This window comes from Homalodisca vitripennis, chromosome 3 (genome assembly GCF_021130785.1).
Source record: "Homalodisca vitripennis isolate AUS2020 chromosome 3, UT_GWSS_2.1, whole genome shotgun sequence".
NCBI classification, from domain to species: Eukaryota; Metazoa; Arthropoda; class Insecta; order Hemiptera; family Cicadellidae; genus Homalodisca; species Homalodisca vitripennis.
The window spans coordinates 62468630-62756987 of NC_060209.1; the positions used below are offsets into that span (position 1 = coordinate 62468630).

Sequence of the window (288358 nt, forward strand, 5' to 3'; positions counted from 1 at the left end):
TATCAGTAGAAAATAATTCCCCTAGAATTTAAATATTTAAAATTGTCCAGTAACCAAATAAACAGTGGCTTTAAAATAATTTTTTTTCCAATATTAAAAATATTTTGTTCTTATTTAGACACAGTACTAAAGATTAATATAAATTATCCATTAAGAATTAATCAATGCATTCCAACAGACCCACTAATTAGAGAGTTCCAAGCTGTAAAATGATAGCTGCCTTACGTAATAAAATTATGTGTGAGTTAATGTCGGAAATGAAAGCAGCTGCTGCAAATCTATTAAAAGGGTACATGTGTCACTGTTAGCGTGTTGTAAATTGGTATGATCATTTTTTTTTTATTCTTGTCTTGCCTTCTTTGCTTTGTGGTGATGTAATTTAATTTCTTTTTTAACTCCAGAATGTAGTAAATTGCATTCGTTGCAGCTGTCAGTCCTTGGAGTTTTAAAGAAAACCTGAGAGAATTTTGTTTTGAAGCTGTTATAATAGTCGTAGGTTATAATAGTAATCAATACGAAGTTTGAGAATACGGATATGCTCTTTATATAAGCAGCGTACTGTACAATTTTCGTTTAGATACTCTTTGGACGATGTTTTTGCCCCACTGTAATGGTTTTGCTCTCGTGGAAAGCCAATTATATGGTCACAATTCCTCTACACATTTTTTTCTCCCCTTTTCATGTTCTATTATTCCATCTAACTTAAATTTGCCTAATCTGTTTACTAGAGTCACAATCCACCTTTTGTTATAGAAAATACTTCAAGTTCCTTTATAAAATTAAATTATGATTGAAAATAATTATTTATTCCAGGATTCGAAATATAAAGAAAAAAATTAATAGAAACTTGTCTAGAATACACTGACAACGCTTACAAGGATTGTGGTCATTGATAGCATTAAATAGAAAATAATAAAATTCTTGAGTCCATAACGATAATGTTGCTGCTAGTTGAGCCGCCCTTTGTGGCGTATGCCAGATACCGCTGACTCTTAAACTTCAAACATATTTACAAGACTTACTTTAAAGCTGTAGTACTTTTTTCCAAAACTATTATACTATATTCTTATAAAACATATATATTTACTATGTTTAAAATAGAGAATTTTTTAACCAAACAGAATTACTCACTATATAGTAACCGAAGAAAATAAAATGTGTAATAAATATTAATAAATATTTCAGTTTGCCAGCCTTATTTATTCAATTAATCATTGAAATATGGAATGTATGGTTGACAAAACAAACAGTTTTAATTCTGAACGCAAATTTCTTTTTTACACTTTCTGTATTTCCTTCATTAATATATTGAATAATTATTGAGTAAAGAATAATTTTAGTTTTATTTTAAAATTATTAAAAGTTTCTAGTGATCCAATAGACTTTTATTTAGTTTATTACGATACAGATGTTTATTTCAAAGAACAATAACATGCTTGTAAAAATATGTATTGGTTTAATCACTAAGTAATGGACATTATATTACATTTATTTAAAGATATCAGTTGTCTCATTTATGGAAGTCCATTTTATAAAAAAAACTAACTTTACTATTATTTAAATGTTAATGTAAATGCATGTGCGGTATAAGTAAGAAGTAGGTACGTAATAATGAGTAACATAAAAACCGAAGACCAATATACAATTTGTAACAGGCACGAAAAAAACTAAATTTAAATAACACATTAAAAAACATTTATTATATTTATATTCTAGAATAATTCCAGAAAATTTAAATACCTATTTTCTGTCTGTAATGTATTAAACAATTATAGTTTATTATCCCGTACACAACGAAGCCCCATATCATTTTTCGTTGTGGTCAAACAAGATAATAATAATTATTAAGATGATTGCGATTATTGCGCACATTCCGCTTGTTTGATACCCAAACTACCCAATTGCACAGAAAGCCATTACAATATAAACAATCACTCCTGTAACCAATATTAGTATGAGACCATAAAGATTGATTCAAAAGTCCATAGCGATTTGGTCCAATAAACTGATTACCCCTAAACAATGACTTTGGTTATGTGATTAGTTTTTATGGTACAATTATCAGTGCGACCAACTACCAGTCACAAATTGTATTACAGAACAGCGGGGCGAAATATCGATTAACATGTGTGCCTAAGTGACCCAACCATTACCAAAATAATACTATTGTTTCGAAAAGTATGGTCGTAAGTAAACTCTTAAATTCAGGTACTCCAATTTATATTGAGTAACACGATTTATAAAGGATAATTTGAGGTAGTCGCATACACAATACTTGTATCACTTGCATTAATTATCACAACACAATCACAACTATTAGATTTCGCAACATAGCCGCTTGTGGCAGTTTTAAATAAATATAGGAAAACACAATGTGGATAGGATAGTAAATTGTAAATGGATAGTTTAGTCTTTATTTCTGATGAATTGTATTACTGGGTATCCAGAATGATGCCAGCTAATGTATAATGTATGAATTAATCTTGGAACTTAGGAACGTTGGACTTTCATTGTGCAAATTTCCAACGATAGAGAACTACATTATCAACCGTGTATGGTGAGTAATAATGGATGAGGTGTACATTAGCAAGGTTTTGAGTAAGGTACGAGTGAACTAATAGATAACTTGACAATTGTATATTGTTTACTACTAAGATCCTTTAAGAGATTCCTACGGAAAAGCTTAGCAATGATAATTTGAAAATAATGTTCAGGGCTATATGTTTAAATGCTGGTATATTAAAAACTTTACTGAGATCTGAATTTGAACTGCGATTATGTTGTGAATGATTTATAATTGAATCTTTGCAATAAAGCAAACTACAAAAAAAAAAAAATTAAAAGCAGTGGAAAAATAATACATTAGACCGAGATCACATAAAACGCAATCATCCAATTGAACGTCGGCGGATACTGTTCACATGTGAATATAGACTCCAACACTGTCTGTGGCGCTGTAAACATTGTTTAATTAAATACCTGGAAGCCGAGCTGTCAGTGTACGGCTCGTGTAACTAATCTCCAGCCCTTACATCCTCGATTTGTGTCAACTACCCTCTGTTGGGGACGAGCTTCTATTTCTTAATCATGGTTATAATAAATCAGTATAATATTTTATAATACATACATGAAAAATATCACTTATTTTATAAAAACAAACAAACCAACAAGCATAGTTTTGTTTTTTAAAAGGCCTTTAAACAGCAAAGCTTCAGAATGCATGCAAATTTTTTCCTTTACATTATTTCATTAGGAAACATAATACAAACTATTATCACCGATTTATTACTAATTACTTCACTGTTATTTCCAATTACTTTACTAAATTATTACATTCTATCTGATTGAACAATAAATCAAGTAGTTATGTCATGTGCAAATAAAAAGTTTATTTCTTTAAATAATCTGCTTCAACTACTGTATTTTAAAATCAACCATAACATATTAAAGAATAACATTAAACCTACATATCGATAGATAAAACCGCCACCAAAACCTACAAAAAAGATTTAAAACTGTGCCAGTAATATTAAATGGTTTGATAATTTTGAAATATTTTAATCATCTATGAGTTAATTTAAATTAAATTTAGAGAGCCAGATAGATTATTACAGAGCATTTTTATTAAATTATAAAAGGGTATAATAAGCCATCAATATTGTGGCTGGATGTAAAAGATCACCGTACTGTTTATTTATAAAAAATCTTTGTCGATATTTTTGGATGTAACACTTTTTTATTAAAATATTTAAAAGAGGTTTTTGAACAGAGTGCACCTTTATTTTAAAGATAATTATATGAATAGTTTTTTTTGAAAAAATTGGTACTCTCCATTAATCAGTAAATAAAATTTACTTCTTAAAAGGCCAAAAAATGGCGTTATTTATTTTCCAGATTTTTTTTATAAATGTTTCATACAATACATCCGTACAATTTTATAGACCGCTAGCAAATGACATTAGGGACAAACAATCTTCATCATGCATAACTTTACTTACAAAAACACCATGTATCATATGATATTCACCTTTCAACTACCGTGTGAGCAGACACTTAAGCTTGGCTCATCTGGATATTACTCCTAAAATATACAATCCTTTGTGATCTTGCAGGTCGTCTATAGAACCATGTCTTCCTCCGGCATGCAATTCCTTTTCCGTTGATCGCTAATAATCTTGAATTAATTTTAATTCGTGAACTCTTACATACAAAAATGGTCAAAACAACACTTCTCGTAATGGATCCTACTGTGAACCTTGAAACTTCTGCAAAATGAAACGTTTATCAAATAAATCAACTCTACATATTACGAAATTAACCTAAAGCATTAAAACTTTAAATATGATAAGAAATGAAACTTGGATGCGATAAAAAACTAAAATCACATATATACAACTCATGTGTATATAAAGGTTTTATTAGCCTAGACACAAGGAACAAGTCCCTGCAATTTTTCAGGAGGATTCGTAAACACTGTGTACAAATAATTTAAACCATAAGAGCTTATACATCCTCAAAACATAAAATTAGACCCTTATAAACTATCTTTTTTTAGTAACAAATAGATTTGTATATGTATTTATTGACACATGTTAAGTGTAACAATGAAGAGTTTAATCAATCAATAATAACTTGGCTAACCTTCTTATATCGTTATCTTTGTTTATCCATAATACTCAAAAGTAGTTATATTTCGATGTCATGTTCATTTTCGTGATCTCTGTTATTTTCTTTATTTTTTAGTTGAAAAATTGTATTATTTAATAAATAGGTACTTTAATTGTTTTTAAACTCCTGTTGATCTAAAATATATTATTGAAGAAAAGGTAATAAGTTTATTCTTCATAAGCCACGCGTGTTTTCCACTTTGGCTGGAATTTTAAGAGTGCGTTTAGATTAAAGTTTGTCACGCATATAGAAATTTTGAATAACATTTTATTTAACTGAAAAATGTGTATATGTTAAATGAATACTTCTGTTGAAAAAATATCATAGGTCCCATCGTATTCTACTATAAGTGATTTTACTGGGACAGCTAGAGACTATTCAGTTTAGTAAATGGAATGTAAAGTAATAAAAGTTAGTACTTCCTCGTTTCTTATGCAATTATTTTCACTCTATGAATTTAGGGCCCATAAACACTACCCTCCAATCTGGATCAAGATGTTGACATATTTTTAGTTATCATTTAGTAAGTCTCCATATAAAAGGTTGATGTAGTGATTTGTATGCCATTAATTAAATAAAAAGTTCAATAATATATATGATATTACTTATGATTACATATAACCTTTTCTAAAATCGTACAGAAATTGAAGTAATAGGCAATTATAATTGCTAAAATTGTTATATCCCAACAAAAAAACAAGTATTATTTTGCTATATCTCTCAGAAAACAGTGCATATTTAACTGGTTTAGTACTTACAATGAAAATTTAGGCGTTTCTTAAACAGTATTATTTTAGAGTAGTAGGATTTTGTATAGGAAACATTTCATCAGCGAGAAGGTGATGCCACGCCGCTGGGGAAATTACCAACGAATACTTCACGCTTTGTATGTTAAATCAATACAAATTTTCAATCTCAATCTGCTGAGAGAACGTTCGCTATAATTACTATTAAGCTAGAACAAGAATATAACTATTATTTCATAAATTGATTAGAAGTAACTTGATAATTGTTCCTTAACTTCTAAGAGTCTGAAAGCTATCCTGTGGATTCCGGAGATGCGGTCTTACTTTTTATTTAAAAATCCCTAAATCAAAGTTCAAACGCTACATTTTTAATCAATTGTTATAGAGAAGTATGCGTCAATGCAGATAGGTAAAGTATAAAGTGTTATAAACCATGTTTTACTACAATTTAACCACACAGCCTTAGCCCTAAGTTCGCTTGGTAAAATAAGATATTTTTACTTTTTTTCCACACATACACGCACGCGCACAGTTCAAATATCCATTTTATACTGTTATACGGAATCACAAAAATTTAATTAATAATGAAATAATTTATATATTCAATTAATTATTTTGGCACATATTAAGACAAATACATTAAGAAATACATGTGTATTTAAAAAGTAATTGGTATTGCTAAATTTACCAAATGTTATATAGAAACAATGGCGTATTTACCGTGAATTACCAATGCCATGAATACACTTTCATAAACATCCACCATTTATGCATTTATTAGTAAAATGAACTGCTGTAATGATTTTAACTGTGGAACAATAATCATTTCAACTGCTAAATAACGAATGGAAAATTGCAATGAAGGCTAAATATAATTGATATTAATATCGCTTTTCGTTATTACATCACCAAATGAGTTACATTTGACTAATGGGTCAAACATCTGTTGCCCGATGGAGCCAGAATTTGTTTGGAACGTAATTATGATTAGTTTCATATTCAAATTAATTATTTTGGGCTAATGTGATGGTTTGTCTCTTTTTTCACATTCAAACTAATTAATTTCAAATGGCAAATTAATAGGATACAATATCAATGATCAATCAATATCATATTTGCTATCCTTTACAAGAAACACAAAAAAGGATTAAACACTATTTTATAGCATATTTGTATTAGATAAGTGTACTGAAAGACTAAAATTTAACTGCGGTTGCCTGATGCCGTTTTCGGGTGATAAATATAAAACATATGTCATTAATACTGAAACTCAGAAGTAAAATAACGTTATTGTTTAAATGTGGTATTACTTTAAAATATTTTTGTTCTTTAAACAATGGCGTTTTGCTGAACTATTTATGCTGTTTGTTACAGTAATACGTTTGTAGCGTAGAGTTACAAAACGTAGGGCAAAATAGTTATTATTAGTGTAGTATTTGTTATTTATAGTCCCCTGTCATTTTTAAGAACAAAAAGTCTTCCGTTTCATGGTATAATAGACACTAGAAATAAAACAGTAAAATACTTTAAAACCGGTGAAATGAAATAAAAACATGATATAGCTGTCTGCTTTATACTACGGAACTCACCGAGGTGCAGACTCATGAAAGAGGACTAAGAAAGTGGTAATATCTAATATAAAACGCCTGAACCTTTTGCGAGATCAAGGGATGTCGTAGAAAAGCTTCTTGCAAAATTGTATGACAGGAAACAGAATATAACAGGAACGATATACCGATAATTAATGTTATTTTGGTCGCTCTGAAGTCAATATTGTGTACAAAAGAAAATTATAGTAATCTGCTGCTACAAAAGTATTCCCTTTCCTACTAAAATGAATAGAATAATAATCCTAATTAATCATATGTGGTGAAGATGGAGTTTTCTTGACTCTCTGAAGTAAATTATCATTGAATGATACGTTTGAAACTTAATTAAATTTTAGTTAAATTCAGAAAAGTAAATAACTGCTGTCTTCTAATCCTTCAAAACATAAGTTTTCTCATGTTTTTAGTGATTATACTCTTACAAAAGCCGTTCGGAATAGTTTCCTACGTAATAAGCCCGCATATTTGGAGATATTATAATTACACATATATTTTCACGTATGCTAGATATGTATGACGTAGACATTTAAAAAACCAGCCATAAAATGTCGCTACGTAGTTTGGAGGTTGTGGTATTCATGGAAAATGTTTGTAATTGTTATATCCTGAAGTGAATAATAAGGCTAAAAAATCTTCCTTCTGTATTACATAACCTCAACTGTTTATATAATCGTTAGGAATGCTATTAAAAGTAACGTAACAAGGGATTTTTTGCAGAAAACCAACCATGAAAACTACTAAAAAAATTATTCTTTTGTTAAAGTTTATTCAGTTTTAAAAACGTTGAAGGGTACAGAGAAAATACGATAAATGTCATCGTGACTTATCAGAGGGGGCTAAATTTAAATGTAAGGACTCTTATAAAAAATATTTTATATCATCATATTTATGAAATGCTATTTACATTGACGGTTATATATGAACGATAAGTATTAAATTAAAATATTTTTGTCTTACATGTGACTTCTTAGCTTATAAAAAAACCTTTAACATTATTTCGCATTGAAATGGTATCATTGTCCATAAAGTAATTACATATGTTACACCTTTTTAAAATTGTTATGCTTTTAGAAGTTATAATCTTACATGTAAAAGTCAATCTTATATGCTAAACGTGTTGCTAAGCATTATTCTCAAGAATATGTAGCTGTTGTGTGTTGTTTAAAATATCTAAAATACACTTGATAAATAGTGTAATGTATAAATTGCAAAAACAAAGTTACTATTTCAATTTTAGTACAGATTGCATCGGAGATAAATTTAAAAATTGTAATGCCTTGGAAATACTATACAAACGCCGTTATAAAACCTGTTTTCTTTAAATTTCTATATGAGATTGTTACTCAGGCTTAAGGAATACAGCAGGATTGACCTTAACATGGCTCAACTATTAATTCTTTACCAGCCTGCAATCCGAAAAACAACAAGACTTTTATCACGAAAAACATATAATACGCTATTCTTTTATTCTTTTGAAATTTTGTATAATTTATTTTCAAGGCTTTCATTTATACCAGAATCAAATTATTAGTGCTGGAAGTACACGCTTTATTACTGTATTAGTCATGCTAGGCTTAAATCTAAATATGTTTTGTTCGGGGTGATGTAAATATTTTAGTTAAATTACTAGAAATAATATAGTCAGTAAATATTCTCTATTTCTCTTTTTTAACACGTTGACTGGGGCAGATTAGTGCGATGTAGGTTCCAGACACAAGACAAGAATAATACGTATAGACCGGCAGTGTTTGTTGTTGGTTTTTATAAGGACCATGTTATGAAGACGGAAGAACAGAACTAAATTAGTACGAACATAAAATTCAGGTTGTTAAGCAACAATACTGAAAAATCCTGAAGCAAAAATGAGGGTGAAGTTCTGGAAACCTGGGATATAATATGTTTGTAAGTAATTTATGCCAAGAATAAACTTATCTAAATCTATATATATATATATATATATATATATATATATATATATATATATATATATATATATATATATATAGATGAAGCTTCATTTGCCATGAATTTAATTTTCTAGACAATATCACCGATAGTTTAATTCATAAATAAAATATTATATACTACTTAAGGCATTGAACTCTGTTAGGTTATTTCCAATCTAATCTTTGTATTGTAGGAAGGTGTAAATATACTTAATAGCGTATAAATATCAATTTAAAAAAGTTATATATACACAATTGTTTGCAAGTTTGTATTTAAACACAATAGTGAACAGATTATATTTCCATCTTACCAACCAACATGTATGCTCTGTATTTCTTTCTGCACATTTGATAAACAAACTGAGCCCTATCCTCTTATTGGAGAAAATGGGTTCTTAGTAATAATAATCCGTAGGTAAGGGATTCTTACCATTAATCTGAGTGCTGATTTATGATGATCCCATTAGACTTTCAGTTAATCATAAATTATGTAAACAGTAAAAAAAGGATTGTATCAGGATATTACGACTATATACTATTTTACGAAAAATTCAAACCATGCTATGACACACATCTCACACTTTTATACTCTAGGATGTTTGGAGCGTCGGGAGTAATTTAATCACCACAGAATATCAGATATTTCAAAATCAATTCAATTACTTTTGTAATTTATCATTAAGATTTGCCTTTCTTCTTTCATTTGCCTGTATGTGGAGGTTCAGTTAAACTGTATTATTTGTTATTGATTTTGTTTGTTATACAAAAAATTAAAAAACTCAAAGACAAAGAAAATACTATATAATATGTATTTGGAATTAAGCTCATCATAAACACGAAAACTTTTAAAGGTAATATTAAGACAGTCGCTTAAGCAACTTATGATTAGCTGCAATTCTTTTAATGATTTATCTAACTGACCTATTGTAAATCATAAAACTTAAAAAAGATCTATTCATACTTTAGATCGTCTTAGAACAAAAATCATTTGAATAAATATAATTAGAGCAAACTTATATAATCAATAAAATATATTAGATATAAAAATAACTCAGTTATTTTTACACCATATTTACGTTAAATACAAATAACAAATACATATGTTTAACAATATAATTATATATTTTTAATACCTCTACACATTTTTATATTATACAATAATTTAAACGCAACAATAAATAACATTACAATCGTGGCAGTAACGATAAAAACAACGTCTATTGTGAGAGTTTGGAGGCAGTTGTTTTTTACGTTAGCATTTTGGAGGGTCGTAACATTCCGCTATCAGTGACTGATAATGTTAGTGACGTCACTCGTGCTCTATCTGTAGCTCCCGTAAAATATTATATTTACCTGACAGTACATTATGTTTACCCTTAACGGTACGTTACTATAACGATATACTGTACACCGTAGGTCATAAATTCACTGTATATATGAATTATATGTAATAAGATTAGAGTGAATATTAACTACGTACATACTTGTTAATAACATGCTAGTATAATACAATGTTAAACGTGTTTTAGAAACTAGATATCGTTTTCATCGGTTTTGAATATCAGGACTTCTTTGATTATGTAAATTTCTTTTACTATACAAAATACAATAAACTTACAGATGTTATAATGACATTTTACTGACTTTTTAATGACTTGGATACATACAGTTGACATTTTGTATGTTTTATATTTGAGTTATATCCTGTAAATATATTTATAATAAAAATGATTATGTATTCAAATTTTAATTGTTATAACCTAATGCAACTAATATATTTAAATGTAAGAAACAGATGAATGTGTACAAAACAGTCTATCGGGTTATAAAAAGAAATTAATATAATTGTTGAGTTCAGCTCCAGTTCATGTTCTTGATAGTGTCCGATTCCTGATGCTGCACTCAGAGGAAGGTGAACACTATGACGGCTCTGTAAAATATAGGATTGTACTAAAAGTACCATTAAATAAAACACTTTTAATTTTTAAATATTTAAACATAAATAAATAAAGATTGGAATGTATTGGGAGAGGTAGCTTGATATAAACAATGTTTTCAGATAACGATTGCATAACGATTTAATATTATATTATTGAAAATTGTTGGTTTTTAAACACCAATGGCAACGACAGGAATTATTATTATTATTAGGCAATAATTAAGAAAAAAAACCCTGTAATTATTCAGATTTCTAACCAGTATTACTACGTTTAGTAAACATTAAACCTTAGCGTGACGTAAAACCTACAAAACAATCCTTCCAGCTGTTGCACTAAACACTGTGGAATATTGTGTACGACTATATAAGAAATTATATCAACTATAACCGACCAGATTGTTTTATACACGTTTTTTTATCTTACTTAACTATATGGATGAACGCGTGCTTAAATAAAAGGATTTCAGTAAAATAATGTTCACCTCCAAACGTACGCGTCGCCCTTTGAAAGGTCTATCTCACCAATTCAGTAAATATATTGCTTTAGGATACGTTGTTGATGGCCACAGTTTAACCGCTATGAGTTAAAATGTGAAAATTTTAGTTACATTTAATACTACCTAATTAATAGATAATACCCTAGCTGCTTTCGATGACAGTGAGTGTTTAATCATAAAATCTTTTTTTTCCAATTTTCACCTAAAGAAGACCGTAATTCCAAATCCACACGATAGCTGTCAGACTCTTAGAATTAAGAACCACAATATCAATTGAATTCTCTTCAATTTATTAAATAATAGTTAAACTGATGTTCTAAACTTAATAATTGTTGCAGCGAACTTTCTCTTAGCAGATTGGGATATATATATATATATATATATATATATATATATATATATATATATATATATATATTGATTAGTAAGATCGACCGTTGCTTGAGTTAAATTTAAGAAACCTCCATATTTCATGACCGCTTACAAATGAAAATATCAAACCGTTATCACATCAAACCGTAAGATTAGAATTTCGTCCAGTGAGAGCATTCTTTTTCTCCTTGCATCTGGAAAATGAAACTATCTAAAAGGATTTTTACGCTCCTAGAAGCTACAAACATCTAAAAGCATTCCTCTGAGACATTTGTTGTCCACCTTATAGAAGTCTGAATGGACATAGGAAAAGTTCCCGGACTGGGAAAGTTTTCTAAATTTTTGAACCACTGATATTGATTTCTGGAATGTATTAACTGTAAAAACATACTGCACTAGGGGACATTAAGAGTATAGTATTGTGTTGAAAATTATTTTTACCGTAAATGTTATCATTTCAGTTTGGATATATGTCACACCTGCTTTATTTACTCCATATACATTTTGGTGAGAATACCATCCATTTGAAATTTTGAAGAGCTTATTTCTAAATAATAAAACTTTTCTGAAAATCTATTTGGACGAAGATGTGCATAAGGAGTGTGCATGGATAAATCCAATAAATTAAATAAAGTATCTTTACTAGTTTACGTCAAGTTACGTTTCTTACACACTCGTTTATTGTTATTTTATAGAAGATTTGTTTCTCTCTGAAGCTGGACAGTTTGGCTATAAGTCTACACCATGGCCTTGAATCTAATCCACTTATATTATATGAATTAAAGCATATTTGTGTATAAATACCATAGGTTTGAGTTATATAGCCAAAAAAAAACATGTTTAGGGTGCTACTTGCTGAAATGTATTTACCACAAGTTTTTCAGAATTAAAAAAAAAACATATAGCCTTGGGACTGCTCAATTTGGAATTAAGAGGCTCACATAAAATTATCTGTTAAAATTTACCCATATACAATATTAGTCACTGCATCCATAATTGTAGCATGGCCATAGTTCTATGGAAAGAACGTTTAGCTAAAGCATGAACGATAATTTCAGCCAAAACTCTACAAATGTTATCTTATATTGTTATATAAATCACAATGTAGTTAACAAATACTTGTGGGAAAATGTTTCGCTCTCAGGGTTTTCCATTTGTCTGATTATCTCCAATAATAACTTGACATTAACATAAACTTAAAGAAAGTTCACGCCAATTTTTAAATATAAGATACATTAAGAGTTACAAACATATTTACAATACACCCAGTAAATATCTTCAACTTCAAGTAAAGTTGTTTTACTATCATTGCATAAACAGTTAACTTAATGCTAGTTTGACCGTATTTTGTTTGTTTTTATCAGCTTGTGGTAACTGGAAATCAAATAGCATAAACAAAAGAAAAAGAAAATAAACATCCTTAATATATTCAATTAGACACGGTTAGTCGGGTTTTTGCAGGCAATATCGGGTTAAGTGTTGATTTAAAGGTTTTATGCAATCAATGTGCTTGTATTCTTGTAACGCGAAAGATTAATTTAAATTTTACACCATAGTAAAAGATAAAGAAAACTAAGGAACTGAATCAATTAGGGTTAATGAATATGAACTCGGGCTCGATTAAAAATAGTTCGCCAAGCTATACAAGTTATTAGATATTTAACAATAAATTTTATAAACTGCTTTTCTATGCTTCTATGTAAACCATATTACATATATCAAACAAACACAGATTTATTAAAGAATAAGATGGACCAATACAAAATTCAATATTACTTTCACAAACGTTACAAAAATAACATTCAAAATGTATGTGGTATAATTCCATCATCAATGTGAAAATGATTTAATTTTATTTACATATTACGCCACACAGGACAAATTAATTAATATTAAAATCGCATATTTTCAACTAATAATAAAAATAAAATGTACTGGTTGTACTTACTTTTGTGATGTTTCTGACGAAGATAGTCTTGCTATCGAAAGGTCACACAAAAATATAAGTTTTAAATATTGGTTATATGTGTTTGAAGGTAAATAAATTAATGAACACACTGAATAAAAAGATTTTTTTGTAGTTTTACTAAGCATAAACACTTAACCTAATTAAGTATGGGTAAACCAGGTACGTTAAAATTAAACCAGATTCTTTCTTAAAATTCATGTTAGAAATAGAGAAAGGATTAAAAAATATACCTGTTCATGTTCCATTTCAAAAAAAAGATAACACATTTTTTCTTACCTAATATCGATCCAGTATCACCCTTAACGTTCAACTATATAGTTTTCATGATATAGCATTTTACGAACGGGCGTATATTCTTTTTTGATGAACATTGTTGATTAACCTTAGGTTATACGTGAGACAAGAAACAAAGTACCTAAGACCGTAGGCAAGTAAGACACGGCCGTAATTAGCAAACAAGAGAGACCTTTATAAAAATTCAGATAGAACTCACGGTTTCTAAATTTTGAATCTCCGAGATGTATACATACAACATCTATGGCATTGCGTATCTAGAATAACGACATTGGATTAGCCTAATTTAGACAATGGCTTACAGGATACATGTATGTTCAGTATAATTTAACTTAACACCAGAGACACCTTTTATTAAATATTTAATATTCCAACTTTGTAAAGACGTTATCATGGTAAAGCGGTTTACATTTATCATCAGTTGCCTTTGCGACATCTCAATTTGCAACTGTGATCACTTCCAGCAAGACGACGCGACTGTGATATTCTCATTATAGCCACCATCAAAGCAGCCTTTGCGCCAATCGATTACTTTAGCTTTCCGGATTCACAGAGCTAACATCAAATAGAGGCTCGAGACTAACTTTGATGCTGAGCTGATAAGTTTAATGTCGGCTACCAGTATAGTGGTATAATTGGACAATTCAACACCGTCAATACACAACTAATCTGATATCAGAGAAAGCAATAGTAAATACAAAGTTGTAATAAATGACTTTGAGAAGTATTGCGACTTCTCCATTAAGGATAGGGCCATTGACCTCAGCGGTGAAACAATCATCAAATATCATTTCAGGGTCTGATAGGAAAAACAAAGGCTATCTCTAAGGTATTAGAAAACCTTAATTACACAATAGTTAGATAATAAAAATTTTCTATATTCTGGAATCATATGTTTTCATGAAATCAACAGTTTTCATCCCACCAATAGTGCACTAATAAGCGCCTTTAATTGCTTCTCCTCTGCATTTTTTAAATATAAGTCTTAAATTTTCAAATTACACACAACATTTTATTTTGAAGATTACAAAGCGTAAAAGAGCCCTAATATCCTACACTATTTACAAAAACAGTAGTACAGTAGGATTGGTAATAGGAACTGAACCCTAAAGTCGGTCTGTTACGATCTTCCATAACTTTTGGCAGTGATTGTCATAAAATAGTAGCTTAAGTAACAATCACACTTATTTAGTCATACTGCTTGGAGTTTAAGAGGGCTACTATTTAATTGTATAATGTGTAAAGTGAAGTAAAATTCGGTGAATTATGGATTATAAAAACATAAATCGATATACAACTGGTAGAAAGTTTCTTACTCTTTGACTCCTTTCTCATGACCTCCCCTTAAACCATTAAAGCTGAATTGAGATCGATTCTATAATCTGCATTTAATACTCACCTGAATAGATGAAAATAAAATTTAAGTGGAGCTCAAGAGGAAGGAGTAAAGGAGCAATACCCTTTAAAACATTGATTCACCCCTTCCAGCAACGAACAAAGCCATCTTCAACTTTTTGAGAATCTTGATAATGAGTCGTTATTGTTACGGAAGGTAAGGAGAGTTATGATGAACCCCAAATGTAATAGTCAAAATTTTTAGAGTACAATTACTTATTCTTAATAGGCTGTCGTATAAACTCCAAGTTAAAGTGAGAATGACTGATACAAGAATTTATTTGTGATTTAATGAGCGTGATTTAGAATAAAACCTTGGTTTGTAATCAATCAGGCTTATAATACTTTGTATAGTTCTTTTAAACTCCCGCTTAACTAAACGTTTAAGGTACCAAAACTTGTGACCGCACTCCAAATTTTAATCCACTATACACCCAATTGATTCCGCTCACCCTATTGAATGAGATAGCAATTATATTTTTATATAGACCGAGATTTAAGAATCACTTTAAATAGTTTTGTCTGTAACACTGTTTTTAGACGATTACCATCCTCAACTAAAAATAAGCAAAACTATTTACCGTTTTCGATAATATTCAGACATTTACTATTAGCAAATTAATCTGGTTTGGTGTTTTTTCTCTTAAAAAACCTTTTAGTTTTTTATGTACTGTGTTTCCATTATTTTATGTCAAAGCTATGAAAGTATTCTTGACAGGCGGACGTCCTAAAAGTCTGAGCCTAGTGATTGGTGTTTATACATCTATAAATTTGAACCTGAATTTAGAATCAATAAAAGTAAGACTTATGAGTTTGATTACAAAATGTAATTTATTCTTCTGGTACTACGTGCACCATAAAATTAAACAAAAATATCAAGCAAATTACACAGAGAGCGTGAATCAGTAACGTAGATTTTTGTATTATGCTCTAAGGTTTTAATTACCCCACATATTAAACATTGTGTGAGATATCACGTTATATTACAGTTTTTACGTAGAGGATCGCAAATAATGCTCTTTATAAACAATTAATCTATGTATAAACAGATATGTTTGAGTTAAAGTTGGTGTAAGTTGTAATTTCGTTATGTAAAAGAATTGCTTGGAAATAGAATGTACGAAACAGATTGAAGTGGCCAATGTTTGTTAAACAAGGTATATCCACCCTCGAGAAACATACACTAACTGTTGATCACAGCTGATTCAGTTCGCGAGTTGCAACGAAATTTGCCGAACTAATCCGAAGTTCTCCGACAGGCGAGTCGAAAAGGATCGGAAAGACCCGAGCGTAGACGATCTGTCAACGATGTCGATTCCCGTTCAAGTCAGTGCTATGCGACACTTCTGTCTGTAAGGAGTGTGTCATCGACCTCTGAATTTTTTTCGAAGTAATTGCGCGTAGAAAAATAATAATTGCTCGTAAATAAATTGGAAGTGATGTTTCTGTGACTGTGTTGTGCACGATGGCGCGGGTTATATAGTGATGTTGTAATGTAGTTGGCATCCTTTAAGTCTACCATCTCTACTATGATGCATATCTGGGTTTTGATATCACTCACCGTTTGGAATGTCTTAAACAAAGGTAAAATAAGAATTTTTTCTATATTTGTCATTGTTAGAACATAGAAATAGGAATGAATAACTCGTGGTACGTATTTCGTGTTACTAATGATATTCCATATCTTAAAACAGGTTTTTGATTCATAATAATTGTCTTGCATACTATTTGTAAACTGTATTAGCAGTTTTAAAATAAGATGAAATAGAAGACATCTTAGTTTAAGTTGATAATATATTCCGACGGCTTTATTTCACGACTTGCTTTCGTTCATATGAAGATATCTTTAACGCCAAGTGAGATAATAATGCAAACAAAATTACAAACGGTTTAATGTTGAACATTGTGTTTTAATAGCTCAGTGGAATTGTTAATTTATATAAGAAAACCATATACACAAATGTAAACGTTCAGTTAATAAAGTTTAACCATGTTAACTTCTAAAACTACTCCTTATAATCAAGAGGTTTAAAGTCTGTGTTTTATGTGACTTAGCGCCTATGATTGAACCGGTAGGTTGGCGTGTATAGATGACATTAATTTACTCAGCACCTGTCAAACTTACCAGAATTGTCTTGTCTTTCCGGTTAGAAACCTGAGTATTTGTCGGTATCTGATTTATTTTATTGGTTGTATCCATGTGAAATTAGTACACGGCAGCGGCGTACAAAATTTTACTGCCAACGAGCCGGTATACCAACTAGCGATACATCAGCAACCCCTCTGTTATTGCTAGGTTTAACAAGGCAGGAGCACACCACACCACGTGTCACGTAACAGGCTTCACTGAGGGTGCTTGAAAAGTTTCAAGTTGATAGCTCGTTTCATTAGTTAGATAGTTAGTTTACATGTCTTGCTTTCTTCCATGTTAAAATGTCACATTTTCACATAGAAAATAGAAACAAATATTCACTTATCCTTAACGGAATATTTCGGATCGAACCCTTCTTTATATTAGTTTTATTTCAGTCAGATCACTTACGTGATATCGTGCGGACAGATGGACAGACATAGACACAGTAATGAACTTATCCAACCTCTCGAGTGAAACGGTAAATTAAAACTAATGTCAAGAAATTACACAGTTCATGTATTAAAAACAGATGTATTAAACATAGACCGGCGGATGAATGTAGATAGTGTTTTCAGGTTTTTAGAGATTTTCTGTACATAATTTGTTCTACTAGTTAGGACAAACCTTAGGACTTTAATAAGACTTCTTGAATAGCTCCTGTTATTGGCAAAATTCGGCAGGGAAACTTGAATTAACAAAAATCCTGTAGTTTTGGAACTATTACTCGATTTAGCTAAGTTTTGATGATCTTATAAAAATAGTAAACTATAAATGGATCAGTCCATATAATTTATTCCTATCGTACAGTACTAAAACTGTTCAATTTACTGATATATTCTATATTTTTACATAATTTTTGAACTTATGGAATCATGTTGTTATATAGTTGTGTTACTGGAGATTCTTGTGGACCTGTTATTTAATCGATGTAACTTTTTGTAATTATTTGAATAATAAAAATGATATAAAAACAAGCTAACCTGCGCCATTTTTTTCATTTAAGTAACAGCTGATTACCCGCTAGTAACTTAGCTGTGGTAACTATTAGTGTGTATTGGATACTGTAATATGTGACACAGTCATTAAGTTTTTGTGTTTATCACGTTAACAAAATTTCTCATTTCAACAAAATTTCTGAACGACGATCATGTTACAGAATAGACGTACCATCAAGAAAGCACATGTCTCTGAAAATAACAATATGAGTTTATAAGCTAGTAGGACACTATTAAACATAATCCCCAGTTTACGTGCAAAGATGAAACTGCAACATCGGGCCACGTGTTGTATCATTTTACAATGACTTACATTCATCAGCACGAGTAACTTCGAATAATAAGCTATTAGGGCCGAGTTGGATTCTTTCAAAAGTTGCACATTGGACTGTCAGTAACGGGCTAGCGGGTAACTTAAAAGCCGGACCGGACGCTAATTCCCACCCCCTTCAACAAGCAAAGTGGCTTTCATTCCCGATTAGGTGAAAATGATTGGTATGACCTTGTCTTTCCTTATGCTTGCGAGCAATCATATACGAGTACAGTTATAAAAAATGAGATAATTATTTAGTTCTTTATGTTGAAGTCAACTCTTATATTTCAGTAACAAAACTCAACAACCATTTGCGGACAGGAATAAATCTCATGGGAGCTTTTGCGTTTCTTGGTTTATCGAAATTAATGAGGTTCGAAATATTTTGTAAAATACAAAAGATATATTGTTTTAGATATTTAAATAAATCTTTCCTTTAAATTCCTAAATGACTTAATTAGTAGAAAGTTTCAGTTATTAGGTAGTGCGTGGACTATAAGTTATTTTGAGGGTTGAATTTTTGTGAATTTGAGGTAGACAACATGTACAGCAATTATTCGGTTTTAATGTTAAGATACTTGTGGTTTGAATATCTGAAACTACTTTCTTCGTAATTATATATTGCTTATAAAGAGTATTAGGGAAAGTCAGTGGTATATGGCCAAGTTAACGTAAACAACTATTAATATAAGAATCAACAAAGTTACACTGAACTCAAGAAAGTTTAGTGAAACAATAAATAGAACATTTTAAATCAAACGAAAATATATTTACGTATACATTACCGTAGTGCTTTTAATACACGAACTTTATAATTTCTTGGTTATGGGTTAATGAATCTTAACATTGTGGCTGGATAAGTTTACTTCTATATGTCTGTCTATCTTGCACGATGTCTCTAGATAAACAAGAATTAGGATTTTTTCCATCAAGCTTCATTTCCATACAAGAAACATCGAGTTCGATGATGTTGCATGTCACTCAATGGGATTTTGGTGAGAATTAGCAAACGCTTATTTATTGTTGTAATGGTCAACACGGTAGCAACGTAAAAATCTCAGTAAATAAATTTAAAAAAAAAAACCAATCTCATTGAGTATAATCATATGGCATTTGAAAATTGGAAATAGTAACACTTTTATCTATTGACTTGGCACTTTGAACGAGCCTCAGAGATGTCTGTTAGCATCCGCTGTTGTAGCGTACCTGTGCCTTTTACCTTTTACTTACCTTATGATAAATGCTTAATTGTGATAGATTGAATTGAAAATGTTGAGAATCTGTTGCTGTATACATATTTTTAATATTTAGTATATGAATTTACTCAATATAACTTGTTTAGTTACTTTTAATAATAATATATGTGTACACATTTAAAATCACTGTTTACTTAGTTTCACTGCATAGCGCTCAACCACAATAATTCAAGTGGAAACTGATTATTAAACTTCACATATGGTATCTTAGACTGATACATAATCAAAGCTTGTACATAAATATTCCAAAGTATGAGACGACAAACGAAGAACTATCTTGCATGATATTTGAACATCACGTTTTCATGTCGGTAGGTTTTACTGTACTATTGAGGTCAAACGTATCAGACAATGGCAGAACCTCATCTTCCTTAATACTTGGTGTTATACATACTCCTGCTATCCTTCCGGTCTTAACTCTACCTTTGTAAATTTAGGATAACTGTATATGATATTCTCACCATTTGGGTGTACAATCTGAATATCTTCTAGCAGTTCGATATATTTGGTCTGAATACCTACGCCAATACCTATCGTCACAATAGCCTGGAATACCTACGATCTCAAGCAATTTATTAATCGTTTAGCTCAGGATAATGCAGTCTGAGGCCATTCATTTTTAAACTACATTTAATCACACACAATTAGAACTCACCCACCTATTACTGTATAAAAGAACAGTGTAGCTCTTAAGATCAGGATTTTCCGGACATTTGCCATAGTTAAGTGATACAATTCAGTCAGTAACACTACCTTTCGAGGTCTGCAATCTAATGTCTTCTTCAGTTAAATTACTAAAGTAATGCATGACTACAACCTATACAACATACAAGAGCGTTATGACAGGCATAAGTCAGGAACAAAACAGTAATTTTGTGTGTCTATTCCATGCAAAATAAATATAAAAAATGTAACAAAAATTTTAACCTAGTTTGTAATTATGTGTTAGGTTAAATATTACTTAAAGAAAAGATCAGTTTGCATATCTCGAAACGTAGTGTTACTAATTTCACTGTATCACTGCACAATGGCAAATGTCTGGAAATCTCCTGTTTCCTTCGCAATGCTTCCATCGTCAAAAACAAGCAAAGAATCTGAAGATAAATTACTAAAAATTAAAGACGATCAGTTTAAATGTGCATACAAAGATGACGAATCTTAGTAATATGAGTTTAGCAGCGGTTGGTTTAATTTAAGATGATTGATTGATGTCTTGTAGCGTTTGGACATTGTATCTAAAATGATACAGAAAACAAATAAGAATTATGCTTTACAGTAATTAAAATCCCTATAGCATGCATCATATAAAAGGTTTACTGCTTTTATCTCAATTGAAATTTCATTAACCTGGGCGCTGGAAAAGAGATTCAACATAAGTAAAAAAAACTTAAAAAAACGTTCTGAGGCAATATCTCTATTGCCCCTTTCATTGGGGTGTGTATCTATATTAATTATTATAATTTAGATTCTTTTTTTATGTGTAAAAATTAATATACTTAATTTAATTGATGTGTAATTTTCTAGAAAACTAAAAGGTATTATTAAAGCACTATCTTGATATATAAAATTGTAATTATAAATTTAAGTGAAATATATCTTTAAAATATAATTTCGTATATCCATTATATTGTTGAGTGTTGAAAGCTCTGATAATATTCTATTTTTCCTTTTAAGCAAGTTTATTGACGGAATTTACACAATACTCTAACATACTTATCACAGCATTTGTAGTTACAGGGGAAACTGTATAAACCACCTAATCTGGTATTGATTACAAATAACTTATGCTTGGCCAAACGTTTTAATATCAAACATATCAGCATAAACATAGTAAGTTATTAATATTGAGCCTTTATATATATTGCTATAGATATTTACAGTACATATTACCAATACATAGATGTATACATTTAGTGTAAATTACCGGTATGTTTCAAATTAACAATGTAAAATTTTAACGCTTTAACAAATTTAATCTTGCAAATGTGTTTATGATATATTTTTTCAGTAATCATGAATACAATTTTTTCGATGGATATGTTGAATTTCACAATGGATCCTAAAATTCTATGTATAATAAATCATCTGAGTTAATAAAAAATATTAGAATACAAACTTATATAAGTAGAATTACGTATAAATAAAATCATTAAGGTATTCGTTCACAACTCATATCTTTATTGTTAACATTTCTGAATGCATGTCTGAACGTACATTGGTTCTATTTACTTATGTTTCTTAGTTATAGGTTATTTGTCTTAATGGTAGTCTTCCATTAAGAAGCTTAATTTAAAACTGCTGTTTACTTAAAGTATATCAAACGATTATTTATTATACCCAGTAAGTGGTACCTACCATTACGATAAGCATTAAAGTTTTCGCGTACTTTTCTGCATAACAAACCCTCATAACCAATCTTAAGTATCAATTTCTTGAATAATATGAGTACTAAGAATGTTTTACTAAACATAATGTATCATTTGAAACCTTTTATGTATCTTCTTTTATATATTTTGAGTTCTGTTCTTCGTATGAAAACTTCTAGGTAGCGGATATGAATGATATCAATAATTTCCTACTGTAAAGGAATAATGGATAAAAAAGGAAGTATTACTCATACCTTTACTTTGAAAATGAATATTCTCTGCCAAATAAAATTAAGAAAAACAAAAATGAAAATCATATTAAAGTAAAAGTGTTTAGATGGCAACACACCTATGCATTTTGACACTCACATAGCACAGAGAAGGAGAAATTATTAATAATATTGTTTTCCACTCGCTTGTTTTTGTGTAGTAGCTTGTTGGATAGACGGGCCCTTTTATATTTTGATACCAAAATAAATAGAGTTCTACCTTATATCAATAATCAACCATTCTTTAAATTTTCAAGCCTATAACTCCTCTATCTTGAGTTATCGAAAAAACGAACAGACGGACTGCTCGTTCCTTGACCTTTGATCCCAAAATCAATAGTGGTTTTCCATGGGCCAAGAGCAATTTTCGTACCAAGGTTGTGAGATGGATAAAAACAGGTTCTAAAGAAGCTAGAAGTTAATAACAGAAAGTTTACTAGTACCCAAACCACCAACTCATTTTTATTCACCCAAATTTCAGAGTAGGGATAAGTAATGGATTTCCTAACACACATACAGCTCCCAAAAGTCAATATGATCATATAGAAAATATCCTTATATGCAGAATCACAACAGTTATGCTCCTTCTAAGACAATCTCAAACGACAGCAAATTGGTGTACTACTGGGAATAATTTATTACATCGGATAGTTTTATTTTATTCATATGTTTCACATAAATTAATTATTTCCTCTGAACTTAACTGCTTTCAGTAAGAATTAGTATGCATTTGAGAAAAGAGGAATGATTTAATATTACAGGTTTATATAATTGGCGACATATATAAATTTAAATTTATTTTATAACTAGATATTATAAAAACACGTAAAGATTCCCTTATTTGAATACTGTAAACTAGTGTAAAGTAAATTTAAATAAAAGTTTCAATATCGTACTCTTAGATCATAAAGTTGAATAAATGTTGCTGTACAAGATTAAACTGTTGAGCACTACGCGTCCCAGATAACCTACAGATATTGGTTTGCCATTTTCTACAAAAGGTCGTCTCCGATATAACGTTTTCTATTAGAAGCGCTACTGACCTAGATATCATTTCTTATAAAACTCAACTAGCCGTGTTCGCTAGATGGATGTTTAATGGCAATCTTTTGTAACTTAAGTGTAATGCGAGTTTGTACTTTGTCTCAATCTAATTATAAGCATATCATTCACGTATTATTTTGTAATAAAAGAATGTTAGTATTCTTGATCAATAAATAAATACTAGTTATCTCATACTAGTGTACTCCAGAAGCCAACAGCAAATTTAAATTGTAATCACACAACCTAAATTTTCTTTTAAATTATATATATAGATTTATTTCCTCTGAGACAGAAATCGATACCCATCTTCTTTAGTTTTAGATAAAGTCACAGTGGGAGGGCATGAAAAATGTGAAATGATATTTCTTTATCGGATCATACTCTTTAGTTTTGCGCTCTTAAAAATAACCATCGGACAGTTATATACATATTAACTAACTGTATATATATATATATATATATATATATATATATATATATATATATATATATACCTTTAAAAGGTGCTTTAGTTTCTTTAGTTAGTTTTCTGACAATAATATTACTATTATCTATATATCTAACGGTTTATAGAAATTATAGAATATATGAGTAAAATTTATATAATTGTTTACGGCGGATAAGTATAACTTGAAGATTTTACAACGGAACACGTCATGTTATAGGTCCATTACTATTTTAATATATTATAATTTGTATGTTTTTAACTAATAGTTATGGTTAGTTTTAGGATCACCTTTAGTTTGAGATATGGTTAGCTGAAAATCAAACCTAGCATGTCAATATTCAGTAATAAAAGAAGATAGTAATCAAGTCATGATATTTTACGATATTAAAATGTATTTTATCCAAAAATTCAAGTATCTTTCAATTATCAATGTTTTTTGTTAATACTGTAACTTGCCCATATGACACATTTCACCTTATGAAGGAACATATGTTGGCCATGAAATACGGCAACACAATAGTCCGCCAAACTTTAATATACTTATACTATCACTAAAAAATTATAGGGTTATCTGAGAAGTTTCAGAATGATCTAATGCAACCATATTCGTAATAACAGAAGGCATGAAACTGGGTTATGGTGTGAAATAGCTTAAACTTCAACAATTATATGCAATGGCTGAGAGTTATCAAAGTCTGTATAAACTTAGGGGTTAAACATTTTTATGTATGTCTGTTTGTGTGTCTGCACGTTATCTTGAGAAACAAAAGATCTATAGAAATAAAATTATTCGTGAAGCTCCATTGTTATAGGACATTTAGAGCTTAGATACTTGAGACACGTGGTGTGGCGTACTCATAATTTCGCCAAGATTTCATGTAATATTGTTATTTTCTTGTATTTCGTAGATTAACCAAAGTTACAAACTTTTACTACCTAACAAGCGCTCTCCCTATTGTAAAAATTACAGAATAAAGCTGTAGATTCACTTATAAATACACACGCATACATATAGGATCACGAAACGATATTTAAAAATATATTTTTGTAGAAAAGTCTTAAAAAAACGTTAACGCAGCCTAAACAAATATGTTTTAACAGTTTCCTCTCACATACACTGCGTATAATTGATAGGCAGACATAATAACAAAATCCCTTATAGTTTAGTGTAATACTATGATCATACAACGATTGCGGGTGGTCATAATTGTAATCTCTAACGACACTTACTGACTCGTGGCTTCAAATGTCACTAAATAACACAAATAATGTTAAGTGTCAGGATATAACCATTCCGTACGTTTATAACTATTTGATCTGGCTACAGAGCCACTTGTTGAAAATAAAATATTTTGTTAATCAGGGTACAACTAAAATTCAGATGGTACATGAAAATATATATTAACTGAATATACTGCAAAGAGTAAATATTAAAAAAATTATATATTTATTTTTGCAAAATATCTGAAAGAAGTATTTTGTAGGATTGGTTGATCTTGGAGGTAGATTGAATTATTTTACTTGTTGTCTTCATAGCTGTTTGTCGCAAACTATTTAGTGGTAAATTATTGAACTGGGGTAACTGATGATGAAAAGGTCGTAGGGTGTTATGGTATTTAATAGCAGATTAACCTGCAAGCGAGTGATCTACCGTAAGCACCGTATAATAAGGCGTAATTTAAATCACTATCACTATAAAGTGGATTTCAACACAGTAATCTTAATAATTGATGTTCACGTGGTTCATTGTAAATTTATGTTTACTTCATACTTATATCGTACCGTTTTATTAAGTATTGTTTAATATTAAAGGATCGGTTATAGAAACAAACGTGAAAATATGTATTGGCGTTTTTGAATAGACATTAAGCGCTTTGCTACCTGAAGATATTACAGGCATTATACAAATGACACGTGGGAGCCATTACGTGGTATGTGATCTTCGTTTACACGTCTAATTTTCAACAGGTTTTTTTCTGTGTTGTGTTTATACGCTTTCCATACAAATGGATTTGGAAAGATAATGACGTCAGGATTCAGTCATATTTTACAAAAAAAGGGTAATTAATATAAAAGTAACTTTTAAATTCCACTTGAAATGTCTTTAACATTTGTTGCAATATACGGAATGTTCAAAAGATATACGGTTACATTATCATATTATTATTATAAATTTATTACACTATAATCTATTATTTGTCTATTAAAAAATGGACTATAGTTAAGTATAACCTCAAAGATAACTTCTTACGAATTCGAGTTTTAAATTCAAATGTTGTATGTGTGTGTGTATTTGAAATATGTTTGCGAATATATGTATTTGAATATATATATATATACACACACAACACACACACACACACACACATATATATATATATATATATATATACACATATATTCATGTTTTATAAATAAGCAAACGTTTAATTTATACGCACAGATAATTGGATAAACAAGAAACAAAAAACAACGTTTTCAGGATTACCTTGATGAATTAAAACGTTTAAAAAGAACGATGGATTTTCATTTGAATCACTCTAATTTGTAAAATTTGGGTTTTTTGTTCTCAAAATCTTAAAATTAAGCCACGAACGTAATATGAAAACAAAAGTAAATAAGTAAAATGTATTGTGTTTTTAGATATAAGTACCATTTCAATGTAGTAAAATAATAACTTTACAGCTCTTTTTTGGGTATTTAGCATGTTTTTAATTTTTTTTTTGTAAATGCAAGTAGCCTATAAGCGAACATCAATTAATTTGGAAAATCTTCATAACCTGGTTAACAAGGAAACCATAGTTACATCGTGGATAAGAGGTAATTTTTTTTTGCGAATGGAGAGAGAGAGAGAGAGAGACAATTGACAATTCGTTTATTTTACCTGCCCTGGCTTAGACCATAGGTCCACTCTTCCGCCAGGACAGGCTCCAAAATAATACATTACAAAATAAAACAGAGTTGTGACGAATACATCATTTACAATAATATTTTTAAACTGTACTAAAATTTTTATAAAAAATTTTACATAATAACAATTAATAGTAATAAAATCTGTTTCTGTACATGAAAAAAGAACAAAACAAAACAAATAAATAAATTACCACAATTATCAAAGTATTGACATTATATAAGTTGTATCAAGAATCAACATAATAATAATGTAGAGAGAGAGAGAGAGAGAGAGAGAGAGAGAGAGAGAGAGAGAGAGAGAGAGAGAGAGAGAGAGAGAGAGAGAGAAGAGAGAGCAGAGAGAGAGAGAGAGAGAGAGAGAGAGAGAGAGAGAGAGAGAGAGAGAGAGAGAGAGAGAGAGAGAGAGAGAGAGAGAGTAGAGAGAGGAGAGAGAGAGAGAGAGAGAGAGAGAGAGAGAGAGAGAGAGAGAGAGAGAGAGAGAGAGAGAGAGAGAGAGAGAGAGAGAGAGAGAGAGAGAGAGAGAGAGAGAGAGAGAGAGAGAGAGAGAGAGAGAGAGAGAGAGAGAGGAGAGAGAGAGAGAGAGAGAGAGAGAGAGAGAGAGAGAGAGAGAGAGAGAGAGAGAGAGAGAGAGAGAGAGAGAGAGAGAGAGAGAGAGAGAGAGAGAGAAAGAGAGAGAGAGAGAGAGAGAGAGAGAGAGAGAGAGAGAGAGAGAGAAGAGAGAGAGAGAGAGAGAGAGAGAGAGAGAGAGAGAGAGAGAGAGAGAGAGAGAGAGAGAGAGAGAGAGAGAGAGAGAGAGAGAGAGGAGAGAGAGAGAGAGAGAGAGAGAGAGAGAGAGAGAGAGAGAGAGAGAGAGAGAGAGAGAGAGAGAGAGAGAGAGAGAGAGAGAGAGAGAGAGAGAGAGAGAGAGAGAGAGAGAGAGAGAGAGAGAGAGAGAGAGAGGAGAGAGAGAGAGAGAGAGAGAGAGAGAGAGAGAGAGAGAGAGAGAGAGAGAGAGAGAGAGAGAGAGAGAGAGAGAGAGAGAGAGAGAGAGAGAGAGAGAGAGAGAGAGAGAGAGAGAGAGAGAGAGATCATACGGCCATCCTTAACATACGGCATCACCTTGGCCGGCACCCCTATGAAAAACCTGGAATCTACACAAGACTGTTCGTTTCCTATCAAGAACACTTTGGTTTTTTTTAGAAACACTGCTATAATGCGTTTCCTTGGCACCCCGATGTAGGCGACTACATCAAGGCGCAAGTTGCGCCAGTCATTGACTCGGCCAATACCTCGGAGTAGGCCCACATCAGGGCCTGATCCACTGCACAACCCGAGACGCACCAGGGCATTGCTGGACGACCCTTCCTAGGCGCTTCACTCCTCCTCAATCTTCGCCTACCACTTACATCTCCATTGTTCAACTACTTGTTATCAACTCCAATGACTACACTTCGGTACTGTAACATTATCCCCCTGCACTAAAGAATATGCTGTTATACACTGGTGCTTCTGCTATCCAACTGCCACTGGGGCATTTGATTCAGAAGCTGCACTGCAGCGATCCACCCACTATACCACAGTTCACTTCAGTTCAGCGTTCTATTCTATCCGTACCAACACTACCCACTTGCATTTGAAGATATTTTTCATTTCGGACTGTTCGTTCAGTATTAGTATAGTAAATTCTACCAATAAATCTCAGCCGTAAAGCAGTTTACTTAATTGTTTCAACAAAACATTATATTTCTGGTATGAATATATAATTCTTCGTGAAAATTGTAAATAATACATGTAGAACAAATTTGAACCTTACAGAAATTAGAATTTCGAGCAATTCAATAAAGACCGTTAAATGAACAAATAGTTCAACTTTTTATACAAGTTATGTGTAGTCAATTTTGTCAATTTAATCAGTTACACTTGAACAATGAACTTTGTTTTCACTGTTGTAAGTCAAGTCACACACCGATCGAATGGGAAACACCAAGTTTTGGTCTTTAGTATAGTTATAACAGAACATATATAAAGAAAGTGAAATGATGATTGGAATATTATTTAGTTTAAATATTGTACAGGAAAAGTAACAGAAACAATAGTTTAATAGTTGCACTGAAGTTATATTTTTACTCTTATGTTATTATCAATTGTATTTAAATAACAAAACTATATTTTATTTATAGCGTTTAAATAAAACCATCCATTCCCTAGAACTACAAGGGAAGATGCTTAGTAAGTTGTAGGATTGTACCAGAAATATTCAGTAAACTTATTGCGTTTACCGCGTTCACAGACAAACTCTTATTGCTTTCTTATTTACTTTTTTAAACTTCCCATATTACTTTCCAAAGCACCAATATTAATAAAATGTAAATACAATTGTGAGTAGATTATAGAAACGATGAACCTTCTCATCTTAAACTTCTTTAAATATGGCTCTAGTTAAAAAAGGCTAATGAAACCTTTTAAGTAGGAACTAATTCAATAAAAAGTACATTTGGTGCAAGTTCTGTACGTGTCGCCAGCCAGGGTTTAATGAAGCCTTGCATCACAAATAACATATTTTGTTATCAATATTGTAATTCTATACCTCACCATTCTTAAAACGGAATTGTAAATTGTGTTGAACAATTAATTACAAATATTTATCTGCAATCTCAACATACTAAAAATAAAATTTTTCTTAAACAACATATTAATTTTATAGCACGATTCACATTCATAGTGCACTTTAAAGAAATTTAGTTCATCTATTAACTATTTCTAAATCGCTTAGATAATTTTGGTGTAAATAGCAAATTTTTACAACGATTTCTAATTAAAAGTAATTATATATTTTTACAAAATATTTCATCAACTTTTTGTTATATTTTTTGTGTTTGTAATCTTGCCTCATTTGTCAAGACAAATGTTTAATGTGGTTAATACACAATGGACTTATACGCCATTGGCTTTCCCTCACATAAGACAAATGTATATGGAAACGATCGATGACAGAAGGCCAATGTTTCAAAGCGAGTTAGAGGAATTGAGTTTAATACCACTGCAGATCCATTCTTGTGCTCAGACTTTAAACATATACGAAAGTTAGAGGTTTCGCTTGAAAATAATAGTGTAGATCCTATACATTTAAGTGCACAGTGTTTGAATAGTGTACTTCAAATTACAATGAGTATCCTACTACTATTTCAGATAGCGCCTGTAATAATACAATAAAATTTAATGTTTTAACAAAATTATTTAACACGGTTTTAAAGGTACATTTGGGAAAAAAGGGTCATGTGTGTACGTAAGGTGTGTGAGCTACTCAGAATTAGTTTCCTTTACCTAATGGAATGATATATTTATATTTTCTGTGTTGAGCAATAACATAAACATATAAAACGTACACACAAAAACCAAAATAAGTATAGTCTAAATTAGAATTTAAAAAAACACAGGCCACGTGTCCACTGAATACGAAATAACAAATTACGTCATTGGAAAAAGAGTTAAAAGTTTTGTAATTTATTCTAAAGACCACATTTTAATTCATTCCTTCCTAATTTCATGACGAAGAAAATATGATATTGCAGTAGAGCCAAAACAGTTTGGAAACCAAAAGTATTTTTTTTAGTCAATCCGTATTACAAACGGGTTATGCATACTTTTAGGTTATGCATACAAAATTTAGTGGTACCAATGAGTGAGCCGAGAGAGTCATGCAATATAGGCATAAGTTACATTTTAGGGGGAATTATATTAATATTAATTATTATAAAACTGGAATTCTGGATATTTTTTATTCAACCGTACGGAAACTAATGCGGACGTTTTGTTAAACGTTAACAGAAACAAAATATTCTACAAAACATTATATAAGTTACGTTGGCTTTTTGACCAACGTAACCATTCTCATTGTTACCTAAAATACTTACAGTTTCAGTTATTCTTTATCCTGTATTTATAAAGTTGATTAACGTGAAATTAACTACATCAAAAGGTCATAATTTATTAAGACTTCCAAAACTTCTCACAAACATGTAGTAAATAGATACAAATTAAATTGAACATTAAAAATTAGAATTTGTATTTTTAGAATAGTTGTATTTTAGCAGAAGGTTATAATTTAAGGATCCGTTAACGATGCGCAAAAAAGCCACTAAAAAAACATAGAATTCTTCTCAAGCTCATGATAAATTCTAATTACTAACGAAGGGAACTAATAAAAGGTCTTTTTGTTTAATTTTCCTCAGTTATTGCAAATGAAATACTAGAATAACACGTTACAATGATATATAGCATAAAGAGTGTAATTTTAAACCCTTGTGAAAGCATTTTCCTACAAAACCAGCATTACAGAGCAGTATCTCTTCATGAAAGCGAGATTTTAATGTAATGCACTAGCACCGGACAGGCCCAGAGCGAAGGCACGGAGTGTTAGCGGGAAGTTATCGCTACTTGCGCGGACATGCATTTTACATCGCACCTCAGTAGTTCAGACTTGTTTCTCCTGGCTATGATAAATTAATTAACTCCCGCACAAGTACTAGCTAAACTGGGTCAAATAAAAATTGGTTATAGATTGACGAAGCTTTCTATTGTTTGTGGATTGTGTTACGTAAAAACAATATTTTATATTTAAATAGATTGATGTATGCGTATTATATAGCCTATTATATAAACTATTATATTATTTAAAATTGTATAACAGTTCTAAAGCCTTTAATGTGCTGGTAAAAACCTTTAATAAAATTCTTAGAAACGACTTATTTTCTTTACAATACCATTTTTAATCTTTGTCATGAATGACGAAAATAGCTAAGTTACTACATCTTTTTTTATTACGGCATATTAAATAAAATATTTAAATTAAATAGTGTAATTGATTTGTACTACTGCAGAACGATTTTATTAGCAATTCTTCTATAAATTAAATATAAATTTAACATTTTTCCTATTCCCAAAATTCCAACAATGGTACAAGATTTTATTTCTGTTTCGCTGAGATATATTTCGTCTCTGGATTTAAAAAACTTTTCAAATCTGTAGTGATTTTACTTTTTAATGAGCTGTTTGCGTTTTTTGTGTGTTTGCGTATTTTTGAGTAGTAGTATTATTCTGAAGACGTGCTTGGATAATCAGAATATCAGTAGCGTTTATTCAGAAACAAGCTGATTCGGTTATATTTTTTGACCATTCCCCATCGATAAATAATGCAGGAAATCACTAACACTACGTTTTGAGATTGGCAATATGATTTTTTCTTCAGTTAGTCTAGGTTAAATAAACAAAAGACTTCAGCGTTGTAATGGGTATAAATCTAGAATCAATAGAAACATATTTGTGTCAACTCCATACACACTATCTGTACGACTCGACTTTAATAAGATAAACGCTAATCATTGAAATAGAAACTGAAGAACTACTCTAATTCTGCAGACAATAACGAACGATTTCCCACTGACTAGTGGCCGTTAGTCAAGGAGACTCGTCACGATAGAAACAAGATGGTTGGAAACAAAGCACGCAAGATTGGGGTTTTATCTTTTTTCTATTTAGATTAATTTCTGAAAACCACAATCCAGGTAATGTACGTTCCTTATAAAATCTATTCTGTTTCATTCTTTACGTTTTATTTTTATATTTTTTCTGAATTGGCAACAAAATCAACCGTTATTTTTAGAAGGTAAAAAAATGTTATACTATCTAAGAGATTAAATTCCATACCAAGTTGTATTTCCACTGCCATCCGCCACAAATGAATGCGATGCCTGAAACACAATCTTTTTCCTTCGCTTTCTTTTTTTAGATTCTGTCATATCAAAGAAAATTAAAATATTGTGTTAGCTCATTTTCGATTAAGGATAGTTTAATAGTTTTTTTGACACCTGAATGAGGGTTATTTGCAAATCCTCAAAATTAAGTTTTTAATATTTGTAACAAGAACAATAACAATTTTTCGATAACTTGTTATCCTTTTAAGGAAGTAGTTATCCTTCCTTACTATTAGTATTACCTGGCTGGACACTGGATAAACTATATAATTGTTACGACTCATGCAATTTAACCCACGAGATGATACTAATGTAAAAATATCGCTTGCATGACCTTAATTAGATCTTGGTAAAGGCAAAAGAAGAAGTATTATACTTTTCGCAGTTCATATTTAGTATTAAATCTTTACATAACACGGTTAGTAAAATTTTTTCCACAACGTACTATCCATTCTATTTCTTTTACCACGAATAACATTTTTCAATAAGGAGATTAAAATCAAACTCGCCTAAAACCAATAATATAATCAATTTATATGTGAATTTTTGATTATTTTAAATAAGAGAAACACATATCGAGAAAAGTATTAGCACGAAAATATGTAGAATAGAGCAAACCCTGGATTGTAGCATTAATTATTATTTATTTTTATAAATATATTGAAATCCTAAAGATAACTTATAGTTTTAATAAGAGTAGATGATTATTTAATTGGCACAAAGTTACTACATACATTTTTACTCTACAAATTAACAAACTTCGTAACACAGTAGGTTTATTGATCGCGTGATTCTGTTGAAACAATTGATCGCAGCTTTAATCACCACTCAATTATAGTTCGTGTTAAACTTCCGACGTGAACTCTATAAAATATGGATCTCGTTAAAAACAGCCTAAGGGAAGTTTGAAGCTGGAACTAATTTAATAAAGGGCGAAGTTGGAGCAAATGTAGACTGTGGTAGGATGTTTAATATAGTCCTCCCTCTTGAATAACTTGTCTGTTTTTATCCAAGTTTTAAACAGATCTGTATTACACTTTAAACTTAATAAAATCAAACAAGTTTTATTTTTTGATAAATTCTGAAATACCTCATAACTATTTTGAGCTCAACAAACATTTAAATTTTCATGCACCTTGGAAAAAGTGATTTAAAAAATGTAAAAAACCTTTCTAAATATTGTTCTCATTTTTACAATAAAAACTACACGTGTGGTAACAAAAAGAATTAAAACCTTGAACTATGTTTGTAATTATAGAACTGTCTTGACTAATTGAATACAAATAATAGTCTCTTTTTAGCAGTTGTACCTTACAATTTATTTCAGTGGGCTTATACAGAGAAATAGGAGTTCCTCATCGGTAGCGCACAGCCATTGATTTCATAATAATATTTAACATTGAATGAAATAATATTTTGTTTATCTTATAATACACTGACAACGAAATAAGTAATATTGAAGGGAATTGAAATGAACATCATGGCTAGCCTTTCTCCCTCGATATTTACTTCCGTCTTGATACTCCACACATTAAAGAAGCTTAATGACTTGATACCTTAAATAAAACAGCCGATTGGATTCTTTTTAGTGGAACGCTTAGGGGTTTTGACAGTGAAAAAATTTGTATGTTAGATGTGGGATTTAGTTTTTTAATCTATAAATTGCAATGTTTTACAAACAATATTGTTGTGCATTCGTTAAAAAAATTATATCACAAAATAATTTTGGATATATATTTTCGCTTTAAATATTTTGCTTTTATTTATATGTGAAATGTTATCTAATTAAATATACAGAATCTTTAATTAAAGATAATTGTGTAAATAAATGGTCGTAGTGACTTTAATTAGAAAATGTAACATATGGAGGGGAGAGCAAAACGCAAGTTGCAAAATACATCGGAATGTTTCTGCTAGTTTAGTTACAAATGATAAGTGCTCTGAACATGTTATTTATTAATAACAGTGTACATTTAGTTTTTTTCATTCAAGTAATCATCGTATATTTTTAACAGTACCTGTATTCAAGATGTTTCTTTAGTACTAAAATTTTAGAAAATATAATTTATTGTGTTGCTTCGTCTAGTAGGTAACCTGATTTTAATTCCAGTTCATTATTAAATTATGAACTAAATATAGATAAATCAAAGATTAAAAACCAATATTAATAAAATGTAATTAAAAATGAATAAATTAACATTTTATTCACGGTTTTATATTAGTTTTCAGAAAATGGATAACCCGTCGACCAGTGGCGGGACTGATGAGTATATCTGCCTTACTTGTAAAAACCTGGTTTGATCTTCCGGAAAAAATCAGATTTTGTTGAAAATAAAAATTAATAGAAGAATTAAACTTTATTTGAGATACTTCAAGCAAACATCATGATGGATTGGCACCTCACTTAACAACTGAATTTGTTTACGATCATACAGGTCGCCACAAAAACAAATTAATAAGAAACACATTGAAATGTATAAAAAAAGGAAAGTGAAATTTAATATTTTCACCTCGGGAAAAAGCTCCGAAGTATCATGGATTTAGTTAACTTCGATTGAGAAAAAACTAGGTCATTTGTGGGCAAGAATTTGATAAGGCAAAATATACTAAACTTAATAAAGTTCAGTGAAGAGAGATTTTATATATCACTACTCTAACTTTAAAATAATTCCAACGTGAATTTCATTTCCATGCAAAGAAATGATTACTATGAATAAATTCATAAAAGAGTTTTTGGTATAATAGACTTACAGGTATTTGGAGCAAAACATCATACAGATTGTAATAATTTGCACAAAAATTATTTTCCCAGAGTAATGTTGAAAAACATTAATACGATAATTTTGGTGGTAGATGCAGCAATGGAGTAAATATACAAGTACATGTAAGAGAATGAGGATTGCAAATATACCATGCATGAGTTGAAAAATATCATAACTACAGAGTATATTCTGGATAGAAATACTATTAAAACCGACTAACAGAACGTTTAAACGGTGATATTGTTATTTCTTATATTTTTGGATCTAATACAATTATATGTTTAAAAAAAATCAACCATGATTTATTAACAGAAAATTTGTACAGTAAAAAAAAAATTATTATTAAAAAAGAACAGGAATTTCATATAATGAAAGAAGCTAGCGAAAATATTAGAAGAGACCTTTAAGATAAGTGTACAAATATGAAAAGTATGCGCCAAGTGACAACATTCTTGAAGTTGTTGATGAATAAATTACAAAATATTTAAATTTTTTACTATCAGAAATAATATTAAAAGGCAAGAAAAATATCATAGAAGCAATTCCCAGATATGAAAAGGAAATCTATGTCATTCCTTACGCTGTTTGCTTTATACAAAGAGGCTACGTTATACGAAGCTTCACCAACTTTTGCAGCTTTGCGACAAATAAACCTTGCACTTTTGTTTAGTTTTTACTTAATAATGCTGACTTTAATATGAACGCTATTGATAGTAAAGGAGTATGGTAAGATATAATGTGGACAATAAAATAATTGTTCTAATGGCAGAAAATAACACAATTACAATTCATGACGATGTTATTACTGTTGATCAATTGCTGATGTTTTTAACATAATTGTATTTTAAAACCTGAAGAGAACTTAAAAATAATATGAATTGTGAGCTGGCACATATACGTTTGCTCTATTTGGAGATGGAGAACTGCGAAAGATGAAAAATCAATTTTTTACGACTCATTTCCGGAAATTTCTAATAATTTAAAAATATTAGAAAGTTGTTATTACTTTATTGATGGACGAATATTTGTACTACATCGTTGTAAATGGAAATTAAATGAAACGTTTACAATGATAGGTAGGCATTGTGTTGTACATTAAAAAAACAATTATAATAGTAACACTTACGTAGTACTTGATGGGTACAAAGGAGACAGAATTAAATATGTCTAAAGGAACCATTACGCATTAATAAAATTTATTTGCAAATGCAGAATTCTATGAATATATAATATGATATGGAATGAACTACACGGATCAGCAGAAATTGTTAAATATACCAAATAAGTCTCCAATAGTATATTTCAAGCAAGTATAACATGTATTTTGGGTTTATATGCAGATCTAACAAACAATAAAGATTTGATTACGTTCAGGTCTAATCTTTCATAAACGACACTGCCAAAAATACCAGTGTTCTTTTGTCGTCATTGAGTCCTAAAACTGATGCCGCATTTAACCAATTAGAAAGAGTGTACCTGCAAATCCATATACGACTAGGGAATGACGTACTTACTAAAAATTGAGGATGGAAGTATTCCAATAAAATATACGTCCCAATAAGAATTAATAAATTACATACTCCGGTTAATGTATTGCAAATTTTATTCTGTTACTGTAAAACGGGATGTTGAGCTACGTACTAATGCCGGAAAAGTTCATAGATTTCATGTCATTTAAAATTAAAGTAGCCGAAATGTCCCGTGACACATTGTGGCTCTAGCTCCGCTCATCCGTCCACGTTTCACTACATGTTTAAGATCACTACTGCCTTTGTTTAATACATACTGTTATACTTAATTTAATCAGATATACGTAATTAGCCATCCATAGAATTAATCTACTAACTACTCAAATTATTTTTAGTTCCTTCATATCTCTTTAGGTGAAATTTCAACAAAATAGATATGTTGTTCAATAAGAAAAAAAATACTACATGGACAAAAATTTGTTTTACAATCATTTGTTTAAACAATGAAAACATCGAATGCACCATAAAATTTTTGGAAAAAATTGTAATTTATTGTTAAATTAATAAAATCCAACGTTGATCATATAATTTAATTCACTGTAATTATGTTCCGGGGTTGTTAGTTTTTGAACGCTTCAGGTACTCCACTTTTTGTGCTTTTGTAAAATAAGCCACTATCCCGTAATGAAAAAATTTATAAAGATGGTATTACTTAAACAGTTACATTACTTTTATATTTCCTGAAAATGAATATGTTGTAGATTTTTATGCAAAACGTCAGTATCCCGTTTCCCTTTGTTTCTGAGTAAAAACTACTGAGTAATGTGAACACTTCTGCAAAATGTAAAAGCCCTCGAGATCTGTACTTTAATAGATTTTGTCTTAGGTTTAGGGAGAAGTACAACAAATACCTAAGACCTTTAATTTTTCAATAGATATCTTCAATAGATTAAGGATATAAAAAGTTGAAAGAATTGTATCCAATTGCACGGCTCAGTGCAATGAGCTTTATTCAAAATGTGATTAAACTGCCTGTTAGCATGCGGAATGTTTGATTATGACTCAGAGTGTAACAAAATACACACCGATTTATATGAGGATAACTGTAAAATCGCTCATCTTTTTCTTTCAGATTTCTACACTATAGTCCATACTAGTGACCCAGTCAGTCGTGACTGTAAAGTGTCCACTTGTTACTTTGGGAAGCCAGACATAACGATCCTGTTAGAGTATCACCATTGTACGGATTCGTCTTAGTATCCTGGTATACATTTATCTGTAAGTGTTTACAAACAAAAGAAAAGTAAAAGTAATAATTGCACCACAATATTATATCAAAGTCATGATTAATTAGAAATTTCGTATGAATAAATATGTATAGGTTTGCTTATCAGGCTTCGTTGAAGTTGCATACAAAATCTGCAGTCTATAGGTCAGTATGTAAATAGGCTACATGTGTTACCGTGTCCTATATACAAATTTCAGTGAATTATAATGATACAATCATTATATAAGTTTCTCACAAGTTTATTTATTTTTTAATTTGATCTTAGCCATCATGGTTACTTATAAGCCTAACTTAAAACGGTTTGCTAATGCTCAGCCAAATCCCATAGCATGAAAAATACGTTTTGGTTAAAAATATAATAAAACATTATTTTTAATGAGAAAGTTCTATTAATTTATTCATAAATTACACTTCTTTCTACCACTGGATTAAAATTTAACAATTCGTATGATACAATTACTTTTTGACCAACAGTAACTATTTCGTTTTCTTTTTTATACCGGGTGAGGCAGACCACCCGTGCAGTATGTACAGCGGGAGAACAGTCTGGTGTATTGACGTAAAAAGTGCTTTACCTATAAAATACTCATGGGGAGTACTGAAAATAGTGTTTATTGAAAATATGTTTATCAAAATATGTAGTGGATATTCCAGAATTAAGAGTCGAGTGTTTGAATCTAAAGAAATTTAAATGTAAAAATAGGGCGGATCCTACAGAATTTTTAAAGGTCTTGTTTAGTGAAACTGATTGGAAAAAACAGAATTTACTTATTTCAATCCTTTTTTAAAAAGGCAGCAGTTTTTTTAATGTTGAAATTAAGGAACATTCTTTATTTTGTATTGCTTTCAGTTTATTATTCTAATTCCCATTTCCTGCTCACGAGAAACTCAGCTTCATTCTGACAAGCCACATGAATACATTTAAGAATATTTTGGTGTTGACTATTTAAGTTTGTATTTTAATGATTTTCGTATCTCATATGGTATTCCAAAAATAAGCAGAAATCAGTTTTGAAGTCATATTTTTACAAGGTTTTTTTAGTGAAACGTCGGCCATTGACCTCCAAAAATTACGGTACGAAGTTTGAATCTAATTTATTATCCTTTTATGAATAAAAAATATAAATTAATAGAAAAAATTGGGTTTTTAAAAACAAAACTTTCTTTAATAGGGCCTTCTGATTCTTTTTCCACATTTTTAAACACTCTAAAACTAATTGACCTGAACTGAGAAACTGTTACTTTATTTTTCAACATGGTGTAATAATGCTTTTACTGTAATTTTCCACTTTTATCTACTTCTACTTACAATGACAAAATGCATTTTATGAAAGAGTTATAATTCACAACAGAGTTCAGTGAACTCGGATACATAAACCGACAACATCGGGGAACTTGAAGGCTGTTGACAAGTCGGAGAGTTACGGCTCGACACACATGGCTGGATAAGAGTGACGTTACATCATTAAGCATCTAGCTCACGTTGTAACTTATACGAGTAATACTGAGGTGTGGTAATATTACAACGTTATGTCTTACAATATTTAAATGTCCTTATTAGAATGATTATATTCCAATAGTTATCATACAATTTTAAAGTTTACACATATAATAATAACCAATATACTACTAACTTCACTTCAAGTCTTGTGCAATTTTTAGTATAATAATATTTGAGTTATGAATAATTTTTGAGGTTAACATTATGTATTAACTAATATATTTTATGAATTCAGTAGAAGTTTTTGTGAAAATATTCATAGTCATTTTTAAATCTTGAACTTTTTTTATTTCATATGGATAAAAAATACACAATATGAGTTAAGTAAAAGCACATAAATGAAATGACCTGTAAAAACTAAACGCTTTTATCAAATAATACATTATTATGAAATCTAAATATTTTCAACTTCAAGGTTAAATTTAGAATACATCAAATCAAATGATAACAATGTATATCGATCGGCTTCTGATGAAAAACGTTATTTTTTATTATTTGGTTATAAAAACATGACTCCTACTTGATTGATATTTAAGATTTAAACAACTCAATTGTACCCAATTTACTATAATATAACACTACATGAACTACAAAAATTGATATTTCTGCTAAATTTTATTTTGATGAATTTGGCCTACAGAAATTATTAATACAATTATTAGGTGTTAAGAACAGTTATTAAGTGCGACGGTGACCATTCAATGGAATGAAATTATACACTTAGTTTTAGATAAGAATATATAAGTCGGTCGAGATTTTATAAGTTAAAAAATGTAATACAATTGGCCGATATCGTGCAATAACAAAAATTAAAATTTGCTATAAATATTAGGAGTTACATGCGGATTTACAGACTATTTAATATTGAATAACATGGCGTGTAGTTTTCAATGGATTATTCTTGAATTTTAAAAAGGATTATTTTGGAGCACCGAAGTTGGAGTGTTAAGCAGATTTCATAAACCCTAGTAGTGTTAAAATTATCATCCCATTAAGATAAAAAGTACGTGCGTTGGTCTATAAATTCAACTTCAGTGAAGAAGTGTCTATATTCATACATTGTACTCTACTGCTGGTCAACAGTATTTCGGTGTGTTTGAAGTATTATTATTGTTGCTCTGATAAAGAAAATATTATATGCATTCGTCATATAGTTTGTATTATTTTAAACTCCTATAAGCTTAATTCAAGAAGAAATAAGCAGTTTAAACATATGTAGGCCGTTTTTTGGCGCAATATATAAAATTATTATATTCATGTAAAAGTTACATGTAAGGTGAATTTTATTTAGTTGGCTCTAATTAACAGAATCCTTTCAAATCTACATATATATTGTATTATATATACTTATAAACTTATTATGTTTTATTAATATAAATTCTTCACGCAGGGCAAGATTGGTAATTATGTCGTATAGAGTGACTTAAATTGAAGCGGCTTTATAAAAATATAGTTTTCCTAATTATCCTTAAGGAAAAATTATTTTAAGGTAACAAGATTAAAATGAAGTAAATATTTTGATTATAATAAAACATGTTGTACTATGGAAGAATTATAATATTGCATTATTTTGTTTTTGGGATATCAATATATTCAGTGATTCGATACTTTTAAATATTAATTTACAAAATAAAAGCATGTCAGTTTACATAACTTAAGTATTAGACTAATAGGCTCAAAATTAATACGTACAACAGTATTTTAATAATAAGTTCACTAGATAATCATAAATATCCATTATTAAATGTGGATAGTAAACATAACCAAAGTATTTGACCAAAAGGTATTTATACATTATATTGTATTATTGATAGTAAAGTTTGGTTTTTTTTATTAGATTAACAAAAAAGTCAACACAAATATTTAAAAAGATTTTTGTTTAAAAATAACGTATCAGTAATTACCATTGTAATTAACGTATCAGTGAACATAACCAAAATATTGGACCAAAATGGTTCAAAAGTCATGTGTAAAAAATTATTTTAATAATCAGTTAGCTAAATAATTATAGTTATTCACCAATAAATGTGGGTAAAATAAGGCTAAGTACACTATGTGTAAGGGATCTGCATGACATTGACGTTTCCTTTTAGATATACAACTTGGATTCCTTAACACTAGAGAAGGTTTTAACGAGGCTAGAGTTGGATCAGGTAAAAGTTTATTACGTAAACTGGAGTAAGGAAACTAGAAGGCAATTGATCCCCGAGGGCGGCGTAACAACGGCAATTCTCACTGTTCGACAACAAAGTCAACTGTGCTTTGGCTTCTGTAAAAGTCTGTACTGGGGAAATTTAATTTTATTAATGAAATTGCTTTTAGTGAAGAAGAACCAAATAATTTATTTATAATACTGATATTTCTACTGTGTTATTATTTAGTTACAAACACTTATCTCTGCTTTAGTTGAATTTTAAACATGTATACAAATAACACTATAAAACTTATGATAATCTCTTTTTTACACTGATAATACTTGATTACAATTTTAATAACAATAACTTTTATAGTGCTTATTATAATCCGTACGTTATTTATAAAATTGTTGCAGAAATAATATAAATTTATCCTTTTTACACTCCAAAAAGCTGCAAATTTGTCTTATATCTAAACAGCATAATTTTGACACAGTTGAGGTTTCAATTTAAATCAAACATTACTTTACGTTAGTCTATTATTTTATATGACCTTGTCAATGTAAGAGTGGTCGCAGCGCGCATTTCTTATCTCGAATTAATGTCGGAAAGTGTGGCTTGTCGTGGAATGTAATTTTTCACTTTGGTTCCTCCCTTCAAATCCAGTAATATGCTATTGCACAGTGTATCAAAAATAGTATTTTGTATAATTTATGTCCATGTATTTTAATTTCAGTTTATCACGCAGTGCTTAAACATTATAGCTAGTGTATTAAATCGATTAAAATTCTGACATCTGCAACACAATATAATAGTAATGATGCTATTGGTATTTGTAGAAGTAAATTATTACTACAATTTTAAAAGGTTTTCAGCGCAATAAAAGCACATTTAAATTTAAACCCTCCAATTATATTAAGTTAAAAATATATGTTTACTAAAATAAACAAATTGTTTAGAAATAATAAGATTAGCCACTTTCAGGACTTATAATAAGATCTTTCAATCATTTAGCCTTCCTTGCTGTTTTTAATAATCTCTAGGTATTGAACATCTAAATAACTCTTAATGTTACCATTACCATAAATGTTATTTCAGTGGTCTTATTAAAATAATATCAAATATAAAATCTACTTTTTAGAAAATTTGCGAGAAGTTCGTGTATCAATGTAACAGCAATAGTAAGGATTTTAAATATCTAACAAAATAAGGTAACCTAATCCAAATGTGAATTCACATTTAAATTTTGGAATAGTAAATATATGAATAACTTGACAATTAAGTAGATACTATGGTATTAATATTCTTTATTTTGATTTAATCTCAATGAATAAAAGCCGTAGGCCTACATTATTTATCTTCATCTATGATTGGTATATAATAATAAGCATTTTTGAAGACATAGGTACTAAATATACAATAAATAGCAAATTTTCAATATGTCTTCAATCTCTGGCAGTGTGTAGCCATCAAGAAGAGTGAACTTATTTCTAGTAAGAGAGTAATCATTCAACGTTTATGATTACTGGACGTTGCGAGGAGAGCTTGTGCTTCGCCGTGGTGATATAATAAGTTCAACCACACCTTCCTTTAATAGATTAGAGTTTTCCGCGGAGATGTCCCCCTACAATCGTAGGAGAAAAGTAATAAACTTGAGTACAAGTAGGAGGCGGTTTGTACAAATTTAGCGATCTGCTAAATAGTCCAAATAGTGATGTACGAGCACTGTGTGGCAATTGTTATTCCCTTACGTACACACCACACTGTTACTGTGTTTAATTGTTTACACTCGAATCTAGTCTGGAGCACTCAGCATGCTTTGTAATATAGTATTACAGTAAATGTATACTGAACTGTTTTGTAGAACGGTATTAATTTCCCCTATCCTAGCTTTGTACACTGGCAATACCTGACTAAAACTTATATAAGTACAACTGAGTTGCACTTTTACAAAATATAAACATATTCTTATTCAGTAACAATAAATAACCCTGTGGCTAGAATTTTATTAATAGAATGAATCTATTAAGGTTTCCATTTTTTTATTAAGGGAAAATACTCATGTAAGTAAAAATACAATAGCATTTAGTCAGACGTTTCATAAAATTTCATTAGTACCATTGACAGTTTTCTAAGCAATAACGCGATGCTCTGAGCTTGCAAACCAAACAAACCTTTTCACTGCGCATAACGTATTCTAAATGTTTTTGCGTCATTACTTAGTAATTATTTCCATACATAATTTGAAAAATGATAAAAAATTTATTATTTTATAGTATACTGAACTGAATTCTTATATCGGATATCACAGCATTGCCAATTATGATTTGGTACGTAGCAAATAGTAGTACATAATGTTCTGCAGTGTAAGAGATTTTACGAGTTAAAACTGTAAAATAAACTAGAGGCGTCTTTGAATTTATTATATTATAATATATTAAAAAGGTTCTACCACCACATCTTAAGTACATTTCGAATAACAATGACACATACCTTTTGTCCAACTAAAATATAGTAGTCATGCAATGTGGTGTGTAACATTAAAGTAGTCTGTTAAACTTAAATATACTGTCACTAAAAACAATGTACGATGTTATTTGAGAACTTTCAAATTGTTCTAATGTGACAATACTTACTATAGCAGTCAAATGATACCACACATACGTCGCTAAACTGGATAACGGAATCTTTCAATCAACATTAATATTCAATAAGAGAGATTTAGTGATCTATGATACGAGCGGATAGAGAAATTAGATTTCTGTGTGATTGTAGCATATTTTGAGACACAATTTTATGGTAATGTTCATGAAGCTTCATTTTATATATGCAACGTTAATATATGCATGTCTCCTAATGGTATGTAAATACACATATTTATACAAATATTTATAAACCTCATATTCAATTGTTTTACAGACACTTTTTTAGTTGTACTATGTGAAAAAATATAAAAAAATACATCGTTACATCGAACTCAGTTTATTAATTTAGTAACTAATTTTCCATTTAATATATGCTAATTCAGTAGCATGGTAATATAAATTACTCCGTGAACTATTTTACTCCATTTTTGTTATATCAAATATTGCTGTTAAATTTTCATATTGAAAATGGTTATGAAATTTGAAAACTAATAATGGTTATTAGAATCATCACATCACTTGAACTTTTGTGTACAATTGTAGAGATCCTAAATCTAATCTTTGGTAAAATATTATTATTTATTAGACATTACTTGCTGTGTTTAAATTTAGGTTTAGAAATATTACATTTAAAATAAGTTATAGTCTTGATATATACCAATTACTTAAATATTAAAATCTTAGCAGGCAAAATTCCAAGGAGGTTTAAACGTTTACACGTAGTGTAGTGCTTTAATTATATATTGATGAATCTTATCTACTTTTAAATATTACAATGGGCAATACTTATTTATTTTATGTATTTAAATGTGTAAACATAAATCCTGGTTATGAACAATAATAATATTTTAAAATATAGTTTATCCAAAGATTGTTCAGATCTTGATTTAATCCAACAACAACAATTAGACTATCCGATAGTTATAATAAGCAATTTTTTGTAAATTTAAATTATAGAGATAAAGTATGTTTTTTTATAATGTATTTTATTAGTTGTTACATCAAAATATCAAAAATATTTTCCCATATTAAAAATGTTTCAAGTGGTCATCTTATGAATTAGTAAATGACGTAAGTGATTGTAACCTTTTAATAATCATCATTATATACAATATTTATTTCCTGATAGGCGTTTAAAGGTACTGTACAAACTATTTGTTATGATTAATTTCTTTTGCAAAAAGTTTTTTAGTTTTTAATTTTGTGCGCCAATAACTATTTAGTGTTTTATAGAATAATTAAATAGAAAGTGACTTATAGTACAGTATTATGCAAAAATTCAGTATCTTCTAGCCAATAACATGTTATTTTAAAATAATAAAGATAATTATATAAATTAAAACTGGTACTTTAATTAAACGGGATGGCATTAATATTTATATGAAGAAAGCGTAATACAAAGATACGGATTATTCTACGAAGAATAATCATTCATCATTAAGCATACATTTCCAACATATCTAATACAATTATTTTGTGGGGTTGGTTGATTTAGGAGGTAAGTTGAATCGTCTCTCCTCTCGTCTTAATAACGGTGTGCAGCAAGCATTTGGAATAAAAATTGCTTACTGCGATTACTGATGAAAAGTAAGGTTTTGGAACAGCGAAAGTGTTAGATGTGCGTTCGTAGCAGAGCCTATAATCTTATCTACAGTATACACGGTAGGTTGATGCATAATAGAAATCTCAACCAGTGATTCGTAATACGAGACTGGAAATAATAAAGTTCACTGAATAATCTTAAATTTTTAATTATTTGATAGCTATCTTATACGGTTTTAATTATTATAGTTTAAACGGAGAGGATCAGTTATAGAAACAATCGTTATATTATTAAAATTTATATATGAATAGACATTAAATACTTTTATAACTGAAGATGTTAAAGTCATCTATACACATGACACGTATGAGCCATTAAATGGTATAATGTCTTCGTTTATACGTCTAATTGCGAGAAGTTCTCTCTGTTCTGTAATACGCCTATTATGCAAATGGTTTAAAATGATAATTATGTCACGATTCAGTGATATTTTATTAGCACGGCAATTAATATTTATAAACGTTACTTTAAATCACATTGAAAGTATCTCTAATATGGTTTAAAAGTCATCTATGAAGGTAAAATAGGATCATAATATTGTATTATTATGCAGTAATCACATACCTGCGGCTTCGCCTTCAATTTCTGTGCAAAATTCCCTATATTTTATTGAATAGCTCTCACGACTTGAGTAAAACTTGGAGGATCTAGACCAATTTAGAGGAAAATCAAATCGAACTTCATAGATTTCATAGTGGAAGCACTTGTGCTGTATTACGATAGGGTTCTATGATATTTTAAAAACGAAATCTGTTATATATGATGTATCAGGTTTCTATATTTGCGATATGGTAGAAAATTTGTTTGGAATAACATTCTCATTTAATACCTTTGGCATGGCAGAGATGGAAGCGATCACTACGTATAATGTAAGAAAGCTAAGCGCAGTGGTTACTATAATAACTGAAGATATCTAAACAGATTAAAAGAAATACAGGTCAGGATATGATATTGATAGCAAATAATTATGTTATTCATTGTATAAGCACCCTATCTGCTTTTCCTTTAAATCGATAGAAACAATATTTTTTTGTGAAATGAACCGATTGGCAGTCGAAGCAGTTTCGGTAGAAGTCGAAGTCACACAATATCAAAAAGAATAAATTTGAATGTGATTTTTAATTCTTTCGAACTGAAAAGTTGATGGCCAGTAAATTATTAAAGTTTTTTGTTCATAAATATAGATTGAATTGAATGATTCAGAGTGTTAACACGACTATCCATTACTTTAGAACCACTTTTAAATATAAATCATCTAAAAATTGATAGATAGTGTCAGAAATGTTACAAGATGTTATTTACACTCAGGATTTATGAACAGTTACAAAAATAAATATTCTTTTAACCGCTTCCCACTGAAATGATGGAGTTGTTATCGTCATTGTTTGGTTTTATTTACTTGCAAAAAGCAATTTATATAATTTATTATTTCCAGTTATAATTTAAATATTTTTATAGGAAAATTAAATTTCTTGAGTAAGGTTTCAAACAATCTAAGCTTTAAAATAAAATTATAAATATAAATATAGTTTTTTCAAAAATAAGTAAACGCACATATCATACAGTACATAAATGAATGAACTAGAGATAAAATTTTATCAGTATTACCTTGATTAATGTATATAAGTTAGAAAAATGGACGGATTATTTTGAAAACCACTCCGGTTGAAAATAAATTGGTTTTTGTATACTAAAAACTGAAACTTATTTTAACTGCGTAATAAAAGTAGATTACTGTATTCACAGCATGTAAAAGTTTCTTTTTAATTGATACGATTTAAGTACAGTAAAGTAATAATTTCTGACTCCTTTTTTGTATTTCTGTATGGAAAAAGGTGGATACGAACCAACATCATGAATTTAGGAAATTCTTCTTAATTTGGTTAAGAAGAAAACCATGGTTACGGGTAAATAATTACACCCTTGTTTGCGAAAGTTTGTCAAAGTCGTTTTCTGCTTGTTTCATTATTAAATAATACTGGCAGAACATATAAAAATGTGCAATAATGAAACATATTTAATTTAACATAATTATAATTAAGGAATGGATCGAATATACTGAGAATTGCCATGTCTTTAGTTCATCTTATTCCGTTACCTGACAGGTTGCAGTACTATCCCAATCAGTGTTGGATAGTAATATATCCGTAATAAAGATGTCCAGTTACATATAAAGACATTTTACATATTGAAAAATGCGTGTCACAATTGTAAATTTTATCAATCGATCACTGCTGCAAAGCAGTTTACATAATAATTTCAACCAAAACCTTTTATGTTTACAGCAAGAATAAGTTACTGTTCCTTACAAAATAAATAAATAAATACAAAACTAAATTTTCGGAACACTGTTAATCTTTTTTAAAAGTACGAAAAAACATATTTATAAACTTCAATATTATATGATGTAGACCTTGTGAATTTATACTATTACACTTTAACAAGGAAATTTGATTTCACTGTCGAATCTCAAGGCCCTGGTTGAATTAGAACCACCAAGCTAAACTAAAACAGGTAATTAAAATTACCTTGACTATATAAAACACGCAAGGCGTTTTCACACTATACAATTCGAAGTTTCTTTTTTGAACCAAAATGTATTGAACTACAAGTTTTCAAGGAGAGAAAGTAATACAGGAGGATAAATTTAAAACTATTTTTCAAACCTAAGCAGTTATTGTAAGAATTTCAAGTACTGCAATGAAGGATTAGTGTAAGAACAGTGGAATTTCTGGGGTTTCCAAAAAATTACGTTTAGTAATAATTACCCCTATAGAAAGGAATATTAATGAGATACTAACTTCCGTTTACAGACAGCTTAAGATTTAATATATTCATAATACTAGAATCACCAGTCAACAATCCAAGGTTCCTTGATAATCATGTAAAGGAAGGAAACAGGATTTAACAGGGTTGAAGCTAGATCTAAAGAGAAGGTGGAATTAATATATAAAATAACTCACCAATGGTGATGGTGGTCGGATGCGGAATGTTTAACGTCGCGGTGGGAGACCTCAGAGCAGTACAAAGGTGAAGAATTCATCGATAGATATATGGATGTAAATACATTGATCGGGAAGTTGTGTCAAGCGAAGTTGACGTGGCGTGATTAATGTGTGATGAGAGAACTGTAGCATTTTGGAAACTTTAAGTTATTGAAGAAATCTATAAATAAGAAATTACCAATAGTTTTCTTGTTAGTTTTCTTCTTGTTTCATTAGTTTAGAGTTGTTTTGGTTTTGAGTAGTTTAAAGAAAATTAAATAGTAAAAAAAACTTGAAGGCACATTTCAATATTTTAAAATTGTATCATAAAATGTCTTTGTTTTAAAACAATGATACTTATGTCTTCTCGCTTTATTAAAAAATTTTGTTAGTATTTAGTTTTCTAATACTTTCAGAAACGTATAACCAAAGGGAATAAAATAAAGTAAATGTCAGTCATTGGCATAATATCTTATGAACTCTGAAAGACAGAAATGCAAATGTGTGTAGGAAATATGGTTTCATGTTGATATATTAAAAATGCTTATAATGATAATGACTGTGGTTTAGGTTCTTATTTAAAGAAAAAACTAATCGCATATGTAGATTATTGATATACTCTGTAAAATAGTAGTTCTTTTTATAAATGTTAAGTGAACTAACTAAAATTCATTTAACTTCATTTAAGTTTTATTATAATCAATGACATCATATAAGCATCGAAAGGCGATTCTTAAATAAAATTCAAATAAACCTTACTATATACTTATCTGTCACAGAATATTTGCTCCATCTGGGCACTTAACATTTCTTCACGAGATTTTTAACATCTTAAAATTCCAAAATTTAGTAGCATTCCTTCACCAGAAAGGCATACTAAAATATGTATGTCACTGAAGTGTATGCTTAATAATTAAATTTAATATATAAAACTTCTGAAGATGCTTTGTATTTAGTTAAAATTATTTGTAAAAACTCTATCGTTACAGTAAGCACTTGATATAAACTACTATATCAATTGCTTATTTAAGTAAAGGTTTTAAAATCTTTCAAGGATAAAACTGGAAATAAATAACAAAGGATATTCGATCAAAGACAACGTACTATAGAAACTTACCAAAGAGCTTGTTCCTCATCCCATTTGCAATACACCCCAAACATATTAGTTATACCTAGGCAATCTTTATGTCATTTTAATCTATATATGCCATATAAGTTTACCAAGTTTATATGTTTTCTTAACATTTAAACATCATTTTTAGTGCATCAATCCAATACAAATTGAACTTCATGATAACTTTTAAGAGATATAGTTCCTTTATAAAATACTTAATTCTTAATTTCAATAGTTCTGATTTGTATTATGGCTTCATACAAATACATTTAAAGGGGGAAATGAGTAATCTAGCCAAAAGTTATGTTTTTAGTCAAGTAGTAGAAAACCTAATACTTACTAACGTGTAAAGGAACACAAGTTTTTTATCGGTACATTTAACAAATTGAATGTATGCATACATTCTGATTATTCCAACATGCGTCAGTAATATATAAAACGCTTATATATAAACCCTGACATTGTGTGTATTGTTACAGATTTTATAAGAGTTCAGGTTGAACTTGAACATGTTATCTCAGCTATTGAGCGGATTGCTGGTTGAGAGCAGCCATCTAAAGCTTACAGACCAGCAAGTATTTAGGACACTCAGTTATGTATCTGAGTATCGAGATAGAACACGTGATACAGTACATATTTTCTAGTAAAAGTTCAGCATGAATGTTTACTTGCTAGAAAAAGATTTGATATATTACTAGAGTGATTCGTTATATTGCTATGTGGTTTAAAATCAAACTTATTGTAAAATTAAGGGAATGTGTGCACGTAAGGTAAGCTACTCAAAATTAGCTTCCATAACGTTAGAGAACGATATATTTGGACATTACGTACACTACACTAAGTACAGTCCAAAGTAGGAAATGAATACACTGAGCTCGTATCCTTTGCAAACGGAATATTGTATAATTCGCTTGATATTGAGTTAACTATTTTTAATATAAGATGTTGATTATATTTAAATTGTATTTATTCCTAGTTTTAAGACCAAGGAAATGTGTAAATGACCAATGTGTGTCCAAAAGACACTTTGGAATGCAAGAAAATGAATTGTATTCGTTCCTTATTATAGAAGGCTTATGTATAGTTTCCAAAAAAGTATACAAACAAGTACGGTACATGGAGGCGAGTCCGTGGTGCAAAATAAAAATGGACGTCTTTTTGAGGAAATTATACTATTTTTAAGTATAATACAACTGGAAATTTCGATAACTTTCTCTATTAATTAATCACCAAGAAACTACACCAGCGTTTTTTGAAATTTCCTAATGAACTAGATTAAATAATAAAATATTACGTACGTTACTTTAGCTTGCTTAAGTTTAAATTAACTGAAAATTATTATTTTTTGGATCCTTTTCATAGCATTGTTTATTTTTTGTTATTAAAGTCGATTAAAATAAAAAATATACATCACGTTTCTTCGATTCTTTGAACGTCATAAACTTCTCTCTAGCTGTTACGAAGTTGAATACAGTATAAACTAGAATAAACTTGGAATAAGTTTTATTCTCGGAACCGTTATTTTTGTAGAGTTAATTTTCAGGATTAATAATTACATAACAAAGTTACTCAAGAAAGGTAGTAAATTATCTTAAAGCTCAAGATTAATCTAATTTGTAATGGAAAAACATTTAAAAAAGATTTTGATAGTTATATTCCATGAGGTATTGTAATTTAAATACTTACATAACACATTAAAAACGCATTGAGTAACACGTTACAGTAATATGTAGGACATATAGCACAAAAATTCCCATTTTAAAACTCTTGAAAGCATTTCATCGTATAACCAACATTACTGCGCAGTATCTCTTCATCAAGGGGTGATTTTAATGTAATGCACTAAGCACCGACAAGCGAGGCGCGAAGGGCACGGAGTGTTAGCGGGAAGTTATCGCTACTTGCGCGGACATGCATTTTACATCACACCTCAGCATTTCGGACTTGTTTCTCCTGGCTATGATAAAATTATAAACTCCCACAGAAGTACTAGCTAAACTGGGTCAAATAAAAATTTTGTATATAATGAAAAAAACCTGATATTGTTTGTTCTTTGAATATACTGTAAAGGACAATATTTAAGCTTTTAATAGATTAAAGTGTGCCTGTGAGAAAAAATATCAAAGTTTTCTTTATAATATGTTATAAAAGCTTAACAGCCTGAGGTTTACTGGTGAAAATGTTTTAATCAGAAAGAATTAGTTTTCTCTACAATAGCATTCATTAAAATGGGTGTTATGAATGAATAACAATAGTTATCTTAGTATATATTTAAATACGTTATATAATATTTAAAGTATTGTATGAAAGTGTATTATTAGATTTTTAACAAAGCAGAAAAACTCTATAAATAACTCGTTTAAAAATCATATATCAGTTCAATGTTTGTTGTTTTTCAATTCCCAGGTTCATGCTTTGTTGCAAGATTTTTAATATTTTTCTGTTTAAGTGAGTTATCGTAAGTCGAATTTTGAGTTTGTCCTTATCTGCGTGTTTGCTTCTTTTTATCAATATTGTTTAGAAGACGATCTTAAATAGGAAGATATTTTTTGTCAGTATATCTGTAGCGTGTTGTTAAGAAATAACGTGGTAATATGATTTTATACCATTCGTTTTCATAGAGTAATGCAAGACAGTAGTAACACTAAGTTTTATATTTGCAATATAATTTCTTCTTCGGGTGGATAAATATAGTCTAACATTTTACTACAATCTGGGAATAAAAAAAATCACTTGAAAGCGTTGGTGTTCCTATAAATCAGGAATCACTAGAAACATTAACTCCATGCACACTATTCATTAAACATTCACTCAATAAGACGAACACGTTTAAACTGTTAATGTTAAAAGTTAAACTAAAGAATACAGACTCTACTAATAACGCAGGAAACACCGAACAATTAAAGACTGAATATTGGTCAATATTGAATGGGACTGGACACGGTAGGAATAGTATGATGGCAAACACAAACACCGTTTAGGTTTAATTTTTGTTCTATATAGATGAATTTCTTAAAACCCCATTGTGACAACGCGTAGGTTTCTTATATATGTCTATTATGTTTGATTCTTTAGGTACTATTTTTTCCAGTTGCAACCAAGGCGAAAATCACTTTACAACAAACAACTATTTAAAAATACATTATACCTTTCCATGGGATTTCTCTATTCCTTATACTTCCTTTCAAGATTGTATATGTCTTACCATTGGCTCCAAAATTAAAGTACAAGTCCAAAACATGCTTTCTTTTTTAGATTTGCGCAAATGAAATAACATTAAAATATCTTGTTACATACTCATTACTGATGAATGTTGATTTTATGGGTGTATAGGTTGTTTGACATTTAGAATCATGTTTGACATTTCGGGGTGTTCTTTACTCCCGACAAGAGGTTATACTCAAATCCTCAAAATAAAGAGTTCAATAATTTGGAACATTAACAATAAAGGTTTTTCAAATAACTTGTTATCCTGTTAATGAAATGTTAATGTTAATGAATACCTTCCTTGCTGTTGTAGTACTGTATTGCCTGGCTAAGGACTGGCTAATCATTGTAATTAGTAAGAATCGTGACGATAATATTTGGCTAAGTTCAGGAGATAAAACCAATATAAAAATGGTGTCTTCTTTACCTTACGTATACGTCAGTAAGAATGAAGTATTAGAATTATACTAAAGATTGTATATTATTTTTTCTACTAGATGTTTACAAGAAATACGAACGATCACTTTCTTTCTACGAAATATAAAGGATTCTGTACTTTTTATTAGTAACATGGATTAATTCTTTCAAAAAGACGGTAAAATCCAGTATATATATTCATTACATTCTCAATAATCTAAATTTAAATCTCAGACTATCTTTTAATACAGGGTGGCGCAGAGAAACGGGAAGTTTTGAAATAACCATAATAAACCAATGAATTGTACAAACAGCTTTCTAATGCTCAAAATGAGTTAGGCAAGAGTGGAAATTACAAGATAAATGTTGGAAGTAACAATAAATATAAAGTCACTTTTTTAAAATAACATCAGTTAAGTGCTGTCCATTGCGCCTAACACATTCATTCAATCGATTTCGAAAACGTATCATTGTGCGACGCAATGTGTTCTCTGGGAAGTTGGCGACGTGTTCTTCAATCTGTGTCTTGAGCTCAAGAAGATTTCTTGGCCTAGTCTGGTACACAACGCCCTTTAGATGTCCCCATGGATAGAAATCGCATACTGAGAGGTCTGGAGACCGTGGAGGCCAAGTGACGTTAGCGTTCCTTGAAATTATGCGCTCCCCAAACAAACGCCTTAGTGCTGCCGTTGACAGATTGGTAGTGTGTGAGGTGGCTCCATCCTGTTGAAACCAGGTTTGCTGAATGTCAATATCTAGAAAAGCATGAAGCCGTGGAGCAAAAAATGTCTCCAGCGTATGAATGTAACGTTCAGATGTGACACAGTTACAGTGGAACCATTACCATCCTCAAAGAAGTAAGGTCCAATTATCCCTCGACAAGACACTGCACACCATACAGTAACTTTAAGGCTGTGTAACGGACGTTGATGAAGTTCACCGGGATTTCTGCGAGGCCAGTAACTCATGTTCTGCTTATCGACATGCCCATTTAAATGAAAGTGGGCCTCATCAGACATCCAAAGATTTTCAAGGAAATTTGCGTCCTCATTGATTTTAGTCAGTAGCTGTTCACAAAATTATAAGCGTAATTCACCGTCATTTGGTTTTAGAGCTTGAACAATCTGAAGCTTGTGAGGATGAAACTGCAGGCCATCCAATATTCTTTGCACACTCCGACGGTCAAGTCGCAATGATGAGGCGATTTTTCGTACAGAACGACGCGGACTCCTTTCCACTGTGACTCGCACTGCATCAACATTTTCTGGGGTTCGAACAGTCACTATACGCCCAGGAGGTTTTTTCTTTAAGGCCGAACCAGTTTCATACTAATTCCGAACCCATGATGATATGGCATGTGAAGAAGGAACTCAAACCGCGGGGAGGAATATCATAATGTCGTCGGAACACTCGTTGTGCAGCTGTTACACTGTCGCCATTTTTTTAATACGCTCTCACGGCAACAGCACGCTCTGCACCATTCCACTGCTCCATCTCAACTAAATGACCGTTACTACTTGGCGTCATGACTTCCGTCCCCTACTCCTACGAGACTTACAGGTGTACCAACAACAACTTCAAAATTTCCCGTTTCTCTGCGCCACCCTGTATAAGTAACACATATAATATTTAATAAAATATAACAGATAGAAGAAGTAGTCCGAAAGTATCTAGGAAGAGTGGGGTACCCTACATTTTACGGTTAGTTATTATGCGTGTTTGTAAAAATATATTTCGAACCTAAATCCGTTGACATTTTAGTTGTAACAAAATTAGACGACTTGTATATTATGACAAATAATGTGCTCCATACGTTCTTACTCTACGAATTTATGAAATAAGAAACATAATATATTCATTAATATTGTGATTCTGTTGATAAAATTAGTCTCAGCCTTAAACAACACTCAATCAAAGGTAGTGTAAAACTTATAAGGTGAGCTCTATAAAATATGGATTTCGTTAAAAACAGCCTTAGGGAAGTTTGAAACTGTAACTAATTTAATAAAGAGCGAAGTTGCAACAGATCTAGACTGTGGTAGGGTGTTTAATATAGTCGTTCATCTTGAATAACTTGTCCGTTCTTAGATCGAAGTTTTAAACAGATTCGTATTAAACTTTTCCCTTCATAAAATGGAAAAGATTTATGATTTTTAAATATACCTTTTTTATCCAAAAACATTAATTTCCTCATATCTATGCACTTTAAATTAAGTATAAATTTAAGAATGCAAGGAACCTTTCTAAATATTGCTATCTCAATTTTACAAAGATAATGTTTTAAGTATAGTAAACAAAGTAATGAAAAGACTCTCTATGTAATTCCAGAGTTGCATCTTGAATCCTGACTGAACATAAGTGCCTACTTTTAGCTGTTACACTTAGGAATTATTTAAGAGGTCTTTTGGTCATATATTTCAGGAAATAGGACAAATAAAACAATTCATGAAACTAATTCTCATTATCGTTTTTCGCTTTTTGAGTAGAATTATAACTGACAGAGTAAGACCTGTGTCGTAGATCTTAACTATACATATTTCAATCAAATTACAATAATACTATAATAATTATATAATAATAATAATTATATTTAATACATATTTTATCAATATAATATGAAAATTGAATTTGCTATTTCAGTAATCATAAATTAATCAACTACTTGAAGATACCAAAATTATGGTCACAAAATTGACATTTAAATATTACTTAATAAGTTGTCATACGTATTACTGACAGTATATATTATGTAACTAATGAAGTTGGATACAGCACTGTTCGCAGATCTGAGCTATAATTCTCAATTATAGGTATTTTTACAAAATAAATTAATAATGTTTAACAGACAAGTAGATTAATGTATAATTTCCAAGCATTGTATAAAACTGATCCAACAAAATAACTTCATAATATACATTCATAAGTTATTAGACAATTTTAATATGAATCAGTTTTTAATAACTCTAATTAATAAATAGTTTTTATTTGAGATTTTAGCATCGCCAACACATTTACATAAGGCAAAACCAGAGTTATTTCTTTACTTACAGAAACTGAGAGTCCCAATGAATCGACGAGTACTACTTTTAATAGCGATGTGAGCGTAAAGTTTTACCTAAATTTCAACCTTTTACGTGAACTTGTTCAACTGTTATAGTGCGTACAAGCAGACAGAAATCATATTTTTTGTGGAGAGGCACCGCAAAACAAACGCTTACTAGTTATTTTATAGATATTAAATTAATTATGATTTTAAAATCTTAATAAGTATTGACGTTCTTAAACCAGCCCAGTAATTTCTAGACGGCTTAACCAATTGATATTCAAATTTGGGGAACCATGCTGGTTAATGACAAATACCTTTTAGCGTATAAAAATTCTGGGAGACAACTTAGGAGTGGTGGGAGGCCGCTCTCCAATGTAAATAAGCTCTATATAAGAGACTAAGAGTTCGGAAAGGAATAAATAAAACAATTTGGTAGGACACGGAAGTCGCTATTTATCTCTTTTCCAAAATGGTGGCCGCTAAATGACGGAAAGTGGGGTTTTGAAAACTGGTAATAGTTAATTTGTGGTAGAAACACTTCGCAAAAAATTATATCAAGTACGCGATTCTTGAATCAAAAATCTCAACAAAACAAGTCTCGTGCAAACAGTAACTTAAAATTAGCTTTCCATTTCCGCCATTTATGGGCGGCTTTCTTAAAACAGACTTTTGAATGACCTTGTATAACTGTTATGCACAAAATTTTCTGAAATTTGAGAATGCGTCATGAAAAAATTTTTATTACCGTATCATAACAGAAAAGCAAATATGAACAATGATTACAGTTTAGTAAAATTAATCAATTATCATTCAATGCGATAACAAATTGAATATTCAAATTTAGAAATTAAATTTTTTGAAACCTTTAAACTCAAAGAAAATATTGTTTAAAGTATGTGGTATTACTTGAATTTATTTGAAAAATTTTATATTATTCGGTTATTTCCATTCGCGATGTTCGTTGTTCATATGTCAATTGAGCACGACCCTGAATTAGGATTCTGTAGCCCCTCCTAATTGAACTCCTATAATGCAATAAAAGGCCATAGTAAATAAGGTATACTAAATATGTTGCATGCATAAATGAAAACCCATTTGTAAATAAATGATAATTTAGAAAAGTACAACCTCATTATATATTATAATAATCAGATTAGAATAACTGCGTAAAATTATCTTTCAAAATAATTAGGTTCCCTAGAGCTTTTTACTAAAAAAAGGAAAGGTACTTACATTCTTTATAGACTGAAATACTATTTATATCTTTGCTTTCTGTTTCCTTTTTATTTTAATCCCTTCTTTCACTTTAACTTAAAAATCATGTACATTTACATATTAGGTCTATTGTTTTATTAATCCACCTGACACTTCGACTCACTGCGGTTGGTTATTTCATCGGCCATAGAACTAATTTAACTTTGTGTCATGTATATCACTTTGTATACCCTTTCCAATGAGCACTCGCTTATTTATTCCGGTTGAAGTATGAGAGGGGCATTTTTCCACCTGTACAATGTGCCTACAACGATAGGAAATGGGCTCATATGATTATTTTTGTGCTTTTGTAAAATACGGTTATCAAAACACTAATGAGAAGTTTCTTACTTATATTATAACAACATTACTTTTAGGCTATTTTGAAATAAATATATTGTAATTTTTCTTGAACAATGACAACAGGCTCTCAATGAAAAATTTTTAATGAGGAAACAACTATTAGGCCATATTAATACTTTTAAAAAATGTAAAAGTACTATAATAAATATTTAATACATTTCGTTATGGCTTTAAATATTAATAAAGTGGATACCTAAAATATTTGAATGCAGTGTTTACCAAAAACATTTGTGATGAACAATGCACATCTTCAATATTAAAAGAAGCAAAACGTTAGTACATAATGAGTTATTTAAAGATTACATTTCAATTATAAATTTTCTTTCCAAGGCTTTTCCAGTTTCTACACTTATGTCCATAACAGTGACCCAGTCCGTCGTGACTGTAAAGTGTCCACTTGTTATTTTGGGAAGCCAGACATAACGATCTTGTTAGAGTATCACCATTGTACGGGTTCCTCTTAGAATATAAATTTATCAGCAAATGTTTACTAACAAAAGAAATGCAAAAGTATAAAACACTCTTTTACATTATATTAAAAAATAGTTTTAAGTTTTTATGAATAAATTTGTAAAATTTTTATTTTTATTATATGGAGTGATAAGCACCACCATCAAACTAGATTTTACTAATACTTAAATTTAGCATGACATCAACAGTTTAGTTACTTTTCGAAGTATACCATACACAAATAGACCGCAAGACAGACTGACTGATACACAAAAATAATCTTTTTCCATTTACTAAGGTTATAGACTCTGCTGACACTCAGCTAATAATTAATAACAGTTTAGATAACCTCAGTGTTATTAATTAAAAACTGGACAGAATTGTATGTTATAGTTATATTTTATAACAAAGTTCACTTAGGAGAGACTCGTATTAGCGATGCATAAACCAGCAACATCGAGGAACTTGAAGGCTGCTGACAAGCCGGTGAGTTACGGCTTGACACACATGGCTGGCTAAGAGTGACGTCACATCATTAAGCATCTAGCTCAGGCTGTAACTTATACTGGTATTACTGAAGTGTGGTAATATACAATGTTATGCTTCACAGGACTTACTAAATACTGTATACGTGCACTAACATATTGCCGACTTATTCAATTGACTTGAAATACTATGTTCATAAAGGAAAATATTACCATGATATTTTGTTGTTTATGGATATTTTAAGAAATAATAGTATCGATTGTTTCATTTCATTAGTTTTTTCATTGATCAGCACAAGTGGGAGTGGAGGTATTTTAACTTTGTTTTAAATCCTTACCTTTTTAATTCTCTTAGTATACGAAATAAATGGCTAAAAAGCACGTAAGTGTTAAGTAATAGAGCTATAGAGGACTGTCTGGTTGAAGATAGTAAGTTATATTTGATAAATACTGTATATTATAAGGATTGATTGCGCTTTTAATAGTTTAAATTTGTATTCTAACCAGAAGATCTGTACCAGAAATCGTATTATAAAAAAACTAAATATTTTGAAGTTTAAGTTAATCGTTACAAGACGGCATAGAAATTTATGAAATATTAGAATATGGGAAAAAACATTATCTCCATTGTTTTTGAAGCTTTACAAATAGATGACATAACCAGTTATTTGATATTTTACTATTAAACAATTTTGCGTAAACTTTAGAAGTAGTATCTTAAATGATGTTATCTGTACAATAAAGTTAATTTTTACAAATCTTTTTATGGAGTAACGCAAATAACAAGTATAAAAGCCAGCATAGGAGTTAAGAACATTAAAATTAACGACGGAAACTGTTCAAAATGATGCAGGTATACACATTGCTTTATATAAAAAAAATTATTCAGCGCTATATATAATCATTTCATCAAGTTTTCCGGATCAAAAATGCCTATATTGTGTGACAGAAGAAATTAATATTTGATACAAAATTTAGCTGTTACCTGAGGTTAGTTTTTATTCAGTAATATGTACGTCACATAGCATAATGTTTACCAAGTAGTTTGATTTGAAGTTTTAAAAGTAATTTTTGGAATACTACATACGAGTAACCAAAAGATAAACTTCGGCTAAAGACCGTCTTTATCCTTGTATTCTAGTTCTGGCCTTAAGTATTTACGGTTCCTTAGTCGTGCTTTTTATTGTAGCCCCAATAAATAAAATTCTGATATATACATTCTTAGGTCTAAAACATCTTTAAATAGGGTGGGTGGCAATACCATCATAAACTGTGATGATTCATTTCCATCTAATTTTTTTTTTTAATTTTATGTAATAAGTGACGATTTACAACGATTACAAACTTTATTCTTTCTGGGACAGTGGCAGATTGAAATGAAAAATATGCGTTCTTCTATAGTTTTAACCCACAACATATAAAACTAATGTTTTGTATTAAAAATATTTTTGTATTATTTACATTTTTACTATCAATTTTAAGCCCTAATAACTAGTTTAAAGGTTTTACAGGTATGTGTATAGAAGATGCATATTAGGAAATCTGATTAATAAGTGCTAATCTAAAGAACTGTCACGAATTTAATGATGTTATATTGATAACATAATACATTTCAATAATTTACATTTTTACGCATTTCTTGACTGGTAATTATGTTGTACAGAGTTAAATGTTTTCTTTAATTGTCTCTATAAAGTTAGTTTTCTTTATTATCCTCAAGTTAAAACAAATCTGCTTTAAATAAGAATAAATTGTAGTATATATCATTATTTATTACATTGTATTATTGATTATAAAAAGTGTTATTTTACTATTAGAATAACAAAACGATGTCATTCATAATATTTTTAAAGTTTTTGTTTCTAAAAAAAATGAATAAGCCTTGCAATTAACATATCAGTGGATATAACAAAAGTATTGTACCGAAAGGGTGCAAAATTATGCTTAAAGCATAACTGAAAGATATGTACCTTGAGCGGTTAGCTGGGGCAGTTCCGGTCTGAGATGCTGTGGGCGTGACACTGGCAGAGGGATGAATGTGAGATTGTGTGTGAAAAAGTTCATTTAGCAATAAATACTTTAATTTATTTGTATATTAAAAATATAAATTTATATTATGTTTTAAGAATAGTAGAAATGGTTAATTTATTATTGTATTAAATTTTAATTATTACACGTTAAAATATTGCATTAATTTCACCACTTTGAGTAAATGTAATTATTTATTTATTGTATTATCTTTATTATGTTTTGTTTTATTCTTAAATAATATTTATTTAATGTTTTAAATATTACATTGCAACAGGTTAAGTGTAAGAAAGGGCCATGCGGCCCTAACTTTGCCTGTAAAAATAAAGAATTTTTCATTTCATTTTTTTTCATTTAAAGCACTATTGTAATAATCAGTTAGTCAAATAAATATACTTGTGCACTAAAGTGGATAGAGTAAAACCAAGTACACCGTCTCTATGGGACCACCTTCATAAAAAAGTACTTTTTGTTTAAGAGAGACAACTTAGATTTCTTAATACTGCAGAAAGTTACAAAGATGCTAGAAGGAATCAGGTAAAATGTGATTACGTAAAACGAAGTTAGACTAAAAGGAAATTGATCCCCGAGGGCGGCGTAACAGCGGCAATTCTCGCCGTTCGACAACCAAGTGAACTGTACCCCGGGCTCTTGGCTTTTGTAGGACCTTATATTGGGGAAATTTCAGTTTGTAAAACAGATTGCCTTTAGTCGAGAAGAATGAAAACGTAAAGTATAATTTTGTTACTTCTACTGTTTCGTTTTTTGTCACATACATTTACATCAGTTTAGTTATACACGGATCTTATCTAATCTACGTGTTAAACTGGTATTGCTTGTAAAACATATAGTTCAATTAAATTTTAATAAAAATAAATCTTATAGTATTTTTAACAAACTTGTAGACATTAATTATTGAAATATTTTAAATATAATCACAATTCATACTCTTTACGCTAGGAAAAACTACTAATAATGTCTCATCTACGAACAAAAAATGTTTACTACACTATAGGATGACGCTTCGATCAACATCAAATTTATATTATGTCAGTTTAGTATTGTATTTGAACTTTGTAATAGAAAAGCGCTTTCTTTCCTCACTTTTAACTCACAATTATCTCGGATAGCGAGGCTTATCATGACATGCCTTTTTAATTTTCTTTTCTGCATTTAAATTCGGTAAATATTTCATTCTGAGGTGTCAAGAGTCTTATAGTTAATATCTTATGTGCAAGTATTCAGATTTCTGGTTATTCAAAATTGGTTAGTTAGTAACAAAGCTACATTAAAAGCACATTTAAAGTAAATAAAACCAATTATATTATCTAATAAATATCTGGGGATAAAAGTCAAACACAGTCTTTAAAAATAATAAGTCTTGCTACATTCAAGACATTTAATGGTATCTTACAATCTTGTACCTATCTTTGCTGTTTTAGTTATCCTGATGCACTGAACATGTAAATACGAGAAAGCCGTAGTCTAACAGTAATGCCGATACCTATATGAGCGCATATGTTGTTCCGGTATTTTAAAATATATCATAAAGAATCTCAACCGTACCAATTAAACATTGTTAAATAATCGCACATAACGCTTTTAAACAAGACATGCACTTCAGCCATTCCTGAAAGAAATCTGTTTTATTTCATACCTTAAACGACCATGCAGTAAATTTCTTACCCTTACATATACACTTCTCAGTTATAACCTAGATGTTTTTACAATACGAGTAGCGAATATTCTTAATCTTTTCATTTATAACAATTATTCTCCATGTGAATTTTCTTGGTGGCTTTTTTCCCTTGGAATCCCTTGGGTGGTCTCTTACTAAATACACTTTATTTTAACTATCATAGTAAATTTAAAACATACAGTCATACTAATAACATCGCCATTACATATTCTAAATACAAAACAATAACATGAGATAAAAAACCCATTTATGACACTACACAGACTACATGAGACAGTTACTATTTAGTAAAAATGCCATTGATAAATTGTATTGTATATACTATCTATATTTAGACTCATTTCTATTATTTTTCTTAGTAAATAAAATATTCCTAAACACAAATTTATAGTTGAAACATTTATGACACTGAACTACAACAAAAATCACAATAACTAAATTCAATACAAATAATCTGTTAAAATTTACCTCAGGGGTAGTCGGCTTTCGACTACACTGGAGGCCTCCACTTTCTTCTGGGAGGCTGGCGACCCCGGGGCTACCTGAGCCTAGCTGTGAGGCTCTCCTCACAGTCCCTCTAGAGGACCTTCTAGAGTTCTTTAGGGTCTTTCTCCTCTCTTTCGGATCTTAGCTCGACATCTTTTATCTTTTCTGGCCTATTCTCGTCCACCTCTTCTTTTCTTCAACTCCACTTGGGTGTCACTTTCTCCTTCTTTTAGACCGGCGCATACCGGAGAACTCGGGGAGTTGTCCTAAATTGTCGCAGGGACTGATGTGAGTTTTGCACTGCCGATGGTGTTTTCTCTGGTATGACGCCAGGAGCCAGCCCCTTCGGGCCCTAGTCAGGAAGTGCGCCATGGATGCAGAGGTCGGACTCTAAATTGCTACGGTAGGCCCTTGGCACGACTGGTTTCCGGTGCTGGGAGTATGGTGGTCGGGTCCCTAGGGAACTGGGGTAGAGATTCAGTCCTCGAGGGTACAGTCCCCGTTCCCGACTTTTCCGGGCCGGGATACCCTTGTCGCACGATGCGCTGGTAAACTTAAAGAATGGATTGGAAAAACTCATCGACAACGATACAGAGAGGTCGAGGAAGGAATTCCCCCCTCTCTCTTCGTCCACTGCAGACCCGTTTGCTAAGAGTAGTCGTGTATTGAGGTCCCCTCCGTCGCAACCTCGTAGTGAGACTTCGCCTTCAGCGACTCTGCAGGCCATGGCTTCCATGGCACCACAAGAGACGGGGGTACACCGGTTGTCCCCTGATGAGTTTAGGTCTGAGGAGACACCAGTCAGAAATCAGGAAATGTCTTTTCCTTTGGTTTCCCCCGATGGGAAGAACGTGGAGTATGCGGCGGATACCATCTTTACGGAGGTAAAGGGGATGAAAGACGTTCTTCTCGCCATGAGAGCAGCTACGTCGAGACAGAAGAGCCTAAGCACGGCAGTCAGGAACGGCATGATATCTCTGGAGTCGTCTCTAGATCTGATCGATACATTTTGGCAGGTCTGGAAGATATCGATGGAGAGACCGCAAAGAGAAAGCCGCGAAAAAGAAAATCAGGCCCCATCACCATCTATAGTGGCAGCAGCCTCTACCACGGCTGGGAAACGAACGGCCGGAAGTCCCCCTGAACAGAACATCCACGGGAGGAAAAGCGGCAGAGAGACGCCAGAGAGCCTGCTTCTGTTGACGTGACAGAAGAGAGCGAGTTTCGCCCGGTGGTCTCAAAAAATAACTCGTCGAGCAGCTAGATCGTAGTATCGAGGCTGGTGTTCCGGTGTTTCCCGAGTCCATAGCAACAGCTGAGGTTGAGGTTTATATCGACTCTTCCATGAAGCTGATAGAACACGCTTGCGATTCGTCAATGCCTCGGAAACGATCCGACCGGCAGTTGCCAAGCCTTCTGGTGGACGGACGAAATCTGCGAGCTCAGGAGAACTGCACTAATGTGCAGACGTAGAACGCAGCGAGCTCGAAACCGGCCTGAAGCTATAACTAGGTCGACAGTGCTTAAGGCTGCTAAGAAAGCTCTGAATGCAGCAATCCGTCTGAACAAGGCGCGAGGCTGGCGTGAGCTCTGCCAGGAGGTGGACTCGGACCCTTGGGGAGGAGGATACAGTCTTGAGAGAAAAAAGCTTGGAGGAATGGGGGCTAACAGCACGGAAATGACTGCTGGAATGATTACCCTGTGAGGTGGGAGGAGACAGTAGCGAGGCCGGTTCCAGACGTTCCCATTTTAACGGAGCAGGAGCATGTAGCAGTGGTGTCTACCATGCGCAACAAGAAGGATCCAGGACCTGATGGCATTCCAGCTGAGGGTTTGAAGGTTGTGATGGCGAGTTATCCGCTCTTGCTGCGGAATATGTTTAATGCATGTTTGGTAGCGGGTGTGTTTCCGTCGTGCTGGAAGGTTGCTAGGTTGGCGCTGATCAGCAAATGCAAAGGTGACCCGAACTCTACGTCGGCATACAGGCCACTTTATATGCTTGACACCGTGGGGAAGCTCTATGAAAGGTTGCTGAAACCCAGATTGCAGTCGTCCATCGAAGCCGCCGGAGATCTCTCTCCCAGGCGGCACGGCTTTCGAAAGCGACACTCTACTCTGAACGCCATTACAGAGGTGAGCAGTGCCGTCCAGCAAGCCGAAACAGCTTGTCAACAGGCTCAGCCGATTGTGCTGTTGGTCACCCTTGACGTAAAGAACGCGTTTAACTCTGCTCGGTGGGAGGACATGCTAGAGGCGTTGCAGCGGGACTTCAGTGTGCCCGACTATCTCCTGGTCGTTGTGCAGGACTACCTGAAGAACCGTCGGCTGTTGTATGAAACCAAAGACGGAAGGTGAACGAAAGAGGTTACTGCCAGTGCGGCTCAAGGGTCTATTCTCCGCCCAGACTTATGGAATGTTTCATACGATGGTTTGCTTCGCCTCGAGATGCCACACGACGTCTTCCTCGTGGGTTATGCCGATGACGTAGCTGCAGTCATCACGGCGAGGACTCCGGACTTGGCACAGTTACGCCTTAATCAGATAATGATTCGTGTCAATGCTTGGATGACGAGCCACGGACTTGAGCTGGCGGTCGCCAAGACCGAAATCGTTATGCTCACTCGACGGAGAATCCCCACTCTGATCTCTATGAATGTGGGGTGTGTCGAGCTTCGGACAAGGACTGCGGTGAAGTACCTGGGTGTGTTACTCGACTGCCGTCTTCAGTATTGGGAGCGCATTCGGGTGGTGTGCGACAAAGCCTCTAGGGTGGTTATGTCTCTCGGCAGGCTGATGGCTAACGTAGGAAGCCCTAGGTCAATTAACAGACGCCTCCTCATGTCTACTGTAAACTCAACCCTTCTCTATGGCGCAGAGGTTTGGGCGGGTGTCATGAGTATAAGGCGATACATTCAAAGTCTGTTATCGTTACAGAGAAGAGCAGCACTTAGGGTCACCTGCGCCTATCGCACCATAACTGCTTCGGACGTGGTGGTCGTGGCTGGGGTGATTCCTATTGATCTGCAGGCCATCGAGAGACTGACCGTCTTTCGGGAGGCTGTCGAGCGGGGTAGAGAGGATGCCTTGGCTGCTGCCAGGGTGGAGCGTGCAGGTTTGGCAGCGGAGGTGGACGGAAGGATCGGACGGTCGCTGGACCTTCCGTCTCATTCGAGAGCTTCAACCCTGGATAGATCGTGGCCACGGGGAGATAGATTTCTATCTGTGTCAGTTCATGGCGGTTTGTTGATTACATATACAATTATACTTATAAACTGTATGATTTGAATGCAAGCAGTTCATTTTGTCTTGATTATATATTTTAATAGCAATTTTGAGATTTTACTTTTGTTAAAATCTTAGAGTTATTAGGACTATCACCATAGATATGTTGTAGTAATGATAAAACAATGTAATTTCTTTTATACGTTTATTAAAAAAACCCAAATAAAGAAAGCCAATCAATACAAGTGGCTAAATGGAGACCATATATGTACATTAGAGGGAAGTAATAAGCTTGTGTACAGTAGAATACGGTCTGTTCAAATTTAGCGCACGGCAAAATCCCCAATACTGATGTACGATCACCGTTTCACAACTGTTATCCGCTTACATACACATGTCACTGTTAGTGTGTTTAACTGTTTCACTCGACTCTAGTCTGTAGTTTAACAACACCCAACATGCATTGGAATATTGTATTGCAGTAAAAGGGTACTGAGCCGTTTTGTAAGTTTAGTTTTCCCATTGTCTGAGTCTATGTGCTGGTAGTAACCAGCTAAACTTAAATATAAAAAATCTAAGTTGAACTCTTGTTAAACATAATAATATTCTTAATCTGTAAATTTAAATTACCTGTAAGTAAAACTGGATTGATAACATTTAACTAAGACTATACGAACAAAATTCTGGTTTCAAAAGCCATCACCAGATATATTTATTATATTCATGATTTAGATACATACATTTGGATTTAAATACTCTCCGTATTGAACGGGGTAAATATAGTTATAGGTGATTTACCGCTAAGAAAAATACATTTAATAAGTTAAATATTAAATTCGTTTATTACAATTCACTGTCAGAATTTATTATTAATAATGTATTCCTTGCAATAATTGTACAAATAAGAAATTATTCTCTTTATGTAAATATAATTGTTGATTTTTTTTCTAAATTGTACGTTGAACTCGTATTAAAGATTTAAGTGCTCAGGATATTTGCGTATAGCCGGTTTAATCCTGCCTGTAGAATCTATTGTGGCTTCAGTAAACCAATAATGTCACATAAATCTGGGTAATACAATAAATGTCCTAACAAAAGTAACCGCTATGCCAAGATATTGGTGTAAAGAGACAATATCTTTGATCGGTCTACGTTAATGCAGAAGATGGTGTTAAGTGGGTGGGTGTCCCTCAACATTATCAAGGTTAAACGTGTAAAAGAAATCACCCCAGCCACTTTTGCCGGTAGAGACTGGAACAGAAAACTCTTTTCTTCCAAGGTGGGTTGGTTAAGGTGACCACGATTCTGTACAATTATACATCTTGGACATCAATGCACTCTAGATATTGATAATTGATATAGATTTCAATATTCGTAAAGTTAAAAAGACATTATATTTTAAAAAAAAAACTTATAAATGCCATTAAAGTGAGAATTTGTGAGTGTAATTATTTGCTCGTTATCTCTTGGCAATTATTTGACTCATATACCAGCTGTTTAACTATAATATGGTGGCCATGAAATGCGGTTTGTACATTACAATAGTCGAGATATATAACTTAAATACTGTATATTCTAACCTTCACTAAATATAATATATGCTCTTGTTTAAATTCTTCGAATTGTCTAATACGTACATACTCATAATAAGAGTCAAGGAATATTATGCAGAAGACAATAAACTAGATTAAGGAATCTCGTAATCAACAATCGTATTCAATAGCTGAGCCTTAGCGAAATATAAACATTGAGTCGCTGAAAATGTGCATTCTTGTCAGTTTTCTTATGTCTGCACTGTATTAATTGCATGTGAATTTTCATATAATTTCATTCTATTGTATGTTATAGAATATATATATATATATATATATATATATATATATATATATATGTGTGTGTGTGTGTGTGTGTGTGTGTGTGTGTATTTAAATGGGATATAACTGAGCGTTATTACAATAAACCATTAATTAAGCTATAAAAATGTCTTTTCTGTTTGCTAGGTGACTGCAAAAATATCTCTATTGCCTGAATGGCTGTCTGTGTGTTCATAGAGTATATAAAGAATAAGCTATTAGACTATGAATTTTTCGGGTTACTTCAGAAAAGTTTTACACAACATGTGGTCTGGGGTACTAAGAAACTTGTATTAATAAGGAAAAATTTAAAATAAATGTTTTTGATTATTTTCTTTTATCTCAAAGAGTAAATTGAAATTTAATTACAATAAAAAATAAATTAGAAATATTAACATAACTACTAACATTCCAATTAAAAATATTGCCAGGAAGTAAAGGTCTTGGACTAATTATAAACTCACACACATGCAGTGATATAATACTATACTTTAAAATGTAATTTTAGAATAAATATTATATTAGTATATAACTTTAAACAAATATAATTACTATGTCAGTAGTACGATATATTAGAAACCAAATATTAATACAATTCATAAAAATATGTTTTAACACTTTCTCCTCACATACAGCGAATATTTGTGACAGAGGGACAGGGTCAAATTATAAATAAATTTCTAATTCAGGCTATTCACGGACCAATGGTACAGTAATTACAAACAATGTATTGCTGGTAACAATGGTAATCCCTAACGACATTCCCTGACATGTGATTTCAAATTTTCCACAATAATGAAAAAAACGTTGACAAATGTTAGGTTATAACCATTTTGTTCGTATGTAACATACTGTTTGATATGGCTACATGGCCACTTGTTGGTTGGTGTTATATTTTAAGTTGTGTGCAAAATCTTGAGCTTCGATTATTCTTTAGCGTCTAAACAAACCTTTGAGAAATCTTAAATCAAAATTGTAGATTGTCCATATATATTATAATATATTGATACATAAATAAAATCCAACCATTTATATAATTTACAATACAAAGTGGAGATTTTTGGCATATATATTCAAAATAATTTTAATGCGCGATAATAATAAATGTTCAGAAATGGTCGCATACATGTTTATTTATTTGTATTATTAATAACATGTTTAACAATTTTGTTTGTTAATTCATTTTTATATGTCTTTATTGTATCATATTTTACTGGGCACTATATGATGAATTTATTGGACTTAAAGTATAAAGTCTTTAGATTATTAAAATAAATGGAATCCGTTAAAATGAGAATAAACTTCAAATAATTGTTTTGAATTTATAGAGCTACTTTTGCATATCATTGTCTTTTTTTATTAGAATATTCGGAGGGAACTTTATAGTAAATCGTACATTGTCTATGTTTATAAGAGTATTCGGAGGGAACTTTATGGTAAATCTCACACTAATAGAATCGCCATTAAAAACAGATATGTAATTCTGTATACGATTATGACTGATTATAAAAATATCATTTTACTTGAATTATGATACTCTTATCTAAGGGTTCGGGGTGAAATATTCCCTTGGGATCTCGTTGAGAGTAATTTTTCTAACTCCACCTCTTTAATAAAAGCATGTTTTCATTTCATTTTATCTTACACTTAAGAACTCTTATTTTAATTTAATAAGAAAGAAGATTTTTTAATTAAATTAGTGCTTTAATTAACCAGGATTGCACTTAAAATAAGGCGGAACAAAATATAAACAAACAAAGTATACTATGAACAAAATTAATACATAACTAAGCATATTTTACCAACGTATCTAGTGAAGTTATTTTTTAGGATTGTTTGAAACTGAAGGTAGCTAGAATTTTCTCACCTCTCGCCTTTATATTATTGTGCGGCAAACATTTGGAGTGTGAATTATTGACTGGGATGATTGATGAAAAGTGGGGTGATCGTAAGATGCAGGTAATTAGCATGTACGGCGATAATTAACAGCCAAAAGGTTATTTCTTTGTTTGAAGGTTATCTTTGACGATGGAAGGACTGTGAAGGAAACAGGGTTTTTCCGGACATTTGACATCGTTCAGTGAAACAAGAATGTTTCAGTAAAATAGTGTTACTGATTTCTTGTTTCACTGAACGATGGCAAATATCCGGAAAAAATCCTGTTTCCTTCACAAAAGGTTATATTTTCGTCTGTACTTACAACATGTAGATGAGTTATCCACCTCTTCACGGTATATTAATGCGGTACAACATTATGCCTATCACTTTCAATCATTATGCAAGTTGTGGTACAGTATTTGACATTATAATGATCACTTACTCATTGTAAATTTATGACTACTCGATTGATTTATAAATTTATATTATACCATTTGATTTATATTGTAAAAAGTTTATATTATATTTTTATATATTATATAATAGCCATTATATACAGCTTGCTAACTAAAGCCATAACAGTCATCCATACTCACGACACGTAGGAGCTATTAGGTGGTGTAATGTCTTCGTTTATTCGTGTAATTGAGACAAGTTCTCTTCTGCAATATCTCTATTGTGAAAATGATTTTGAAAAGATAATGATGCAACGATTAAGTATATTTTAGTAATCAAAATAATTAATATTAACGTTACTTTGATTTCCATCAAAACCATCTCTAATATTACTTAATTTATAAACAAACATTCAAATAGTTATTACATTTTATTTTTGTAGGGCCTTTCGTGTTCAAGGAACACATGATCAGACCCACATAAACCATCAGAATTATGCGGGTTTGATGATGTGTTCCTTAACCACAAAAGGCCTAAAAAATTAAAACTTAATAATTATTGGAGTGTTTCTTTATATATAAGGTATTATATTCCAATAAGAAGAAGGTGGTAGAATGTATCTCTAATATTGTTTAAACAAAAGATAATTTATGAATGTCGAACAGAATTATGAAAGAATAGAAATATCATGTTGGATTATTTGACATTATCAACAGATTATTAATATAGAACACTTTATAGTCTAAAAGAAACCTTTTAGTAAATTCATGATTAAAATAAATTTCGCGTTTCGGGATAAGTAACCATCATCAGATTTTCCAAAACAATGCAAACATCGTCGTTATCAAACATAATTTATACAACTCAAACGAACAGATACTCGTATGCTAACTTAATCTTACATTTCAGGCGCACATTGAATATTTCAATGTTAGATTATATGACGGTGTATGTTTTACTATTACCGTTGTTATTTATTTATTAATACAGTACCTCCAAAAAATGAATTCAACTTAGTGATAAAGTTAACCTTTTGTAGGAACCACAATACGGATTGCCCGATAAATTTTAATAATAAGTAAATATTTATGTGTGCTATTTACAGAAAATGTCGAAACATTTGAGATAGTTGTTAGAAAAAATAAAACTGTGAAAACACGCACACAATTTTTCATTGTTTTTTGTATACAGACTATTGTCTAATAATTTTTAGGTCATAATAAACACGTAACATAAATTTAATTATTCGAAATACCTCATAATTATTTTATGTTTACTCAAAACTCTCTTAGGTAAGACTCTATCGATAGTTAAAGGTAGAGTATTTAAATGTATAATGATTGATTTATTAATCTACGCCAATGGCAGTTTATACGCTTGTACATACAATTAATTAAAAATATTAAAGTAAACTTTCAGTACTAAGTTATTCTTATGCAAAAAGATATCAATACGTATGCGTGATTGAGTATGCTACAATAGACCAAAGGAAATTGCAAAACAATATAAAACACCACACCACCTGGGCAAGTCAGTAGCACATATTATGTTACAATAAATATAACAATATAAAGTATTTATGTATACACCCGCATCAGTAAATATTTATTAATTACGCTACATAATGAGAATGATTACAATTAATGTTTTAAAAAACTAGATTAATAAGCATAACAATAATAAGCATCAGCTGAGTAGTCTACCTTACGAAAAACCATAGGAAATTAGAGTTCATTCAAGATAATAATTGTTTGTTGTAATTAATGTTCATCAGGATTGTTTTTTATGTTAAAGTCTGTCCCAGAAATAAAAATAGCTCCTCCGTTGACTAACATAAGCCTATGTATTAAGTTCGAGACTCTGAGACCTTACTATTGAAATTTATCGCACAAAATGACAGACGGACGGACAAAGACACTATTTTATGCAGGTTCTTTGGTAAATTACAATTTTTAAACTATTTATATAAATAAAAACATTATATTTTTCGTGAAAGTTAGAAATTTTTGCCATATAAGGATTTATCTTATAAAGTAGGCTGATTAGTATTGAAGCTAGTGAGCTACGTTAATTATTTATAGTGGAAGGTAATTTGGAAATATTTAGTTTCTTAACAAGAACCGCTGAAAATCTATATTAACAGAATCTTGCCCACATGAACTCTAAATACTGTACAGTGTACATTTGCACTTAGTCGTGACAATTTTGAATAGAAAAATTCTTAAAGTACTTAATTTACCAATCAAAGTTTAAGCTAAGAACCCTTTCTGACACTTAAATTTGGAGAAATATGGTTAAAGATGACTTCCGAATCGCCAAAATTGGCCGTACAGTTTTTTTGTCGAAAAGATACAGTTTTAAGGGATTAACCTTGTCGTTGACAGAGGTGGTAAGCAATCACTACTTCTAACATACGAAAGCTAAATGTGGTAGATATAATAATTGAAGATGTCAAAACTGACTGTAAAACAAAAACCTAAGGATATAATATTGATATTAAGGAAAGTTGATGTTTACACCGCTTAAGCAAACAATATGGTTTTTATTCAAATGTATATAAAATTATTCTAGTTAATTTAATAGGTTCAGCTAAAATGTATTTATTGAATTTTAATTATAATGGGTGAGACTATGTTATAGAACTTAATATCGATTCTTCTTCTCAGAATGACAAAGGTACATCCTTAGTTCGTTGTAGGTTTTTTACTAGTAACTTTTAGCTTTTATTTTTACTAATTTATTGTGTTTATTGAATACATGCTTTGATGAAATAAATAAATGAAAGTGATGGTTAAAAATGTTACTTTTCAAAGTAAAGATATTATTAAAATGGAGGAAGTCAATCCAATTGCGAGTAGATTAAATACACAGTAAACTTTCCCAACTTAAACTTGATTAAATATGGTTCTTGTTAAAAACAGCTTAAAAGAAGCTTTTAAGCTTGAACTAATTTAATAAAGGGTAAAGTTGGAGCAATTTCTGAATGCATTGCTCGCATTTAATGTAGGCTTGCACCCTGATTAACTTATTTTATGAAATCTTCGATTTTACGTTATAAATGTCAAAAATTGATTGAAACAAATGATCGCTTGGATCTATTATAAAAACCTATATAAATCATCAAATAGCTCTCATTGAATACACTAGTCCCTTTAAATACTTGGATATAATATGATTTAATAACTACTGTAACTCCATCTACCATTAAATATTTCTTTATAATACGACAATAAATAAATAATGTATCCAAATGTAATAACAACGACATCAAAATGCGACATAGGTTGAACTAAGGTGGTCACTTAATTTCACAGTTATAAAATAGGCTTCTATAAAATTTTGAGATTACTTTTGTAACAAAATTTTGAAGCCTTGAAGCGTTTGTTATATGCAAAACTCAAAACTTAAAATAATAAATGAAAATGAAATTAGATTCCTTCTTTTCAAAATTTAAAATAAACACCTTAGTATTTCCAGTCCTTGACACTAAATTGTGAATTATATTAAACCATAAATTTAAAATATTTATGTTCAATATTATTTTAACAAAATAATTGTTGTGTTCAAATTCCATACATCACTGTAATGTGATATTCAATTACATAGTGCATTTTATAGGTACTTGTAAGAAATTTCGTTTCTTAATAGAGTGTTTAATTAATATATAGGTGATCGGATATATAGATTATATCTATCGATTTATAGAAATATACTGCGAGCAGATAATGATTAATCTAGCTAACAATTATGATATGGTTCAAGTTATTATTTATACAAATAATATACAAATTATAAGTATACAAATAATATTCTCAGAAACACATTGAACATACATATCAATTCTGAGGCCTCCCACGTGTGTCATGTTGGCTATAAGACGCTTATATACCAAACTTAACATTTTGTGTATTGTTAGAGCTTTTGCAATAGTTCTGGTTGAGAGTGAAAATTTGATCTCAGCTATTGGTAGGACTGTGGGTTCCTGGAAGCCATCACGGTTTACAAACCAGCAGGTATCTAGGACACTTAGTTAAGTATTTAAGCATAGAGATAGAATAGGTAATCATGCAAAATATCATTTCGTAGAAAACGTTACACATGAAGCTTTAATTTTTAGTTTATGAAAGGATTACGTTTATTAATAGAGTGGGCCAATATTTTACTACTTTTTCATTAATAATATAGTAAAAGTGCCTTCAAGTACATACATTTCTTATAAAAAGCAAAATTGGGAACCCATATTCAATTTATATGATTTTATAAACATGAATATTTAATTCTTTGTTTAAAGGTTATTTTTGACGATGGAAGAATTGTGAAGGAAACATGATTTTTCCGGACATTTGCCATCGTTCAGTGAAACAAGAAAACAGTAAAACTACGTTTCGAGATCTGCAATCTGATCTCTTCTTCAGGTAAAGAACTAACCTGAAGAAGAGATCAGATTGCAGATCTCGAAACGTAGTGTTACTGTTTTCTTGTTTCACTGAACGATGGCAAATGTCCGGAAAAATCCTGTTTCCTTCAATATTTAATTGTTAGCCTTTAACACCATAATACAAAATATGAAACTGTAGTGGTTTTATAAAAAACTATGATCTCTTTAACTACCTCTGTGCCTTAATTTCACTACACTTGTCTCAACAGTATCATTATTAGTTGTTGATATTTTTTAATAAGAGAGCAACTAGGAGGCCTTAAGTAACACGTGAGAGAATTTAGCTACAACCTCTTATCAACAAAAAATATTTTAAACCTCGAGTTTCAACATAAAATATTACGAGTACATTGTTTGAAAAACATTTATTCATAATAAACACCTAATAATATTCACTACGGTGGTAAACGTCAACTCGTCTTTAATGTAAAATATAGTGAAGTGTAAATATACTATAAAAATATACTTTTTACACGTGGCGTAGCTATAGTCAATTTGAATGTTGAGATCAGCTCCATTTAACTTTCCGCATAATGCAGTGTCTTAGTCTGACACTGTCACAGACTTTGCGCTCTTTTTCCGCCAAATGTTTGAACATTTCGACATCAGATACATCGAAAAATCAAATCGTGACTTAGATCTGAATTGCGCATGTGATGTTACAATAAGAACACTTCTTCATCTAGTTTACACTGGATAGCTTCTAGGGAAACCAGGCAGAGCTACGAGTATGTTGTAGTCTAGGGTTTTCTCATGAATTCAGACGTGGACTCCAGATTCAGGAATAAAATCTGTGACAGTGTCAGATTTGTAACGCTGCACTAAGCGAAATATAAAATTGAGTTAAACTAAAAATTTTGATGCGTACAAGTTAGGGCTTGAGTTATATGCTTAATGATTTGACGTCATTCTTAGCCAGCCACGTGTGTAGAGCCGTGACTCTCCGACTTGTCTACATCTATAAAGTCCTTCGGTGTTTTTGATTTATCCGCCATTAGTTTCTAAGCTTCAAATAAAAGTACTGGAGTGACTAATATTATTCCATCATACCACAGCTAGGTATATCGTACAATAATATTTAATACTCTTCTAATAATTATAACTTAAGGTTTTAAATTATATTATTTAATATATGTCGTCAAAAAAATTGGAATAAGATTAAATTTATTTAAAACATTTATATAAATATGTTATTATATAAGCGAAAACCGTTTATAAAAATATATACAAACGAACTTCTGATAGAAAATGTTTGATCTTCAGCTATATTCCAATTTATCATGAACAAATCCAATTTTATTCAAAATGATATCTTCAATGTGCCTCATTATAATAATATAATGAGTGTATGATAATGTTCTACCAACCTCTTTTCAGTAAACACTACCATATAAAATGATAACATAGGAACTCGTACAATGGTTATACACTAACAGGATTGTTAAGTCCGGCTTCTCAAAGTAACAAGTGGACACTTTACAGTCACGAGCGACTGGGGTCACTAGTGTTGACAACCGTTCCTATATGGAAGGAGATAACGTCACGTTTAGTATGTAAATTTACCTTACATTCAAATTTACCTATATACTTCTTTTAAGTTTAACTTTCGTGTTTAGAAAATATAATTAGATTTTATTTTTATTAATAAATAATTATAAATGTCGTTTTGTAATATTAATTGTCCGTCCATCACTTAAAACTATTTAATCTATTGATTTGAAATGTTGTTTGAATTATTATTTTAAATCCAACTCCTGAAAGTAATAGAACATTTTCAATTATATTTAATCTTATTCACACATAAGAAAAATTAGAGGCTCTCCTGAATAATTAAAAGTGTACATCAAAAACATCAAGTTTATGGAGTCTGAATATTGTATTGTAAAAACGATGACTTTATTACTATCCGGGTTTTGATTCTAATATTTTTTGTGATAATATAATAAAATATTCGTTTAGAAAAACTGTTTAAAACTATTTAAAATAAAACATTGAAAACTTTTCATTAATGCATGTAAGGTGGGCTACTTAAAATAAGCTTCCTTAATAATACTGCACAGTAAATTTACAAAAATATATAGAATATACACAACAAAAACTATTTAGAATATAGCTCAACTCAAGTAGGAAGTGAATACACTGAGTATGTGTTCATCGCAAACGGAATAATAAATAATTCTTTGAAATTGAATTAATTCCTTAATTTATTATGCAGCCCATGTTTTAATTTATTCCCAGTTTAGTGGCCAAACAAATATGATAATAGAGCAAAGGCAGTTTCAAAAGCAAAACGAAGATTGAATCTTTTCTGTGTTATAGAAGATTTATGCATGTTGTTCCAAAATTAAAGGGTGCAAAGGTGTACATGGAGGTGACGGTCATTTATTATAGAGATCATTGTCTGTTTTGGGATTATTATACTTATTTTAAGTATAACACAACTGGAAGTTTAGATAGCTTTTTATTAAAAACGCATAAACTAACCCGTGAGTGTTTGTTACAATTTCTTATCAACTAGATGAAACAATAATAAATTATGTAAATTAATAAGGAATATTATTATTTTAAAGTAACGCAAATTCTATTCAGTAACCTGAAATCATTTTTATTTAATTTTTAATTCTTTCATATTTTAAGACGGCACAAACTTTTTATTAGCGTTTTTAATTAGATAAAAAGTAAATTCTATATAAACAGTACAATTTTGGTTCTTGGAGGTGATTTGTAGATTTTATTTTCAGGATAATTAATTGCATAGCATGAAATTCGTTCATCCATGAAATACATCGAATGTTTCTAAAGGTCAAGATAAATTCTCTTCATAATGAAGAAATTAGTTAAAAGGTCTCGGTAGTTTTATATTTCTCGGTAATTAAAAATAATTACTGGTAAATTAAATTGAAAAAAGCATTGGCTAAAATGTTATATTACAAAGAGTACTTTTAAAACCTTGTAAAATAATTTTCCCGCAAACGCAAACCAACATTGCAGATCAGTATCTCTTCATCAAGGAGTGATTTTAATGTAATGCTCAAGCACAGGTCAGGCCCAACGCGAAAGGATGGAGTGGGTGAGTATGGTCTAGGGAGTGGGAGCGGGAAGTTATCGCCACTTGCGCGGACATGCATTTCACATCGCACCTCAGCAGCCCGGACTTGTTTCTCCTGGCTTTAGAGAATAATTATTACCCCACAAGTAGTGGCTAAATTAGGTCAAAAAACACATTGGTTATAGAGTTAAAAACCTGATATTGTTTGTAAATTGAATATACTGTGAATGACACTGTTTTAGATTTAAAAAATAAATTTGTGCTCGTGAGAAAATATATGAATTTTTTTACACAATTGTATAAAATTTAACGGCCTTTGGTTTAAAGTTATGTATTTATTTTTACTTTCGATAAATTGTGGTGTGCTCGTGAAATGTAATATAAAAGTTTTTTACTCATATGATTGTATAATTTCTTGAAAATCTGCTGTTTACTAGTTCAAAAGTTTTGAAATGAACTTTAAAACTTTGAAAGTACATTAAGTAATGTACGATAGAAAAAAATATTGTGAGTTAATTTGAGTACAGTTAAGAAAATATGAAGTCTTTTAATATATATATATATATATATAACTCAGTGAAACAGAGTAAATAAAAATAATATATCTAATAACAATGTATCTACCTGGTAATTGTCACGATCTAACTAATAATTGAACAAAATACTTCTAAAGTTATTTTCTCTCTCTCTCTCTCACTCCCCCCTCTCTCTCTCACCTCTCTCCCCCCTCTCTCTCTGTTTGTTTTAGTATTTCAAAGCTGGACAATGGATAAACTATGTAATTGTTAAGATATATGCCAGTTATTTTTCTCTGTATGATTAACTTAATACTATTGTAACAGTTAACGCATTCATGACTATACCTCGGAAAAGACAGAAAAGGAAGTATTTTACTTGCAGTTCAGATTTACAAAAATATTTTTAAATACGAATAATTACAATCTTCCTACGAAGAATTAGGCAATTAATTTGCTACAGTATTATGGTTTAAATTCTGAAAAATATAGTAAAATCCAATTTTCGCTATATCGCCCACATAAATAAATATCTCCGACTATACAACAGGTGAAACACATATATAATAAGTGAGGACATTTAGTTTCCTAAAACTACATAGAAGAGTAGGTATCCCTGGACTAAATAATAATAAACCTTTATTATTATTTAATGCATAACACATGCATTAGAAATATAATGACTAACATGTATATTTGTAACAAAATTAAATGACTATAACATTGTTACAAATCTACTACATAAATCTTTACATTACGCATTAAAAAATAGTAACACAATAGGATTATTGGTGTTTCTATTGAATTGTGATTCTATTGAAACAAGTGATTGCAGTTTTAATAACCACTCAATTAAAGATTATGTAAAACTTCCGACGTAAATTCTATAAAATATGGATCTCGTTAAAAACAGCCTAAGGGAAGTTTGAGGCTTGAACTAATTTAATAAAGGGAACTTGGAGCAAGCGTACTCTGTGGTATGGTATTTAATACAGTCCTCCCTCTTTAATAATGTTTTAGATCTATGTTTTAAAGAGATTTGTATTCAACTTTTACCTTGATAAAATCACGTAAAATGATTGTTAATGAAAATAGTTTTTCTTTTAATTTTATTTTTATGTTTTGATGGACGTGCGTGCGTGCGTGCGTGTGTGTGCGTGTGTGTGTGTGTGTGTGTGTGATATTTATTATTTATAATAACTTATATAGCAGGAAGTTTGAACAGAAAAATATTGTTCCTGTAGGGGTTATAACGTTAATCCAGCCCCTATATGTGACTGATTTGTACGAGAAATCTTTTATTTTCACCTTTATGAAAGTTTGATTTTCATGAAAATGATTTTATTTTTTTCTACAATCATAAGGGATTTTATCTTTCTGGGATGTCAGGAAGTTGCAAATCTATTGTGTTCATATGAAAAGCACATAATTATAAAGAAACTGTGATTTTGTCAACGCTAATTAACAGATTGTTTTGAATTTATTTATCTTGTCCTCTTAACAGATAATTTGTATAATACATTCTTAGGCATTCTCTAAATTATAATTATGTTTTAAAGAGTTTATTAGCATTAATTGTTATTATAATATTTACTAATGTGCATTACTGGTTATAAAAACTTTGTCATTTTGTTATAGCAATACATATAAATTCTGTTATTAAAAATGTTTTAATCGTTTTTGATACAGCAACAAATAATAACTTGAGGTGAAAGTTTCAGTGAACACTACCATATTGAACCAAAATGGTGGAAAATCAATTCGAGCAATAACATATTTTATAAATAGTTATCTAACTAAGTGTAATTATCCGTTATTGAAAGTGCATAGAATGAGGCTAAGTACACACTATTTAGAGGATAACCTGCTTACAAATTACTTTACTTTTAATGTAAACAACTTCTTAAGAGTAGTGAAAGTTATAACAGCGGTGTAAGGAATCAGGTAAAAGTTGATTGCGTAGAACGGAATTATGCTAGATGGAAATTGATCCCCGAAGGCAGTTTACATCGGAAATTCTTGCTAATCGACAACGAAGTCAACAATGCCTCGGGATCTGGATTCTGTAGGATCCTATACAAGGGAATTTTCAGCTTGAAAAGTTGATTGTTTTTCATAAAGAATAAACTCAAAAGTGATCTGTATTTACGTTATTTCTCCTGTGTGCCTCATCTCTAGTCGAATTATACACTGATACTAATCAAAATACACTGCTAATGCTTCTCAAATATAATGTTCCGCAACTCAATTTAAATAATAATTTATTATAATTGTATTATAGTGCTTCTATGTGCTGTACGGACCTTACTAACAACGGAATCTATGTCCAAGGATATGCAGACGACATAGTCCTTATGGTACAGGGAAAATACACAAATGTTGTTGTTGATATCATGAATACCAACCTTCAACATGTACACAACTGGTGTCAGGGAGAGGGACTGAAAGTAAATCCCTCTAAGACAGTAGTTGTACCATTCACTAGAAAAAAGAACCTAGAGTCTCTTTCTAGGCTGAAACTCGCATCCACTCAGCTGGAGTGGTCAAAGACAGTCAAATATTTAGGACTGACTCTAGACCATAAGCTTACGTGGAATGATCATCTTAATAATATCCTGCACAAAGCAAAGTGGGCGCTCATGACGTCCAGGAGACTTGCAGGAATCTCATGGGGCGTAAAACCCCATATAGCACTATGGCTTTACAAAGCAGTTGTAAGGCCTCAAATCACTTATGGTTCATTAGTCTGGTGGACAAAGGTGAATCAGGTAACTGCCAAAGCCAAGCTTGAAAGCTTACAAAGGCTTGGCACAATCTTTGTAACCGGAGCATTCAGGAGCAGTCCCTCAGCGACCCTCGAGGTGGCTTTAGGACTTCTACCTCTTGATGTTCATATAAAAGCTGAAGCGCGTAAGTCAGCTTATCGGCTGATGGTTGCTGGCTTGTGGAGGAATGGCGCGTCTAACGCGAGCCATGGCGCCATCACTGAGGCTGTAAACCCAAGCGCTATTCTCGAAATGGTCTCCGACACAATGAGAACGGAGTTCGTATTCAATAAGCCATTCTCTGTTGACTTCTACTCCAGAGATGAGTGGAAATCGCAAGATAACATCCCAACAATAAGAAAGAGCTTTGTCTGGTACACGGATGGCTCGCTTATTAAGGGTAGAACTGGATATGGAGTGTTTAGTCAATCCCCTAGAACTGCCCTTAGCGGCAGTTTGGGTCGGAACTGCTCCATATTTCAAGCCGAAATCTATGGCATCCTAGCCTGTGCCAACCTAGGCCTCACCAGAAGGTACCAGGAAATGAACATCTGTATAATGTCAGACAGTCAGGCAGCTCTTAAAGCTCTTGACTCCAACAGCATTTCATCCAAGCTTGTGTGGGAGTGCTTTAACACTCTCTGCAAGCTTGGATCACGCAACTGTGTGCGTCTTGGTTGGGTACCGGGCCACACAGGCATAGGTGGCAACGAATGCGCCGACAGGCTTGCCAAAAGCGGAGCAAGCATGCCATACACCGGTCCAGAACCGAGTTGTGGTATAAGCAAGTCAGCCGCTTATCAAAGTATAAACAAATGGTCCAGGAAGACGCACCGCTTGCGGTGGCAGAGTCACCAAGGACAAGCACTCGGCAAAAGACTGCTTGCCGATTCTAGCTCCGGATTCACCAGATGGCTGATGGGGCTGGGGAGGGATCGGGTTAAGCAAGTGATTGCCTTGATCACTGGACACGGCCACTTCAGGAAACACCTAAACACTCTAGGTTTACGAAATGAGACGCGGAGTGTAGACTCTGCAATAAGTCTGAAGAGACTGCAAAACACATAATACTGGACTGTGAGAGACTGGGAGCAAGGAGAAGGGCTCTTTTCGGTGATAAACAACCAGGCGACGAACCAGATGCTAGTATCGGGGAAAAGCTTCTTAGCCTAATTAAGGGCACGAAGATAGGCTTACCCCTCTAACATCAAAGGGGCACACAATAAGCTCAGGTTGACGTGTGAGGATCTAGGAATCCACCCCAATATCCCAAAGGAAAAAAAAAAAAAAAAAAAAAAAAATGTGCTGTACGTTATTTGCACAAATATTAACAATATTACAATAATTACAATTCATCCACTTTATACTACAATAAACTACTTATAGCTATGTCTTATCTATAAAGAGCATACTTTTTAATTTTTTTGAGTTTCTAAACAACATAAATGTTACACTACATTAGTGTACTGTTTTATATGATCCTGGAAAATAAAAGCGGTTGCTGCGCTCGCTTGCTAACATGAATTACTCTCGGAGAATAAGCCTTCTTATGACATGTAATTTTTCTATTTGGTTCTGCCTTCAAATCCAGTAATACACTATACGACAGTGTCAAGAAATGGTATTCCGATTATCTTAGGTGCATATAATTAGATGTCTGTTTAATATTTACTGTTAAAACTATAATTTTAGTAGTGTTAAACAATGTCGTCAGTGCACTAAATGGTTTAAATGAGCAAAAGTCTTTTCACTTTTGTAGTACATTAGTTTTATGTATAGATGAAAGAGCTTCCATTTTATTCTTTTATGTTATCCGCAGTATTCTATTGGATCATAACAATATTTTGTGATCCCAAATGCTAATTTAATGTAACAACATATCTCACTCAGAACCCACACCAAGACTTTCAATAATATTGAAAAACTTTATAATTGTAGTGAGCTATATGATCATGAAAAATTTGCTCATGAAAAATACTCTTTGAAAACTACAGCTTCATTTACTGTTTGATTGCTACGCACAAGGTATACCAGAAAATCTATGACCGATGTTTTCATATCTAAAACTATCAAAGTGATATTTTCCTACATAACAACTACATTTGATTGCACAGATCACTTCAAATGCAAACGTTATTTTTAACTTTCATTTTATCCTCGCTAATTAACGATTAAATATTGAATAAACATTTAACTATCTATTCTTCTTTATTTTTAAGGCATTGCAGCATTAAAATTATGGAGAATATGATAATATTGTGCGATTTGTAGACTTCCTTTCAAATTATCACGTAGAAACAACTTACCAAGCACCTTATTATCTGCTTAGTGTTTTAACGATAATTGAGGTGTTTTGTTTTTTTATTATTTTTAAATACATGGAATAAAATGCCACACACCTTGATGGCTATTAATGAATTAATAAAATCTGGCAATTTTACTGGCAATAATATAAATATCAAATTATATTAAAATTTTTTATAATTGAAAAAACTAATGAATAAAACTAATCAATAACAAATGCATGAGGGCAGTATTAAGCTTGTGTACAAGAAGGTCACGGTTTGTATATATTTAGCGCACTGCAAAAGCTCCAATACTGATGTATGAGCACCGTGTCACAACTGTTATCCGCTTACATACAAACATCACTGTTAGTGTGTTTAACAGTTTTACTGGATTCTAGTCTGGAGCTTAACAACACTCAACATGCGTTGTAATATCGTATAACAGTAAATGGATACTGAACCCTTTTGTAGTACAGTACAGGTTTCCCATCCTCATTCTCTATATGCTGCTAACATCTAACTAAATCTAATCTAAGTACAACTGTGTACTTATTCATATACTTATTATGGAACAGCAATTGACCCAGTGGCTAGAATTGATGGAATTACATAATAGGCATCTGGTATATATTCCGGTTTCCAGTTTCATCTCTAGTTTTGTATGATATTCGTCATTTACATTTGTGCTGCTATGGATAGTGGACGAGATAAATCATAATTATTTGTGATTTATCAATAACAAAAAAGGCTTGTAATAAGAAAAATTAAAAATATTCTGTATATAAAAATAATTTAATATTAGTTTAAATTTGTAAGACCAATAATGTTTTCCTCTGCGATAAGTGTAGAAATGTGTACAATTACTCTTTTTATCCAAATCTCATTCGTTAAAATTTGTACTGAATTGTACTCTGGACTCCAGTTACAAAATAATGTCCTAAGGATATTTATTTCTAGCTTGTGTAATCATCCATGTATAAACTATCCAGGCTTTAATAAAACAAATAATTTAACATAAATCCAAGAAATCAAATAAATGTCTTATCAGAAGCAAACCTTCACCAACCGAAAATGTCAAGATGTTGGTGCAATGATACAATAACATACATTGATCTAATTTATTGAAAAAAGATTAGATGGGTGGATGCCCCTCAAAAACTTTATTACGTGTTTTTATTACGTCAAACGTGAGGGAGACATCACTTTAGCCGCTTTTGCCGTCATCGACTGGAACAGAGAAATACAATTTCTTACAATTTGGAAACGGTAAGGTTACAGCAATTCTCTACAAGTATACATATTGATCATCCATTCACTATATAAAGATTCCTCTCAGAAAATCTTTTAAGTCTAAGTGTTCTTTTAAGAAGAACGTTCTCCTACAGAAAATTGTCTTTTTTGCTCACTCGACATAATTACTGTATGTAGATATTTTAGAAATTGAAATAATATTATAGTTTACTAAAAAAGAATATAATCCCAAATTTAACTACATAACATTATATTTCTAATCCAAAACCTTTAATCTATGCCCCTAAGATAAATAGTTCAGATACTTTTAATGTGTGAACGTCTGCTATTTGGAACAAAGTTTGTGAATCAAAATGGCGGCGAACATAGGTGATACATTTGTGAGATCACATTTTGTACGAAATATGAAACTATTTTATCAGTATCGAAGATCAAAAACTATTATAAAAGTAACATTTAGTCGATATCTCAAAACCGTCTGAGATACAAAAGAAAACTACAAAATGCTTGTTATTTTTACTCTAAATCTTTAAATAAAGGGATTATGGAATGATAAATAAAGATGTACAGACACCATATTGGAAGGAAAATGAGTACCAAAGATGCTCACAATTGTAGCCGAAATATTTAAAAACTATTTTGGTACCAATTATCAGAATGTGCTCACATCGAAAGCCCGCTTTGGAAAGTAACCGAGAAGCGCTCGCTTGACCAATCACGCGTTAAATAGGTGTACACTCAAAATATGCGCAATACATTATAGAAAATCTAACACCTCTAGATTTTGTTGCAAAGGAATAGTCAGATTTTTTCAGCGGTGTTTTAAAGACTTTATTTCAGAAGTCCTTCGGGAAATGAGTAAATAATACTTTCATGTAGAACACAAGATGGAGTACATCTTGAATATCTTTAAAGATATTTAATATAGTCTTTATTGATATCTGTACTATCGCTATTGCACTGCACGTCAAACATTTATATTATTTTAGATATTAGCTATAAGTAATTTAATATACAGGATAAGATATAATAAACAAACAAAAAAGAATAAACAAATAAAATAAACACTAGTAATCACGATACTGTATCGCTGCTCTCTGAATGAAGAATATGCTCGCTGTGATTCTACAGTATATGAGATTGTGTTTATTAAAACCTTCAATAAAGTTAAGGCATATTTGAAGCTAATGTATTATACCATATCAAATATATACTGTAACTAAATTTCAAGTATCACTCAAACAAGTATCAATTTCTGCAATAATGATTGGACTATGTGACACATACCAGCTGTTTAGCGAACATATGGTAGCCGTATAATGTGGTGTGTAAGATTACAATAGTCGATGAAAGTTTAATACATTCTTTGTTTTACTAAATATAATGTATGCTCTTATTATAAAAGTCTCCAAATGTTCTATTAAAAACATACTCATAATACGAGTCGAAATATTACGCAGAAGACGCTAAACTCGATTACGTAATCGCGCAACCAACATTTGTATTCAATATTTGTAGTATAATTATTGAGAGGCTATACTGCATTTGTCTGTGGTGTTCCAGCACGATATTTACGGCACAAACTTAGTTGAAACCTTTTTTAATAAGTACATGATACACAACATTAATAAATGCATATCTCTTGATAAAGTGTTAACCTATCGTAATTAAAGTCTATAATTGTTTGGGCTAGAAAAATGTCTTTTTTCTGTTTGTCAGGTAGCTGCAAAATTATCTATATTATCTGCAGGGCTGCCTTTGTGTCCACAAAACATCTAAAAATTAAACTTTTATGTATGAAATTTTGCAATTTTTTCAGGAAAGCTTGCTACGCGATGTATGGACTAGTATGCAAGAAACCTTCTATAAGAAATTATTAATATATTCTTATTTTCTTGTACATCAAAAAGTAACTAAGATTACAATACGTACAACTTGAAAAACCTGCCCCCTAGCTCTAATAAACGTTTACCCAAGAAGTGCTTTGTTCAGTTATAAACGCATACACAGACATATATATATATATATATATACATATATATATATATAAAACGATATTAACTCAATTATTTTTCTAATAAAATAAATTACTAACACATCTTAAACAAACGTTTTTAAACTTTTCCTCACATACACAGCGTATGTTAGAGACACAGGGTCAAGGAAACACATAGTACAAATTCTAGTATACAGGGGTTCGCTGGAAAGGGTGTCAACGATTTATTTGTTGTAAGGACTATAATTCGTAACGAAATTCTCTTATGTGGCTGCAAATTACATGAAATAATAACCCAAACAATTTTAAGTGTTTGGATGTAACTATTGCGATTTTTGTTTTTTTGTTCTGTCTACAGGGTCACTTGTTATCATATTCAATGTACGGTGTCATATTTTGTATTTCATAGAAAATCTTTTGTTTCCTTAATTCTTTAGCTTCGTAGCAAAAATTTTAGAATTCCTGAATTAAAATTGTGGATGGTAGGCATAGTGATAGATAAATAATTAATGTCTAACCGTTAAGGTAATTTGCGGTACAAAGTGGCATTCATTTTAAATAAGTTTAGATGCATAAGAACAATTTTTTAAATATGTGAAGTTGCTTTTATTATTTTTATCACATGCACAAGATATACAATTTTTATCAGCCAAGTGTTCATGCAATTTTAATATGTGGTGCAATCCTATTCATTTAATGAAAATTTGGTTTAAAAATTCTTTGATAGGTAGAATATGTTGCTCATTAAAATGGATGGAATCTCTTTAAAATGAGGATAAACTTCGAATAATAGCCTTTTGAATTTATTAAGCTCTGGTAATGTTCAGCGACTTATTTTCTTAGAAAATGTAATTTATATATACAATAATGACTGATATTATAGCTATCCCGTTTACTGATTCACGATACTCTCATCCGGAGGTAGAGGGTAAAATAGTTGAGGAACTCGTTCAGTCTGATCTTCTACACAGGCAATGTAAATTTATAGTAACGATAATAACAATTTTATAAATTTAAATTAATAATATAGTTCACAAGTTTGTCATTTAAAACAAAACAAAACACCAAATTTAGTAATCCACTGTTACGACCATATTAATCATTCAACATTATGCATATGTTTCAAACATATCTGTAATGAAATAATTTCGTATAATATGTTGTTTTGGGAGGAAGCTTGAATAGTTTTACCACTCACCTTTATAGCAAACGTTTGTATTGGGAACTGTATTTTCTGAAAAGACTGACAAAAACTGGCGTGGTCGGACGATGTATGGTAATTAACTAGGCTATGAGCGACAGCAACATTTTTACAAGGGCGTTCGTAGGAGACTTACCTTTTACAGACCGTAGGAGACTTACCTAACGTACGCACGGTATATTGATGTATAATATATATATATATATATGTATGTATATATATATATATATATATATATGTGTGTGTGTGTGTGTGTGTGTGTGTGTGTGTGTGTGTGTGTGTGTGTGTGTGTGTGTGTGTGTGTGTGTGTGTGTGTGTGTGTGTGTGTGTGTGTGATATATAATTATAGAAGTAAATTGTAACACAGTACTGGAAATAATAATGTCGACTGGATCATCGTAGATTTAAAATTACTTGATACGCGTATCCTAATGTTTTATTAATTATTGACTTAACGCAGAGGATATGTTACAGAAATGAAATTAAACTAATTTTTACAATTTAATATATAATAGTTATTTATAACCTGCTACTGTAACTAAAGGTGTCAGAGGCATCTATACACATGACACGTATGAGCCATTAAGTGGTATAATGTCTTCGTTTATACATCTAATTGCGACAAGTTCTCTCTGTTCTGTAGTACGCCTATTATGCAAATGGATTTGAAAGGATAATGGTATCACGAGTCAGTAATATTATTTTAAGCACAGTAATTGTTATCAACGTTACAACAAATTCCATTTGATATATCTGTAATGCAGTTTAAACAATAGATATTTAGGAAGGTCAAATAGCACCAGAAATTAAATTATTATGTTACTTCATTGTATGATATTACCAATAGATTAAATTGTCAATAACAATAAACTATAGGATGAAAAGTAACTTGGCGTAAATCCAAGATTAAAATCAATCATGCGTTTTGACCAAAATTAACAATTACCAGAGTTAATATTAAAATAATTACATCGCCGTTAGCTTCGTCGAATTAAATTGGACGACTTAATTGTTTCAGTTACATAACATACATGACATAAATGAACAAACTTGTATGCACAGCTAATCCACATATTTCAAGAGCACATGAATCTTGGATTATACGGTAATGTATATTTTGGCCTATAATTATTGTAATATCGTAACACGGGATGTCCAAAATTAAAAGAAATTAAATGTTTAAACTATGTGAATGGAAAATCTCCAATGGAGAGTCTTTAATTTAATTTATTAATACGTTTATCAACACATAACTTACATCAATATTGAAGTATGTCATGAATTCCGAATTATTTGAATTTAAAACTTTAAAAAAAAACTTGGATCAACAGCAACCTGTGTACCAAGTAAAAAAATTGAACTTTTTATCAATATTCATCGCACTATCTGATAGACTTGTCGGGGACGACACATTTTTAGTAAGTTATTTTAATAAATTGAAATCATTGAAATTATTCATATAAATATCAATGTTTTTATAAACTCGTTATAAAGGATACGATATTGACAACAAAGAAAATTTAAAATTTTATAAGGACAACCTATATTATATTGGAATCTATCGAAAAGTCCCTTTGAAATAAACCGACACACATTAAAGCTGGAAATGAGAGAATACCATAATGATTGAAAGTAAAGTAAAGTTGAATCTTTTTAAACGGAACTGATGTTGCCTTATAAACTATTTATGAATTCTTTAAATTTTCAGGATAAATCAATAAAATCAGGGTATTTAATAGAAACTTTGTTATGTTGGTACCACTTTAGAATATGAATACCAAAAAATTTTGAACTACGTGGATAATGTAAACATTATACTTTTAAACAAGATGCTTTTTTGATGAAAACGTTACCTTGAGGATTAACAAATGGTTACTAAAATGTATTGCTCTTACAATCGTTTACTGTTGATCTGTACAATAGTTATCGTCATGGTTTGGTAACTGTAGTTTGTATTGTTTTATTCACCTGTAGCAAACAATTTATAGGTCATAGTTTCCAGATCTAATGTAGTTATTTTTTTTAATTTAATTTTTTTAAAATTTAAAATTATAAAGATACAGTGTTTATAAGAAGCAGACATACTGAAGTAAAGTTACTACTAAATAATTGGATAAACAAGGAAACTAACTTCATGCGGATTACCTTGATGAATAGAAACGTAAGAGAGAAAGAGGGATTATCCTGTGAATCTCTCCGTTGAAAAATAATTTTACTAAGTTTCAGTGAGGATCTCTATTTTCAAAGAAAGCAATATGTATTTTTTTATATTTTTGCTATTTTAATACGGTAAAGCAATACTTATCGGACTCCTTTTTAAGTGTGTTGAAAGTTTTGACCAAGCTTCTTGGATCCTAGCTTCTTATGAGCTGTACTAGGTTATAACTTTTACCACGTACTATTCATATCAGTTAATAGTCAATGTTAAAGCAATAAGGCATGTAGGGTACTGTATTTAGGTTATATCAGTTTCTCTCTGTATACAGTTAGGTCCGTTCATATGTCCCTCTTAGTCGGATTTCCACAAAAAACGAACTGGTCTTTGCATTTTTTTAGTATATTTGAACCAACTATTTTAACTGTGGAAAAAAATATAGGCGTAGTACTAACCATATATAGATAGAGAAATGTGATAGGAAGCCGAAAATTATTTTGTCAATTCTGTATTATAATAGCTGAGATTATGTTACAATACATAATATACTTCCTACTTCCCTAAACGGCAAAGGAAATTTGTTAGTAAATTGTAGGTTTGTACCAGGAACTAACAGGATTAATTACAGGAAACTATTTGTTTACCGCGTTCACGGAATAAACTTAAGTGATGGTTCAGAATATTACTTTCCAAAGTATCGCTATTATTAAAATGGAAGAACTTGATAAAATTGTGAGTAGATTACAGAAACAATAAACTTTCCCAACTAAAATATGGTTCTTGTTAAAAACAGCCTAAAGGAAGCTTTTAAGCTGGAACTAATTTAATAAAGGTTAATAAAGTTCTGAATGCGTTGTCAGCGTTTAATGTAGTCTTGCATCTCAATTAATTTATTTTGCTTTTGGTATTGTTAAATCTACGCTTTTTTCGTTTTTCTTTTAATAAAAAAAAATATAATGTGAAACACTAAATGTTTGAGTTGTTGTTTCCTAGAGTCACATTTATATAATAAATTTAAAAACATTATTCCTCGGGTTTATTCTAAAAACATAAAAACACACAGCAAATAACTCTCATTTAGTTCTTTTTCCCGTTTAAACATAAGGCTATTATAATTAGTTAAGTACTATAATATTAAGAATAATCCAGTGTAGTAAGTAAAATTTATAATATTCGGCATACGACTCCTTGCTAGCTTTGAAATAGTCCAGGACAAAATCAGTACTGGTGAGCTGACCCTTGTACTTATCGTCTGATATGACGGCCGTCTCTCATTGGTGGACACTTCGTGTGGCTCCGTCTGTCTCTCTGTCTGCACTCCAGGAGCGTCCTTTAGACGTCAGAACATTGAGTCGAACCGTGCGTGAGGACCGTTCAGGAGATATAGTCCGGTCGCGATCACTCGCACTTTCTCTCGTGGGCAGAGTAGTGCCGTCTTGGGACTCAATACCCTATTTTCTCGTACTCATCAGTCAGTGTATCGTTGGTATAGTCGGATGTGACATAGTACGTACAGACGTGGTCACTCCAAAGTCTCGAACTATGTAGTCTCATATAGGAACTCACCACATCTGTATCTCTGGAGTAAATTGGTGGTATCTTAGGTTTCGATAACATCATGTGTGTATCGTAGCTCTTGACGAAGGTGACCTGGTCCAGCGGCGGTCGCTTACTCCTTTGTTCTCGTGATGGTTTCTCTCTAATCTTCTTTCTACCCCGATTCCAGTGACGATTCTCAGTGAAAATATGTGACCAGTTCTTCCGAGGATCCCACTGCAGCCCTGGAAGCCCTGGACGAGCTGGAAATCTCCGTCTCTTCTGACGAAGCGAGGAAAGAACCAGGTTTAACATTGGTAAGTTGACATCTATCCTCAAATGCACAACTTATAAATCATGTCTTACCCGTCCTTCCACTTCCGGAAGTAATTGCTCTAGATTCTTACTTTTATATGTCTCTCTTTCTGAAGGAAACATTTTGGTCCTATCGGGCCCATTTCCCCGTCCACACTCGGTATATTACTGATCACTTAGCGGTCTGCTGGTGTTCAACGGTCATCTCTCTGAGCCACACTCGAGTCCATCGATACATTCCATTGAAGGTCCACGGTTGTTGTTTTTACATTTCGGGTCACGGTACTCGCTCACTTGATTCAGTTTGCCCACATCTCTCTACTCTCAATCAATGAGATTGACCTCCAATCTTTTCCTCCAGTGTTTCTGTATCAAAAAGAGCCCCCAATCTGTAGTAAAAAAATATTTCGAAGAATCATTTTGTGGTAACTACATCAACTCTACTCAACTTGTGGACTCTCGAGGGCACTATGTCGTCCACCTCCGATTTAAGTCTGAAATATCTCTTTTGGAACTTATAATGCCGCAGCTCAGCGTAGGTTCTAGCCCCTTGAAGTCAAATTTAAACATGATTCGAACTTCAAAACTAACTCTACTAAATGTCCAAATAACATGCATTAGGTCGAATGGTTGAGTACCCTGACCCTGACTGATCGTCTTCTCACTACATAGGCTCATAGTAGCACTCCTTTGTTATGCAAATTGCAAGACCGATTACGGCCTCCCTCTAAATAACGTCCTGGCGACAGAACCAAAACTTCTGTATCGTTTAGTTGAAATCTATCGTTAAATGCACCCTTTATACCTCATATCTAACCAATCCTTCCATCTCAGGATGGAGTTTTAAATCTTATTTTTAAATTTTAACTTATATTTAATGTGATAAACCCTGGGACTTATTGTTGCAATTAACTCATTAGATATCCCATCCATGTTGCATCCTTTACGCTCCTTGAAGAAGTGGACTACATCCCTACACATCGTACATACCGTAAACACTGTCCGTTTTTTCCCGGTAAAAGATCTCGCTGTGTTTGGGCTCTTCCAAAATATCATGTAAGTAAGTCCATCGTATAATGTTATTGAAGTCTATCTCCTGTGGCAGTCTTTAAGTTAATTATATAAGATATAACGAATGTAAAATTAAAGTTGACATCGTTTTACTATTGCTAAGGATTTCGTTTTATAAAGTGCATATAAGAGATTAAATTTCACAAGGTAGCTGAGATAAAATGATGACGGAGGCTTTCTTAATATAACAATTCTCTTTGATGATACGTAATGCATTATTTAAATGTACAAAACATTAGCATCAATTTCATTAAATAGTTGGCCCAAAAGATGTCTGTCTGGTTTAAATCACCTGAGAGGTTCTCGATTCTGCACGTAATAAGACTATAAAACAAAACTTCTTCGTCAAAATTATACGGGATGTGTAGTGAAACTAGACGGAACTATTTTGGTTTAGGTGTTTGCGATATGAAAACGATGCAAAGAATTAGGCAACTTCTTCGTCGCCGACTTCTATTTGTACCTGTTCTTACTTGGATTTTCTTTTTCACCAGTCAATTCTGTGAGTGTTAGATTTCTCACGCTGCAAGAAGCGGAAGAGGAAGTATAGCAAAACTAAACAATCAGACCCGTGAAAGTTAGAGCCTAAATTAGATGCTTAATGATGTGACGTCATTGGTTTTATTACAGGTCATTAGATATTTCGAAGTCTCCTGAACAGAATAGGTATTCCAGTTCAGGAAACACTGTGCAAGGAATTTGCCGAGGCTGACGAAACAGCCAAGCACGTCATATTTGAATGTCCGGCATTACAGAGCAAACTCTCAAGATCCCTAGGTGTTCTCATGCATACGGAAGAGGGGTTGGAACAGGAAAGCATTGTTCAGAAGATCTCATGGTTTTGTAAATGCCTGGGATTTGATACAGCTTAAACCTGGGAGAGGGTGCACAATAAGCCGGATGGCTGAGAGGCAACTACCAGGCCTAGGAAACCTGGCCCTCTGTTACAAAAAAAAATGTGACTTCATTCTTAGAACATCCACGTGTGTCGAGCCGTAACTCTCCGACGTGTCAACATCCCTAAAGTTCTCCGGTGTTGTTAGTTTATGCACCATTAGTTTATGCTTCAGCTAAATATACTGCACTGTCAAATATATGCTATTATAACAAAGCTATGAATTTAAAATAATATTTCTTAATGCTCTTTTGTTAAATAATAATAGGATTTGAAATTTGTGTAATAATTTCTGTCGCAAAAATTATATTGTTCATTAATTTAAAACGTTTTGAATACGTATAATCTAATTCTCATGAGAAAGCTTTTGTATCTTATTAAGATTTATACGAAAGAAAATATCAAAAAATTATATCTAAAAATTATTTCCGTAATATGCCCGATTTTCATATGATTAGTACATTGTAATGTTCTAATAACCTTTTTATAGTAGAAACATTCATGTAAAATTTTATCATAGGATCCCGTACAATGGTGATACACTAACAAGATTGTTATGTCTGGCTTCCCAAAGTAACAAGTGGACACTTTACAGTCACGAGCGACTGGGATTACTAGTGTGGAAAACCGTTCCTAACTAAAAAGATGACCAGCTTTAAATGTGCAGTAAACACAAATTTAATTAAACCTATCTATTTGTTTTAAGTTTATATTTCGCGTTGAGATATTAAATAAAAAATTCTTATTAATATTGTAAAAGAGCAAGTTGCATATTAACCATAACTAAAAATATTGATTCTATTGGTTTTATATGCACTTAATTTAGGCATGATACATTTGACTTTAACTTTTCCTTTAAAAGCCCAAAGTATTATCACTTTTTTTAATTATTTATTTCTTTATTCATGAGGAGAGCGTTTTTCCAGATAAGCGAACTGAAGGTTCTACAAGAAATAATTTAAAATGTATATCTCAAAGTTTCAAGTATACATGTTTGTATAATACACTGTACACATATACAATGACTATATTATAATCCTACTCTTTTCGCTTATTGAGCCTGTGATGATACACGAGTAAATACATTTAAGTGTTTGACAAATGTATAGAACACTGTTTAAATAAACATTATTGGAAAGTGTAGACGTAAGTTGGCTAGTCAAAAATATGTTCCTAAATATTCTGGGATTGTATAGGCCTATGTGAAATTACTGAAAGGAAGAATTATATAAATAATTTACATTAACAATGTACAATTTACTTAATACAACACAATTTTATATATTACATATATATATATGCAAAATATTATTACATTTTACGTGAAGTACTTAGATTCTTTTTACGTTTGAATTAACCATTCTATTTTGTTACGTTGGATAATTAGTGTCATTTTCCATAACTTTTATTTTTTTCAATAAAGTTGAACCAAATTAAATTGGCTATCTCATAGGTTCGTGATTTGTTTAGAAATTTCAATCTTTTCACTAACAGTTTTTATTCTTAGAGCGAATTAATTTTTGTTTTTTTTTTTTTTTTTTTTTCGAAGGATCGTAACTATCGTATAGTTACGTAAAATAAGTCACTCAAGAAGGGTGGTGAATTCTTTACTGGCTCTTAATAAATCCCATTTAATTAATGAATAAATTTAAAAAGAGGTCTTGTTAAGATTATATTTTTGGGTTAATACTGGTGTTGTAGGTACATTATAAACTAATTTAGTAACATTTAACAATAATATTTAGAGTTAATAACAAAAATAGTACTTTCTAAAACCTCATGAAATATTTCTCATTTCATGAAACAGTATACAGCACTATTTCGTTAAGGCAAGATTTTAATGTAATGGTTTAGTACCGGACAAGCCCCGTGCAAAGGCTTGGAATGGGAGCGAGAAGTTATCGCCACTTGCGCGAACATGTATTTTACATCGCACCTCAGCAGCTCGGACTGTTTCTTCTAGTTTTAAACAAATAATTACTAACCCCCAATTGGTAGCTAAACTGAACCAAATAGAGTGAGAGAACCTTCTTTTTTTTAGAAGAAATCTACTGGAAAAGAAAATGTTGTAGCTTTTAATAAATTATGGTGTGCTTGCAACGAAAACTATCAAAGGTTATTCTTTAATAAATTGTATAAATGCTTAAAAAATATCACTTGATGTTGAAAACGTTTTTAAGGAATATTATGATTAAAATATTTTAGTAATGTTTGTGCAAGTATTTTTTAATATACTAAAATATTAAATATTGAATTGGTAATTTAAATGTAATAGTCATGGTTATGAAAGAAAAGAGTTTATAAAATTCACTGTTAAAAAATTTAGAAATGTTCGTAAAACAATTGGTAAAACCAGCATAATTGGTTTAATTATACTGGTTGAATATGTATCATTGGTTTTGTACTATCGCAATAAAATATTTATTAAATTTTTATTATTACAAAGTCCATGCATTGTCACAAGGTAGTATGTTCTGTTCACTAATTTATCATAACGTAATTTACAATCTAAACGTTTTTAATAGTATTTTTATGATTGGTTTTTTAACGGGAATGAATTTTCCAGATATTATCATCGTTTAGATATACAATACAATGTGCACACACTCTTCCTTTCACAATCCTCCCATCGTCAAAAACAAACAATTTAGAAGCTATTTTTTTGTTTGTACGTGTGTTTTCTTTATTGGTATTATTTACTTCAGTGGTACTATTTTAAAGCTGCGTTAATTTCAAAGATAATCAGTAGGGTGTTGTTAAGAGACAACATGGTTTGTCTATTTTGAGGTTATATAATAATTTTTTGACATTTACCATTGTTTAGTAATGGGAGAAATCAGTATCATTATGTTTTGAGACTTGCAATATAATTTATTCTTCGGGTGGATAATAAGCCTAACATGTTACTACAATCAGGGGTAATTAAACAAATAATGCTAAGAGATTTGGGACTCTTAATACCACGAATATTTAGAAATATTTGTATTAAATCTATTTCTAAGACTTGGAATTAGACAAACTCTAAATGTTAATAAACGAACAAAAGGATAGGGTTTACTCTAACTCTATAAAAATAAGACGGTGCCAATCAAAAACGTCCTTTCGGCTTTTTTTCTTGGTCCTCTTTATTTGAATATCTTAGAAGCACGCTGTTACCCTACAGTGAGACTATTTCATATAAACGTTGTTTAATTCTTTAAATGTATTTTAAAAATACTTAAGAATAGGCACCCAATTCGAACCCAATTTAAAAATACAAAACATTGTACGATAATACAACCAACAAAATCTTCCGTTATACTCTCCTGTTCCGCACCAAAATAAAAATAATAAAAAAAATAAACCCTCTTTTTCCATGTGTTCAAACGAATAAAATTAAATATTACTTTAATATTATTATTGCCAAACGATGGTTTGATAAGACAACTGTGTTTCCTTCCCTTAATACCGTAAGGTTTTTATACCTAAAGAAGAGGTTATATTTTAATCATTGAGATTTAGAGCATCGTTTTTTTAATTAAAATTGGAAATTTGCGACAAAAATATTATGTTAGGGAATACCTTACTTATTGTTTTAGTATTGCCTGGCTAGACACTGGATTCCTATGTAATTTTAAACACTGATGCTAGCAAAAATTCTCCCGATTCATAAAATAATACTAATGTAAAATTTATCACCTTCATGACCTTTATTATGTCTCGGTAAAAAGCACAAATTAAAGGACTAAACTGCTAGTTAAAATTTAGTTCCACATGTTTACACAATTCGGGGATAATCACTTTCTTCCCACAAAGAAATTGTGATTTCTTTTAGTAATAAGATTAAAATTATGTAAGAAGATAACATCAATTTGCTCTCAATCATACACATAAATAAATGTAAACGTTAATCTCCAATTATATTTTAATATGAGAACCACATGTATGAAAAAAGATTTCTTTTTACCCGAAACCGTCTAGAATATTGGGAATCCTGGATTGTATCATTAATATTTAGTTATCATTAAAAACATGACAATTGTATCATTATAAAGATAGAACATATATTTTTACTCCTCACATTAACAAATATAGTTACACAAAAGGTTTCAACTAGATCACGCGCTTCTGTCGGAACAATAGGCCACAGCTTTATTAAACACTCAATTATAGATCGTGTTAAACTTCCGACGTGAACTCTATAAAATATGGATCTCGTTAAAAACAGCCCAAGGGAAGTTTGAAGCTGGAACTAATTTAATAAAGGGTGAAGTTGGAGCAAATGTAGACTGTGGTAGGGTGTTTAATACAGGCTATCCTCTTGAATGACTTTTCTGTTTTTTACATCTAAGTTTTGAACAGACCTCTATTAAACTATTTATTTAATAAAACCATAATAAGTTTTATTGTGTTTTAAATATTCAAATAAAATATTTTTTAAATTTCGGCTCAATAAACATTATCATGTTTACGTACTTGAAAGGCTTGAATTTACAAAACCATTTTACAGATTTTTAACTCACATAAATCAAATATAAAGATAAATACATTCGTAGCCAAAATATGGCCTTATTAGTCAAGTTAAAGTTGATAGAGAAAGGCCTGTTTCGGAGTCATTGCTCGTAAATAATTTGATAATAATAACAATAATACATATATAATGGATGTAATGAAATAATGTATTTTGTTTGATTAAAGGAGAGGCCGATCCCATAATCTCTTCACCTGTATCATTTTTGTAACGTATATATATTGTACAAACAACTAAAAGATATTAAATTAATTCTTACAAATTCGAGAATTATATTTTACCATACGGACTCACCTTACTTATTATTAAAAGTATGTATTACGTAAAATACTAAATTAAACACTATACTGTTTCTCAGTTCTGAGCTGTATTTAAAATTCTAAGTCACTATAGCTATTGTAAGATACGTTATTTGTTCAAGCTTTCTACGATAATAACCACTAAAAAAATAACTTCACAACATGTACGTATTGATAACGTAATATCCATAATTTTACAATAATATACACTAATTCAAAGTTAATTTATTCTGTGTTTTTCTTATTCCCAACATAGTTTTACGTTACGACAATGGAATCAGATTAATTTTTTATTACAGAAACTTATAGTCCCTTACTTATAGTAGATTCATGTGTACCACTTTTAATTCCAATTTAGAAGTGTATTACAGTTAATGTCTGGTTTACTCAACAGCAGCTGGCAGTAAAGGATTTGCATAACCCTCAGCAAATTGTTTTCTAAAAAATAAATGAATTATTATTTGTAGATTCTTAAATTAAAACACTGACTATAATTTGATTTCTTTATCGATTTAAGCATTATTGGTTGATTTCTGCTTCTATTATGTAAATTCTTTGCACACAATTCCCTGATGTGTAAGAAGGAGACTCTTGGAAACCTTTATTTCATGGCATAACAAGAGACGAAAGATGCATAATACTTTTACTTTCATATTAAAACTCTAGTTCCGTTTTAATAGAAATTGGTATTAAACTTTATAGATCATGTTTTTAGAAACCGTGAAGTCATATAAGTTTTTTAAAATTTCCATGACTTAAATTACTAAAATGTCTTTAATTAGTCTGTAGCTTTGCCTTAGTGCACCCATATTGTACAGTCTAATAGTATAAAGTATAACAGTGTTTAAAATATGTTCACGCAAATATAAATAGTATTTTAAAAGTAAAATCTCATTTATACACATCATATCAAATCTATAATATTTAGGATTATAATAACATCGTAAAATTACACCGCATTCCGCCGAGCGGACCCTTCTCGGCTCGTACTTTGTTTCCGTTTCCTGGATTTCTACTAGAAAATTATACACGGTACATACTGATTATACAACTATATAAAACTGATAAAAAATGTATGTCTTTGAATTGTGATTCTTTTAATTTTAATCTTCTTTGTTACTGGTCCTTTTCAACTTAAGAATTATATAAGCCTAGATTAAATTTTTTTATCCCCCAAAAACATCGGCCTGCTCAGAATATAGTTTCAAAGAGACTTTGAACAACCTGATACACGGCGCAAAATGGGCCCCTCCTTGATAACTCCACACATTGACAACAAAGTTAGCCCACAGTTATGTTTAGTACGTCCTATTTAATGATGCCGTAGCTCTTTTTATTGTCTTACGTGTATTTAATATATCGAATACATATACATAGTTTAAATTAGTCAGTGTTTGAATTACTGCTAAATTACTTCTACTTAAGTGTTTTGGATAGTAAATTTGTCATTTTTATATGATGAACATAACTTATAAAGTTTAATAATTTGTGAAATTAGAAAACTATTATTTCTTTTAGTTATAACTTTGAATTTTCTGTGAATCTCACTACTTAAAAAACTTCAAACTACAAATCTCAAGAAGCGATATTGCTATATACCTCTGACCTTTGAAGGGTACATCAGTGGTAGTTCTCAGTGAACAATTATTCCCATTATAAAGCTTTTAGCTTAAGGGAACATGAATAACTTGAAAACAATGGTTAATTTACTATTATCAAACACTAATAAGAAATGTTTACGTGTATTAAATTTACATTACTTTCATTAATACAAAATTGATTTATTGTAATTTATCCTGCAAAAACAGAACTGACTCTCTTTCAAAGTTTTTTCTGGGTAAAAAAGTCTTGGGTAATTTGAATGCTTCAGCAAAATATAAAAGTACATATGTTTTAATATATTTTGTCCCAATTTTAAAGAATAATAGAACGGATGCCTAATATATCTAAGTAGAATCTTTATTGATATCATGTGTGAATAAAAACTGGTATTTAAATATACAACAAAGTTTAAAGTTAGGAATAGTTGATTTATTCTACTGCGTGGTTCAGTGCAATGAGGTTTATTACAAATTTAATTACATTAGATGACATCAAACGGAATGTTTGGGTATGATTCATAGGGAAACAGAATACACATAGTTACGTGAAGAATAACTTTAAAATTAATGATGTTCTTCCTTCCAGTTTCTTCACTATTGCCTAAACTACTGACCCCAGTCGCTCGTGACTGTAAAGTGTCCACTTGTTACTTTGTGAAGCCAGACTTAACAATCCTGTTAGTGTATCACCATTGTACGAGTTCCTTTTAGTATATAAATTTATAAACAAGTGTTTACTAACAACAGAAAAGTAAAAGTATAAAATGCACCACATTATTGTATTAAATAATTATTATAATAATCAGGTATTAATTAAAGTCACTAGTTAAAAGAGAACAAATGTATTTAAACTTAGGAGTTATGACATTTTATATTTTAAAATTGGTCAGATAATAATCACTATTTATTTGTCGAAGGACATATTCCTTATTATTGATGAAACTGTATAAAAACTTTTTTGTATAATAAATCAATAGTATATATTGAGCATGGTATGGTTAATTGTAGTGGAAATTTCTATTATAATCATCATAAGCATAAATTTATGATGATAATTTTCATGGAATAGCATAACATTGTGCAATACATAAAACCACCCTGTACCTGTAATTATAGAAGCAAGTACTATTAAACATTTAAACATTGTGCTTAATATTTTGAAGATTTACTCTACTATTAATTAGGCCAAAATCTGTAAATTATCAATTTTATTTATAACAGGGTAGAAATAAACCTTTCTTGTTGCATTCCATTTTCTGCTGTGCTGCTGTGACGTATGATATTGGTCTTGAATTTTCGTGCTCATTACTTGTGCTCGTGACTTGCATCCTCTGCAGTGATCACGCTGGGTTCATTTTCTTCTGTCAAGACTTCAAGCAGTTTTCAGATATGTTCGAGCCCTTTTATTTCTCTTCCTTTTTTGCTTAATTTCTTTTTCAATAATCTAATTATATCATCTCTTGATAAAGGGGATATATTCCAATCGACGAAACGTTGTGTTCGTGGCAAACGTTTGAAACCCTATGAAAACATTGTATTAACGAATTCAAAAATCTCACTTATAAATCTTATTAGACTAAAATGAAAAACTTCATTTGGCTCTAATTAATATTTGACTCACAGTACCTGCGTCGTTTTCTTACTCCTCTTTGCTCCTAATTTTCAATACTAAAAGCGTTAAAATCACCCTAAGGGGAGAATTTTTTTCCTAATTCATTTTATATTTTCGACCACTTAACGGGACATAAACCATTAAAATGTATTACAACTACTAGCAAATTTTTAAAGCATAAATGTTGTTATAAATAACTATAAACTGCTTGAAAAATAATAAATATTTGGGTTATAAAGAATAATTATATTATATAAAATTATTTCAAATTTATTTATAAACTAATTCAAAACAAAATTTTATTTTATTTGGCGATCAATTTACCTACTCGTCTAATAAAATACCAATTATATATTTAATAAAACAATATCATAGATTTTGTTTGTTTTCAATTGTGTTAGAAAGAACAACGCTAAAGTTGGAAAATAAGCACGGAAGAAATATAATTAAAGTAATTAAATAACACATCTACGTTCATTAACTCAAACAAACAAATGCGTGTTTTCTCTCACCAACTGTCATAAAAACTTGCTTATATTGTCAAAATATTTTAAAGATTTATACAATTCAATTAGTAGTAAAAGCTCTTGATTTTATTATTTATTTACTTTTTTATTGAATACCAAAAAAGATGGAATTGTAATATGGGCTATCATAAACCAAAAGAAACCTACCTGTTTGATTAAACTATATTACTAAAGAGCTCAATTTACAAATCGCTGGCCAAAATCGACAATATATACAATACTATCCTTATACACCACTACATAACACTTGAACTTCTAGGTGGAAAATATATTTATCACTGTAGCCTAACGTGATTTTATCGAACTGAACATAATGATTTAAAAAGATAATGTGAAGCAAATATCAATACAAAAACGTCATATGTTTTTGGGTTTTCATGGATGATTCTTCAACATGCCTTATGGATTATTTGGACGATACTTAAGAAAATCCTTGGATGATTCCGTAGTAGTAAAAGTATTTACATTTTTCTTGGTATTTATTTTGGGGTTTTTATACTGTGATCAATCTTACTATTTATATTTCTAAATGTAGGGAAAATATTTCCTAAAGTAATATTTGTGGTAGCTATAGAGGCCTTGAACTATTCTTCATAACAAGACCAATAAATCTTTTCTTAATTTCAAAATTAATCTGATTACTTTTCTCTGCTGATAATATGTTATTTATAAGTAAGTGTTCCGATAAGTGCTGTTCCAAAAGGTGGTTTCATATTCAATTAGGATCTGTATTAGAAAGAAATATGACATATGCCAAACCTTTTCATATACATATTGTTATCAGAGAATAAAAGTACCTTATAGCATTAATGACTTTATGTCTGATTAATTGACTTGACCTTTCTAATTTATCTCCCTATCAACACGAATTCCTTTAATACGTAATAGTTGAGTTTATTTCCACTAAAGCACGCTTATTTCTCACACTTATTATTTCAACACCAAGGCAGTCTAAGCATTTATAAAGTAATATTTTGGAGTATCAAAATAAACATCTTTCCTTAGAAATTTATATATTTTGTTTTTTCTACACTTACCACATAATGTGATTCATACTGAACCAACATTGAAGTGCTTCATTTTCTAAGTGTATATAATTCCAATTTAAATTAGTTTAACATAGTTCCGTGTTATCAGCAAAAGGAGTTATATCTCCTCCAAACCTGCCATTACATAAATAATTTATATATCAACTATAAATGGCAGAAGGTATGTTTTACGAAGTTACCATTCTTTATATTTATACCAAAGAGAAACTCTTTCCGTACTTGAAATAAAAATTTCTATTGTTTGATAAAACTTTATTTGTGCTTTAAAATAAAGGATAATATTACTTCAATTTATACAAAACCTAACTGCTTCATTGGAATGAGGCAGTAATACGATATTGTGTAGGAAAACTCCCTACTGCACTTAAACTTACAAGTTTTCTGCGCAAACTCCAAAGTGAATTTATATTCTCGATACTTAATTATGGAAAAATGCAGTCACTTCATCCATGCTATCTTAAAGGAACAGAGTTTCTCTGTTCCAGTCTCAACTGGTAAGAACAGTAGAAGTTATATCTCTCTCATAATTTTAATCATTAATATTGTTTTTGAAAGTCAGACCAATAAATAGTTCTGTACCTAACAAATATCTTGTTATTTGCAGTAATCAATGGGTTGTTTCGGAAAAAGAATATTTTATCGCCCAGATTTATTTCACATTATTTTATTTTTAAAATTATTTCAAACGATGTGATTTGTATAAAAAATGTACACTTATTACAAGAGAAAGACATGATTTGTCTTACAAGTAATATATCTTATAACTTAGTTTAATATTCTAAAAATACTGTATTAAAAGTTTTTATTGTTAAATTTACTAATAATTATAACTTGCCCCTTCATTATCTACCACTCTGGTATTAATGTGGTAGCGTATAGATACAGTAAATGGGAAACCTATTCCGTACCACGAAACGGCTCAGGATCCATTTTCTGTAATACACTATTCCAATACATGTTGGGTGTTGTTAACCGCCAGCCTAGAACCGAGTGAAGCAGTCAAACACACTAACGTGGCGTGTGTGCATAAGCGGATACCAGTTGTGACACAGCGCTCGTACATCAGTATTGAGGCTTTTGCAGTACAATAAATCTATACAGACCGCATCCTACACGTGCACTGGCTTATTATTTCCCTCCTGCGATTGTTGGAGGTGTTCATCTTCAGACTACTGTCCCAATTCCATTCGTTGGTTCTATTTCTTTTGTTATAAAAAATAAAAGATTTAAAGGTATATATATATATATTTATATTATAACCGCCCAAATTGTCACTTTTCGTTAGTAAGGATCAAGTCGTATGGTAGGTAAGTCCTAGGAATTTCAAGACGATGAACAAACTCAAAACTCAAATTACTATATATTTATATACTATATATATATATATATATATACCTTAAGGATAAAATTAAGTACATGTAGTTTAAATAAAGATCCTACAAGTTAATTTAATAGGTATTCTACAAATCAAAAAACTTAAATTACTAGTGATTTCTATAGCCTTCCTGTTATCATTTAATTTCTTAATACTTTTATGGAGGTTTTTTCTAAATGAAGAAAGGAATGACTACAATGATAAATAGTTCAGTAACGAATACTAGAAATGGGTTTAGAAAATGTTATGTTTCTGATTTTAATTATAACAGCTCATTGATATTATAGCATTGACTACGATTTTTTGTAGTTCAGTGTCATTATTTTTTTGAATTTGAAATAGAGCTCTACGTTTGTGATAATTTAATAAAGAACCCAACAGAATTTAAGCGAAGTTTGATTTTTTTAAGTGAAAACTGACTGTGATTGAGGAAATTATATATCTAAAATAAAAACTACAATCACTCACTATAAAACGACCACAATGATTCGCAAAAGGGCACAAGTAAGGCAAAAAGATTTTAAATTTTAAATAAATCGCAGGAATAAAACTAGTTATCAGAGTTGTCTTAAGATTACATCCCACAGTTATTTAAATTTCTATTGCTAGGAGATATCGAAAACGGCAAGGAATGCTACAAGTTTGAAAAATCTCATTAAAAGTCCTGAAAGTAGCAACTCTTATTATTTCAAACAACAATGTTTTATTTCTGGTCACAGATATTCTTCAGATATTATAATCGCCGGATTCACTAGAAATGTGCTTTTAAGTTGAAAAATTTAGGCTATGTTTTTACTAATTATGTACTGCTACAAATACCAATAGAAACATAATTATTAAGTTTTATTGCAGCTGTAATTAAGAAATTTAAACTATTTAATGATTATGCAACATTACTTGAAGGTTACGTAGCAGAAATCTATATACATAAACATTACATATTCAAAATATGATTTATTGACATTGTAGAATGGAATGTTATAGGACGTGGAAAAAGAAACTAAATAGAAAATTACCTGTTGTGACTAGCCTCACTCTCTTAAATCTAATCGGTGTTAAGAAGTGAGCACAGCGACCATTTTCCACTGTCAAGGTAATACAAAATAACACTATGAAGTAATTTAAAGTATGATTTTGATTAAAAGCACAACAAACAGTGTCAAAATTATAGGCTATTCTTTATATATGAGAAACACTTGTAGATAATTATAGCGTAAAAGGGATCCATTATGATAATTTTTAAATTTGTATAATTAACGTAAATTTATTGGAACGGCAATAAAGTTTATTTTTATTAAAAATGAATTGTATAATTGACAAGTATTATCCGCATGTATAACTTAACTGGAGAAGATGTTAATATTTGTGTTAAAATGACAAAGCAGTAAAAGTAAAAAAATACAAGTATTTCTTTTCTTCTCGACTAAAAGCAATCTGTTTTACAAACTGAAATTTCTCTACAGTAGTATAAGGCCCTACACAATCCAGAGCCCGGCCACAGTTGACTTGGTTGTGGAACGGCGAGAATTGCCGCTGATACGCCGCCCTCGGGGATCAACTTCATTCTAGTCTAACTCCGTTTTACCTAATCAACTTTTACCTGATCCATTCTAGCTCCGTTTTAACTATCTCCATTATTAAGGAATCCAAGTATTCTGTAGTTAAAAAAAATATTAATTTTTCATGCAGGTGGTCTTTTACAGATTGTTTACTTGGTTATAATCTATCCACTTTCAAAAATAAATGAGTTTACTTATTTAGCTGACTATTTATTAAAATACTTTTGTATGCATTGCTTGTGTACCCTTTTCATCGAATACTTTAGATGTGTTTACTGACAGATTTATTCATGTTAATAAATATCTATTTATACATTGTTAATGAAAGAATGTATTGTTATTGCAATAATAAACAGGCACGAATTATAAAAAATACAAACTAACCCTTCAATAAAAAGTAGGTATGTTATATTTATCAATATTCACACATAAAGTCTTATATACAATATTAAAGATGCTTCCCACATTGCTCTTTATTTTGTATATCGGCTAGGAGTAAATCATTACATTATGGAATGTGATAAATAACAAACATAAAATAAACACATAAAGTTAGACACGCTTGACCAAGCGTGCTTCCAATAGGAACGCGGTATCAATATGTTTGCGCTTTATGTGGTACTGTTGTTATTTCAAAATTTTGCATAGTCAAAACTTCATATATAAAGTTACGCAAACCTTGGTACTAGGGATAGTTTTAGTCTGTGAGAATATTGCTTGGTGAAATTATTTACAACAAATAGTTTTAGTGCCACTTTTAAAACAATTTAAATTAAGATAACAATTTAAATTTATGTATATTTTTTGTTCAAATTGTACCTAAAATACCAAATACTTTTTTATGTATATTTCATATGTGTGTAATATGCTAAATTTGATTTCAATGTGCAGTGCAGGAATAAACTTTGTAAAAAATATCCATTGAACTGCATAAGGTGAAGTAATTTAAAATTGGTTTAATAAAACCTTATAAAACCATAAAAAGATATCATAATTGGAAAAATACATATATAACATTTATTATTACTGTAAATGTATTATTATATATGTATTGAGATCCGCAAGTTTTAAATCCCGTAACATAATTTTTTTATTAGTTCAACTGCACTTAATTATCTACTTTAATAATGAATTGATTATATTTATTAGGGTAGACAGACAGGAGAATACTGTCTAAAATATGTTTATTAACTGGCAGTTCATTAATTTGTACTTAAAATAACAATCATTGTACTTTGTTGATATTTAAATTGAATTTCCAAAAGCTTACACAACCACTTTTTTACAAGAGTTTTCATAACTTTTCTTCCTTCAAAAAATTAAAGTATATTAAATTTTAACATGTTCATTCAAAAATTAAATCGAACTAAATATGTGTCTTTCTTATACAACTCTAATAAAATAAGATTAATAATTTAATTCAAAATAAAATGTACTTTTCTCTATTATTAACGAGGCTAAGCATAAAATAAACTAAAAATTTCCTGCAAAATTCTCCATACCACTTATGTCACAACCTGATACTGTTGGTACAGAATAAAGGCTAAAATGTTACTATCTTTTACGCTAAAATAGTTATTAAGAACTTTATATCTTGATTAATAAAAACAGATTAATAAAAATTAATCTCACTACAATTACCTATACCTCTTCTTCCAGTAAACAAGCTATAAGGGACCCCTATGACAGGCTTCCCACTATCCAATCATAAGGTCAGCGAGAACAAAAGTCAACTCTCATTGTAAACCCGTTAACAAAGCAGACTACCAGAAAATCTGTTGTCTGTATCAATCTACATCCGCAAGCCCTTTCATGAGAAATTACATAATTCAAAATACCTATATTTTAACATCAATTAACTTCTAACAATTTTCGCATATAATTTCTCCCATCAATGTTTAATCAATAAACTTTAAATTGCCTGTATAGCAAATCCTATAATATACACTAAATTATATTTTTCTCAGACACATTTAAATTGTAGATTAAGCATAAACTTTGCGAGAATTTAAAAGGTGGAAGAGTGGCAGTTTAGTTCTCCATCAAAGTGATCACCCAGAATAAAGCGATATCGTACTCCAAGCAGGGATGAAATTGGATGTAATTTATTCGCTTTGACGCCGGTGAATGGACCGGAAGAATTCAGGCTCATTGCAGTTCTTTTCTCTTTAATATGCCATGTTGATTTTTCTGTTAATTCCCCTAATTGTTATTAATGAGTTATTGGATTGGTCCTAAAACGATGCATACCTGTTGACATTTATTGGATTGGCAATGAACAACTGGTTAATTCACTGGATTTTTTTAACTGTTACCTTATGAAAATGAATGTCTGCATTTAAAACTATAGTATAACACAGATAAATTTTGATTTTCAGCTCATGAAGCTTTTATTCCTGAAATGAGTATTAACTATACTGATATTTTAAGCTGTGCATAATCTTAAAGACTGTGAGACCTAACCAATAAATGTTAAAGTTAAAATTTTGAGAGTTACAATAAATTTATAGCAGTTAAGATTGCTAGATGATAATAAGCTAACACTATTATAAACTATGTCAGATTGACAAGAAAGGAATTAACACAAGTTTATTTCATCCGTTGATGTACAACATTTCATTACGGAAATATGTCTCATTTTGTAAATTAAACTTATATCTAAGTACAATTTAGGAAGGAAGATTTTTGATTTTTGTAGGCCTACTACAATGCATCCGGTTTTATTTCAAATGTTTTAATTTTAATAAGGTATGGTATGTTTTTTAGTATCGCATGTGTAGACTTTATGGTAGTCATATACATTTAATTTGGTAAATAATGAAATTTAAATAAAATAATTAGATTTAATATAAATTTTAAACAAATATAATTATAAATATCTCAATATATAATACATTTATAATAATAGAAATAAAAAAAGTATTTTTATTATTGGACTATGTACGCATTATTATTAATGTATATAACTCTACTTCTAAAGTATAGTGTAAGTAATAAGCAATTATTTTTCCATACACTTTAATTTTACATTAGATAATGTGATGTACACACTTTATAGAGTGATTTATGAAAACACTACAGTAATATATTTAAAGGCTACGTAGCATCGATAAGAACATAAAGGTCTCGAAGTTATTGGGTACTAAAGTAATAGATTAAGAATCAAATGGTCTTGATTATTATTACTCTACTTCGTACCACTAGCAGTATTAACTGTCAAAGGCCGTAACAGTATTCCCCTTAACTTCCCGTACTGATTTATACATCACATTTCGTGTACGTATTTTCTGAAGAACGTAAAAAATTCTGTTTGTTTGTGCTGGATGTACTCTTGTTGCGTTCTTTGACACTTCATACATTTGGAAAGTAAAAAGGATAAACAACGGAATAAAAATGGCGGAAAGTCTCTGATAAAACTATTTTCCTTTCAAATCATCCTTCTTTTTCTTCTAGTTAAAAGAAGGTAGCTAAAATGGCTTGCTTCATGCTCACAACACTATTAGTATTCTTTCTTATGACATTCCCGTAGTAGGTCTGCAACTGGTCGATTACCGCAGCTGAAAGTCGGTTCTGACCACCCAATGTTTTTTCCGTCCTCCAGTTCTAGACCTTTGATTTCAGTTTTCAATCTACGTAATCTATTTCCCATGAGCTTTTGAATGTGTCCAATGCACTCAAGTTTACTCACTTTTGCTATTACGTCAATAGTGGAAAATCCCTTTGAGTCACCATCGCCCAAGTATTGAGTATAAAGCACATTGTAAGACCTACTAAAAATATCTATTGCTCCCAGCACATCCATGCCTATAATTGCACTACTATAATTTACATATAATAAGTATCAAAACTTGCGACAGTAACCACACAATTTAGCGATTTGAAACCTCGCTTCTGCCAGGTACTACCTATTGCTATGGGAATATCACGCATTGTATTATTTTATAACACTTCATTTTAAACAGCATTTTTCATGCTTTCAAAGCACAAATCCTCAACGCAACTACCTACTAATTCTGTGTAAGATAACAACTTTGTTGGAGGCGGCAGAAAGTTCATTACAATGCATATTGTCTTCGTTGTAGCTTGACCCTTACCTACATCATGTACACCATAGGATAACCTTATATTTATGTCATAAAAGTTCTTTGATTGCAGGTGATGACATAAAGTGAAGCGAAGACTTGCAAGTCCTGCAAAATATTTCGAGTTTACTGGCCAAGCCAATGTTAATGTTACTCGGATTTCTTATTTCTGTTTCCGCTGAACTTTATTGTGCACATTTTACAGCTTTTGACAAGGCATTTGGTAAAATTTCTAAATCTATAATTATATTTACATTGCTAACCTATCTATATGCATTGCATTTTTCAACAAAGTTACCTAACTTCTTATTAGAAGCACTTTCAGTTTTCAACACTGGTAATGTAGGTCTAGGGCTAAGTGATAATGTTCCAACAACTGGTTGTTGGTTTCCACTAATATTAACAAAACGACTCACACATATCTTCGTAAAAAAAACTGTTCTCGGTTTGCAAGGTCTTCTAGCCATTTCAATTTCTTTGATAATCACTTTTCAAAACAAACCCTCAAACATAACCTTATCGACAGAGAAAATAACACACAGCACTACCCATTTTATGTTATTCTGCTAGGGACACAAGCTGTCAGTGCGGCAAACAACACAAAACTAAATAATATGAAGAAATATTATAGGTAGTATATAATACCACCATACATACACCGGCATAGCCGGGGCTTTTTTTTTTTTTTTTTTTTTTTTTTTTTTTTTTTGTCTCTTTTAAGCCTCAGCTTTAAGCTATGCTGGCTTCGATGTACACTGGTTTATTATTACACTGATATTTATTAGCAAAGTACTCTGATTTATTATACTGGTATTTATTTGCAAAGTACTCTAATCGTGTCTATGCCTGATTGGACCTCCCCGGGATTTGAACCCGTGATCTCTCAGTTAGAGAGCCGAGACTATATCCATTAGTCTACGGAGGAGGACAAGATAGCCGGGGCTTATTTGACCTACTGAACCGGCTGCAACTTTTGCATGGCTGTAAATGTGATTGTGCAGCTGTGCAGAAATTACGAATTGAATTTTTTTATTTCGTTTTCTTTGTTATATATATATATATATATATATATATATATATATATATATATATATATATATATATATATATATATATACTACGTATTATATATAAAAATGTTCGGAAATAAAGCCTATACAAAATACGCCGATAAAACAAAAATGTGTATTTTTTAATTATTTGCCTATCGGGTCAGCGTATATAGCAGAGAAATATTTATTCCTTTCATTATTTTCACTATGAAGTGGCGCTGACAGATTAGGTAGTATAAGTAATCATTATTTCTTGGAAAACATCAGATTTAAATATTGTTATTGTAGCTCTTTTACTAATTGATCGGATCTGAAATGTCACTGAGTTTAAATATGAAATAGAATCCTGTTCATAACAGAAAATATGTTATAAATAGCAAAAATATTTCATAAACTCTATCACGATTATAGAAGCACTGGATACCTCATGACTAATGCGTTAATTAATATTCCAATACTATAATGGATCTTTACCTTAAAGAGCATTTAAGGTGTTATCGACTTATCGTTAATGGAGAGCCATTAGCGAACTTGTAAGTTGCATTATCTCTTGTGGTTAAGGTTCAGAGAACAGGAACAGCTCGTGCACGCACTGAAGCTCCCTGCAAAACACTCAATCTGTTTTGTAAGTACGGTTTTGTTGTATAACTATGTAGTACGTTTAATAAATACATTAATACATAGCCTGATACTTGATACTTTTTTAACGATTAAAATTTACTTCAATATTTTGACAGAGTTAAATTATATCAATTGATTTTTTACGTACTTTTACTGGCTGAGCTTCAGCAAAGTATCTTTCTCTGTCCGCAAGATGTTGTGAGAAAAAACTTACCTGCAGACTTGCAAGTAGCTTTAATCTTCATTTACACTTTAGCAATACGGAGTTCGGTGATGGTACATTTCACCGTTTGATTTGGCTGAGCTTTAGAGTATATTTTTACATTAAATCATATGGTTAACCATGATGTGACCATGAAAATAGCTTAGCAAATAGATTTTTACACTAACTGAATCCAACCATGTGACTTTTATGCTTCTAGGAAAAAGGAAAAAAATAAAAATTTGAAACTCGACCAAAAGATTTGATTTCAGCACACTCTTGTGTTTTTATCACTTATAAGTACTCTCCTTAGCTCACCCTATCTCATAATATTTCAACAGTGATATGACACATAATTTAGTAAACAAAATAGAAATGCAAAGAGTGCAGAGATATCTAAATAAATATTTCATCTGTTGACTTTAAAATTTGGGGAAAACCTAATTTCTACAAAGGCAAAAATCCGTTCTACTATTGTGTAATATGTGTTCAAGCCTGGAATTTGTCTCGGGAGTCATTGAAAACTGACCCTGTTTGCCTTTTACTTGCCATCTGTCTGTAGGATATCCCGAGAATGATATGTACTATAGATTTGAAAGTATGGATGCAACCTCAAAAATCCTGTTAAGCAACGCGTGGTGTGGTATACTCCTACCGTGTACGTTAAAAAGCATAAAATTAAATAAAACCGACATTTTTTCTTCAAATAAAAAATAATACGAAGAGATATGTACCGAATGACGATAACACATAGGGTTGGTGACTTCTGAGGTCGTAGTAATAAATACTCGAATTGCAAAGTTTACTCATAAGTTCAATTTAATTTACTAAAATTTACAAGCACCACTTTTAGATGGTAAAATAAATATATGCCTTGCCACGTTGCTGCCAATTAGAATACAAGAACTAAAAATGTATATCTGCTAGTTGGGCCTAAAATATCCAATGTTCTATGGAATTATGCCTACGATGTTTTACTTTATAAAACATTAAGATTGCACTTCCCTTCACAGTATGTAGACTCACAACCCGGGTGTCGGCGTCTTGGCACGAGACATTGAAGCTGTAGTCTGGGAAGGGTTATTTCTAGAAGAAGAGTAGAAGTTAAGAAACTGGTAGCCATCTACTCCAATAATACGTGAGATACGTGAACTCACCTAAAACAAATTCGCGACGGTATTAGCCATTTAATGATACAAATTACTTATTACAACAACGTGCTCGCCTGAAGGACGACACCACAACTTCTATCTATTTCAATCAAGCAAATAAAAGAGCTTCAAGGGTAAGTTACTTTACTATTTACAACTTTACTTTATGTTACATTAATTTTTATACGTTTGGCATCAACGGGCTAATTTAATAATACGAAAAGATAAATTTTACTTACGGACAGCGCGCGAGATCTGATCGGTCACGTAGTTGGGCTGCTACAAAGGGTTAGAAGAAAATATTCATACGCGTGCCAATTAGGTAGTTACTCCACCAATAATTTAGTTCCGGAACATTGGATAAAAAAAATAATACTAAGTTATACTGACTGACTAGGTTGTGAAATTTACATTATATAAAATATAATTAACTAATTAACGGTACAGATACAAAGATACTTTGATTAATGATGGTACTGGTTTTGTTTAGAACTGTGGTCTTTTTGTTCAGTCTTATCCAAACCCACTACCTTGACATTTTTTACATTATTTCGACAACGATGGCCGTCAACCTGGAAGTGCGGTCATGCCGATGGAGCCGCCCACTTCTGGTATTATTTATTGAGGTCGATTTGATGCCACGCAACTGTATGTGTAACTATTAAGCTGTAGATTTTCCGTTACGCCTAATTTTAATTTGTCACTATTGAAACATGTTATGTTAGTTTTGCGTAGTTTGTTTTCCGTGCCATTAAAAAATGTAAATGGACGTTTACTTCAACAGGACGAAAATCTTTTATCGTTTCGTGGAGAGATGCTTTTACGTTGTATTGAACGTCAATTGTGTTTTGAATTGATTGATTGTCTATTTTATTTATTTGTTAGAAACTGTTCAAGATTAATGATTAAGTTAAGTTTCACTAAATATTCGTTTTTATTCAACTTATGATAGTGTGATGTATGAGACTAAAGTTTAAGAATATGTTGATAACGGAATATACTACAGTATGTATTACATATTATCGTATGTTAATGCTAAACCTCTATAAATCCATGCTCCAATTAAAAACTGACTTTAGTTTTAATTGCAAGATAATTTTTACATCTAAGCTAATTTCATTCACGAGATAGCCGGAATGTACAAAATTATATACACTACTCATTACATTTAAATATGAAACTTATAACTTGTATAGAAATTATTATTACTAGTAATACATAAATGCAAACGAAATACTAGTTAATTAACTTTCTTAATAAAATCATAATCCAAGAGTTAGATTAGAATTAGTTTATAACTATGCTTAAATAAGCATATGGAAATATTACAAATAGCTTAAGAATTACTTGGGCAGATTATTTTGTTTTGGTTTCATAGTACAGGAGTAGTAATAAACTAATAAGTAACTTTTCCTCTACATTTTATATCGCTATTTAAACAAATAGATATAATACGTGTATTTCTTTACTAAAATATTTATGATGAAAAGGCCCTGTACAACATATCGTGTGTTCGTTTTTAAGATTCGAACACGAGATTCAAGGATTTATTAGGAAATCCATTTAAACTATATCTATGCTGTTAACAGTTTGACCATTAGACATTTGAGAACGGTGGTTTGCGACACAATATACATATAGTACGTGCATAGTCACTATGTACTAGCTTCGAAAATATAAAAAATATAATCATCGATTAAATTGATTCATCTTATGTAATGCTTTTTATAACAGGTTCAAGCATGATAATTGAAGTAAAGAATTTCTGTGATCAGAAAATTATTTCATGAAAAATTTATATCAATTGGTTTATATGTTTGAATATGTTGAATTTGCAGTTACACTTGCCAATAAACTGCAAAAATAACTACGAAACTTCACCTGAACTTCATTTTTGGAACTGTGATGAGTATATAATTGATTGTAAACATGAAAACTGTTTTAACGAAAGTTGATCAAGTAATATAGGACGAGATAAACAGCCCTGGATTGATAAAAATTCTAAGAATAAAATTTTATTTAATTTTTAAATAAAATATTTTATTAATATTAATGGTATTTAATACACGTTTAAGATTTACAATTACAAGAACTAGAACGTTTTATTTTATAAATATATCTAATATGTTGATTAATCTCATTAAAACAGTATACATTTAGATTAATATTATTCACATTTCGTTTGATTTGTGAACAATCCCATAACTATATTGTTTTCAATTAATCCATGGTTAGTTCATTAATCAATCCGGTTTTGAATTAATTGCCAGTATGATATTAATTTAGTTAATTATGCGTAATAATGGCATTTGGTTTTACTCGGCAAAACTCAACCTGATATACTAAGTAGCTACACATTTTAAATACTTTTCAGAGGGATAAAGAAATATTTAAAACGAAACATATACAATTCAAACGTAGAATAAAATGTTCTTATAAAAGTACATTGGGAACGCCAGAACCTCTGATGCCATTTATTCTGCTTGACAACAACTTTATCAATCGCCAAGAAGTGACTTTAAACTTTCTGGAAAGATTTATACGTTTTCTAGCTAAATGGCTCTGGGTGCAATTTATCCTTAATTAAAGTGTAATATTTAATTTATTCACGTTGTATTTGTATATAGAATTTCGTTCGCCATTGTAGTGTATCTTTTTTGCGGTGAATGATGATTGTACTTAATCATTGTTTTTTAGTGATTTATAATCTTTTTGCTGGTGTTACGTATTAAAAAATATGACCATTATTAAATACTTTAACGTTGTATGCTTTAAATCCGATACATTTGGAATCTGAGCAACTAAAGACATATTCAAAACTGAAACGTAAAAGAAAAGAAAACTAATATGTACTTAAATCTGGAAAACCTTATGGATGTCTTGAAGATGCATATCACTATCCACAAATGTCGAGATAATGCCTAGCAAGGGTGGACTGAGAGGTCTAGTCTACTGCGGAAGATGATCCTGAAGGTTGTTTTTAGTTTAAGTCCTGTTGCTAGTCATGAAATAAGGGTGTTCCACTCCCTGCCTGATTTAAATAGAGAAGCTGGCGTTGAGCTGGCTCTTTAGAGATATATACAAATTATATTACAAGGTCACTCTAAAAATTACTATCATACACATTTTTGTGACTGATTATCTCAATAGCCTGCTAGTTATGAAGTGAATCATAAATTATAATCTTATAAAATAAATAAAAATAATTATATAACATTCTTTAGAAATCTTGCTAAACGTTTAACACAACTTACTGTAGTCAAATTAATAAATAATATAAAACATATGTTAATTGTTTTAAGTAAGATGAATTTAAAATTGTAAAGACTCAGATTTAAGTAGATTTTAATTTACAAAAGTTATAATATGGCCCCATCTCTGGATCACGCTCATTCTTAATTTTAAAACGTTGATGTGCGCTTATAAACTGTGTTATGAATATTTTTCAACACAAAAGTCTGATTAGGTTAACTCATATTGACGCGCAGGCCAGTTCAAATTTTTTATTAGAGTAAAATAGGTTGCGATGAAATTAGGTTGTGTAACTTTTTTATATTAAATTTATATTTATTTTTATACAAATTTAAAATACGATTACAATTTAAAACTAACATATTACTGTAATAATAAATTACAACACTGTCAGTAACAGTTAATACTAGTATGCACTTGTGAGAAAATTTCTATATGTCCATAAACAGCAGTTTCCATTACAATAAAATGTCAGTAAGTTTTATCAAATGTCTAAATACCTTAGTTAAAATTCACTTCAAACAACCATACAAAAAGGGTTTTTATGGATTACTGAATTATCATTACCCACAAGACAAATACACTGCCTTTATTAAATCTGGAAAAATATACTTTCTTTTGATTAAGTAAAAAACAAAAACAATCTCTAAACCTCCTCATTGCTAATATTACAAAACAATAATATTATTGTAAATATTATAATAGTTATTACAATATTTAAAACTAGTAATATTAAGAAAAGGCAGTCGTGGGACTGACTGTCAAAAGTGGCTACTTCTTATAAAAGGCTGTGAATATTTATATCTTAAAAAAGTACGTTTGCTATTATTCATAAATAATTTTATTATTTGTAATATAACAAAAATATTAGACACGCAACCTAAAAATAACATAAAATTTAAAAAAGTTTATCACAAAACAGTTTTGAGTTTTCTAATAATTTTATACATACGAGTACTTTTGTAATAAATGTTATATTTCATATTTTACTCTATTATCCCTGAATTCAAAATATTAAAGTATTTAATATTGCAACATGTTTTTATGATTATTTGTATTACTTTTATAATTTTGTCAGTATAAGTTCCAGTACAATGTCGTAGTGAAATCATTACTTCATATAAATGTCTTGTATATACAGCATCTATTGTGTCTCTATATCTTCTATATACCTATGTTTTAATTTATTTACATTGTTGAATTTAAGTTATATTTTAAAAAGTCAATATGGTTTTGACTTAAAAAAAAGTGTTGTTACATTCTGTTTTTACGTCATTTATTTTTTAAGTCAATGCAAGTTAAGGCCCAACGTAGTTGAGTAAAGGTTACGTCTAATCGAGGAAGGACAAATGTTCTTGAAGGTTTAAAATGCACTAAGTGTATTTTAGAAAAAAAATATATTATGAATCTATTTGTAATCTTTTTTCAGTTTCTTTAGGATGCAACTGGTAGTTACCTGGAATAAGAATTAATCTAGACCGTGCTAAAATTCAATTTAGATTTCGATGAACTTTATACTCCTATTAAATTATTTGGAAAGTTAATAAATTTTACATAGGATTCATTACTAAATAAAGTAGTAGTTACTAGATTTATTCAACCCAATCCATAGCCCATCAAAATAAGTATTATCTTTAATAATGAGCGATAGTAAAATCTTACATGCACGCGTGGATAGCCACTGAACGGATAAACGGCCTGCCTGACTTCAAAATGGCCACCCCTAGCAGTTACAAAGCGATAAAACATGACGCGAAAAGAAAGTTTTCCCCTTACAAAAAATACATCATAGCCCACCATAAGAATCACGTCAAAATGTAATGCAGATTACATGAATAAAACCTTTCATTATGGGTTTCAATAACAGAATAAATTGTAGCAATTAGATTATTTGTCCAAAAACTTGAAATATGCAACTAATAGTTAACTGAACCAAATTGATTTTTAGATCTTATTATTATACAAATAATGTTTGCAGTATCTCTAATTGTTACCAAAACCTCCGCAGTGTGCATAGAATTTGGGACACGTTGTATATTGAATAATAAAATAATATTGTTAAAAATTTTGGACGGGGTGGGTTTGGACTTTGGGGTTCATGTTAGATTAACTTTCTAGCACATTTCTAGTATGTGCTATCTTGAGAGTTAAAATAAAATATGAGATTTGTGATTAAAATAGGCTGATTTTGTATTGAAAATTCTACCTAAAACACCAATGTATGGTGTAACGGTAACAAAAATCTTTTTACAATTACCATCCATAACAGATAAGAAATCAGGAACACTGCATTTTCAGGTAAGTAATCTGGTCTTTGTCTTAGATGAATATATAGCTAAAAATGACTGCTAACTATACAAAAATCACACCGATTCCTCAGGATTTACATAAACCATGCGTGTACTTGACAATATGTGAAATCATCAACTGCACAAGACTTATTAAAACACAGTTTTAAGACAAATATTGAATAAAATGTCTGAGTTAACCCGTTTTATTTAAAGTACATAGGAACACGAGACATGTAAGCGGCCAAGAATAATGTCAGATCTGAAATATATTTTTAAACGAATAATAATTTAGTCACAAATATTGTCTAATTTCATTTTAGAAAGCAATCCACTACAAATGTATTAACTCGCGAGATTTTCCTGACACGATACATACTAATTATAGAGCACAAGTCAATAGCACAAATGGAAAGAGGAATCAATAGAAATGGTAAGCGTGACTGTAAAGAACACAGGCTATGGATCGTACCGCACACATTTATCAAGCAAAGTCAAACCCGTTGCCGCAGATTTTCAAACTTTGGTGCCAAATAATTTACTGCTGACACTTATTAACTTTCCAAGAATACTTAACTTACCCACTCGACAGTTTTGGTTTCTATCTAGTTCAATTTAGAGACAGGGGTATGTATTAAAAATGAAGGGAATTGGTTTAAAACCTATTTGAATTACATGTAACTATGATTTTTTTTCATCATGTATCAAACTTGGACCTAAAAATACTTAATTATAAGGATAATATGAACGAACTATTTGCGATGGTTTTAATTCTTAAACTATGTATTGTTTAGTTGTTCGAATTTTCAATGAACAATGGTTCTTAGGAGTTGTCGTAATGTCTTTATATCCCAATAAAAGATATTTGTACAACCCTAGAAACAGTTTTGATGAAGGCGTAGGCACGTAAAGACGTGTGATTGTTAGATTACATTGAAAACCAGATTTCAATGCAAAGTTTTAAATGATTCTCACAATGAAAAATGTAAATACTTATATTGTAGTATCACGTAATCTGTTCCCGCAATTTAGAAATAATTAAATGACGAGTAAAACTTTTAGCAGCCACGTACATTACGGAGCCAATTTCGTATGACGTGTTTGCCTCGTTACTAAAATAAATTATTTAAATCCAAATTTCTGTCGTCGCGAACATCTTATACAATTTCTGCTGTAGCAACCGATCATAAGGTATTAAAAGCTTAATTAATTAATTTGTTGCCTTCGTATATAAATTTTAGTTTTAAATAAATAATCCATTGATTACGGAAGCAAATTAATTGTAAGTATAAGATAAGTACTAAATTATAAGGTTAAAATTATATTTGAACTTATAACTTTAAATACATGTATATATATATATATATATATATATATATATATATATACATACATATATATATATATATATATATATCGTACACTAGAATTTCACGTTTTATTATTCAATTTGTATTTACAATCTCTTACATCGAAAATATTTTTGCGTGTACTTATAGTTATAACAACAGTTATTGACAAAATAGTATGAGTCATAAGTAATATTTGTTCAAGAAATTTCCATAATCACATATTTAAGAGCAAGTTACCACGTCTCACATAATGCATTTACCTTCGGACCGATTTGACAATAGTTTTTTAGTTTATTGTTACGATTACCTATAAAAATCGAAATAGAATTATTGCCAATTAATTCAGTAGGATCGCAATTGGAAAATATTCGAGATCAAAAATTCCATATATTTAATTTTTATATGTACCATTCAAACCTTTTAGTAAATTACCGCTAACATTTATAATGTGCAAATTTGACATGTACAATATATAAATTATATATTAATTTACCGAAGGATATGTATTTTTTGGCCTTATACTTATTTATCCAGACCTTTTATTGAAGAATTGTTACATTTCAAAGGTGGAAATATTAATTTATAATCAGATGCTATTTTCCTATTAAATGTTTGTAATTATATAAGTTGTAATATTATTCCTACACGTAATTTCAAACCTCTGTGCTAAAAAAATTCTTTTAAGACAGTTAAGCAGCATGTGGTGAGTAAAATTGCCATTTATAAAAAATTTGGGTTAATGTAAACCAAAAGTCGTTTTACAGGTATTTCTTCTTCTGGTCATACGTTAGTTTACAAAACATATGTTAGTTTAGACTCGTATTTTTACTTTAGGTATTTAAACGCATATGTGCAGATACGGCAAAACCCCACTAATATTATAAATGCGAAAGTTTGAATGTTTGGATATTTGGATGTTTGTATGTTTAGATGTTTGAAGGTTTGTCCCTGGAATCTTGCTGAAACTGCTATACGGATTGTGCTGAAATTTGGAAACAGGTATAGCTTTAGGTCTGAATTAACACTTAGAGTGCTATTTACCACCCATAACACATTCATTTCACCATTTAATAAAAATTGAATTCAAATTGAAAAATTAGTTTGTTTACATTCGAATGGTTATGATATATGAGTGTTTTAAATTGGATCCGGCAGATTGCGCTACGACACGTAATATGAATTGAACTGATACTTAACAGCTGTTAACACTTTCAGATGAAGTTCATCAAAAGAGGCAGAAACATATGTTTACATTTAAATTTGTAGTAAATATTGAATTATTATTCTAAAGTGTTTAATTAGTAGTGTAATGGTGATTGCAAATACGAAGTTGTTTAATTTTTTAAATTAGATTGCGCTAATAATCAATAATCCATCTAATAATAATACAATACAATATAACAGCTTTTTTACGTTGTTATAACAAGTACCTTATTGTATAAAGCTGTGAATGTTTGCACATAACGTAATCTAATCTGGTTAGTTCCTTTAACATTGTGTATGGCCTTTTTACTGTATTTATTGAAAAGGAAATGAAGATAACATTGCCCTAATACTTGAAGCATATACCCGTAATACATATTTAGTGATCGATAAAAAATCAAAATCACTTAATCATCAAAATTTAACCTAAGTTAGATTCCAAAACCAACACATGAGACCATTGTTTTGGTTAGTGCAACAGCATAAGTCAATTGTGGAACTGTAAATAGTTAGACCGGGGGTGAATTTAAACGACCAGAACAGACCCGAATTGAACCGCAGGAACTTTATAGTTGTACGATACACTTTCGTCATTGGGGATAAAAAGGCTAACTCTTATTGTTACAGAAGCCATCGAAGAACTTCAATAAATTATCATAGAATGTGGGAGGGTAATACTAATCTTATAAAAAACTGTTTCACTTTACGACTTCAAGATCCCAAACCTCTGTTCTTTAAACTTAAATCTAAATTGGATCAGAGATTGGAATAGATTTGAGTGACTATCGATTATCTCTAGATTATTATTTATATCATCATTGAATTAATATGTCATAGAAAAAGAATACATAGATATATTGTTCAGTTTTTCAACAGAAAACCGCGTGCGAAGCCGGGGGTAACTACTAGTAAAAATATAATTGAATCGTAAAAGGTAAGGGCTCTGTGGTGTAATGGTAGCACATTCACCCAGAGCAAGCACTTTTTGTGATTCAATGTTCCTGAAAAAAGTTATATATATGTAGTAATATATTACAACAGCATTTATAATACCCAGCACTAATGTTAGAGAAATGCATAAAAATGATTGTGATTGACTGACTCTTTTGATAGAAAAACAAAAATACTTCAAATACACAAATTTATACTATATAGCTGATTCTGAAATAATCGTAATGCAGTGAATGTCTGAAAAACTAATGTTTTGGGTTACGGTATTTCAAAACTGGATAAATCGATTAATAAATATTTTTCTTTGAAAATGTAATAACAACTAAATATAAATATATGTAGTAGCAAATTACTTTAACTTGTTTTTCTTATATAAGGATCATAGTTTACTTTTATACTCAATAAACAGTACTGTCTTGTTAAATAATTAATTAAACAACTATTTAAAATTTTCTTAATAAAACGTAAGTTATGTCCTTAATATTGTTGAAGTTTTTATTAAGTTATTATTGTTTAAGTTTATCTACTTTCCTCAAAAATATTATATATATATTATAAAAACAACTGTATTTTATGAAAATACTTATATATTATGTTTGATATTCTATTTGTTTTATGACTTATTCACATTTTACTACACAAACGTGTAAAATATAGCGTAGCTTTATCGGTTAAGATAAGCCATTAGCAAAGTCTGTAAGTGCATTATCCTCTGTAATTAGGGTTTGGAGCACATGGACGTGAGGATTGGGTTTCCTTTACAATCTGTTATACTGTTAAGTTCAGCCTGGTTTACTATTTTATTAGCACAGGATATACAGTAAATACGTTTGTTTATATCTTTCTACTATAGAACGTTTTCCATTTGTTACAATGAAAAGTTGTTTGTTGTTTATTTGCACGAACTATGTGCGTTTAACAAGATATACCTGAAATATTTTATAATATTTCATAATGCTCATAAAAAAGATTAAGTAGAAAGTACTAACCCTGCCTCAATGATGAAGTTTTTTGTTCATTTCATAATGCACCACTAGAAGACATCTATAGTGAAGGAACCGAAATTTCTACCCATAAGAAAGATATTAACCTTAAAACACATTTTCGTCCTTATTGTTCGTGATTTGGTTTAATTTTTATTTGTAACAAGATTACTACTACTTGATTCTAAGGAAGAAATATAATTATACAGTTTCGTAAATGTTAAATTACGATTATAGACTAACAAAGGTAATTACTACCAGTAACATATTTTTGATTTGTATTTGTAACAAGATTACTACTACTTGATTCTAATGAAGAAATATAATTATAACAGTTTCGTAAATGTTAAATTACGATTATAGACTAACAAAGGTAATACTACCAGTAACATATGTTTGATTTGTATTTGTAACAAGATTACTAATACTTGATTCTAATGAAGAAATATAATTATACAGTTTCGTAAATGTTTAAATTACGATTATAAACTAACAAAGGTAATACTAAAAATAACATATGTTTAATTTGTATTTGTAACAAGATTACTACTACTTGATTCTAATGAAGAAATATAATTATACAGTTTCGTAAATGTTAAATTACGATTATAGACTAACAAAGGTAATACTACCAGTAACATATGTTTGATTTGTATTTGTAACAAGATTACTACTACTTGATTCTAATGAAGAAATATAATTATACAGTTTCGTAAATGTTAAATTACGATTATAAACTAACAAAGGTAATACTACCAATAACATATGTTTAATTTGTATTTGTAACAAGATTACTATTACTTGATTCTAATGAAGAAATATAATTATTACAGTTTTCGTAAGTGTTAAATTACGATTATAGACTAACAAAGGTAATACTACCAGTAACATATGTTTGATTTGTATTTGTAACAAGATTACTACTACTTGATTCTAATGAAGAAATATAATTATACAGTTTCATAAATGTTAAATTACAATTATAAACTAACAAAGGTAATACTACCAATAACATATGTTTAATTTGTATTTGTAACAAGATTACTATTACTTGATTCTAATGAAGAAATATAATTATACAGTTTCGTAAGTGTTAAATTACGATTATAGACTAACAAAGGCAATACTACCAATAAACATATGTTTGATTTGTATTTGTAACAAGATTACTACTACTTGATTCTAATGAAGAAATATAATTATACAGTTTTCGTAAATGTAAATTACGATTATAGACTAACAAAGGTAATACTACCAGTAACATATGTTTGATTTGTATTTGTAACAAGATTACTAATACTTGATTCTAATGAAGAAATATAATTATACAGTTTCGTAAATGTTAAATTACGATTATAAACTAACAAAGGTAATACTAAAATAACATATGTTTAATTTGTATTTGTAACAAGATTACTACTACTTGATTCTAATGAAGAAATATAATTATACAGTTTCGTAAATGTTAAATTACGATTATAGACTAACAAAGGTAATACTACCAGTAACATATGTTTGATTTGTATTTGTAACAAGATTACTACTACTTGTCTAATGAAGAAATATAATTATTAGTTTCATTGTTAAATTACAATTATAAACTAAAAAAGGTAATACTACAAATAACATATGTTTAATTTGTATTGTAACAAGATTACTACTACTTGATTCTAATGAAGAAATATAATTATACAGTTTCAATGTTAAATTACGATTATAGACTAACAAAGGTAATACTGTCATATGTTTGATTTGTATGTAACAAGATTACTACTACTTGATTCGCCAGTTTCGTAAATGTTAAATTACGATTATAAACTACTAATACTACCAATAACATATGTTTAATTTGTATTTGTAACAAGATTACTACTACTTGATTCTAATGAAGAAATATAATTATACAGTTTCGTAAATGTTAAATTACGATTATAGACTAACAAAGGTAATACTACCAGTAACATATGTTTGATTTGTATTTGTAACAAGATAATAAGAAATACAATTATAACAGGCAATGAAGAAATATAATTATACAGTTTCGTAAATGTTAAATTACGATTATAAACTAACAAAGGTAATACTACAAATGTCAGTTTTTTTATAAGCAATAAATATACTTCTTTTCCACTAAATGAAATTGAATTTTAACGTAATATAAATTATTAGTTTAAAGAAATATTTATAAATGTTCCACACATATATACATATTTAAAGGAGTTCTTGTCAGATTATATTGGTATTAGAAGTTCATTTATGTAATGCTGAAATACTGCACGGCTATATTTAATTTGATTTAAAAACACAAAATTATATTTTTTTTGGGGAAAAGTTTTATGTCTTAAGTTGGAAATAAATAAGTGGGTCTGTGAAACCTACTTCAGTTAAAAATCGTCTATTTCCTGTCCTTATAGTCTACTTTCAGCCTATGGAATTTCCTTTATACCTACGTCGTTTGCATTGTTCCAATAAAATATTTACCGAAGTATGTCCGAGAAGCCAACTTCAAAAAGAAAAACAAATATTTTTGTCTGGCGTAGTAGGATTATATCTCCGATTAATCAAACATATTTACATTTGTATGTCTACTTCAAAGTCTATTTCGGTCAGAATGCATTTTTCTTATATACCATGGTGTTTTCGAAGTTTTTTACTTTACGAATTATATATGATTCATGTTAAACGTATAATAATAATTTCTCGAAATGATAAGAATTTTTTATGATTATAAACACCCATTTCAATCCCTATAAATGTTTTATCTGCATGGAACATTATTATTTTTCTGCTGAGAGTATAATACATGTGTGTCAAATTTAATTTTTCTAGGTATTTCAGAACTAAAATAAGTAAAATTCTTTTATGTTGGGCATTCCTTTTTAACCCCCATTTATGTTTGATGTTTATGAAAGTGAAAATTACTTTTTTCTATGTATGTCATGAAAAACGTATGAGTGTGTGCCAAATATTATCGTTGTAGAACAATTATATAGGTCTTCTAAGGGTCAGAACTATATTTTTACCCTTTGAGATTTTGAACTTCATAAATAACTTTTAATTTGTATGTTGAATAATCAAGACACATTTTTGTCTAATTCCGTCACTAAAAAAGGCACATAATTTGAGAAAAAACATAATTCTCTAGTGGTTACTATATTTTTTCAACCCATTTGCCTATTTTATCTCAATAAAACATTTTTAATATTTCTGTTAAGGATATAAGCCATGGTGTGTAAATTTAATCGTTATAAATCATAGGGAAATTAAAAAAATATATATAATTCTTTTAGGGGTCTTAACCTTATTTCGCCTCTATTATTGGCATATCTGCAAAAATAATAGATTTATTGGTTCGGAGCATATGGGTCTCAGGTGTCAGATTTAATCGTTGTATGACATTCAACATTTTAAATAAAAACTTATAGTTCTTCTAGAGCTGATAATATTAAAATTCCATTTAAACCCCTATGGGTGGTTGATGTTCATGAAAATTTTAATTTGTTTTTCGGAAGCACAATACTTCATACTTCATTGCCAATCTTTATATATCTAGGGCATCGAGAAGAAGAAAAACACAGAATAATTCTTTTACGATTTGCAACTTCATTTCATTCCGTATCGTTTTCGGCCCTTCACGAAAATACTTTTGTTTGTATTTTCAATCAATGACGCAAAATTTCAATTTTGTAGTATATTAGTGACAGAAGGCTTTGCCTTTTATATATAGAGATCGGCATGAAGCAACGCTTATGTGAAATTCCCTCTTTTTGATTTCCAGTGTGTAAATAATTTTGAAGTTTCTTCAAGACATTAACAAGCAATCTTTAATTCCACTAAGTATTCAGAATCCTATACAAAATTTCAAATGTTACACATGTAGAAACTTAGATATCAGCGAGATTTGACGAAATTATGTACAGGGATAACACAGGACATTTCGGCCCACAACATGGTCACAGTTAATTCCGTCCAACATTGCATTTTGACCTTTACTTTGTAAAGGTTACCTGTTCATTACGTGTGCTTTTGTAATCTAGTATTACTCTTCGACGTTCAAAGATTCAAAGCTTTTTTAATGACAGTGTTGGAAGAGGATAACAGCAAAGTTCAAAGTGCACATCCAGACTCTATTTTAAGAAGAAAATTAAGATTAATAATTATATGTTTAATAAGTCTATATGTAGATTTATAAATTTTTAATATAAGATTATATATAATTTAATTTAAATTTGTGGTCCAAGCAATCTCTGTAATGAAGTGCACAGTTGTAAGGTTGAGGAAGCCACCAAAGTGCTGAGCCACAGTACCAATTAACTTGGACAGCTCTGGCAGTTCAAACAATCTGAAGCAGGAAACATCATCCACTACTCCATGTAATTTATTGTAACAAGTGATGTTTGTCTAAAGACATTTTTTCACAATTTTAGCCTACCGCGAGTTGAATTTTTATTTAATCCAATAACAAATTACTGTATTGTTTTATTTATAAAAATTGTTTTTAACGTACCTGCACTGAGAAATCGTGGTTTTATTTAAACACTATGTAGGAAGTTAGTACGATACCTGAAATTATAATGCTGTTATTAAATTTTAGTAGTTAAAAATTTAAAATTTTTTTATTCCTGATTTCTTTAAAAAGTAACAAGTGAATGTGCTTTATACGTCATTATTTAAGCACACAATAGAAATATCACCTAATATGAAGTAGATAACATAGTATTTTTCCTACACTACCCTAGCCATTAGATAGAGCGCAGTGGATGACAGTATTTTCAGGCATAAAACTGCACTGTCTGGATTAATTTGTGCACTTTCATATGATATGATCGAACAAAATAATTAAGTAATTTAAATGATGACATTTTGTACGACGTTATCGTAAAAAAGTATGCAGTTGGTATAAAAGTATAGAGAGAAACTGTAAAACTATACGAATAATAACAAAATTACGTGGAAATTGTGAAGAATGACGTACTGTAGATTAACAGTTTTCTGATTTAATAAATTGAGAGGACGAATTTTGTATTTATGAATCTGCAATAATCCTGCAACAATTAAATAACTAGAAATATTATACAGTATATTAGACAAGGTTGAATAAATTTATCGAAATATTGCACTGAGAGATTTGTTGTTGCCTATATAAGGTATTTATATAAACATGTACTTTATTTGCAGAAAACATGCAGTAACCGCCAAACTGTAGATGCGCTCCATTTGCTGCCTGCCTATTCATATCAGCTCAAGCGTGCATCGCAATCTGAGTTTAAAAGCAAAGGGGTAATTACGATTTGAGAGTCGGTTGCCAAGTATACTTAGTGGGTATTTATTTCTAAAATGTTATTTTATTTACGTTTCATATATCCAACTAAATTATTGAGGTATTAAACGCATTATTACAAATGTTATGCAGAACGTTGCTGTGCTGATATCATATCACGACTTTTTAAACATAACAGCGATGTTAATAAGGTCAGGAATGTAAAACTAATTAGTAAGAAACTATTTAACTTTTATCTGTAGCTTTATTTAGATTTAACGAGTAATGAATAAAGGAACAGTCAATTTTCACAAAGCTAACATGGAGAAACTAGTTCTTCGCTATGGAATCCTTAATTTCTTTATCGAGAAAATTCCAAAAAAGTCTTGAAAAAAAGCACAGACATGTGTGTAGAATGTTAAACCATTGTTTATATTTTAGCCAAAGCATTAAGTCTTCAGTTAAAGTACAAATGTGAAAAAAAATTTTGGTGTATATGGAATTAACTCGTTTAAAATACTAGAATTATAAGAGTATATTTTATTAATAAAACGGATAGTTAAGATGGCTTCTGTTTAGTACAATCAAGTCTGGCTCGACAGCAAGGAACGGAGAAACTTTCAAAGCCATCAATTATTTCCCATCTCCTCTCTGTCTTAAAAGGTTAAGAATTAAATGATTCATTCAATCAATTATTACTCTTATGACTTCGACAGAATTGTTGCTGAAACTATAGAAACTCATAATTTAGCAGTGTTTTGATAGTAGTCGCTTTAATTTCAGTATTTATCTAGAAGTACGAAAAAAGAGCACTGGAGTTAGTTCATTGTGGAACATTGAATTATTAATATTGTTCATTTTATACCATTGCTTTTCTTTAATTTAAATATTTTTATAAGTATGCAGTGGAGTACATACGCAAGGAAAAGACTACATTTAAAAATTTATGGACCGAAAAATGCGAAAATATTTCAATTCACTTTCTCCAAAAATGGAGTTTGGATGTCCAAAATGTCGTGTTAAGGTGTTCAGGAATCCGTGTGGACTCGAATTGATGAAGATACTTTCGAGGTTGGAATTAATTCAATAATGTCAACATGCCACCACTTGTAGTCGACATCATACAGTCTGTGTCCAATACGCTAGTTATCAGATCCCACACCAGCGTTTTTTACAATTAATTATAAAAATAAATAGAAACCAAAAATGTTTGCGATCACAATAAATACCACTTAGTATAATTATGTCACATAAACATAATATTGAACTCATATTTAAATCTAATTTAATCCTGTCGTTATTCTTCCATTATTCCGTCTATCGGTGATATAATACTTGGAAATTTATATATATATATATATATATAGTTTTCTAATAAAAACGTTATTTTTTCATTAAGCTCTTTATATAAAAATAATATAAACATGAAACGGTGTATAATATCCTCCTGATTAACAAACGTTTATGGCAGGAATACGGTGCTTCTCGCTGTAACAAGATATAAAGCTTGAATTCTTCAACAGTAACGATAATATACACTCTTATTTGGGTTGGAGCAGATTCTGGTAGTGTACTTTTGTCGGAAAAATTTTCATTTTCACCTTAGCTGGACAGATATCTAGCAGGTTGTAGCATGGAAATACTTGCTTACTCCTAATTGTAAGATGGGATGTTTGATGTCATGCAAATATAAGAAACGTTCTCCTTTTCACTGTACCAAGACTTGGAACTTGAGCCCTCAAACAGTGGCATGATTACTTACTGCTAGTTGTGTTTTGTGACTGTTTAACGTTTTTTCTTGTCATCTACAGGGTTAGTTTTTTTTTAAAGATAGGGGAACCCTTAACCATCAACAGAGGCGACGTTGAATACTTATAATTGGATCGGTGAGAAATATTTCTCATAAAATCTTCATGTGTAGAGCGTACTCCTTCTCTTTCTATCATAAAAAGAACTTTAGAATACCCAACAAGACAATCCGTGGGAATCCTTACTTAAGTAACTTTTTTCCCAATCACACCTTTGAGTGTCAATGATACCTGAAGAATCTATGCACAAAACAGCTTATTGTATATATATTTTATAGTTTTTATTTTACTTCAAATTCATACATAAGAAAACCTTACACATTTCACTTCACATTTTCCGTTTAAATTAAGGAATATGTCATTTAGAGTTTAAACAAAGTAAATATTTACATATTTTAGTATTTATTTTATAAGAAATTATTGTTAATAATCGAACCTTCGAGAAAATTTAAATACTTTAAATTTATTCTCTTTTTAAAAAGACAAAATTTAATATCTACAAAGAGAGACATCTAATATGATTATTTGGTGTATCACCTTAAAGAAAGGAGACCATTACTCACCGGATAGAGTAAGGAAGGAAAGAAAGGTGAATTCAATTCAAGTGATATACAACCCTCAGTTGGATAATATATCGTGTATCGTTGTGCTCATCGAGTGTAGCTGAGGATAGTTTAAAATACGGTTATATTTTACTCCAAAACTATCTTAGGATTTGCACCTTGACTTGCACCTTGCATAGTTTATTATTATTTTTAAAATCTGTAATATTTAACTGACAGTTATTTACTAATTAATATATTAATTACCTAGCAGTTACACACGGCTTCGCAAGTAACTGTCAAGTTTAGCACCAGTATGAGCACCTCTGATGCCAATTTTCAGTTTGCCTTCTTCCCACGATCAAGGAAATATGTTACCATGTCTATGTGTATGATGACTGTAATTTACTCCGATCTTATTATTTTTGTTTCATAGCTAATTTTGCCTACACACACACACACACACACACACACACACACACACACACACACACACACACACACAACACAGCTCTAAAAAGCCTTATTTTATTAAAGGAAAACTAATTTAGATTTTATAACAGTCCTTACATGTTTGTCTTGTTGCCACGATCAAGGAAATACGTCAAAAAGTTTATGGTTATTGCCATTGTGATATACTTGTTCTTACAATGAGTTGATCCATATTTGATATTTCCTTGTTTTATCGATCAAGAAAATATATATCACAAATCAGAGAAGCCCACTAACGTCTAAGTAAACGTAGATGAGTTTTATAAGTTGTTAAAGTTAGATAGAAACTTTATTAATGAGATTTAATAATTAGTATTTGATCAAAACTACAGTTAAAAATACAATAACGAATAATCTACGCGTTTGCTTCTTTATAAACTGAAACTATTTTATTATATTTAGGGCTAAAATTGTTAGATTATTTCAAAAGAACAGCCTAGTGAACTTTCATGTATGAAAGATCGTGTCGACCGCTTCAAAGGGATTCTTTGGAGTCAATTAGATTGTGTTATGTTTAGATAATTAATTTATAAGATATACGTGTACTTACCTAATCGCTGAAATATAAAATGGCTTTAAAACTAATTGTCATTCCTACCATTATTTGAAATATCTCATATAATGTGCTCACAATAAACATGGTAAACAATTTGAAAATAATAAACCATGTTTACACAGAACAGGTGATTCCATTAGACATGCTCATTCAATTAATATGTCACAATTTTAGAAACCAAGATGGGATATTCTGCTACTTTAGATATCAGTAAAGCGTAGCTCAGTGGGATTTTCGAAATAGGAGTAGGCCTATATTCATCCTGTATTCAAGTCACTGTAAGTTTGTCCAAGTAATATCTCAGTACAATTGGTTGAGTAGTTTACGCGTGAAAGCAATACAAACAAACAAAAGCACTTTCGTGATTGTAATATTATGAGGATCACAATTTTCGCAATTTATTTTTATTTTAAATACTTTTTTTAAGAGACCCTTTTGTTCTCCAAATTCACAGCGTTAGCAACGCTGGGCTTTATATATGAACGGAATAAAAATCAATACTCCTAAGCTATACATTTAAATTATATAAATGCGAGTGATTTATGTTTTTAGTTTAACACACAGTTACCACAAATATCTGGACGCAGTTACAATTCAAAACATTGCAAAGTGTAATCTTTAACTAATATTCTACATTGTGTAATCATATTTAAGTTAACTTTCGTTTCATACTTTTGTTTATGCATTGTTACTTCAATACTTTTTCTCTCGTCATTTAATTTTACGACTGATTTTATAAGTTTACATTAAGAATTTACTTATGATTGGAATGGTTTAAAATACAACTATTTCTTAGCTTTTAAATCAAACTGTATTAGTCACGTGTGATAAACATAAATCTTTTAATAATCTAATGCATTAATGGCGTATCCTTGTACAAAATGTAATGCCGTTGGACGTCATTTTCCGGCTGAACATACTTCTACACTAAAATTAGATGGCTTAAATGTACATGAATACATAAATTAAATTCCTTTCTTTTCCTAGGTAACATATTTACTGTGTACTACATTCTTTCACCTAGCCTGATATACTTTATTGCACTATTTTTATATACTTTTTAATACACGGTTTTATTGGCCATGTACGTTAAGTGTAATACAATTCAAAACGGAAAAGTTAGCGTAGAATCACAGACGAGGGCTGTTACCATACCTTTACTATGAAAAACACGAAAGTCACTAGAGAACTATGTCAACTGTAATTAAGTGTGAAGCAAGTTCGCCAACACTGCAGACATGTGACTCAAGTTGCTGACATGGTACTTGGAGTTTGCACTGGCTTATCTTTAAGCTTTGAACTGTGCTCCAAACTTCAGGTAAATAGTACTTACATAACCCGTGAAGATTTCACAACCTTACACTCTGCTAAAATTAATTCATTTTAGAACATAAATCATAATATTGATGTAGACTTTAGTAACCAGTTTGTTATAGTGGAGATAACCATAACTAAAATATGAACGTGATCTATATTTATGTATAATCTTGGACCATTCCCCCCCCCCAATTAAAGCCGTTGGAGGTTTGTAGAGTCTAAATTTTTTAATTTACACAAGTCTTTGGATTCTAGTTTTGTAAGCATTAGGATCTCCAAGACGTCTAGTATATGATAGGAATACGCTATACCATGTGTCGAGTAATGACCTTCTTTGATCTAATCTTTGACGCATCTTACTGTTCATGTTTTTTGTTATTCTATGTTAAGCTACTGTTAAGACCCCATATCATGACGTCAAGGAAACCCACCAGTTTAGAACGCTTTATGTAAAATATTTAACAGCGTTATTCACAAAGTTGATTTTATAACATTGTTTTAAAGAGTATTTAAATGCATTTAATTTTATATCATTCACTGGCGCAATACGGCGTCAAATTTAAAAATTCAGTTTTAATATGATTTATTATAAAAAAATTGTAATATATACAGATATGTCAGCCATTCGTCGCTTTATTTTAAAGATTCTAGTGCTGTATAATGTCAGTTTCATTTGGACAATTAAAAATTAGCTCATGAAATGAATTTTCTAAATTGAAATATATTAAACTTAAGTAATATTTCTTTTCTTATGAACCTTCCACGGTTTCCAATGAGTACATGACAATTAGCCGAATCGGTTCAGCTGTTCTCAGGATTAGTGCTTACAAACACATTTGGGGATTAATTTTATTCAACAATTTTCTGAATTCAATCCTATAATTCCAAAGACCGTATTCCATATATATATATATATATATATATATATATATATATGTGTGTGTGTGTGTGTGTGTGTGTGTGTGTGTGTGATGTTAAAAAATTTAAATAATAATATAAATTAAATAAAAAGTTAAAAACCAAATATTCAAAAATATATATTATTGCCATTTATACAGATACAGGTTTTTAAAATAAAAGTACACTACTTTTACAGGTATTTAATTTTCTAATCATTTGTTCGTTTGTTTATTTAAATACACGTGAGAAATAAACGCCCAAATACATAATAACTAAATCCAAAAATTTTATTACGATGTTGGGTAGTGGTAGCACACTTACCCGGCTAATGAGACATTGGGTTCGAGTCCCGGTGGAGCAATTACTTTTAGTATTAAGTTTTGTGTCTTCAAACTGGTTGAACGCTTCTCAATTCTAAATCAACCCATTCAAAGGTAAAGGAAATTTACTAATTATATAAAACTTTATGGTCAATATCATTCTGCGGTAGAGAGGTACAATGACTTGAAGTTTACAATAACAATAAGCGAAGCTCTCAAACATTGCCACGAGAGGGCGACCGTAAAAAAACACGAAGGCAAGCCTACACATGGGAGTAGTGCCTCTCTGCTGTCGGTCGCCCTTGTTTATTAAAGACAAATAACATCCCGACCCTCTGACCGTGAGTGTTTGAAAACGTAACATTTATTTATCTCATGTTGTACATATATGTTATAACAAAAAACATTGAGAAATAACTCTCGTTGGCTGAGAACTAACAAAGTTTTATAACCCGAGGGGATGGAAAATTTAATTTCTGTTTGTCCGCACGATATATCAAGAACGAAATAACCTTCGTACTTGAAATATTGCATTAAGCTTTATGTCTAGATAAAAAATATTGATCTCAGTGCATTGGATTTGACTAAATCTTAGAAAGCATCTTTACAATGTTCTCAATCATGTGATGGCTTTCAGTAAATAAAGGAATAAAAAAACTTGTGACAATTTATAAAGTGATATTAGATGGATTTGTCGGTAAGAACTTCGTCACATATGATCATGTCTCTTGATACTCCGTTCAGATTATTTCTTTGGCGAAAATACAGGGTTTAATGACAATGCAAGTCCATCCATTTGACTAGCATGTTATTTGTACGTCAGGAAAATTTATATCCCATGGTCATAAACTGAGAAATAATTGGGTTAAACATTTTATATTACATACTTTGTTTAAGTTAATACAATGGGTTCTGGCAAAAGTCTTCCTGTCATTCTCTACAGACATAGCGGTAAAAAGTTTTCTTCTCAATATGTCGAAATCTGCAGTTAATAATGTGCCACGAGGTGCCAAGTGACACGCACGAAAGAAAATATAGGACAAAAATATCTATATATGCAGTGTTTCATCGAGCTCATATGTTTCCTTCTACAGATCTTGAACTGAATGCTATTGTTTGAACAAAAATAAATTGATAGCACTTTACGATATACTTTACAGCTTCAAAACGTGTACATATTGTGGTGAAAAACCTCCTCATAGCTTTTCTCTCCTCCACTAATTTGTACGATAAATTCCTTCAGTTTATATAACTAAAATATTTTTTCCTAAACATAAAAATTTTTAAACTGAAGAGAGAAAAAATTACTATGTGCCTGCAGAAAATATAAAATACAACTGAATTTTTATTGTTCTGGGCAGTATTTTTTTATTTTATATACTAGGGCAATAATTAAGTGGTTATTATTAATATTAAACCTATATTATCTATTCATTGGTGTTTCTGTTTGCATTTTAATAGTCTCTCAGTAATCTGTTTACACTGCCAACTCATCTACGTTGGCAATGGAAATTTCTGAATCAACTTTGGAAGTAATAGTTAGTAACAAACAATTAAAACGTAAGTTGTTATATAAAACATGTTTTGTATAGAGAATACATTAGTAGTCGTTTTTATAACGATGTTTATTTTATTAGTTCAAATGAATGTTCAACATTACTAGAGAGAAATGTTTTCTTAACAATGAAACAAAATTCACTGATGTCACTCTTCCCACCGGTTCGGCCCTATGATACCCCGCTACAATAACCTGTTTATGCACCCCAGTCTCATACATTCTCTCCGTGAAACTGACAGGGTTGTTCACGCATGAGTTTGTGTACTTTGAAAACGTTGATATGGTAATGCTCTGTTTGTAGCCCGACACTTTCATTATTGATTAGTGGACTGTTTGAGTAATTTTGATACTTGAACAGCTTTTATATTAGAAAAGGGGGGTTCTCTAATTAAAAAGTCCTAGCCAAAATAATTTACAGGAAGTATTTTATATATTCTTGAACATTTTCTTGCATTGGTTTGTTTAAACCATCAGTTGACAATAACAAACAAGGAAAAATATAAAATATCCGGGGTATGAATCAAGTATTATCGGCCTAACCAGACACATCTAAACAATTTAAGTAGTGTTCAGTTTCAACCTCGTCAAAGATATTTTAAATTCCTATGGAGGAAGTGCGGGAGTAATAAACATATTTGTATAGTTCACAAGTCCTGTAATACACCATTTGGAAAAAAGTGTTTTTTGTCTTTAAATAAAACAAAAGCTTATTAGATACTTCACTCATAGTCTGAGCAATTATAGCCGTTCACTAGGTGGCCAGCAATTAACAAAATCATATACAATTTTAAATCAGAAATACATTACACCGGTAAATTTAAACCCCCTGAAGTAGACGCTCATTAACCGAAGTTGGCTTCTCAGTGCTAATAAGGAAAATAACTTTCCTTCACAGAGACAACGAGGCAATCCCAACTATGGCGCTAGAAATGCGTTAAAACCAAAATATACTAAAAGAGCTGGAAGTAAGCGGCTTTTTAATGTAGTTTTTTTAAGACCGACCTATGTATCTATTTTATCGATCATGGCAATTCAGTTGTGGCATCGGAAATATAATTAATTTGAACCAGAAATGCTGTTATTCCCACCAGAATGAATATAACAGTTTTTTCCTTAACCTATGATCATTTAACCATGAACACTAAAATAATATGAACAAGATCATGTGCCTACTTACATTTGAAAAACTATCACAGAGGATCACCGTGTTGTATAATAAGCAGGCCCGTATTCAGACCGGTATTTTCGGACAATTTTACCGGAACCCGGGCCTCAGGTGTTTATTTGAAGGGAACATATCGACCGTCGCGCGTCGGTGGCGGGACATTACGGGGCCCGTTAAAGCTGAGTACGGTGCTAATCATAATTGCTTTGAGCTACGGAGCCTGATTTTAAAAACTGTAAGATAAGCTGAGGGCAACAACTAGTTTATATTATATTATTATACAACTGTGCCTAGTGCTCCACCTTGGTTCAAAAGGACACTGAAGTTCCATTTTGGTAATGTATGTGATAAAATGGCCACTTAAATTTGTCTGTCTTGCTATAAATATTACCTCATTAACAGTTATTTCAAACTGATATAAAATATTTTGTAATAATCTTTTTATATTTATTTGATTATTTATACTTTTATTATCATACTTTTATATCACATTATTATGTTACTTTATTTCCATGATTATTAAAATGTTGTTGCTATTTTTATAGTGATGCGGTATCATAATTACCATATCATTGTTATTAATATAACATTGTAATTAACCTATTTTTATGCTGAAATGGAGTATTGGTTGGAATAAACAAATGTGATTCCATGCAAATTTTAAAATATGCAGATTAGATGTTATAAATATATGGTACAGTTAGTATACGTAAAGGTTCGGCATAATGCCCATCATTAAACATGACGTTGTGTTTGTAAAAATAAAGTTATATGTAACATTTGTTATATCTGAACATGGCTCATTTCGTTCTTAAGATATGAAACGTACACAGACTCAAACGCTAGTAGACGCAAGTAGACGGACAGTCCTAAAATGAATTTGTCAAAATCCTTTATAATTATAGCTTCGTAAAATATATACAAAATTAAGCTTATAACTCAATTGATTCCTTATGTAGTATCCTGAGCTATACTTTATTGTTACATTGCTAACGCTCAGCTAAAACCCTTAAGGCCTTAAGGCATGTGTATTATACAAAATTACTGATCTCTACTATATAAATAAACTAATACAACGGAGTATCGAGGGTCTAAAAATAGTACCGTAAGTCTTACCAACCAATAACATATGGTTAAAGTTGGTATATTTCAATTAGTTTATTCTTAGATTTTTTATTACCATCATACTCACTTCTAATACAAATGTAAAATAACTCGCTAAAAACTTAGCAACATTCCATAAATGACTTGCATGGTCACATTCAAAACAAAATTCTGTCACTAAACAAAATTTTCGATGACTTAAAATATGAAAATAATCTGCAGTAAAATACTGAATGTTATCAACAGAACCTTCGATAGTACGGTTTAATCTGAGCTATTCATACCTAATGGCAACAATTTTACATCAAAGTGCTTGTTAAAGAATAATAATGTACTGATACAAATAGTATGCTCATGTACATGTTAATTCATAGAATACATGTATTTTCGTAAAACGATATTTTAAGAGATATGAGTTGAGTAAATCATTCTTTATATAAATATTGGTAAATACACTATGCCATTCTTAATATTATAGTGTTGAGTTACAAGTAAAAGCTTAGGTCTAACCACAATAAATCTATAAGTAAAATGTTAAATTCTTTGTGAAATAAATATTATACTTATTTAAATATGTAACGAGAAAGGTTTTATTATATAACACAGTTTAGCAGCATTATGTTCTATTTTACACAATGTAAACGTTCACCACACCACGTGTCGCGTAACGGAATGTACTGAAAATGAAAGCTTATTTCACTCTTGAGAGCTCCTGTGGACAAGAATACAAAAATCAAATCAACATCTGCCAGACTACTGAAACTTCAATCATGACTTTTAGTCAAGTCTTAAAGATATACATATATACAGGTATATACGTTAATTGAATTAATTATTTAGTATTTAGTGCTTGATGGAAAATTTAAACTCTAAAGATGGAATCTACGAGTTATATAGAAATATGATATTGGCTGTTAGAGTATGTAAGGGCTAAACCTAATGGCAATAATTAAAACAACGTTTACTTTGTGTAAATGGTGTTTTGTGCAAGATTTTGAGTCGAAATCTCGATTTATTCTTAAAATATCACCATGTCCATGTGTTTTAGGATTTCCTCAGGATCAGCATGATTCAGATTAGGTTTCTACGAAACGAGTTATAACACTTTTAACACATATTATACATATTGTGGTCAGAATTAAGTTCAGAGTATCTTTTCCAATAGTTACTCTTGAGGTGTTTGCTATGCCTAGGAAACATGTTGTTTCAAGGCAATAAGCTTTAACTTGAATTAAATATTCGTATCTAAACCTTAAACAGTATAACAAGGTACCAAAAATTTCTTAACAACGACTAGCTAAAATGTCAATCGAAAATTCTCACCGAAAAGTAGACATATAAAACTAACGTGGTTAAAAAAAACACCTAGTTAATGAGTACCTCTACTTTATTTGTAGAGTGGATATTTAAGATAGGTTTCTGTTTGATACAATCAAGTCTGGCTGGGCAATAAGGAAAGACGAAAGTTTCAAAGCCATCAATTATTTCCCATCTCCCTCTTAAAAGGTTAATAAAGGAATTAAGTTATTCACTTAATTAATTATTCTCTGGGGCCCAACAGCAAAGTTTTTTGATTTTTAGTTGTTTTAGCACAATAATAAAATAGTTTAAACTCAAAACATTGCAAAATATTCGGAATGGAAGTTATCTTCGCTTTTAGCATTTATTTGAACTTATGAAGAAAAAGAACATTGTGGTTAGTTCATAGTGAAGCTTAAATAAAGATACTGATCATATTATACGTATACTATACTTTATGTATATAAAATTATTTATTTTATGAATAATCGGCGAAGTATGCCAACAAAACGGGTCAAATTGGAGAGTTTTTGTGGTAATTCTAAATTTAAATATCGTTTTTTTTTTTAGTTATAAATTTAATATTCTATTTACACCAAGCATTTTGGCACACACAAAAGATGATTATCCTTAACTACATTTACAGGGAATAGCAAAGTTTTTAAAGAGGCATTCGAAGTTAAGTAACGAGTTAGCTTAACATAATAGAGGAGCACAGAATTGGCCCCCAAACTTATTATTATTTTATTACTTAATTAAACTTTTAGAATGTACACATTTAATTGCATAAAAAAGTATTAAACTCAAGTGATTACTATAATTCTTAGCAGTGAACATTCTTACATAACAAATTAAATAAACTGTATACCAAATAAATTTTAAAAAGTTACATTTTTATATATAATGTTTTTGTCTCCTACCTATTATCTTTACCTGTTTAAAATGTACATAAAACATAACTATTTACGGCAGTCAAAACGTTTTGTCCATTTTACTTCTTCTGTAAATTTCGTTTTGCCATAATATTGACCCACAATATCAGTTTAAATCTATTCTATAAAGCTCAGTCAAATCCCATTGAGTTCCATGCACCATCAGTGAACTCAGTGTTCGTATTATAGAGATTAATTCGTTATATAGATATCGTGCGGACAGACAGATAGTGGAAAAACCGAGGGACAATGTTACTGCTCCACGAGTGATGTCTTAAAAATGCTGGGAATCTATTTAGAGTAACTTTATCATACTTAAGGTATAAGATATACCATAATTGGAGGTGCTGTAATCGAATCTCAAAGTTTTAAATTGTAAACCATATCACATGTTTTAGTGGCCCTGTACGTTACGTATAATGCATCTCAAGCCGAGTCTGATAAGTTTGCGTAGAGTTACAGACCAGAGTCGAGAGCAAACTTTTACTATGAGGAACACGAAATTCACTGGAGAACCATGTCAACTGTAATTAAGTGTGAAGCAAGTTCGCCAACACTGCAGACATGTGACTCAAGTTTGGCTGACATGGTACTTGTAGTTTGCACTGGCTTATCTCTTCAGGCTTTGAACTGTGCTCCAAACTTCAGGTAAATAGTACTTACATAACCCGTCAACATGAAGACTTCACAACCTTACACTCTGATAAAATGAATTAACTTTAGGACGTAAATTATAATATTGATATTGTCTTGAGTAACCAGTTTGTTGTAGTAGAGATAACCATAGCAAAAATATAAACGTGATCTACACAACCTGCACAAACCTACAACTGTTCGAAAAGGTAATCATTTTAGAAGATAAGCTTGAACGATAAATTGTATGTAGTAACAATTTGTTTATAAATATTTGAATTGCCTAAAAAATAAATATCAAAGTCCAATATAAATGTATAATTTATGGCATTGCAGACTATTTTCTCCCGACATTAAAGCCGTTTACACATTGTTATTCACCTTCATTATTTTTCATACCTTCTACAAAAATTTTCGATCTTTACTGGTTTTCATTATCACTTGTCTCTCAGATATATTTAGTTCGTAGAGTGTCTGATTGTTCCATTCCAAAGGGTCCTTTGGGTTCTAGATTTCTTAGACATAGGGTTCCTAAGACGTCAAGTACAAAATAGGAGTAAGCAGTACTACATTTCACGTAAAAGGTTGCTTGCAAATTTCCAGGCTATAGCTCAATTTATTATAGATTGATTTTATTTATGACAGGCTAAAGGCTGCCTCACACAACACATCCATGAATCCCCACAGCTAAGTAAGATGCCCGGTTATGATCGCCCGCCTACTTATTAAATCACCGTCCGCCCATTCGCTAGACGATGAAACGTCCGATGGAGGCATATTTTGAAAACTTTAGCTACTTTCAATTTAGTTTCAAACCCAATAACCTAGCGCGAGTGGCAATTGATATATTTATATAAGATAATATAAGATTATATAATTATAATGTAGGTTATGAATTGTTTAGAGCTAACGTACAGTTTCAAATTATTGAAGTATTATAGTATATATGTATATAATGTAAAATTATAAATTATAAAATTGTAGTACATTACGAAAAAGAAGTGACCTATATTCTTAATATTTTGCGAAAAACTTGAGGTCTATAATATAATCTACGTTAAGTTCAATTATAGTGGGTGTCCCTTTATGGGATTTTGTTGAGCGTTAACTGACATTTTAAAATTGATTTTATGGGTAGCCATAACTGCTAAGTAATATTGCACGTTCAATAAAGGTATAAACAAACCGTGTGCATACAATTATAACATTTGACATAATATCACAATTTAAGGCCGCCTCACACCAAACTTCCATCAATCCAATGTTATGCGTGGAAGTTCACATTGTACTACCTCACTGCAAAAACCCTTCCAGTGCATGGATGGAAGAATCTGTTTCCATCTTGTCTTTCTTATCAGTTGTCATCTCCGTCAAGGAAACATTGAAATATTGACATTTAGTGTACTTTGGTGTAACGATGGTTTTGTGAGAAGTATACCATGGATTGTTGCTAAATGTTCCAGCATTTACGAATAAATTGAAGTCTTACTATATTCAGTTATAAACGAAAACATTGGGTGTAACCCATTAATTTCGTGTTTGGTGAATTTTAACAAACACGATTTAGAGAGAGAGACGAAGAAAAACATCAGACGATATGTAAGACTAAGTAAAGAACAATTTGAAGAGGTTTTGACATTGATAAAGAATTATATATAGAGATAAGACACGAATTACAGGAAAATAATCACAAGCAGAGAATGCCTAGCCTGTAGCACGTGGTAGGCCTTTTTAACCTCTTTAAAGCGAGTAAAATAAATCAGTTATTTTTTTATTAATATCACAGTGTTTTACAACTGATGACTATTTATGTCATAGTATTGAACCTCAAGGTTAAATATAAAATGCAGTATTCGATATAACGCCTTTACCCTATACTCAGAGCTGTTTACACATAATGCTAAAATCCTGCTTGAACGGGGGCGCGAAGCAAACACTACCTTTAGGAAGTAGTGTCAACATAAGGCAGGAAGAAGATCAGTAAGACGGGTAATCTGTCAAGAAAAAGTCACCTTTAACAAGTGGATAAAAAGCAAACCGCAGTAATTACTGTAAACATTTACTAATATGATACCTATAAACAAAGTCCAGTAATTTTCTATATAGTACATAATAATATAGTAAAAGTGCTATGACTACTTACTATATACACTTATAACTAATTGATGGGGCTAACTAGATATTAGACAAAGCAGCAGATTGTTAACGTGATGTCATAAGTTAAGATGTTAAATATCCAGGACAGTTACTTAATAACGGTAGAATTCGTGGTAAAACCAATAATACATGATTAGAGAAGTTTAGAGTATTTGTTTGTACATAAAATTTATTAAAAGAAAAGAGCAATAGAAATATCCAATATTAATCAAATTTAATAAACCCTACAAGTTTTTGAGTTCTTTGTTAAATACAAACGAGACACCTAGACTCCTTACACTACACCGTTCTTGTTAAGTTGCCTTTCAAGATTCTTTGAATGAAACGTCACACGACTCATGTTATGGAGACAAGATAGATAAAATTTATAAGAATAAAAAACCCTAGTGAAATAATTTTAAAAACGTTGTTTTTAGTACTAACGAATTAATATTCGTATGGAACTCAGGAGGGGAATAATAATATAAATTAGGTAAAGAAAAATATTTAAAACGTAATAGACATTTGTAGAATGGCATAAATATCGCTCTGTTGGCTGAACTAAAGTAAAATGTGTCTATGGCCGAAGCAAATTAAATCAATTTTATATCTCAGGGCAGTAATCTTAAGACATTTACAGCCTATGATTATAATTATTATATTAGTACTAAATCTGAATTAACTACTCATTTTAACTCCCTATTTTAAGTTGTCAGCCTATGGTCTGTTAGCATTGTTAATTCATATACGTTGATAGTGGAGAATTACGAATTAATGTTATATTAACAATTGGTAACAAGCAAATATAACAAAAGTTATTATGTAATGCATGTATGTATAGCTAATAACATAATTTTGATAATTATGTAATTTCGTTACATGAAATAAGAGTTGTTCAGAATTACTGAAGAGGAATATTTTCATAACAATGAAACAACATTCACTGATGTCACTCTTCCCACCGGTTCGTCCCTATGATGCCCCGCTACAATAACATGTTTATGCACCCCAGTCTCATATATTCTCTCCGTGAAACTGCCAGGGCTGCTCACGCATGAGTTTGTGTACTTTGAAAACATTGATATGTTAATGCTCTGTTTGTGCCTGACACTGGTATTATTGAGATAGTAGTAGACTGAGGAATTTTTATAACTGACTTTCTTTAGAGCGTACTAAATAGGTTCTTTAGCGGAAAAGTCTTAGTCAAAATAATTCACAAGGAGAATAAAAATGCATGATAATTGTGCATTCTTTTAACTAAAGCAACGGACTATAAAAATGTATTATTAGTGTTTGAAGGAAACCGATAAATCAAGTACAGCGGGTCTAAAAATAACATTTAACCAATGTAAGTATAATATAAAATAATACACCTTTTGACACATTTTGTTAGATTTTAATTGTGTACAATGTACATTTCAAATTCGATGTATTCATTTTCAGGTACATGTAGGTTAAGGTAACCTTCATGTACTTTCATGTATATTATATATCAAACACTTTTTGAGTCTACATCTCTAATATGGATCAAGCACAATTTAAGTAGTTTTCAAGTTTGCTGAGTCAAAGATATCTAAAATTTCTCTGCAGGGTGTGCAGAACTAATTGCCAATTGCGCAGTGCAGCTGGTAATGCGGTTATTTCGAGATAACCAAATAAAGAAACGTCAAGCGTAGCTTGGATGGGTGACCGATGAGGGCTCCTGTCCTTGCAAGCAGCCCTCCTGTCCGGCCTTTGGTGGTGGTTCGGAAGTCACCTTTAAGCTGTTAGGCCTCAGGTTAAGTGTTAGACAGGGCTTCTTAGTCCTAACTTCGCTTGTAAAATAAGGTCTGTCTGTTTGGCGCACCATATCCCAAAAATAAACTTAATTAAGGAAATTAATTAAAATGTTGCTTATTTTATTTTAAGCTGAAAGTAAGTTGAAAGTTGGTGTACCTCCTCGATGGCATTTTTACAAGCGCTAGAGAAAATGTTTAGATTGGTATTCTTTTCAAATTTGATGGTATTGAGAAAATATTAAAATAAATCAATTTGTACAGAAACTAATTAGGCTAATGTGAGATTGTAATATGTTACACATTAACACAAGTAGTCTAACTACCTCAACATATATAACATACATTTTGACTGGTTACTTATTTTGTATCATAGACTAAAACGAAAATTGTGTACATTCTTATTATTGAAACATGTTAAGAAAATTAACTTAAACAACAAATGCGAATGTATTATGTAGCAAAATTATATGAAGAAACGTTTATTCTGCATACGCAAAATTTTCCGTGAAACATAATTTCTACAAAGACAAGAATAAATTCCAGGATAATGATTCTTTATCACTCATTAGGCTGACACAATTAGCAGTTATCTGCTGGAGGATGTAAACATGTCTGTATTGTCTGCCTGTCTAACTGTCCACAGGATATCACTAGAACAAAGTAAGCTATAGATTTGACATTTTGCATGCAACCTTAGCGAAGTCTTTTACGCAAGACAGAGTGTACTCCTACTGTGTTCACTGTAAACGTAATTTCCTAAAACGTTACGTTGGTAATTTATTATTTAATTAAACAAAGTGCTTATAATTAATATTTTACTGTTAATTATAAACCTTTTTATTTTAGATTTTATGCGACACAAAACGATGATAGGAGTAGAAGTATATATTTAGTATAGTAGGGCCAAATAAAAAAAAAAAACATAAAACAAAATACATGAGATGTTATTTTGCATTAATATTACATACTAATGATTTATTGCCAATAAGTTGTGCAGTAGAGGGTATTTGTCAGTAGTGCCTTCACTACTTATTAGAGATATTTTAATTTTATTTCACTACAGTGTAATTTTAAGCTATCGCTATGATTTCCGTATAATTTTTACATTGCTTAAATATATCTTTAAAAATCATTACTACATCTTAGTTATTCACATTTATTATTGAGTAAAAAAATTGTATAAAAAGTTTGTTAGTAAGAATTCAATATTATTAATAAATATTTATCAATTAATTAGCAATGGATTACTTTCACCATATCAAATAGCTCCCTCAATGTAAGTAATACTTAGAAGCAGATAAGGGTCCATAAAAAAATATATTTGTTTCGGATACATCTGGAGACATAGTGTTGGATTAGTACTAGTGAATTATCAAAAACTGTGTTTTATATATATATATATATATATATATATATATATATATATATATATTGAATTGAATTGAATTGAATTGAATTGCGTTTATTCAAGAAATTATACATTTCCTGAGGCCCCGCTAAGTACAATACTTGTCAGCGGGGAACCTATATAACTATATTTAACTACAGTTGAGATACATAATTTACATTTAATATCTTTCAGGTCCTTAACGTAGTATTTTTAATTTAATTGTGGTGAACATTGGTATATAATATACATACAACAGTGAAATTATTAATTTGGAGTGATTAAAAAAAATATTGTCTGATTATTACTATAAGTTAATACAATACATCATTTCCCATAACACTATTAAATATTTAGAACATTCTGTTTGAGTAAGCTTTTAGATAAACTGAAAAGTTGAAGAAAAGTAAATAATTGGGTGAATAGGTCGATGGTATTGACCGTGGCGAATAGTCAAAAGACTCTGGTCAACTAAGTAACTCATTAGTCTTATCAGTTATTACCCATTCCTATCCATTTGTGTAATAACCATTAAAGATATTGGGTTATCGGAAGAGGTAGACAAATATTACGTACACAATTCAAACATGTTTTCAAAAACGATTAATTTCCGTGCATTGGGCAAGAACCAACAGTCATGTCGTGTAGCCTACATACAGACGGATCGAGGTGAATTAATATGATATAAATGTGGTTCTTACAACTGTTACAGCTATTTGATCTAATTGATTTATTTTATGAAATTATGTATATCAAATTTATTCATTCTTACTTAAAACTTTTCTTCGCATACAAGTATTTGAACATATGCTGGCGTACTGTGTGTCGGTTATGTCTTTGTTAAATGTTGTGTAAAGTGTGATTGAAATTATTCAACTGTGTAAGTGGAAATTTGGATATTCTATTTTCCAGGTAAATAAACATTATCTTGATAACTATGATATTGCCCCTAATAACTTACATTTAATACTAGATTTAATATAAATTATTTTTGTTATATATTAAAGCTACACTCTTAGTTATATTTACATTCAGTGCATAGAATCAATAAAAATTCAAGCAACTCTCAATCTGGCAGGTCTAAGCAAACTTTCTATATTAGTCGTTTATAACAACAGATAGTAACCGAGTACATAAATTCATTTCTAATATAAGCTCAAATAATTAAACACAACTAGTAATTGTTATATCCTTTAGTAGACATAGTGTACCAGAAACACTACATACAGCACAATGGAGATTACCTCTAGAACCATTAAAATATGCATTCCTTATTAAATTGGTAAGCACCGGTTGAGTACTTTACCGGTCGATTTACTTGATGTATTATCAGAGCGCTATACTGTGCAGTATTAATGGAACACCAGTAGCAAATTGCAATCATCAGTTTTTACGTAAAGTTCAGATTACCTTATACCTAGTCGATTATTCAATATGTTCATTAAAGTGTGAAATAATCAAAAATATATTATTTAAGTTTTAAACAGAAAAAAAAAAAAAAAAAAAAAAAAAAAAAAAAAAAAAAAAAAAACAATAATGAAAATCCATCCCTGAGGATAACAGAAGTCTAGAGAGATATACTTTAATTAATTAGTAAACAAATAAAGATATCTTATTAAACTGTACACATAACAATAAAAAGAAAGCAAAACACTTCTCTGACAGATATATAATCAAACACTTGTAGATAGGTCTTGTCTTTTATAGATATTATTTGTAATGAGTAAAATTATATATAAATAATACTTAGTAAAGCATGACAATAATAAATAACAACAGTGATCTAAACTAATGAACATAGAAAAACATCAATACAACTACAGGAATACATCTTTGGCATTAACAGTTCTTAAAAATATGAAATAAAACAATATTATAGTGAAACAAAACAACAACAAGGTCCATAAAGTATCAGGAAATGTTCAGCCCTTACCATTAATATGTGTGAACTAACCAATTATATACAGATTTTTTAAATTTTGTAAAATTATTTTCATTGTCCCATATTTCATTTCATTTCATCATCATCATATATATATATATATATATATATATATATATATATATATATATATATATATATATTACCTGTTTTTTTTCTCATTTGTACACCACAGCAGGTATTAAGATGTCTTCCACGCTTTTATTCAATAAATGTAACCTTATAGTGGAAGTTCCACCTACTAAAATCCTGTAATGCATAACTTGAATGGTTGTAACAGAGGTCAATAATTAAGTTAGTGGTTAATAATAAAGACAGAAGATGAAGCAATTAGAGCCATAATTTCATCTATCTGTATTAATCCTATAATTTGAGGCGTGTATTCACATACGTTCATTTACGTGGATTGTGTTGACATTGAATCAGCTTCATTAACTTCAAACTCAGTCTATTGATGTACTTTAAGCATTAAGCAGCTTAGCATTACCAAAATAATACCAATAATGTGGGTTAAAAATTATAGGCTACTTAGCTGTGGTTTATTTTAAAATGAATTTGTTAGGTCATGCCAGGCTTTTGAGTTGTAAGTGATAGATCCAATAGGTTTGCCTAATTATGCTAAATAACGATAAATACGAGTTTTCATTAGTTCCAATTATAAATTAATCTTTTAATACTGCACACAAATTAAATTATGTTGACAATTATATGGATGATATGGAATTGTTTATGACTAATTTTAAAGTCAAACATCTAACACATTTACAATTTATTTTGATAATCAAAATGACTTCCTGTTGTGCTATGGACACAACCTGTTGTGTCGCCATTTTGAAAATAAACCTTCTAAAATTGTAAATTGTTTTGTAATTAGGGCTTAAGGTTATAAAGTGATACACCAGATATCATCTAATTGCAACAAGCCGATATAAAATTAAAAACATCTAAGTGAAGATAAACAAAATGTCGACTATCTGGGTAATCATTAAGGTGCAATATTAAATTTTGGTTTGTCTTTGGTCCAGCAATAATACAGAAAATATTGGTAGAGTTCTGGGACACTCCTAATATAATGATATGTAATGACTGACTACTAGTTAGTATTACATTTACACTATATGAGTCTGTAGAATATAAGAATGCAAAAATCTAGATAAACCGTTTATCATTGGGATGGCAGGCCAGAAATTTTTGTAGATGTATCTCAAGAATCATTCACCGTTCTACTACGAAGTTTACACCCTTCTTTCGGAGATCCCATTTTCTGGTTGTGCTTAGGTCTTGGATATTAATGATATATGGAGTCACTGCCCTTATGAGTTCTATTCTCCAGAAGCATTCGGCACTGATAGATTTCATACTTTTAGACCCTTCCTGTTTTTAGAAACTTTCCCACTCTATAAGTTACTAATTTACAAGAGGTTTGGCTTCTAAAAATATTGAAGGTCCCGATTTCTAAAACATCCTGACGGAAGCTTTCTGTATGTATGAAACGCAAAATAGAATTATACTGCCTCAACTTTACTCTACTGTGCCAGAATTGAAATTTATAGGTAGAGAAGAACGTAACATCAAATCTGTGAAAACTTGAACGCTAGAAAGAAAGTTCTCTAATAGTAGCAACCAGTATTGGGCTATTAAAGGAATAAACTATAACTATAACGAAAACCAAAACTAAAACCAAACTAAAATATTTGTCTAAGATTGATGAGAGAATTAATATTATGAGAGAAAATAAGAGTAGGCGAGTTAATCAAGGACACCATCATACTTTAGTAAGTGGCCTGAAATTTGTAAGTTTTGGTTTATTGAGAATTCATTCAACAAAAGAAACACTTACGTTCTAAATTTAAAGTCAAGGCTCTCCGTCCACAGGCTTCTAACTGATATTAATGAGTAAGTGGCATATTCAAATCATAGAAAAAAAATCCTTTTACTACTATAATATACTATAAATATGTGTGTGTGTGTATGTGTAAAAAATATATGTAAATACAAATTAATCCAGTATTAAATGAAAATAACGATTTTGAAACAGTTTCTGAAAATAGCGTGACCGGTAAAAAATATTCTTAGTTTACCAATCCCTCAGGTTGATGATTGATATTGCCAGAATATCTGATAGATTTGAAGGAATAAATCTAGGTATAAATTTATTAATAGCTACCAAAACCAGGTCGACACCATATACGAGTACATTAACTTTTACTTTTAGATAGTATTCAACAAAATGGACCACTCAATTCTCATTAACAAGCAAAGAGAATATGGAGGCGAAGTGTCTTTCCTGAAGTCGCACGTTACTAGCAGAAGGCTATTCGTCTGGTACGAATCGACACTCAGTGGACCTAAACTTAGTGTCACTTGATGCTCGAAGAAGGAATTATGATACCATGTACTTACACAAGATCTTGAACACAACTGTCTCTCACCATCTGTCCACAACTGCTCGAGATAATCAACCTACGAGTGCTCATTGAAGCCAGGTTTCTGGAGCTTTTTGAGAGGCTGCGGCAGCTGACCCTTTACAGTCAGAACTGTGCGATGCCTAGGATACAGATAGTTGGCTTAATTAGATAATCTTTATAGAATTCGAATTTTTGTTCATTAAAAGCTCAGCCTCAACGAAATTGTCACTGAGTTTTTCTCTTTTATATTAGTGTCAATATAAAAATATAAATACACGCTCAATTGTTATAATTGCTTGTTTAAATCAGTTTAATTATTATTTCTGCAAAATACTAAAACCTTTGAAATAATTACAAAATACAAATACCATAATTTATAAACAATGTCTGTGGAAAAGAACCCTAAAATTTTGTGCTGGACAGCGTAAACTATTTTTAACGGCTTGGAGTAAGTATTTAAAGGTATAATTTAAAGGTTTATGTTAAAAAATATGCTATAAATATAAAAAACATTTGTAATTATGGTGTACGTTAAAATTAGCCCGTGCATTGAATTACTTTTCGTGCATTTTTAGTCTTTTTTTGGCGATAAGTATTAAAAATAGTGAACATAGATAGATTTATCATTCATAAAAGGAATGATGAACAGCCTATTTTGGCCAAACAAACCGATGTTAGTATAAATCATACGTAAGTAGCCTATAAACTATTCTACCCACATTCCCTCATTAGTGATATTATTTTATAAACGGTAAACTGTTTTATGCTGATCGTACATCAATTGACTGTAATAGAAGTTAATGATGTTGCTTCAATGTCAATATAATCCATGAAAATAAAAACCCTTGAACATACACTTCATTATACGCGTTTAACACCTTTAAAGATTATTACTAAGATATACAATTTATATTTTTAATCACCAGCTATTTGCTTTGTTAGGATCATTAAAATTATATCATATAATCTTCTGCTATCGTACACGAATTTTCAACTATGTTATTAAATATGTTTAATCCCAAAGTGAACCTTGTTGTATCTTACTATAAGTAAAGAACATACATATATAGTTAATTATATTTATTTCATCAATAAAAAGTTATTTCAATGTATATAACCATAAGCTTGTATTAATATTTAAATTTTTAAAATGTGTTTTTATTTGTTATATACAAGGTAGTAGTATGATATATCACGTGGTGAAGATCCATGCAACAGCTCAAATTTATGGTTCATTTTAATAGTTAAGATTCATGAGTTACTATGTCACATTTATAAATTGTGATAATGATAATACTTTGCGATTGCCTTCAATTTGGTACAAATTTAAGTAGTCTAGAATTGTATCATTGTTGCTCTAGTTATCAATAAGACCAATATACAAGTGCTCGCCAACGCTTTTAACATCCAATGCAGTGAGATTCATTATCATCGAACTCAATCATAGTCTATTTCGTATTGTAAATAATTTCTAATACGTAAATAAATCTTTTCTTGAATAATGTGGGATTATTGATGCATACAGATATAAAAATTTGTCTAGTACCTCCAGAGATACACTTCGCTAATACTAATCAAAATACTTTAAAAACACAAAATATGGCATTTAGAATTTTTATATACATACCAACGTTTCCCTGGGCTCCGCCGAGATAAATATAGATATGTGTGTATTTTTATTATTCTCAATCATTACACTCGTAAAGTAAACAAAGGTTATTCACCGTTGCTTTTATTTGAATAATTCTGTATCTGATATTGGGTAGCCTTTTCCTGTATTTTCGCTTATTTCATCAGACTGCTGATATCTCTCTTATTATGAATGCTTTTCATGCTTAGTCTATTATGCGGTACTCATAATTCAGCAGCCAATGAATTATTTACATTTCAACATTGATAGTAAAATCCTAAACGAGAAATAGGAGAGCACATTTTGCGCAGTTCGTGCCTGAGCAGTTGAGGATATTTAACTAAAAATGCTCCTAGACGCTATAATACGAGCTTCAGGTGATCCTGTTGTAGAGTTTATTATTTAAATACGTAAGCTCCAACATGCAGTTCATATGTAGAGTAAAACATGATAAATATAGAACATTATACCCAAAAATATGAATGACGAGTATTCCGAAATTTTAAGGATGGCTAATAGAATAATAGTTAAAAAGTAAATAAATTTAAATTTTACAGGACATTTATTTACATATACCACTAAAACGAGTTTTTTTGTACTAAGAACACAAACATCCAGTGTGACTACATAAAACCGTTAGAGACCAAAAGGCACAAAAGCAATTCGTTGCCCTCGTTAACTAGGATAATCTGGCTAAAGTGGATTGCCTTTTACCAACAGTAATTAAAAGTTTTCTCTTATAAGTATTTACCTCTTCTCCTGAAATGAACTCTCGGTTGTTTTAGCAAACAATAAACACGGTAGTAGCAGGCTAAATGTTCTATTGCTCATTTCTTTCTGAAGTTTCATACAATGCGCACTACACCTCGGAGTAGATAATAATACTAAAATTGTAAAATGTTCAATTATGATATTTCCATGTGTTAAATATATATTATATATGAGTAGGTAGGAAAGTGCCGATTCTAGGACACTTTCCGAGCCAACAGTAAATCAAGGGAAAATACTGTTTAAAGGACAATAAACGAATCTGTAAAATCAAACAGTAACTCACGAATGAAAAAATTAACGAATCTATAGCTGTTTGCTTCTACTTTCTTGAGCTGTCAAGTCAAATCAATCTATTTGAAATGTCTGCTACGAATAAACGAAAAATCTTCTACTCTACAAAATTGATAGTAACACTGTCTTTATCTTTAATAGTCTTCTTTCCAGTAACTACCAAGTGTAATTTATCATGTTTATTCAATTCTTTAATCTTTTTTTCATCCAAAACAGTCAAAAAATCTGTTCGGTAAGTGTACTTTATAATCTTCCAACTCGGCAATTATTGTAAACCCCGAATTTATCTTTCATTTTCTCCAGATTCAAAATTTTGTATTTCTTATTTTTCTTCTAATTAATTCAACTTCTTATATTCTTTAAATCTTAGCTCACCAACTTCATTTTAATTCCTTTAGTAGCTCCATTTACATAGGAAAAAATTTGAGTGTGTCAAGTTTCACTATTTAGTAAAATATCTTTTTATTAAGGAAAAGTTATCAACTTTTAAGCTTAAAGTTGACAATAATTTGAGATAGTTCAGTAGATAATCAAGGTTTTTTAAGGTCCCTACACACTAGTATTAGAGTTTTTTGAAAAATCCTGAAAATCTACTGAATTATCTCAAATTATTGCCAACTTTAAGCTTAAAAGTTGATAACTTTTCCTTAATAAAAAGATATTTTACTAAATAGTGAAACTTGACACACTCAAATTTTTTCTATATAAATGGCATGTGATAAAATATCATGTTCGTTCTGCAAAAAAGAAATTTTAAGAAATAACTATGATCGACATTATGGTTCCAAAATCCATGCCAAAAACAAAGAAATTTACGAGAAAGAACTGAATTTTTTAAGACAATGGGCTAAAGAGAATCAAATCGATGGTCACAAAAAGATGTATAACATAGAAAAAATTGCGTGAATTAAAGAAAAGCTCTAAGGAAGATAAAAAAGATCTCAATCTATTTAATGATGAAAAATTAAATCCATCGCTGAAAAATTGTCCATTGAAACAAACGATAAAACTAAGTCTGAAATGATCGAAGAAATTGACAAAACTCTTAACGAAAAACCTAAAAATATCATTGATGTAGAAGTGTTATCCTCAATACACGGTCTTTTCAAAGCAATACATTTTAACAAACTTGAACGACAATTCCATGTCAATTTACAAATATCTATCAATTATGAGGCCAGAAATTAAAAGTTTAATAGAAAAATTTCAAAAGAGAATGTTAAAAATATGAAGGGTTATCTCTCTTTGGAATGTGAATATGAAAGAACTTTAGTGAACGGTGACACGCAAACGTGTCCAATGTACTTTACTATAAAAAAGCAGACGAAATCTTTGACGTAAACGACTTTATTACTAAGCAATTTTCATAAATTATCACATCGAGAACAGACAAATCGTCCAAATAGAGGTTCTGGATGGACATTTAAAAGCTGCAAACAACTAGTTTTGAGCCTCAATAAACACGAATTTTATGAACGCAGGATCATATATCGAATTTACCACAAGAAATCAAGGTAAAAAAGCTTGTGTAAATATCTAAAATAAAGATGATTTCTGTTTTATTTACTATATATCTGATGTGCTATTGAAAAACCAAAATTTCATCCTGAACGAGCAAAGCAATATGAAATATTTGTAAATTACGAGATATTTTCGGGATTTGAATAGCCAATTTCTTTAAAAGATATACAATTATTGTGAGAAACGAAGTTACAATTCCAAGTACAAATATCCAAAATGTCTGTCTGTCAATGTCTACAGTTTTGATGAAAGTATTAAGGTTGTTCCGTTACAAATTTCTTAAAAATAATGATGCAGAATTAAATATTGATCTACTGTATGTAAAACAAGAAGACAAATCTCATTTTGTTTTGATAACCGATCTAAGTAGGTTAGTGAGTTCTCAAACATCCAAAAACATGGACATGAAAATTGTCTATGTAGAAGATGTTTAAGCCATTTCTACAAATCTGGAGATTTTAAAAGATCATTTAGAAATTTGCAAGCAACATGAAGTTTTGTAAACCAATTATGCCATTCCAGGTCAAACAACATCATTTACTAATTATCGAAAGAAATTTTCTCATCCTTACGTTATTTATATGGATTTTGAAAGCATATTAGAGAAGATTCCAACATACAAAAACAATCCGCAAAAATCGACTACAACCAAGATTCAGAAGCATATTCCTTATGGTTTTACTCTATATTTAGTGTCGAATGTGACCAATCGCATGTACAAACCTATATAGTTATTGGGCAAAAAATGAAGACGATTTGCCTAATGTTCCTGCAAAATTGTTTTAAGAGCTCAATAAAATATCAAAATACATAGCTACAAAATATAATTCTAAGAACAAAAAACCTATGAAAATTGACTGAAGAAGAAGAAATTTCGTATCAAAATTCTAACATATGCCATATTTCTGAATGGTTCTGCTTATGATGTTGAGTCAATTCAATATGGTTTTACTCCTGATAATTGGAAAGATAAGAGTTATAATAAAGTAAGAGATCATTGTCATTTAACCGGCAAATTTCGTGGTGCTGCTCATAAGAATTTGTAATCTGAATTTGAAATTTCCCCAGAACATCCCAGTTTTCTGTCACAATATGTTAAATTACGATACTCATTTGTACATAAAAGAAATTGGCTAAACAATATGGAAATGTTGATTTGATCGCCAAACACAGATGAAAAATATATACATTATTCAGTAAATTCAGGATATGGGTATGAGTTTGAAGATGATAGACCAAGAAAGTTCATCAAGTTTTCATTCGTAGATACGTTCAGATTTTATGGCATCATCTATTGAAAAATTAGCTAAAAATCTAAAAGAAAGAAGACTTCAAACATACAAATCATTTTATACAAGATGGACGAATATTAAACCGCAATTCTAGAAAGACAACCAAATGACGAAGAAAGAAATCTTTAAAATTCTATCTGGAAAAGGAATATTTCCCTATGAATTTATCGATAGTATTGAAAAAAACTTGATTACACAGAAGAGCTGAAAATTGAAGATTTCTATTCACTTTTGACAGATGAGAGCATATTCTGAGAAAGATTATCAACACTACTTGAGCGTTTGGAACAAATTAAAATGAGAAAAATCTTGAAAATTACTCTGATTTGTACAATATCCAAGATGTTTTTATTGCTCGCTGATATATTCGAAAACTTCAGAAAACATTTGTCTAAATTGTTACAAACTTGATCCAGTTCATTATCTAACTGCTCCGAATCTCGCATGGGACGCTATGTTAAAAATTAACGAAAATAGAATTACAATTGATTAGTGATTATAATATGTATTTAATGATTGAAAAAGGTATTCGTGGAGGTATTTCTCAATGTATTAAGCGATATGTTAAAGCAAATAAACAAATATTTGAAAGATTTCGATAAGACAAAGCCCGAAAATTATTTACTTTACGTCGATGCAAACAACCTTTATGGTTATGGTCTTATGCAAAATTTACCATATGGTGATATCAAGTGGATGAATCCTAAAACATATACAAAAAGAAGAGTGGCAAGAAACAATTTTAGAAAACTCACTGGCGACGAAGATTATGGCTATATTCTCGAAGTTGATCTAGGATATCCAACAAATTTACATGAACATCACAAGGATTTAACCTCTTGCTCCCCAACATTATAAAAACAAACTTTGCACAACTTTACTGGATAAAACTGAATACGTTGTTCATTCAAGAAATTTTGAAAATTTTACCTAGAACAAGGGATGGTGTTGAAACATGTGAATAGAGTTATAGCATTCGATCAGAAGCCTTTAATGAAAAAGTACATTGATTTTAAACACAAAAATGAGAACCAAAGCTACAAGTGACTTTAAGAAAGATTTTTACAAGCTGATGAACAACTCTGTTTTTGGAAAATCTATGGAAAATGTGCGAAATAAGATGCGATATCAAACTAGGAAATGAAGAATTTTCAATGAAACAAGCTAAGAAAACAAATTTCAAATGCTTTAATATCTTTGACGACAACTGTATAGCGAGTCACATGTACAAACAAAAGGTTAAATTTAACAAACCGATCTACATAGGACTTTCAGTTCTTGACCTATCAAAATTGTTAATGTATGAGTTTTATTACGATAAATTAAAGAAGTTTGACCCAGATTTGAATCTGTGTTACATGGATACAGACAGTTATTTCCTAGAATTGAAACGAGATCCTTTTAAAATTATTAAAGAAAATATAGATGACTTTGATACAAGTGATTATCCAAAAGTTCACGAATGTTTCACTACTAAAAATAAGAAGGTTAATAGGGAAATTCAAAGATGAGTTAAATAGCGAAGTTTTAGAAGAATTTTTGTTGATTGAGATCGAAAATGTACACGTACAAATAATCTATACAAAAAATCCAGTAAGATGTAAAAGAATTAAGAGAAGCGTTGTAAATAAAACAATAAATATCGAAAACTAGAAGAAATGTTTGTTCGAAGATAAAGAAGAATTTATGGAGATGACAGTAATCAAAAGCTATAAATATGAGTTGTACATAGTTACCATAAACAAGCTGGCACTGAACGCTAAAGATGATAAGAGAATTGTCCTAGAAAATAAGATCGATACAGTACCGTATGGATATAAAGGCGAAGCAAAATCTGATATATTAGACGAATTAAACAAAGTTGGAAACTTTGATATATAAATGGAAGATGATTTGATTCACTGCCACAAATGTAAGAAAATAAACGAAAAATATAGATTCTAAAATTGTTCAAACTCAAAACGGATTGTATAGAATTGCAGCAAAATGTTCAAAATGTTAGACAAATAAGAGTAAATTTATAAAGAATCCTTATGAAAAACCAGTAAAGAAAGAATTGAAGAACAAAGAGGAAATAGAGATTGAAGCTAGAGAAATTCATGCACCAGTACGAAAAAAAGTTTAAAAAGAGAAAAATTATAACTTTAGGAATTGAAGATTTATGGCAGCAGATTTAGTAATAATGTCTAACTATTCAGATCAAAATGATGGGATTGAAGTATATGTTAAATGTTATTGATACTTTCTCAAAATATGCTTGGTAAAGAGCTATCAAAAGAAAAAAACGGCAAGGATGTTTCAAAAGCTTTTGAAGATATAGTAAAAGATGCCATAAGGATCAATCACAAAACCTCCAAACCTACTTCATACAGATAAGGGTTTAGAGTTTAAAAATAAAGAATTTAATGATGTTTTGAGAAAATACAGCATTAAGATTTATCATACTGGAAACGAAGAGAAATCAAGTATTGTAGAGAGATATAACAGAACTCAAAATGAGAGAATGAAAGTAATTTTTGAGATTAATAAAAACTTTAAATGGATCGATATTCTTCAAAAAATCGTAAACAATTATAACGATACAGTTCACAGCACAATCAAAATGAAGCCCAAAGACGTAGATAAGGATGCAGAAAAGGAGTTATTAGAGACCGTTTTCAAGTATATTCCACCAGAAATTCACACGAAAACTAAATTTAAAAATCAAATGATCATGTAAGAATTGTTAGTAAAAAAACAACATTTTCGAACAAATATAATAACAATTGGTCAAGAGAAATCTTTGTGATTTATCAAATTAATAACACAGATCCTGTAACTTATAGTATAAAAGATTTAAATAATGAAGAAATAAACGGAAAGTTTATGAATATGAATTGAGAAGGTCAAAGCTATAATTTTTTGTATAGAAATGGAGGCTTCAAAAGAAATGTATAAAGTGTCAAGAATTTTAAAGATTTGTCGAAGTTTTCTCAAGATAAATGAAGCAAAGGTGGATTATACTATTATTGTAAGGATTGTCATAGTAAATATGAGAGAGAATTATACGAAAAAATAGAAAAAATTAACTTTAGAAGAGAAAGAATGTTGTATTTGTAAAGAAATTAAGAATATATTTCAGAATTTTTACAACTGGCATTATAGTAAAGATAAAAAACAAGCTTATTGTAAAGATTGTGCTAAAAGTATTATTCAAAAAAGTCAAAAGAAACCGACCCTTTGCGAGTGTGGACGAATCATTCAATGGTTACCTTATCTTCAAAAACATTTACAGACAAAATATCATAATTCGAGAGTTTAATAAAATTTAGTAACATTTTCATCGTGTAATAATTTTTTCTATATAAATTGGAGTCTCAAAAGAAATGTACAAAGTGTCAAGAATTTTATAAGGAAGAGAATAGAAAAGACGGATTGTACTGTTATTGTAACGTTCATGATAAAATGAACAAATTAACTTTAGAAGAGAAAAAGTGTTACTTTTGTAAAGAAATTAAAAAATATTTCTGAATTTAATAACTGGCAGTATAGTAAAGATACAAAAGATGCTTTTTGCAAAGATTGTGCTAAAAAAATTTTCAGCGAAAAGTTATAAAAACGAAAATGCCTTGTGGAAAAAAAATTTTAAAATGTTTACCTAGTTATGCTAAACATTTACAAACAAAATATAATAAATCGAGAGTTTTTAGTAAAATTTAGAAACATTTTCATCGTGTAATTTAGATATTCTATAAATCAGTCGAGATATTTCCATATTTGTAGTAAAAATGATTTCCGTTGTATAAAATATTCAAAGATTCTTTCATTTGGTTTGTAGAGATTTTATTCTATTTGGATCTCCATGTCTTAATAAAATTTCCATTTCTGGGTAATCAATTTCAAGTTCTTTCAATATTTTCGGTATTTCTCTCTTTTGTGCTCTGATAACGTAATAAGGATATTCCCACATGTGATTCTTCTTAATTAATAAAAAAAATTTGTGTTTTTTCTTATCAAAATTTTTTACAAACAAGGTCTGGTTTCATTAAGTCAATTTTTTTCCACTTTGTTTTGCGATTATTTCCGTTTTTTATTTCATCTTTAATTTGCAAGTGTTTAACTTCGTCCTCTAAATATTTAATCTTGTTTTCAAGTTTGTACTCACCAAATTTTTCTAAATGGAGGGTAATACTTCTTCTAAAACCCAGTCTTGAAATAATTCTGCTTTCTTCATTTTAGATTTTAATATTAAAGAATATATTCCCGGTTCATTAATGAAATAGTGTTTTCTTGAAAATTTGAAGGTAGTAACGATTCGTTACCCCCTTTGTTTGTAAATGTTTTTCTGTACTTTTCTTTAAACATGGTCAATAATAGCTTTTATTCGTATTTTTAAAACTCTAATATTTCTGCAACATCTTTTGCCTTTGAACCAAAATTCATTATTATCATCCACAATTGTAAAGATATGTTTGTTTTCAAATCTAAGTTGATTATTGGGTAGGTCTACAACTGACTCCATTTAGATAGAAAAGAAATTTTAACTAGTAATTTTTATTTCGAGAATAGAGGCCAGATTCATTGATAAAAAACAGTGTCAGGATGAAGATTGTTAAGGGGTCATTCGAATAGCCCCTTGTTTTTTAAGTAAAAAATATTGAATTTTGTCATCATCATCAACTCATTTTTATTCCTTTTTCAATCTGAAATATATTGTTTGTTTTACTCTCATTATTTAATAAATTTCCCTCAGGAGTCTTGTATAGTTAGAACGATTTTTTGAATTCTTTTAATATTTTTTCTAATTTGGAATATAATTGATTTCATTCGGTTTTTTCACTGATTTTGATCCATAAGCAACATTTTGGGAAAAAATGTGTACAAAATTTCAGATTCTTTGTGTAAATGTTCGGTATGATTTTTCAAAACTAGGTTCAACGAGATTGCAGTGCACTTCAATTACATCGAACGGTCTAAATTTTGGCGTTTTATTTCCTAAATATACCTGATTTGGCTCAATAGTTTCTTGAAAAAACCCTAACAAATCTACAATAATTGCTGAAAAATATTATTTTTAATGGTGATTTTATTTGAATTTTATTAGAGAGATAATTTTTTTTGCATTTCAAACTTGTTTTTCGTCAAAGTTTAAAGATTTATCTGTTTATCTGATTGTTGAATGTTTTCAGATAATTTTTAAGGGAATTTTTTATTTGATCGAAGGTATAATATCCTTTGTTTAAACCATAATAATATTTTGTTATGTTTTTTTCACTACATCCTATACAATAAGGAGAACTTTCACTAATATTTATTACAAAATTGTCAGAATAAAAAACCGCTTAAAAAACCGATAAAATAATTTGATTCTTCCTCTAAATGAATAGGATGTTCTAAGTTTAAAACTAATTGAGAGCTTTCTGAAGTTAACTTGAAACAGCTTCATTTTCGCTATTTAAATGGAGAAATTTTTAAAGCAAAAAGATCAGATAAAACTTCAAACGTTTGAAAGAAAATAAGAAAGATCATTGTTAATTGTTGGTTCAAGTGGATGTGGAAAAAACAACTTTATTATTGAATTTTATCTACAATAGGTTGATTCCTTATTCCAATTTGTATGTTTTTAGTAAATCTATAGAACAAGATGCATACAAACAATTACAACAAAGATTCAAAAAAATATTGAGAAGAACTTAAGCAAAGAAATATCACATTTTTATAATGCTTCTGAGGACATAGTTCCATTAAGCGAATGTAAACCCAATTTGTTAATCGTTTTTGATGATTGTATTTTGGAAAATCAGGACGTTATTAAGGAATATTTCGTAATGTCTCGTCACAAAAAACATATCTTGTATCTATCTTTCCCAATGCTTTTCAAAGGTTGATAAAACAAGTTATTAGAAATAATTTGAATATGTTGTGGGTTTTTAAGCAAGATGATCACTATTCGAGAAATATTTACAACAATTATGTTGGATCTGATATGAGTTTTAACCACTTTAATGAATTATGTGATAAAATTTGGAAAGAAGACTATGGATTTTTTTTTAACTATTAATCTAACTTTGAAGCCTAAAAATGGTAAATATATGAATACATTTTCTAATATAAATGCTGCTCAGTGTCTGACAAATCTACTTGATAAAATATTTGTTACAATTATTTTTACATTATCTTTACTTTTTATTTACATTAATGAAAACAACTGAAAAACGGGAAATCTGTTCAACGTTTTACGTTCCAACGTTTCACGTTCACGTTTCAAAATTTTTCTAATTAAATGGTGAACGTAACTTCTGAAGAAGCGAACAAAATTGATCAAATAGAAAAGAAATTAATCAAAGAATTTAAAGAATAGATTCGAATTGATGAAAAAGAACAAGAATTTATTCAAAAAATTAATCAACCTGTAACTTCTGCAATTAAAAATGTTGAAGGTAAAATTGAAAACGTTTTAAGCGATAATCAAAATTTGATGAATTTTGTTCCAGTTGTACGACAATTTGCTGATATTTTGATTCCAGAATCTGAAGTAGAAGAGTTTGAATTGCTAAAATTACCATCTTCAACACTTCGAATCATTGAAGAATCTACAATAGTTGAACCAATAAGTCCTAGAACAATGGATATAATAGTTGGTCCAATTGGTAGAAAATTCTTTCCTAGAGTAAAAGATGATAAATTTGGAGTTTGTATTGGGATAAAAAAGAACAGTTTTATGATTGGAAATTTGCCCGTGAATTTTGAACATAATGATATCATTATTAATGAAAAAACATATGAAGGAACTCAAGGTTTATGGAGATTATTAACAGACCATAACGCTCCAAAAGATAATTTATATTCTGAAGAAGATTTGAAAAAGTATACAGAAATTTTATGGGAATCTGACTCAATTTACAAAAATAATGATCCATCTACTAAGAAGCCTAAGTCAAGTAGAGGTAAAAAATATATGAAATTAATTAAACCAATTTGGGAAAAAACGAATCGAAGGATCAGGTGTAAGAAAATACAGTGATGATAAGATTGAATACAGATATATCGACGATTTGACAAAACTCGATGGAATTTATTAATTATATTTATGCCCAAGAAAAGGCTGGAAACAACAATTTTTTTGAACGAAAAGAAAGCGATTAAAGATTTTATTTGTAACAAACTTGATGAGGTGATGAAAAAACCTGATGGAATTAAATATTTTAAAAACGAATTTTGCCGGCAATAAGTTCATCTATGATTTGAGGGTAGCGGAACTTTTGAATGATTTTATCAACAATTTACCTTTTGAATTACACGTACCAACTTATCAGTATCTGGGGCCTGGCACAAAACTCGAAAAAAAGACTAAAAAGAGGAGATCCTGGTGTGAATAAATTAGATCAAGCTGCAAAGGAACACGATATTTTTTATGCAAAACATAGAGACACAAAATTACAGATATATAGCAGATAAAGTTTTGCAAGATAAGGCAATGGATAGATTTTTATCAAAAGATGCTAGTTTAGGTGAAAGATTTTGTTGCGCTCCAACAGCTGGAGCAATGTTTTTGAAGAGAAAACTAGGAATGGGAATCGAAGAGAACTTGAAATTTTTAACTATATAATGGAGGTGAACGTAAATTTCAGCAAAAATCAGAAAGAACAAATAAAATCCGCTTTTAAGAAAAAAATACCCGTTAGTATTCAATTTAAAATAGATCAACTAAAAAATGCGAAGATAAGATATTTTTCAAATAGACAATACAAAAAACTCGAAAAACATAAGAGAAAAACAATAAAGGAACCAGAATAGAAAATTTTCTTATAATCAGTTGCAAGAACTTAAAAATGGTGGACTTTTGAAAGTTTTATTAGATTTTGGAGAAAATATTCCAGTTGTTAAAAATTGTTGTTCCTTATGTTCGTTAAAGCTGCTCCAATCGTTAAAAAAGATGTGATTCCTATTGTTCGAAACATTTTAAATTGGTTAGATAAAGAGTTGGAAGATGTTACAGGAATCTGGATTAGATGAAAAAACTTTGAATTACGTGAAATCCAAACATTGAAAAAAAATTTTAAACCTTTAACATTCGGGGAATTGGAAGAAATCTGCAAAAATATTAAACATTTTAGAGGAATCTTCATGAGAGATACATTACCTAAAAAAGTTAAGAAAATTTGAATGTGGAATTGTGAATTTAGACTCGATTATGGGAAGTGGAACGCCATTGGATTTGTTATTATAAAAATGATAAGAATGCATGTTATTTTGATTCGTATGGAATAATTAAGGAAAAAAACCACTATAGAATTGATTAAATATTTGACAAAAATCAAGCGTTTTACTACAATGATTCTCAGATTCAAGATTATAAAGATCCCCCAATTTGTGGTCATTTATGTGTTTTTGTTTGAATGAGTTGACTGATGGTAAAGATTTTAAAGAAGTTGTTAACAAATTATTACTTAATAAATATGGATTCACAAAATATTTTTGAACGTATTTGGAACACAAATTAAAACAGAAATTATTCAAAATGTAGATAATAGTTTAAATTTTGATAGTTTGAGAAATGAGTTTGATAACAGTTAGAAAATGTATTACAAAACCTTCCAGATTCAGATATGTTTGCTGTCGAGATTGAAGATTTTAAAGCAGAATATGATAAACAAACTTGCAAATTTCATGAGTTCAAATGATAGTTGCTGATAAAATAAAAACATTGGAAAAAGAAGTTGATGATGGTAAAAAAAACTTATTTACCAATTTAATGTCTCATATCGAAAAAGCTGATAAAATTACTGAAGCGATCAAAGTTGAAAAGAATTATGTAAGTTTGGATAATTAAAAAAGAATTGTCGGTGTTCGACCTGGTATTGACAAACATGATGTTGTTGTTAAAGAACAAATTTTGAAACCTCTAAAATTATCAGAAAACATCAAAATTGTTGATGTACATGATCCGAATGTTAAAAATGCCTTAGATTTTAAAAGGAAAAAGACTTAGCAGCGTTAGTAAGGCAATTTATCCGTTTGATGTTGTTGTAATGATTCAATTCGAAGATCATATTAAAATGTTTGATGAACTAAAACAAAAATTATGAGAATCATAAACAACATGTTAAAGATTTTACAACAGAAGTCTATGACAAATTAGAAGTAATATGAAAAACTTGAAGAAAGAAGTAAAAGATCTATAGAAAATTGCGATGAAATTGCTGAAAAAGTTATACAATTTGAGCAATATTATAATTCATTTACAGATTCTGTTAATGAGCAGTTGAGAGAAATTGCGCAAAGTTATCATACAAAGATAAACATCATGAAAGTGTCGAAAAAAAATCGTGAATTGCTTCAAAGTATAGTTGATAAACAATCAATAAATCTTGATAAGGTAAATAAACTAGAAGAAAACTTTAATAAATTTAAAGAAGACGTTAATAAAACTTTTGAAGATATTGATAAACAGATTTAATGGATTAGATGGTTATGATGACAAAATTTCTCCTTTATAAATGGCGCTCATATATTGTGTGAGTGTAAGGCAAAAACTGAAACAAATGATATAAAATACTATGCAAATATCAATGGAGTTTAAAGAGTTTTCTGGAAAATGTGCTGAATGTAACGCTAAAAAGAGCCAATTTATAAAAATTTTATTTTGAAATTTTTTCTTAATAATAGAGATGGCGGGGGACATTACAGTGCTTTAAAAGATCAATTAGAAGATCATATTAAAATGTTTATTGAACTAAAACAAAATTATGAGAATGATAAACAGCATGTTAAAGATTTTACAACAGAAGTCTATGAAAAGTTAGAAGCCAGAAATAAAAGATCAGTAGACGATGTTGGTGAAATTAATGAAAAACTTACTAATTTTAAAGAGTCTTTTGATAAGTTTAGTTTTAGATGCTACGAAAACTTTTGAACATATTTGTCATAAATTTGTTGAAAACAATGATTTTTATGCTGTCAAATTTCAAAAATTAGAAGAAAAAAATTAATAAGTTCGAGTGAAGATCTTAATAAAATTTTTGAAAATATTGATAACAGATTTAATAGATTAGGCGGCTATGATGACTAATTTTCCTTATATAAATGTCGCTCATATACTGTGTGAGATGTAAAGAAAAAACTGCAACAAATGATATAAAATACTATGCAAACATCAATGGAGTTAAGAGAATATCTGGAAAATGTGCTGAATGTAACGCTAAAAAGAGCCAATTTATTAAAAACTTGATTTTGAAATTTTTTTCTTAATAAATAGAAATGGCGGGACATTACAGTGCTTTCGATCTTTTTATAATGCAACACGAAAGAGATTTGAAAAAGAACATTGGGATGATATTTCTCAAAAATATGAATTATCCGAAGTTCATTCAATATAAAATATACATTATCAATTAAAAGATCATATGTCTGTTCTTTGTCTCTATCAACACTTGAGTATATAGTTTTTGGATGAAAATAAAGATACAGTTGATTGGAACAATATTATAGATAGCGGTTACTATCCAATGCAAATTTTATTGAAATAATGTGGCCGAAATTGCAAAATTTGAAGAAGACAACCCTGGAATATGACGAAGTTGATCATTAATAAATGACTCTAATCTTTCTCATTATTTTACTAAAATTTATATCTTTTCTTATAAGGATGTACGTTAAATCGATCGTAAAAATTTGAAATTTTTTCTTAATAAATGGCGGACTACAAAAAGGTATTCAGGCGATATTGAGAGGGCGGAGTTTAAAAATTTCTATCCAAATAGTAAACAACATTTGAATGAACCGAATAAAAGAACTGAGTTTAATATTGATTTTGGAGATAATTTTTGCTCGTCTAACTTCCAGTTTTATATTTCTGGAACTTTAACAAAACAAGATGGTCAAGCATATCTTGGAAAACTGATAATGTTAGATTAATCGATAATTTTATACCGTTTTTATTTTCTAAGATTGAAGTAAGAAAACACAATAAATTGATAGAAGAAGTCGAAAACTGTGGCCAATTAAGCACAATTAAAGGAACTATTTCGTATTCAAAAAGTGATGTTATTTCTCAAACTTCTAATGGCTTTGAATCAGATTTTAAATTTGGTGTTTTTGAAGCAGCTGGAAATTTATCTCATTTTGGATTAGGATTTTTTTGAAAATGTTACTATTCCGATCTATAAAGGAGGATTTTATCTAAGTTTTATAACAGCAGAAGACGATGATGTGATTCTGAAGACTGCAACTGGAAATGTTATGCCTGTTGATGGAAAAATAACAATTACAGATTTTTTATTTTAGAGTTCCAATGATTGATTATAAAACCACGAGTAAAATTAGATTGATTGATGAAATTACAATAAGTCAAAACATTATGTTTAATTTTCTAGATTGGCAATGTATTTGAACAAAAAGGTATTTCCGGAACAACTTATTCGTTCGATATTACAAATATTTTATAGAAATATCTTCAATCCCAAGTTTTCGTTATCATAGGTTTTTCAAACAGATAGACAGAATAATCAAGAAAAAAATTATGGTTGCCTGTAAAGTCGGTTTTACGGGCGAAGATTTTACGTGACACATAACGTCTTTTTTCTCGGTAGAATATTTATTGATATGAATATTATTAAATTGCACAAAAGGAACAAGGAATTGAATGAAAATAAGAACTGCACAAATTTTTAAACTATAGAAATATATTTTGTTTACTAAAAACATTGTACATAATTTGAAATTAATTAAAATTTAAATTATTGTAAATGGTAAGGTTGAATAAAACATTTACTAAAATTGGAATTTGAAATTCTTGCTAAACACAGTTAAATTCTAACTCCGCGCGTGGTGATTGGTCGGTTTAGTTCGTTTGTTTGGTCGCACTGTTAAGACAGGTTAGAGGTTATAATTTGTTATTTTAAATGTTTGACTAGCAATACGCGCTGTTTCTTCTCAATCGGACTGAATTACGATTGATTGCAGAGTGATTTAAACTAATAATTTACTTAACACTATCAACATTTGTCAATAGTATGACATAACCTATAAACTCAGTTTCTCAAACTTTTGTGTCAATCTAACAATTAATCAATCAATCATAGTTTACGATAATGAAATATCAGTGTACAATTATTTACCTTTATTGTTGTAGTTGTTGTAAATGACGAATCTAAGCACTCCACATTTTCACGATATAACATAGTTATCTGCTTTATTCCGTGCGGCGGACCCACAGTTATCTGCTTTATCCCGTGCGGATCCCGTGCGGCGGACCCACTGGACGGGCATCGTAACGTTACCGGGCGTTACACTTTTTCATGAGTGACTCCGAGCCGCAACCTAATTTAAGACGTCACGTCAAAAATCCTTCAATGTTTGATAGTTTGGATGTAAAAAAAATATCAGAGTAAAATTGAACGGTTCTTATTATCCAGATGAATTACAAAATTTAAACATTTCAGGAGGTCTTTTCAGAATCATGTATCAGATGTATCAAGATTTTAAGAAAGTTTACTGTAATAATAAGGAAATGTATTACAATCCTAAAGAATTTTTTAGCGAATAGACCCTATTTATGTCATTGATACAACAAAGAGTTTGACAAATATTTCTGGTTCAAAGACGATATAATTATCAATATGGATTTTAAAAAAGCTGTTACAAACGCGATTTTGTTATGTGATTGTGGTTTCTGAGAAATGTTTAGCCTATGATGTGATTAAGAACGATATTAGAGAAATTCAGTAAAAATCGCGTTATTTTCACTATTATTCATCGGATAATTTTTAAAAATTTACAGAATTGTTAAAGACATTAATAAAAGTATTCATTTTAAATTGCATTAAAAAATTTTGAAAAATAGGGATGATATTAGGAAAAAAAATATTTCAAGGTCATGGACCGGAAGTGTTGATTTTAAAAAATATTTCCTGATCCTATATACCAAATTTCATCAAAAAAGCTCCAATAGTTCTCGAGATATAAGAGTTTAAAGACAAGGGATGATTGGGGTAGATTTTGAATTTTTTGTTATTTTCATGAAATTTTAAGTAGAACTCGCTTGTTTTTGAAGTTTCAGATTTTTCTATTTTTTTTATGAATATTAAGAAATAGGGGATGATTTCACCCCTTATGGATAAGTTAAGTCGAAAGAGTTAAGTATTTATTATATGTGTACCAAATTTCATCAATATTGGGTTGAGTAGTTTTTTAGCAACAAGGTTTGAAATAAATATTGATATTTTACTTATTTAATATACATTGGAAACTATAACAGTTCTACGGGAATTGAGACATTTCATTTTAACATGTTGGTAACACTACATCTCGTCTTCATACTCTTGCTGGGGCGTTGGCCACGTATATCTAGCCATGTGTGATCCTCCTCTATTGTAACGAGATTCTAATGTATTTGCAAGTTGAAGAAAGAAGAAATGGACCTTATATGAAGTAAGAAGATTGTGTGATGTTCTGTGTTTTCTTGTTAAAAGTGAAGTGAAGTGTTCCACTGGGGCGTTGCCATTCATAGTGTTATTATATTTTATAAGTTACTTTTATATTTGCGACTCGAAGAAAGGAAAAATTGCAAGAAGATTGTGAATTTGTGTATACATTCTAAACTGTGATTAAAACATTGTGTGAAAAATAGTGATGTAAAGTGTTCATTTGTAATACAGAATTAAGTGTTTTTACAGTGATTTCATTGCCGCACACGGTGTGAGCAAAGCAAGGTCATTGTGATGCGAGCAAAGCAAGGTCATTGTTCACGGCGTGAGCAAACCAAGGTCAAGCGTTAGTGACACAAACGCCTCTCACATGTTTCAATAAAATGAGATTCGAGGTCAAGCGTTAGTGGTACAAACGCTCTCAGCTGAAAAGCAGACGTCACAAATCTAGAGTTGATTGAAATAAAATATAATGATACCTTTCTTCTTCTCCCATTCCCAATTTCTTAGAAAGTTAAGTAGATATCGCAAAAACAGCACACTAACAACACTCATTTTGTACGTCTTTAAACAATAATTGATGATGTTCATATTATTCTCTTTCATTCCTTCTAAAACTTCAAAAATATACTCTTTTGCTGATGAAAAATCTCGATTTCTTCCGGAATAATCTTTGTAATCATAGACAAAATATCCTGAATAGTTGAATAATAAAATAAAATCATTTCTTTTTATCTCGGTAGTTGAAATATAAACATAAACATTTGCGCTGAAAAATTTATATCTCGGCAGACTTAGTTCCATAATCTCCATTTATAACAAAAATCTTTCTATATAAATGAATGAAGAGTATAATGCCAACTGTTACAAGTGTTATAATAGAGGATAAAATTATTGATAAAAGATATTTAGTTTGTAGAGATTGTAATTTAATTTTGTAATGAAAGACCTAAACCTAAGAAATTTCGAAATAAACTAACACATTTGAATAATCTGATTATAAAATTACAATACGGAGGTGAAAAAACAAACAAAATTTGTTACAGAGTTTAGGAATATAAATAAAAATTTTTACTTATCTCTGATAACCCTTGAAAAAGTTATTTTCCTTTTCAAAAGAATACATTAGGTTTGTAGGTATTGATACACACGTTTATTATGAGAAGATTTTACCTATAATCTTTCACTATTTGGATATTGAATTCGATTACGATTTTACGCCTGAAATCTTTGATGATTTTTTATAGTACATTTGGAGAAATTAAATGAAGAACCTCGTGAAAAGAATACGGTTTTACTCACATTCTCACCCGAATTCTCGAGTGATTGTTAGCAAATTCCATCATTTCCGTTTATAAGTTTTTAATTTATAGTTTATTCGTAGCAGACCAATAGTTTGATTCTAAGGAGATTTTACATTAAAACTGCTCAAGAAAGTAGAAGCAAACAGCTATAGATTCGGTTATTTTTTTCATTCTTGAGTTACTGTTTGATTTTACAGATTCGTTTATTGTCCTTTAAACAGTATTTTCCCTTGATTTACTGTTGGCTCGGAAAGTGTCCTACAATCGGCACTTTCCTACCTACTTATATGTATTTTAAAATAACTACCTAATGTAAATTATTTGTCCTTTAAACATTAAAGTTTTCTTAGAATGGCCAGAAAAAATTCTAAATTTATTAATTTCTGCCTTCTTAAATATGTACTTACTTAGAAAAATTTATAGACAAAGGTCATTTTGATACTCTATCCTTAACACTGGACTAAAAATTATTTTAACTATTCCTCCTAAAAACTAGACTAACCTAACAGCTATAGACAGATAACCAGATAGAGAATGGAAATTAGCATTTTAGGGGTCTGTGACTGCAAGGGACCCTCACGTGCTATAGTTTTGTATTTTAAACGGTCCCTGTGAACGTGAATCGTGCATGGCTGTGTTTGCTGTCCGTCCGTATGTCTGTTCATACACGAGTCTTCATGTCAGTACGTCTTTCTGTCTGTATATTTACATCTCTTTTAACATTGAGTGTGTATGAGTATGTATGAGTTGTGTATTCCTCAACGATGAGTTTAAGTAGCCTGTGTACTCTCGTACGTAATGTCAAGATCAGATAGAAAAGCCAATGTATAGCACATTTTAATATTATCAGTCCTTATTATTACACAATTTACTCCTCTATGAAAAAAAAATTATTGAAAATAACAATGCGGTTTCCCAATTTCAAGAAATCTTGGAATTTTTAAAAGTATTTAAGTCTTTAGAACCTGTAGAGTACTAGCTGCTGAATTGCTAGCACTAAATTATTAATAATATTTACTTTGAGTGTTTGTGTATTACTTGTTTAGGCACACACACACCTCGTTGTTAAATTTGTTCACTTTTCGCGTAATAACTGCTAATGCTATACGTATTATTGTTTTATCCCTATAAAATTTTCTCAAATATTCTGCATGGGTTTATAGCATTAGGGTTTAACCGGGCTCTTGTATAATGTTTGCACATTTAGGAGCATTTCTGGTTTGAATTCATTACACAGCATATCCGACGCAATAGCTGGGTTTGGTTTGTTTTCCCAGTCAAGAAGATACAAACACATAGCCCAGGTTTTCTTCTTAGGTTTATTTCTAGCCCTTTTCATATATTTTTGGTCAACGAAATAACATGTGTTATAGTTTCGTTTATCTTGTAGTTACGATAAGGAAGATATAATATACATAAATTGGACTGAAAAGTCTACTTACGTCAAAAGGTGTGTGAAACCGGCCGCTTACATCCACTAACATACTCATAGCTAAGTTTCTGATATTGCCTTGACAAATACAAAAGGTGCATATACATTTTAGACGTGTAGTTACACTTCCTATATAAGGTATTTTCAATGCCATAGTAGGGGTTTGCCTTAAAAAATTATATATTTACACGTACGACTGAGAAGACTATATTGTAAAAAGCGTCTACTTACGGATGTTTTAATTTAGTCATGATGGGAACACAACTATTTACGTACAAAACTCTTTGAAATAAACTTCGGTCAAAAAGCGTCTACTTTTTGTCATTTACGCTCGATCTAAGACATTTCCGGTGTCATAGTTGAGTTTAGCTTGTTCTCCCGATGTACGACACTTGTATACATATGGAGGACTGAGAAGACTATATTGTAAAAAGCGTCTACTTGCGGATGTTTTAATTTAATCATGATGGCAACACAAATATTTACGTACAAAACTCTTTGAAATAAACTTCGGTCAAAAAGCGTCTACTTTTTGTCATTTACGCTCGATTCTAAGACATTTCCAGTGTCATAGTTGAGTTTAGCTTGTTCTCCGATGTAGGACAATTGTATACATATGGAGGACTGAGAAGACTATCTTGTAAAAAAGCGTCTACCCTGACTTGCGGATGTTTTAATTTAGTCATGATTGGGAACACAAATATTTACGTAAAAAACTCTTTGAAATAAAACTTCGGTCAAAAAGCGTTCTACTTTTTGTCATTTACGCTCGATCTAAGACATTTCCAGTGTCATAGTTGGTGTTTAGCTTGTTCTCATCCTGATGTAGGACAATTGTATACATATGGAGGACTGAGAAGACTATCTTGTATAAAAAGCGTCTACCTGCGGATGTTATTAATTTAGTCATGATGGGAACACAAAATATTTACGTAAAAAACTCTTTGAAATAAACTTCGGTCAAAAAGCGTCTTTACTTTTTGTCATTTACGCTCGAACTAAGACATTTCCAGTGTCCATAGTTGAGTATAGCTTTGTTCTCCCGATGTAGGACAACTTGTATATTATATGGAGGACTGAGAAGACTATCTTGTAAAAAGCGTCTACTTGCGGATGTTTTAATTTAGTCATGATGGGAACACAACTATTTACGTAAAAAACTCTTTGAAATAAACTTCGGTCAAAAAAAGCGTCTACTTTTTGTCATTTACGCTCGAATCTAAGACATTTCCAGTGTCATAGTTGAGTTTAGCTTGTTCTCCGATGTAGGACAATTGTATACATATGGAGGAACTGAGAAGACATAATATATTGTAAAAAGCGTCTACTTGCGGATGTTTTAATTTAGTCATAATGGGAACACAAATATTTACGTACAAAAACTCTTTTGAAATAAACTTCGGTCAAAAAGCGTCTACTTTTTTGTCATTTACGCTCGATCTAAGACATTTTTGGTGTCATAGTTGAGTTTAGCTTGTTCTCCCGATGTAGGACACTTGTATTCATTTGGGGAGGACTGAGGAGACTATATTGTAAAATAGCGTCTTACTTGCGGATGTTTTAATTTAATCATGATGTGTCAACACAAATATTTACGTACAAAACTCTTTGAAAATAAACTTCGGTCAAAAAGCGTCCTACTTTTTGTCATTTACGCTCGATCTAAGACATTTCCGGTGTCATAGTTGAGTTTAGCTTGTTCTCCCGATGTAGGACACTTTGTATACATATGGAGGACTGAGAAGACTATATTGTAAAAAAGCGTCTACTTGCGGATGGTTTTAATTTAATCATGATAGCAACACAAATATTTACGAACAAAACTCTGCTTTGAAATAAACTTCGGTCAAAAAGCGTTCTACTTTTGTCATTTACGCTCGATCTAAGACATTTCCGGTGTCATAGTTGAGTTTAGCTTGTTCTCCCGATGTAGGACACTTGTAATACATATGGAGGACTGAGAAGACTATATTGTAAAAAGCGTCTACTTGCGGATGTGTTTTAATTTAATCATGATGGCAACACAAATATTTACGTACAAAACTCTTTGAAATAAACTTCGGTCAAAAAGCGTCTACTTTTTGTCATTTACGCTCGATCTAAGACATTTCCGGTGTCATAGTTGAGTTTAGCTTGTTCTCCGATGTAGGACAATTGTATACATATGGAGGACTGAGAAGACTATCTTGTAAAAAGCGTCTACTTGCGGATGTTTTAATTTTAGTCATGATGGGAACACAATATTTACGTGGAAAAAACTCTTTGAAATAAAACTTCGGTCAAAAAGCGTCTACTTTTTGTCATTTACGCTCAAACTAAGACATTTCCAGTGTCATAGTGAGTATAGCTTGCTCTCCCGATGTAGGACACTTGTATACATATGGAGGACTGAGAAGACTATCTTGTAAAAAGCGTTCTACTTGCGGATGTTTAATTTAATTTAGTCATAAATGGGAACACAAATATTTACGTAAAAAACTCTTTGAAATAAACTTCGGTCAAAAAGCGTCTACTTTTTGTCATTTACGCTCGAAACTAAGACATTTCCAGTGTCATAGTTGAGTATAGCTTGTTCTCCCGATGTAGGACAATTGTATACATATGGAGGACTGAGAAGACTATCTTGTAAAAAGCGTACTACTTGCGGATTTTTTTTAATTTAGTCATAATGGGAACACAAATATTTACGTAAAAAACTCTTTGAAAATAAACTTCGGTCAAAAAAGCGTCTACTTTTTGTCATTTACGCTCGAACTAAGACATTTCCGGTGTCATAGTTTTGAGTATAGCTTGTTCTCCCGATGTAGGACAATTGTATACATATGGAGGACTGAGAAGACTATCTTGTAAAAAGCGTCTACTTGCGGATGTTTTAATTTAGTCATGATGGGAACACAAATATTTACGTAAAAAAACTCTTTGAAATAAACTTAGGTCAAAAAGCGTCTACTTTTTGTCATTTACGCTCGATCTAAGACATTTTCCAGTGTCCATAGTTGAGTTTAGCTTGTTCTCCCGATGTAGGACAATTGTATACATATGGAGGACTGAGAAGACTATCTTGTAAAAAGCCGTCTACCCTGCGGATATGTTTTAAATTTAGTCATGATGGGAACACAAATATTTACGTAAAAAACTCTTTGAAATAAACTTCGGTCAAAAAGCGTCTACTTTTTGTCATTTTACGCTCGAACTAAAGACATTTCCAGTGGTCATAGTTGAGTATAGCTTGTTCTCCCGATGTAGGACACTTGTATACATATGGGAGGACTGAGAAGACTATCTTGTAAAAAGCGTCTACTTGGCGGATGTTTTAATTTAGTCATGATGGGAACACAACTATTTACGTAAAAAACTCTTTGAAATAAACTTCGGTCAAAAAGCGTCTACTTTTTGTCATTTACGCTCGATCTAAGACATTTTCCAGTGTCATAGTTGAGTTTAGCTTGTTCTCTCCCGATGTAGGACAATTTGTATACATATGGAGGACTGAGAAGACTATCTTGTAAAAAGCGTCTACTTGCGGATGTTTTTAATTTTAGTCATGATGGGAACACAAATATTTACGTAAAAAAACTCTTTGAAATAAACTTCGGTCAAAAAGCGTCTACTTTTTGTCATTTACGCTCGAACTAAGACATTTCCAGTGTCATAGTTGAGTATAGCTTGTTCTCCCGATGTAGGACACTTGTAAACATATGGAGGACTGAGAAGACTATCTTGTAAATAAGCGTCTACTTGCGGAATTTTTTTAATTTAGTCATAATGGGAAACACAAATATTTACGTAAAAAAACTCTTTGAAATAAACTTGGGTCAAAAAGCGTCTACTTTTTGTCATTTACGCTCGATCTAAGACATTTCCAGTGTCATAGTTGAGTTTAGCTTGTTCTCCTGATGTAGGACAATTGTATACATATGGAGGACTGAGAAGACTATCTTGTAAAAAGCGTCTACCTGCGGATGTTTTAATTTAGTCCATGATGGGAACACAAATATTTACGTAAAAAACTCTTGAAATAAACTTCGGTCAAAAAGCGTCTACTTTTTGTCATTTTACGCTCGAACTAAGACATTTCCAGTGTCATAGTTGAGTATAGCTTGTTCTCCCGATGTAGGAACACTTGTATACATATGGAGGACTGAGAAGACTATCTTGTAAAAAGCGTCTACTGCGGATGTTTTTAATTTAGTCATGATGGGAACACAACTATTTTACGTAAAAAACTCTTTGGAAATAAAACTTCGGTCAAAAAGCGTCTACTTTTTGTCATTTACGCTCGATCTAAGACATTTCCAGTGTCATAGTTGGAGTTTTAGCTTGGTTCTCCCGATGTAGGGACACTTGTATACATATGGAGGACTGAGAAGACTATCTTGTAAAAAGCGTCTACTTGCGGATATTTTAATTTAGTCATGATGGGAACACAACTATTTACGTAAAAAACTCTTTGAAATAAACTTCGGTCAAAAAGCGTCTACTTTTTGTCATTTACGCTCGATCTAAGACATTTCCAGTGTCATAGTTGAGTTTAGCTTGTTCTCCCGATGTAGGACACTTGTATATATATGGAGGACTGTGAAACCTATTAAGGTTTATGAGAACACACTACTAGTTCTTTAATATGTTCATGCAACAATTCAAAATAATTCGGTTTGCGTTACATAATAAATTGTTATTATTTTTCGGACTGTAGTGAGTAATTACCTGTTGTGTTATAAAACATCGCTTATAAACTTATAAAAGATTAATTTCTTAAACGAAAAGTATTTTTTAATTCAATATTATTTATACTTTCTAACAATAATAGCATATAATAGAGGTACTCGAGTAAAGGCAACGCATTTTTTAAACAAAGATTACTCTATCTACTTATAATAGATATACATTATTATTATACAGGATTACAAATTTCCTTTGCCAAATCCTGTTTTAATTAACCTTCTGTGGTTTCTACATACTTTTACTATTTATCCTGTATTCCATTTTAATTATTTATTAAAACCTTATAGGTTCCTTTTTACTCTTAATTGAACTTAAATTAATAGTTAAGTCATTTTTCGTAGGTGAAATTAAGTAAATCACACATACAGAGTAAATATTTTGCAATAATGATACCAATCCCCACCCGTTACGAAGGGGGAAGGCAAATGATGGTATATAATACACAAAACACGGGAAATGGTTAGTTAATATAGAACGAGTACCTCCTACTTAATCATTTCCATACAGTTATAACCACGTGTAAAGCGTATGCCGAGGATCAAAGCCATCTTGTGAATTTAGGGCTTCAGGTTCAGCCACTAATTTTTATTAAATTTCTTTTCTGAATATCCGATCCACTTTTCTCTGTTGCTACAAATATTTTCTGGTAGTGATAGTTTTATGCTTATGAAATCGCATGCTAATTATTAACAGGTAACTAAGTTATCTATACTTTAGGTTTGAGAAAGGCTCGATTTAAACACATATAATTGTGTTTAAATCAATGTTATCGCATGTTTTTCTTTCCAACTGCGAATAATTACCTTTAATATTATGCCAGTTGTACAAACTAAAGTTTGTAATAATTTAAATTATTGTTACCTAACATATTAATATAATGCTATTATATAACAATAACTAAATGTGGAAATCACACTAAAAACGGCAAAAATTTACATTTAAAACATTATTTTTTCTAAATGCACGTGACATTTTAAGGCAAAATTCTAAGAAAAATTCATAATAGTCATTCCATGTGTTTTTTTGTACCTAAAATATTTTAAATGTAACACATTATTACAAAATTTATAAATTTGAGAGCTATTTGTCATCATTTTGTTTGTATTTGTTATATTTTATTGTTTTCAATATGGCAGGCCTATTCAGTTCAGTGTCCATTCTGTTGCTGACTCTGGCCCTTTATATGAGTAGTTGAAATTGTCTGTCCTGTTTAAGGTTTTATTGTTATATTATAAATATTTATGAGTGAATGACTTTGTTAAGGGAGTTATTCGACCTGAAGTTTTTTTTGAATCACCATCTTTCTTGCTTAAAACAATATAACATTTAGTTTGTGCTACGTTTATAGGTTAGTTTACAGCCTATGGAAACTGATGCTTCTTTCCTTTATTTTACTATACAACTATTAAACGTGCATCCAGTAAATAAATATGTGTTAAAGGTAAGTTACAATAGTTTCCAATCGAAGAAATATAAATTTTGGTTAGCAATCCAACAGCGATATAAAACTGTACCTCCAAGTCTTTCTTTCACATAAAAATAACCTGCAATTTATTGTGCAAGGACCTCTAAGGGTAAAGATAAGTATGTAAATTTCAGAAAAGAAAATTTGAGTATATCCACGATTTAAATAGATTAAGAGGTACACGTAGGCCTGGCCATAGTGAAGCCTGAAGCTTACGGCGAAGAAGACACCTCTTGAGATTAAGGAACATCCAGAAGGAAAAAGAATATAATAATATGAAAAGGATGGTTTTATTCCCTATGTTAATATAAGTAGCCTTGGGTGCACTAATAAGAGCGCAGTTTAGGTTTTTGTGCGTTTTCAGGAAATTAAATTTTTTCGCGCGAGGAAGAAAGTTTCATGAGTAATATAGAAGATAGGTAGATGATCTTTCTAGTTCGTTTATCCAATTAAGTTCTCACACTGTAATATAGGATTTTCAACGTCAACACGATATCAAAAAATATTTTAACAGGTGAACAAAATATTAAATATGATTTTTATAATAATTTGTAAATCAATACTACTGATGAAACACAATATCTTTAGGAACTAAATAAAAGAGATAATACCAACATCAATTATTTCCCTTGAGACATTTATTCCTCTTAATCCCCTTTCAAAACGCTTAAAACCCCACCTTTCCAACCCTTTCTTAATGTGATGAAAAGACATTTCTTTATTTTTAAAATTTATTGAAACATACACATTAGAGTATATTTTGAAAAAAAATAGTAAGCAAATAAAACATTCACTTTTTATTTGAAATCTTTTATTAAAATAACGCGGAAAATAATAAATAGGATTACCGTTTTGCCTTGTCAAATAAAAATATACACATTCCATTTAGGTTTTTAAGTTCCTTGAAATACAAGTATTAGCTATAATACTATAATAGCTATAAGAATAGATTTCAAAATATCTTACAGCCATGGCTTATTAACTTTGCCTAAGCAGCTAACGCGAATATAAAATATATTCATATTTACAAATTATGTTTATAATACATTTTAATACGTCGAAACCCAATATTCTGATCTTGTACTCCTCACAGTCATGAAAAATCTTCGAACATGATTTATTCATGTTTTTAGACTCTTTATTTCTGTATTAACTAACCTCGTCGTGCATGATCATAACGAAACATATGATAAATTTCAGACATTTCGTATTTCATATAGCTTCCTCCACACATATCTGTTTACCCACCAACGAATTATTTATCAACTAACAACGAGGGTAAATTGAATCTTGATAGCGGAAAATTTATTTACTGGGAAGTTTTCAAATTGTTGGTCGCATGCGGAGGGGCTTCGTCGTGAAGCCGCAAGTGGTAAAGTGTGGAGATACTCGGGAGTTAACGTTTTGGCTGTATATTACTATCTCAGAAATTATTTAAACTCTATTTAGTAACATATAAGTAATTAATTTGTACTTTTCTATCTCTGCTGAAAAAACTTTAGACATGTTTTACAAATTATAATGATTACTTTTATGATACAAGATCAATTGCTTGGTTTTAAATTTGTAATAACAGCAATATACTTTAAAATAATTAATTTATAATAAGTTTAAATTTAATTTTAAAATCAGGAGGCGCCTCATGATGAAACCTTTGATTTCGAAGACCACGTCCAAGAATGAAACTATATTGGAAGAGTATTAATAAAAAATCAAGCATTATCCTGATAACGGCATTACGAATTTAGATATTAATATTTTTATAATATTCATAAAAGTCTGGAGAATTGTATTATTGAAAACTTTGAAGACTTACCTATAACATTTTGGAATCGAGAATTAATTATTGTAATATTGATTAAAATTAAAATTACACTAAACAACTGTTGATACTATTAGCTAAAATTCACATCTCTCTCCTACCGGGTGAGCGTGCTACTACACAGAGCCCTTACACTTTTTGTATACGTCCGTTTCTGTCCATATGGTTGTAAATTACTAAACTAACATATTTATAATCGGAAAACCAAATACCTGTCAATCGGCTTGTTTACATTTATGAAATTCATATGAACGTCAATAGCATGATTTATTTTAAATAAACATCGAGTTACAAAATTATATATATATATATATATATATATATATATATATATATAAATATAATTTTGTATATGATAAATATATATATAATATATAAATATATATAAATTTAGCATACTACTAGTTTTTCTACTTAGAAATTTTTTGTTTATTTATTATTGTCAATAACAAACTAAAAACTTAAATAAATATTTAATTTATTAGAAAATCTCAAAGTAGCCCATACGCTTTATGCATTTGTTCAAGCAATATTATAAGTACTGGCAAAAATACTTTAGTATACAAATCAAAAATTTAATTCATCTTGAACTGTATAATAGAAGTATACATTGTAGTAAAGTAACAAGGTTTGCTAGAGGCGATAAATTTAATTTCCGGTTTAGGAAATTAGTTTGAAATATAAAATTACAATAAGCCGATCTCATTTTTAGGTAATAAAGTAAGTAAAGCTTTTACATGTAATATTCAGGATATTAAAAATTAATTTAATTTTTTATTATAAGGAGGTAAAATTATTTTTGGGCGGGCGAATTTAATATATCGAAAAGGTTTATCTATAATGGTAATTTAGGTAATTTTCTAAGCTTTCTCCTTGAATCTAGCAACTAATACAGTAGTAATAAGAATGTTTTTCTTCCAAAGGCTTTGTAACAAATCTTGCTACATGCATTTAATTTCATGTCTTGTGCGTAGGTATATGACTACTTATGGCTCAACAAAATTATATTTCCAGTGCCATAATGGAATTTTCCTTGTTGCCTCAACCAGGAAAATCAACACATATGTATGTCTGAGGATATAAATGCGGCGATGTATGCTAATTTCGGTCTAAATAGTGAAGATAAATTTCCAACTTTCAGCTGTTCCTTACTTTGTTACAGAAAGACTTTCAAATGAATCCACTCACTATAATTTCTACCCTGAAACTCGACATTGATCCAGTGATATTTACATGGTTTGCTATTGTCAGAGAACAATTCGTTTATAATTTTGAACCACACCAAGAAATAACTTAATATCATCTCATTGGTTTAGGAAAACAATCGTGCAACAAACAAACCAAAGTAATAATACTACTAAACGATCTGCAGGTTTTTTAATCTGTTTATCATAAGTTTTATTGACGTAACATTGAACAGTAAATACAAGCGAAATATTTTAAAACTAAGTTGTACGTGCAATTTCTTAATAGGGTTTCATGAATCTAGAAATTTTGAAGGTATGAAGGTGGTAAGTACAAACAAAGGTTAACAATATTAACAGAATGATGTGAATATTGTGAGGTCATGATGAAATATCATAATAAATTAAGTTCCATGTATTTCTATAATGTAAATGGTATTAGTATAATGTAAATGGTATTACATATTGTTGTTTATATTGGAATTGAATACTTTTGAAACTAGGAATTTCAACTACTTAAGAGCTTCTCTAACTAATGTAAGACCCTTTACCAACTACATCCAGAATTGTTAACAAGTTACAATTACTTGCAATAGTGTAATGAAGCTAAAATAGCGTAGTCTTAGATGTCGTAAGTAATGTAAAGTTTCCAATGATGCCACTCTTATTCATAAATATAAAAATAGAAACCTTCTAATTCGTGTGAAATGATAGAATATAATCAAAAACATAAAATTAATCGTAAGTTTAACCATTAAATATGCCTAAGGGTATATTTGATGATTGATATCTACTAGTATCTCGTTCTGTTTTTGAGACTACAATATGGTATCATGATATAAACAACGACACAAACATGGAAATATACGCGAACATGCACACGGCATTAAAATACTTTAATAAACTATAACTATACTAAACTATCACATACTATAAATCGTAAAAATTTTGAAACTGTAATCAACACTAAATAACGATCGTAAAGAAAACTTTACACATACCCTTTTATTTTAACCCCTGGTAACATTACCCTCCCGGGAAACGTCTTTTGGGTAAAATAACAACCTAATCAACGGAATTTACTCATAATTATTACCTACTTTTGTTTAAGCATTTCTCAGGTAGTCAATGCACATCTTTGAATCTTCTTTGGTAATAATTGTGTTAGAGTGTACGCTACGTAGGGAAGCCCATCTCCTGGTATACGAGAAAATTTAAATTTTACAATATTCTAACTTACTCCGTGTAACTACTTGGACATGAATTAAAACTAGCTATTTCTTCATGTTATTTACCCTAAAAGACACATGGGAGTCCTTGGCAGTCTTTTGTCCCAACCTATATACCCGGAAAACCAGAGGTCGAAGCAAATTGCTAAAGACTTACAAATTTCCTACAAAAAGGACCTTTTATTTATATACTTTTATCTCCACAGTTTGAGCCACAAAATTCCTTTAAGACAAGTTTTTTGTTTATAAGAATTATTTTGTGATTTCATGGACTAAACTTTCGTTAATGGTGACAGTCGGGTCATTAGACATCCTTTACTAAAGTGGCACAATCGGGACTTTCTAATGTGTCAGTTATCAAAAATAGGAAAAGGGATAGGTTTCAAGAGGGAATACTGAGCTGGTCTATGTAATTTTTCACTTATCGAAAGTAATTACAAACTTTAAAAAATCTTAAAATCTGAAAGTATATAATCTGTATATCGGTTACGAAGCAAGTTCCAGACTTTTTTATCTACGAAAACTATATTTCCATTTGCAACTATAACCAAATGCATATGGCTGATTCTATAGTGTAGTAAGGTAAGTAAGTAAAACAGGAAAACTATTGAGAACCAAAATTTTAGAATATATAGTTCTGTTTGTTAAATCCTGTCAAAACACTATAATGACATTCTATGCGAATTTTAATATAGTAAAAGTGGGTATTTATAATTTATTTGAACCATCGCAAAATAATGTTCACTGTTAAAAACATAAGGATTGTATGAAAACGCATTAGATGTATATTTAAGGGATTATTTTCAACGCAAAATGTCAATTACTTTTATTGAACAAAAAAACCGGTGTTACAACGTAAAATGAAGTATGTGATCAAAAGGCACAAAAACAATTCGTTTGCCCTCGTTAACTGGGATAATATTGCTAAGGTGGATTGCCTTTTACCAACTGTAATTAAACGTTATCTCTTGAAATGTATTTACCTTTCCATCTCAATGAACTCATTCTTGTTCAAACAAGGACTTTAAACCTGAAGTGGTAAACGTATGCAAATCACTTTTGAAGAACTAAGTAAAAATACTTAATTACGTATTGCCAATACTGATATAGGTATAATCGAAAGCGAAAGAGATACATATTTTCAGTATGATAACATACTTTTTAAGAAAATTTCGACAGGAAAGGTTTGAACAGTATTTTATGTAAAAAATTGTCCGAATTAAGGATATTGCAAAACTATATATTTCAAACATTTTATTATTTATGGCTTATATTTTCTATAAAACAGAACGTGTATCGCACGGGATATAAAAAATGTTTGAAGCTGATTTGAGGAATTCTAACATACTTCATGTATGCATCTTGTTTAATATAATTGCTACGGAAATTTAAGTACGTCGCCTAGGTTCTTTTATTAGTTCTCCTCAAGGTTTCATGACGTAAATTACGGATTTGATAAAGTATCATTTTCAAATTTGTTTCTAGATCAGTACAGGAAAGGCCTTCAAGGTAGTGGAGGCTTAAAGCCTTGTAAGGGATTTTTTCCACACATAGCTTGTGTTTTAAATCGATATAGAATTGTTTTCTCCTATGAAAATATGGTGTAAGAATTTATACTCTCTTTGCATGATGTTTCCTTAAAGTACATTTTGCTTGCTACTGTAGTGGCAGAATAATAAGGATGGGTATGGTTGGGGTTGATGTAACCTCCTGTTGAGATGTTCCTTATGCAAGTATTCGTTAACTAGAGAAATGCATGTCCAGGAAAATCATCAGTTAGATCTGGATTATACTTGTATCTTTTGAAGGTACGTGATTATCTCTAATCCTCATTCTGGAAAGTAACATATGTACTAATAATATTCAAGTTTACATTCAACCAGTACTTCATAACTTAATCGTGTCCATGCGGATTAACCATAGTCCACGAGTTCTGATGGAAGCAAATGTAACATTTTTAAACAACACAAAAAGCGACGTAAAATAGGGAGAGAGCTAGTTAATATTAAACCAGAACATCATAATTTAACCATATCTATGAAGATTCAACATAGTCCACTAGTTATGACGGAAGTGAGTGTAAATTGCTAAACAGTACACAAAGCTACATAAATTGGAGAGAGCTAGTTAATATAGAACCAGTACCTCATAACTTATCCATCTATATTTAGGTCCATTCATGTGTAAAACGTAAACGGAGCATCAAAGACATCTTGGCGCCTCAGGTCTGCACGCTGAGATTGAATGTTAATTACCTTTCTTTTCAGAATAGCATATAAACGTTTCTCAGCCCTTTAAGCGTTTTTCTGGTAGTTAAAATACCTTGAACATTAGCGTAGTTGTTAAAGAATGAGTCTTTATTACTAATGCAAATTAATTATATTACAGTAACCCTTAGCTCAGTTAATATTTATAAATAATTCAAAACTAGTAATAAATAGAATGTAAATGTTAAAACTGATTAATTTCTACTGCATTTAAATAAGTGCATTATAAAACATACGTTTTCGCAAAACATGATTTGCAAATAAAATGAAATCAATTCTTCCAACTGTTTTGCCTGCAGAGTAATAATATATAATTGTCTAATTATTCTCAAGTATGAAAGTGATAATATCAATGAGCTAATTGTACATTAAAGCAAACAATTTAGGAGGCATTTCTGGGATGTTAGAATTTTTACTCTTTGACTATTATATATACTTATACTTGTGCTTAACAATAAAGAAGTTACCAAATGAGAGTTATAGATATAGGATGTAAAAGTAAAGAATTAGTTATGTTAAAAACAAGGAACATGACTTTATGATTTTCTAGATAAAAAATAAGCAATCCTTTAACCATTCTTCACTTTTTTCAAAAACAATCATTAAACTAATTTATCATAAACTTTTTCAGGTGTTAATATTGTATACTAGGATATATGTGCAAAAAGAGACAAAATGAATTTATATGACGTTTAATTATAAAACAATAATTTAGTTTACAAGTTCTTTTTTAAGTACAATATTAGTTATTATTTCGTAAAACAAAAGAGTCTTCATACACAATGACCCGAAAAATAGTTAAAAGTAAAAAATAGGGCAGCAATATTTATTAATCGAAGAAAGCAGCAAAGTGTATTATCTGCCATTAATTTTTCGAATATTTTGTGATATTGTTCGAAAAATATGCAACTGCAAAAAAGTCTGGAACACGAAAAAAACCACTATATATAAAACTTTTCAAGAAGCTTCATGTAGAAAGAGAAAAATAGAGTTCGATGATTATGTCTTACCATCCATGGGATTTGACAGAGAGAGGCAGACTTCAGAACATATTTTAGTTAGTGTTATGGGTGACCATGTTGAAACGAGAAATACATTTGTAAGCAAACGAATTAAAATAATATAAGTATTTAACATGGTAAAATTTTACTAGAATTATAAGTTCTTTTCATAGGTTATTAAATTCTCTATTACAACATTACTACAAATCCTAACTCAAAAAACAACAATGTGAAAGTATTCTGTGGCTATACCTGTATATCTCGAAAGATATTTCATACGTAAATCATTTGCATATACAATATGAAAAGATTTAGCTCTATAATGGTCTAGCAACTATGGGAATTTCGGAACTTTTAAAAGAGTATTTAAACTTATGTAGTATCAAATTATAGTTTATAATTGAAATTAGTCTTAAGTAAAAGTGATTTGAGGCATACTTTAATTACCTGTATATACGAATTATGTGAAAGTAATATTAAGAGAACATTATGTGTCCAAAAACATTAGGGGTTTTAATATAAAACCTCTATTTAGATTTGTGTGTATTCAGGCTTTATTGGTGATTTACAAGGTGCCGAATGAAAAGCGTACCCATACTTATTAGATAGGTTCTTAAGTGGAAATAAATTTCGAGATATTCCTATAACCATAGTCTAGTCCGTAAGGATAATTTTTCAAAACTTAATGTGTCATGATTCAATTAAAGTAAAAAATTAAACTTTCTCAAGACTATTAGATATAGTTACAGACTATATTTCACTTAAACTAGGAAATAGAAAACTTTTCCTTTTTTGAAACTGGACATTAACATGAGACAAATATCTAATACTATTTTTGGTTTGGTTCCTTTTTAGGCATTGAAATAGTTACACTGAATTATACCAATGTACTATTACATTTGATATTAAATATATGATAGTATAATGACAATAATATCATATAAAATATAACCAAGAAAGATAAAATTTATTGTTTGCTCCTACACGACCTTCATCTACGAATACATAGCTAAACAAATCATGATATGGATCCATGTATTTTATATAACTAATTAATTTTTTTTTAATATTGCTTTTAACCTAATCACATTCTGATGTCGTGATTACATAATTTTATTGCAATTACATTATATTTACTATTAATTTGGTGTACTAATCGATTGCATAAGTTATTTTTAATGCACCTATTTACAAATTGTGTTGAAATCAATGCTTATATACTCGTACTTACACAATAGATATTATGTAACTACGTATGCAGATAGTAATGAAATATGATTTATTACTGAGTGTCACCGGCACTGTCTTTGTGGAAGAGGATTGAATATTAGTGTCTCTAACCATTACAAATTGATAGTAAACTTAATGTAAGTAGTAGAGTTATTATAGAACATTCGAGCCAACAAGAGATACTACAGATAATATGATATATTTAATCAGCTTATACAGTGAGACAAAGTTACTGTAGTGCACCAAGAAACAATAGATAGAATATTGTGGGAGGTTGTTGTCACTGATCATATCTCCGTAATAGCAACATTGCATAGAGGATCTCTTGTATGGCTCATGTATATATGGGATTGGAATGTTCTCGCTTAACGATGATAATGATATGGCATACAACACACCATGTAGAACTGAATAAGATTGAAGATTATTTATTATTATAAGTATAATCTGTAACATAACCCGTGAATATAATAACATATTATTGAACTTTTATATAAATATTTTTTAATGTATAACAATAAATATCATTGTTTAAAATAATTGATCAAATCTTTAAAAGTATTATGTATAATACTACATTATTGTTAGTAAAATAGTTATATTCCATTAATATTACCCTATAATAATAATTGTTTAAAATTGGAAAAATAAATAGCTACATCTACGTAAATTGTAGTATCTAGTGACTTGGTATTCTAGTAATATATTATGTAGACTTCGAATGATCTTGGATTAATACTTTTCGTAACCGATACATATAAAAGCAGACCTGGGATTATAAGTAGATTATTTATTACTACACCTAAAGCCATATAATGAAAACTACATTTCCATGTATATGTAAGATATAAAAATTAGTCCCAAACTATTATGTGAAGCGCTAATCTCCATAACGGCTGGACCAATTTTAGCCATTTCTTGTGTTTTATTATTCTTTAAGACCCGCAAAAAGTTTTTATAGGGAGAATGTTTCATTTGAACGTTTTCCAGAATATTTAAGGGTTTGGAAACAATAGTAATCACATTTACGAAACACAATTCAAATTTAACTGACAGTTTTTAGTATTTTTAGCCGAAGTTTAACTAAAGGGCAGTGGATTTCATATACTTGTTAGAAAAAAACTGTTGATAAGTATTACAGATTGCAAGGATGAAGATGAAATTTAATTTGACAACAGATTGCACATGTGACGAATTGTCAATTTGCAATCTATAGTCAAAATTTTATATATTTGACTCAACCAGTCAATGCATAATAAATAGTAATTACATTGTTTTATGAAACCCACATTTATCATCAAAGGTGCGATTTTTTGGACAGAAAGTATTCGAAAAAGGTAGGTTCACTCCAGATTGGGTAGGAGAATTTAAAATGTGCAGAAAGTTGGTATTACATACCTACATTTATGTAGTTGTATATAGTCGGTGAAAAATACGCAAACTTACATGTAGAGCCGTAAATAAATTAAATTGGAATACAATTCAATTATCCAGAATAAAAACTTTTACACTGCACAACTTTTAATAAACATCAATAAACATAAAATCACAAAAAGTACTTGCTTCGCCGGGACTACAACCCGAATTTCTCACTTGCCTGGTTCGAGTCCCAGCTAATCGTTCTTTTAGTGTTACTTTTTATTGTTCTATATTTATAGAACTTAAATTAGGCTATTGCTATTTATACTAAGTTAATGATCATAGCTACAAAAAAGGTAACTCAGTTATAGCACTCATTACAGGAATTCAAACGTGACTAGGCATTCGTAATATGTACGTTGGTTAAAAGGCCGTAGCCGTAGGGATTCTCAGTCTACATATATTTTTTTTTCATCTGGACAAGGAATCCCAACTTATGGCACTGGAAATATCTTACAATGGAAGTAAATTACAAGGGCTGAAAGTATATATCTTCTTTCTTGGGGCATTAGTGCAACTAAACATATCTGTGACGTCAGAAATGTAATTGTTTCAAACGAGAAGTTTTAGCTCTTAAACGCGCTATCCGTACAAATGTTATATAACTTTTTTAACACCTTAAATATAAACTCTAAACTCATAAGTATCTTATATAAACCTAATTTTCTTTGAAAAAAATCATAGGGCTATATCATATTAAATCGCAAATGCATTCACTTAGAAGACTATGCCCTAATGTTTTTAAACGTGCGAAGATGCGTGTTGAGAATCCCTTTATTTATATTATACACATCTGCTGGGAACTCTGTAAAATATATTTAACACTTTGCTTTAGTAAACTCTCAAGTAGTGTTAACGATGATAAAACGTAGGCTATATACCAGTCCATAAAAGCCAAAGGAGACTTTCCGAAAAAATTTTTCTTTTTATATTTCCAACTAAGCGTGTCTAAACAATAAGGTGATACGTGCGATTATTGTTTTTTTTCTTTTTAGAACAATAAAAAATTATTGTTAGACATTTATTCTTGAGGTAAATGTTTTAATTATAGGATATACAGTTAAATTCCAACTTTATCCTAATAAATGTGGAGTGGTATCGTCTCTCTTTAGTAAATAGCTGTTACTTTCCTGAATAAAATACTTTCCTCAAACGAACTCCATTAATAAACATCTGCAGTTCCTAACCTCATTAAGGTATTTATTTTTCTATCCCTATAACATGTCAATATCATCTTAGTCTACCACTGATTCCGTTTAAGTGTATTGACTATTGTAATAGGTTAAGTACACCAATTCCTTGTTGTCGTTTTACAATACACATGTTTATTTGCATAGTTATTATTATTAACATGGGTCTTCTAAGTGTTGGTAACTAATTCCTGCTTCTACGGGTAGTTAATCTTAACGAAAATATTTCCTTTGCACGTTGAGAAGTGAATCCACTTGTATTTAAATTTTCATTGTTTTAAACAGCTGGAATCTGAAAAGACTGCTGTTCTAGGATTACCTTTCTTTTTAAGTACCCATATGACGTGTTAAATTTCACAACAATTCTTTTTTCCTTGCAGCTCATAAGGAGTGTTTGTGTAAAATTGTATGTGTCCAAGATCTAAGTGAGTTGAAAAACGAAAATATAGTTCTATCGTCGTAATTATTTCGATCAATATGTGTGGCTGATCATTACAGAAATTTTATTGTTTTATTTGTTGGTCATGAGGCATGTTTATGTTAATCTTTTTTCGTATATCTTTATACGATATCATTAAGTATGAAAATAAAGAATATAGTTATTATAGATTTAAACCCTTTTCGACCCCTATAGGTGGAAGGTCTCTTAAGAGACAGGAATACATTAAATCTAGTTTTAAACTAAACAGTATGAAGCCAATTAATATGATGACACTGATTTTATTATAGTGAATATAATGAAATTGATGGTTACAAATAATGTTAAAGAACATTATGAAGGCAGCTTCAGGTTTGGAACAAATTCATTATTTTCTAAAGACTATTTTATGGAACTATATAAAAAAACCAAGCACTGTGCTGAAATGGAGTTCGTTGAATTGTAAAGTGTTCTTTACAGACTCATCATTGGTTGGCTTATTTCCAAAACACATCGAGAAACAAGTATTTTGCCAGGCGTTTACTTGGAGCTTAAATCAATATATATTGTGTTTTCTGTTGTGATATTGTATTTGAGAATTTATCACTAAATATATATTCCCTCCATTAAAAGCAAACAGTTAAATAATATTTATTGTTTAATGTATGTAGCTACACCAGTGAAGAAAGTCCTCCTTTGAATTGTTATTTATAAATAAGTCAGTGATTAAAAAAAATATATTTTTCAAATATAAAACCATTTCTTATTTCTGGTTTCGTAGATTTTTCCTTGTATCTTATGTCATGCCATGTTTTGGTTATTAAATGCCCACACAGTTCAAAGCAATAGCTGAGATTTATCTAAAAAACCAACAATATTTATTTCATTTATGTCAAAAACTAAATTTTAATAAATTGAAACTTTAAAAAGAATTGTCGACATGACGTAGTAACACATAATAGATTGCAGATTTCAAATGCAGCAAATCAGGCTAGATGGCAAAGGTTTGGAATTTGGTTTTTACTTTTACTGTTCTTTACTGATCGTTGGTGTTAGAACAATTTTCTTTATTTCTGTTAGATTTCCAGTTCATTTTAAATTTGTCTTTCTTAATGAGTTTAAAACTGCATCGACCATTTAAAGTCACACAAGACCTTTAGTATCACAACGAGATAGAAGGGATACTCGATGACACAATTCATAGAGCATCGCTTACCTAACTAATGTTAGGCTGGATTTTAAATTTGACATAAAGGTTACAGATGAGGGTTTTTCTAGAGGTCCTTTATCTTGATTCACCCACAGCAACGAGAAAGAATATATTTCAGAAATGGAGGTTTTATCATTCGTTCCAATGGTTTAAGTGGGAGAGGTATGATCTGTATGTTTTAGCGGTCGTATAAATTTTGTTTTTGAGCTAAAAGCTGTATATTTTAAAATTATCAATAGATTCAAGGGATTTTAAACAAGAATTTTAGCAAATAATTTATACTTTACCAAAATGACATTATACCTTCAAAATCAAGTAATGAGAGGCACTAGTTTGATTAGGTGCATGATGATTACCTAGTTCATTTTTAAACATTTTGGATTGACTAATCACGTATTGTCAAGTTTTAAAAATACAGTAGGGCTGATTTTGATTTAATACGTTGATTTTGTACTAGAGTGGTAAGGAAAATACACAAAACAATTCTAGTCCATTATCAAACTCATGACCTAAAGTTATTTTTCTTTAGGTCCACTCACGTGAACTTGTAATGTGAATATCATAGCTATTCAATAATTATCTCTGTGTTTCGGACCTAGTGGTAATAATAAGTATAATATCAAAGAAGGTTGTTCATTCTCAATATTCATATATGTATTGGGGAGTCAGGTGACCAAAATTGACAAAATTATGGATTTTTAGTTTTATTTTTTTTATAGTTATGTGTTTTATTTTGTTTAACATGGTAAAAAAATTATTTCAATCCGAGCAATAATTTTTGACTTATGAATTTTTGAAATAACCCTTGTACTTGTTATTTTCTCGTGTCGTGGTTGTTGAACGTGCCAGAGTATTTCACTTTTGTTATAGTGCATATTACACTCCACTTATACCTTGTTTAATCTTTAAATTTAGATTATGACTAAAATTAAGCCTATATTTCAAGATTTGGCCAACCCTGAATTACTTCGGAAATGTTTGCATGGCGGTACCCAAAATGCGAGTGAATCATTGAACAGTGTTATATGGTCTCGTCTGCCTAAGTCAACATTTGCCTTGAGAAATATATTATTGTTAGGAGTATTTGATGCTATAGGTACCTATAATGAGGAAATATTGTTAGATGCCAAGTACTTGATAGGTTGGGTATTCGTCCGGGGGAAAACTGTGCAAAACGAATGAAACGCATTGATGAGTTACAAGTTCAAAAAGCAGACAAAGCGATTCAAGAAATAGAAAAAAAGTGCCGCCAAAAGAGGTCAATGCTGAAAAAGAGACTAGAAGACCAGTATGAGATGGAAGAAGATCCAGACAACCCCTCATATGGAGCATGAATGCATTAAAATAAGCATTTTGATTGTATACTTTACGTACCTATTTTCATCTGTCGTTTTCCGAAAGTTGTATTTTTTTAGACAAAAAATACCTTTTCTCGGGATCCGCTTGAAATATCTTAATGATTTCTTTTTTATTTTGTACAGCTTAAACAGCTATATGATTTAAGCTAAGGAATTTTTAATATCAATTTTAGTTTTTGAGAAAATAAATAAAATATTCAGAAAAATACTGAAAAAAATATCTATTATTTTTAAAAACTCATTATAAATTTGTTTTTTATGATTTCAAAATTTCCTTAGCTTAAAATATAGCTAAAATCTTCATAAATAAGGCAAAACAAAAATCAGTTTGATATCTCTTATAGTTATTATGAAAAGGTATCTTAAAATTAATAAAATTAACATAGCGGAGATAGGGACACCCGGACCCCCTTAATATGAAAGCTTTTTAATTATCAATTTCAAAATAGGAAATCAGTTAGATTTCATTACAATTAAAAATACTTAATCAACAACTTTGATGTCATTACCCACCACTATAAACTGCAATATGTAAAATGTAAATTTGAATTCAATACTGAAGTAGCATCTCAACGTGCCTTTTAAAATAAATTATAAATATGAAATTTGATAGGTGAGTATTAAAATGTCAATGATACAAGAGAGAACGGTGATACGTAAGAGATTAAAATTGTATATAATACACTGTGTAAAAGATTGGGAAACTGTAATTACCTGTACTTTGTATATTTATATAACTATTTGTTTATTTAATAAAAGCAAGTAATACCATAATACTAGCTTCTTATAGCAAGGTAGTACGCGACGCGTGACACGTAACAGGCTTCAATGAGGCTGCTTGCAAAATATCAAATCTATAGCTCAATTTACTATTGATATGTCGACATATCGACATAAAGAAATCAAACAGAAAGAAATGTTTACATCCATGATACAATAGATAAATTCTAAGACTACTAAGTTGTGTGTTTCTATTCCTTGGTAGGTCATATATCATAATCCTATATGTAAACATGAATTAGCATGTAAATTTGAAATTTTTCTTAAAATATCTTTCTACACGATACTTCACAATTGTTGCCTGTTAAGTTAGTTTTCTCTCATAGAAGTGACCGAATATTAAAACTCCTAAAAAACTAGGAAGGATGTTGCAACACAAGAGAGCACTTAAATCTAATCTTGCCACCAACTTATATATTTGACTTTCCTCTATATCATGTTTTGATTTTATATTTAGTAACAATCTTATATTACTATACTCTGCGTGCTTATAACATTAATTTATTTTATGTTACTGTTAAAGTTAGCACCAATTTTAACCATGACACATATTCGGCAACGCTGAGTATAGTTAATTTCCATGGTGTGGCATCACTTTATCGAGATCAGCGTTGGTTATGATAAAATTAATCTTCATGCAACTTTAAGGTGTTGTAGAATGTTCTTGTTTGAGATAGCTTGCAGACAGATAACAAAATAAACAGAAAGGAATTAAATTTATTGAAATCGGAAATATATTCATCGGAAGTAAATTTTAATTTCCAGAAGTATACTTTTTCCAGACATAGTTATGCATAAATCTTCTTGATTGAAGTCATTTATGCATATGCTGTATGTAAATGATAATATAAATAATATAATAAAATATACTAAAAAATAAGATAATAAAAATAATATTAACATGATACAGCTGGAAGGGTATCGGCAATAAAGTACATCAAAAGAAGTTTGTAATGTGCAAAAAGGCGCGTTTTTACTATAGTAATTCTCTCATCAAAGTTTGTACATCACACTTCTGCCCTAATATACAGGGTGATTCATGAAGTTCTCCCCCCCACTTCTACAGCACATTGTACTAGTAAAAATAATGAAAAAATGTTATATAAAACATAGGTCCGAAAACGCTTCGTTAGCGAGTTACAGCTAGCGAAAGATTTCGCCTGAATTCCTGGGTAAAAGAGTAAAATAAAGCCATACTGAACTTTTGGAAAGGTTAATTAAGTAAGAAATATCGTGGATTCTTATGTATTTTTACCTGATAAAAGCTAATAAAATAGGTTTCAGAACTGTACCTGTAGTAGTTTTTGAGGGATTCAGGGTTAAATGCAAAAAATTGGGGCACGAAACAATGTTTTTTTTAAGTTTGATGTACAATAAACTTTGTTAAATTGGTAATAAATACATAAAATCAACAAACATTAATTGTAGAGAATTTAATTCTGAGAAAAATTGATATAATCAAAGTCTAAAATAAAACAGAAATAATAAGTACCAAAAAATCGATTTTATTCAGTATAATACATTACTAGTTTTAAGCAAAATTAATCAGGTTGGGCCAACCGTACGCACCTTTTTATAATAGATGTTCGAAAATGAGGCCATCATTATCAAAATATTTTGCAGCATGTTTGTGTATTGCTTTTGTTGCGTTTCTTAATTTTTCAGGACTTCCCTGTATCTACACAGCTGAATCCATAATACGGGCAATTAATTCATCACGAGAATTCACTTTTGTCTTGTATACAATGTCTTTCATCCATCCCCAGATGCAATAATCCAATGGAGATAGATCTGGTGATCTTGGTGGCCAAGGGTGAGGCCCTCCACGACCAATCCAGTGTCCAGGAAATTGATGATTTAAGTAAGCAGGAAACGGCACGTGAAAAGTGGGGAGGTCCTCCGTCATGCTGGAAGTACAAATTTTGGCTGAGATGTAAAGGAACATTCTCTAACAGCTGCGGCAACTCTTCTTGAAGGAAATGCAAATAGAACTCAGCATTTAGGCGTCCAGGTAATATGAAAGGTCTAATCAGCCGATTGTGCAAAAGGCCACACCAGACATTGACGCTAAATCGTGTGTTGAAAGTTCTGTTCCACTACCTCATGTGGATTTTCTTCTGCCCATGAGTGTTCATTGTGCAAGTTATTGACACCATCCCGAGTGAATTGTGCCTCATCCGTAAACAAAATACGCTTGTAGAGTTGATTATTAATATTCAAAAAGTTGCACAACTCCAAGCCGAAGCGGACCATCCCCTAGCTGTAGATGTTTGAACCTTTTGTTTATGAAACGGATAAAATTTGTTTCGATTAAGTGACCTCCACACCGTTGACTGCGAAACTCCTATCCGCCTAGAAATACGTCGTGTACTTACACCTGGACTGCGATGAACAGCATTAATAACAATGTCATCATCAAGTTGGACAGCCTTGTTCATAATTGGTTCTAGTACTTGGTAGTGATCCTGTTTCCCGAAGAGTACGAAAAGTTCCTGAAATTGTTTTGGTATCTGGAATCCTCCTATTAGGGTAACGTAGTTCATATTCTTCTACAGAAGCTCTAGCATTACCATTACAGTAACCCAAAATAAAAACCATATCAGCGTATTCCTCTGATGTAAATAAGTAAGGTATTTTTCGCTGAATAAACAATCGAATTATAACTCACAGAAAAATTGCAATTTAATAACACGATTCACAGAACCCGATCTCCTGCTGTAGCTTGCAAAACACCACTAATACACAGTTCTAACGTAACAGTACAGAATACCATTGTTGATCAGCTGTTATTCGTGCGTTACCAACTTTAGAAATTAATAAAACAAAAAAACTGCATTTCGATGATTAGTAAACAATAATGGGGGAAAATGTTTGCTTCATTTATTTTCAAACATTTTATGTAAATTTTTATAAAAAAAAAAAAAATACAACGTAATAAAACATGATATTTTTATTTATAAACAAATTTATTTAACAGTTAATCTTGTTTTCTCAATTTATCTCATCATTAAGGAACAAACATTTTGTTTTTGTTTTATTTTAACTAAATACCATACGGTATTTCTTTACAGCTAGTAATGTATTATACTGAATAAAATCGATTTTTTTGGGGTACTTATTTCTGTTTTATTTTAGACTTTGATTATATCAATTTTCTCAGAATTAAATTCTCTACAATTAATGTTTATTGATTTTATGTATTTATTACCAATTTAACAAAGTTATTGTACATCAAACTTAAAAAAACATTGTTTCGTGCCCCAATTTTTTGCATTTAACCCTGAATCCCTCAAAAACTACTACAGGTACAGTTCTGAAACCTATTTTATTAGCTTTATCAGGTAAAAATACATAAGAATCCACGATATTTCTTACTTAATTAACCTTTCCAAAAGTTCAGTATGGCTTTATTTTACTCTTTACCCAGGAATTCAGGCGAAAATCTTTCGCTAGCTGTAACTCGCTAAACGAAGCGTTTTCGGACCTATGTTTATATAACATTTTTTTCATTATTTTTACTATTACAATGTGCTGTAGAAGTGGGGGAGAACTTCATGAATCACCCTGTATACATCTAAATTACAATCTCAATTACTGTTGCATTCTTGGGTATTTTAGAATTGACAAGAGTATCAATAAAATAAACCTAAATGAGATATCGTTATTCGTAGGGTTTTGTTGAATAATCCTATCAATTCACTGGGTTCAGGAAATTTGCTATTTGTTCTGTAACTCTGTCAATGCATCATTTATAAATTGGTTTAGATACGGCAAACATTTCTAGGATTTTTTATCTTCAAAATGTATGTTGTTAGGAAATTTGCAGAGTTTATTTCCAGTCAAATGGCGTCTTAGCTCTCTTCTCTTTAATTATGTATCACTTCATGAATTTGTTTTTTATAAACACTTTTATTTGAAATTCCAGGTCATACACCGTTACCGATATAGACTTTTAACTAAAAATAAACTCTCTGCCTATTAAAATAAATAAATAATCACCTTACGTCCATCCTACTAGTAGAGGCCCTTCTCTTCGCAGATGATGTCAAGATCTTCACAGTAATCTCTCACCCAGAGGATTTTGCAAGGTTGCAGACTAGCCTTAATAGTGTCCTTGATTGGTGCAATACAAACAACATGAAGTTGAACTCTTCCAAGTGCTCTGTGATGACCTATGGCCGGTTGCGCGATCCACGCTATTTCCAGTACACCTTGGATGGCCGAGCTCTGGATAGGGTGTTCACGGTGAGGGACTTGGGTGTTACCTTCTCTGCTGATTTCTCCTTTAACGCTCACGTGGATGATCTGTGCAGACGGGCACACAGGATGTTGGGGTTCATCTCAAGGTCGACTCGTGGCATGACGAGTCCTGTTGTTTTAAAAACGCTTTATTCTTCCTTTGTGCGGCAACTACTGGAATATGCTAGCCCCGTTTGGTCACCCTACCACTTAAACTCTCATCTGGAAACTCGAGGCTGTCCAGAGGAGGTTCTTAAGGCTGGTGGGAACGAGGCAGGGACATCAATTCAGGGAAGTTCCTCTCGCGGATCTGCAGAACGAGCTACTCCTACCAGATCTCCTAGCCAGACGAAAGGCTGCAGATGTCCTGTTCCTTGCTAAATTGCTGAAAGGTCTGCTTGATTGTCCTTCTCTCCTCGCACAAGTGGATATCCGCATTCCTTTAGCTACTCGGTCGCGTGATCTGTTCGGCAGGCGTCACTCTCGGCGTGTTTATGACTTTCATGGTCCCCTCGCCCGAATGATGAGACTGGGAAATAACTTCTGCCACCTTGTCGATCTTTTTCACGACAGTGCTTCGACCATCCGGGGAAGAGTGCTGGCATCCCTCCGCGGTCCTGTGTAGATACACATTTTCTAATCTTCACATGTTGTATGGTAATTGATTTCATTGTTTTGCTTGTTACCCCTCATATTGATTGTTGTGTTCCTGAATAATTTACTGCTTTGTTGTTATGTATTATGCCGTTTGTTGTTACTATTTCCTTGTATTATTAATTGTTATATTTAATCATTTATGTTGTTGTTTTTGTTAGATTGTTATCACTATCAACTTTATTGTTATTTAACTCATTGTTTCTTTCTTTCAGTTGATATTTAAATATTTATATATGTATACTACCCGCTTGTACTTTGGCTTGTTTGCCGTTGGAATGTAATAAAATAAAATAGAAACAGCTTCAAGTGTAATAATATTTAGGAGATAGTGACACGTTATCTGGTTGGAATTGCATTTTCAAACTTTTATCATACGCTCATTATTTTTTAAATATGAGATGTAAACTTATTTTTATTGCTAATACATTTTCATGTATATTTTAGTAATAGAATCTATTTAATTGACATACACACATAACTGTAAAGTTCTATTCTATAAAAATAAAGAAGAAGTTAACTGTATGAATGTGAAGAGAACTATGTTGATTTAGTATCTTTTATAATGTACTATTTTAATGTTTTATATTATTAGCTATTATGTAAATAATGCAAAGAACATATCAAATAAAAATCGAAATCTCCTCAAGCAGCTCTCTCTCTCTCTCTCTCTCTCTCTCTCTCTCTCTCTCTCTCTCTCTCTCTCTCTCTCTCTCTCTCTCTCTCTCTCTCTCTTTCTTGTAAGTTTTATCATTAGCATATAAAACTTTAAATAATAGAGAGCCTCAATATTTATATGAAAAATACAGATTCATGGAAAATGTACATTTGAGACAAACACGTTTTGGTAGTACAATTTTACAGTTTCCAATACACAGAACTGTTGTGTATGGCAAGGCATTTCACACTCAGTCAATAAGATTGTTAAATAACCTAGATAATAGTATTAAAGATAGTACCAGTATCAAAAATTTCTTGAAAAAGCTCAAATGTAATCTCGTGAAAAGATATGAACAATGAAAGTAGGAAATCTCAATGTAATTGTTAAAACTTAAACACCTTAATTATGATAAACAATGTGTAACTTTAACCTTTACATTGTTGTATAAACTATCAGTACCATAGAGTGTAATATTTATCAAAGTATTTAATAGAATTGTCTTTAGATTATGGAAATATTTGTAAGAAAGTAGTGAAATAGTAGTGTTTAAACTTAAATAGCTTAATATTAATAAATGTTTACTTTAACCTTTACATTGTTGTATAATCTATCTGTATGATAGAGTGTAATATTTATCAAAGTATTTCATAGTTATAATAGTGAAAGTAATACAATTAACATATTAATAATTTTATTATTGTTGTTGAATATGTAACAGTCACAACTCGCTTTATATATGGTAATATATGTATTGTTGGCCTGTCACAGTGGGAGATTGGACCGTAGGTCTAAACTGTGGCAGGATAAATAAAGAAATTGTCTAATTGTCTAATTGTCTCTCTCTCTCTCTCTCTCTCTCTCTCTCTCTCTCTCTCTCTCTCTCTCTCTCTCTCTCTCTCTTCTCTCTCTCTCCTCTCTCTCTCTCTCTCTCTGTTATAGTGATCACTGTTATTAATATCACTTTAATCGACAAAAGGGATGATAAGGAAATGGTAATAGAGGAGAAGGCAAGGCTGAGGTAGAGCAGGAAATTGGATCCCCCAGCGCTGACCAGCCCTTGTAATGTGCCTGAAAGTAGCCTATTGTTAGGCTATATATATATATATATATATATATATATATATTTAACTTAATGCTTAATAAATCAACAAACAATATATTAACGTTTTAGAAAAATAAATGAGGGAGTAATTCCTGCTCTCCCTAATTGCTTTATTTATGGAACTAACATAGCTATTATTATGAAAGAAAATATTAATTAAAATAAGTGTCACGGTTTGTTTAAAATTCAGTACAACTTGCTCCTTGTGGATGTATTATTTGAATAGGTAACATACTAATCGGTACTCGTTTTTGTCGTTATTACTCTTGGAATAAAACATAATCTTTAGAATGAATATAAGTAATATATGCATTTATATGTAGATTTCCTTGAGTGTACATCGATAACTTTCTTGATACAAAGGTGGCGTCAAAATAAATCTAATTTTAAGGTCCCAAAAAGAAAACCAAAAGTATCAAACGGATCAGATATTTGTAATAAACCAATGTGGAATCAAAATATGGTTTTAAGAAGTTCATATATCTTGGACCAATAATAACGAAGGGCCCATCCTTGTCTCCCTTCCTTTTTATTTCCGCCATCTTGTTTTTTGTCTGCCGTGACGATTTCCATTGGCTATTGCCCTCTGGTCAGTCGTAGGTGGTTAGTAGACGAATGCAGACGTATTGTGACTTGTATTCTGTAGTTCAGTTTTAATGATTAATGTTGTGTATAGTTATTTATTAAGTACATGGTTTTAGAGTTAGTGTAGTTGACAAACAACATGGTGGTTGTGATTCCTGACTTAGGCGTGCCACAACGCTTTGATATGATTTGCTTATTTTAACCTAGTTTGTAATTATGTATTAGGTTAGTTCTTTACCTGCAGAAGAGATCACATTGCAGATCTCGAAACGTAGTAGTATTACTGATATTTTGTTTCACTGAACGATGGCAAATGTTCGAAAAAATCATGTTTCCATTCCTACTTTGGTCTGAAGCTATACAATGCCCTCCCTTGTACTGTAAAAGTACTCAACGGACGTAGTTTTAAAAACAGGGTAGTAAAGTATGTTGTGTCCAATATTTAGTAAGTATAGTGTTTGTACATACTTAATATTTTTAACAGTTGTAAATTAGTCTTTTAACACAGCCGTAAGTTAGCATAAGTCTTTTTGGCATTAGCTTTTGTTGTATAAATATAACGACACCAGTTATCGAAAATAACAATATACATATTCACATTCGCTAGTAATAAAAGGGAATGTATTATTATTTTACTTATTCTGTAACCCTACATTGTTTTAACTCTGTTTTTGGTGCAAATATATGTGTGTGTGTTTACATATATTAGAGAAAAATAAATTATCATCGTAGCAAGAAGTTGCATGAGTTTACTTTGCATAATTATAATTGTTTTAATACTTTAATGTTTTTTATGATTTGACTTATAAAATCTATTGAAAAATATGTATCGTTATAATCCAATTGATTACTGTTCTTTCCAAATATTTAAAACATGTTATGTAGTCATGTAACATTTGGGCAGAATGGAATTGTATTAGCAATTTGTCAATTGCATTATAAGTTTTTTAAAAGTTGAAACAAAATTTGAAAGTTGAATATACTCATACAGGTCTCTTAGAAGTTTATTATTATTTTAAAAAATCATAAAAGACAAATTAAGTACGTTGGCCCATGTATTTTACAACATAATCACTAAATTGAAGCAGGTAATTGCTCCGCGTGTGCGATATGCCCATGAATAATCAATCACCTGCCCTCCACACACAGTAACGATATTTCACTCGTCACTAACAAAATGTAAAAACATAACAGGGGCTTCCGAATCCCGTTAAAATTCTACGTCATACCGATCATTAAAAATAAAACCACTTTACACTGTTGGTTAACAACAGTGTATTGGATGTCACGGCAGGAAACATGTATGTAATGTAAGCAAATATATACAGAATCTTGTCTGTAAATTTTAAGCGTCAGTTTTGAATAGCAATATCTTGTTCACACTACTACCCACATTAATTTTTATTTTCTCTCAATATACATGTTTGATGTGTAATATTATACAGTTTCATACACTTAATTCAATTCACTAAATGTGTTAACAGCCACGTGATATGTTATTAGTCATTCATTCTTTCAATCATGATTTCCTCATATAAATTAAACTCAACGTACAGAAGATTAAATACACTGTATTATTTCTCCAGATAATCTTGTACTCTTCTGATTGCAGACAAAGTGAGTCTTGCAACGCGGGAAGCGAGGAAGCAGAACTGTTACTAACTAAATTATGTTGCCAAGTCGTGCCATAAAGTAAACAGACTCTAAACACCTGCAGTTCCGTCTAGGAACATGCCACGCTTCTCATCAATTTACTTCACAGCTATTATTAAAATGGTATAAGTTACACAGTTTAGATGTTTAAATGAAAGCGGAATAGTTTAGAAAGTACCATTTTAAAATTTACGTGTTTTAAACAGAATCCCTTGCATTTAATTAAGCCATATTGTGTTTTTGAAAAGATTTCTCGAACTTTCAAATATTAAAACAATATACAGCTACTATATCTGCCTCCATATTAGCTGTTTTTTTTTATTTGTTTAGTTACAGACTGAGATGTGGATATACAAAAGCTGAATACTAAAACTTATTTAGATGAATAAAACCTCAGGTAAAATTAAACCAGAATCATTTTAATTATTAAAAAACCAATGTAATTATTTATTGTGGAATAAAACTACAAAAAAATAAAACATTAGAATTGCTTGATACCGAAATAATGATAACACAATCACACATTCAATCAAAACTTCTTTACTAGGTAGTACTCAACTACTTTGACAGACTATCCAACAAAAGTAACAAAATGAGGAATTTGACAGATGTTGACATTAGCGAATGAATTACAACTAAGCGAATATTAATGAGTTACAAATCTTGAAAAATTAAGGGACACTGATTGGGAAGTTTCAAAAGAAACAAGTAGAAATGAACAAGACACAAGTCAGATAAGTAGCTCTACGTGCGTATGCATCTATTGGATCATAAAGTATCCTGAAATCGGCTGGTAATATTACTAATTTATCTATACTGATGAAATAAAACATCAAGAACAGTAATATAACAAACTAAAATTTATTTATGTAATGGTACAATTTAAGAGTTGTCTCTTTAGTTTAACATATAAATCACTATATTAAATCACGTACACGATATTATATACAACATGCTTTTCAAAAAAGAAAATTATTTGATTTTCATTTTAAAAAATCGTTCCCTTTTTGTGCAATTAAAGACTGCTAAAACAGCGTATTGACTAAAAATGTTTTATTACATCAAAGACAAATACTTTTTACCTAAATTTTTATTTTAAATATACTGTGATATCCATTAAAAGTACAAAACAAATAATTCAATATGTATAAAACCGAAGACAAAGAAAATATATAGCCATCTTTGTAAACTGATCTTGCCAAGTTGGTTTGTCTGCAATTACATAATTTGTAACTTTGACAGGAGTATTAAATGTTCCTGCAGGAATGTATTTACGCTTCATTACAACTTTCGATACAATTGATGCTGCAACGAAACAGGTGACCCATTATCTAATAAAATAAGTTTCATTATTAAAATAAGTTACTTTATACGGCTTTTTCTATGTACATTTCACACCCTAAATACAATTTAATGTAATTCACAACGTGGCTTCATTTTCTAAACTTGTGTATGCCATATAGCATACTATATAGAAAATTACATATAGGAGGCTGCTATGTTTTTAACTATCGTTAATGTCATTGGTGGCCATTACTTGGTCATCCTTCTTTACTGAATATTATAAGCCATAGTAAGTCAATTATATTCCAATAACTACAATGGGTTTTTCTTGAGCTCTATTGGGTTTTTACAAGTAAATAGGAAAATCAGAAACAACGTCTGTTAAATACGTTATGAAAGAACTATGTCTTAGCATAGAAAAAGTACCTTCATCCAAAACTACTCTCCATTATGTTGTGTGTGTGTGTGTGTGTGTGTGTGTGTGTGTGTGTGTGTGTGTGTGTGTGTGTGTGTGTGTGTGTGTGTGTGTGTGTGTGTGTGTGTGTGTGTGTGTGTGTGTGTGTGTGTGTGTGTGTGTGTGTGTGTGTGTGTGTGTGTGTGTGTGTGTGTGTGTGTGTGTGTGTGTGTGTGTGAAATGTGTTATTATGACTTGTTTTTTTAAGTATGATTGTTAATTATTCTTCTTATATGTCTATTAGATAATTTTATTTTCATGGATAGATTTTTTTACCAAACATTGAGTAGCAGATGCCACGTACCTTGCATTGCTGCTAACGTAGCACTTGTTTTCTATTTCTTTACAGCTATTTAAATATGTGACATAGTTTAAAGTATTCGAAACACCAACCCTATGACCAAGGAATCAAATTAAGGACCATCCAAAACCAACAGAACACTTTCGTTTCTTTTGTTATTAAATATATATATTATATAATTTATAATATTATTTATTATTATATATTATATACAATTATTTTGTATTTGGCCGTATCTGTCACATATGCGTTTTTTTAAATAAGCAAACTAACATTTGATCGGAAGATCAAATACCTGTCAAACGACTTTTATTTACATTAAACTGTATAAATGGCAATAGCCTTATTTAATTTCAATAAAAATTGAATCACAAAAAGTACTTGCTCCGCCGGGAGTCGAACCCGGATCTCTCACTTGCCGGGTGAATGTGCTACCATTACACCACAGAGCGCTTACTTTTTCCGATTTAATTATTTTGTATTTGGCCGTATCTGACACATATGCGTTTTTTTTAAATAAGCAAACTAACATATGATCGGAAGAAGTAAGCGCTATATATATATATATATATATATATATATATATATATATATATATATATAATATATAGAATATATATATATTCTATGAATATTTTACTGAGTTTAAAATATTTTTTATTTAATGATATGTAAAACGCTTAAAACACAGCGTATTAAATGACTGAGTCTTATGAAAGCTTGAGGGAGTGGAATCTCTTTCTATCTCTCTTTATATTTTTCCACTCGATCTTGAGAAAGAACTGACTTGCAGATTAGAAATTTTCCACCAAGCGGAATTTCTATTCAGACATAACCTTATTTTTAGTTGGGGAGAGTCACTCTATGAAATTTATCTGAGCGTTAGCGAATATTTTCACATTATTCATACAGATAACCGTGATTATATCAAGAAAATCACAAAGTAAACAAATAAACAAGTAAACAAACAGATGTTATTATAAGCAGTAATTTTATATTTTTACATCTGATATAGTAACACATGTAGCCTAATTATGAAGAAGATATCTCGAGATATCTGTCATACATCTTTCTACGTAGGCAGCAATAAGCTCTATGATGGTGCATGTCCATACATGAGATTTCTTCGAGCGACAATGAAGGCTATATTACATGATATTTAAAATGGCGTACTCCTTTCTTGTTTACACAAAAATTAATTTTGCTTCAGGTCTGTAATTTAGGTAATACCAGGCTTCAGGAGATGCCTTATTAACCACAAAAAACTTTTAAAATATTTAAAACGAGTGGCATAAATATTAGTTGCGCCTTTATTTTAATATTATACCAATAGTGAAAACCTTTCGTTATTATAGTGTTCTCTGCTACATGAGGTAATATCCGTTGGTATTTGTATACACTACACAAAGTTTAGAACGAAACTAAATGACAAATTATTGGATTTTCATCTTTGTTAACTGTTAATGCCTTCAACCATACTAAATAACCTACAGCGATATTGTATATTGCCCAAATGTAACACTTGCATACTATGTTTAACTAGGCGCCTGCAGTAATTATACAAATTTAATAATTACGGTCTAGTATTATCTTTCTCCACTGCGGCGTGAGAAGCAGCGGCGTCATTTCTGGTTAAATTATGTTCTCCAGAGCTCAGCCATAAAACTGTACACGGCTCAAACACCTGCAGTTCCTTACGTTTACGATTCCCGTCAAATTACGTTATTTTTTCAGCAGTTATAAAAAAGAATTATACTCGGTTTGTATAATCGATGCCCTAATTAATTAAATAATATTTTATTTACTTGAAGTTTATATAAAACTAAGAATATGTTAAATATTATTAGTTCCCGAGATATAGATTTAATTCTTTATTCTATAGCCTCAGATTTCATCATATATAGTTTGAATATTTTCATTATATTTTAAATATACATATTTCATAGTATAAAGACGCTTTAAATCCTCATAATAAATGACTTGGCTTTCTGATCCTTACAGAAATGTTAGGAGTTATTAACTCTGTCAAATACTTGAAATACGACGATATAAATATCCCACATTTTGTATTTAATATTTGCAAATAATTTCTTGTTCAAATGCGTGCGTAAATGATAGTCTTTCACCTTTATATGATAAGTATAAGTTCGGTAGAATTTATTTATCATATTTATTTGTTTATACAACCTGTAATATTTAAACAGTGACTGTGAAGAACGTGGACATTGGAAATTTCGTCAAACTATATAAAACGATAAATTAAAGTAACAATAAACACATCTTGCAGTGTAAACCATCAACTCCTAAAGTGAAAAGCCGGACCTCAAAGGAACAAAGGTAATTTGCCGCCATCGTTATACAGAATAATCATGTCAGAGTGAGTTGCCCTTTATAGTCTCTAATTAAACTTTGCGCGTGAAAATTACTTACTTTTCCTAATGCAGTAGTTAAAGTAAAATGGTTAAATAATTGACATGCGCAGTACATTAAAATAATACTATTTGTTTTTATTTTTATGGTTGTTAAATTATTGATTTATATTATTTACTGCAAAGGTTTTTAATATCCCAAACATCAAAGTGTAAATAAAAAAAAACTTAAGTGGTAAGATTTTTTAATACATGATTTGAGTTGTTACTCTTTTGCTACTACTGTCCAAGTTAAAACTTTAAATTTTTAGAAGACATCAAGATAGCAAAATGACCTGTTTTTGAAAAATATAGATTATGTGTAGGTCAACAATCATCTACCACAATTTTACACAATTGTAACTCTAGATTAAATAGATAAATTTCCAGATGTTTGCGTTAGAATAATTAAAATTGTCTCTTTAAAAAACTGAATTAGTGTATTCCGCTTAATTATACAGGTAATTTACATCTACACTTTGAAATATCTAAATATACAACTACACGTAAAAGCTCTTTTGGGGAGAAAGGAAAATGGAACTAATTTACAAGGGAACAGACATATATATGTTAAGCTCGTAGTGTCTAAATTTCTTTTGATAATAAATCTCTGATTGTAATATTCTTTGAAAATATTGAAGTAACTTACATTCCCCCAAGAAATATTTTTACAAGCTGGAATTTTTATTTTCCTTTGTATACTACCTTTTAAAGAAATATAGGTATTAAACTTATATTGTGATTGCAAAATTGATAATCGCAATATCATTTCCTTGCAAAAACTTCTGAGCAGTTATAGCTTTTTTTAAAATTTACAAACCTGTATTTGTATTTTTGTCTATTCACTACGGAAAACCTATCCAAAATTTCGGTGGAAATAATAGAGATGAATCCAAATGGATCAAACCCATTGGATTTTAAAAACATATTATGTTTCCCATCTCTGCCAGCAATGGTTTAATGTTTTCAATGTTGTGATTTTAAAGCACCAGCTTGGATTCATAGTTGATAATTACGAAGTTTTCTTTGATCTTTACATATAGGTTTGGATCTATCACTTAATCAAGTTTGGATAGCTAAGTTAGAACCGGAGCAACTAAAAATAAAAACTTACCGCCTTCAATGTTGGTCTATACCGAGTGATGAAAACTATCCTCAATAGACAGGGATCGCTCAACGGCGTCTATCGCATTCAAATTATTAATTGGCTTAAAGAATGTAATGAAAACGAATTAAACGATAATGTCATGTTTATGCTATATACAATCCAGTGTTAAATATTTACTAACAGAAATTTTAATGATTTCAATGCTAGTGATGCAAACAAAAAATAGTTATGTGATTTACTGTACAGGTACAAGAATATAATACTCATACAATAACTAGACTAGTGATGTGCAAATGTAAATAGTGGTTAATTCAATATTGTAACCTAAAGTTTGCATACACATTGCTCGGTTTTTTTTAGACTATTTTAAAATATTTTTAGAGTAGAAAGTCAGAAATGACAGAAACATTACAATAGTCTACATAAATTTCTTCACAAAGTAAATAAAATTACAGGGACTGTAAAAACGCAATAACTTTTTACTTTAACATAATTACACAAAAACTCTGTATTTTTTTGACAATGTATTACATTTTGCACCAGATATATTTATTTATCAGTGAATTGACATAAACATATTTGTTAATACACTCCTACATAATATATTTTGCCACAGACGTATTTAATTTACAAACACGGTTTCAAATATTGTACTTCTACACATAATCTTGATAGTGGATGTTGTTCAGATAGCTGGGAAAGATAGATCATAGTAGGACAGAAACTAAATACACATTAAATAAAATAATTTAAATTAAATAAAATCAAATTTCTCAAATCTTGGAAATAAGCAATTTTATTAGGAATTGTTTTGTTACAAACATACTCACATATGACATATGTAAGAGTGTTTATAATAACTTATTTTATATTCCCTTATATTTTGATCAGAATTACTGACTGGTAAAACTGTAATTGCCTGAAAGGTTTATACTGTAATTATAAATCGTATATTATATTATAAGCTATTATCTTATTATAAATAACCTAAATCTAAATCTGCAGTATACTTTTCATTCAGCAACTAGATGAACAACAACACTGAAAACCATTCCTCACACTTAAGTTTGAAAGGCATATAAATATTTTTCATTCTTGTATTTTTTCCGACATAAAATACTCCTTGAAACTCACTCCCACTTCACTGCATTCCGTAGTACTGTGTTCCAAATGGATTACTGTAATTCAAGTGGAGTGCTAACACAATTAGGAGTGCTAGATCCCAAGTGGAGTGCCGTATACCAAGTCTAGTGGAGTTCTGTATTCAAGTACAGTGCGGTGACCCCAGAGGAATGCTGAATCTTATGCAGAGTGGTAATAAACCACACAACACCCATATTTATCCATGGAACTCCGTGTTCTTTATTTATTCCCGAAATTCAAGTATTTAATGAAGAAAATTATAAAAATATTTTTGGCAGTCCTTTATTTTACAAATTCAGTTCAGCCTTAAATAAATACAATTGTTTGTATTGTAACTCCATTAGCTTTAGTTTTGTAACACTAGTGTTATTTGTCCATGACGTCCCTAAATTTCTCTATCATAGCAGATGTTATAGATACAATTATTATTCAAAATTTTGTGTTCCACCTAACTGAGGATTAGCATCTGCTAAAAATTAATTAAAGCGCAATCATAATTGTTGGCTTAATAATGTTAAAGTTTGAGGTGGCTTTTAAAACTCAGAACAAAAGAACATAGCATTTTAGAATTATGTATATATATATATATATACATATATATACATATATATGTTACTATATATATATATATATATATATATATATATATATATATATATATAGTAACATATTTGTTTATTTTTTAAAACCTGAAAGAAATATTTTATGAACTCACCATTTTCTAAGCAAGTAAAAATCAGTAATATGTCGTCTTTCAATGAGACGGATAATAAATCATTAAAAACTTATACGTTGTTTATTTCAGTTAGCTACGTAAACAATCATAAAAATGTTCAGCTACTGCGAGGTTTTTTACGTTCAAATAAAAAAAATGTTTTTCAGTGAGACTCCCTACGTATTGTGTGTAATATACTGCACTCCAGACACAACATCAGAGACACCCGTGGGAGGGTTCTCACAGTGTTGTTTTAATTCTTAAACATGCTCTACTGCAGATGCTAAGTTTCATACATAAATTTCGGGCAAAAAACGTTACATTTATAAATAATATATTAGCTTTAGAAATTTTCGAAACAGAAACCAAAACTTGAGAAAAATTAACTTTATACTGTATCACTATGCTTGAAACTCATATAAACTATTTTTATTTTATTTTGTATTAATTCCAATAGAAAAATATCACGTTATAATTTCCTTAATGATTTTGGTCTTTAGTAAATATATGATTAAAATCTTACTATTTGAAAAGCAAATGTATTGCAGTTTAAACATTTATTTAGTCTACTATTATTAAAACAGTAGAAAATACCGCGTGTCCCCTTGCAAAATTTTACCATACATATTGTGCATGGCCATTGTGTTTAAAACCATGCAATTAAAAAAATAATTATGCATAGATAATGTTTTTAATGAGAAATAATACAAATTATAGCACTGGTTAGTGGATAAGTTTAGTAAATACTTGTGTGAAAATGTTTAGTTTATAATAGTAACTAAGAACGACGGAACAATTTTGTTTGTTAGTACATTCTTAAAAGTGTATACTTTGGCTCTTAACGTAATAACCAAGTAAATGTGTATAAGGAATTTTTGTTGGACAAGTATATTTTGCCTTTTTATAAAAATAGTTAAACATGATTTTTTAAGTTATGTTTATAGTATTTAATATTTTTTTATTAACATTTAAAACCAACCACAAACCTTTTTAACTTACAAAGTTATTATTTTTAATTCGTTTCTTTTTAAACATTACTGCCTGTTCTAACTAGCCACTGGCCAGTACGAGGAACTTATAAAATAGAATGCAGGGAAGAGTATCACGTAGCCTACAACATCGATGGTACTGATAACAATTTCTAGGGTCACAGACAGGATTTAAATCCTGTCGTCCTTTAAAGCTGTGGTATCTCAAACAAAGATACAAAAATCCGACGTCTTGGATAGTTTGAACATGGACTAACTGTGTGCTCTTAGTTTTGATGGAGGTTGATAAGGAAAGAATATTATCAACATATTTTATAGGAATTCAGTTTGCTTATGAATATTTGATAACCTGCTTTTATTGGTATAAAAAAAATTCAATTTGATAAAAAAAAGAACAGATTGGTTGAAATTCTTTATTTATAAAAGTCTATATTTTACCAGAGCTGTACATTGACTTTAATAAACAAGCTGTTCTTTAAAATACTCTGGTTTTAAACGATTTTTATTCATACCTCTTAAGCTTTTCCAACTTCGTACAGTATTGAAAATGTGTTAAAGTGTATGTTGACTTCTGTAACGGTAACTGTAAAAGTATAGGTACTATAACGTAACAAAGACAGTGTAAGAAAATATTTTACTTTACCTTACGTCACCTAGTGAACAGTCAACAATAGTTGAAAACTTAAAATTGTGTATTATATTATCGCCTGACTTGGTTCTATACAAAATCCCTAAAATGTACTAAAGTTTATATTGGTACTGAACTCGGCTGTAAGAATACAAAAATTTAAAGAATGTATAAATCTGCATCCTATAGAAAACATTTATCATACGAAATGTGAGTTCCATAAGATAGAAAAAGGAAACTTAAAAACTTAGTTGATTGTTGGCAAATGAAACCAAGTTACGAATACTTTTATAGTATTGTTATGAGGAATATCACTGCATGTCTGGCCGTTTGGCTGTAATATTTATTAATAATCTAAATATTTCTTAATTCAAATGTTAAACTTGTGTTATTTCAAGAACCTCTTTTTATATACTAATACTAATGATAAACAATACATTTCAGGCCTAAGTGCACAAAATAACGGTTTACAGCTAAACCAATGGTTGCAATGTTATATCTCGTCTACGGTATAGGTTAAAATACACATTCCACAGGGTTGGTGGAAATACTAAAAGAACAAAATACTTTTATTTTGTTTGCATATAGCGGGCACCATTACAATAGGGCATCCTTTTTAGTGAATAGATAGAGACGAGCTATAATATTTATAATAGGTAATACCAAGTCTCTATACTTGTATAAGTAGTAGTAATACGTTTGGATTTGTGGTGAGTAGGCTTTGTCAATATTACCTTTTAATTACCTTGAGATCTCTCTTATTGAAGGAACAAGTAAATATAGGCACTTTGATTATAGTTACAACTACTATTTTATAGGGTTCAATAATATAAAAGGAAATTTAACTATGACTTTTAATAGTCAATATTTCACCAAAGGAAATTATGTTGAAGAGACATGTTATTGAGCACTATTTGCTAGACAATCCTGAAAGTCCTTGTTTTGACTTTAACCATAACTGATCTGAATGAATAAATGAGGTTGAACTGTAGCCAAGTGATTCGTTTCATAATTGTAGAGTTCAAAGTCTTTTTAATCCTTATAAAAACCATAATAAATAAACAGATACACAGTTTTAAACAAATAGTGTCCTTTCGTTTCATGAAAGATATACCTAAGTTAATATAAGTTATTTAATTTAAAGCTAAGTTTTTTAAACGTTTTCATCGTTGGAACTATAAGATAGTGAGTTCTCAGAGCCCAGGAGCTCCTATAGAGACTTTTCGTATAGCTTCCAGTATATAAAAGACAATATACGTAACATTTTTCAAAGTTCCAAAGCTATATAAGTGTCTTGTTACATTTAAATATTCTTGCACTTATGGAAACCAACACAATCCACGACCCTTAGTCCGGGAAAATCAGACGACAGAAGATTGTAGAGAGATCTCATCGGACTGGGAAAACGAGGGAAAGAAGAGAGGCTGGACGCATCTACTGGTCGAGAACTCAAACACGTTGGAAATATCAAAACATTAAGATCTTTAAACAGTGGGAATCTCTAAGATCAGTAACTCTTTAATTTTATGCATTCAATAATTTATATAAAATTAAAAAAAAATTATTTCTTATTAAGATCAAGACATTTTGAAAACAAACAAATAATTTTAAACTAAACGTAAAATGAAACACGATTCATAAATATTAATTAAAATAATTCAAAATATTTAATAAATAGTGAAAACATCATACTTACGTAGCAACTTTGGGTTTTGTCCTATGAAATTCTATTTCACCTTTAAAATCAATTTTCCTTCCGAATGAGACGGAATGGTTATATCTTAGGTTACGTTTGCTTTTTAAAATGTTTTCAGGACTTGGGTTTAGCATTATTTATATCCTGTTATAATGAATACACTCATCATGATGTCAAATTTACATTTCTTTAGAATTTCTGTATTTTAACAGAATTAGAGTGAACAATAAAAATGAATATTTACATTAGCTAGAAAATTGCAATTATGCATTACATCAAAGGAATTCATCTTCAAATATTCCAAGCGAGAATACATAGTACTAACAGATGGCTTGAAGCAACGCAAGGTTTCGTGGAAGAGAACGGATTTGATAGCTTCATCAGACAGCGAATTAACATGTAATAGGCGAGAAGAGGCGTTGTCTACACGCAACAGCCTTGCACACTTGCCGCCTCTGACTGAGCTTTCCCCGACAAGGGACCAATTATTGTGGCCTGTATGGAGATATCTGAACCGAACAGGATTAACCACGGCGAATAAGCATTTTAGTCAAGTGCTTATTTAGGAAATGTAAGATAACTTTTCATTTTTAATATTTGTATGAGAATGAAGTATTCAAAATACCGTTGTACTGCAGTTAAGAAAATACAAGCGTCAATATTTTAACAACACCAAACCCTCTTTAGAAGATCTTTTTATGTTTACACGTGTCCGTGTGTCGAAATCTACACACTCCTTCATTTCTAAACCATAGTGTACAAATTCGTTAACATTCGTTATCCGATTAGAGGAACAGTGTTAAAATATGCTAAAACTATGAAACTACATAAACTATTTTCAACGAACAAAGTTCTCTGAATGTTTATTTACATATGCATCATTATTAATTTAACGAATTTCAAACAAATTACACTAGCTTTAAAGTATATAACAAATAGTAAGTTAAAAACGTCAAAAATAACATATAGTTGTACATTTTAAAGTCAGATATTTTGTTTCATGATTTGATTTTTTTATAATTTTATTTTGTTTCATAGGAGTACTAAACATTAAATATATGAGGTTTTAGTTTAATACTACTTATATAATGTGAAAAAACTCTTTTTAAATATTATTTTATATTAGATTGATAGTCTATACGCAACAACTTATTTTCATGAAAGTTGATTTGAGAGATGACAAATGCCTTAAAATGTGCTCAGCTACTAAAACTGTTACTAAATAATTTACTATGTTTTAAAGATTCGTAGCTTTACCGTTGCTTGGAACCGGTTGTATTTGTAATACCACCGGTCTGGTAGTGAAAGTTATAGGTTTCTAAAGACTAATATCTTATCTAAATCTCATATTTTAAAGGATTGGATCTGATAGGTACTACAATGTTATGTAAGAAACAGCTCTTAGTTGTTTTTAATTTGTCTATACCTTTCAGACCTGGGGTCGTTTAACGTATCATTCTTCAAGATGCTGGAAATTTCGTTAGGTCAGAAAACAAGTGGAAATAATAATTAGTTATATTAGCTTGGATTGTTTTCATATATCAAATCCCATATTTTCCGGGATATCTTCACGCCCTTAGTGAATCACTGTTGAGGGTTTACTCATAATAGTTATTATTGTTGAAGTCAAACATTAATTAATTGTTATATCTATAATATTTATTTATACCCTCAAACATAGAGTACACTATGTTTTACCTGAAATAATACGAAACAACTTAACAAATAAAAGTTAAGTTTAGTTTGATGGATATTTCCGTGCATATAATAACTTAGTTACCATGATATTTCACCAATATCGCAGCACGCCATACATTTAACACATGCACTGCTGTTATACCACATAACTGGTAATCGATCATATGTCACTGTCCCTTGTTAATAAAACACTAGGATTATAATCGCAACATTATTGGTGAACTGGTCAAGCAGTTGTTCGAATAACAGATAAAGTACTACCACAATGTTGCACTTGATCAATACATTTTAAAACGAACTGTTTTAGAACATTTCATGTATTTATTAGTTTGCTATCAGCACTTGGGTCTTCAGATAGGCAGCAATAATTTGGAAAAACTGTTTTCTTCACTTTGAAAATTTTAATGACACATTTTGCTATTATAATAACAAAACTAAAAACATGAAACATAATAACATTACATAAAACACTTAAATATTCAATCATGTATCGAAATTCTCAGCTTAACATTTTTTAAACTACAAGGGCTATTTACAAGGGGCGGGGTGTGGAGATTACAATAGGCCTCATGAAAGTGAATCGTACAAGTTTAAGTATGACGTAAATTGAGTTGTTTGGGATTGATAATGGCAGCTATAAACCCAATTTGGTGTCTAAAATATGAGACTACCCTTGTTAATCATTAATCAGATCTAGGGTCAGTACTTTGTTTTAGCGGTTTTCACATTTTTAATGTGACCATGTATTTAAAGTTGTTGTACAAAATATGGAGAACTATCTGCATACTGACAGTATTATTTGTATCTCTTAATTCAAAATAATCATTATAAAGCAATGCTAAAGTTATGTCAAAAATATGTAACTTAAGATATATTTTTATATATGCATTATTTATTTATTGGTTGTAATGAGCTAACATCTTAATAAAAATACATTTAAATTTAAATATATTATAAGTATATAACTTTTTAAAACATACTATGCTATGTATATTTTACAGTGCGCAATTAATTTTACTAGTTCCTCTGTTATATCATTGTTGGCATAATCCACATGTCATGGTAAAATATATGAAATATAAATATTTTCCTACAATGTATAGTTTCTTCATTCCAAATTTCTTACAATTGAATTGTACTGATACGGTATTTTAAACGCGCACTTCATGGTTGTGTTTTAGTTCTTATAAAAGGCAATTAACGCTTTTATAAAATACACAAACTATTAGAGTACGATTTTTACTACATAAGTACAGAGTACATAGAGTTCAAACTCGGGTTTTACAACCTATCTAAGTGCTTTACATCTACCTGTATGCTGTCAAAAATTGAATATTTTTACAATTTCAGTGCAGTATATGCAGAGTAATAGAGCAGTAATTTAATGTGAATAGATTAGAGCAGTTAAATATGGATTGATCAAATCAAATCAATTATTCCATACACACACACCAAAGAAAGATGATTATATATACATACTTAGGTATAAAACATGTATTTGAATTTCAATGTAGCTCATTCTTAAAATACCCACGTTTAGTTCAATTTAAATTAAAGTATATTTTTATGTTCTTACATATTTAAAATAAAAGTTTATACAGTATTACTATCTCCTTTTAATGCTTCTGTAAAGCAGTCATGACAAACAGTAGATATTTATAAATGAGTTGACAAAAGAAGTTACATAGATTTATTTTCTAACCAGTTCTACCATGCACCTCTGTACCAACACTACACTGTTACTAGGATTTTACTAGGTTAGAGTATGATAAAAGGTATAAATGGAGCGAGCAAAGTATAATCCTATCCTATCCATCTATTACTTCCAACTATTATTTAATGAAATATGTTTTTTATAAATAAATAGAGCAACATACTTATAGAAGTTGAATACAAATTTATTATTGTATGAGGTCGTTAAATGTTTTCATAAACTATAAAATTCAGTATTTACAACTCGAACCACTTAGTAAATTACATTTCAATATATTTTCATAATTTATATATGACGATTCATAATTTTCCACCTTTTAAAATTTGTACATGTTTGTGAGAATGTACAGTAGCTCAATTATTTTATGACAAATTTGACCTTTATTTACGTTTAAATATCTTATATTGAACATTGGTAGGGACAACCAACAGGTGTTTATAATTAATTTAATCTCTGACTGTTTCCAGTTTTCCATGATTACTTTAACAGACTCACATTCAGCAAACTGTACAGATAATTGAGGTTTGGCCCCAAAAGGCTCATCTTTTTTGCAAGTTGGTAGTTGAATCAACTACATCTTCTTTTTGTTCGGTTTGTATATTGTGATTTAAAACAAATGTTAATTTGATATATATGTTATGTTATGTGTGTGTGTGTGTGTGTGTGTGTGTGTGTGTGTGTGTGTGTGTGTGTGTGTGTGTGTGTGTGTGTGTGTGTGTGTGTGTGTGTGTGTGTGTGTGTATTATATAAACTATAACTATACTATACTAAACTAAAACTTGGTGTGCTTGATCCATATTAGAGACGTAGCCTCAAAAAGTGTTTGATAAATATGTATATAATTACAAAAAAGTTTAAAAATTGTTAAAAGGTTTATTATTATATACATATATACTATAACTATTTAAACATCAATATGCATGTCAGAATATTTCAAACGTATGAAAAGAAAACAAACCTCATAAATATATAGTGCCGAAAATAATGGATGACACCTCGTGAAATGTGTAAATAAAACAGAAATTTTAAGTTTATAGAAGAAAGCTTTGAATATTATACGGTATTATATTGCCTGTCCAGCCCATTAATTTTCATTTTACTTTATGAGTAAACATGTCAAATGTTCAAATCTGGTATTATTATGCAAAGCTTGTTTAGGAATTCAAGTATGCATCTAGATTTTCTTTGCTATCAAGGTTGCCTATCAGAACATTGTAAAAGTATTCGCTAACTTACGTAACGGGGAGCAACAGCACCGTTATCAAACTCAGTTTTTCCTATATGGAAATAAACCTTCATGTAATATTTCAAGTCCGTAAGCCCCTATGTATTCGAGATATCAAGTTTAGAGTCAGTTAAGACAATTTTCTAGATTTTTAGTGATAGGCACCGCTGAAACTTAGGCTTTTCAATACCACAACTCTACGAAAACTTCCAAACAGTTGATATTCTATTTTATTATACTAATAATCTTACTCCAAATCATAGAGTCATATTAAAAATACATACATCCCACATTATATTTTAACTATGAATCTAACCTTACCCTTTGATTTACTGATTGAATGAAACATGGTTTTAGATACCGCTGAGGTCGTAGTAATGAATACTCGATTTGCAAAATTTAGTTATATGTTTAACTGTGGCAAATAAACATAAAATCCCGCTTCTAAATGTTAAAGTAAAATAATGTCTTGCCTCGTTTATTCTTAAATAAAGTAATGATGAACTAAAATGTTATCTTGGGGGATGGGCATAATGGTTACAATGGTCTATGGTATTTTGCTTACGAACTTAATTATTTAATAAGAATTTCAAATTAACTTCTCTTCAAGTTGATGTCGACTCACACTCCGCAGAGTCAACATCTTGGCTCGAAGCTGCAGCTGTAGTCACAAAAAGGGAGATTAGAAGACTGGAAGTCTAGAACTTTAATACGGTTAGTACTCAAAGTTGAACAAAAGGTTAGCCTTGAAGTTTTACATAAAGTACTAAAAACAAAATTGCGACGGTATTAGCAATTTTTCGAGACAACTTATAATCACGAAAATGTGTTCTCGTCAGAAGGACATCATCACAACTATATCTTTATTAATATGGCATTTAAAACATTATAAAAGGTAAATTACTTTACTATTTTAAAAATTTACTTCATATTATATTCAAAAGGATATCTCGCAAGAAAGGCACAATTTAAAATACTAAAATATGCATTTCACTTACGGACAAGGTGCGCGAGTAGTTGCTTGGCAGCAAGATCTTCAGCTACAATGTTCAAGAGAGAAAACAATTACTATGCGTGCAAATTAAGTTATGATTCCGCCAAGAATTTAGTAGAAAGAACAGCGGAGAAAAATGATACTAACCATTAATGAGTAAATGGGTTGCGAAAATGTATATACTCCAACATGAAACTATATGACGATACAATAGTATATCTAACAATGTTCGAGTAATTGTAATGGTTATAGTTGTACTTCTTCAACAAATTAGGTAATCCAAACAAGTGTTTGTGTTTTAGAGAACTATAATAAAAAATATTTTGCTAAAACAGTTTTATAAAAATCATTAAATGTAGCTTTGAAGTTTGGTCTCTTTGTCTAAGATGTTTATTTTAAATCACATTTCGTGTCTGTGAAATATAAAACTTTAACAACGGTTAGTATGACAAAATTTAGAACAGTGAGTAGGGACTTGACCTCGAAATTTCAATTTAGACATGATTATTCCTAGTTTTATTTTACATGCTGTTCTTGTACTGCTTCCACAATACCTGCTTTAGATCGTTTTCGGAATAATAACTTTTTAACAATTTTAATATCCGGAATTTTGTTATTTATCTGCACACCATATAAAAATGCAGTGTTTGAAAGAAATTATTTTGGGATTTAACTACATATTATAAATAGAGATAAATGTCCATATAACACTTCGCAGTGTATACAATATGTTACTTCTTTTAGCGTACTTGTCTAACAACTGTCTTAATTGTTATCTGCGAGAGTAGAATCACGCATTTATTCCGTTATTTTTCATTTGTATGCATAAAAGTTGTTTATTGCTTTATAATTTTACCAAAAGTTTTAAGGTGTCTTGATAATTTTTATTTTCTTGTAAGTTTAAAGTAATTTCTTATCGAAACATTTTAAAAGCACACAATTTTAAAAGGAATATAATAAATTATTTTAATTTTTCTAGAAATTACTTCTGTGATAAGACAAAAAAACTTCATTATAACTTGAATCCTGTATAATATATATGAATGTAATGTTAAAATTACAAACAAACAGATGATATGTAATTTCTTGTAACACAGAAAACAAAAGAAACGATATTATATTGTTATAGGAGCAATTATTTCTGTTTAATTTCACCTATGTCGAGGAAAAAACTTTAATCTTTGTCAAAGAGATTAATCAAAATATCCCTTGTTATTTAAAACATATCTCCTTTAAATGAGTACAATTTAGATTACTTTTTTAATAGCTCAATTGTGAATTATTTATTAAAATAAAAATATATTTTCTGCAATTTTATATAATTTATTATTATAAAGTCCAGTATAACGGTTTGTATATAAATCTATACGAAATATTCATGTTGGTTAAGGTCTTACTTATTGCTAAGAAATATCACAATTTTAGTATGATTTTTCCTTATGCAATACCGTAGAAATAAAATAACATTAAAAAAACAGATCCCATATAAAATAGTTGTATATTGCAGCGTCTCACGAAGGCTAACCAGTAGGGCCTTGAGAATAGCTGTAATTCCCAAAGTAGTAATAAATAAAAGCGTTACTTAACGAACTTAGTTCCACTGGTGCTGAGTTTATTTTGTTTGTTACATAAAGATCTGTTAGTACGTGTTTCCATTTATGTAGAGTTAGTTATCGGAATAAAGGAGTATTGTATAAAATAACATTTTTATTTTAAACACTAAAATTATCAGTAGTTAATGTGTTTAAGTAGATTGAGCACCATAAGGAACAAAGGTTTTTCGAGATCGAAATGTCGGCTGTGCTGAATGAAACTCAAATAGCCAAGAAGTTAAAATAGTTACATACATCTTGATTGATACATCTAAATAAACTGCATCAAAATACCTCAGATCAAAATCTGGAAAAAAACGAGAAGTCTATGTTAAGCAGGTTTTACATCACTGAGATGTGGCATACATTCCTTAGGATCATGTATGAAGCTCCAAGCACTAGTTTCCTGCTCTAGGTTAGAATATGGTATGGATAATATAAGTTAACATGCAAATGTCTTATATTTTCATACCCTGGAGGAGGATTCACGGTTGCATAATGATATGTAACGAGATAGTTCTACTGCATATACTGCATAAGATGCCGCAAACATTCGGGCAAAAATTTCAAAGGTATATGAATGTCTTATTTTCTGGTTGAGCAGTGGCGGGATATTCTAAAATGCAAGCTCATGAACTTTGTAAATTTGAGTAACGTGCGTCGTCTTGATCATCCACAGACCAAAGAGCATAGACTGATCGCTATTTACAGTGTAGTAAAAGTGAAAGACATTTGAGATATTTCCTACAGGATTTGTAAAATATCTGAATCATGTGTTGGGAGGGAGAAAATAGTTAGTTGTTTGAGGAAGAAAAACATACAAATTGGTCATAACCTGGGAACCTGAGTAGGCTATACCATGACAGTGGATAATAGTAATTACGCAGGTGATGATAAAACTTAATATTTCTGTAGGTATTCTACTCAATTATTAAGTTCACACCAAGTGATGCGTTTCTAAGACGAACGATAAGCATCTCTCTTTATGTGTGAATAAGTATAAATAATGATCTTAACTACGAAGACAAACAAATGCAAGTATTTAACCGACAAATAATAGCCTTATGCATATCGGGAAGTGTCAGAATTAGACCTGAGTTTGAATTCTTCCTCTGCATATAAACCTTCCTTGATATTTAGTGAATAATTTTAAAAAATTTTAATTTCAATTCGTCCATTTATTTTTAGGTTAGTGCTTATGATACATTTAAGATTAATTTTTATTTATTATATATTATATATCATATATTGAATATATTATAGGATATAACGGTTGTATGGAGTTTACGTTTGAGAAAAGGAGAGTGATCTTACTGGCCAATTTATGCTTTAGGAATAAGATTTCCATCACACGAGTATTTCTCAATATTCAATTAAGGAAATATACATTATTGGAGCCTATTCTGGTCGTTTTTGATTCTTTAATTTATTTACTCTCTCGTAAGGTTCCATTGAAAAGTAACAAAAGTGTCTAATTGTTCGAGAAACACAGTTTGTCTTTCATTAGCAATTCTTTGTTTTCTATACACCGTAAATTCTGTTTGGACTCTGAGCATAGATTTTTCTAATTTACTACAGGGATAAGTTCAACAGAGTAAACAATGAAGAAACGTATGTTACTGTTGACTTTTAAATGACTTATTTCCCATGTAACTTTTCCTTAATTTGTGAAGCCGTACGCATTAATTTATTGCTTTGTAAGTTATATTAGATTATTTACTTATCCTATTTATTTATCCTAGATATAACCGTGAGGTAACTAATCTAAACAATGTGTAAAATTAATGCCTAGAGTAGCCATTTAGTTTTCAGTAGTGTGGGATTTATAATTTGTAAGAGTCTATTTATTATTTTGATAAGAAAAATAAAATATATTTACTTCCTGACTGTAAGTGGCCATTTGCACGATACTGTGAAGTTCCGTATGTAAGGTATGTGGCGTTTGTGCTCTGTTATAAAAATATAATATATAATATAATATAATAGTATTTTATGTTATAATGTAAACGATCCTAAAATTATTTGAGGTTGGTATAGTTTAGTTGATATACAGTTATAGGTAACACTGCAAATCAATGCTCTTAATTTAATAGCTGCGAGAGTTACTATTTTACCCAAGAACAATTTTCTATCAAGGAGAATTTTATGTATGAACTTAAAGAAACTAATGTATGTTATGGACATTTATTCAATTCTTTACGTAGTCAATGTAAATATTTAAACATGTTTAAAGTCGTAGCAACAGCTTTTGGAGCCCATCATCAAAGAATTCTACCACCTGACCGTTCAACCAGGTAGTGTCTTCTCACGTACCAGATATAACTCAGCTGTAATACGTAATGGAAAATGTGCAACATAGTTATGACTCAAAGTTATGTTATTAAGTGTAATGGTATTATATTCTGACCTAATTAATTGCAATAAACCGTTCTTTTAAATTTTGTATCTTCATCAATTTTAATTTAATCTAATGCTTTGGATACAAAATCAAACCATATTTCAAATGCCTTTTGGTCCGGTCAATGTTCATACAATGTGTTTTTGTATACACGTATATTTTTTAGTGTCAGTCTGTATGATTCATTTATAATAAGATGAATACATAAAAACGAAGATTCTTTTATTTAACTTTTTCCTCTTTAAATTAAAAAAAAAAATGCTTGTTGCACGTTGTCGAATATGAATTCCTTACAACTAATTTATAAAAATAACGTTTTGTTTAGCGTACTTACTAATTTACATGTATGTAAGCTTCACTATTTTTGTATAGGATTAAACCAGTACTTATCCAAAGCAATAATAATTGGTTTATGATTGATTTAGTCCTTCCTATTAACTACACTAGCATCGACTATATTAAATTTAATTATGATGCAGCCATGCTGATACATCAGCACTACTGACTGGATTACCACTTCAATGACAGTGTAGATTAACTCAATGGAGTAATACTGAACTATGATATGCGGTAATCTAGTAACCAACGCATTCATGTAATAGTAACCAAAATAATTATTGGCCAGAGCACGGTTAATCTGTAGATTATTGTGGTAACTGGTTTCCATTTATGGTAGCACAATTGGTTTTACAGCTCATAACGTTAACCATTCTGGAGTGAATTCACAAAAAATATTCGTGTTAAATGTTAAACGCGATCTCTCACAGTCTTTAAGTAGTTAGTTAAACCAATTTCCAAACAGGAAATTTTATGAAAGGCCACGATATCTCTTTCTCACTAAGGTATTTCGTGAACTGAATGCATTCCAGGTAATTAAGAAAGGTTGAGAAGGCGACCAATCATTTAGCATAACAGTGAACTTCCAGAGCAAACAACCGTTATCTTGTGGTATTGAAGAAGTAAATAGTTTTTGAGAACCGGCTAATTGGTGAAACGAAAAACAGAGTAGAATTTAGGAGAAAATCAGTCAATGATAAAAGGATTTCATCCTTATATGTTATATATAGAACGCTGCCTTTAAAATAGTTAATATCGATGGTGTAAAACATCCAATGCATATTTAATAAAATATTGCATAATAATCCTGAAACTAAAAAGTGTGACGATAGACTTGCCACTACCTACTCTAAATTTAATAGCATAGAATAGATTATGATAAAATCAAAGAATAACTGAATGGTACACCACCTTTAAGTATTCCACACTGATGATATTGAACACAAGCGTTGTTACACAGAAGTATGAACACTAAAATACACATATCACTCCCACTTCAGAAAGTGGATAACTAGGGAGAAAATTTCTATTGGTATTTCATGTGTTATTTCAACTGAAACAAAGGGAACAGGTAAGTGATGATTGGGAGGTGAGGGCTAATGGACAGACGCCTCCGACCTTATATTTTGGTCCTGGACCTGAATAATAAGGTGTAATTCGGATTTAATTGGCCGAGGTAAATTTTTCTTTAAATAACCATAATGTACTAGGGAACATAGTGTTTTATAGTAATTATTTTAGAAGTGTAATAATACAGTGGTGTACGACGGCCGGTCTTCCTTCTCTGCTCAATTTAATGTGGGAGCATTGTTGCAGTCATCTCCTTTTATTTGATACATGCCTGAATTATTAATAACTTCTACGTCATCTTTTGGATTTTTAAATTTATTCTTCAAGTTACTTGTTGTCTTATAAGTGACGTTTTTGTTTCTACGTTTTTGACAGATTTTTTACACCTTTTGATAGATTTGTTTAATAGATAAAAGTGATGCTTTTGTCTTTTGACATATTTTCAACTAAATCCGTTTTATATCCATTCAAACGTTTTTATATTCATTTTTTATAGAATTAATATATTTTTTTTAATTTTTCGTGGGAAAGATAAGTGTTTAATAATCTATAAATCCATGAATGGAAGATTGCTATTTTTTGAGCTGGTGGATGATTTGATTTATTTGTAGTAATACGATCAGTGTAGGTTCGTTTACGATATATATCGAACTCTAATCCTTTTGAAATTCTGTTTTTGACTACTAATATATCTAAAAAGGGAAGTGAGATATGGGATTCAATTTCATGAGTAAATGTAATGCTGGAGTAAAATGAATGATTTGATTTATAAAGTAATCGAGGTAAAATTCTTTTCAGCACAGCAAATATATCGTATACATAACGAATCCAAATTCTAGAAAAGTATGGTAGAGATTCTGTAACACAAATTTCTAAGTGACTTATGAAAAATATTTGTAATGAAGCAAGATAACGGATTTGCTGTTCCATTAGTTTGAAAATAAAATAAGTTGTTGAGTTTATAAGTCTTGAATATAGATTTATATATTTTGATTTTATATGTGTACGCTATAAGGCTTTCTTATAAGATAACTTAAAGTAGGTATACCGTTTCTTAAAATATATGTAATTATTTTAAGTTATTTTAAGCAGGACATATTTACATTATCCCTTTAAACTAACATGTAAGTTTGTTGTAAATATTCTGACAATTTGTTTAACCAATATCCTTTAAAAGTTAAAAAAATTACTTATTGAACTAACATTATGTGCTCTTAAAGTTATTAAATCCAGTTGGATTTTACTTTAAATCAATGTTTCTGGTTAGTTTTAAAATTATACATTATATTTACTAAAAACTTATACGATCATTATTATGTTGAACTTTATATACTGTAGTTTATGTAATTTTTACAAATACTAAAATTAAGTAAAATTTTATTAATTCAACTGGTGCTAGACACATTTTAAGGTAACCACAATTGCTAATGTTTGAGATTAAATATAGCAATAAATATTGAAATCTTTTAATAGTGTATTATTAAAAGAAGTATTAGACATTGATGTATATAGAATTGATTAGAAATATAATACTATATGAAAAAACGCGATAAGGCATTTTTATAGTAGAAATTGTAATCATATGTAAGCTATACCATAAATTAGGTAAACGCATAATAGGCGAATAGCGTTATAGAATGAACGAAGAACTAATACTTCGGTAGTTTTGATCATGATTGTCGGCGTACAGAGAAGAAAAGTCTTGCTACTCGTGCATTCAATTACCTCACAATTCTCCAGGGCCGGCATGGCTGAAACAGTGTCCTCTATTTCATCATAATTACTGTGCTATGGAATCTCGATTCTCCCTGGAAAAACAAGACCTAATTGACACTACGGTGTTCTCAACTTCTTGTCCTTGTGAAGGAAATAACCACATTAATGCTTCGGTTTAGAAATCTCCCTTAGCCACATACAGACAAATAAAATAATATGTTTCTTGACATCCCTTTACTAGAAAAAAGTTAGAGCAATTTTCAAGCAAAACTTTACGTAAAAAAATCTGTCTTATCAAAGTAATCACTGAACGTACTATATTAAAGTTTCATCAAGAAAACGTACTAAAGTAAGTACTGATATCAGAGGATTGCCGTAAACAGTTGTCAAAATAAAAATAAAAGAAGTCTCAAAAACCATATGCAAATAGATGAAAAGTGTCAGAAAAGTTGTATTTTAGCTATAGGGAATAGTTCCAAAGTAGAACAATTTCAATGCAGTCTAGAGTCTATGATAAGAGCAGTAATGCACTGAGGTAGGCTTATATTTTTGGATTAGTCTAAGTTTCAACTTTAAATGTTATTTGCTAAAAGTTATGATTTGAAACTGATATGTAACATCTTATCAGAAACCGTTAACACATGTCTAAAATATGTACCTGATATTAGAAGTTTGAATGCAACTCATATTTCTCCTTTAATGAAATAAGAATGAACTATCACTAGTTTTTTAGAGTGTTCTTGAACATTTAGATTGCATCCTACCCATATACATTTAACAAAATAAAATACTAGATACTTAAATAGAAGTTAGAAACAACAAAGAAATTACATCAACATTTCATCTTAACGACAAAAGAATACAAACTACAAATGCAATATCGTAAGAATTATGGAAATTTAATCTCTATTTTTTCCTAACATAAAGTGGCAACCTTAAGATATTTACATAATTTTAATTTATATTTCTATTATATTTTAGAAAAATCGTACAGTACAAATATATATACCTTAATTTTGACCTTTTTATCCACTATGTTAACACACAACGTGTTTGGAACGTGCAGAAACTACCAGACATGGGAACCAGTATAAGAACATATTTTCTCAGTATAAACATGTAAATACTGTGGAGACGTGTGAACGCGTCACACGGAGCCTCTCAACCTAAAGTCGCCCTAAAAGCCCCATCAATATTAAATGCAAGGCGAAGTGTTGTATTAAGGTGAGTACCAACTTGTGTCTATAGACGGCTCTACTTAATGTAAAACATTACTGTAGGAACTATTATTAACATGAATTAACGGGTACGCGCCAATATACGTACAGCAGTATAACAACTTATTAATTAATTTTAAAATAAATAACATATTTTACACCCTTGTTGTAAAAGGTAAAATAAAATACTTATACTACTTTACAAATCGTTGCTATTTTTTATTTTTATTTCACATAAATTAGAAATATTAAAACATTACATTTAAGTTTATTTACTTCATTAAAGATTTCCTCAATTACATTTCTAAAAAACAATAGGTTAAATAATAATAACGGCAATTAAAAGTATATTATTATTTTAATACAAGCTCATAATGACAATAATGGTTATAATAATTTGCATAATTGTTGTTTTCTTAATTAAAGTGATTTCAAAGTAAAACTATTTGCACAAAAGCTAGTCAGAAGAAAAACCAATATAAAATTGTTTTAATATGTATTTAACAATTTAATTATATCCATTTTAGCTCAAACTCTAGTAATATGTCTTATTTAGATTTAAAATTGTGATCTTTTATTTTAAGTATTTTTATATAGAACTTAAAAATATAAAATCTCAAACATTTTGAGAGTTTACTTAATGTAATGATCTCGTAGACAATAGCATGTTTCTCTTGATAAAAAAGTATGTAAAATACATGTGTATATATATATTTATTTTTTAAATAAAATAGAATCGTATGAAACATGTAATGGACTTTAATATATTTGTATTGTCCATAGCCAAGTATATCATTATCGTTGAGATAGATAACCGAAAACAACCACCTTATTAACCGTCACCGATTTCAGCTCATCCACCTTATTGCTAGTTTGTTGAATGTTTACATGTACGCTGCGAAATTCTTCTGTAGTATTTTAATTCTGAATTTCGCAACAGATATTGTTGGGATTTTAATTCAAGTTTTTAAGAGCTATGTTTTGATCTGGATCAGTTCTATCTATTTTACAACTGAGAGTTGACAGACAATCTAGATTTTTCATTTCAATGTCCATTTGCAGAGATGTTAATTCTTACTTTATCAACGTAAATCTCGTGAGGCACGGTTACGAGAAATTCGTAATCTGGAAATGTCTCAGAAGCGGTGGAGGTTCGTGAGAACTGTGATTCACCCGATAATGCACTATTAAGGTGCCATCTGAGAGATTCACTCAACATTATTAAGTTTACGTCTTCTTCTTCAACCAATCATATAGGTGCAAGATAGTTCCTGCATCTAGGCTGAAGGTTATCTAAGCTCTCTTAGAATACCAATGTGTTTTGAATCAAGTCATACAATTATCCTGATTCATTTCAAGATAAAATTTGTTCATATTCGTAAAACCTGAAAGTTCTAAGATGTACAACATCATACAATTAATATATTATTTAAAATATTAAGAGGATGTAATGAAAACGAACTGCCTTTATAAATTAGTAAAATACTAATGAAAATTTTAAACCGGGTAAATACTAACAAGAAGAACATATTTCAATCTTAAACTACAAAGAATAATGTACAAGGCATAAAAATAGCATCTTCAAATTAAACAATACAGCAACGTATATACTAATAATCATGTGCGGTAAAAAGTACGGTCTGTACTTGCTGTTCACGTTATTGAAATTAATCAACATATAGGTTTAACTCGTGAATGGTAAAAAGATGGACAGCTATCCCTCCGGACCCGTCAATCTATGAGAAATACATGTAAAATTTCATAACTAAGTTATCGTCGAGTCCTCACCAATCACGAGAATTGTGATTGCTTTTTTGGACATTTGACTTTTGAAAACCACTTCCTGAAATCCATTTGCGTAATTGCATTAATCCATTTGATACACATTAAGCACCACACAATTTTTAAGTGATCACATGTGCCTTTCATATCAAAATATATTATGTAGAGTTTCATCAGTTATATAATTGTTAGGGAAATCATTTGGGAAACTGCAGAGGGAATAAATGTCTTAAGTGGGATTAAAACAAATATTAGGAGGAGGAGTTATGAGCTAAATATAACGCCACTGTGAGTGTATTGGGCACAATAACTAACTATATACTAGTATTTAGTATTTAGTAGTTACTAAACATAAAAAAGTAAAATCATTTACATTTGGAAGGGGATAGGTCTAGGTAACAAGGTATACACATGTTATAGGCAATTGAAATTTACATTAAACTGTATTGAACTTTATTCATTGACTCGGTGAATTACTTGATTCCAGGGTAGAAACTGGAAAGTCCTTCACTGGTTGCGATAGGGACTTCACTATCCTGGATTCTGGTTGCAGGCGGTGGTCGAAGCCACTTTATTTAACACACAGGGGAGAATATTATTTTCATTTACACAGTTTAGGGAATTAACAGTTCAAAAATACGGTCCAAAAATTAAGATAAACACGAATGACCATACAGAGTTTTAATCTGTATAAACATGCCAGTCATGTCTAGACTTGTTAACATTACTTCTAATTAGAGTAAAGGGATGTAAACGGCAATAGATATATGTTGGTGAACCCCAGAGAAAATCTTGAGGACCAACTAGACAACCCGATGTTAAAATGGAGTAATGCAACCAGCTCGGTTACACAATAACAATACTAGAGGTGTTATGCAAGGGAACCCTTTAAGCAACTCGATTGCTAAAAAGTGATTAGTAGTCTATACGAGTGGTATGATAATAATCGGATAAATATTTACTTTCGGTTAGCCAGGATTATATCTTAAACACTTATATTAATATATAAGAGAAAATTCAAACTTTGATTGTAGTAGATACTCAAGAGATAACCCATCCAAGAAATAAATAAATTAAGACACAGCGAATGTAAGCGCTTTATCCCCTTCTGGTATGTGCGGTACAGTGATCTCTTTCATTCACTCCTTTGGTGGCGTAGTAAGTGATGAGTTGCCTTTGTTTTGTCGGCTCAAAATAACGGAAACTATATTCCAAATGCAGTGCTGCTGACAGTAGAAGAAGGCGAAGGGGTATATCAAGACACTAGCGCTGTCTCTGGATAACACTTCATCACTTATTAGAGAAGGTAACTGATGTCCTTCAAAGCTTGTAAATATTATGAATGGAGATCACAGATAACTTCGCAGTGGTCTTGGCGTAGCTCTAGCATCGGATCTCAGAAATAACTAAACTAATCCTTGCAACTCCACAAACATTGTCTATGTCAATGGCTCAACTCCGCTTCCTACTAATATCATAAAAACTAACAGACATATGAGAGAAGTAATCATCATTAGTATTATAAAATAAAATAAATTGTATTGTTTCAGGATACCCGGTGGACGGTCTCTCTCTCACAGCAGTCAGAATAGAAGGTCACGCCATACTCGGCAACCATTCAGTATTAGAGTGCCAGTTCGACTTGCAGGGAGAGACGCTCTACTCTGTGAAGTGGTACAAAGATGGTAACGAGTTCTTCCGCTATCTACCGAGAGACAAACCTCCAGTACAAGTCTTCCCAATGGAAGGCATTGACGTCGACGTAAGTCAGAACTCACATATTCTGAAACTATTTTCCCACAACAAATAGTTTCTAAAAAAACTAATAATTAATTTTAGACTATTTTACCACTAATAAGGTTTTTAGAGAAAAAAATATTTACTCAATTTTGTAAAGTATGATATTGGAGTGCAAGGTGATTATTGCTCAAGTACGAAAACGCTGGTAAGATGAAATGAAATTTCTCCTTGGAAAAAATCTGTTCCGCTACTCAAGGAAAATGTATTATGCTACGCTTAAGTTCGAGCAGAAATGTTAAACAGAACTTTATTATATCGAAAACTTACTAACAACATATAATCACAAATCCCTTAAAGTAAAATAGCATAAGTAATTTTCAACTTGCAGTTTTAGAGTAATTTATTATATCAATTTATTCCCTGAATTATGGAATCTGTAAAATATATTATTCAATAAAACATAGTTTTCATTCAAAAACATTACTTACATCCCACTTAAATTTAGGATTACGCCGTCTGATTTTAAAGCATTTAAACTTAGCTGTACGTTTGATAAACATGTCAAAAGTCACATTCTTCTTAAAGGCAGTAATAATTCCATCAATTAATCAATCTAAGTTCTATTTTAAAACGAGAACGTAATGTAATGAGGTAATAATACAAAAAATGTGATTGAGAGAAACAGAAGCAAATGCAGAGAGCTCACAAACAGAACTTTGAATTAACCAGTTATATACACATGTTGCGCTATTTTAGGAGCTATGACTCTCAACAATGGGATGGTCATAAGCCAAAATGGATAGTTCTTTCAAATACTTCAACTAAAATACGTGGTGAGTCGTGCGGGTAAATTGATTATGTCATAATAAAATTTGACTTTTTCTGCCTCAATGCATATGACGGTAATTATGAAAAAATTGCCGCAATAACTGCAACTCATACTAGTAGTGAATAGTAGTAGTGATTATGAAGTTTTGTTATATATATATATATATTTTTTTTTTTTTGCTCAAAATGTTATAGAATATCAAAAAAATTGAAAAACATTGTTTCGAAAATAGCTTTTTCTACAAAATAATTAGTTTTAAAATATTTTATTGACAAAATAACAAAAAGGGGTTTCCACTGTGTAGGATTAAACGTTTAAATTAAAGTATCAAATAAGTCTGAAGCAAAGATGTAACTCTGGCCAAGTCATTTCATTTGTTTTTACACTTTCTGAAACTGTAAGTGTTTTCATGTATTACGATATACTTTTCCTGCCTATGCTATATTTTTATACTTATAGCCAACATTGGTGCAGCTATGATAATATTTTAAGTTACACTTGTAAAATTATAAAGTGTAATTAAGTTAAACCAAATATGCATAGTTATCGTAAATATGTTAAAATGATAAATAAAATAATTTTTTCTGGTACTTAATATATTGGTATTGTTATCACCTGAAGTAAAATACATTGTAATATAATCTTATACGTACGATTGGGTACAAGGCTTTATTTATACTTCTTTTTAGGAAGGCTTGGTCCTTATTACAAAATATTACAGTAGTTGAAGGTTTGTAATTTTTAAGCCAAGATTAAAAAAAACAGTTTGTATTGTATAACTAATTTATATGGTTCTTCATAAAGTGATCTTAGAATTTGCTCTAAGATTTTAACGTTTCGGATTTCATTGAAATAAAAAAAATTGATTATGTGGCGAAAATATAACCTAAAGCTCACTTAATCAATAGCACTTTTTTAGCCTAACATCAGCTGATCTCTTTCATAGGAGAAATTCCTGTACCACTTTTCCGAAAAAACTATCTTTAATAGTATACTAATTTAAGTTCATGAACCAAAATAGTGGAAAAGGGTGAATATTGATAGGGATAATGGTTAGGAATGTACTGTAAGAATTTTTAAATAGCTTAGGTTGTGTATGAGGAATGTACTAAACCTTAGTGGAATTTGTTATATGCGATAATATTTATTACATTATTTCTAAAGAAATACTTATTTTTTGAATCTTTTAAGTACTTAAATAAATTTTTTATCACGCTCACATATTTTGGTGGTTTTTATGTCTGTGAATATGGAATTATAAATTTCAAATCAAATTATTTATTATTTCGTGATATAATTTTTATTGGTTTCTTTTTGTCGCTTTATTGTAAATAACGTGAAACTCGCAAGTTAAAAATGCTGGTGGGTAAATTTTCTTAAGGATCTGAAGATTTTAGTGTTAAGAAAATATACTCTACTTACCTATCTACTCTGTTCCAGATACCAAGATCGAACGAGACCCAAGTAGCGCTGAATTCCCTCGTTCTTGCCAGCACGGGAAGGTACCGCTGCGAAGTATCTGCTGAAGCTCCTTCTTTCCAGACCGTTTCTGACCATGGAGATATGCTAGTTGTGGGTAAGACTATAATAACAAAAACGTTGAAATACTAATGAGATAAAAAAAGGCAATTTCTCAGTTTTCTATTTACAATACGTAATTTGACTTATACAATATATGCATACTTGTATTGCAGCGCTCCCAACAGAAGGACCAAAGATCCGAGGAGGCCGACCAAGGTATCAGCTGGGAGATAGTGTTAGGGTCAACTGCACTTCCGGCAGGTCGAAGCCTCCAGCACAACTCATGTGGTTTATCAATGGAGAACAGGTTAACGATAACATTTTCTTTAATTGATAACTGGACGTTATCTCAACGTCGATTGTGATCATTGGGCATTTTAATAATGTATTACTGGTTATATTACATTTACTTTTTTAACATATATGTGTATGTAAAGGACATTGATAGTTCTCCTATATTTATTTAAATATTTTATAAATGATATTAAGATAGTTATAGAATAAAAAATTAAAATACTAAAATTAAATAGTTTAAAATTATGAATTAGGTTGTTGTATAACCTTTATCAAAAAGGCATGGATTCGTTGATTTAAATAGTTTTGAGAGTATTTTATAAAAAGGTTTGATTTTAATTTTAAGAATTCTTAAAGGTTTTGTTGTTGTAAAAAGTGTGAAGGGCTACTGTTTTTCTTCTTTATGATATTTTGCGAATATGTGACTGGTCATTCTTACTCGTGGGGAATTTGATGTTTGCCCGCCGTCCTTGGGAAAAAACTTACAGGTTAGCTGATATATTGAATTGATGAATGTACAGTCTGTATTATTATAATAAATTTTTAATTAACATTTATATTTGTGTATAATAAAGGGTGTTCCGAAAAGTATGACACAAATGTATGTGAATGTTAGTACTCATGATTTAAAACAAAACATTTCCTATCAAAAGAAAAAAATAACAAGAAAAATCAAACAGTATAATTAAAAAAGATTTAAAAGATACCAACTATTTTGCAATTTTTATTACAATTCCAACGGTACTTTTTGAACGAAATCACTAAACGCGTAACAATGACGACTAATTTAAAGGCACGCTATATATGCTCCAAACATGTAACACTAGCTGATGCCTCTCAACTGACAATAATGTTTGTTGCTCTCGGGTTGTATTAGCGTACCTTTCAAATGGTTGTGCTCTCTTATGCGTTGGTGAATTTAGTTAAACAAGTACCGTTCGAACTATAATACATATTTCAAAAAGTATGTTATCTTATAGTTTGTTATAAATTGTGTAAAACAATATAATGCCTCATAATTGACAATAGTTTTTGTTGCTTTCCGGCTTGTACAAGCATACATTTAAAGTGGTCATGCTTGCTTATGCTTTTATGGATTTCGTTGAACTTATGCATCGTTGGAATCGCAATATAATTTACTACTAATTTTATTCTTGTACATATTTTATGCCTATACATTTTTTGTTGAATTAAAATGAAATGTCTGAATAAATTAAAATTGAAATGTTCTTAATAAAATTTGCCATTTTGCTAATATTAGGGCAAATCACACCATTAGAGTTCTGAGTTTTTCTATTATATATCCATACTTAAATTGAATATCTTTAGATACACTAATTCTAGAGATATAAATTATTTTATATATACCAAATAGCGGCTAGCAGCTAAATGGCACAGATATCCATCTATGCTAAGAGGCTATTGTTTAAATTGAATAAAAAAGGTATTTGAAAACACTATTTTTAAATTCAAGTTCTACTAAATGAACTCAATGTTCTAGGCGGAGCGCTCGTTTCTGCGAGGGCCCAAGATCGAATCCGTAGGAAACGAGGGTCTAGAGGTTACCACGCTCGGGCTGGACTTCAAGGTGGAGGCGAAGCATTTCCGACGTGGTGACCTAAAGCTCAAGTGTTTGGCGACGATCGCCACCATCTACTGGAACAGCAACGAGGAGAGTGTGGAGGGCGAGAAGCCCCAGAGGAGACCCGGGGAGGCACTGGAGGTCAAGGAGACAAACAAATCCCGTGCAGACCGTGTCCTAAGTCACAGGCCATGTGAGTTTCAAATATATTTTTTTCATCTAGATAGTGCTGACTTGATCTCTAAGGATAACCTCCTTGATAAACTTTTAGGATTACTCAAAATGTATTATTATTAGTTAGTTTAAATACCGTTTTAATAAAAGTGTCTGTACAGATAATATTCAAATTACAATATAGTATAGAAGAGTGTTATTGTCAAACCACAGAAACATACAGTGGTTTAAATAAGATGATTTTAAAAAAATGAAATATTTCTCTCAAAATGTACATGTAATTTCAAATGTGTAGAACTAATACGTTCCAAAACATAGTTTTTCTTAAATGAAGAAAATTAATAATAAATCCCCTTGTATATGTAATTATGAAAGAAATAAGTGATCTGAAACCATACACGGAACTGTTGAATGGTTGATTTATAGTTTCATTTCAACTGTTTAATTGTTATTTTTATTTCGTCTTTGTTTGCGTTTCAATGGAAAGTTTCACATCATGTGGACGTTCAAGCATTTTTATATATTTTACCTAATGATATAATGATAATGAAATAATGATATTTATTCCGCAAGTACATACAAAATTAGAAATACATTTTCGTCTCGGAATTTCACTAAACCATCATTATCCAGTTTCGATGGTTAGGCAAACAAAAATTAAAAACTAATTATTCAGTCTACCTCAAGTTGACACATAATATCTTCGGGCTTGTGCACATAGATAAATATAATAAATGATGTAAATAAATGTTTTATAATAAATAATGTAAATAAAGTTCTATAATAAATAATGTAAATAAATGTTCTATAATAAATAATGTAAATAATTGTTCTATAATAAATAATGTAAATATATGTTGTATAAAGAATAAATAAATAAATTAGATATAGTTAACAACACATATATAAATATCAACAAATCTAAATAACAATAACAAAACTTAACAAATTATATAACAAAACTTTAACCAGTTAACAATTTTTTTTATAATAATAAATAATGTAAACTGTAACTCTCTATAATAAATAATGTAAATAAATGTTCTATAATAAATAATGTAAATAAATGTTGTATTAATAATATATATATATCGTATGAGGGACAAAGGCAGCTATCCATAAATAAATAAATTAAAAATTACAATTTATTAAAAAGTACGTAAGAACAAAGTTCTTGAGTCATAAATTAAAAATAATATTAAAATCTCCGTCACAAAGCTAAATCCCAAATTACTGAGCCAGTTTAGAGACCCATCCTCTAAATCACTCAGACCAGCCAGACCACCAGAAAACAATCGCAAAGGGCAGTCGTTTACAATGTGCTCAATTGTCTGAGAGTTTGCGCCACAATCACACGTCTGGTCGTCAGTAATACCCCAATTGAATTTCCAGTGATTGCTTCTCCCAACCCCAGTTCGAAAACGATTCAATAAAACCCATTCCTTTCGAGGAATTTCCAAGCCACCCGCTGCTTTCGTAGGATCGGATATCAAGAACTTGTTCCGTCCATCGAATGATTCCCAGGATGACGCCCAGTTAGCATTAGGCGTAAAGTTCTCCTCTATCAACTGGGATGCTGTTCGTAGTGATGGCTTGCGTGATTTGAGCCGGCTATCTTGCTGAGGAAGGTCGCGCGTATAACGGGCAATTCGGGATTGGACACGATCTTATTGAACTCTCTCAGAAGAGCCTCTTTGCGTCTAATCTCAGGTGGTGCTATATTGCTCAGCACTGGGAGCCAAGGTGTTGGTGTTGCCATGAGAGTTCCAGTAATTGTCCTCATGGCCCTATTAAGAACGACATCGACCTCTCGCACATGTGCACTATTAAGCCACACAGGAGGAGCACAATATTCAGCAGCGGAGTACACAAGGGACAAAGAAGTGGTTACGCAGTACTTTAGCGTTGGCTCCCCAAGTTGATCCAGCAAGATGCTGTACTATATTAGCCCTTGTTTTCAGCTTTGCTGCTGTCTTTTGAAGGTGACTTTTAAAAGTGAGAGATCGGTCTAAGGTAACTCCCAGATACTGAGGATGTTCATTATGTTTCAATTTGACACCATCAAGAGTTATATTTAACTTGTAGTTCGCCAGTCTGTTATTTAGGTGGAAACATGATACTTCAGTTTTATTAGGATTTGGATTTAGCTTCCAGGCTCTAAAATAATCTGCGAGGACTGAAAAGATCATCAGTGAGTGCCTGTTCTGTTTTCTTTATGTCATTATGTTGGTATGCTAAGGCAATATCATCCGCATAAATAAACTTTCTGGATAACGTTGTTGGGATGTCGGCAGAGTACACGTTGAACAACAAAGGAGCAAGTACTGAGCCCTGTGGAAGGCCGTTTTTAAGTTGCCTGAAAGAACTTTCCTCACGGCCAAGGCATACTTTTATAAGCCTGTCGCTAATCATTGAATTAAGAAGCCGCAGAAGGAAAGGGCAAGGAATTAGATTATAGAGCTTTACTAAAAGGCCTTTTCTCCAGACAGTGTCGTAAGCTGCAGTAAGGTCTATAAAAGGCTGTAGAGGTTTTTGCTCTCCTTTCAAAACCATTCTCAATAAAAGTTGTTAGCGCAAGCACCTGGTCACAGCAGTTACGACCAGGTCTAAAGCCAGCTTGATCTATAGGAATGCTGGCATTGAGAATGGGAAATATTCTATTATAGATCAACCTCTCCAGCAGCTTATAACACACACTCAACAGGGCTATGGGCCTATAGCTCTCAATACGCTCTGGGTCTTTGTTGGGCTTCAAAACTGCGATTATTTTAGATCTTTTAAATGCTGCAGGCAGGTTACCTGTAGCCAGTATTTCGTTGAACACTGTAAGAAGCCAGTATTTAACTTTGATTCCTGAGTACTTTAGGAATTCTGGGAAGACATTATCGATACCGGCTGCCTTCCCAACTGACAGAGCGGAGATGGCCACTTCAATTTCATCAAGTTCAAATGCTCTCGATATTTCCATCGGAGCTTGCCGACTGCTTTTAAATTCGTTTAACTTGTAGTTAACCAGCTTGTCAGATGGGTGGCGAACTGACTTGGACAAAGCAACAATACGCTTTGCTATTGCACAGGGTTTCGGATGTGACAAAGAAACTGTTCGTCGAAGGCTTGCCGGTGGAGAGCTTTCTCAAGAGGGACCAAGCTTTACGGCTACTATGGGTGAAGTTAAGGTTTTCCATTGTGTGTACCACTTTTCTCTTCTTGCTTTGTCAAGAGATTGTAGCAGCCGATCAGCTGTTTCTGTGTTCCCGGTGTCATTGAAACTCACTGTAAAGGTCCTCACACTCTTGACTCCAACCTGGCACATAGCTCTTTCGAAATCCTCGTGGAATGCACAGTTTAGCAGTAGCCAGGACTAGCTTTGTGAACCGGTCATAGTTTCTTATCGTGGGAGGGATGAACCTGATGCCATCATCAAGTCTAGATGTAAAGGCTTTCCAATCAGCTTTGTTAAAATTCCAGCGAGGCCGAGGGAAGGATCTTACAAGAGGAATCTTGATTCCGACTGAAATAAGCACAGGCCTATGCTGAGAATGAGGAAAGGCACCAAGAACTTTCCTCCCAACTGCTAAAGGCTTAAGAGAGCGGGCACAAGAGCAAAAACATAGGTCTGGAGTATAACCACGACGCCAGCGGGCTGAATAAAAAGTGTGGGCGTCTTTGGCATCATGTATTAATATTAAGTTGTTATTTCAGCCCAACTAGTTAAAACTCGTACCATTGTCGTCATCCGATGAGTATCCCCACGAGCTGTGATGACTGTTAAAGTCCCCAATGTAAAGGACGGGGTGTCCAAATATGGGAAGTACTGTGTCAGACCATTGTCTATTAGGTGGTTTGTAGACATTTACTATAGTTGTTTCTGACACTTTCACCACCAGTACAAAAATATCGTCATCACAGCTCTTGTAAATCGGGGACACATCATCGATGCCCTGCCTAACATAAGTTGCCACTCCGTTATTTTCTGTGGCCAATGGCTTCTACAAGTGTATATCCAGGGATATTGCCTCTTGCACAGGTGTTAGAATTCTCAATGTGAGTCTCCTGGAGTGCTAGGACATCGACGTTGTTCTTTATCATAATTTTGCTTAGGCACTCACATTTAGATCTGCTCAGACCCTCGGCGTTAAAATAACATATATTTAAAAAGAGAGCAATATTTAAAAAATCAGTATTTGTTTGGCCCTGAGAAGGACCGTTTGTTTGGTCTTCGATAGCTGCCATAACTGGGAGATCACAAGAGTGACGGTCCAGCTACCAAAAATTGCTGTTCGGTTTAGCGTTACCCAGGGAGCACGTGTAGCAAGCTACGGACGCGAAACAAACTTCACCCCCCTATAAATATAAATACAACTTCACCACAACTATAAATATAAATATATTATAGTTTATAATAAATATAACTATAATATATTTATTTATTATAGTTGTATAATAAATAAATATATTAATTAAATATAGTTAACAACACATATAGAAATATCAACAAATCTAAAGAACAATAACAAAACTTAACTAAATATATAGCAAATCTTTAACCAGTTATCAATTTTATTAAATTTTTTTGAGAGTTTAAAGAAAAATAAAATAAAATAAAAGAGTTCTAACTTAATACTTTTGCCAACTGCATAATTTCCCTCATCCAGCAAAAAGCTTTTTAGGGTTTTTTAAATATGTTTAAAGATTTAATTCTTTTAATTTTTTCGGGAATTAGATTAAAGATGAAATAAACCTTTAAAATTAAAATAAATTTAATATCTGTGAACTTTTATAATAAATAAGTAATGTATCGATAAATTTTAAATTTTATAACGTTTATCTAAAATGAAGTTACAAAATAGCATAGATACATAGGTATTAAGTACTCACTGGACCCTATGTTGATAATATGTTTAAGGGAGTTCACTAAAGTCACGCCTAAAAATACTTATCAGATACATAGTTCTAAGTTGTGAGATATGGACTCTTAGTTGATCGAATTCTCTGTGCATGGAGCTGCTTAAAAATGCTTAGGGTGTCTACGCATTAAAATGAAGATGTTAATGTATTATTATAACTGGGTTGATGCCGCACAAAAGTGAGCGTTGAAATTGAGCGTTATTCAATTTTTGTATTGCAGTAGGACCAGAAAATGTAATGCACAAACTTTGCTCTACGTCCTGTCAAATACAGTATTAGGAACAGTTGCCAACACTAACATTTTGAAGTTCAAGTACAAATCGCTAAAAGTTTGTGTCAATTATGAACAATGTCCTTAAACCATACGAAGGGGGTTACAATTAAAAATTAATTTATCGTGTGTAAAAGAGTATATTAACCCATATAAAATATTAAAGGTATAAAATAACAAATTGAATTACGAAAATGGGTATGAGAGTGAGTTTCTTCCGATTTCGCTCTAGGATCGAAACATAATAATGGTGTCTATCGCCTTATCATAAAACTAAACATTATATGTGAATTTGTTGAAAACAGTTTGTAATAGATATCCTGAAAAATTTGGTATTGAAGTTCTATTTTATGTCAATGGTATATTCTGCTGGAGTAATTCAATTTGAATTCAACATACCAAAGCACACGGATGGATTATTATATTGATTGAAACTGATATTTTTGAGAGGACATATCTATATGCTTACACAAATGTACAAAAGTATCTTCACGTTTATTATATATTTAAACACCTTAAACTGTTCCTGTGAAATGTGTCAGCATTAAAGATACAACGATAGAAGGTTTTCAATTATAGTCATTCCTTAGATCCTTAGGATTGGACGCCATACTACTACTTACAAGGACTATTACAATGTAGTTGAATATTTACTGTATTATATGTTATATTTTTTTCCTTCGTGTTCCAGTGTCCCCTACGATAGCGCAGGCAGGAACGTCAAGAGAGACACCTCTGCAGCCATTGCAGCTCGCCTGTGTATCCCTGTATCTACTGGTCGCTAGTAGAAGATAACCACTGGCTATTGTGAATCGACCTTAAAATTGAAAGACTGCTGGAGTGTGGAGGTCATCTGTAATAGACATGTGATACGATTTAATCATGAGAAGGCATAGCTTGATGCATTGTTTGAGCCCTCATAATGTTTATATTGTAATTAAAGTCATCCTATTGTAAATAGACTAACGAATCTAGCTTTTTATCTGTAAAGATAGTTGTTAAAAGAAATATTATTATAATTTTGTTGAATAAATGTAATTTTTGGAGAAGTTGTCTTATTTTATTTTATATTCCACTAGATTTTAGATATTCAAAAGTATTAACAATGTAAATGAATCATATGATCCTGCCAAATGACGTCAACTAATATTTTACAATCATTTTGCGATGCTATTAAGAAAGAGGACAGTTTATTCCTTATTAGTAATAGTTGTTATTAGACTATGATTATTTTTAATATACATTTTATAAAACAATAATCAATAGCTGCTTCCCGTTTTAAAAGCAGCTCGTATTCCACACTGCCCATCAGTGAGTTTATATGTATAGTTGTTTTTCGCCGCCTTGATGTATAATTGAATTACAGACGCTCTCTTGTTCTTGTTCATTGGGTCTGTTTGACAAGATTTAAACAATAACCTGCCGTCTGTGTTGTCAATAACCTTACACCACCCACCTGTGTCTGCACTGCAAAGCATCTACAGACAGACCTGCGCAATCATTTTTTCCACGGCCATCTGGATCGCTCGTCACCATAAAAAACCATACTGTACCGGATATCTGTGTCTGATCCTGCGTTCATCATGGCAGATTGTATTACTTGTAGAGTGTGCATGAGGAGGGTATTTGATACCGAGTATGGACTTCAATGTGATTCGGAATGCCAAGGATGGTTCCATATAAAATGCGTCGGCGTAACCAAATCAGAGTATTCCTACATAATTGCTAATAATGTTAATAAAAAATGGCACTGCCAGAGAGTCGACTGTCAATCTACAAAAGCTAATCCATTACATCAACCTAAGGAATAAAATGGATGAATTACTCAATAAGTTCTCCCAACTCGCAAACAAAAGAAGAAGTTAAGGGGATTTCTGATGCCTTGCAAGAGATAAAATCCGATATACACATACTGAGTTACTAAGATAAATTCTTTTAGAGCCACGCATTGAGAAGCTTGAGGGTGAACTTCTTGATTTAAAAAGTAATGCTGCCAGTAGTGATGTGCCAACTGAAAACATCTTGGAAGAAATTAATGAAAGACAACGTCGAGCACGCAATGCATTATTTCATGAGCTTAAAGAGTGCAATCAACTGCACCGGCATCTTTGAAAAACACATCAACTGCACCGGCATCTGTGAAAACACATGACAGTGGGTCTCATCAAGCAAATTCTGGACTGCTGCGATCTTGGATCATCTTTTGAAAGGAAGCCCGCTTCTTTAGAATTGGCAAGATTAATAATGATAAATCTAGAGCTATCAAGCTTTGCTTCTCCATCCGAGGTTGATGCCTCCACACTCTTCCGAAGTTTCGACTCGAAGAAAGGCTCAAATGAGGATTTCAATGGTGTGTCTCTCTTTGCCCGTGATCGAACTTTGAAAGAGAGACAGTATCTCTCTGAATTGCGAAAACACTCTTAAAACCCGTACGGAATCTGGTGAGCAGGACCTGACCATAAAAGTATATAAATGGAATTCCCTAAGATTCGTGCAAAAAAAAACTAATACTTTTCAACGACAATAACCACTTAAATTTATACTTTCAAAATGTAAATGGCCTCCGAACCAAACTGCTGGACTTAAAAAATGCTTTGGCTTGCAACACATATGATGTACTATTACTTTGTTGAAACAAACTTATCCTCGGATATATTCAGCTCAGAAACTTCAGGCAAACAATAACTATACGATCTATAGGAAGGATAGAAGCATTGTTTCAAGTAGCAAAACGTCTGGTGGGGGTGTTTTAGTTGCAATCAATAGTATACAGTCGCATGAAATCATTCATGACTCTTTCATTGAGAGCCTCTTCAATCTCCTTGCCCATACTTACAAAATGGTGCTGAATTGTGTCTACATTCTCCAGGACAACCTATCACCATATATAAAGCATATTGTGGAGTTGGTGGATCAAGCAGTATCTTCTTTACCTCCCTCATCTTCCTTGCTGCTGTCTGGTGACTTTAACATCGCCTCCTATGACTGCACTACCTCCGAAACGTTCCATCACTGATCGACCCAAGAAAGAACTCCTAGAAAACCTCGCTGAACTCCACTCCTTGGACCAAATAAATCACGTCAGGAACTTTATACAAGTAACATTGGACTTGGTCTTCTGCAGCCTAAAGTCGGTCCCCGTCCATGCTGCAGATGAATATCTGGTTTCAAGCCGATCCCCATCATCCTCCTCTATCTTTTCTCGCTGCCAGTTACTCGAGGTCTCCCTCCTGCTAGATTTTACACCTGTCCCAAATCTTCGTAAGTGTAACCTATGTGCTGCTTCTGAGATGCTTTCAGCAGTAGATCTTTCTTTTGTACGTGATATTTCTGACGTCCCAGGAGGGCTTTGGAAGAATGATCTCATTGCTTGGTTAAATTTGCGTTAAATGCAGTCCCATTAAACGGATCGGAAGATTTCACCCTTCCCTAAGTGGTTTTATGTGGAGCTTATCAATCGGGTCATTCAGAAGAAGATAGCCCACAAACGTTACAAGCAAACATTCCTTCCTGCACACTACACAAGGTTTTGTGGGTTGCGTAATTTCTGCAGGAATCTTAGTCGCACTTGTTATAGAAACTATCTGAAGCACATGGAGGACTCAATTCCGCACAACCCTAAAAGCTTCTGGAGTTTTGTTCGTTCCTCTGCGAATCTCCTGTTATTCCATCTATTATTAGTTTTAATGGCCACTCTTCAAATGATCCACAAGAGAGAGCTAATAAGTTTTCAGCATTCTTTTTCTTCTGTTTTCCTTGGAGCCCGTAGTTTCACCACCACCATTTAACTTTAATGCCAACTCCTCCCTGTCGATGATCTCGTTCTCTGTATTAGAGGTCTTGGAAGTCCTCAGGAAAATTGATGTCAGAAAGGGTGCTGGCCCAGATAATGTAATCTCCGTCCTTCTTGCAGCACTGCAGTGACACCCTGCCCCAACCTTTGGCTAAACTATTCAACTTGTCCATTTCAAAAGGAATATATCCTGAAAATTCTCAAGATGGGGCATATTGTTTCCTATTCATAAAGCGGGCTCTCTATCGAAAGTCGAGAACTACCGTCCTATTACAATCCTATCAGCGGTAGGGAAGGTGTTCGAAATGCTAGTGCTCTCTCGTCTTAAAGCCTTTCTGAAACCCCTAATCTGTCCTAGTCAACATGGCTTCACCACCTCCAGATATACCGTCACCAACATAATTATATTCGAAGAGAGTATATAATCTGCACTGGGATCACGTAAACAGCTGGACGTAGCCTTTATTGACTTTGCCAAGGCCTTTGACAAGGTTGAACCACTCCATCCTCACCAATAAGTTAGAGGGATATGGAATCAATGGCCCGTTATTCTCCTGGTTCCGCGACTATCTGCTTGGCCGGCACTTAAGGGTTAAAATTACCTGATGCGCAGTTCGACAGGAATTGCTCTTCAAAATTTCCGCAGCAATTATTAGAGGATCGCTTCTTGGCCCATACCTCTTCCATCATACAGTAATGACATAACCTCCGTTCTTCTGGTGGATGCTCTACTCTTTGAGATGATGTGAAGATTTACACCGTGGTCTCCAGCGATGAGGACTTTGCACGTCTACAGACAAGTCTTCATAATGTATTGGATTGGTGCGTTTCCAATAACATGAAGTTAACTCTTCAAAAAGTGTATATGTCATGACCTTTGGTCGTTCGCAATAACCTGCACCATTTTCAGTACAATAATTGAGCGGGATCAACCCTGGGAAGAGGTGTCCTCGATAAAGGATCTGGGTGTTATTTTCATCTGACTTCTCATTCATTATATGAGCATGTTGACGACCTATGTATGAAGGTTTTTACAGGATGCTGGGCTTCATCACTAGGTCAACCTCGGCGGTATGACAAGTCCCCTTGTTTTGAAGACTCTCTATTCATCCTTTGTGCGTCAACTCCTGGAGTATGCTAGCCCCAGTCTGGTCTCCCTACCAGCTTGGGACTTATTGAGAAACTGGAAGCTGTTGAGAGGAAGTTCGTAAGAATGGTGGGGCGTTCGACAGGGGCTGCTCTACAGGGATCCCTATTGCTGGACTGCAGGCTGATCTTCTTCTCCCTGATCTTCAAGCGAGGCGGTGCGTCGCGGATGTTCTGTTCCTGACGATAACTGGTTAGTGGACACTGGATTGTCCGATGCTTTATCATAAGTGGGACTTCGTATTCCCTTGGCAAGGACCTCGATCACGCGACTTGTTCAGTAGACGCTCCATTTCCAGCGTTCCTACGTCTTCCATCGGTCCACTCGCCAGAATGGTCTGGCTCGGAAATGCGTTTTCTGCGAGACAGGTTCGACGTCTTCAATGGACAGCGGCAGCAATTATTAGAGGGACGTGTGCTGGCTGCTTTCCAGTATTTACAGTAGAATAGATAGAGGGACTTTTTGAGTGATGTAGGCATGGCCCTAAATTATGTTTTTCTTTTTTTTAAGAAGTAATTATTTATTCATATCGCCTATGTATTGTCACTTTTCAATAATTGTAGCTGTTCGTATTTATTTATTTATATGCTTTGTGCATTTGTATTTATTTATTTATTATTATATTGGCATTTGTTTTGTATGTGTTTTTCACTCGTTACTGTTAAGGATGGTAGTTTGTATTGTGAAATGTTTTATTTATTTATTTTTTTTTTACTTTGTTGGTGTTTATGGATCTTGTTACTTGTTATTCATTCTTTAGTTTTTTTTGCATTGTCACTTATTTAAAAACTATTTTATTAACGTTGTTCATTTATATATTTTCTTTTTTTGTTCTTGTTATCCATTTATAGTTTTCTGCATTGTTACTTTTTATGGATAGTTTGTTTTTGCTCTGTTATTTATTTCTAGGTTGCTTATCTGCTCACCTTATTATTATCATTAATGTTATATTTATTATAATTTATACTTATTATGTACACTGTCAATCATGTCTAGGAGTATAGAGTCCAATCTCGCATGTTTGGCTTGTCCCTGTTATGCCTGGGCAATGCACTATAATGGTAATTAGCTACCTTGCACTATGTGTATTGTTATAAAAGTGGTCGTTGACGTTGAAAGGAAATAAAATAAAATAGGTAAAATGTATTATGAACCTTAACTTCTTACGTTATTTCATTTGCAATGCAATCGTGTAATAACGTGTTTGCCTATTCTCGCTTACCTTATTTAGTAAACTACAAGCTTTACTACCGATAAATATATAAGTATTGAAAGATTTTTGATACGTGTTCGTTAGAATATTTGTGTTCATCGAGAAATAGTTTGAAATATTTGTCGAGTTTTTAGTTTCTGTTTACATTTCCAAACTATTTAGAACACGACTTAATGTGTTCTTATAACTTCTGTAAAATTAAAAAGTAAAATAGGGTTCGTTAATTGTGCGTTAAATCCTACAAAGTGTAATATAAGTTTTAGGAGGTAGATAATACCAATATTTACGCTATTTTTTTATCGAATTCATTCATGGTTTTTATGGGTTGACTGTATTAAACGACAAAAATTATTCTTTAATATTACTAATAAAACCCTAATCTATAATATACTATACAATATAATATAGTTTTATAATATTTATATAATATGTTTACACTTATAGGGCTTATTACATATTTGTTTCTAACAATAAAATGTTATAATATTGAAACGTCGTGTATAATGAATAAACCATGTATTAAGATCAAAGAGTAGTTTAAGGAGCTTTGTATGTGCTCCAGGTCACTATGCATTGTAATGTAATATGTACCCTATTTCAATGTAAAATTCTATTCCAACGATTCTTTGGCATTAAGGATAACTTCATTCAGGAAGACCCCATACAATTTGTCTCGTAACAGGCATGGCTAAGGATACACAAATTATTTTAATACCTCTAGGTTCTGGATTCATAGGCATATTTTAAATACACAATTTTAAAGTGTTCCTGTTTTGAAAATTCAGGTGATTAGTGAAATTGCGCATGCCTTTAAGGGGGGAGTCTGCGTCAAATATGGCAAAAAAACATATTTTTAACAAAAATTTTTTTATTTGTTTTAATTATTCTTCAATATTTCCCTGACCCAATTATAAAAGTATAACCATGGAAATATCATTTTATCCCACTCAAAATAATTTTCAAAATAAGCGCTGCACAGGCCAGTCTCACATTTCAGGAGTCTGTTTGGTGAGCCACCGCGTCTGTTCTAATTTTAGAATTATTACTCTATAATATATATCACAGAACATACCTTTACATGTACTTGAGATAGATACTTTAGTTGTCTTTGGTCAAAACCAAAGATACATTATATTTTTCATATCAAAATATATCAAGTGCCAGATGGTTTGCTAATTGTCATTTGGAAATAATTCGTTGTTGTTGTTGTTTACAAACATTGAAATCCAGTGATTGTGAATTTCATTTACCTTCATTATATTATTTTGATCTAATCATTTTATTAGTATTAGAAAGTGCTTAGTTTATGTTCGTGTGTTTATTTCAGTGATAATCTAGGCTAGGATCCCACCTAGTTTTGTGCGAGATTTGTTTCCACTGTAGTTATATATTGTAGGTACAATGGCACCTATAAAACAGAGATCTAAATATAACAAATATGTAAAAAACTCAAAAAAGTCTAAGGCAAAGTTAGCTATTATGAAGAGATGGGAGTCTAGGACTAGTGAATCTGTCAAACCAACAAACCCAATTCTCAGTTGTGAAAAACGAGTGACTGAAGTTGAGGCATCTACAAGCCAAAATGAAAATGAAAATTCTAATTCAAATGTAGACAACATTGAACAGGATTTGTACTCAAACATGCGAAAACAGGACTTTGTAAACAGTAATGTTGAAATAGGCCTAGATGAAAGTTCGGAAGCAGCGCCTGAATATTTGATTGTTGACAAACATAACCTGAGCCAACTCTTTGAAAAACTGGTTTGTCCTAACTGCAATATATCTGGACTAAAGTTAGGAGTATCAAAGAAATGTGGTTTTGGGGTTTTGCCGTGTATGAGAATTTATGGTTTTAACTGTAATATACTACAATTATTATTACATATTTGTGTAATATATTTCTGTTGAGTTTAATTCATTGTTCCGGTAAATATAATAAATACATGCCCAGTTCTCAGTTTCATAATGCTGTCAAAAATACAAGTAATGTCGATTTTATACCAGAAATTAAATCTGTAGTAAAAGTAAGATAATTACGTGTTTGTCTTAAATTATGTCTTTGATACCTCCATTGCACTAATAATAAAGTATTGCATATACTTAATACTTGGTAAAACTTACATTGTAAAGTGTATATTTTATAAAGTTTAAAATTATATTACCAAGATACTCTCTGTGCTCACCAGTGATTAGAGGACAGGTAGAGATTAGTGTTTATATTTGTAAGGTTTCTTTATTATTTCAAGCAACCAAAGTTAATGAAATTAAATTATACAGAAATGACATATACATGTGATTAAATTGTCACATAATAATTTTACAAAGAACATATGATTACACTTTAACAGACTCCTTCAATTAATATAAGTTTACTTCAATGCATTACTTATAGGAACTTCCTGTAAATGTAGAGGTCAGAGGGGCGGAATCTTGAGGTAGGAAAGAAGGAAAGACCTTCTTTAGTGCGCATCTAAAGCACAATATAATTGTATGTAACATATTTTAGTCAGTATTGTTTAGTTTTGATAGGCGCTTATTTCTATAATTTTTTTAAAAGTAATGTTATCCTGAAATACTGTTCTAATACAGTGTTAAATTGAAGAAATTAAACAGTCCGTTTGAATTTATAGATTGTGCATAATAAATATATTCTGGCACCTTTATACGTATAGGTATAAAGTTCTAACAAATAACAACAAGATCTTAGCATAATGAATTAACCACTTTAAAGAAGCTTTAATATCTTATACTACTTGAGAAAGTATTAAAGAAGAAACTAAGGCAACTAGTTCATATAAACAATGTTATCAAGCAAGCAAACCTTAACCTGCAATAAATTAGTTAAATATTTGGATAAATGTATCTATTTTATGAAACATACAACGCGAGAACAGCACGTATACGGCAAATGGCGACCATTAATGGAAAAAGTTACTAACAAACAGCGCGTGAAGAAGTGTTATTCGAATGTATCTAACTATTAATGTGTATTTGCTCAAATTATGGATTCATTGCAAATAAATAAATTACAGCCGTCATACATTGTTGTTCCAGTTGAATTATCCATTCCCTCTGTACTGCCCATGGCTGTACTGCACGTGTTCCCGAGAGAGCACAATGTGCAAACACGTTTACCGTAGCGTGCAGAACGCTAGTTTGTTTGGTAATTTTTTACTGGTCGCCTCTTTACGTCTTTACTACTCGGACTTTTAAATCAATGAACGCGAGGATTGGGTGTTTTTCAGAAATAAGTCTCTGGTGGGGGTAGTTTTTAAAATTTATTATTGAAATAATAATTATTTCAGCATGGCGTGCAATACAAGGAATGATAAACAACTTTAATGTCAGAGCTGTAAACATAGTTAGTTTTTTTATAGCTAGCCTAGATAGTATCATGTATTTTTCTAAAATATTAAAAAATATATTCAATACCCATGTATTATTTCATGAAATTGTGATATTAGATAATCTATAAGAAGAATACATTATGTACTCTCCTCCACTACATGGCAGGAGTAAATAACACTTTCCTACATGTTATAATAGAAAAAAGATCACAAGTCCACCAAAAGCAATAACAATAATATCTGAGAGTTAACGAAAATTGTTCATTTTCTGACTGTCTGCCCGACTATCTGTCTGTCTGACCACTCTATACATTGATAACGAACGGACCCATACACTTGAAAGTTTTCATAGATTCTTTATTTTTGGTCGCTCAATACGGATTTCTATGGAAAGTATTCCATTTTATGCGATTTGGCTATAACTTAGTGAATAATTTTACATTGGTCTTGGTTACATACGATGATCACGGGAAATAACAGAACAAATAAATACGTAAGCTAACACGATCTACATTGAGTACAATCATACGAGCTATCAATATGAGAATTATTTTATTCAAAGTGTTAAAAGTTTAAAAAAAAACTATACAGTTCAAATTAATAAATTAAAAATAAAATTTATTCAATGTTACAAATTAGTAACAATATTTAATGTCAGCGCACTTTTCCGTTGCTGCTCAATCACTAACGTATCGAAACATCCATCATTTGAACACTGCTATGAAATCTAACTTAACGAATAAAGATTGATATATGTAATGCAAGTTAACGTGGGAAATACTTAATCTGTAAACTTTTATTCTGTATAACACTTCATTTGTACACAGAGGAGGATGTTTTGTATGATAGTGCATGTCTAACCATGATATTTCATTTAGTTCACTGAGAAAGTCACGTAGAAGGGTGACACAATTCATTTTGTTTATCGGGTAGGGGGGAGATTGCAAAAACTTATTTTCTGTATGATTGACTCAATTCAACAAATCGATACGATATTTCTCCTCAAGTCGTCTCAACAATGATATTAAACATATATTGGAAATATTTCAAGGAATCTCAGTGAGGAGATATATCTCTCTCTAAGAGACACTTAGTGTCTCGTACGTTTACATTGAACATTGATAATAAGAAGGCTTTTAGACTTATTTAACGTTTCTGTTAAATTTTTAATGTAATTTGTTACAATCACTTGGGAAGTATCAAAATATAATATATGTTGTAATAATGCATCATACATCTTTCAAATGATAATCGATGGAAGGAAATTCTATTGCTTATTTTTACACTATGATCTTGAAAGAAATATGTGGTGATGAAACTTTCAAATAAAAACTTACGTGTTCCAATAAAATTTCATGTATTAACAAGTAAAATAAAAGACCAGGTTTGGCGTCCAATTATATATTAATATTTGGTATAAATAATGTACATTAATTCAATAACAATGATAAATCCCTTAGTGGAAATTATTTATTGATTACTTTATCTTTGCCTTGATGAATATAATATTATACACAGTGCTACAAGTATTTTATAATTATTGTTATTTATAATATCAGCTGTTACATTTTATTTTTATTGAATACATTCAAATATTACAATGTAAATCATGGAAAATAATATTTATTTATTTATTCAATTACATTGTTTTACACAGTTTGGCCTCGCCAAGTTACATAAAAAACTTGTCGGCGAGGTCCAGCGATATTTCCTTACTTCTACTGCTCCACTTCTACTGGCAATAATGTCTTTAATAAGTTGTATCGCTTAAATCAATTTAATAAATTAAACTACTAATGACGATTTATTTGCGGTTTAGGGCAGGCATCATGTTTCTATTTATATTTGGCAATTGTATGAATATGGTTTGAACTTAATATAACAATAACAATAACAATAAAATACTATAACGATTACATAACGAAAAACAATATAAATTACAATAACATGGTTAGATATCTGAAAACGATTTTTCTAATAATAATAACAATATATTCTTCTAGGAGTTCAGTGGTGTGTAATACGTGCATACCTGTCTGAATTTGTTCCTCTTTGTCTGTCTCCAGTTGTGTGCAGTAGTGTCGTCTGGTCGAAACAGTTTCTGCTAATCGTGGTTAGGTTATGTTTTGTTTTTGGGTTATGTTTATGTTATGTTTGCTCACTGAGTAAAGTGGGTTTAGTGGCCTTTTCGTAGTCGGTGAATAAAGTAGTGTGAATAAACAACAGTCTAGTACAGTGAGAGTGAATCTGAGTAATGAAAATAGTTTTGAGTGTTGTGCAGTGTAGTGGAATGTCAGTGCAGGCTAGTGGGGATTGGGCCAGGCTAGGCCTATTTCTAAGACATCTACAAATGGCAAGTTTTGTCTTTATACTTGATATAGAGGTCTAGCTGTATTTAACCAAATGTAGGCTGCCGATTTAAACTTCTTTAGGTTTGGTAAATTTTCTATTTCACTAGGCAGTTGATTAAATAGATTCGGTACTATATATTCTGGTAGCCTGCGCCCATAGTCTGTCCTTGGGGTGTGTATTTTGTACTTAGCCAAATGCCTAGTATTATAGCTTCTGTCCAGGGTTTCCTTAAATTGTTTGTTTTCATAATATATCTGTAAAATTTTAAATATATACAATCCTTTAGGTGTTAGTTGTCCCTTTAAACTATAGTGCTGGTCCAATTGATTGTCATTTATGTCCAATTCATATCCGTAGAGTGCCCTTAAACATCTTTTTTGTAAATTTAGTATTTGGTTTAAATGGCTATTCGCTGTTGTTCCCCAGGTAGTTATTCCATATGTGATTATTGATTGAAATAGTGCCTTATAAACTGCTATCTTTGCTGGTTCAGTAAGTTTATTTTGCAGTTTATGCATTATGGCAATACAGGGGCCGAGTTTTCTCTGTAGTAAAGTTACATGAGGTTTCCATGTTAGCCTATTGTCAACAGTTATGCCCAGGTATCTCACAGTTTCAACCAATTTAATACTCTCACATTGACATTGTTTATGACCATGCAAACATTCACAATCATGGTATTTAATATTTACTACTCTATCAATTTTCATATTCTTTTGGCAAATATGCATTAAGCATGTCTTTTGGTTGTTTATTATCAAGCCATTGTCATGAGTCCATTTGTTTAACGTGTTAAAATTATTCTGTAGTATTTCTTCTGCAATTCTTATATCTTTATGCTGTGACAGGAGTAGTATGTCATCTACAAAAGCAAAAATGTGACAATCCTCAATCTTTCTTAAAATCTCATCTAAATAAATTATAAAAAGAGCTGGACCGATTTGGCTTCCTTGCGGTACTCCGTACTTTATATTTCTCTCATCGCTTAGTGTGTTCAATACTTTTACCACAAATTTCCTGTCTTTTAAATAGCTCTTAAACCATTCTAAATAGTAAAATATAAAAGTAAAATATACAGATAGTAATTTCCTCGCATATTGCAGGTATTTTGGTTCTTTTTCTACATGAAATATTCATCTAGAAGTAGACCTAAAGTTTCCGAATGATTCCTAATCATAATGATGAACAATGCAAATGATGAAAGTCACCTGAGAATAAAATCCTGTAGATATATCATAGTGATGTGCTTTATCGCTGAATTAACTAATTCTTTAATTCATGCCAATTAAAATCTCCCTTTAAATAGTTAATAGCAAAATTGTGTAATCAAAAAGATTTGATACAGAGTGTAAAATTTACAGAATGACTATATCATAAGTTTTTTTATGTTATCCCATATGCTACCAATAACATTATTATTAAAACTGCTCTACTCATCTAGCTGATGAACTGTCATGAAACTTTAAAATAAATATCATGGAATTTTTCAAAATTATTATATGTAACATCTAAGAAACTATCCTTTTCTGCAGTTTGAAAGTTTCAGCCCACTGGTGTTTGAAGTTGTAATATAAATTAGTGTTATCCAAGAAACTATAAAATTGTTCCGTTTAAAACTATTCAAAAATTTATTTTAGAAGTGACTTAAAATTATTCTCTTCTCCGATTTTTGACATTCACTCCTTGTTTAAATTTGCAGTATGGTTATCTAATAAAGTAATTAATATAAGCTTTTGTATTTTTAATAAGTATTTTTAATACTTGATTTAAATTTTTACAGCCTTTTTGGAACAATATGCTACCATCGCAATGAATATAAATTTTATTATGAAGAATTAACATAGGGTAACTGGTTTAAAAGGCGAACAGTGAACATACATATAATTATTTTACTATATAATATTTATATTTATAAAGGTCTCGGGTAAAATGTATGTTATCTCCTATGCAACTTAACGAGATAAGCTGCTGTACATTTCTTTAGGTAAGCTATTGCGTACCTGAAAAATTATGTGGTTGAGCACGCTTATTTAAATAAAGTGTCAGAATTCTTTATATACATACATATATACAGCAATCGATTTATCTTTTCGCCCGGGCGTAGATGTTGTTTCTACATTGGTAATTTGCTAATTAATAGTTTTTCGGGAAACGGGCCGTAGTGTTTCAGTCACACTTAAATAAAGATGCTGCCCCCGTAGCCACCCTAATTAACCTTGAAACCTACAAGGAAAGAAGCTTTACTAAATTGGTCACTTTAAATTTAGCAACCATTTCAATTCATCGAATACTGCTCTCTGATAGACTACATGAATATATCTGCACATATCCGATAAATATATCCGGTTTTTATACAATATCGATGGCCAGTTCAATGAAATACAATTTCAAAAAATATCAAAAATTGTTACTTTTACATTTATATTTACAAGAAAAGAGTGTGAAAGTGAAGGAATTTCGATCACATTTTGAATTAGGGGATATGATAACAGTACTGAACAGAACAGGACCCTATCAGTCTCATCAAATTCCAAGGATCTTTTGCATATGTCTAATATTCAAGATTTTTCTCCTACATTTTACATGGAGCTATTGTAATGTAATGATCACTCTTTTATATGTAAGATATTTTGTGAATATTTTCTGCGTCATTTGTTCAGGTAATAACCCTACCTGAAAGTAGGAATTTGTTGTTATTGTTGTGACTTTAATTTATTGCTTTCATATTTACAACACCATGACATTCTATATAATAAAAAACACTAGTGCAACAAATATTTTATTAACAGTATTTTATCTGTTTAGCTATAAAAGAAACGTAATATAAAGTTTATGTGCCACACAGATAACCACGAGGCGCAGCGTGACACACAGTTGACACGACGGGACTCCAATTCAGCCCCAGGAGACTCCGCGTTTTGTGTGTCACGCTCTGCGTGGTACCAAACAATCTCCGCGTACATTACCTTGATGTTGACTTATTCTTTTGGTGGGCTGCCGCTTCCTCATGTCTTCTTGGCTCAATGACTAACTTTTTTAACTGTATATAACACGATAAGAAACACAAATAACCGTTTTCGTTATAGTATAATAGATAAGTAAGATTTTCTTTATATATTACAACTACTAAACAATATGGTTTATGGCGTTTAGAGGGTAAAAGTATATTAGAAGTAACGTATTTTCATACACCACTTTCGACAACTGGAAAGGTAACTATTTATACCATATTACATTTATATATATGTAATTTTCTTATCTAAAATACTATCGCCTGTATGTCAAAAGCTTAAAACTGTTAGCTCATATTTTTTTAGTTTTTATATTACCTATATCTTTACTTTTTATTACTTTTTTTGCCGACAAATCATAAAAATATTAACTTACAACTATACTGTGTGTTTGGGTTTAACAATTCTAGCTTTATACATGATATAAAGTAAATAGTTTTATTGTGAATAAAAAAGATAAATTGATATTATGATTTTATATGTATGAGAAATATCTGAAGGGCAGAGTAAATGGTGGGAGAATGCGGGTCGATTATTGTTAGTTACTTCGTGTTCACAGTTTTTCAGCTGGGTGATAGAAGGTTCAGTGTATTGGGTGAGTCTGCTGTTAGACCACGTAAATTCTGATTTGATAACATAGCTGGTACTAACTTAGATAGTTTATTAGCATAGTTATAAATACACTATTTAATTATCATACTCTTATAAATTATAGGTACTAACCAGAAGAGGAAACAGTTGCGTACAAAATATTAAAACTATAGCGAGTGAGATTTTAAAACGATGGTTACAACTTTTAAATAATAATCGTTGCATGAAGTACTAGCCGATAGTTAGCTAATATAGTTGTACGTATTGGTTAAGTATATAAGAGTTTGTAGTATAAGAGAGAGTTTTAAAACATAAGTATGTTTTCAATCTGGCAATTTAACGATGTTGTATGTTAAAATATTAATAGATTTTTTTCCGACCATATAGATTTTAAGATGCAACATATTTTAAGTTACTAATGTTTTTAAACATATCGTAATTCATATTTGAAATGAACTATGCTCTCTCAAATTAAAGTGACCTATACATCTGGAATTGTGCATGGAGCTTCATGTCTCCTTGTTCAATTTTAGTTCATATAGCTCCATGGAATTTAGATTAGTTAATATTATTTTTACTATAGGTCACAATGATGGAAACGATAGAATAGCAGAAATATTTATTTTAAAGCAAATTCAGTTTGCTCATAATAGATTTTTAACTTGGCATATCACAATAAGTGGACTAACTACTAAGAAAATCAAACATCCAACATCATTTTGGTTACTTGGCTGATAGAATTTTATTATTTATTTTAAACACGGATGTGAAAGAAAGTTTAGTAAACAAATTTTTGATTCATCATTTGGCAAGATATCTTGACATATATATTGAATTTGTAGGACTAATATTTTTATGAAATTAGATTTCTCCGTCGAAAAGATTAACTTATATAATTTTACACATCCATGAATGTGAAAGAAATTTGTTTAAAGCAGGTAACACATAATATTCCAAGTAAAGCAATTATAAGATTAAGATTGAACTTTATATTAGTTACATTTCTATTAATTTGTATTTAGTACTCCTTGTTATTATTTTATCTAACTATCTATACAGCTAAAGTGTGCTGTAATTCATAAATCCCAGAGATACCTTTATAAACCTCAACAAAAACAGTTAGCTGTGAATAATCTGTGGTGGGTTGCTGCTACGCCAGAATAACTGCAGGTATTCCAACGCAATGGCCTGAAAACAGGCTTTGCATGGAAATGGGTGAATATCCCTGTCTTGTCTTCATTGTTGCCTTCCTTCTAAATCACACAAGTTACTAGATGCCACAACATCTTTACATTTTTATCATGATTAGCCGATGGAATATATAGGGTGGGGGTATTAGAATTTTTGCTCTTTATATACTTAAAATTTCAAGAGGAATATTTCTAAATAAACCGTAACATGAATTCATAATGTTAGTCATAAAGAGCCATGTTTATGTAAGAAAAGGTAAATAGAATCAGTTTTGTTGGGCTTAACAGTTATTGAGACTAATTATGACACATTAGTAGTTTACTGCTTATAAAATACTAATTTCTAAATATAATAACTAATTAGATAACAAAAATCATACAATAAATTATTAAGAAATTCTTTGGATTGATTAGCCTTTACTATACAATAAACAGGGAAGCTATTTATAATCCATAATATTTTCAGGAAATGATTCTTTTATACGTTTGAGTGTAAATTTAAATTCATTTACGAGTTCATATCCTGTGATAACTGTTTGATAAATGATAACATTTATTATAATCGCAAATAGTATTTAATATATATGCATATATGATTTATTCTTGCACTGAGTAATTGCTTCTGAATATCACATTTTCCTTATATTACATATTATATTTCATTCCTAATATTACATTTTCCTCAACTGTATATGTATGTACTAGTCAGTCATACAGTTTTCAAACTGTAGCTGAATCGGAAAGGAAGGTGTAATGTAATATGCTTAATGTAGTGATAAAACTTGAGGATCATCGTATCCTTAAAAAGATAAGATAAGATAAGAAAGAAATGAATGCAATCTTTATTGAACTTATATTACTTGTAACTTCTGCCGATTACAACAAAATCATTCTTTTTTGCTAATTAAAATATAACAAGGCTTTAGAAACTATCACTTGACAACTGTTTATTTCAAAATTTAAAAGCTATTATAAATACGGTGTGTTATATAATGTTAGCCACATCATTAACATTCAATGTAACTCTCGTGGTAATGGCATGCAGTCCTTAGAGGATAAACGTAATAAAAGTAAAGCCTGACTGAAAGCTAGCAAATACCCAGTGGCATGCTTCACAGATGTAGTACAGCACGGGCCGTTTAGCATATAACCTGATACAATTTACTAGATTTGGCCTGATCAAAACGCACGACGTAACTAAAATAAATCATCTTTGAGCGCTATTAAAAACCCAGTGACGTACTTCACTCAATAAAAAAATATATAGTTGCAGCATTTTATGAACTTTTTAACAATTAAAAAGTTTGCTTCCTATTACAAATCTGACACGCTTGTGTAGAATTGCATAGTTTGAATAATGAAAAATCAAACAAAAAAACAAAACAAAAATGAAATATTTCTACAATCAACAACATTTATCTACGTTTATCTTATTTATAATCCTAGAATACACCTGATAATGGTTCTATATATGATTGATATTAGAATACACGGTTGAATATGATAAAAAAATCTAATTAAGAATATATTTATATTTTTGACAGATAAGTTATATTCTTAGGTTATTTCAATTCCATTCTCGTAGTTAACCAATACCATACGAGTGTTGAATTCTCATATAATAAATAGAAAAGCAAAATACTAACTTTATTAAAAAAATTTAAAATCTAGTGAACAGAAAATGTTTCTTGCAGTTTATTGATCTTCAATATTTCTGATATAAGTTTGGTAATTTTTATGAACAAAGTAGAGATCTGTAAGATAGGAGTGAAACAATGGAGTCTCACCAATAGAGAAAGATTTAACGCTGTGGCCTGAACTGATTTACATCTATGGTATATGCGTTATAATTAGTATTACATAAAGAATCATCCGATTGGGCATGTCTATATTTCGAGCAGTGGTAAACATATAAAATTACAAATTTTTTGGCTGCAAATGAAACTCAAAAAGTCTTTTTAGTACCTTTTCAAAGGTGTTAAATATGTCCACCTTTAGATAAACGCCATATGTATATGCGGTATCCAAATTCATCCCACACTGCAGCGACATGTTTTAAGTTACTGATTCCACTGCTGTTGTAATGCGTGCGATTCCTCAGCTCATCCATTGTTGTTGGTAGCGGAGGCACATATACAGAGTCTTTGATGAAACCCCACAAGAAAAAATCACATAGAGTAAGGTCCGGTGACCTTGGAGGCCATAAATGTAAGGATGCGTCATTTTGTCCAGTGCGGCCGATCCACCGGTCGCGAATTCTTTGACTTAAAATTTGCCGAACTGCCAGATGCCAATGTAATGGTGCCCCGTCCTGTTGGTAAATGAATTCGTTCGAATCAGTCTCAAATTTAAGGAAAATATAATTCTCAAGCATATCAAGATGTGTTATTCCTGTAACAGTGTTCTCAGCAAAGAAAAATTGACCGTACACCTTTTCCCGTAAAACCGCGCGAAACACACTAAATTTTGAAGAGTCTCTCTCATGTTGCACAATTTCAAGTGGTTTTTCTGTGCCCCATATTCTAAAGTTACGGCGGTTTACCTTTCCATTTAAATTAAATGTTGCCTCGTCGCTAAACACTATGCGCGATACAAAATGTTCATTGTCCATCATCTTATCAAGAACGAAGTTACAAAACTCCTCGCTTCGTTCTTTATCACCCTCACGACGAGCTTGCAGTATCCGAGGTCTGTATCCTTTCATGCGTAATCGTCGACGCAACACACGCCAGACAGACATAGGAGGAATGTTGAGCTCTCGAGCAGGTCGGCGAACAGATTTCTGAGGGCTGCGTGTGAAACAATGGCGGACGCGCTCCACGTCTTCATCGGACACTCTGGGACGGCCCGGTGACTTGCCTTTACACAGACAACCTGTTTCTTGAAATTGTGCATACCATCGTCTAATGCTCTGTGATGTAGGAGGATTAACTCCATACTTATTAAGAAAGTCACGCTGAAAAGTTATTACAGACTCACACTGCGAAAAACGTAGAACACAAAACGCTTTTTGTGGTGCAGACACCATTTTCACTAGAAATGAACTAGGCACTAGGCATTCACTCAAGCGCGCTGCTGCTACCTAGTGGAAGCCATGTAAAACTTAAAAAGATACTTTTTTCAACAGTACATTGTTGGCGAATTTAGCTCAACTAACAGAATAGTTATGATTTTATTAAATCGGATGATTCTTTTGATGCACCCTGTATATAAATGCCTCAATTACTTAAAACATTATTTGCATATTTATATGAATGTCCTCAATTTAAAAAATAAATATTAGACGATGTATATATAGTGCAAATGTTTAGAATTCTATAAAATAGTAAATGTTTATGTAGATACTAACAGTTAACCGCGGCTTCAAATTTAGTTTTATATGATTTTATGTGTATAACTCCTAAAATTCACTGTTGGTTCGAGTGAATTTTATTTATGACGGCAATATTGCGTTTGCCTTGTTACTACAATCAGGAAAATGTGCAAACACACTTAGCCTATATTACTAGTCATTTTAATTTAATCTGTGCTTAGTATTGTTTATGTTGAAAAATTGATTTTGCCATATTTGCAATCAAGAATATAAATATATACATGCTCTGGTCTGAGAACAATACTTGTATCAGTACTCAATTTCAGTTCTGAGTAGGAAAACGTGAGTAGAACTTAAGTTCAGTAGACAACTGAGATGAATTTTATAGGACAACATTTAGAAAATAACTTTATAAGTTATTTCTGAATTAAATTACTGACCAATAAAAGTTTACTTATTTATATGCATTTGTTCAAATGTACTTTTGATGGGCTCCACCGATCAATGTTGCATGTTCAAAAATGTAAATTTGCAAGAAATAAAAAAAAACTAAATAATTATTATGTTTTCTATGGAATTTAAACTTATATATTTTTAATCGTGGGTCAGAATGCCAGTTAAAGCTTTTATCATGATCTTTATATATACCTTATACCTTATCGGCTAGATTTCTCATAACCTATAAAAGATGCATTTTTAGTGGGTAACAACGTTGTAAGCGACGGCCAGACACTGGTGTTCCCGGAAGTTATATTAGAAAAATATTATGATAGGTGAAATTAAGATTACTTGGTTGTAATACCTTTTTTATTAATACAAATAGGGAAAATAATTAAAATGGCATACCATTTTTAATATATTTTTTGGCTTTATAGCAGTTTTGAAACTCTTTAGGAATTTATTTACACATATGATATAGATAATTTTTATTCGCCGCATTTATCGGAAGGTAATATTCGTATAGATTAGGAACAGCAAAAACGTACGCTAGTACCAAGTTATTACCACTCTTCCCACGCACTTTCTTAGCAATATTATGAGATGTCCATGGTTTCATCACATAGTGTGACGTTCTACTACGTAATGTTGTGGATAATCTGATGAAATTTAGTACCACACATGTTCTTTTAATTTCATTTTACCATTGCTGATATAATGTTCAATTATACTAAAATCTTTAAAATCTTTAGTTTGCATAAAAAACTACATCCGATTCATTTTTATTATAATTTTCTATTACCATAATATGTAGATCTTTTTCGTACAACTTTTCCACCGTTTTAGCTCTTTCAATGATTGCAGAGCCTCGATCACAAGGTAAAAATCTGTGGCCTTTTGTCATAAATTTATTATGAACATAAAATTCAAGACATAATTATCCATAAGCAATTTTGCATAACGGCAATCAGTTAGTTTAGATCACAATACAGAGATTTGTCTCTCTCCTGGCTTTAGTTTATAAAATTTAGTTCCACATATTTATGAATGCAGGATAACACATCGGATGCACCTCGATTAGCTATGATTAAAAAAAAGAATCATCATATTTTTGTTTGTTTCATGATTGTAAATAATGAGATTAAAGCATGATAGCTAGCGTCGATAAAACATATTATTGTAATCCAGTGTAGAGCAGAATAACAGCTATTCTAAATCAATACGTGTTACAAAATTATTAGAATACTCTTTTGCAATAATAGCATCCGCTGTAAGAAACTTTTCCTGATTTTGTTCTTGTGTAATCAATTTTACATTAATATCCTGTAACATTAATTTCTTGTACATTTTTAGTGGACATAATATTACATCTCTTGCACAAGTATCAGATCAGCTTGTTACTCCAAATCTTAGATTAAAACATCACCCTACGACTTAATTGCCTCAAAACACTGCTCTTTAAACTCAAATGATGAATGGACAGGACATTGAAATATTTAACAGTGAATTTTCTGAAAATGTGTTTAGAATGCCTTTAAAAAGGAATACGCCCACGATAGTCTTGTTCTTGATTATTAAATTGCGAGCGAAGCAGGGAAATGCATTGTGCCCAACAGGTAGTTTAACTAAAATTAACGGGTAACTAAGAGAACTTAAAAATTGCTTAAAACTGAAGCGCATTCAATTTATAAAACCTTTGAAGCTGAATTTATTAGTTTATAGAAAACATTCTATTATTCCATATATTTTATGATGGATGTTGATATATTTTAAAATACCCTCTAAATATGTAAAAAAGAAAGTCATTTAGCTTACAATAAATTTTCTAGTAGTTATTCTATCATTTTTGTTACTTTATACATCAATCTACATTCCACTGAATTACATGAATTAGTATGGTGGTACAACATAAATAAAATGCAATGCAAATTCCTTACCTAGGAAAGTAATTTAGTTTAGTATACTCTAAAGTTTATACATCAGTTTTTAGTTAATAGAGTATAAATCAAAACAATTGTACAATGAAGGTTAGGAAAGAAGATTAGCCATATCTTGTTTCAGACCCGTTCCTCGAATTACTCGTAAAAGATTCATAAATAAACAAAGATCTAATTTGTCTCATTTTTTCTCGAAGGGACTTCCAACGACGCTTCTAAACTAGTTTGCTAACTTCATCCATTACAGTCGAATAATCTGGAACAAGCGCTAACAGCGAACATTACAATTCTGAAACTTATCTGTTTCATATTTAACATAAATAGCTGATTGCTATATAAATATGTCTTTCCATCTCCAATGATTCAATTGCCAGCCTCTTATTAGTATAATTGTAAGTTACGAATATTATGCTTTACACGCACTAAATAAATTAGTAAATTATTTGCCACCATAAATAAAATTTGAGGTTTTCACGTTTGTGCTGAATAAATAAAAACTTGTGGTAATACTTCCAACAGGCTTTTTCCCACTTAAATCTACAAATGTATTTATTACTGGTAGTTACCCGCGGCTTTAAACGCAATATCGTAGGCTTTGCACGTGGATAAACGCTTCTAGTGTGATTAAATTATATTTCCGACGCCAATAACAAGTTTGTATTGTTTCCAAGATCAAGGAAATGTAAAAAAGAGTATATTTTTATGGCCTTTTTAACCTACTCTGACCGTTTATTTTTTTGTTTCTTAGTCAATATTTTAGCTTTATTGTCTTATAATGCAAATATATAGATACACACAGATTTGAGAAGTCTCCGTCTGTCAAAATATAAATTAGTTGGATACGATGAAAATGTTAAAATTATTAGAAAAAGTTAAATATGAACCATTATGTTATACCTAACACTTAAATTTGAAAATAAATTGCAAAGCAATCGCGGGAATAATCGATAGAAGTATAAACTACTTATTATAATCGGCTGTGAAAATTTATCTTGAAAAACTACGTTTGCTAGTTATTAATGGTTATTTTGAACTATAGAATCTGCGTCTTTCGCGACTTGATCGTCACTCACAATACTCGGAAGGCCACTCTTGTCCTAGTCATGAGCATTGTTTCTGCCATTTTAAAATGTAATCCACGACTTCCTGTCAGTACTTTCAGTCATTACGTTTTTCTCGTACCCTTCAAAGTGTTGAAGATGATTTCTATTGGTTTAAAGGTTTTTAGATTCTATAATCTCAGTAATAATTTGAGTTTTACTTCAGGTTTAATAATCAATCATTGAAAATCTGACAAATATGATATGTGATTTTAATTTTTCCATCAACTAGCATATCATTTCAAGTTTTTTTTTTTTTTTTTTTTTTTTTTTTTTTTTTTTCAATATCGCACCATAATCTTCAGTTCTTAAAAAAGTAGTGTAAAATCCATCTTTTGTAAAAGTTTATATTTTCGTAGAAATCCAAATCTGAAATAACATAATTTTCCAACCGCCGTCTAATTTTAAAATTTATTTGAAACCATTTGTATTTTGAGAAATCTTAATACTTTCAGAGTATGAAATGTTACCAGTAACTAACAACATACATAACTGCTTCAATTTTAAATTTTCCTATTTTAGTTTACTATGTATAATCATTTCCATTTAAGAAAATAAAAACTGTTCCATAATTATGTTATTGAAATTGTACGAAACAATTATCTCCAAAATTATAATTAAAATCAATATTTTATTTGCATCACAAGTATCACACATTATTTCGATACAAGTTTATAAATTCTGCACTGTCTTTACCGCCCAATCAGTTTAGGTAATCCATCATTTATGTAGAAAAGTTTCAAATCCAGATTTAAGTTTGTATTACATTTAGAGCACTTTCTATTTCCACCTACTCAGAATTAAAATGAATATGAATTAACACATTAAAATTAAATTAATAATTAAAATTACTTTTACTCAGAATTAAAATTAATTGTGTTAGTTATTAGATTAGGACTTTTATTTCTATATGACGCTTCCAATACAATTATTGTTAATTGCTTCCTGCAGTAAATAATAATATTATTATTATTACTTCTAGTAATATTTGCATAATATTTTATATAATTTGCTCCAGTTTATTTCTTTACACTCTTTTACAAAATATTGACGCTATATTATATAGGAAGAAGTTGATCGCCTTCTGCATCATAATATTCCAAACCATCAGCAAGTTATCTAAATTCTTCAAAGTTGTTAAGAATAATTTAATTTAGCTTTTTATAGTTCAGAATTTGTTACAATATAATTAAAAATTGATTTAAGAGTATGATGCATATAAGTCACTAAATGTGTTATCAAAATTTTTTTAACTTGTACCTAAATGTAATCTAATTAATTAAATTTTCTAGACATAAATTAATAGATTCAACGAATTAATGACCACTCTTCTCAGATGTTTTGGTATTATGTTAATTAAAGTTATGAAAAATCTGTTCTAAATTTATAAGTTTTTAATGATTTCACCAAATTAATTACCGTAAAGTTTTTTAAGTTTTCATCTAATAAATTTAATTTACCAACTTGCGAATCAATGCCTACTAGATCAATAAATTTATAGAAAACTTAAAAACAATTTGTAAATATATCATTAATTTTATCAACGTCATCTATTGGTATATTTTGCAGGAAACTTTCAATTTTATTATTGAATTCTTTGATCAAAGTGTTTAAGTATATATTTTGTAAATATTCCGTTTTTATTTGTGTAAAAAATATACACAAATATTTAGTTTCTTACCTTTATCATACAATAATATATTTACAACGAATTTAATGCCATTATTTTTGAAAACTCATTAAATAAAAAATTTGTATATGTCAGCAAATTAGAGAATTTTTATAGTCTTTATAGTATTTGATAATCATAGTAATATAGTTGTTTTTCTTAAACATTTTACTACATTTGTACATGGTTTGTCTTCAAATTTCCTATGTGAATATAAATAGTAAGCACTTATAGTTTTTTATAAGAATCACAATAAACTATAATTCATTAAATAAAATCTTAAATTTAAACTCAGATTAAGATATTCTACCTCTTTTAAATTATTAGACATCTATAAGCTAACAAGATTAAAGTTTGTTTTATCGTTGTAATCAATAAAAATATATTTTAAATACGTATACGTGTTTACGTTATAAGCTTAATTTCAAGGCTGTAAGGTTAAATTCCACCCTCATCTTAAAACATGTAGAATGATAACCGTAAATCTTAACGATAACGTGTCTTAACCGTAAATAGAAGGTATGTTCCTAAGTAAATTATGTTCCCCACAAATAGTTCGTCGAACGTAACACTCAACAACTGCAGTACCTCATACATTTATTTAAGTTTCAATCCCTAGAACATTTCAATATTGTCTTAGTATACCACCAATACTGTTTACGTTTATCGAATCGTATAATAAATCAAATACACCAGTTCCTTCTGGCTGGTTTATAAAATACATATTTATTTAAATTCAAACATTCTTACAAGATATATTTATTCTCTGTTTGTGCAAACTGTTTTGTACGCAATTTTTTATAGAATAACGCATACATGATATGCAAATAAAAATAAAATAGTTATTCTATATTTCTTGCTGACTTATTTCAGGCTCTATAGGTTGTTGGTATTTATGACAATATTTACTTTGTGTATTGAGAGCATAAGCCACATTTCATCGTTCTACGACAGCGAGAATAAAAAAATAGTTTAATATGGGTTTTTAGGATTGCATCTCTTCTTTTCGGGTTATCATTATTGTGTTGTTTTCATGACAACGCTTTTGTTTTTCTTTATGCCTCATAAGGCATGTTTGTGTTAAATTTAATCTTCAAAGAATTTTGGAAAGTTAAAAAACTAAAATATAGTTCTTCAAGTGTTGCACATCTTTCTCGTCCCAGTTGGGTGCTGATCTTCGTGGCAATGCCTTTGTTTTCTTTGTTACTCATGATGCATGATTGTAATAAATTTCATCTTTGTAAGATATCGGGTATTTGAAGAAAAGAAAAAGGTGATTATTCTAGGAATAAACTCCATTTCACCACTATAGGTGTTTAATCTTCAGAATAATTGTTTACTTGTTTGTTGACTAATGGGAATACATCTAATCCAATTCCACGACGGTCCATTAAGAATATACAAAATGTATTATTTCTTTTAATTATTGTATGGACATAAAGGCGGCATCACTTTTTGAACAACTTAATATCCTTCAATGATTATTTTTAAATTGATATATTAGGAGCTATAAAATAGATTGAAACTAAATACGGTGGTGGAATGGAGTGCGTTGAACTGTAAAGTGTTCTTTACAGACCCATCAACGGTTGGCTTATTTCCAAAACACATCGCAAAACAGATATTTTGCCAGGTGTTTACTTGGAGTTTAAACCAATGGAAATAGTGTTTACTGTTGTGTAATTGTTCTGGTGAATTCATCACTTAAAATGTATTCGCTTCGTTGCTGTAGAAATAAACTGTTAAATAACATTTATTTTTACATTGCGAAGCTACATGAGTTACAATATTCGTCGTTTACATTATTCTTTGTAAATGTGTACGTTATTTATAGAACATAGTATGTTTTTTCCTTGTATTAAAACTTTCATTTCTTCTTCGTTGTTTCTCAGATAATATTTATTTTTATATCACAGCATGGGATGTGTATAAAAAGGTAACAGAATCCTAAGAGGTAGAGCTGAGATTTTTATTTGTTCAAAAATGATTACTAAACAGGTTGCTTTATAACGATTTCGAGAAAATTAATTTTAAGAAATGTCCACCTCTAAACAAAATCTTTATGATGCAACACAATTGATTACTGAGTTAGACTTTTCTTTCAAAGTTAAAATTATACAAATTGTTATTTCCAAATTTATTCAAGGATTCATTGTGGAATATTAGAGACCGGATTAAACCCATTACGAAGCAACAAATCGGTTTAGTTTAGATAAGTAGAATTTTACTTGTACTTGATTTATTTTAGAGGTGTTAAAACAATTTTCATTATTATTTTTCTTCGGGATTGCTTTTAAATGCTCTGATTTGCGTATCTACAAGATGTTTTGTATAGCCCCTTTCAAAAACAGTGTGAAATTCTCGCAACAAGTCAAATTCGACATTTATAAGATGTTAATACATTTTCAATGGAGTAAAACTAAAAAAAAAAAAAAAAAACAATATACTATTAAAAGTTACATTGATTGCACCACAAAAACGTTATTTATCAACTAACCTATAAATTATGTTCCACAGATTATATTAGAAAAATCAACACTATATTAAGATTTAGAACGACCTACCATCGGTCTCATGTTGTTCATCAAAGCTATGAGAGACCATTATCTGCTTATGCGATTTAACAAAATTTAAGAAACGTTGAAATCGCACAGCAATTAATTTTAATATCAAGGCAACTACATGGGTTTGATAAAAAGGTGATTCTCTTTTCCTTCTTAAATACAATTTCTTGTTCTATTACAAAAATTCTTTTTTGGTTATGATTTTAATTCTTGGATTGCATTATGTTTCTGTGTTTCATAAATCAGTGTGTTGCTGAAGAAGGATCTTAGATACTCGAAAATTACAATATAAACACTGGTTTTTCTGTTTTGTATAAACTTTGAACTGCTTGGAAGAAACACACTGATTTATGAAACATAGAAAAAGAACTCAATCCAAGAATAAAAAAAATTACAAAAAATAATTTTTCAATTAATATATAATATGAAAAATTATTTCTTTTTATTATAAATGAAGCTTGATGATATATTTAAAGTGTAGGTGCGTCTCTTTTTTATCAATATATCTCGCCGGTAGACAGACACAAATGAAGTTGTTCCTACCTCTCAAGTATTAGGCTTTGCAAAACCAGTGCCAAAAAAGTACTAAAAAACTATACCCTACTACATTAGTTATAGCAAATATTTAAGGTAAGATATGAAATTGTGTTTAACACACTGAAAAGGGTAAAATGACTGCATTTAAAGAGATTTATGATCTTGTTTAGATTTTACTGTTAGCTTTTTTTTTAAATTTTTAAATATAAGAAAAACATTTAAAATAAAAATTATGCCTATATGACAAACTACAGGATACAAGGATTTTAAGTCCTATACGTATCTTCATAACTATTGAAAGTCTTCATTAGAATGTATCATAACAACATTTATGGATCTATATATTTATTTAGTGTTATTGCATTGTTATCTAGGTCTAAGCTATGTCATCTGAGTCACATGTTCAAGTCTACGTGCCTAAAACAACTTAGTTCGATTTTAGTGTAATATAACAAGAAAGTTATCGTAGAGGTACTGACAGTTTTTTTGAGTTTTAAAGTATAGGAATATAATTATAACAATTAAAAATAATATTATCAAAGTTAACAATAATCAATTATATTTTAAAGTTGTCGAATAATATTACAATGTAAAATATTTTATGTAAAATTTATTTAAATTTTCTTTCAGTAACAAAATACATTATTCTATGATAATAATAATCTACTATACTATGTCCAAAGCATTATAATTGACGTATGAAAGTATTGAAAATGCAAATTTTCCAAGAGAACAGACTGTAAATGAACCGTTTTAGCTAAACAAATGAGTGCGTATTATTCCTGCTCTCCCTAATTGCTTCATTTAAGGGCTTAAAATAACATGAATATAAAAGTAAATGATTCAAAGAAAATGACACGGTTTGTGGCAAATTGCTATCATTATAATTTAATCCTTCGGACAGCTGAAATATGATGAAACCCCTTGGTACATTGTTATTATTTATACATAATATCAAATGTACTTGATAATAAGGAAACCTCTGAATATTTGTGTTCAAAATAATCGCTGATATTGTTTCAAAATAGAGTTACAGTGTTTTTAATATTTTAATATACAATACGTCTCACAAATATAACGTAATGTTCTATTACGCTTTAAGATGCGTATTCAGAATAAATATAAACGTTATTTTAACATGTCCCAAAGGGTGGCCTTCCGTTCATGGCTTTCATGTGCGTTTGAACAAAATAACAGATTTGTAAAAAATTGCTAAATGTTATAAAATTAATGCATATCAAAAAATTGCTTCTCTAAGAACTGCTGTCACGCCAACTTTATGGTTGCATTGAAGCATATAAGCTTGGCTATTATCTGGCAAGTAGTCTCAGGATTACAGTGAAAATATATACAATATGATTATATATACTCTCGAGGCTGTTCGCATTGGTTTACCAAGAATTCTAATTATATTATGATAATTTGTACGTAGTACTAAATTATTTAATAGCAGTAGATGGCTGAATTTAAAAGTGAATTTTACTGTTTATCAATTGTTAACCGCATCCCGAAAAAGGAAATAGTATAGTAAACTCACTTTCTAATAACTAATATTTTATTCGAAATTATTGTGAGTGCATTAAATTCAAATATTAGCCTACCATTATATTATGTAATAATGATACACAATCAATGTTTCAGGAATTTTTTGAAAATGATGATTGAAGATACCTTTTTCAAAAATAAGTTATTTAAATTTACAACTAGTAAACTACCCTTCTGCTTAAATTACGACTTCTAAAATTGCTCTTATTTAATATGACAATTATTATTTAACATCAAAATTAATGAATATAAATTACATATAAAACATTATTATTTTAGTTTAAAAAACGAGGTAAAATTTTCCCTTTAGTTTTGTTACACAATATAAAATATACGTTCAGTTAAAAAGATTATACAAATTTAATCGCATATTTTAATAAACAAAATTTGTTTATTCTTTAAGGACGAATAATATTCTGCGTGATTATACAACACATGTAAAAATCGGCAATGCAACCGATACTTCTGATTCGAGTAAAATATATACCAATATTTTTTCAGTAAATTGAAATGTTTATATCATATAGATAAACTTGTATTTATCAGGCTCAATCAGCAAGTGGTAAAAAAATTAATATTATGGAGTTAATGTAATTTTCCTGGAATCGACCAACGGGGAACTCTATTATTTCCGTACAAAATAACATATAGGTTAATTTCAATCTCTAGGATACAGCATTTCTAACAAGGATTGCTATTTCTTAATAATAAAGATTACCGTATATTATCCGGCTTTAGGCCTACAACCTCTGCATTCAAGGGTATGTTATAATTACCAAAAGAACCAAAACAATCAACTAAAATAAGATATGGCTGTTCACATGGTTTTGTTGAATAATCCTATCAATTCACTGAGTTCAGAAATTTTAGCAATTTTATTTGGTAAACTCATCAAGAAATAATTTATAGATTATTTTAGATACGGCAAGTATTTATTGTGATTTTGTAATGTTCATAACTTAGGTAGAATTTACCTGCGCAGAAGACGACCTTTTGAATAATCTGGCGTCCAGGCGGAAAAATTGCTGAGATTATTTTCAGTCAAATGGCGTTTTAACTCTCTTCTCTTTATTAATTTATCCATTTATAGAATGTTTTTAGCAGTAACTTTTCATTTTAAATTATATGTCATACACCGTTAAAAATATAGAAATTTAACTAAAATAAACTCTATGCCTCTTGAAAAATAAAAAGCTTCAAGCGTAATAATGCAACGTAGTGAATCGTTATCTGGTTTGGAAGGCATTTATAGTTTTACATAAAACGATGAGCCTTATTTGACCATATATATATATATATATATATATATATATATATATATATATATATAAATTGACGTATAAATGTAACTTTCATTTTTAAAATTAAAGAAAGGGTAAAAGTTAGAATGTAGAAAAAGTTATGTTTATTTAATATCTTTCAAAATAATTTTCTTTATAATTTCTGTAAATAATCAATTCTGATAAACGAACCAATCATGTTAACACCTAATTCACGTAAATAACGCTATTATACCATCTCCTCTATATATGTTATGGAGATCACTGGTATTAATATCACACTCATCAAAAGAAGGGATAGTAAGGGAATATTAGTAGAGGGGATTGATAGCAGGGGTGGGCGAGAAGCAGGAAATTGGATTCCCCAACGCTGACCAGCCCTTGTACTGTACTGGGAAGTAGCCTATTGTTAGGACACTTTTTTGTTCATTATAAAAGGTTTTTGACAGAAATCATTAATATTTTAAAAGTCGAAAGTTATAATGCGTATAATAGATGATATGTAGATAACACATAATATGAGAAAATGAATGCTGTGTCAATGAAAAATAAGTTTAAAAGGCTATGTTTTAATATTTAAATACTTAACCCATTAGTGCCCAGTGCCCACTTTTGTGGGCGCTGCATTTTAAAATACGTCACAATACACTAAAAATTTATCGAGGGAAATTTGGTGCTGGAATATGTCTGGTTGGCCACTCTGCACTCACTAAAGCACCTGGTGTACTGTAGTTGGCAGTTGTTTACAAATGACAGCTCTGTTTTGTTGTGTATTCTAACCTCAATGGATCAAAACAACTGGTAAGTAATACTATAATATTTCAAATACAATCTTATAAAATCATAATGTTATGTTTGCTTTTACATAGACTTAAACTAATATGTTTTTATAGTTTAGCCCTTAAATTCAAATAATTGTAAGAATAATTTGTAGTTAAAGTGAACTGCCCACTTTTGTTGGCAGTGGGCACAAGAGAGTAGGGGTATTTTTTCATCAATCTGCCAACATATGTTGGCACTGGGCATATATGCTGGTGGTGTTTTATTATTATTTAATGGTATATAACATGAATCAAACTGGTAAAATTATGATTCACTGGGTAGTAAAAATAGAGGCCTATGTAACTGTAAAAATGTGATTCATTTATTTTTTTTAATACGTAAAAACTAAGATTGATCAGTGGGTTTTGAGTTTTTTGAATTCAAGACTATTGTTTTGCATGATATAAATTTATGGTTGATATGTAATATTTTTGCTCCTTTACAGGTTAAACGTTGAAGAAGTCACTGCCTTATTCGATGAAGTCGACTTTCTGGAGGCTGATGTTTTTATTCAACCGCCTGAAAACCCTCTATTGAGTGATGAGGATAGCGGTGACGATGGCGACACCGACTTCACTCACTTCACAGGAAATCATCTGCGTGGAGCCGCAGAGTTAAAGGCAACACAGTTCACAAATGATGGTATTGTACAAGTAGATGTATGTACAGAACAAGACATAGTTGATAACAATCTAAGCGGCGAGTCTTCATTACCTATAACTGTAATTCCGAAAGCAACTGTGTCTACATTTAAATCGGTACAATCAGACTCTTTACAAAGACAATACATACCTACAGAACCAAGCACTTCTCAATCTTTACAAGTGAACAATATAAATCAATCACAATACCTTCCATCTCAGTCGCTCCCAAGTTTGAAAAGAAAAAATTAAAACAAAACCGAGTTCCCACAAGTCAAATGCAAGAAAAAAGACAAAAACAGATAAACAAAGAACATGGAATAATTTTGACATTCCTAATAAGCCTGAGAGGGAATTTGAAAGGCCTTCGTGGCTCGAAAAAGATTTCACTCCAACAGAAATGTTTGAAAAACTTTTAACTAATGAGATTATCGAACATGTTGTTGAGAGTACTAATATTTATGCCTTGCAAAGTGGTAATGAATCTTTTAATGTTTCAATAGAAGAAATGCGCATATTCATGGCAATATTGTTTCTGAGTGGATATTGTATTGTACCACGGAAGAGGATGTACTGGGAATTATCTCCGGACACTCATCATGACACTGTGTCAAAAGCTATGAGCAGAAACAAGTTTGAAGAGATTCTTCGATATTTTCATGTCTGTGATAATGCAAATTTAGATGTCTCAGATAAATTTGCCAAAATACGTCCTTTGTGGAATATGTTGAATGAACGATGGCTTCAAGCTTACCCTGGCGATGCAAATATAAGCATCGACGAATCAATGGTTCCATACTTTGGACGACATGGTGCTAAACAGCATATACACGGGAAACCTATACGGTTTGGGTACAAAGTTTGGTGTGTATGTACCCGCCTGGGGTATTTGATTCAGGCTGAACCATACCAAGGTAAGAAAACAGGTAACACCATCCCTGAAATTGGAGTGGGTGGTTCAGTTGTAATAGATATCCTTAGTGAGCTGCCTCAAAACAAGACATACAGTATTTATATGGATAACTTTTTTACCTCTTTAAAACTACTAGATTATTTGTCAGAAAAGGGGCACGATGCTACAGGCACAATAAAGGCTAACCGAGTTGAAAATGCCCCACTCAAGGAAGCAACTGTTTTGAAAAAGGAATCACGAGGTTCATACGATCAACTTACTGAACAAAAAACAGGTATCACCTTGGTAAGGTATAATGACAACAATGTTGTAACTGTTGCTTCAACAAGATGTGGCGTACAGCCCATGGGTAAGGCCAAGAGATGGTGTCGTGTGGCAAAGCGTCAAGTTGATGTTCAACAGCCTGCCTGTATCATAAATTACAAACACTTACATGGGTGGGGTTGATCAACTTGACCAGAATATATCAACCTATAGAATTGGCATTAGAAAATCGGAAATGGTATTGGGCACTTCTAGCGTACCTTTTAAATGCTACAATGAATAATGATTGGCAATTATACAGGCTCACCCCAAAAGGAAGAGAAGATCCCAAAGACCTACTGTCCTTTATAAGACATATTGTGCAGACATACTTCCAGAAATATACCCCACAACGTCAGAGAGCTTCCCGTGTGTCAGTCACTGGAAAAGAACGGGTTGAAGAAGTGTGCGGCTTTCCAACAGTCTTCATGTCCTGGAAACTAACCCGACACAAATACGATGTGGCCTCTGTAGAAAGAACACATGGAAAAAGTGTAAACAGTGTCTTGTTGGATATCATATAAAATGCTTTGAAAACTTTCACTCCTGAACTTGACAACATGTATGTAAATAGTCCTGCCATTTGTAACATTTTGTAATTTTTCTTAATCCTTAATGGTTTTTATATATTTTGTAATAAAATAAACAGAATATATGTTACAATTGTAGTGGTTATTTACCTAACCTAAACCACTAACTCTGTATTTTTAACAATTGCTTAATAACTTTGACCCTACCCATGTATGCCCAGTGCCCACATTTGTTGGCACCTCATAATATAGCATTTAAGTATATACTGAGCCTAATACACATATATTTGGTGTTTATAGGACTAATTTGTTACAATATTAAAGAAAAATCTAAATCTGAGAAAAAAAAAGTTCCTGGGCACTAATGGGTTAATCATTAACTATAGGTAAATATTCACATTCCAAGAAATACACTAATTTGACATATCGGTAATAATTATTTATTTGTGGCTGTTTTGTTCTTTTCAATTAATTACATTAATGTTAAATAATGTACATATTTATAATTTTGTAAATTAAAGCACGCAATATTTTAAACAGTGAATACCAAGATGTCAAATCCCGATCCTTTGATCATGCGTCTGAAGTGGTGCAAAATAAATGAACAACAAGAGTAAACAGTAAATTAACCTTTCAAGGAAAATAAATGATGGAGTATTATTCCTGCTCTCTCTAATTGCTTCATTTAATGACTTAACAAAACCATTATTAAGAAAGTAAATGATTCACAGTATCCGGCACGTTTTTTGTCAAATTGATATAATTAAAACTTAATACTTCGGGCTTTCTTATTTCAACTAGTAAATTAGGTGATATAATATGTGAGTAATTGTTAATGTTATTAAAATTTAATTTAAATATCATCATCGGAAAGAATATAAATAATAAATGTATTTATATATTTATATTCGTTTTTGTGACTAAACAATTACAAAATTAGAAATCTAAATAAGCTAATAATAAACATCTTATTCTTAAAATAATAGCCTCACAATATTAATAATACAATGGATATACACCAGCTAAACTGATAAATGTAAAGCCCGTCTTATGTGCAGTATGTATATTTACTAGCTTTGAACTGAGTTATAAGTAGTTGCACACATCATGTAAAGGAGAATAATAAAAAAATCTACAGGACAAATCTTGTGTGCAATATACGATACCTAGTTTTATACTTCAATCTCATTAAACCTCAAATGAATTTGTATAAATATATCTTTACTCTAGATATATCTCTTAACAAATAATATGTATTTAATTTGTTATACAGACAACCAGTTAAAACCTAATAATTAGTACGTCATTTTCTGTTTTCCATAAAAGAATCTACAGGACAAATCTTGTGTGCAATATACTTTATACGTTTGTATTAAAAATATTTTTGTATTATTTACATTTTTACTATCAATTTTAAGCCCTAATAACTAGTTTAAAGGTTTTACAGGTATGTGTATAGAAGATGCATATTAGGAAATCTGATTAATAAGTGCTAATCTAAAGAACTGTCACGAATTTAATGATGTTATATTGATAACATAATACATTTCAATAATTTACATTTTTACACATTTCTTGACTGGTAATTATGTTGTACAGAGTTAAATGTTTTCTTTAATTGTCTCTATAAAGTTAGTTTTTCTTTATTATCCTCAAGTTAAAACAAATCTGCTTTAAATAAGAATAAATTGTAGTATATATCATTATTTATTACATTGTATTATTGATTACAAAAAGTGTTATTTTACTATTAGAATAACAAAACAATGTCATTCATAATATTTTTAAAGTTTTTGTTTCTAAAAAAATGAATAAGCCTTGCAATTAACATATCAGTGGATATAACAAAAGTATTGTACCGAAAGGGTGCAAAATTATGCTTAAAGCACTATTGTAATAATCAGTTAGTCAAATAAATATACTTGTGCACTAAAGTGGATAGAGTAAAACCAAGTACACCGTCTCTATGGGACCACCTTCATAAAAAAAGTACTTTTTGTTTAAGAGAGACAACTTAGATTTCTTAATACTGCAGAAAGTTACAAAGATGCTAGAAGGAATCAGGTAAAATGTGATTACGTAAAACGAAGTTAGACTAAAAGGAAATTGATCCCCGAGGGCGGCGTAACAGCGGCAATTCTCGCCGTTCGACAACCAAGTGAACTGTATCCCGGGCTCTTGGCTTTTGTAGGACCTTATATTGGGGAAATTTCAGTTTGTAAAACAGATTGCCTTTAGTCGAGAAGAATGAAAACGTAAAGTATAATTTTGTTACTTCTACTGTTTCGTTTTTTGTCACATACATTTACATCAGTTTAATTATACACGGATTTTATCTAATCTACGTGTTAAACTGGTATTGCTTGTAAAACATATAGTTCAATTAAATTTTAATAAAAATAAATCTTATAGTATTTTTAACAAACTTGTAGACATTAATTATTGAAATATTTTAAATATAATCACAATTCATACTCTTTACGCTAGGAAAAACTACTAATAATGTCTCATCTACGAACAAAAAAATGTTTACTACACTATAGGATGACGCTTCGATCAACATCAAATTTATATTATGTCAGTTTAGTATTGTATTTGACCTTTTTAATAGAAAAGCGCTTTATTTCCTCACTTTAAACTCACAATTATCTCGGATAGCGAGGCTTATCATGACATGCCTTTTTAATTTTCTTTTCTGCATTTAAATTCGGTAAATATTTCATTCTGAGGTGTCAAGAGTCTTATAGTTAATATCTTATGTGCAAGTATTCAGATTTCTGGTTATTCAAAATTGGTTAGTTAGTAACAAAGCTACATTAAAAGCACATTTAAAGTAAATAAAACCAATTATATTATCTAATAAATATCTGGGGATAAAAGTCAAACACAGTCTTTAAAAATAATAAGTCTTGCTACATTCAAGACATTTAATGGTATCTTACAATCTTGTACCTATCTTTGCTGTTTTTAGTTATCCTGATGCACTGAACATGTAAATACGAGAAAGCCGTAGTCTAACAGTAATGCCGATACCTATATGAGCGCATATGGTGTTCCGGTATTTTAATTTATATCATAAAGAATCTCAACCGTACCAATTAAAACATTGTTAAATAATTGCACATAACGCTTTTAAACAAGACATGCACACCAGCCATTCCTGAAAGAAATCTGTTTTATTTCATACCTTAAACGACCATGCAGTAAATTTCTTACCCTTACATATACACTTCTCAGTTATAACCTAGATGTTTTTACAATACGAGTAGCGAATATTCTTGATCTTTTCATGTATAACAATTATTCTCCATGATAATTTTCTTGGTGGCTTTTTTCCTTATGGAATCCCTTGGGTAGTCTCTTACTAAATACACTTCATTTTAACTATCATAGTTAAATTTTTAAAACATACAGTCATTCTAATAACATCGCCATTACATATTCTAAATACAAAACAATAACATGAGATAAAAAACCCATTTATGACACTACACAGACTACATGAGACAGTTACTATTTAGTAAAAATGCCATTGATAAATTGTATTGTATATACTATTTATATTTAGACTCATTTCTATTATTTTTCTTAGTACATAAAATATTCCTAACCACAAATTTATAGTTGAAACATTTATGACACTGAACTACAACAAAAATCACAATAACTAAATACAATACAAATAAGCTGTTTAAAATTTACCTTTCGACTACAATGGAGGCCTCCCCTTTCTTCTGGGAGGCTGGCGACCCCGGGGCTACCTGAGCCTAGCTGTGAGACTCTCCTCACAGTCCTTCTAGAGGACCTTCTAGAGTTCCTTAGGATCTTTCTCCACTTTTTCGGATCTTAGCTCGACATCTTTTATCTTTTCTTACGCACCCTTGTCGCACGATGCGATGGTAAACTTAAAGAATGGATTGGCAAAACTCATCGACAACGATACAGAGAGGTCGAGGAAGGAATTTCCCCCTCTCTCTTCGTCCACTGCAGACCCGTTTGCTAAGAGTAGTCGTGTATTGAGGTCCTCTCCGTCGCACCCTCATAGTGAGACTTCGCCTTCAGCGACTCTGCAGGCCATGGCTTCCTGTGTACCACAAGAGACGGGTACACCGGTTGTCCCCTGATGAGTTTAGGTCTGAAGAGACACCAGTCAGAAATCAGGAAATGTCTTTTCCTTTGTTTTCCCCCGATGGGAAGAACATGGATTATGCAGCGGACACCATCTTTTACGGAGGTAAAGGGTATGAAAGACGTTCTTCTCGCCATGAGAGCAGCTACGTCGAGACAGAAGAGCCTAAGCACGGCAGTCAGGAACGGCATGATATCTCTGGAGTCGTCTCTAGATCTGATCGATACATTTTGGCAGGTCTGGAAGATATCGATGGAGAGACCGCAAAGAGAAAGCCGCGAAAAAGAGACTCAGGCCCCATCACCATCTACAGTGGCGGCAGCCTCTACCACGGCTTGGAAACGAACGGCCGGAAGTCCCCCTGAACAGAACATCCACTGGAGGAAAAGCGGCAGAGAGACGCCAGAGAGCCTGCTTCTGTTGACGTGACAGAAGAGAGTGAGTTTTCGCCCGGTGGTCTCATAAAAGAACTCGTCGAGCAGCTAGATCGTAGTATCGAGGCTGGTGTTGCGGTGTTTCCCGAGTCCATAGCAACAGCTGAGGTTGAGGCTTATATCTACTCTTCCATGAAGCTGATATAACACGCTTGCGATTCGTCAATGCCTCGGAAAAGATCCGACCGGGGCAGTTGCCAAGCCTTCTGGTGGATGGACGAAATCGGCGAGCTCACGAGAACTGCACTAATGTGCAGACGTAGCGAGCTCGAAACCGGCCTGAACTAAGTCGACAGTGCTTAAGGCTGCTAAGAAAGCTCTGATTGCAGCAATTCGTCTAAACAAGGCGCGAGGCTGGCGTGAGCTCTGCCAGGAGGTGGGCTCGGACCCTTAGGGAGGAGGATACAGTCTTGAGAGAAAAAAGCTTTGAGGAATGGGGGCTAACAGCAACGGAAATGACTGCTGTAATGATTTCCCTGTGAGATGGGAGGAGACAGTAGCGAGGCCGGTTCCAGACGTTCCCATTTTAACGGAGCAGGAGCATGTAGCAGTGGTGTCTACCATGCGAAACAAGAAGGATCCAGGACCTGATGGCATTCCAGCTGACGGTTTGAAGGTTGTGATGGCGAGTTTTCCGCTCTTGCTGCGGAATATGCTTAATGCATGTTTGGTAGCAGGTGTGTTCCCGTCGTGCTGGAAGGTTGCTAGGTTGGCGCTGATCAGCAAATGCAAAGGTCACCCGAACTCTACGTCGGCATACAGGTCACTTTATATGCTTGACACCGTGGGGAAGCTCTATGAAATGTTGCTGAAACCCAGATTGCAGTCGTCCATCGAAGCCGCCGGAGATCTCTCTCCCCGGCGGCACAGCTTTCGAAAGCGACACTCTACTCTGAACGCCATTACAGAGGTGATCAGTGCCGTCCAGCAAGCCAAAACAGATTGTCAACAGGCTCAGCCGATTGTGCTGTTGGTCACCCTTGACGTAAAGAGCGCGTTTAACTCTGCTCGGTGGGGAGGACATGCTAGAGGCGTTGCAGCGGGGACTTCAGTGTGCCCGGACTATCTCCTGGTCGTTGTGCAGGACTACCTGAAGAACCGTGGGCTGTTGTATGAAACCAAAGACGGAAGGTGAACGAAAGAGGTTACTGCCAGTGCGGCTCAAAGGTCCATTCTCCGCCCAGACTTATGGAATGTTTCATACGATGGTTTGCTTCGCCTCGAGATGGCCACACGACGTCTTCCTCGTAGGTTATGTCGATGAGGTTAGCTGCAGTCATCACAAGGAGGACTCCGGACTTGGCACAGTTAGGCCTACGCCTTAATCAGATAATGATTCGGGTCAATGCTTGGATGACGAGCCACGGACTTGAACTGGCGGTCGCCAAGACCGAAAATCCGTTATGCTTACTCGACGGAGAATCCCCACTCTGATCTCTATGAATGTGGGGTGTGTCGAGCTTCGGACAAGGACTGCGGTGAAGTACCTGGGTGTGTTACTCGACTGCCGTCTTCAGTATTGGGAGCTGCTGGCCATCGAGAGACTGACCGTCTTTCGGGAGGCTGTTCGAGCGGGGTAGAGAGGATGCTGCTACCAGGGTGGAGCGTGCAGGTTAGGTAGCGGAGGTGGAAGGAAAGATCGGACGGTCGCTGGACCTTCCGTCTCATTCGAGAGTATCAACCCTGGATAGATCGTGGCCACGGGGAGATAGATTTCTATCTGTGTCAGTTCATGGCGGTTTGTTGATTACATATACAATTATACTTATAAACTGTATGATTTGAATGCAAGCAGTTCATTTTGTCTTGATTATATATTTTAATAGCAATTTTGAGATTTTACTTTTTGTTAAAATCTTAGAGTTATTAGGACTATCACCATAGATATGTTCTAGTAATGATAAAAACAATGTAATTTCTTTTATACGTTTATTTAAAAAAACCCAAATAAAGAAAGCTAATCAATACAAGTGCCTAAATGGATACCATCTACATACATTAGAGGGAAGTAATAAGCTTGTGTACAGTAGAATACGGTCTGTACAAATTTAGCGCACGTCAAAATCCCCAATTACTGATGTACGATCACCGTTTTCAAAACTGTTATCCGCTTACATACACATGTCACTGTTAGTGTGTTTAACTGTTTCACTCGATTCTAGTCTGTAGTTTAACAAACACCCAACATGCATTGGAATATTGTATTGCAGTAAAAGGGTACTGAGCCGTTTTGTAAGTTTAGTTTTCCCATTGTCTGGGTCTATGTGCTAGTAGTACCCAGCTAAACTTAAATATAAAAAATCTAAGTTATACTCTTGTTAAATATAATAATCCCCACCCCCCCCCCCCCCCACCCCCCCCCCCCCCCACCCCCCCCCCCCCCCACCCCCCCCCCCCCCCACCCCCCCCCCCCCCCACCCCCCCCCCCCCCATTTTGGTCCTTCTGACCGGATCTAACATAATTTTTGGTCTTGTCGACCCAGATTTTCATCATACTATGGATAAATAAACTTTATTTGGTGTTGGAAAATAAGACATTGTGTTTCCATTGTGTGAGAGACTAGTATTTGTAGCGCCAAAAGTTAGCGTCCCCAAGCGAAGCGTGGCCATCTTGAACACTCATCCCCTCACTACTCTTACATACCACACTACAATTTTAAACGCATCGTTTGTCAACAAACATTGACACATCTTGTACCTTACATCCATTGTCTATACACTACATTGCATTACACTTGCAAAACATTTATTGTCTTGCCAACTGTTGTATCTCATTTGTGATTGTCATAATAATTAAGTAAGAATTTATTATGAGAGGAAATTGAAATATCTTGTATCAGTGTTTAACTACAACGTCTCTGGAAATATTGTGTAACCAATTATCATTGGTGATTGATGATTTTTATTGTGTATTGTTTATTCGAAATATTGTTACATTATCAAGGGTTAATTAATTTGTCATTGATTGTTATTGATTTTAATTTAGTTAGTTATTTAGTTTGCTGTAGTAATTTCATGTTTTAAGTTAAATATTCACTAACTAATCATGGCTCCAATCAAAGTCAGTACCTATGAAAGGTTGACGCTGCTAGTTAAGAATAGATTTACCAAAATTCTAAAAGAAGTTGAAAAAATAGTTAAGAGCGAAATCCCTTTAACTCATGTTGTTCAACGTACGTTAAACAGCTATCTGAGCGAAGTTTCCAAAAAACGGAATGACTTCGAAGCTAATTTAGCTAGGATCGTGGAGGTTGCAACGACCGAAGAATTGTCCGTGGAAAGACTCTCTACGGATCAAGACGAAATTAACGACCTTTTCGTTCAGATTTCTGGTTTGATAGAGTCCGCTATGTCTCCTGAGGAAGCGCCGTCAACACCGTCAGTACATAGTGAGCGGCAAACCCCCCTAACCACGCTGTCACATATCAATCTGCCGCGCTTAGAGCTTCACCACTTCTCTGGCGACCCCGCCAAGTGGGTATCCTTTATCAACTTGTATGATAGCACTGTGCATCGCAACACCGCCTTAACATGTGTAGTCAAATTCCAATATTTGCTCTCGATTCTTTCTGGCAAACCCCTCGCTTTAATAAAGAATTTCAACATTAGTACAGCAAATTATCTAATTGTGTACAATATCTTAGGTCAGCGTTATCACTCAACAAGACGTTTGGTTACTCTACATTTGAACCATTTGATAGATTTACCCGATGTTAGCAGTCAGTCAGTACGAGGACTCAGAACATCCGTGAACACTTTCCATGAACACAGTGAGGCCTTGAAGGCCATCTAGTGTGACGTAACCACACAAGCCAACCCTTTGCTTTCATTCGTAAATTAGATGGAGATTTACGCAAACGTCTCGAATCTTTTAGGAGGAAACACACACTTTGCCTACAGTCAAAGACATAATCTTGTTTCTGAACACAGAATGTAACATGAGTGAAGATGCAGACCTCCACTCGTCAGCAAAGAAAGCTCCAGTTAAAGCTTTCAATCAGCGATCTCAAAAGGTCACGCGGTTTGAAGACAAACACAAACTTACCGCTTTAGTAACAGCTCACAATATAAATAGTAACAGTTGTTTTGCTTGTGGTACCTCTGATCACAAAATCCATGTTTGTCCCACATTTCTAAAGCTTTCACCAGCTGAAAGGTTTCAACTTGTAAAACGAGAACGAAAATGCTTCTCGTGCTTGAGAGATCATAATTTGCCTCAATGTCAATCATTGCACACTTGTAAACGGTGTCGCAAACGACATCACACATTGCTACATCTCCAGTCAGGCGCGACTGAGCGAGGTCAAGCAAGCAGTCAATACTCGACACGTCATCAATCAGCTGTGGAGCGACGTCACAACACGACCCATCATCGATCGATACCACAGTCGAGAGAAGCGGGACCATCCCCTCCAGCCGACGTCACGAGTCCCACTCCAGTCACGCTGTCTACAGTCAAGACGTTGCCACCTGTGCATCCACCACAACAACAGGCAACGGTACTCTTAGGTACCATCTTAGTGAAACTAACTGCTGAAAATGGACAATCTCATGTTTTCCGTGGATTACTGGATTCCGGAAGTACTTGTAATCTGATAACGTGTCAGGCAGCCTCATTGCTAGGAACAAGACGTTATCATTCAAACATTCAAATTGCTGGTTTATCACAGCATTCCTCTAACACACGTGGCATGTTATCTCTTCAAGTCAACACTTTGTCAGGTCAGCTCATAGCTCCTGATCAGGAGTTCCACATCTTGGATAAAATATCTGTAAACCTCTCACGGGCGCAAATAAGTCCACAGTTGTCGCGTCTAGTTAAGAATTACACGTTAGCGGATCCAACTTTTGACACCCCTTGTGGCATTGATGTATTGTGGGGTGGAACCATAATACCCACTGTCTTCACACAAGAAAATCATAGTTTAGGACCGGGACTGCCACACCTGATCGGCACTCAGTTCGGCTTCATACTTATGGGAACAGCTCCTTGTGTCACATCGACAGAACCAGTTAGTAAACTATTCGATTGCACTTTTGTATACTCACGACAACTCGCTTCACACAGCATTACAAACATTTTGGGTTCAAGAGGAACCGCCTATCATCAATCACAAAAGCATTGAAGAAACAAAGTGTGATGAACTTTTTGATAGTACTCATACGCGAAATGAAGACGGACGGTATGTTGTTCGATTACCGTTCAAAACAGAACCCAGCTGTTTAGGCTCATCTCGAGCAGCCGCAGAAAGACGTTTTGTATCCTTAGAAAGGAAGTTGCAAACCCAACCACAATTCGCTGAACTGTACAGGAATTTTATGAAAGACTAAAAAGCAACAGGTCATATGACACTTTTGGATAAACATCACGCCAACGAACCGCACTACTATTTACCCCACCACGGAGTAATAAAAGAAAACAGCTCTACTACCAAGCTAAGAACTGTTTTTGACGCAAGCAACAAGACCACTTCAGGTTTTTCCTTGAACGACGTGCTACTAACTGGAAGGAAACTACAACCAGACATTTCCAGTATTTTAATAAACTTCCGCTCTCACGCTATAGTGTTTTCATGTGATATAAAACAAATGTATCGACAGATCTTAGTGCATCCTGAAGATCAAAACTTTCAGTGGCGAGATACTCCGGAACAGGAGATATCTACTTTTAAGCTAACAACAGTGACATGTGGGATGAACAGTTCTCCATATTTAGCAATCAAGACACTCTCGCGGCTAGCAGAGGACGAAGGACACGCCTTCCCGGATGCAGCCTACGCATTGAAGCATCACACCTACATAGATGACATTGTGACAGGAAGTGCTTCACTAGAATCAGCTATCCAACTGCAAGACCAACTCATCCAGCTACTGGCGAAGGGAGGATTCGAGTTGAGAAAATGGGCTTCGAACGAACCCCGACTTCTGGACAGACTACCAGCTACTCATCGTGAGACGCCTCGCTTTCTGCAGGACTCACAATCTACGCAGTTCTCTATTTTAGGACTCCATTGGGATCCAGTTGAAGATTGCTTTCGCTACAATTTCAAACATCAGAGAGGTAGCTTAACTAAGAGACATGTGGTAAGTTTGATAGCCAGATTGTATGACCCGTGCGGCTTCTTATCACCACTGATAATGGTAGCGAAAAGTTTTATGCAGCTCCTTTGGACACGAGGGCTCCAATGGGATGAACAATTGCCACCTGAACTAGCAGAAAAAAAAATGGCTATTGTTTGTTAACGACACACGGGATCATCTGGGTGACATCAAAATCAATCGCGTATTTCCCCTCCACGCCGCCAGCAGCGTAGAACTGCATGGTTTTTGTGACGCGTCTGAAAAAGGCGTCGCAGCCGTCATTTTTATCAAGTGCAACCAAATCGATGAAGCCCCAGTGATAAGACAAGTTATGTCGAAAACTAGAGTATCTCCATTAAAGAAGATCACAATACCACGCCTTGAACTCTGCGCAGCACACCTGCTGTCAAAATTAGCTACTTACTGCATTCAACAATTCAGCAATATTACTTTCAATCATGTCATGTTATGGAGTGACTCAACCGTAGCTCTATACTGGATAAAAACACTACCGTATCAGTTGAAAACATATGTAGCAAATAGAGTGGCAGAAATTCAGAACACATTTCCGTCACGGTTTTGGAACTATGTCACATCAAGCGACAATCCGAGTGACGTCGGATCACGTGGCCTATTAGCATCACAATTGAAAAACCATACTCTATGGTTCGAAGGTCCCCAGTGGCTAAAACTGGACCTACAAATTTGGCCTCATTTCACCTTCTTTGACGATAAAAGGGAAATCGAGAGAGAAACTAAAGAGACTCCTCTGAGCGTATTACAAAGCTCTATTGTTGAACATTGGGAAATATTCACCAAATTTTCCTATTGGAATAAATTGATCAGAATTATGGCCTATATTTTAAGATTCATCAACAATTGTAAAAATGGATCTTCAAATGACAAATCAAAACTATTGTCTGTTATTGAATTGAAAACAGCCAAACAAAAAATCCTTAAGCTTGTACAACAAACAGCATTTTCTTCAGAATATTTATTGTTAAAAAGGAATGAGCGTGTAACAACGCAATCCGGAAGTTGCAGCCTTTCATCGATGAGGCGGATGTTATTCACGTAGGCGGCCGGCTAAAAAATAGCCATCTAAATTATGAGTCACGACACCCCGTGCTACTACTAAAACAACACCCAGTAGTAAACTTGATTTTCGATTACTACCACCGGATACACCTGCATTCCGGACCACAGCTGACTCAGGCTCTTCTCTCACAAGAAATATGGATCATCTCTGCTCGCAGTGCCATACGTTCACGTATTTTCAAATGTACTACGTGCTTTCGTCACAAGCCTAGAAATAGAACACCACTGATGGGTGACCTACCTGCCTCTCGGGTTACACCCTCAAGTCCATTTCAGTGTACAGGAGTAGACTACGCCGGACCCTTTTGTGCGCGAGTGCATCATCTTAAAGCTCTTAGACAAATAAAAGTCTATTTGTGTATTTTTATATGCATGGTAACCAAGGCTGTGCACATTGAGTTAGTGACAGATTTAACCACCGAGGGTTTTTTAGCGGCATTAACCCGTTTTGTATCACGACGCGGTCTGTGCTCAACAATCTATTCAGACTGCGGAACTAACTTCATTGGTGCAGAATCATCTTTGAAAAAAATTTAAGTGAAACCGTGAAAGCCTCAACGGCTATGGACGAAATTTCACATTTTGCGAGTTTAAAGGGCATAGACTTTCGTTTTAATCCTCCAGCTGCCCCTCATCAAGGCGGACTCTGGGAAAGTGCCGTAAAAGGTGCTAAACACCATCTCCGAAGAGTAATGGGAGAAACAATCTTAACTCTTCCTGAATTCATGACGTTAACGGTTCAGGTTGAAGCCATGCTTAACTCAAGGCCGTTAACTCCACTCAGCGCTGATCCATCAGACCTATCAGCCTTGACTCCAGGTCATTTTTTGATTGGGGCTCCGCTCGCCGCTCTACCGGAAGCTGACCACCACAACACTCCGACT

General features: G+C 31.1%; 2 protein-coding genes across 2 annotated transcripts; both read left to right on the forward strand.

Annotated features, from left to right (window-relative positions):
• The first annotated feature begins 16776 nt into the window (after window positions 1–16776).
• Window positions 16777–236501, forward strand: LOC124358214. Its single transcript, XM_046810508.1, has 6 exons — window positions 16777–17017; window positions 231728–231939; window positions 234187–234322; window positions 234441–234574; window positions 236063–236336; window positions 236479–236501. The coding sequence occupies exons 1-6, from the start codon at window positions 16963–16965 to the stop codon at window positions 236499–236501; spliced, it is 834 nt and encodes a 277-aa protein (XP_046666464.1). The 5' UTR covers window positions 16777–16962.
• A 37817-nt stretch (window positions 236502–274318) lies between these two features.
• On the forward strand, window positions 274319–275346 carry LOC124358215 (piggyBac transposable element-derived protein 3-like). The gene has a single exon (XM_046810509.1). It carries the CDS (start codon window positions 274387–274389, stop codon window positions 275344–275346), a length of 960 nt encoding a protein of 319 aa, XP_046666465.1. The 5' UTR covers window positions 274319–274386.
• The last annotated feature ends 13012 nt before the right edge of the window (window positions 275347–288358 follow it).

Excerpts from the sequence above, each read along its gene's own strand:
- LOC124358214 (XM_046810508.1), top strand. The coding sequence starts at position 16,963 with ATGATGCATATCTGGGTTTTGATATCACTCACCGTTTGGAATGTCTTA. Across the intron at positions 17,018-231,727 it reads TTGGAATGTCTTAAACAAAG|GATACCCGGTGGACGGTCTC; the intron begins GTAAAATAAGAA and ends GTATTGTTTCAG. Across the intron at positions 234,575-236,062 it reads GGTTTATCAATGGAGAACAG|GCGGAGCGCTCGTTTCTGCG; the intron begins GTTAACGATAAC and ends TCAATGTTCTAG.
- LOC124358215 (XM_046810509.1), top strand. The coding sequence starts at position 274,387 with ATGTTTGAAAAACTTTTAACTAATGAGATTATCGAACATGTTGTTGAG.